Source organism: Oryctolagus cuniculus, chromosome 20 (genome assembly GCF_964237555.1).
Source record: "Oryctolagus cuniculus chromosome 20, mOryCun1.1, whole genome shotgun sequence".
Taxonomy (NCBI): Eukaryota; Metazoa; Chordata; class Mammalia; order Lagomorpha; family Leporidae; genus Oryctolagus; species Oryctolagus cuniculus.
In genome coordinates, this window is record NC_091451.1 from 44,365,331 (window position 1) to 44,639,420 (window position 274,090).

The 274,090-nt window shown below is 57.9% G+C and overlaps 2 protein-coding genes, 3 long non-coding RNA genes, 47 other non-coding genes and 2 pseudogenes across 80 annotated transcripts; 53 read left to right on the forward strand and 1 right to left on the reverse strand.

Annotated features, from left to right (window-relative positions):
- Positions 1–17,227: 17,227 nt before the first annotated feature.
- LOC138847232 (uncharacterized) lies at positions 17,228–41,531 on the forward strand. Its single transcript, XM_070065351.1, has 9 exons — positions 17,228–17,264; positions 17,861–17,920; positions 18,059–18,193; positions 18,304–18,462; positions 19,784–19,895; positions 22,776–22,857; positions 22,944–23,097; positions 29,681–29,762; positions 41,204–41,531. Exons 1-9 carry the CDS (start codon positions 17,228–17,230, stop codon positions 41,379–41,381), a joined length of 999 nt encoding a protein of 332 aa, XP_069921452.1. The 3' UTR covers positions 41,382–41,531.
- Positions 41,532–51,621: 10,090 nt separating this feature from the next.
- MIR337 (microRNA mir-337) lies at positions 51,622–51,682 on the forward strand. The gene has a single exon (NR_162608.1). It is a non-coding gene; the product is annotated as a microRNA mir-337 (primary transcript).
- Positions 51,683–55,350: 3,668 nt separating this feature from the next.
- Positions 55,351–59,929, reverse strand: RTL1 (retrotransposon Gag like 1). The gene has a single exon (XM_070065406.1). It carries the CDS (start codon positions 59,815–59,817, stop codon positions 55,504–55,506), a length of 4,314 nt encoding a protein of 1,437 aa, XP_069921507.1. The 5' UTR covers positions 59,818–59,929; the 3' UTR covers positions 55,351–55,503.
- On the forward strand, positions 56,725–56,798 carry MIR433 (microRNA mir-433). The gene has a single exon (NR_162642.1). It is a non-coding gene; the product is annotated as a microRNA mir-433 (primary transcript).
- MIR127 (microRNA mir-127) lies at positions 57,844–57,899 on the forward strand. The gene has a single exon (NR_162516.1). It is a non-coding gene; the product is annotated as a microRNA mir-127 (primary transcript).
- Positions 59,558–59,626, forward strand: MIR432 (microRNA mir-432). Its single transcript, NR_162641.1, has one exon. It is a non-coding gene; the product is annotated as a microRNA mir-432 (primary transcript).
- Positions 59,778–59,833, forward strand: MIR136 (microRNA mir-136). The gene has a single exon (NR_162529.1). It is a non-coding gene; the product is annotated as a microRNA mir-136 (primary transcript).
- A 3,936-nt stretch (positions 59,930–63,865) lies between the features above and the next one.
- Positions 63,866–179,346, forward strand: LOC103346390 (uncharacterized). Of its 26 annotated transcripts, XR_011384965.1 has the most exons (19): positions 63,866–64,046; positions 67,848–67,923; positions 68,025–68,154; positions 69,891–70,005; positions 71,028–80,731; positions 81,244–81,377; positions 81,868–83,810; positions 111,392–111,455; positions 113,330–113,411; positions 115,698–115,765; positions 116,858–116,943; positions 117,692–117,759; positions 118,303–118,385; positions 121,762–121,946; positions 122,686–122,769; positions 124,646–140,098; positions 149,177–149,285; positions 157,239–176,473; positions 178,977–179,346. It is a non-coding gene; the product is annotated as an uncharacterized lncRNA (long non-coding RNA). The 26 variants fall into 26 exon arrangements; XR_011384964.1 differs by having other exon boundaries at positions 117,692–118,385; XR_011384971.1 differs by having other exon boundaries at positions 71,028–71,138; positions 77,775–77,844; positions 78,054–80,731; positions 115,698–118,385.
- On the forward strand, positions 70,115–70,191 carry LOC127487898 (small nucleolar RNA SNORD112). Its single transcript, XR_007915166.1, has one exon. It is a non-coding gene; the product is annotated as a small nucleolar RNA SNORD112 (small nucleolar RNA).
- MIR370 (microRNA mir-370) lies at positions 81,503–81,558 on the forward strand. Its single transcript, NR_162619.1, has one exon. It is a non-coding gene; the product is annotated as a microRNA mir-370 (primary transcript).
- Positions 98,715–98,786, forward strand: LOC127487888 (small nucleolar RNA SNORD113/SNORD114 family). Its single transcript, XR_007915157.1, has one exon. It is a non-coding gene; the product is annotated as a small nucleolar RNA SNORD113/SNORD114 family (small nucleolar RNA).
- Positions 103,179–103,255, forward strand: LOC127487892 (small nucleolar RNA SNORD113/SNORD114 family; annotated as a pseudogene).
- Positions 105,456–105,531, forward strand: LOC138847353 (small nucleolar RNA SNORD113/SNORD114 family; annotated as a pseudogene).
- On the forward strand, positions 110,130–110,202 carry LOC127487901 (small nucleolar RNA SNORD113/SNORD114 family). Its single transcript, XR_007915168.1, has one exon. It is a non-coding gene; the product is annotated as a small nucleolar RNA SNORD113/SNORD114 family (small nucleolar RNA).
- Positions 112,070–112,141, forward strand: LOC127487890 (small nucleolar RNA SNORD113/SNORD114 family). Its single transcript, XR_007915159.1, has one exon. It is a non-coding gene; the product is annotated as a small nucleolar RNA SNORD113/SNORD114 family (small nucleolar RNA).
- Positions 117,238–117,309, forward strand: LOC127487900 (small nucleolar RNA SNORD113/SNORD114 family). The gene has a single exon (XR_007915167.1). It is a non-coding gene; the product is annotated as a small nucleolar RNA SNORD113/SNORD114 family (small nucleolar RNA).
- LOC127487895 (small nucleolar RNA SNORD113/SNORD114 family) lies at positions 118,060–118,128 on the forward strand. The gene has a single exon (XR_007915163.1). It is a non-coding gene; the product is annotated as a small nucleolar RNA SNORD113/SNORD114 family (small nucleolar RNA).
- On the forward strand, positions 119,383–119,457 carry LOC127487889 (small nucleolar RNA SNORD113/SNORD114 family). Its single transcript, XR_007915158.1, has one exon. It is a non-coding gene; the product is annotated as a small nucleolar RNA SNORD113/SNORD114 family (small nucleolar RNA).
- LOC127487887 (small nucleolar RNA SNORD113/SNORD114 family) lies at positions 122,208–122,279 on the forward strand. Its single transcript, XR_007915156.1, has one exon. It is a non-coding gene; the product is annotated as a small nucleolar RNA SNORD113/SNORD114 family (small nucleolar RNA).
- Positions 135,442–135,514, forward strand: LOC127487891 (small nucleolar RNA SNORD113/SNORD114 family). The gene has a single exon (XR_007915160.1). It is a non-coding gene; the product is annotated as a small nucleolar RNA SNORD113/SNORD114 family (small nucleolar RNA).
- On the forward strand, positions 135,978–136,049 carry LOC127487893 (small nucleolar RNA SNORD113/SNORD114 family). Its single transcript, XR_007915161.1, has one exon. It is a non-coding gene; the product is annotated as a small nucleolar RNA SNORD113/SNORD114 family (small nucleolar RNA).
- On the forward strand, positions 138,777–138,847 carry LOC127487894 (small nucleolar RNA SNORD113/SNORD114 family). The gene has a single exon (XR_007915162.1). It is a non-coding gene; the product is annotated as a small nucleolar RNA SNORD113/SNORD114 family (small nucleolar RNA).
- MIR379 (microRNA mir-379) lies at positions 169,945–170,003 on the forward strand. Its single transcript, NR_162629.1, has one exon. It is a non-coding gene; the product is annotated as a microRNA mir-379 (primary transcript).
- MIR411 (microRNA mir-411) lies at positions 171,145–171,200 on the forward strand. The gene has a single exon (NR_162636.1). It is a non-coding gene; the product is annotated as a microRNA mir-411 (primary transcript).
- On the forward strand, positions 171,573–171,626 carry MIR299 (microRNA mir-299). The gene has a single exon (NR_162597.1). It is a non-coding gene; the product is annotated as a microRNA mir-299 (primary transcript).
- Positions 173,151–173,206, forward strand: MIR1197 (microRNA mir-1197). Its single transcript, NR_162710.1, has one exon. It is a non-coding gene; the product is annotated as a microRNA mir-1197 (primary transcript).
- Positions 173,312–173,367, forward strand: MIR323A (microRNA mir-323a). The gene has a single exon (NR_162600.1). It is a non-coding gene; the product is annotated as a microRNA mir-323a (primary transcript).
- Positions 173,575–173,634, forward strand: MIR758 (microRNA mir-758). The gene has a single exon (NR_162701.1). It is a non-coding gene; the product is annotated as a microRNA mir-758 (primary transcript).
- MIR329 (microRNA mir-329) lies at positions 174,286–174,345 on the forward strand. Its single transcript, NR_162605.1, has one exon. It is a non-coding gene; the product is annotated as a microRNA mir-329 (primary transcript).
- MIR495 (microRNA mir-495) lies at positions 178,371–178,428 on the forward strand. The gene has a single exon (NR_162660.1). It is a non-coding gene; the product is annotated as a microRNA mir-495 (primary transcript).
- Positions 179,347–181,205: 1,859 nt separating the features above from the next.
- Positions 181,206–181,262, forward strand: MIR376C-2 (microRNA mir-376c-2). The gene has a single exon (NR_162626.1). It is a non-coding gene; the product is annotated as a microRNA mir-376c-2 (primary transcript).
- A 143-nt stretch (positions 181,263–181,405) lies between these two features.
- On the forward strand, positions 181,406–199,232 carry LOC138847265 (uncharacterized). Of its 4 annotated transcripts, none has more exons than XR_011384975.1 (3): positions 181,406–190,931; positions 191,010–197,390; positions 197,472–199,232. It is a non-coding gene; the product is annotated as an uncharacterized lncRNA (long non-coding RNA). The 4 variants fall into 4 exon arrangements; XR_011384976.1 differs by having other exon boundaries at positions 191,010–192,421; positions 192,689–199,232; XR_011384977.1 differs by having other exon boundaries at positions 191,010–191,434; positions 191,522–199,232.
- On the forward strand, positions 181,526–181,583 carry MIR376B (microRNA mir-376b). Its single transcript, NR_162624.1, has one exon. It is a non-coding gene; the product is annotated as a microRNA mir-376b (primary transcript).
- MIR654 (microRNA mir-654) lies at positions 181,678–181,730 on the forward strand. The gene has a single exon (NR_162691.1). It is a non-coding gene; the product is annotated as a microRNA mir-654 (primary transcript).
- On the forward strand, positions 181,820–181,877 carry MIR376C-1 (microRNA mir-376c-1). The gene has a single exon (NR_162625.1). It is a non-coding gene; the product is annotated as a microRNA mir-376c-1 (primary transcript).
- MIR376A (microRNA mir-376a) lies at positions 182,154–182,211 on the forward strand. Its single transcript, NR_162623.1, has one exon. It is a non-coding gene; the product is annotated as a microRNA mir-376a (primary transcript).
- Positions 184,890–184,952, forward strand: MIR381 (microRNA mir-381). Its single transcript, NR_162630.1, is given in 1 exon segment — positions 184,890–184,952. It is a non-coding gene; the product is annotated as a microRNA mir-381 (primary transcript).
- Positions 185,339–185,396, forward strand: MIR487B (microRNA mir-487b). Its single transcript, NR_162655.1, has one exon. It is a non-coding gene; the product is annotated as a microRNA mir-487b (primary transcript).
- MIR539 (microRNA mir-539) lies at positions 185,822–185,885 on the forward strand. Its single transcript, NR_162679.1, has one exon. It is a non-coding gene; the product is annotated as a microRNA mir-539 (primary transcript).
- Positions 186,337–186,395, forward strand: MIR889 (microRNA mir-889). The gene has a single exon (NR_162709.1). It is a non-coding gene; the product is annotated as a microRNA mir-889 (primary transcript).
- MIR655 (microRNA mir-655) lies at positions 187,650–187,708 on the forward strand. The gene has a single exon (NR_162692.1). It is a non-coding gene; the product is annotated as a microRNA mir-655 (primary transcript).
- MIR487A (microRNA mir-487a) lies at positions 189,560–189,617 on the forward strand. The gene has a single exon (NR_162654.1). It is a non-coding gene; the product is annotated as a microRNA mir-487a (primary transcript).
- MIR382 (microRNA mir-382) lies at positions 191,108–191,166 on the forward strand. Its single transcript, NR_162631.1, has one exon. It is a non-coding gene; the product is annotated as a microRNA mir-382 (primary transcript).
- On the forward strand, positions 191,438–191,497 carry MIR134 (microRNA mir-134). Its single transcript, NR_162525.1, has one exon. It is a non-coding gene; the product is annotated as a microRNA mir-134 (primary transcript).
- On the forward strand, positions 192,133–192,191 carry MIR485 (microRNA mir-485). Its single transcript, NR_162652.1, has one exon. It is a non-coding gene; the product is annotated as a microRNA mir-485 (primary transcript).
- On the forward strand, positions 196,288–196,345 carry MIR154 (microRNA mir-154). Its single transcript, NR_162549.1, has one exon. It is a non-coding gene; the product is annotated as a microRNA mir-154 (primary transcript).
- On the forward strand, positions 197,404–197,457 carry MIR496 (microRNA mir-496). Its single transcript, NR_162661.1, has one exon. It is a non-coding gene; the product is annotated as a microRNA mir-496 (primary transcript).
- MIR377 (microRNA mir-377) lies at positions 198,627–198,686 on the forward strand. Its single transcript, NR_162627.1, has one exon. It is a non-coding gene; the product is annotated as a microRNA mir-377 (primary transcript).
- Positions 199,233–200,489: 1,257 nt separating the features above from the next.
- Positions 200,490–200,555, forward strand: MIR541 (microRNA mir-541). The gene is given in 1 exon segment (NR_162680.1): positions 200,490–200,555. It is a non-coding gene; the product is annotated as a microRNA mir-541 (primary transcript).
- A 583-nt stretch (positions 200,556–201,138) lies between these two features.
- Positions 201,139–201,192, forward strand: MIR409 (microRNA mir-409). Its single transcript, NR_162634.1, has one exon. It is a non-coding gene; the product is annotated as a microRNA mir-409 (primary transcript).
- A 165-nt stretch (positions 201,193–201,357) lies between these two features.
- MIR369 (microRNA mir-369) lies at positions 201,358–201,413 on the forward strand. Its single transcript, NR_162618.1, has one exon. It is a non-coding gene; the product is annotated as a microRNA mir-369 (primary transcript).
- A 181-nt stretch (positions 201,414–201,594) lies between these two features.
- On the forward strand, positions 201,595–201,650 carry MIR410 (microRNA mir-410). Its single transcript, NR_162635.1, has one exon. It is a non-coding gene; the product is annotated as a microRNA mir-410 (primary transcript).
- A 483-nt stretch (positions 201,651–202,133) lies between these two features.
- MIR656 (microRNA mir-656) lies at positions 202,134–202,189 on the forward strand. The gene has a single exon (NR_162693.1). It is a non-coding gene; the product is annotated as a microRNA mir-656 (primary transcript).
- Positions 202,190–205,301: 3,112 nt separating this feature from the next.
- LOC103346394 (uncharacterized) lies at positions 205,302–206,635 on the forward strand. The gene is made up of 2 exons (XR_515808.4): positions 205,302–205,515; positions 206,292–206,635. It is a non-coding gene; the product is annotated as an uncharacterized lncRNA (long non-coding RNA).
- Positions 206,636–274,090: the final 67,455 nt, after the last annotated feature.

Here is a 274,090-nt window from a genome sequence, read left to right on the forward strand (position 1 = left end):
GTCCTGTCACCAGGCCCCGGGCCACCTTAGGGCTCCCCGAATGTAATGTGTCCCTACACAGACCCCCACAGAGACGCAGTCCCCCCCAGGACCCCGCGCTAGGCCCCCCCACTGCATGCCCACATTTTTGTTTGTTGTTTACCCTTTTGTTGTCTCTCCCCACGCTCAACAAGAAACAAGAGTTATTCCTGTAATTGTCTTAAAGGTTAAAATATTATGACAGTTCCCTGATTGGCTGCGGGAAGCATTAAATGAGCTGAGGCCCCAGGAAATGGCGGCGTGGCTTTCTGGAACTTTCTGTGAAGGGCAGTTCCCCCGCGGCCTGTCGGCCTGTCGGCCTGTCACTCATCGGCTCAGGGCTCTTGGGGCTGCGGCCCGCAGACCTCCTGGGAAGCCCTGCCGGCATCCTCAAGGCGCACCTAAATTCCAAGAGTTCTCCCACCTAAAGAACAGGAGGGTGCGGCTCTCACTGGAATCTTGGCGCTCTCCCGCCCCAGCCCCAGGCCCCCTTCCCTTCCCCCGCGCCCTCCCCAGCCTGGGCTTTGGGGCTCTGGGGCTCTGGGCCCCCAGTTCTGCTTCCTGGCCAGCATGGTCAGAGGACTGGAATTGCGGGAGGCAAGGCCAGGCCTTCTCATGGGCCCCTGCACCCAGCTGGACAGGCGGTCTATGGGGAGGGGTGCCCTTCGCATACCAAGATCACACACACAGCCTTGAGCCCCAGAGCCTGTCATGGGGGGCACAGCCAACCTAGATAAACAAACTGCCCCCATTGAGGGCTCCCGCATCCCCTCCTATCTCCCAGGGCCGCCCCCAGGACTTGCTGCAAGTCCCAGACGCTTATCTTGGTTTCTCTCACAAATTTATTGCTCTTTATCTTCAAGGCATGAGAACACCAGGCTTTGGTCATTCCCTCTCTGGCTGGTCCCCCTTGTGCATTTTAAATGAATAAATAAAGCTTGCATGCCTTTCTCTTGCTAAGCAGCTGTTGGTATTAACCAGGCTCCTGGATCCTGCCAAAGAGCCCATGCAAAGATGAAAGTGGGGTACAGGGCTCTCTCCCACGCCTGCTTTCCTGCCTTAGGCTCCCATAGCATTGGAGAGCAAACCCCAACCCTGTAAATGCCACGGTGAGGCCTGAGATCTCAGGAAACCAAAGACTTGGGGACCCTGAAGAGCCCTCCCCAGAGCCCAGGAGGCAGAAGGAGCCTGCCCCCCCAGCCTGGGGCAAGGGTGGTCCCAGCTAAGCTTGGGGAATGAAAGGAGGCCAGTTCCCAGGAAGAGGGTCTTTGGGCTCCAGGGCTGCTCCCCACTGCCACTTTAAGAAGGGGACAAACCTGCAGCGCCAAACAGAATTCACAAGTCCTACCACCCTGTCTGGATGTGCTGGCTTGAAAATGGGGACGGGGGTGGGGTGGGCACTGTCCCCTGGTGGGGGCAACAAGGGAGGAGGCTTGAGAAGGTGAGAAGGTGGTTGAGAAGGTGAGGTTAGGGTCTGAGGCCTATGTAGCCTCTTCACAGCCCGAAGGGCTGGAGAATTGGTATTGAGGTTTTGGGGCACCCTCGAAACTGGCGGGGGCCACCTTAAGATTTCCTGAGGCCAGTGGGTGCTTCTTGCTAACGATGCTAACCCTTGGAGCAAATACAAGTGGGCATGGTTTTCAAGATTTCTTGAAAAAAAAAAAAAATGTAATGCCATATTCAACTAATTTTTCAAGCACCCTTACAGAAGGGGAGCCACTCAGGTGCGCGGGCTGGGGTGCCTGGCTTCACTGCAGAGGGCTACGTTGGGGCCCCAAACCCCATGTCAGGGAGCCCTGGCGGTGCTGGGGTCAACCGTGGGCCTCTGGCAACTTGCCACACACCCCTGTGCCGCAGGTCATCGTGTGCCTGTGCTGTGGGTCATCTTGTACCTGTGTCAAGGGTGACCACTGTCCCAAGCCGCAGTGTATGCTGTCTGTGCCTCGTGTCCCCGTGCACCTGTGTCACACTCCCTGTCTCTCAACACCGCAGCAGCCACCTTGTGCTCCAGGCTGTGGCTCAGTGGCAGGAGGACGGGGAGGAAACTGCCGTGTGTCTTTGGCCAGAGTTAGGGCAAGGGTTTGCAAAGCTCCTAGGTGGGTTTTCCTCCTGGGTCTGGAGGGAGAGGAGGGGAAGTTGAATGTACCTACTATTACCCGGATCCTGAACTGGACCGGGTAGAATTTCTGTCTCAAACTGCCCTGCCGAGCCCGCCAGCAGCTACTCTGCTCCTTGGAGGAGGCCCGCGGGCCAGAAGGGAACAGCAGAATTACCCCACCCAGCCCCTCACCCTGCTCCCCCGCTGTCTTGCAAATGGCTCTGCCCGCGGGCGCCCGGTGCAGCTGCAGGCACTCTAAGAGGTACGCGGCTCGCCCGGATCTGCAGGACATTTTTTTCCCCAGAGTGGATTTCCTCACCACTCTGAAATGTCCTGGTTCCCCCTGACCCCCTGTCTCCCACCTGGGATGAAAGGACACAGATAGCATCAAGAGCCCCAGCTCTTTAGAAATCTTAAAGACAGGGAAGACTCAGAAGCTCACAGAATTCCCGCAGTGGTTCCGCATGCCTCAGTTTCGCAAACAACTGTGCCCGAGGCAGGAGCCAGGGGGCCAGCACAGCCATCCTCACGTCCCGTCGGCAGGGAGCGAGCCGGGCTGCAGCCCCCTATCTTTCCAATCCTGGGCTCCAGCCCGAGAGGCTTTGTGCATTGGAGGTCTTGCACCTGTTGCTTCATCCTAAGTGTCCCTTGGGCAAAGAGAACACAGCCCTGCTGCCGCCTGCGTTTTTTGGTACTTTCCCGTGGTTCGCCCAACTCACGGCCATTCACCACATACTCGTGGTTCACCGCTCGCCTGTGGCTTACCACTTGCCGAAGTTCGCCACGATTCGCCAGATCCCACGGATCGCCACTTGGCGTGGTTCACCAGTTACCTGTGATTCTCTGGATCCCATGGCTCACCGGTTGCCGAAGGTCTCCTGTTGCTATCGATTCGCCCGTGGCTTGAGGCGCGCCAGTTGTCCGTGGTATACCAGTTGTCCGCGGCACGCCTGTGGCTCGCGGCGTACCACTTGTCCGCGGCACGCCATGGCTCGCGGCGTACCACTTGTCCGCGGCACGCCATGGCTCGCGGCGCGCCAGTTGTCCGCGGTGCACCAGTTGTCCTCGGCGCGCCGGATGCCTGCGATTCGCCAGTTGCTCGCGGCACACCGATACGCCCTCATAAGCCACAATCGACTTTCCCTGAAACGCTCAATTTCCTATCCCTGCGTGCCCGAAGGTTCGCCGTGGTTCACAAGCTCACGGGTCCCTGAGGTTCTTGGGTCCGTGGGTTCCTTCTCACGGCAGAGACCTGCCTGGAATGATGCCAGTGCGGTTTTTAGGGCAACTTTGTGCACTGATTGTTTGCTGAAATTCTGCTGGAGGAGTTGCCCCCACCCCTCACCTTCATGAAGGTGAACGGCACCCCTAAGCCCCAGATCTCCTGCCAGGAGCCGTCCCGTGGCTTCCGTGGATGGTTTCCGTGGTCCCAGCCTGCCCGAGGCACGGAGCACACCCGTGTGGTGTTCTGTGCCATGGGAGGACAGAGGACTGTGTTCTAGCACTGTTGCCGTGAGTAAGTATCACGGCATTATCCCCGTGAACACGGACCTGCGTGGGTATTGTTACCAGCTCCTCTCAGGAACCCCGAATTCCCTGGTGTGCAGGCTGGGTTTGGGGAGATCACACTGGCGACTCCTGCCATCTGGGGAGGAATGGTGACTGAAATGACTGTGCCTGGGCTGCTGTTGATGACCTTTGTCTACCCCAAGACCCTCCGTGTGGAGGGAAGGGAGGAGGAGACCAGCAGCCTTGAACCAGTGCATTCCTTCCACCTGGCCGGGGGCAGCCTGTCTCTTTAAGAGGACAAAGAGGTACTAACGCAAAAAGACCAACCTGCAGCCCCGACTCCTAGGATAGGGCTGCCCCCGGCCAGGCTGTGCTTGTCTTGCAAATAGCTCTCAGCTGCGGAGGCCCGAGCACCTGCAGGCGCCTGGCCGAGTAGCTGCCGAATCCTTTCTCTTTAGTTGGACAGTGCGAGATGTCTGACCGTCGCGGGATTACCCCGGGAGTGCGAGCCCAGGGTGGGCTTCGGCAAGGCGGGGTGCTGGGGTGATGTTCAGTCCCGGGTGCCCTTGGGGAGTCACTGGCTTTGTGGATCTGCGAGCGGTGACCCCACTTGTGCTGCGCTGGGGTTGGCCAGCTGCCTGTGGTTCACTGTACCCCACGGCCTCGCAGGTGCACCCCATTCCCCTGCCCCCCTTCCTGGCCCTCCTTGGCCTTCCAGCCGTTGGGTGTGGATCAGGATTTACCACAGTGCTTTGCGACTCTCAGATCCCGGCTTATCTACTGCCCGCGGTGCCTGTGTTTGGTGGCGGCAGGCCGGGGCCTGTGTGCTGCACCTCCCCCATGTGGGAATCTGCATTTCAAGAGGAATTGAATCTGGCTGCTCAGCTGACCCTCCCCCAGGGTTCTGGATTGCCCAAGAGCCAGAGGCTCAGGCCCGGAAATCCTGCTGCAGGCGGGAGGTGGGCAGGGAGCTAGGAAGCGGAGGGGCTGCGCTGGCCCTCGGAGCGGGCTGGCCGCGCCTGTGCCTGGGGCTCCTGTGGCACAGCCCAGCGCGGCATGTGCCGCGCGGCACGCACTCGGGTCTGGGTCCGCGTGGGCGCTTCGCTGGCCGTGGGGCCCTGGTTCTTGGCCCCCGAGTGCATGGTAGTCACACAGCAGCGCCTCTCTGGGGGAGAAATCGGAGCTGGAAGATTACCCGGTGCTCTTGCCTCGCCGCTCCGGCCCCAGGGCCCACGGCTCCTCCTTTTGTGACAAAAACGAGAGCAGGTCTTGTCCTATGCTTGAAGCAGGACAAGGCCGGTCTGCACAGTTGGCCAGGGGTACCCTTTCTTCCCCACCTTCGACCTTTGCTCCACAGGACCCTGCCCGATGGGGCCCAAGGGCCCAGCGCTGGGGGCTCTGTGTCCTGGGCTCCCTCTCAAGCCGGTGACTGCCCCTGGGGCCGTGGAGGAAAGGCCCCGCTCAGCACAGCCTGGCTGTCTGGTTGGTGCCACAGGGAGCCCAAGAGGCTTCTCCGGGCAGGCGCCTGACTTACGGGTGGCTATCCCCAGAGCCACGAGAGCCCGGCCCTGCGTGGACGCCATCAGCCCCTTCCTAAGCCCCCAGGAGCCCGTGTGGAGCCCACCCATGGCCCAAGCCTGCCACAGACACACTTGCCCAGTCTGGGGCAGGCCTGTGACCCCCCTACCCCCACAGTGGAAGGCAGACTGGTCCCTGCTAGGTGTGGTTCTGTCCCTTTAAGAAGGAGAGTTGAGTCTTCTACTCTTGGGCTTTTGGTCTGGGGCTGGTCTTACAGGTTTGCAAAAGATCCTGGCTGTAGTGGGGGAAGGGGGAGGCCAGTGCCTGCCGGCGCCCCTCTTGCTGTGCGGTCTTGCTGTGCGGCCCTGTCTGCAAAGCCGCCCTCAGACCACAGCCACTTGCTGGCCAGAGCTCACAGGATGGCGCATGTGTGACTGGGCTCCATGGTGACTCTGAAAATGGGATCCTTTGCATGGTTCCATCTCGGCCACTTCTGACCATTTGTGCACCAGTGAGAGGAGTGGCCGCCATGCCCGGGCACCTCGGCTGGCCGGCTTACTGACCTGTGGCTCGGCAGGAGTCAGCATTGCTGTCTGTGGCCACGCGGTCCCTAGGTCTGAGGTCAACGGTACATTGGCCACATGGTGGCCTGGATTCTGTCCCTTTGTGGGGACCTGGTGGAGAAGGCTCCAGGCCTTTCTAGAATGTCGGAGAGATAAGATCCCAAAGCCACAGGCCTTTGTGAAGAGACAGCTCGCACCCTGACGTCCATACTGACTCACAGGCACCAGAGAACAGCCGGGGTGGGCACAGGGGTGCCGCCTTCATGGCCAAAGAAGGGAGGTGTGTATGGGCCCGATCCACACGGCAGGAAAGGCAACCTCCATACTGGAGGCTGACCCCAGCAACCCCAGCCTCCCCTGGGCTCTGTACCCTAAGCGGCCAAGAACTCAGTTCCTCCCTCCCCGTGGGCAGAGGGGGCGCAGGACAACTGTGGGCCCCGCTCAACAGGGAGAAGCATGTCCTAGCCACATGGTGCCTCCGTTTCCTCTTCTGTGGGGTGGACGAGATGCGATACAAAGCATCCCTCCTGGGTGGAGGGTGATAAACCGCTGGGACCCCGGGACTAGCACACCGTGCATTCTCAGACTTGTAGCGCCCGTGCACGGGAGCCCCACGCTGCTCTGTGTCTTCTCACGGTGCAGCCATTTCTGCCGGGCTCAAACCCACGTGCACCGAAACGCTTGGTCTGTACTGCCAGCTGCCCCCCCCCCCCCCGCCCCAGCATATCCATTCAGGCTGCAGAACAGGATGGAGCAGGGGTGAAGCGGGCTGGCATTCGAATGCCAAATCTCCCTACAGCTCAGTGAACGCAAGCACACCTCAGAACACAAGCACAAGTCCTGCAGGGGAATCTCAACACGGCCCAGACGCAGCAGTGACGCGTTTTTCTTTCTGTAGCCGCGCTGCAGCCTGATGCTGAACCCTGGGACCCGGCGCCCCAGGCTGTGGTCGGGAGCGGGAGGTGCTGAACTGGGCTGAGCCTGACACTGGGCCCAGAGCAAAGACGGCGTCACATGTGATCTCGCTGGGTGCACAGGCCACGGGTGCAGAGCAGCTAGAACTGGCCGTATCGTGTTCGTGTTCGCGTTCTGAGACCCCACACAGCAGGTTAAGGCACTGCCCGCCTCGCTGGCTTCCTACAACCGAGCGCCAGTTCACGTCCCAGCTGCTCTGCTTCAGAGCCAGCTCCTTGCCAACGCACTTGGGGAAGCAGCTGAGGACGGCTCAAGTGCCTGGGCCCCTGCACCCACGTGGGAGAGCCGGCTGGAATTCTGGGATGCTGGCGTCAGCCTGGCCCAGCCCTAGCCACTTTGGCCGTTTGGGAAGTGAACAAGCAGATGGGAGATCTCTCTCTCTCTTTGTCTCTCTCTCTCTCTCTCTCTCTCTCATCCTCTTTCTCCATCTCTCTCTCTCTCTGTTGCTCTGCCTTTCAACAAAATAAATAATATATTTACACACACACACCCAAATCAGGGCCCGGACCTGAGCTGCAGAAATTGTCCGTGAGTCGGACCCGGGTCTGCACCACCGTGCAGGGTGTGCACAGGGGTCCGGCCGGGAGGCCCAGGGCAGGGGCTGGGCACACACTGGAGCCTTTCACAGCCCTTCTGGGTGGGGCGCACACAGTTTTGCTTGGATCTGGGGGCGGCCACGTGGCCGTGGGCTCAGCGCTGTGCCCTGAGCCAGCCAGAAAGCGTCCTGCAGCTGAAAGCGGGGCTTGAAGGCGCTGCTCCAGGAGGCACTCAGCGTAAACAGTGAGAATTCTGGGAAGTGCACATAGACCCGTCTGTCGGAAAGGGGACAGCCCACACTCCTGCTTTCCCACCCAGGCCGGGTGCCAGCCCTGGGCTGCGGAGTCCCCGCGGGGAACCTGCGTGAGGGCTGCACACAGTAGGTGCTCCGCCGGGTCGCAGCGCTGCGAGGTGGGGCCCTTTGTCCCCCTCACTCTTGCCTTGGGCACCTTGTGTTTCTTGAGCTGCACCCATGGGGAAAAAGGACTGGCTTTGTCTGTGTTGAAACACCGAATTCGTGACTTACACAGTCTTTTACAAATTTTTTTTAAATAAATTTAGTTTTGAGGCTGGCATTGTGGTGTAGCAGATGAAGCTGCTGCCTGCTGCACTGGCATCCCATATGGGTGCCGATTTAGGTCCTGGCTGCTCCTCTTCCGATCCAGCTCCCTGCTAAAGCTCCTGGGAGAGCAGTGGAGGATGGCCCAAGTACTTGGGCCCTTGCTCCCGTATGGGGAGACCCAGAAGAAGCTCCTGGATCCTGGCTTCAGCCTGGCCATTGCGGCCATTTGGAGAATGAACCAGCGGGTGGAAGGTCTCTCCCTCTCAGTTCTGCCCTCTCTTTCTGTGTGTAACTCTGACTTTCAAATAAATAAATCTTCAAAAAGTTTTTTTCTTGGGGCCAGCGCTGTGGCGTAGAAGGTTAAGCATCTGCCTCCAGCCCCAGCATCCTATACGGGCGCTGGTTCGTATCCTGGCTGCCCCTCTTCCCATCCAGCTCCCTTCTATGGTCTGGGAAAGGAGTAGAAGATGGCCCAAGTCCTTGCGCCCCTGCACCCGTGTGGGAGACCCGGAGGAAGCTGCTGGCTCCTGGATTCGGATCAGCACAGCTCTGGCCGTTGGGCCATTTGGGGAGTGAACCAATGGAGGGAGACTTTTCTCTTTGTCTCTCCCTCTTTTCATTTTATTTAAGAGAGACAGAGAGAGAGAGAGAGAGCGCGCGCAGAGATCTTCCATTACCTGGTTCACCCCACAAATGCCTAAAACAGCCAAGGCTTGGCCAGGCGCAGACCAGGAGTCTGGGACGCAGTGTGGGTGTCCTGCAGACACTCAGCTGCTAACCTGGGTGTCAGGTGCGGCAGCAGGAAGCTGTATGGGAAGTGGAGCTGCTGGGGACTGCACGGTCACTCCAGTGTGGGTGTGGACATCTTAACGTGCCAAACCCCTGCCCTTCCTTATTAAAGATTTTTATTTATTAATTTTATTCAATGAAAGCAGGACAAGCAGAGAGAGAGAGAGCGAGAGAGGTGTCCCATTCATGACTCGGTTCTCAAATGCCTATACAGCATCGGGGCTGGGCCAGGCTGCGTTTCCCAAGCGGGTGGCAGGGACCCATGTGCCTCTCGGGGTGCCCTCAGCAGGAAGCTGGAAGGGGGCGAGGAGCCAGGACCGGGCCGGGCGCTCTGCTATGGCTGTGGGCCTCCACGCAGCATCCTAACTGCTGTGCCCACGCCCACCCCTGGGTTGTCTTCTGAGGTGGATGGAGCTCAGACCAGGTTCCCCGAGCTCGGGCTGGTGTGGTTTTGGCGTCGTCGGTTCTGAGTGTGCCTGGCCCGGCTCCCTACTCTGTGACTGGCTGGCTTAGAGCCCCCACTTCCTCCCGGGACCCTGGGAGCCCTAAACAGTTGGAGGAGAGCGCCAAGCACCGTAAGGACAAGCTGTGCAGCCGCGGCGCGGATATTCATGGATATTCGGCATGGACATGCATTGTCTTAGTTTTGCATGGCGACCCTTCCCCCGGCTGTACAAAGGCTCGGCTGACTGCAGGTGGGGAATGGGGTGAGCAGCAAGCGAGGCCCTGTATTTGCTCTCCCTTATCGTCAGATGTGCGAGGACAGCTCGGTTTACCTAAAGGCAGGCGCCTCGAGGCTCATCCTTTGTGCAAACACGGAAAGGTGTGCTGACCGCTGGAGCGGAGTCTCTGAGGGCAAGGGCGAGGGCAAGGGTGAGGCGTTTGCACAGCAAAGCGGGCGGCTTGGTGAAGCGCTGAGACCCCAGGTGACCCGCGGCACGGTGGAACGCCCCTCGGCAACCCAGGTGGCGTGGCGAAGTCACCCCATCCCGGAGGAAGTGGGGCTGGGGGTAGCCCGAGGCTGCCCGTGTCAGTGGCTGGCAAGGAGGGTGATCGGGCAGGCGGCAGAAGCTCTGCCACCGCCCCAGCCAGCAGGGCCGGTGGTGGGTGGTGGGGACCCTGAGGCTCCCCAGCTTGGAGCTCATTCTCCAGGAGGCCTCGGGGAAGATTCCGTGCCCCATGGCCCTGTTGTCTCTGGGGCGGCTTGGGTCTGCGTGCAGTGGGAGGCCGTGCTGGGGTGACTGCCCGTGTGCTGGGCGCCTGGGTGCTCTGAGAGCGGCACACGCGTTCCCTCCCTCGCCTGCTCTGCAGCCCTGGAGGGCAGGTGCTGCCCTGACCGCACTTAACGGGTGCAGCCTGCAGCCTCACGGCCTCCGGACAAGTGTCCCACGCCAGGTTGCAGAGGGCTGTGCCACAGGCTCCCAGGAGCAGCAGGCAAAAGTGTCCTGGGAACTTGTTTATCCGGAAGCTCTGCTTTCCCACCAGGCTTGCGAACGGTATCTCGGCTCCCAGGCCCTGTGACAGGAGGTCTTTACCAGGAGGAATCTGGGAGTCTGGTCCCAGCATGGCCCCCGGGGCTGGCATCAGGCCAGGTGGCGGCAGCAGGGTAGCCAGCCTGGGCCACTGAGGCTCCAGGAGGCCGGGGTAGGGGGCAGCGCTGGTGCACCCCACCCCCAGAACTGCAGAGTGAGACCTCTCGGGAAGAAGCCTGGAGAACCCCCGGGAGCCTGGGAACCTGCCGGAGAGCAGGGGCTGGGCGACCAGGCACAGCCACCGCAGGCCCAGTGCAGGGCTGGCTTCACAAACATCACAGAGCGGGAGAAATGCTAGCAGCAGAGACATGCTCTCTGGGCCCCTCTCCCCTCCAGCTGGGGACTGGCGCACTGAGCGTGAGCCCTGACGCCACCCTTATTTCCCATTTTGTCTTCTCCGCGGGGGAAGTTTTTCCCATTGCAGAGATCCTGACAGTGAGGAGCTGAGTGGCCACCAAGAACACACACGTGTGCAGCCTGATGCCTCCGGGGCTCGCTGCAGGCCCACCTTCGAGGGGGCGAGAGAGCCAGCCGTGGGCACGCACAGCGCCGTCCTCCCTGGCAGTCACGGCCTTGACCCAGGGGCTCCAGGCCCCAGGAGGGTGGGAGATGGGGCTCCTTCTGCAGCTCCGACCCCTGAGTTTCTGAGCAGTGGTCATGGGGGCCCCGTGGTCCTCCTGGCTTTCCAGTGACGGCACAGGGGGGCACTCCTGCATTTCTGGGACCCTCCTTGGGGCTCCACCGGAGCCGAGGCCAGGCCTTAGGTTCTGGAATGATCCAGACCTTGAACGTTTAAACCAGACGAGTGCTGGCTCTGGGCCCCCTCTCCGGTGGCCTGGAGAGATTTTTGGCCCCCGCCAAAATCCAGCATGGAGCCTCTGGAGCAGGGTGCAGTTTTTCAGCCGTCAGCAACCTTTCAGGTTTTTGTTGTTGTTGCTTTTTAAAAAAGCGAACTTTCCAGTCCTGCTCTACCTGGAGCCTGGAGCCCCGCTCCTCCGGTGGGGCCCCTCCCGGGGGCTCTGCCTCTGCTCTGTGTCAACAGTGGGAGCCGCCTCTCCCTCGCCGCGGGCAGTTGAATGAGGCAGTTCTTTGCTGCACCGCGGGAAATATTTCCATGGAGTTGGGCCAAGAAAACCCCTTCCCTGCTCGACTCTGGGGCTGGCCCACACCCAGAGCCGGGGGGCCGCGCTGGGGGCGAGGGGCAGCCACGTGGCTCCTCCTCCTCCTCCTGGACCGCTGCCATCCAGACCCCGCGGGGTAAACCGAGTCACGGTGTGCACTCCTGCAGGAAGGAAGCCGTGGGAGCCCACTTCTCTGGCTCTTACCAAGTGGGCACTTGTGGGGCCTCTCCCACCCACCACCGCCACCCGGGCAGGCCAGCCCCCTGCTCGGGAACTGTGCCTCTCATGGGGCGCGTGCTGACTCCGGGCCTCTCCAGTTACCCGGGGAAGACATTACTTGTGAGCCCCCCAGGGAAGGGGCTGAACGGGCCAGTCTCTCGGGCGACTGCCTTCTCAAACAGACACGAGGGGTCCTCAGAAGTCTCCCGGAAAGTGCCCGGATTGAATTCAACTTTGTGCACCAAGATAACTTGCGCTCTCAGCTCCTTCTTTTGCGTGAAGCTTTTACAGTGCTCTGGCCGGTGGGGAAATTCACCGAAGCAGAAAGAGAGAAAACCACGCGGGATCCGCGGAGGTGTCTTCCTGCTCCTTCTGTGGGCCCCACTCAGGAGGAGCTTCTAGCCTGCCCCCAGGCCCTAGGCGCCCCCAGACCCAGCGGTGGACAAGAGCAGTGGCTGACGGCTGAGCATTCCCTCGGGGGGTCACGGTCAGCCAGCAGTGAGAGCTGGACGCTCGTCCCCCCCAACGTGTGTGGCCTTGAAGCCCAACAGCGGCCTGGGAAGTAAACGTTATCCTTGACCTTCTGTGTCCACGGAGGGCACTGAACTTTATTTTTCTCTCGGTATCTACAGTTGGGCAAACTCCTGTATGCGAGGGTGGAGGCTGCGTCCGGAACTCGGTTTCGGGGGAGTGGGGAGAGCGCTCCTGATTTGGGGGAGGTCAGGGCTGTCCCCTGGGCGGGGGAGCAGAAGTGCCACCATCCCCCGCTCATGGGAAGCAGAGGGGCCCCCGGCGCCTCACTCCCTCCTCCCAGCCTCCTGGGAAGACCCTCCGCCCACTTGGCTGAGGACTGTGGTGGGGTGGAGGGCGCGTTTCAGCGCCGTGTGATTTGGGGGTGTTTGCGCTGCCAGAAGCTGTGCTGACGCTGGAGGCCAGCCTGGTACAGCAGGCCCCGGGAGGCTGTGGCAGCACCCAGCACAGCAGTACAGCTGCCGCCCGGGGAACGCGCGGGAGGGGTCGCTCCCATCTCAGGGTGCCTGGAGGGGCGGGCGCTCTGAGCGAGTGGTTTCGCAACAGCGCTGGGTCTGGTTTTCCAGAGGGCGCGTGCTGACCCGGGCCCGGGAGATGGATGGAGGAGGGCCTCACACTTCCGGCCTGAATCTTAGGGCATTTGTACCCACTCACGGGATGCATACGTGGCTCGGGACGGCCCACACGGCCACTGAGGGCTCCCAAGCATGAATTCAAAGAAAAAAAAAAGGAAAATGTGTGCTTTGAATTAGATGTATGTGGGGAAAAAAAAAAAAAAAAAAGCTGGTTGAGCCGCGCCTGGGACCCTGGCTGTGCAGTTTCTCCGCAGGGACAGGAAGGGCCCCGGGAGTGAGCCGGAGCCGCCAGGGTCCCTTCGCGGCGGGACAGCCAGGGCAGGGGCGCTCAGCTCAGAACTTCACCATAGGTCTGGCGTCTTGCAGAGTTTCTTCCATTGCTCTGGACCAAGACATATTTAAGAAGTTAGGCTGTGAGCCCCAGAAAAGCCAACACAAACATCTGAACATATGGATTTTTCTTTTTCTTTTTCTTTTTTTTTTATTGTGGTTAAACCATGCTCAGAGATTAGCCTGCGGCCGTCTTGTCTTTCTCCTTTGCCCGCCTTTTTTTTTTTTTTTTCTATCTGTTTCTTTCCTTTTCCCTTTCTTTTAGGAAGCAGAAGGATAAACACGTTGCCATGGAGTTCTGTTTAAAATAAAATACAATGGAAAGAAACGCGGGTGATGAAGTAACCACATGGACGGCAGGATACACCTGATACTAATTACTGTCACGCAGAAGGTTCTGGAAGACATTTGCCTCGCCTGATGTATACATTCACATCGAGCAGAGCCGGGCTGAGGCTCCTGGGGGACCGCGGCGTCCAAGTCTCTCCCCTTCCAGATGAGGAACCGGGGCCCTGCGCGGGGGACTGCTGGAGCCCTGCTCCTGGGCCCGGCCCACATGCTGTCAGGACCACAGCCCGCGGGAGGGGGCGAGAAGCAGAGAGGGGGAGGGGGCGAAACAGAGAGAGAGAGAGAGAGGGACAGAGAGGGAGAGAGATGGGCGACAGAGTGGGGGAGAAATAGAGAGAGGGGGGGAGAGAGACAGGGAGAGAGAGAGGAAGAAAGAGACAGAGAGGAAGGGAGGGAGAGAGGGAGAAAGAGACAGAGTTGGGGGAAAGACAGAGAGGGAGGGGGGAGAGAGCGAGCGAGAGAGAGAGAGACGGAGAGGGAGAGAGATGGGGGAGACAGAGTTGGGGGAGAGACGGGGGGGGTGAGAAAGAGGGAAGAAAGAGCGAGACAGAGAGGAAGAGCGAGACAGAGAGGAAGAGAGAGAGTGAGAGACAGAGTGGGGGAGAGACAGAGAGGGAGGGGAGAGAGACAGAGAGGGAGGGAGAGAGAGAGAGAGAGAGAGAGAGAGAGAGAGAGAGAGAGAGAGAGAGGCGCGGAGGCCCAGTCTGCGCGGGGGCCCCGGACGCCACGGTCTGCAGGGCGCCCCGGCCCAGACGCGCCCCCCGCCCACCGAGGCGCCCCCAGCCCGCGCCCCGGGAAGGTAGCAACCGAGCCTGGCCGCGCGTGATTGGCCGCGCGGCCCTGACGACAGGGGCTCCCGGGCTCGGATTGGCCCCGGGCCGCGCCCGCTGTCTCCGGCGGCGAGCGCCTCGGCGGCGCAGCCGCCCCCGTGGACCGCGGCGCCGGGAGCCATGATTCCTCGAGGCGCGCTGGACTTCGTGGCCACGAGTCCTGCTCCTGGGGGCTCCCCCTCTGTGGGGCTCCCTCGGCTGCGGGCTGCGGATGCGTGGAAGTAGCCCCCAAGGGCCTCGGGGTCTCTCTTGGCCCCGGGGCAGAGTGCAGCTGTCCGGCCCATCTCCCACCCTGACAACCTCTGAGTGACAGCCACCACACCTCGGGGCTCGCTGGGCACGAGGCCCGGGAGATGTCCAGGGTGGGGCTGCTGTTGGGACTTGACCCTTCCAGGCTCCCCCCTCCCCTGCCACGAGGCCCCTCGCTCACCCCCACCCCTCATCTGTCACCAGGCTCCCCCCTGCCACCCACCTGTCACCCCAAGATAGATCCGACGTGCCTTTCAACAGCATTCTGACCTTTAGGGGAGGACATTTGATTGACGGCACTGCCCACTCTGCCACTCGGCTGGGCACAGCTGTCCAGGATTAACTGCCCGGTGCCAATTCCCTGGGCGGGCGTGCAGCTATGATCCCAACATGTGTCGCTGCTCATTCCCAGGGGCACTCGGGGGGACACGCGGGGGGGGCCACCCCAGGGTGGGGGGTACCCCCCTGTGTGGTCATCCCAGGGTGGGTGTACCTCCCGGGCGGTCACCCCAGGTTGGGGTACCCTAGACGGTCACACAGGGCGCCTTGCTCCCTACAAAAGTACTTTGCCCAGAGGGACACTCCTGTCCAGAGTCTCACTACAGCCCGGGCAGCGACCCCCTGTGTACCCCGGAGGGAACGGACCGTGGGAGTGAAGGGACAGAAGCATATCAGGGACTCCGGACTTGGGGTGCTGTTCGGAATCTCTGGGTAGACCACGAATCGGGTGCCGAGGGTGGGCCAGCTGACACTGGGGGAACCCCTCTTCTGGGCCAGGGTATTTGCCTCCGAGCCCCAGCAATAGGTAGGGAGAGCCCCTTTCGCCCGGAGCCCGCACCCTCGCTGGCCCGCTCCGCAGCGGTCAGGTGTGCGATGCGCGTCCCAGCACCCACTGTCCCCGCGGCCGCCCAAGGACGACCACCGAGCTGGTGGGCCCCCTGCCGACAGTGCACGCAAGCTGCCCCTGCCTGGCGCCGGCCAGGCTCCCGTGGAGGGGGGGGAAGCCCCCGGCCACAGGGTGTTGGTCATGGCGGCCCCGGGCACTGCGGCAGAATTTTTCCCTCCGTTCTTTGCTGCAGTCTGGGTGCGGCTGGAGCAATTTGTCATCGAATCTGGGGGGCTCATTTTTCCGGCCAATCACTTTTAGAGAAATGAGCGCATTGCAGCAGAATGCACTGACGTCAGAGACCACCCCTTCTGCGCCCGCATATAAACCCCACCCAGCCGGCCCCTGGCGCAGACGGCGGAGAGCGGAGCCGAGCGCGCCAGGCCCGCGAGCCAGGCCGCCGCTCCGGGGACAGCCGGGCGCCCACCAGCGGATCCCTCTTCGGTGAGTGGGTGGCTGTCGTGGCCGCGCAGGACGTGCGCAAGGCGGACGCCATCCGTTTCGGGGCCGGGCCGTGTCCTCCTGGACACGGCTGAGACACCGCGGCCGCGGACCTGCGCCCAGAGGCGGTCACTTCGCCCGGTTCCCGGCGTCACGCGTGGAATTCAGCGGGCAGGGAGATCCCTGCAGCTACCTTCTCCCCGGGCAGGCAGACCAGGGCTCCCCGCTCGTCCAGGCGTCCAGGGCAGGCCGCCCCTCGTAGCGCGTGTCCGACTCGCGTGCGTCGCGGTGCCTCGGGTCCCACGCCCAGGTCCACCGAGTTCCGAGGCGCCCCTAGAATCACGCTAGAGCGGGGAGAGATGCTGGCCGCGGCGCCCTGCGCCGGCCACTGACTCGGGGGTCGGCGCCCTAGTGGGGGCCAGGCCCCAGGTGGGCCATGGGCTTCGGGGACTCCAGGCTCAGATGCGCGGGCTCCACGCTGACGCACGTCAGCCGCAGCATCCGGAGTAGCCCTGGGCGGCGTGGAGGGAGAGGGCGCCCGCGTGCAGAGCTGCCGGACCCCACTGGGACCCGTCCCCAGAGGAGGGGGCTGGGGCGGGGGTCGTGGGGCTGGAGGCGCGGGGGCCGAGTGAAAGCAGCAGGGTGTGCTGCCCGGTGGCCGGGCTGTGTCTTTGGCTCAGGGAAGGGAAATGCAGAGGAGGGGGTGTGTTGGGAGGGGGTCTGGGCGCCGGGAGCTGGGTTTCCAAACGCTGCACAGTGGTCGCTGCCGGAGCCTGGCATCGCCAGGGGTTCGCCTTTTTGGTATAGTCGCCTTTTGCCATTTTCTTTGTCCCTGTCAAGCCCCCCCCCCAGCCGCCCCCTCCCCAGCCGGAGCTGGCGGGCTGGGGGGGGGGCGCAAGCGGGCTGCTACGTGGCAGGTTTCTGGAAGGTTCTCCTGTTGGCCGCGAGAGGGCGCTGGTGGCACTGCGGAATTTTGGGGGGCGGGGAGGGGAGGGGAGGTGGCCTTTGTTCTACTGCTGGTGGGGGTCGGGCGCGGGGTTTCCTGGCCACGTGTGGGGGCCCCTCCGTGGAGGGAAGGTGGGGGGCGCCGCGGCATCCGCAGTGCGGCTCGCGGGGGCGGGCGCGGACGCCCACGTCCTGGGGTCCCGGAGACCCCGCTGGGGCGAGGTCCGGGGGCCGCGAGGAGGGCAGTCTGCCCCTAGCTCCCTGGCCTCCTGCGTGAGCCCGCCCAAGTGGACCTCGCCGAGGTCCGGCAGCGGCTCTGGAGTCTGGAACTTGTCAGAAGTGGGTTGGCCGCCGGGGTCTCCCGGACACGCGGGAGTCGCGTCGGTGCGGGGCGCCCGGGGGGCGCTGCCCGCCGGCCACAGGTGGGCCTGTGTCCGGCTCGGCCGCAGGGCGGGAGCTGTGCCCGCGCTCACGCCTGGGACCTGTTGGGCGCCCCCGCCCCCGCGGGCCTCGCGCCTGGCAGCTGCGCGCGGCGCGGGCGGGGGGCGCCGCAGGTGGCTGTGCCGTCGGGCTCGGGTGCGGGCCGCGCGCCCCCTAGCGGTCGTGGCGTGCAAGTGGTTGTTGGCTGCCCGGTGGGGCTTCGAGTGGCGCATGCGCACAGAGCTAACATTTGTGACCTGTCAATCAAGTCAGCCTTACCCCCTCCCATTCCTCTCCTCCCCCTCCCATTTCTCTTCCTCCTCCCCCTCCCATTTCCCTTCTTCCCTCCTTTCCCTCCCACCCCCAGTCCCTCCTCTTCCCTCCTCCCCCTCCCAGTTCCTCTCCCCACACCCCACACCCCACACCCCTCCTGCTTCTCTCCCAACCCCTCCCTCCCTGCCCCCTCCCGCCTCCCCTCCCTCCCTCGCCTGTCTCCGCCTCCCTCCCGCCTTGCATCCCCTCCCTCCCCCTGCCCCCCTGCTGTTCCCGCGCTGGCCATTAGAGGTCACGCAGCTGGTTTCTGATCCGGCCCCTTCCCGCCTCTTAGGGTCCCTGCAGGGATGACATCATCGGCTCACCCCCAGGCTTCAAGGACCACCTCTGCTGGACGCCACGTTGCTGCCGCTGGTCTCCACCCTCCGGTACCAGCCCCCGCACCCCCCTCCTTGGGCCACCCCCAGGCCTGCTGGCAATTAAAAGACAATTTCGGATTTTAACTAATGAACTTTATTTAGTGAACTTGATCTGTAACTGACGGCCACACGTGCACCTGAAGCCAGGGCTCTGACCTCCCGTCTTTTGCAGAGGGCGCCGGGAAGAGCACGTCCAGGGACCAGGACGCCAAGGAGGACGAGGACCGAGGCCGTCTGCCGGGCCTGACCTGCCCCACACTGAAACCAATGCCCTAGTGAGGGGGCACTGGTCACAGCCCCAGCTCTGCTCTGCCTGTCCTTCACTCTCGCCTGTGTCTCTGCTCGCGACCTGGGGCGGTTCCCTCCCCAGGGGGTGTCAGTCTTCCCCGACTGACTGTCACTGGCCTCACATGTCCTGAACGGAAGGATCCTTTGGGGACCCCTCAGGAGGGGGACCTGGGCCAAGGGCCGGGCCAGCACCTCACTGGCAACTCCAAGGCCCCGGGTGGGCTTCTGGAATGCGCATGTTACCCCACCGACGGCATGCCCCCACCCTCACCCGTCCTTTCCCCAGGCATGGGGACCGTAGGAGCAACCTCCTAGGGTTGTTGTGAGAATTAAATGACCTAAAGCAGCCCCGGGCAGGGTCGGGCATAGCGGCGATCTGGGAAAGCCTTGGCGGCCGTGGCCCCCCGCCTCACGCGGCTTACTGGTCTCGTTCACCCTGCAGCAGACTCCCGCCAGCCCCTGTCCGCGGGGCGCTCCTCACGCCAGGTAGGGCCCCGCAGGACGGGCACGTGTGTGTGTGGTCCTGTCCAGAGCACTGGGTCCTGGGGGTCGGGGACAAGCGTGTAAGGTTGTGTCGCCAGGCAGCGCCCTGCCCCACGGGGCCTGCGTTTGCTCTGGGGCTCTGCTGCCTCCGGAGGTCGGCGGCCCCTGGGAGGCCCTACTCAGATCCAGGAAGGAAGTGGGCGGAGTGTAAGTGGTCACTCTCAGCGTAGGCACGCGGAAGGCCGGGAGCTGGGATTCCGGGCGCCATTGTGGCCGCCCCGCCTCCCCTGTGGCCCCTGGCCCGAGCTCCCCCAGCAGTCAGTCGTCTGGCAGTGGAACCCTCTGGGGTTCCGGGTGGCCCCTTGCTGGCTTAACTGCTCCAAGGCTCAGCACCTTTCACGGTCTACATGGGTCGCCACGGTCTGTGGCTGCCGTGAGAGTGCGTTGTACACTGCTGTGGAAATCCAAGACCCCAGACCCCCGAGGGCCAGGCCTGAGCCCCTCACAGTGGCAAAGCCAGCACCCAGTAGGTGCCGCGTGCGTGCTCAGTAAAGACATTCCAGAGTCAGCACGTCTTGGCTCACGCGCGGCGGGTGCGGCCCTGCCGAGAGTGGGCGGGGTCTCCGAGAGTGGGCAGGGTCTCCGAGAGTGGGCAGGGTCTCCGGCCGCTAATTGGGGCCTTCCCTTGACCAGCACTCTCTTTGGTCCCCTTTCAAGCCGGCCAGTTTTGTCCAGACAAGACAAAACCACGGCCTCCCCCCATGCTTTAGAGAAGCCCGCACAGTGTAGACAATAGCCCCCCAGTGTAGACAATAGCCCCCCGGGTGTCTGAAAGGGGCTGATTGGATTATGTGGCCATCGGAGGTGGAAGGGTGACTTGGGAGGTGACAAATGCAGTGGGCGGGGACCGGCTTTGCGTTCAGCCCGGCTGTGGCTGTGAGCAGGGACCCCTTTGTCTGGCGCAGTCTGGCGGCAGCTTTGGCTGGGCTTGGAGGAGGTCCCAGGCTGGGAGTCTGGCAGCCCGTGAGGCCGGGGGTGACCCCGCGCGTCCCCCTCCGCAGTCTGGGGAGCCCTTTTGGCCACCAAACGTTCATTTGATCCTCACGACTCCCTGTCCTGACCCCAGGGCTGGCCTGCCACCTCCCATGGACTCAGAGGCTCTCAAGCGGCCCCTCAGCTCGGGCCCCCATACCCTCGCCCCAAGAGGGGCGCGCGCGTGTCCCACGCGCACCTCCCAGCTCCCGACTGCGCTCCCTGCGGTCCGGAGCCTCCCAGGCTCCCCCTGTCCTGTTTAGCTCCTCCAGGCTCTGTCTTTCCTTCACAGCTGCGCCTCTCCAAGGCCTGTCCACCCTCGCTGTCCTCCTTCCTCACCTCCAACCTCCTCTCCAGCTCACTGCTCCCGACTCGCTCTGTCCTGTGGCGCGCCTCTCACCAAGGTAACGTTTCCTGTGGCTGCCCTGGGGACACATGTGGATGAAGCTCAGGTCCACATCACACACACGTGGCCTGGCGGCCGCACAAAACCCACACGCCAGGTCTCCCAGCTTCTGGAACTTGCCTTCTCTGCCTAAGTGCCGAGGGTTCGCGGCCTGGTTAAGCTGCCCGGTGTCGGCACCTTGGGGTAGGCCTCTCTCGCTCGCTCTGTTGGAAAGGGAGGTTCATGGCCTCCCCTCCCCGCCCCCGCGGCTCAGGTGGGCCATCCTGCAGGTAAGCCACAGATGAGCTGTGTGGAGGAGGAAGCAGGGAGGGGGGGCCGTGGGTGTACACAAAGAATAATTAAAAGAAAGCATTAAAAAAAAATAGAGACTTAGAAAATAGTAACCCCCCCCCCCAAAAAAAACCCAGAAAACCCTCCTCCTGGTTAGGTTGAGCTCAAGGTTTTAAACTGATTATGCCGAATCAAGTGGCCCCATTTCTGGTTCTTAGCCCTTGCACCCCGGTGACCCCTGCCCTCGCCGGCACCCCCTTGGCTGCTGGTGAAATCCCAGGGGTCCGCCAGGGCGAGCCTCCCTCCCCCCAGCTGCGGCTGCAGCTTTCCCCTGCCTTGGGCCCTCTCCCTTAATGAACTCGGGGCTAATCTGGGGCCGGGCGAAGCCAGAGGCTGCAGGCCTTAATGAGGTGGCTCCTGGCTCCTCTAAGGAGCCTCCTTTGTCTGGGTAGGAAGAACACTGATTATCATCACGAGGCGACCCGTGGCGGCCAAGAGGGCGTTTGAGCTGCGTTCGCTCCCTCTCGTGGGGCCCCTGCCCCTCCCCTCTGGCACCCACCTCCTGGTGTCCTCCTCTCCCCAGGACCACGCCTACCCTGAAGCCACTTGAGCCCTTGAGACCCCCAGTTTGGAAAGTTCTGGACGCCTCACCCCAAGGCAGAGCCGTCAAGGCTAGAGGGGTCCAGTGCACGTGAGGCTGTAGCCAGACCCTTGGCCAGGTGGACAAAGCCCAGGGGAGGAGGGGGTGTCAGAACCAAGGCAGCAAATCAGCCCCCTTGTAGAGAATGTCCCGGAAGCTGGGGGTGACCTTCCACCCCTCTTCCACGTGGCCAGGATGCAGTGGCCTGCCCCATCTAGGGGGGCTTTGGGCTGAGGGTGTCCCAAGGATGCCCAGCCCTGTCCTGCAGGCGGGCAGCACAGAGCACAGGGCAGAGGGCAGTCCCCAGAGCCAATGCCACCCCGCCCCCCTGCCCAGGGCAGGCACGGGGGCCCAGGGGGCGAGTGATGAGCCTTGGCGCCCCCCAGCCCACTGCTGCAGGGCTGTTGGGTTCGGGCGGCTCCCTCACCCTCTCCTGAAGCCACCAGCCCAGGGGGCCCAGTGTAGGAGTGGCCCTTGTGGGGACACAGCTCTTGGCCAGGTGCACAGGGTCGCCTGCCCCCACGAGTCCAGGCCTGCGCTCTCGTTTCCTGGCTTCCTCTGTTGGTCCTTGGACCTCAGGGCCATCCTGGAGTTCAGGGAGCAAAGGGGAAACGTGGCTTCCCCCAGGAGGGAGACAAGGGGTGCCCCACCCCCACCATGCTGCATCTACTGCCCCTCCCACTGCCTGTGTCCTCTCAGCTTTCCCTGTGTCTCCCCTTCCATCTCCAGCTCCCGTCCACCTCTCTCTCCCTTTCTGGTCCTCTGAAATACAAAATGTGGCCCTTGGGGTGCCCTAGGCCCGCCCCCCCTCCTCTGGGTGTCCCAGCCCTAGCCTGACAAAAAGTGGGGCTCCGTAAGAGTATGTGGGACGTCAGCTTGGCCAGGTGAGTGAGTGCACGGGCGTGACTACCATCCCCAGCAGCCAGGCGGGCCCCGGGGACAGCTGCAGGCCAGGAGGGTGGCGGGCGGACTGGGCACCGGGGAGTGGGCAGCTTCCCCCCGCAGCCCTACTGAGGGCTCCCAGGTCGCGCCCTGCACTGACCCGCGCGTCCATTCGGTCATCCAACAGTTGATCCTCACCGAGCAAGCCCACAGTCGTGGCCCCGGGCTTGGCACCCGCCACCTAGCTCGTCCCTTGATGGCCTCTGCTTCCCGGGAGGGGCAGGCCGGGAGGTTGTCCCAGTGCCGGAGCCCGGGCTCCGGCTCTGGAGAGCTGGCAAGAGGGTGCAGGCGGGCCTGGGTGGCCTTGGCCTCAAACCTGCCCGCTGCTAGGGCTCTGCCTCTGCGCAGAGCTGGCACCTGCCCCCTCTGCCTCCCCACCCCCTTCCTCGAGCGAGTGGACAGCTGTTCTGACCCCTGGCCTGAGCCTCTCAGGGCCGAGTGGGCGTACGGGAACAGCTGTGGTGTGTCCCAGGCTCTGGCCTCATGGTCTCCCTCTCGAGGTGGGGTCTGTAACCTGGACCCGTGTCCCACCCTGACTCCTTCCTCCCCCTGGGGCCCAGTCCAGCTCGGAGCCTGCTGGTCGCTGGCTGGGGCCTGGGTCCCTTTGCAAAGCACCCAGGGCTGGGAACGTCCAGGGAGCTCCTGCAGGTGCCGCTGTCCGCTCCGCCCGCGGCCCCGCCTTTCTCTGCTGGCCGGGTTGACCGCCTACCTGGTGCTCTGCTTACCTCTCTGGTCACGGCGCCAGGCCTCCTGTCGCCCCCTTCTCCACCTGCCCTGTCCACCCAGAAGGCCGCTTCTCCTTGCCGTGCTTATTCCTGTGGCCGCCTGGGCCGGCCTGCTGCCTTCTGTCCTGCACACCCACTCCGCGATGCCTCGGTTTCCCACAGGTTCCTCAGGTGCCTTCCAGGGTCTGGGTGGCTGTGGCCGGGTCCTGTCCTGTCTTGCTGGCTGGTGTACCCCAGTGGGTGTCTCCTGTGGCCCGGCCGGGCCGCCTGCTGACTGGCTGGTTTTGGGGCTCCCCTCTAGGCCTGTAGCGGCCCTTCTGCACCTCTTCCTACCACGGTTTGCCCCCAGGAGTCACCCCACTCTGCTGAAAAGCCAGTCGCTGGTGAGGCTTGCTCCAGGCTGTGGGAGTGCATGTGTGGCTTTTCTGGGTGCCTGCCGGCCGCACCCTAACCATCTGCTGCTCCCCAGGGCCAGCACCATCCTCGGCGCGAGCGCCACGACCCGACCGGGACAGCTGAGGGACTATGGCCGGACAGATGGACGACGTGGGAGCCCCCGCAAGGACCCCTCGGACCCCAGCCCAGCATGTGCGGACGAGACTGTCGCCGCCCCCTGGACCACGGTGAGTCTCTTGCGTCCTCGACACACAGCCACCATCCACAAGGTTCTTAGCTAGCGCAGGCCTTCTCCCTGTCCAGAGTGTGAACACTTGACTGGGGAGGGGGCCGCCTGTGACCTGAAGCCTCCTCCATACCCACCCCTGGCGGCGGGGGAGCCTGGAAGCTGTCGCCGAGCCGGCTTGTGGGATCCATACCTGTGAGTGCACACGGAGGCCGCCAACGGTAAGTGGGTACACAGTACACAGTAGGCCCAGCTCTGCTTAGGCCCTCAGCACAGCTCAGGTAGGCACACAGTAGGCCCTCGAGAGCCTTGCTGAACACGTGACATGCGTGTGCCCTCCTCCAGCCCCCAAGCCCAGCCCGAGGCCGGGTCGGAGATGTGGAACCGGGGGCGCACGCCTGCCGTGCTGCTGGGGCGAGACCCCGGCCCTCGCCAGCGTCGCTGTCTCAGGCGCGAGGCTGTGATCCCCAGTGGTTTCTGAAGCAGGTCGCGGCCGCTTCCCTCGCCCCGACGGCGCGGTGGGCTGGGATGTTCCTGTTTGCTGAGACAAGATCAGTGAGGGCGGAGGAGGCGGGGTCATGTGGATGCTTCGGGACCTGTTCATTGAGGGCTCCGGTTGGGGGGGCCGGCTTGGGACCAGGCCATGCGTTAGAGGCCAGAGGGTGCCCTGGGTGGCCTGCACGGGGCCTCGTGCTCTGCCCGTGTGACACGTGGCCACGCTGGGGTGACCGTGGAGCCTGGAGTTGGGGCCCCAGCTCCATCCCGGGCCCGGGTGCCGGCCCCGATGGCCCGCCCGTGCCACCTCTGTTTCCCAGGGTGCTCTCTGATCAAACAGGATTCGGAGGAGACAGGGCGGCTGCAGCCCTGCCCTTCTCCTTCTGAGGTTGAAAGGGGACGGGGATCTGATTTTTAACAGAATCCCTCTGTGCAGGCAGAGGGGCAGAGGTAGCCTGCTTGTTCTGGCTCCCCGGGGGTCCAGCGGGCAGCAGAGCGACGCTGAGTGTGTGCCCAGGGCTAACGGCGGGGAGGGGGCACCGGGAGGGCCCTGCCCCGTGACATTTGCTCCGCAGCTGGCATTTGCTGAGCCACCTGTATACATAGTGAGTGCAGAGCAGGCCTGGGAGGGGGCTGCCCACGGGGCCCATGCTGGCCTCTTCCCATGGGGCCCATGCTGGCCTCGGGGCGGGGCAGGGGCGGGGGCGGGGCGCTGCATCCGCAGCCAGGCGGCAGCATCCGAGGAGCTGGTCAGAGCCAGAGCTGGGCACCACCCTGCCCTGCCCCCACGCCCCCTGGAGCAGGACTCTGTCCTGGGTTGGGTGCAGGCCCCCACGGACGGGAGGGCTCAGCCAAACCTGGGTTTGTGGGCTTGGGCGTCATTGCAAACCCAAAAAGGCACCAAGGGCTGCCTTCAAGGAGCTGAAGCCCGGGCCCCACGCACCTGGGCGTCTCAGCAGCCCGGGTGTTGTCCGACGTGGACGGCCGTTGCTGGAAAACTCTTTCCAATGAATTGGTCAGTCCCTGGGCGGTAAGGGGTAAACATGTAGCCCCAGCTGGCCGGCGAGGCCCACAGGGTGGGACCCCGTTCATTTGTCACCACGACAGACGGTTCCCCAGGGGGCCCGGGCGGCAGGGAGAGCCGCTGCTGCCCCTGCGTGCCCTGGGCGGGGGCTGGGGAGGGGGACCTAGAGTCCGGCTCAGACCCCGTGGGCCGCACGGCCACCTGCGAGGGCCCCCGCCGCCGAGCTGGGATTCAGCTCCCAAATGTGCTTCCAAGTACATTTCAGCAAATCGTGTCAGGACCTGGCAGGGCGGGAGGGCAGCTGGACGCACGTGTTTCTTATTCGCTCATTTACATGAAGAAACGTAAATGTGTTTTTTATGAGCCGTCTGAGTTCCAGAAAGCACGAAAAGCAGAAAAACTGCCCGTCTTTTAATGAGCTCGCTATTGAATTTTTCCTTGAAAAGAAGGGCGCTTTATGCAGAAGGGGGTGTGGGGGGCACAGAGTAAGGTTCCCAGGGGTGAACGGCCAGGGGACACAGCCCTGGGAAAGCTCGGGGCGCTGGGGGCACTCTGGTTTTCAGGGGACAGGAATTGGAGTCCAGCTCCCCGCCCCCTGCCCCGCGGCCCGTGCCCTCTTGCCAGAGCAGAGACCGGAAGGCTCAGCTTGCTCTCCCGCCCTGGCGTGAGCAGACGGGAAGCGCGGGCAGGGGCTGAGGCCTTTCTGAGTGAGGCCAGGCAGCGTGGAAGCGAGACGGGTGGGCTCAGGTGGGGCGGTCCCGAGCTTCGGCTGCCTGCGGGGCTCCTCTGAGAAGCGGGGCTCCTTTGGTGCGGGTGCATCTTATGGGTGTGCAACAAGATAGCTGGGAATGGAGGGAGCCCGGGGGGGGGCGGCGAGGGGCTCCGCATGGCAGCCCCTCTTGGGCACGGCAATGGAACAATGCTAGAAGGCCCTGGATCCAGCTGGACCCAGCAGCCAGGGGAGACCCCTTTTGGTGCCCTCAGGGTCCTAGTGGTCCCGAGGCCCCCACACGCGTCCGCCTCCGTCTACTGAGCCCCGTTTGCGGGCAGGTGCTGCGGGCCCCCCACCTGGCGGGGCTGTGTGTGGGAGAGGAGTTAATTAGCGCGGAGAGAGGGCAGCAGCGGAGGGCCGGGCTGACTTCCTTAATTGCTCTCCCGTTTCTTTGGGCCAAGGACAGAGGCAGATGGCTCCCCCGGGGCGGGCGGAAGGAGGGCCGCCCGCCACCCTTTGCCCTGTGAATGGGGTCTTTCGCAGGGGCTTAAGCAGGAGACTCTTAGCCCCGGAGCTCCCAGGGCCGCTTCAGACGGAGACAAAGGCGCGGGCAGAAAGGCATGTGGGGAGCCCCGTGGAGCGGGCCACCTGGAGATAATGGAGGGCTCCCCTCCCAGGCGCTTTCCCAGGTCCCGTGAATGCGCCCTTTCAATGGAAGGTGCCTTTTCTTCCTCTGAAAAGCAGCGAACTTCAATTACCTTCCCGAGACCCGAGACCCGCTGCCTGTGTGTTCCCCGCCGGGGGCGAGGGGCGCGGCCGCGCACGTGTGGCTGCGGGCCGGGCTTCCGCTGAGGTTGGAAGAAGCCCGGTGGCTGTGAACAGAAGTGGGATCACCCCGGGCCTGGTGCCCATGCTGTAGCCCCAGAGACACAAGAGGCTGGGCAGATGGGGGTCCCGGGCGGGAAGGCGGGGCAGGAGGCTGGCGTGGGTGGCCGCTGCGCCTGCCTGGCTGGGGTGGACCCAGGGTCATCCCCACCAGGTTAAGAACACCCCGGGAGCTGGTGCCACAGTCAGGGGGAATGAGGGCAGGGGATCCATGTGGCCCCCTGGGGCGGTGGGCAGCCCTGGGCTAGGGACACCTGGGGCCGGAAGGCTGCCCCAGCCCGCGCTGGGGGCTTGGTCACTTGCTGCTGACTTGGGGCTTGGGCTTGGCCAGTGTCTGTCCTGGCTTCCGGGCCTCGGTTTCCCCGACTGTAAACCCAAGCCGCCACCCCTCAGTTCTGCACAGGAGTGATCTTCAGGAAGGGCATGGGGAGACGCTGGGCGGGGATCAGGGGCCCACGTGGGGTCCCCGCCAGCCTCCCGGCTGGCACAGGGGCAGGCAGCAGCCCTGGAGTGCCTTCTGGAGACCTGGGCTAGCCCTTGCCCACCCCAGGTAGGGCAGTGACCTGTGGCCTTGCCTCCTGCCCCCCGGGCCTCAGTCTTCCTGTCTGTGAAGGGGCGTGCAGGCCATCGTGTGGGCTCGGTAGCCTGTGTGCCTCTCCTCCTGGCACCCTGGGGGCCCCGGCTCACAGCCCCTCTGCTTTTCAGGTGAGGGAGCCAGAGCTGCTGTGGGCCGGGACCTCGCAAGCGGCCAGCAGGGCCTGGGGGCAGAGCCCGCTGCTGGGGGCCAGGGCCTGTTTGGCCAACGTGGTCTGACAGGTCCCAGCCGCCAGCCGGTTCTTCCTCCTTGGCTTCTCGTGAACACAGTTCTTAGTGGAGGTCAGAGCTCAAAGAAGCTTTTTTTTTTGGGGGGGGGGCGCTGCCCCCGTGTGTGTCTGGTTCCAGACGGGTGGGCGGCTGGCCCGGCTCACGGGGGACTCCCGAGTGGTGAGGCTGGGCCTGGCCCTGCCTCCCTCAGTGGCTCAGCCCCGCCTCTGGAGGCACCTTGGCCGCCTCAGCTCAGCTCCCCGAAAAAGCCTTCGGGATCGCAAGTTCTGGAAAAGCGGCCAGCCGCCCCCTGTGCCGGCGGCCCGTCCCGGAGCCGGCTCGGGAAACATGCCTGGCCCGTCTTTGTGCTTCTGTGTGCGATGCTGACTAGCCGAGGGTGCCGCCGGCCAGGCCCGCTCCCGGTTATTACGCCGGTGGGCTGGCGCTTTTGTTTTGTGACCTTGGTTGCTACAATACCTGCAAGCTGAGAGGAGGAATCGAAAAATTGCCAGCTTCAATTAGGCCGGCAGCCTGCCTTCCCCAAGGCTGCCTCCGCCGCTGTGGCCATTAATGGTAAACACGCAGCAAATAAGCCCTAATTCTCTGTAATTGCCCACTCCTGAAGCCGGGAGGTGACATTCCAGGAAGAGGATGTGGACACATCCTCTAACCCAAGTGGCTCAGAACGCGGGGCCGGCGAGGGGGAGGGGCGCGATTCCAAAGATGTCGCAATTACTGCCCCCACTCCATCAGCGCACCCAGAAAGCCCCCCTCTGCCTGGGGACACTGACGGGGGGGCGGTGTGCACCGGAGCGGGCTGATGGTGGGACGCAGAGCTGCACGTGCGCAGAGCAACGTGGTCCTAACAGCAGCCCCGTCGACGACATGCACAAGGTGCTGGTCCCAAAGATACGCGTGTTTCTCCAGGAGACACTTTCCCGATCCCCAAGATGGCGCGTGGCGCGCTGTGATCCCGGCAGGGCCGGCGGTCGCGGGAGGTGCCCGTTCCGGCGGCTGCATAGGGAGGCCTCGCCTTTCCGTGCATCTTGTCTGACGTTTGTTACGATCTCAGCCCGGCGCTGCGGTTCTGCGGTTCTGCGGCTCTGCGGCAGCACGCCAGGCCCAGAGCGGGCACAGAGCCTGGGCGGCAGAGCTGCGCCAGGGCCGAGGCCCAGCAGGGCAGCTGGGGGTCCGCACAGAGCTTTGGTCGGGGAGGGGCGTCCTGGGCAGGAAGAAGCCCCGATGCCCCGAGCTGCCTCCGTTTCCTTGTTCTGTGTCGGAGGTGAACACAGCACAGCCAGGACCACACGCTCGGGGCCCCTGCGGGCCCGTGGGCATGGCCGTGGCTTTGGTCTCACTGAGCTGGAGGCCAAGGAGGGGCCGGGACTCCCAGTGGTGCCCAGCGTAGGGAGGGAAATCTGCGAGCCTTTGGGTGTCCCCAGCGTGCCCCGGCTTGCCCGCAGACGCTGCCGCCTCGTGAGCGTTTGTTCTCTGGACTTCCTGTCACGTCCGGCACGCAGGGGATGCGGTGTGTGTTTGGGAAGCACGCAGCGGGTGTTGCCAGCCGTGCCTGGAAGTGCCCCCAGCATGCCCCAGTGGGGTCTTGGGGCCCGAGTGCTGAGCACGAGTTGGGGCGGGAGGTGGTGTGGCGGGGCTGTTCCTTAGGGGTCCCTGTGTTCGTGGCGCTGGTGCCCTCACACCCCCAGGTCCCACTCCTTGCCCTTGTGCCACCCATCTTCCTGGCCCCTGGCCTGTGCCACACCAGGGACACAGCCCCTCCGGGGTGTTTGTGCACAGAAATCCAGTCTTCCCATTGCCCGGCCCCAGCCCTGCTTCCCCTCCGGGGCTGTGCAGGCCCACTCCCACTCCTGTGCACTTTCCCCAGACTATAGGGACGTAGTCATTTCCTTAACTATTTGAAAGGCAGAGAAAGAGAGAGAGAGAGAGAGGTCTTCCATCCGCTGGTTCATTCCCCACATGTTGTAACAGCCAGGGCTGGGCCAGGCGGAAGCCAGGAGCCGGGAACTTCATCCGGGTCTCCCACGCGGGGGGAAGGGGTCCAAGGACTTGGGCCACCTTCCGTTGCTGGATTGGATGTGCAGCAGCCGGGACAGACCAGCGCCTGTGTAGTGTGCCGGTGCTCGGGCGGCTTGGCCTGCTACACCACGACATTGGCCGTGTGTGGTTCTGCATCATTACTGAGCTCACTCTGTCAACTCAGAATTGGAGGCGGGTGCTGGCCGTGCCCTGTGATGTTCCCCGGTGCCTGGTCTGATTTGCTCCCACTGGGTCTGTCCAGGAAGCGCTGACATCATCTTGCATCCCACAGTGTATGTGCCCTGGTTTTAGGAAACCCCATGGCCCCGGCCATCCTGGCTGAGCCCACGCCTCTGGTCACCTCCAGGGCCAGCGGCACAGCTGCCCGGGGAGCACAGGCTGATCCCGTCCGGGGAGCGAGCACTCTGGGGTCAGCTCAGACCTCACCATCCACCCACAGGCAGCAGGTGCGCGAGCGCGCGATGCTGGGGTTCCCCGGCACTGCACTTGCAGGAGGTTGGGGATCCCCCGCCTTTGGCTCCCCTGCCCTATCCGTCCAGCTGTTGTCCTTTCCCTCCCTGCCCCGGGTGAGGTTCCATTCAGTGACCCCGTGTTTCCTCCTTCCAGACGGAGCCGTCGCCGGGAATCCTGCGAGGGAAGGAACCGCCGCGGACACCTCCCCCCAGCACCCCACCCCCAGCTCTGAACCGTAAGTTGCCGACGTGTCTGGGGGACATCTGCGCCTCACTGCTTGGGGAGGGGCTGCCAGGCCACCCGGAGCAGGGCACCAGGCAGGCCTCGCAGGAGGGCCGGCGCCGGGGGAGGGGGGCCCGGCCGGCTGGGCGGGTGCTGACCTGAGACAGGAGCCCCAGCCCCCTCCCCTGTCTCTGTGGCAGAGGAATTCCAAGGGTGGCCCTGAAAGAATCACTGACTGAATGGGCCTTTCATCCCCGCGTCTCCCTGTGGCCCTTGTGCCGCAGGGCGGGCTGGGATGGAGGTGCCCCTCGTGCGCTGGGGGGCTGCAGAGGGCCCGGGAGGACACGCAGGCCGAGGCACTCGCGCCTCCAATGGGCCCCGAGCTCCGCTGACCTCCCCTCACCCCTGGAAAGTCTGGAAGACATAATGGGCAGATTTTGTGTCTTCAAAGTTTCCGGCTAAACCTCTTCAAGCCCTGCATTGTTTGGGACTGCGACACTCGCGGTGGTAATGGGTCGTTCCTTTTGTGTGGCCTTGAAAGGCCAACATATTTTTATATTGCTGCAGACAAGCCACCTATTTACAAACCGGCTCCGCGGCCGTTTCCCACCGGGCCGGCCGTGTGCCGTGTGCGTGTCTGTGTCCTCCACGGTCTTGAAACGGGATTCTCATGGGGATGGCCCTTCACGGGGAGGGGGCTGTGGGCCGGAGCGAGAAGCGCTGGGGAACTGGGGCCCCCATCTCAGATCTGCTCCCTGGTTGTCTAGGACGTGACCCCCCCTTCCCCCCTGCCAGGAGGGTCTCATAGCCAACTGTTGGCCTTGTCCGTGCGTGTCTGGACTGGGGGTGTGTGCGCCTTGGTGCTTAACTCGGTGGGAGGCAGCAAGAAGTTCTGAGGGGTGCTCACTGCCCTGGTCGTCCTATGGGGAAGTCTCTGTTACCCAGCCCCCCCTGTAGTAAATGATTGGTTGAAAGAGTGAATGGCGCACGGAGGAAGAAATCAGCAGATGACTTGGTAAGGCAGCACGTGCGCCAGGACAGGTGGGCGCAGGGCAAGCCTGCTGTTCTCTCTTTGGTGCACGGATGATCAGCACGAACGTTACTGAGGACCCGGGCTGCACGCAGATCCGCTGGGGTCGTCCTGGCCCAAGGCGTCCAGCCCTGACCTTTGTGAATGACGGAGGGAGAGAGAGACAGACAGACACACAGAGAGCAGGGGGCTGACAAAGCTAGGGGTGAGCAGCTGTGAGAGGGGAACCTGGTCAGGTGATTGAGGCCAAGCGTTAGGGTTGCCCCCAGGAACACCTGTTCCTGGCCTGGAAGAACATGCGAGGAGCAGAGGAGGAGCCAAGGAGGAGCGAAGAAAGGAAGTGTCCTAGCAGGCCACGGCAGGTGCACCTTACCTGGAGGTCTCCGCATGGCTACAATAGAGTGGGGGTGGTGGAGGGAGAGAGGGAGAGAGAGAGAGAAGGAGGGTGGGAGAGAGATTGACAGAGAGGGAGAGACAGAGAGGAAGAGGGAGAGAGAGAGAGAGAGAGAGGGAGAAACAGGGAGAGACAGAGAGGGAGAGAGAGAGGGAGAGAGGAGGGAGGGAGAGACAGAGAGGGAAGGGGAGAGAGGGAGAGGAGGGAGGGACAGATGGGAGAGGGAGAGACAGAGAGGGAAGGGGAGAGAGGGAGGAAGGGAAGGAGGGAGAGAAGGAGGGAAGGAGGGAGGGAGAGGGAGAAACAGGGAGAGGGAGAGAGGGAGAGAGGGAGAGACAGAGGGAAGGGGAGAGAGAGAGGGAGAGGAGGGAGGGAGAGACAGGGGAGAGGGAGAGACAGAGGGAAGGGGAGAGAGAGGGAGAGGAGGGAGGGAGAGACAGAGGGGAGAGGGAGAGACAGAGGGAAGGGGAGAGAGAGGGACAGGAGGGAGGGAGAGACAGAGGGAAGGGGAGAGAGAGGGACAGGAGGGAGGGAGAGACAGAGGGGAGAGGGAGAGACAGAGGGAAGGGGAGAGAGAGGGAGAGGAGGGAGGGAGAGACAGAGGGGAGAGGGAGAGACAGAGGGAAGGGGAGAGAGAGAGGAAGGGAAGGAGGGAGAGAAGGAGGGAAGGAGGGAGGGAGAGGGAGAAACAGGGAGAGGGAGAAACAGGGAGAGGGAGAGACAGAGGGAGAGGGAGCGGTCACAGGTGTGCAGATGGGTGAGCACTTGGACAGCAGAAGTGGAGCTGGAGAGAGGAAAGGATTCGAGAAAGAACAAAGTAAAACCTGGATGGAAAGCAGGGATGTGGGGGAGGGGTCGAGGTCACAGAAGGAACAGATCTATGGGTGAATAAAGGGAGATGTGAGGGGGCTGAGGCGGTGGCGCAGGCCCCCAATGAGGGGCTGGTTCCGGCTGTGCCATCTGGGCATCCCTGCCCCAGAGAGAAAGAAGACAGGCAAGACAGGAGGTGGGGCAGGCTGGGAGAGAAGAGGGAGAGGACCTAACTGGATACCGGGGCGGGGCCCCGAAACCTGCAGTCAAACCCCAGTGCGGACAGAGACAGAGACACCTGCTGGAAAGAGAGGAGGCGGGAAGGGAGGGGGAATGAAGGAGTGAGACCCAGAGTTGTGTGGGCTGAGGATGGGTGTCTACGGGGTGGGGGTGCGGCTGGGCTCCCAGCACTGAAAGGGATGTGCAGACTGGCCACACAGGGAGCGAGGTGACCCCTTACCCACTGAGTGGGGAGTGCAGACCTGAGGCAGGGCCAGCTAGGAACAGGAAGGAGACGGCCCCCGCCCACCCAAGAGAGATGCATCAGAGCACACATGTGCTAGGGGACTTTTCAGTGGGGCCCATTAACTGCAGATTATGATGTATCCAATTAGGTGCACCTGCTGTCTAGAAGTGGAAAAATAAGTATTTAAATAGAAAGCAAGACTGAATGGAGGCATGAATGCCCGAATGAATGAATGAGAAGAAAGGTTTGCATCGGCTGCTGGGGAGGGTGAGGGTCATCGGCTCATCTCCACAAGAAAGAGAGAGGGGGAGGGTGCGAGAGTGGTGGCGACAATAAGATGGGCAAAATGGATCCAGGAAGAAAAGAAGTGAGGCTGCGGTAAGAAAGTAGGTTGCACAATTAAGTCTGAAAGGGGCTGGTTTAGCACAATTCGTCGCCACTGATTCAGGTCTGTAGCCCTGGAGTCTAAACAAGAATAATAGGAGGCACAAGGGAAAGAGGGCGGGGGCTGGGGAAGGTTGGAAGGGTGGGGGGAGGAGGCAGGAGAGGGGGCTGGAGTCGACACCTGGGGGCGAGGGTCTTTCCTGACTAGGGCCCAAGTGTAGTGAGTAAGCAGTGCTTGTTTTTTTAGATTTATTTCTTTATTTCTTTATTTGAAAGACAGAGTTAGAGAGAGGCAGAGAGAGAGAGCGAGCGAGAGCGGTCCTCTGTCTGCTGGTTCACTCCCCAAATGGCCACAACGGCTGGAGCTGGTCCTATCTGAAGCCAGGACCTTCCTCCAGGTCTCCCACATGGGTGCAGGGGCCCAAGGACTTGGGCCATCTTCCACTGCTTTCCCAGGCCGTAGCAGAGAGCTGGATCGGAAGTGGAGCAGCCGTGTCTTGGACAGGCGTCCATATGGGATGCTGGCACTGCAGACGGCCGCCTTACCCGCTACGCCACAGCGCCGGCCCCAGTAAGCAGGATTTGTATCATCGATATATCGAACAGTGAAAGTTGAGGCTTGTCAGTAAATCAGTAAATACCTAAAGACCAGGCTAACTAGAGGGTGACTTTGGATGAATGACTGGGAAATGGCCAGTTTAGTTTATCCCCCTCCGCCTTCAAGGCTCATGAATAAAATGGCTCAAAAAGAGAGAGAGCAAGGAAGTAGGGGAAGTCAGAAGTTGTGACATGGTGCATAGAGACAATAAAAACACGCTGCAAGGGATAAAGACGCCCGTGAATAAGTGAGAGCGGCTCGCGCAAGGAGAGGATGAGGAGGCAGCGAGAAACACGGCTTTCAAAGTGGGGCTCCTGGGCTGCTTAGGTAGATCCTGGGCCCAGTCCACAGCGCAAGGAGTTCACGCACGAGAGAACCCCACGCAGACTTGTGTCGGGAGACTCCGCCAGCCCGATTGTGCTTAATCCAATTCTGTGCACCTGAGGTCTACAAATAAAAGAACAGATATCGAAAGAGTGACAGAAAGGGTGAATGGACCCAGGAGTGACACCCAGCGGTGGGCGTGCCTGGGACAGCCTGGAGGAAGTTGTCCTTGGGGTCTAAGAGCAGGGCAGAGAAGCAAGAAAGAGGGTGTCCAGCGGCCAGGGGAGGGGGAGGCAGAGTGGAGCCGTGGGCACGAGAGGGGGCAGCACACGCGTGCCCGCCGGGCCCCGTGCCTGCAAGAGGAGGCCGTGCGAGGCTCGTCTGGAGTCCTGGCCCGGTTCCTGGGGAGGCAGGTTGGAGAGGAGGTGACCAATGGGTGGCTCCGGGGCTGCGGCCGGCATCACAGTGCACGTGCACACTCCTTAAGCGCAGAAACACGTTTCGCCTTTGAAAGGAGGCCTGACCGATAGAGGCGCGGTCCCGGGCCCCAAACAGGGCTGTGTCCTTTAGAGCTGTGATAAAATTGGCGTGCGGCAGAGGCCCATAGGTAAATGGACAAACACTCACACGCAGGAGGGGAGACTGGCCGTGCGGGTACGTGGGCCGGCAATCTCCGTCCCGCACTGGGGGTTCTCTGATGCCGTGTGTTCCCCAGAGACCAGTGAGCGGAGTACTTGTGCCCAGGCTGAGAGCTAAAGGAGTCAGGTGGGGGCGTGAGGGGGTGAATGAGTGAGTGAATGACCAGCGATGAGGGTGTGGCCAGAGGCCTGGGGTGGGAAGAGCAGATTGGCATGACCTGGAGGTCTGCGTGGGCCAGGGGTTTCCATGAACTTCGACCACAGGCAAAGGAATTGAGCTTGAATGAATGAATGACAGGAAGAAAGGAGAGAGGGGAGGGAGGAAAGCCCAGGGCGCCCTGGCAGGCAGGGGGAGGTGGCCCCAGGGGGCCCTGGGAGCTGCTGGCACTGCTGGCTGTGGTCCCCATCGGCAGACCTGGAGTGGAATCAGCCCCCTGCTTGTGGGCAGTGCCCTGTCCGGCCCTGGAGAGGTGGGAAGGACGCAGGTGCTGGGCCCCGCAGAAGGTTGTGTGCTGTGCGGAGCCCCTCCTGGAGGCTCCCCATGTGGTGGGGGGAGGGGGGAGGGTTCTACCTGCCGGGGCGCAGCAGAGGGCTAGGGAGCAGCAGGCCCTGGGTGGTGCTGCCTGGTGTGACTGCCAGGCACAGTGTGGGTGCTGGTGTAGGGGACGGGGGAGAAGATGGCCAGAAGGACGGCCCACAAGACCAGGGTCCCAGGAGCTCCGTGCGACTCTTGACACGTGCCCACGCAGGGCGCCTGCCTTCTCAGTGTGGGGGACCTGGGGCAGGTGCACCTCAGCCTCAGTTTCCACAGTGCTCTGGGCATCCTGGGCTCCTTGTCCCGCCATCCCCAGAGCCCGTTTCAAGGCCCCTCTGTCTTCCCCACTGTTCTGTACGCGGGGGCCGGGGCGTTCGCACTCTGTCTGCCGCCCTCCAGCTCGGCCGGGGCTGCGTGGCAGGGCCTGCAGAGTGGTGCGGACGCACCTCCTCCTCTCTGCAGCGGGCGGGGTATGTGCCTGTGCGTCAGGGAAGGAAAGCACCGTACTCCACGTCTCAGTTCCTAGCTTGTGAGAATACGCGTGAGACAAGAGTTGTTAGCCAGTGCTGGAGCAGCAGGGGCGTGGCTGGGGCCCAGGAAATGCAGCAGGGACCACGTGGAGTCGGGGAGCTGGGGTGGGCCGGTTTGTGGCAAGGAGACGGTGCCGAGTGACTTTGGAGCTGCTGAGGAGGGTGGGCGTGGCCAGGCGCAGGTGCAGGTGCAGGGAGGAGTGGTGGCTCCACCCAGGTGCTGAAGGTCTGAGTTGAGGCAGTGACTTGGGGGGCACGAGACTGAAATCATGGGGTCAGAGGAGTGTGGGAGGGAGGGGGTAGGGGAGGCAGAGGGGGTGGTAGAAGACACAAGATGGAGGACACGGGATTCAGGTCTCAGTGTGGGCCACGTGAGCGAGCCACGGGCTCTGATGGGCTGAGGGTCTGCGCAGCTCCTCTCCCTGGGGACACCTGTTGAGCTTCTTGTCTCACAGGCCTGGGTGGATGTTTTAAATGCCTTTTTTTTTCTTCATGAGCATCCTCTCCATCTTCTTAGTACCTGAGCTCCGTCATTACCGATGGTTTTTGCACCACACCCTGTCTTTTCCACTTTGTAGTCTGTCATCAGCATTTTGCTTTTCATCATCAACATTGTCTCCCTGGCTGCCTCCCCCCCCCCCCCCCCACCGAGTGGCTGCGACCTCATTTGCAAAAACCATTTCATAATTGTTCTGTGCGGTTCCTCTTGTTTTTTGTGTCATCACGACACCAACAGCTAGCGGCTGTTGCACCCAGCAGCGGTCACTGCTCCACCCCACGTCCCCTTCTCCTGCCAGACTGAGCCTGTGCGGGGCGAGGGGCCCCACTGGAGGGCGGGTACCTCCAGTGCCCGATGAGTAAGCGTCTGTGGCCTGAGCGGCTGCAGGGTAGGTGAGGGTGAGCGAGTGGGGCTTGGCTGATGGATGAGAGGTTGCGAGTGGTGAGCGGGTGGTTGGCTGCAGGAATGAGCATCCTGGTTCCAGCTGCATGGATGCGGCTGACATCAGGCGGTATTAGCGCTGTGCAATGTCTAGCACTGTAGTGAGGTGCTGCAGGTTACAACACGCCTTTGCATCCGTGTGGCTGGCTCGCTTTGATCACTGCTCAAGGCCTCTTAACAAATTGCATTTTGCCCTCTGGCAGCCATTTGTCTGCGTCCTTTGGGTCGTGGCTTTCTGGAGAGCCTGGCCGAGGGCGTCCGTGGCACATAGCGGATCCTCCACTAGTGGAGGCGTCCGGGGAGCCGGCCTGGCAGCTCTGGGAGAGACTGATGGAGGTTCAGGTAGAGAGAGGTGTGGGGTGGTCTCGGTGGCCTTCTGTGGCTTAGGATTTGCTTGCCCCTGCCGGTGGGTGATGGGGACAAGGACCCATTCCACCTGGCAGGTAGGGGACTTTGGAGTTGGTGCCCCACCCTCTGTAACTCCTGCGGGACAGGAATGTCTCCAGGACAGCCCTCCCAGACAGCCAGTACCTTGTCCTGCTGGTCAGTGGGCTTCTCACGTGCCCACTGTCAGACTGCCCCATCCAGGGAGGGCCCGTGAGGGTCCCGAGGCCTGGCCAACACGCGTCCCCTCCGCTGTGCTCTGCGGGTCTTGCTGATGAACGGGGCATGTGGGGTGAGGATGCGTGGTGACTTCCATTCTTCCTCACCCGGGGCAAGACCCCCTCATGTCCTGCCCCCCAGTTCCCAGGGCTCAGCAGGTCGCAGCCATCAGGGAGGGCCTGCTATCCAAGGCGGGCTGCCCTGACCTTTGCCCCTCTACTATGGAACTGAGCACGTGTGCCTGTGTCGGGGTCCTCAACCCCACGAGGCATCTCGGGAGGCCAGTGGTGTGCTTTCCCGTGTCCGTCTGTCCGTCCATCCGTGCGTTTGGCCTCCAGCCTTGGCTGGGCATTGCTGTCCCTCCCCTGTCCCCAAAGCAAACCTTTCTGTGAGTGCCAGGCTGTGTGGTGCCGTGGGCTGTGGTCATGAAGCCAACACCTGTCACTGCTCTGAGCACGTCCCAGCTGGGTCTCGTCTGCCGTGGTCGGCGCCCGGCTTCTCCCCATCTGCTGACCCGTGCGTCACCTGGCAGGACCGTGCTCCAGGGTCAGGGCCCTGAGCAGCCAGCGAGGGCAGAGCGCTCTCCCCAGGCTTCGCCCTGCCTGGCGCACGGTCCCGGCCCCCAGCTTTGCCTGCAGCCCTGCCGCTTCCCCCACCGGTGGGCAGTGGTTGTGACCCCCCCCATCCATTCCTGCATTCGTTCCTTCTCTCACAGCCACAGACATTTCTAGAAACCGCGAGTGCTACGCTAGAGCCGGCTCCCACGGCCCCACCCCGCCGCCGCCGTGTCCGTGTGTCCGGGTCCGGCCGAAACACTTGATTCTGCCCCAGCTCCCGGCTCTGGGCTTGGCTGCACGTTTGATTGCTGTGCCCTAGCTCTGTTCCTGACAAAACTGCACTGATTAGTAATCAGCACACTGTCCCTGGCTGCTCAGAAATCACAGCCCGTGGCCTGGAGAGTCCCGAGCGCGAGCCGCTGGGAGGCAGATGAGTGCCGGCTCCGGCGGGAGCAGGCTTTCAAGCCATTAGGACACGCGGTCCTTCAAAGGGCGATCTTTGAGCCATTCCTGTCCCCTTGGAGATGAGTTAATGCTCAGGTCTATTAGAGAAGAGTGGGGGCGATGATTGCCCGTGTGGGTGACGGGGGCCCTGCCCCACGCCAGGCCTGGGCGGCCAAGGCACGTGGCACGTCTGCTGCTCTGAGTATTGCCCCAGGGGGCAGTCAGGGGGGTCCCGAGCTCAGAAGGGCCATGGGGCATGGGTCTCGGGGGCTCTGCTTAGAATTCCAGACTTAGGATTTGTGGCACTGGGGGGGCGGGCGGTGCGGGGAGCAAGAGTCAGGACCCCGGAGCTGGGCAAATGGGGGTGCAAGCTGACTGTGAGAGCGCAGTCTGCCTGCTGGGGCGGTGCCACGCCCCTGGGGGAGGGCGTGGGGAGGGTGGGGCACTGTAACCGGAAGTCATTTTGTTTAGAACACACGGGTGTATTACGGGAAACAGTGCTGAATCCCGATGTGTTTAAGATGAGAAAGCAGTGACTGGCAGGAACGTTGATGCTAGGGTTGGGAGACTGGGCCGTGGCCCTGGAGCCCTGGGGGGAGGGGTGCACTCACCCACCTCCTCTGTGAGTCGGGGAGACGCCTGGGCGAGCCTTGTAAGTGCCCCTGCGTCTGGGCTGTGGGCAGCAGCCACAGTGTCCATCTTCCAGATTCCCCTCACAACTGGGCTCCGGCTGGCTCCTCCCAGCATCCCCTCCGCTCACCAACAGTGTTTGGGCTGAGCCCTGGGCAGTCTGGGTGCCTCCTACAGGGCAGGCGGTGGGTGTGCAGGACGCTCCTCCAGATTGTATCTTGTTAGATTGTAGCCTGTGCGGGGTTCGGAGCCTTGTCGTGCAGTAGAACTGCGGCTGTGGCAGGACCTTCTGTGGTCTGTGTTAGGAGAGCCTGGTCTTTGGGGTCTGGCCGCCCCAGCGTGGGGCGAGTGACGTGGGTCCCCAGCGAGCCTACCTGGCAGGGCTGTCGCGATGCGGGGAGCAGTGTTGAGGGCTGGCTTTCCGGGATGCCTGTGTGTTGGGGTTGTCTACGGGGCACCAGCAACGCCCTTCTTAGCTCCAAGTGCACCTTGTGTCCCGCGTCCGCAGGTGTTTGGGTGCGTAACTGTTGATTGACATGAAGCCTCCCTCCTTCCTCCCAAGGTCCCCTCCCCCACCACCTGTGTACCCGGGGCCACGTGCTCTGGGCTTGCCAGTTCTGTGAGTGCCACAGGGGTCCGTTCTGCATCCCCTGGTCTAGCTGGCTGGGGAGGGGGAGCAGGAGGCACCACACTTGCTCGCTCTCCTTTTCCTCCTTGTCCTCGGCACCAGGCTCTTGCACCTTACCCTACCCTAGCTGGGGACCGAGCCAGGGACAGGTTTAACGGTCCCGCGTGGACAGCTCTTCCAGCTTCGTCCCCGGAGGCCCCCTTGGTCCTGCAGGCCCACCCCTGCGCACCCCGATGTGTCCCGATCCCTGCGCCCACCCCTCATCCATCCTTGCCTAGGCAGAGGGACTGCTGGGATGGGTGGGGCCGGGCCGCTGCCTCTGCACTCAGACCCCTGCCCCAGTTGCTGGATTCCTTCACAAGGGGAGAGAGCGCTGCCCTCACCCACCCCCACCCCATAGACGCCCCCCTCATTGCTGCTTTTCCCTCTGGCTTTCACCGCCTCGGCGGCCTGGCGCTGGCCTGCCTTTGTGGCCTTGATCTTGTCCCCGGGGCTCTCCTGCAGCCACCCAAGTGTTGGCTGTGCAGTTGGCCGCCACACCTTTGCCCTGCTGTGCCCACCGTCGGGGGCACCAGCCGAGGGTCCCTTGCAGTGAGGCTTCCGGTATCTGCCCTAGGTCTGCCCCTGTCCCTGGTAGGGATGAGGGTTTTGGGCCCGCGTGTGGGTGTCTGCTGCTGGTCGGGCCTCAGACCTGTGTGTGACCAGGCGGGAAGGCTCCCTGAGGTGCTGGGCACTGCCCTGGGCCGGGAGCCCAGGCTGGACGGCACTGCTCTCACCCTTTCACCCTTCCCAGCTCTGCTTCCTGCCCCAGTGGCGCTCAGTAGATGCTCGCTGCCCGAGGAGGGGCCAGTGGTCTAGACTGGCTGATGCCAGTGTGTTGTCTCGGCGGAAGGGTGTTTCCTGCTGGTGCTGTTTCCGCGTCTAGCACGGGAGGCCGTCAGAACTGACTTGAGAGTTTGAGAAGCAGTCCGGGCATCTGGCAAACAGGGGAGGGGGGCGTCGGACCCCGCACCTTGACTCCTGTACTCTCACTCCCTCTTCCCAAGAATGGTCACGGGCACAAGTCCAGGGTAGGACGTGGGGCCTCGTTTGTTTGGGTTCTGTGCCCGGGGTCACCGTTCACTGGCTGAGTGGCCTTGTGCAGGCTGCCCGGGCTACCCGAGGCTCCACTCCCCCCTGCAGTGGCAGAGTAGTTGGTGAGAGCATCCGCGACTGCGGTGGCGGTGAGCGTGGAGAGAGGCAGGTGCAGGGCTCGCTGCGTACCGGAGTCAACTCTAGGTTCAAGACCGCGCTCTACCTCTTACTGACCTGGACGTGTGGCCGCCTGTGGCCTCAGAACGGTCAGGCCCACTTGCCTGGGTTGTTGGGACTCAATGGAATTGTGTGTTTTTTTTTGCACAGTAGCACTTTGTTACCCAGCTCACAGGTGCCCTCACCCCCACCCTCCTGGAGGGCTGGCATGGCGCCGGCCTCGCTCCCTGCTACCTGTGTGTGCCCTGTCCAGGTGCCCTGCAGTATGGGGGAATGGGGCACACCCAGCCGCCTCTGGGGAGACAGGAGCAGCGGGAAGGGATTGTTTGTGAATACAGAGTCAGCAGGTTCCGGCCAAGGAGGGCCGGGCAGAAGTGAGGGGACTGGCAGATGTTTCTAGAACACTGCTGGGTGGGGGGCTGAGCTTCTGAGACCGATGCTAAGGTTTATTTAATAGGTGATGGTGGGTGAGTGGGATAGCAAGGTGAGTAAAACGGAGTGTAGCTTCCAGAAGTCTCTGCAGGACCCCTGAGGTTGAGGGGCAGGAGCTGGAGGCTGGGTGCTCCCCTCACCCCCGTGGGCACCAGGCCTGGCGCTCCCCGCTCCCTCCCCGGGCCTGCCTGGTGCATGTGAACTTTGGGCAGCCAGTGGGGCCAGGAGCAGGTGGTCTTCATCTGCACTGTCTCCCTCAGCCTCCGCAGACACAGGGACGCCCTGCACGCCTGCCCACGGGACGGGCTGGACCCAAAGACTGGAGCTGGGGCCTCCCCCTGGATAGAGACCCACCCTCTGACTGATGGACTTCGCCGAGCCGGGGTCAGCCTCGCAGGCTTGACCCCGTCCGCCTACCCCTTGAATCCTGAGACTTGAAAGCTGCTGACCTTCACGTTCACGTTCGTGAAATGGGCCGGGACACCTACCTCACAGGGCTGTTGTGAGGCTGTTGTGCTATAATGAGAAGCACGGTGCTGGGCGCACACCCATGTGCTCTCAATAAACGTGTTTCTTGTCTTAACAAAACCAGCGATGGGTGTGCTACTAATATGGTGAGGGCTGAATGCTGGGTGTCCTGTCTTGTTGGGGCTGTGTCCTTTCTCTGGGCAGTGTGCTAGGTGGGGAGGGTGAGGGAGGCAGCTCTGGGCCCGGGAAGTCACCTGGGTGGCAGGTGCAGACCCTGAGCCGAGCAGCCTTGGTCTGGTCCCCCTTCTCATGGTCTTAGGATGGAAAGGGAGAGCCACAGCAGATAGCCAGGCCCCGGGTGGGCTCTGGGCTGAGCTCACTGTCCTGGCCCTGCACCCCGAGGGGGCACTCCTCCTCCCATGCTGCCCAGGCCTGTGTCCCACTGGCTGAGGGGTCAGTGCCTCTGAGCTGACCCAGCCCAGCCGGGACCCTGCAGCCCTGCAGAACGTGACGTCACGGCTCCTGAGCGAGGGCCCAGCCTCATCCCCGCCTGGCCGTAGGACTGCAGCAGAGGGGACAGAGGCAGGTGGGCTGTCTGTGACTCCTATGGTCTGCACACCTGGCTCTGCGGAGCAGATGATGTGGACGCCCTCCCAGTGGGGAGACGCCGACAGTGGCCCCTGCCACAGCTACCACCTTGGCTGCCACCATGGCTACCGCTGTTGCTTCCACTGCCACCACCACGCATCACCAGCACCACCGGCTCCTCCCCTCCCTCCTCTTCTGCCTCTTCCTCTTCCTCCCCCTCTTCTTTTTCCATCTCCCCCTCCTCTTCTCCCCCCTTCCCCTTATTCCTCCCCTCCCCTCCTCCTACACTTCTCCTCCCTCCCTCCCCCTGCTCTCTCTCCTCTACCTCTTCCTCCCCCTCCTTTCCTCCTCCTCTCCGCTCCCTCTCCTTATTCTCCCCCTCATTCTCCCTCCTCCCCCTCCTCCTCCCCCACCCCCCTCCTCATTCTCCCTCCCCCTTCTCCTCTTCTTCCTCCTCCTCTTCCCTCTCCCTCCTCCCTCTCCCCCTCCCCCTCCTCCTCTCCTCATTCTCCCTCCTCCCCCTTCTCCTCTTCTCTCTCCCTCCTCCCCCTCCTCCTCCCCTTCCCATCCCTCTCCTCCTCCCCCTCCTCTTTCTTCCTTCTCCCCTCCTTCCTCCCCCCTCCTTCCTCCCCGCTCCTCTTCTCCCTCTCATCTTCTCCCTCTTCCTCCATTCCCCCTCTTCCTCTTCTCCTTCCCTCCTCCTCCTCTCATTCTCCCCCTCCTCCTCTAAGCCCTTCCTCCTTCTCCTCCCCTTCCTTCTCCTCTCCCCCCACCTTCTCCCTCTCCTCTACCTCTTCCTCCCCCTCCTTTCCTCCTCCTCTCTGCTCCCTCTCCTTATTCTCCCCCTCATTCTCCCTCCTCCCCCTCCTCCTCCCCCACCCCCTCTCTTCATTCTCCCTCCCCCTTCTCCTCTTTCTCCTCCTCCTCCTCTTCCCTCTCCCTCCTCCCTCTCCCCCTCCCCCACCTCCTCTCCTCATTCTCCCTCCTCCCCCTTCTCCTCTTCTCTCTCCCTCCTCCCCCTCCTCCTCCCCTTCCCATCCCTCTCCTCCTACCCCTCCTCTTTCTTCCTCCCCCTCCTCTTCTCCCTCTTCTCCCCTTCCCCCTCTTCCTCTTCTCCTTCCCCTCCTCCCCCTCTCATTTTCCCCCTCCTCCTCTTCCCCTTCCTGCTCCCCCCTCCTCCATCTCTTGCTCCTCCTTCCCTCTCTTCCTCCCCTGCCTCCTCCTCCCCTGCCTCCTCCTCCTCTTCTTCTTCCATCTCCCTCTCCTCTTCTCCCCCTCCTCCTCTAAGCCCTTCCTCCTTCTCCTCCCCTTCCTTCTCCTCTTCCCCCCTCCTCCCTCTCCTCTACCTCTTCCTCCCCCTCCTTTCCTCCTCCTCCCCGCCCCCCTCCTCATTCTCTCCCCTCTTTCCCCTCTTCTTCCCTCTCCTCCTCCCCCACTCCTTCTCCTCGTTCCCCCCCTTCCTCCCTTCTCCATTCCCTCCCCTTCCTGTTGCCTCGGGACAGCTACAGGCAAGTCCAGCTGCGAGAGCTCAAGACCAAGTATGAAGAACCACCTCTGGGACCACAGTCATGGCACCGGCCCGGAGGTCCACCCGGAGCCCCCAGTGGGGCTGGCACCAAGTTGTGGTCCAGGAGCAGGCAGCCTCCAAGGTGTGTTCCAGCTCGCCGAGGCCCCGCCCAGCCAGAAGCGGCAGGGTGACCTGTGTGTGGCGAGCAGAGCGGAGAAGCAGCTCGGGCTTCGAGTCCCCTACGGCGGCTCGAGCCAAGACCTCACCTGCGGCTTCCGATGCGCCCTGACGTCTCCAGGAAGGGCGCCCTCTTCCATGTTCCAGAGCCAGACCTGTTGAAGCTCAGGCGCGCAGAGAGAGCGGCTCCGCTGCGTTCTGGAGCCGAGACTCCCGAGCTGGCCTCTGGCAGACCCAAGGCCTCCACGGCGGACTTCCGAGCTCTCCCAGCACTGGCACCTTGACCCCAGCCTCTGATGACGCTCCCGAGTCAGGAGGCCAGATGTCCCGGAGCCAGGAGCCCAGCTCTGAGCACCCACAGTGAGCTTGGGCACCGACGGGCCAGAGGTAGAACCCCAGCTCCAGCCTCTGGCAACCATCAGGCATCCAGAAACGAGGGCCCTCCAGCTCCAGCCCCTCATGGAGCTCGGGCGCTCAGAGGGAGGAGCCTCCTCGTTCCAGCCCCAGGCTCCACGTCCAGCCTCCACGAAGCTCCGATGTCCAGAAGGCGGGACCTCCTTGTTCCAGCCCGCGCTCCACGTCCAGCCTCCATGAAGCTCCGATGTCCAGAAGGCGGGACCTCCTTGATGCCCTAGAACCAGGACTTCAGCCCCAGGCTCTGGAGAAGCTCAGAGGCTCAGAGAGTGGCCATGCTTGAAGTTCCAGACTCCATCTCCTGCCTCTGCCAGAGCTCAGGTGTCTGTCCAGAACTGGTGAGAAAACCTCAGGACTGTGCTTCTCGGGCCGAAGCGGGTGTGGCCGGTTTGGCCTGAGACTGGAGAGGGCAAAGACACCTGCCGTCCACCTACGGCCCTCTCGCGGCATACCACACCCTGATGCCTCAAAGAGGTGAGCGAGGCCCCGGCACTAGGACACTGGTGCGGAAGATAGGTTCCAGCGGCACAAGCAGAGAGTGCCAGCAGGGGACGGCGTTGGGAGGTGCACGGCGGCGGACGCCGTGGATCGCGGTGCCATGCCCGTGGCAACGCCTGCCCAGGAGGCTGAGAGGCTGCAGCAGGGCGTGCTTCTGTGCTGTTTGGTTGTGCTGGCCGCAGCGCTGGCCGTGCACCAGCCTCGACCCGTGGGGCTGCCAAGTTGGCTGCGCCCTGGAATGTAACGCAAGCTGGTTTCTGCGGCTTCGCTCCCGTCCCAGTGGAAGGTGCTAACCGCCCGTTCGCCAGCCTGCGTGAAGCCATGACCTCCAGGCTGCTCGGATCTGGTTGCTTCCTTCTAGCAACGGAAATTCATCGAGGTTGGACAGGGCCAGGGCCAGGCCATGAGGATGGGCGTGAAGACAGCACCAGAGGCAAAGGAGGCCCCCAAGCACACTGACATCGCAGATGGAGCCCTGCCCTGGGTGCCTCGATGCTGACCCTCGTACGCTGACCCTCGTACCCCGAGAACTCAGTTGCCGCCAGGGTGTCCACTAAGCTGGAGGGCATGGGGCCACAGTCGCTGCGAGGACGTTGAGGACAGTGCGACAGCCGTGGAGACCGCCGACCCCCGGAGGAGGGGGTGCCGATGCTCTTCTGGGTCTGGGCTCTGAGGCCTGTGGACTGGGGGTTCCGAGAACCTGATGGTGCCAGGCAGTGCCGTGCAGACGCAGCGCCAGCGCGGTGACCCAGAAAAATGACTTCTCTGCTTCAGCCAGAATCTGGAAGGGAGCAGCTCTATGCAAACATGCCCGAGGTGCCCGCGGCGCTGTGGTGACATTTCCTGGAAACTCAGTCGACTTTGGAACTGCGAACTTCGCTAAGAGCGGCTGGAACCGGGGCTCAGCGGAGGAGGAGTGCGTCTTGGAGGACTGCCCTACCCCCACCCCTTGGCCGAGTTATTTTAGGAGATTTCCAAGAACAGGCAATGATCAGAAGTCCCCACGGCAGAGTCTGAAGCCAGGTGCAGAAAGAGCCCTCCACGAGGTCCTCCCCAGAAGCCACAGAGGAGGGGACTCGGCTGTGGGTCGTCGGGCGTGGCCCCGTCGGTTGGGGCACAGGCGCAGGTGCCCGTCACCTGCTTGTCCTGCAGCCCATGGGAGGGGCGTTCTGCCTGTTGCTCACCTGCCCTCCCTGGGCTGTGGGTGACGGCCCCCGCGGCAGCACGGGCCAGGGCCAGGGAGGAAAGCAGTTCCCAAGGGTGAGGAGAACCAGGGCCTCGCTCACTCTTCCAGGCATCAGGGCTGCAGGTGCAGGCTGCAGCTTTCCTCCAATGACTGATTTTCCCTCTGCCTCTTTGGAGCTGGGGGCTGGGGGATGTGGGGCCCGGCAGGCACACCCAGAGCTGCCTCCAGCCAGCCCCCTGGCCTCCGGGAAGTCATGCTTCTGACCCGGCCTTCCACTCCTCCGAAGACTCGACGGACTCTGTCCCGCCCTGCACCCAGACACCGCACAGCACCGTAGCGGCCTGAAGTGGGGAAGCCGGCCCAGGCGACGCCCCTCGAAAAGCTGCTGCCGCCCCTCTGGAGTGAGGCCCGGTGGGGGTTGGAGGTGGGTCAGGAGGCCAGGGGCTGAATTCCAGTCCCCAACCAGCAGGGGACAGGGAGCCCCCAGGGCCAGCCCCCAGAGACGTGGCCCGGGCTCTCGATGGCTGCGGCCTGCACCCCGGGCGCCCTGTGGGGAGGGTTCTTGGTATCAGCCTAGCTTGGCTCAGCAGGCCCCTGCTGGCACACTGGGCGGGGTGGGGGCGGGAGCTGGCAGGGTGTCTGCACCGTTACCTGTATACCTGCACTTTACAAAGCACTTTATTTGTTTGCTTGGTGTTGGCTGAGGTGTGAGTGGAGGTTTTGCGTGTGGGTGGGGTGCTCCTTAGAGGTGAGACTCCCCCGGGGTCCTCCTGCATCCCTCAGTCCCTGGGGCCCCCCTCCTGGGGAGATGCCAAGGCCAGGGGGAGGAAAGCCCCCCGATGTACCCTCGACCTGGCCTGTGGGGTGTGGGGTGACTCGGCCAGGCTGGGACGCCTCCCTTCACTCAGAATTGACTGTGACCCCTAAAGGGCCAGGCCTTGGCCAGGACCCCCCTGCCCCCATGCTTAGCTGCCAGCAAAGTGCTGCTGCTTCTGGAATCCTGGAGACCTGGGCTTCACCCCAGCACCTCCACAGCCCCAGCACTAGGGGGTCTCCTGGGCCGTGAGCCCTGGTTGGCTCAGGTACGTGTGCTGGGCTGCTCCTAGGGGCAGGCTCAGTGTGCAGGGGCCCTGGGCTCAGGGGCTGCAAGTGTGCCTGTGCACGCCTGCATGTGTGTGTGTCAGTGTGGGGGTGCGTGCCTGGGTGAGTGTACATGCGTGTGCGCATGGGCGTGAGTGAGGGAGACGGATGCAGAGCTGCCTGGGGAGTGAGAGGAGTGCATGTTCCACACCCCTTTTCTCCCCTGGACCCCCTTCTGGGGTCACCCCTGCCACAGGCTTCCCGGCCTTGACCTCTCGCCCCCGTGGGCCTCCCAGTACCTTCCTGTCACTGACCTACCCCTGCCACCCACCGCTGCCTCTTCGTGGCAAAGCGGCTGCTGGAGTCAGACCTGAGCGGCTGCTGTCTCTGCGAGGGGCCTGACACCCTCCTACCAACTCTGCCCAGTCAGAGCTGTGACCTGAATTGGAGCCCTCCCCACCATGCTCCCACCCCGTGCTGAGGGCTCTTGGCTGCCCACGCCCAGCCTCTCCTCCCCCCCCCCCCCCGCCACAGTTGCAGCTTCCAGGCAGCTCTGGTGAGTGGGTTGAGCCGGGTGCAGGCTGTGTCCTGTGCCCAGGCTCCCCAGCCTGCCCAACCGCTGCCCAGGAGCTGGCCGGGGAGCTGGGACCCGACGGGAGCTCCGGGCTCTGGCTGCTGCACCTCACCCTGCAACACAGCATTGGACCGGACGACGCCCATGCACCTGTGCCTGCTGCCCTGTCCGCCCAGCCTCCAGGTCAGTGCCTGCTGTGCCCACCCCTTACCATCCAGGTGCTGCGTCCTGGAGGGGAAACGCTTGTGTGTGAGATGCATATGAACACATCGATGCCATGAATCAGGTTTTTCCTGTAAAATGTGCGTTTTGCCAGATCGGCTTGCCAGTGGGGTCTAGAGTGGACAAGGCCCTGGGGCTCTGAGGCTTCGAGCGACCCTTGTCAGCCATGTGCCCCTCGCCATTGCTGGATGCCATGTCCTTGTGCTCTTTCAAAGTGGGGTGCAAGCTTTGCTGCCAGTTTTCAGTGGAGACCCCTGGCTTCCCAGCCTTTCCCCCGGGGTCTGCAAGCAACGGGGTCTGCAAGCCCGGCTTGGGGGAACCCTGCTCCCCACTGGCACCGCTGTCGGGCTCCTCCATCTCGTTGTCACCATCACACAGGGTCAGAGTTCTGTGACGGCAGGGGTGGGCCTGGGCAGGCTGCTGCCCCCTGGGCCCCCGCGCTTGGGCCCTAGGCTCCTCCCCCTGCCTCTCGTGGTCGGTCGTCCCCCTCATGTCCGTGTGCGCTCCATCAGCAGGACTCCCACCGCCTCCATCCGTCTCCGCCGCCCGCTCCTCTCCATCATCCTCGCCGTGGCTCACTCTGGCCTCCAGGGCCTTGTATGTGGCAGGCTTTCATTCATTCGTTGCATGTCCGGTGAAGGTCTGCTATGTGCCAAGCCCTGTGCCAGCCATCGTGTAACGGAGCTCGGGAGCGCCCACGCCTTGGGGAGATGCACGCCAGCCACGGGACGGGGGAGAGCCTGGGCCGGGGCTGCTCCGGGGACATGGGTGCGGGGAGGATGCGCCGGACAGCAGGGCTGGGGCAGGGGGTGGGCTCTGTGGGGCCTGATGATGAGCAGAGCCTGGGAGGGGAGGCACAGCTCCTCTCTTGGCTGCCCCGTGGCCCAGGTCTGAGTCGTGGCCCTGGAGCGCAGGCCCTCCGCAGTGGGCAGGGGCAGTACTGTTGGCGCTGAAGGGACGTGGTCCAGGATGGGGATCTGCTGTGAATGTCTTGGTGTGGCCAAGAACTGGTTGTGCAGCAGTCAGAGAGGAGGTTTCTAGGTGTGGGAGAGCCCGCCTGGGCCTGTGTAGTTCTGGGCAGGCCCTGGGGATGGCGGTACCGGGGCTCAGCCGTGGGCACCTTTGAAGACTGTGGGCTCCACTCTCGGCTCCGCCCTGTGTGGGGGCCTGAGGCCTTGGTGCCCTGGTGGCCGCTGAACTTCCCCAGACCCTCAGCCTTGTTCGGGTGCGCGTCCTCTTGCTTCTGGGTCAGGAGTCGGGTATGTGAGGCTATGCCTTGGGGTCTGCTGGGATAGGGTGGCCCGTGGGGCTCCCACCTTCCCTAGGACAACCCTGATTCCCCCAGGGAGCGCCCTGCCTCCTCAGATGCCTGAGAGGGAAACCAGGGCTCAATGCAGGGTCCCTTCTGTGTCACCGGAGCCCCTCTCCCCATCCGTGTCCTGCAGACCTCCAGAGCTCCTGCCCTACCTGCAGGTTGCACGGGGCCATGTAAGCTCCCCCAACCTGTGTCACACTCAGCTCCCCCAGCTCCCCCCACTCCTGTTCACACTCAGCTCCCACTGCTGTCACATCCAGCTCCCCCCACTCCTGTTCACACTCAGCTCCCCCCGCTCCCCCCACTCCTGTTCACACTCAGCTCCCACTGCTGTCACATCCAGCTCCCTCCACTCCTGTTCACACTCAGCTCCCCCAGCTCCCCCCACTCCTGTTCACACTCAGCTCCCCCAGCTCCCCCCACTCCTGTTCACACTCAGCTCCCACTGCTGTCACATCCAGCTCCCTCGTTCACGCTCAGCTCCTACTACTCAGCTCCCCCACCCCTGTTCACACTCAGCTCCTCCTACTCATGTGCCACACCCAGCTCCCCCCACCCCTGTTCACACTCAGCTCCTCCTACTCCTGTCACACCCAGCTCCCCCCACCCCTGTTCACACTCAGCCCTTCCTACTCATGTGCACGCCCAGCTTCCCCCACCCCTGGTCATGCTCAGCTCCTCCTACTCCTGTGTCACCCTCAGCTCCCCCTACCTGTCACTCAGCTCCTCCTACTCCTGTCACGCCCAGCTCCCCCTACCCTGTTCACACTCAGCTCCTCCTACTCCTGTCACACCCAGCTCCCCCCACCCCTGTTCACAATCAGCTCCTCCTACTCCTGTCACGCCCAGCTCCCCCTACCCTGTTCACACTCAGCTCCTCCTACTCCTGTCACGCCCAGCTCCCCCTACCCTGTTCACACTCAGCTCCTCCTACTCCTGTCACGCCCAGCTCCCCCTACCCTGTTCACAATCAGCTCCTCCTACTCATGTGCCACACCCAGCTCCCCCCACTCTGTTCACACTCAGCCCCTCCTACTCATGTGCACGCCCAGCTTCCCCCACCCCTGGTCATGCTCAGCTCCTCCTACTCCTGTGTCACACTCAGCTCCCCCACCTGTCACTCAGCTCCTCCTACTCATGTGTCACACCCAGCTCCCCCCACTTTTGTTCTCTCATCTCCTCCTACTCATGGGTCACACTCAGGCCCCCACCCATGTTCACACTCAGCTCCTCCTACTCCTGTCACGCCCAGCTCCCCCCACCCTGTTCACACTCAGCTCCTCCTACTCATGTGTCACACCCAGCTCCCCCCACTTTTGTTCTCTCATCTCCTCCTACTCATGGGTCACACTCAGGCCCCCACCCAAACACCCAGCTCCCCCCACCCTGTTCACAATCAGCTCCTACTACTCATGTATCACACCCAGAACCCCCACCTGTGTCACACTCAAGCTCCTCCTACTCATGTGTCACACCAGCTCCCCCTTTTGTTCTCTCATCTCCTCCTACTCATGTGTCATGCCCAGCTCCCCCACCCCTGTCCACACTCAGCTCCTCCTACTCCTGTGTCACATCCAGCTCCCCCACCTGTCACTCAGCTCCTCCTACTAATGTGTCACACCTAGCTCCCCCCACTCTTGTTCACACTCAGCTCCGCCTACTCATGTGTCACACCCAGCTCCCCCAGCTGTGTCACACTCAGCTCCCCCCACCCCGTTCACGCTCAGCTCCTACTCCTGTGTCACACTCAGCTACCTCCCCCATGTGCCACATCCGTATCCTCCCCCATTTTGTGTTTCTTGAGTCCCTGTGCATGCAGGTTCATTTAAACCCCTTTCTCTTCTATCTCTGTCTCTGTCTCTGTCTCTGTCTCTCTTTCTCTCTCACACACACACACCCAGGGGCATTCTGGCCTTGGTGTCCTGCCCCCAGGGTTTATCTGTGTCTCTCTTTCACACATACACACACACACACACCCAGGGGCATTCTGGCCTTGGTGTCCTGCCCCCAGGGTTTATCTGTGTCTCTGTCTCTTTCACGCACACACACACACACACACACACAGCCCCCAGGGTTCATCCCTTGTGCTCAGGAACGGAGTTGGTAACTGGAGTCACTTATTTTCTGACACTTGCTGTCCGCCTGCGCGTGCCAGGCTGAGTGTGGAGGTGGGTGGGTTGGAGAGACACGCAGGGTAGGGGAGGTGGTTCTTCTGCACTTTATTGAGGTGGGGTCAGCACCCCCCAGCGCACGTCAGGGGGCCGGTCAGTTTGCAGGTCCAGCGGCCATCAGCACAGTGGAGGACGTTTGCGTCACCTTCCACGAAGCCTGGAGCCTTTAGGTGCCCCTGCCTCAGCCTCTGTGTGTCCTCCTGCGGTTCCCCGAGGGAGCTCCCAGATGCAGGAAGGGAGGCAGAGACGTGCCTAGGCATCAAAGCCTCGGAGGCGGTGCCCTGGCCTGGCTGCCCAGCCAGCCCTGTGTGGGGCCCAGCTGCGGGAGGCAGGGGTGGGCGGGGCTGGGCATGCTGGGCAGGTCCTGGCGCTGCCTGGGCTGGCTGTCCCTGGCTGCCGCTGCTCTAACCGCTAGCAGCCGGCGTGCGGTCCACTTCGGGAGGAGGGTCGCGGCCCGCGGTCGGTAGTTGGGGGATGGGAACGGCTTCATACAGGAGTTGATTGCACAGTCATCCAGCTCCTATATGATGCCTTTCTTCATCCTCTTCAACCACGCACAGCCTCCGGACCCTCCGCTGTGCCCCGGGCTGCAGGGGGACACGTCTCGAGCTTGCTGCCGTCCCGTCCACCTCCACACGCCCCGCCCCGCCCCGCCTCGCATGCTCTGGGGTGCTTCTCCCCCAGGTCCCCCAGTTCCTGGAGGGAGAGCCTGGGGCTGGCCCGTCTCCGAGGCCCCCTTGGAGCAGAAGGCCCTGTACCTCCGTAGGGGCAGTCCCTGAGCCACCCTTTGGGCCTGCTGTGCTGGGCATGAGGGCCGAAGGCGGGCTCAGGGTCTGCCCTGGGGCCAATCTCGCTGAGCAGTTGGGGCTGCGCTCCCACAGGGCGCCCTCCGAGGGGACCCGGCCGCTGCCCTTGGCTCGCAGCACCGACAGCGCGGGCTGACTGCCCCATGGCCCAGGAGGAGGGTCTCCTTGAGGGGCCTCTGCCTCTACCCAGGGCTCTCCCGTGACCAGGAGGCTGAGGCCCCTCACAGGCGGCTTCTCACCATCTCCTCATCCCACCTGCCCCGTCTTCCCAGGACCCCAGAAGCTGACAGTGGGCAGCCCTCGTTCCCCTTACCCCTCTGCATCCCGCGCCCCCCACTAACTCCAGTCCTGTGCATGACTGCACTGCACCTCTGAGAAAACTGGCACCATTAACTCCATAAACCCACCCCACAGCCAGCCCAGGCACAGCGCCAGGGAGGGGAGCCACGCCCACCTCCTGCACCTGCTCCCCCTTCTCACCTGGGTCTGCCGGTGTCTCCTTGTTGAGTTCCGCAACGCGAGTGCAGGTCTCTAGGCCTGGGGTCACCTCTCACGGCCTTGGGACCTGACCAGAGTGCCCCCGGGCCCAGCAGCAGGGCAGCGGCAGGTGGGGGATTTGGGGTGGTGGCGGGGCCGGATTCTGGGGCGTGTGTGCTGCGGCAGGGGGCACCTGTGGGGTGTGGAGGTTGGAGGAGCGGGAGGTGGAGGGACTCAGCTCCCTTTGTCCTGTGGGTGCTGTCAGCTCCCTGGGTGCCCGTGACCTCGGGGTTGGGGGGAGAGGAGCTGGGAAATGGGCACACTTGGCCCCCAGGGGGGCCTGGGTGCTAGCTTGCACCCTCAGGAGCCAGTTGCTTGTCTCTGATTCCGGTTTGTGTGGTGGCCATGATGGCAGCACCCACCATGTCATCTAATTCTTTCTTTCTTTTCTTTTTTCCCCAGGAGAATAAAAGGTTTGTATGATGTTTTTTAAACTCTTTTTCTGGGAGTGGAGACGCAGTGACCTGATGTTCTGTCTGTAGCTCTCTCGTGTGCCTGGAGCTGCCTCTCCTCTGCAAATGGGGGTTCTGGCAGGGCAGGGCTGGGGATCCACAGAGGCGGCTGGCTTAGCAGCAGGGGCCGTGCTGGCGCTGGTGGCCCTGTGTGCACAGGTCTGACCCCTGCCTACCTCCTTGGGCCAGGCTGTTTGGCCACAGACTCTGTGCGTGGCCCTAGCTTGCGAGGGTCCACGGACTGTGCATGGCCCTGGCTTGTGAGAGTCCACGGACTGTGCGTGGCCCTAGCTTGCGAGGGTCCACGGACTGTGCGTGGCCCTAGCTTGCGAGAGTCCACGGACTGTGCGTGGCCCTAGCTTGTGAGGTTCCACGGACTGTGCGTGGCCCTAGCTTGCGAGGGTCCTAACTGCCCTGCTCCTTTTGATGGCTCCAGGCTGAGGCCCACTCAAGTCCTGGGCTGGGGAAGGGGAATGTGGGGGCCTCCCACTCACCCCACATCCACCAAGGAAGCCCCTATTAAGCAGAGTCAGAGGCCCACCCCCAGGAATGGCCTACAGGGACCTGAGTGGGGCCCAGTGCTGGGCGTGTTCGTCACATCAGGGCCCCTGGCCGCATACCAAGGCAGTTCATGCATGAGGTCTGTGTGTCACCCGACGCCCTGGGCCTTTCCTGTCCTTGAATCTCCCCAACCCTGTGTGGTGAGGGGAATGAGGCTGCACGAGGGACAGCGTCTCCCTGGGGTGGCTCAGCATGCTGGGGTCAGGGAGCCCCCCGGCCAGGCCACTGAGGGGGACCCTAGAGGTCCTGCAGTGGGAGTCTCTGCTGGGGTTGCTGTCGGTGCAGGGTGCTGGGGGCCGGGCAGGCAGACAGGGCGACAGGGCTGTACGTGGGCGCCCCGTGCAGGCGGCAGGCCCGGGAGGACCTGCCCTCAGCCCTCTGCGGCCTGGCTCTCCCCAGCAGTCGGTCCAGAGTGGGCAGCGGAGGGCGGGAGCTCTGCATACTGGCTGCACCCCGGATTCTGCCCATGTCCCCCTGAAATCCTCACAGAGCCCCAGTGACCGCTGAGGGAGCAGATTGAGAGGTCCTTCTGTGGAAGTGGGTGGGGCTGGGTGGGTGTGGGGCCGTTGGCAGGGAGAAGCCCTGAGGTGTAGCCCCTGACGTGAAGCCGGGGGTCCTGACCATGACCCCACGGTGCTGTGGTTGGGGGTAGAGTCCTCAGACAGGTGAGCAGTGGGGACAGTGAGATGCCCCGGAGGCGCTGGGAGGGTCTACCCTCCGTGCCCAGAGATCTGGGTACAGCTGGGCTGGGGGAGCAGAGGGGGCCGCACGGTCAGGCATTGGCACTTTTAGGGCACAGTGGGGTCCCTGAGGGTCCCCGCCAGGGAGAGAGGTGGGACAGCTGCCGGGCAGCTGCTCAGAGCCCTGTGAGCCCCCGACCTTTGAACCTAGACCTGTGAGGTGGTCTCACGGTGCTGGGTCGGGGCCAATCCCAGGCAGGGCACAGATGGCAGACATGGGGTCCTGTGTGCGTGACCCTTGGTGTCCCCTCTTCCTTCGAGGTTTAGAATCCTGCCCTTTGGCCTCCTTTGATGGGGGGCAGGCAGAGGGTTGAGTGAGGCAGCCTCCCCTTCCTAGGCCCGTGTACCCCATGTGGGGGGCAGACCCCTGCAATGGGGCCAGGTGTTTCCATGGGGGCCAGTGTGAGGCTTGCTCAGGCTCCCCCCCTCCGGCAGGGAGGGTCAGTGACTCCCCCACCCCAAGCTCCCCAGGGGGCATCCAGGACCTCAACGCCCCCAGCTTCCTGCGTTTCAGAACAAGCCACAGATTCAGTCTTTACTCTCTTTATTCGGGGGATGACAGGGAGGCGGTGGGAAGGTGGGGGGGGGGGGTCTCCGCCCTGTGGCAGCGAGCAGCATCTGGCGGTCGGTCTCCGTCTTGGGCGCCCCACGGCGCCCCGCGTCCGGTAAGTGATGCTGGTACAGCAGATGCTCTGGGGCGTGGTACATCCAGGTAAGGCCGCAGCCCAGGGTCAGACAAAGTCAGTGTCAGAGGGCCGCACCAGACAGGGCGGGAGTGGGGTGGGGGCACGTGCAGGGGGTGGGGCTTGCCTCTGGGGCGGGGCGGGGTCGGGGCTGGGAACAGGAGCACCGGTGCTGGAGGTAGAAGTCAGCGGATTGCCCAAGGTCAGTGTCCCAGGATGCGCAGAGCGACCGCGCGGCCCCCGGGGTGGGCGGGGGGCGTCCCTGGCGTCTGCTTGCTTTGGCTGCATCTGCTGTGGCTGCTGCCTTATCCGGGGGTGGGCTGGGGCGGGGCGTGGGGCGCTGGCGGCTCCCAACTCCGCCAGCCGCGGGCCTGGGACCTGCCAGAGGATTAAGACGGGGGTGCGTCGGTAGCCCTGGGCTGGCTCTGGGTCCTGGGCGGCTGGGCGCACCCGACGACGCCACTGGTTGACCAGTGGGGGCGGCTTCACGGACAGGGTCCCCTTGGGTCCGGAGCGGAGGGGACGGGGGCGCCGGGTGTGGGCGAAGCTGGTGGGGGGGCCGGGCAGGCCGGGTGGCTCCCTCAGTCCAGGTCGTCGTCCCGCTCAGGGTCGCCCTCGGGCTCAGGCAGCTCCTCCAGGCTGGGAGCGGGCGGGCTCTGCGCTTGGGCCAAGGCCAGGAAGCGGTTCAGGGCCTGGGCCACCTGCTGGCGGCTGAGCAGGAGGAGGCGGCCGCGGACGTGGAGCAGGCGGATGCCCAGGAAGTCCAGGACTTCGGGGTGCAGCAGGGAGCGCGGGCGAGGGAGGGCGAGCACGGTGTGCGCGCGGGCGTCGGGGGCGGCGCGTGCGCGGGCGTCGTCGGCTTCGGCTTCGGCGGGCAGGGCCTCGCGCACGTCGTTGGCCTGCGCGCCCTGCGAGCTGTCTTGCAGGCCGTCACGCAGGCCACTCTGACGGTAACGTTGCAGGTCGTCTTGCAGGGCTTCTCGCAAGGCGACATCCTCATCGCCGACGACGTGCAGTTCTGGGGAGCGGCTGCCGGGCGCCACGTGCCGCGGGGGGGGCCTGAGGCCCAGGAGCTCGCCCAGCGCCCGCCGCGCGGCCGGGGCCAGCGGGGCGTGGGGCGGCCAGTGGCCGGGGCCCAGGAGCAGCTCCAGCAGCTCCCGGGCCGAGAGGGTGTTGGCGCCCGCGAGCGGCGGCATCTGCGTGAGCAGCTGCACGGCGGCCGTGGCCAGGCCGCTGCCCGCCATGAGGGACGTGTCCAGGAACAGGCGCAGCGAGCGCCGGGCTGGGGGCTGGGTGGGCTGCCCGTGCGGCGGCGGCGGCGTCGGGGGCGGCGGCGGCAGCGAGAGGCGGCGGCGCGCCCTGAGCAGCACCAGCAGGGCGGCCAGGGCCAGCGCGCTCTTCCAGTAGAGCAGGCCGCGGAAGAAGTGCAGCAGCACGGCGCGGATCTGGGCCACGCTGAAGTGGGCCAGGAAGCTGTGGAGGATGTGGTGGACGGGGATCATGGCCAGCAGCTCCCGCGCCAGGCTCTGCCCGCGGGCCTCCTCCTCGGGGCCCGGCGCGTCCTCCTCCTCCACCTCCTCCTCCTCCACCTCCGCCCCCGCCGGGGCCGCCGCCTCCTGGCCACCGCCGCCGGGCTCTGCAGGGGGGTCCCGCTGGGACCTCCGGGCGGCCGAGAGCAGCAGCGAGCGCGGGCAGCGCAGGGGCGGCCGGCGCTGGCCGGTGTCGTCGTGGTCGTGCGCGGGCAGCGGCATGACGTCGAAGTTGAAGTGGGAGAAGAAGAAGGCCCAGTGCCCCGGGAGAAGTACGGTGAGCCTGTCATTATTCAGAGAGGCTAGATCCTCGCTGCTGAGAAGGATCATGATGGGCTCCTCGGTGTTCTCCAGGTAGCGGCTCCACACTACGAGGGCCGCGCGCACGGCGAGCACGCGCATTTCCACGGCCGAGGACCCCACCTCGATGGGCGAGACGCTGCGCGAGTAGAAGGCGCAGGAGACGCGGCGGCCGGTCTGCTCATCCGTCTGGATGAGAGCCGCGTGCAGGACCGCGCCGGAGACGCCCGTCTCCAAGTAGAAGCGGTTCTGGGGCTTGGGGTGGTGGAGCAGGGGCGCGCGGCGGAAGGCGCGCCGCAGCGCGTCGAAGGCTTCCTGCTCGGCCCGGCCCCAGGAGAAGGGCACCGAGTCGTCGGCGTCGCCGCGCAGCAGCTGCTGCACGAGCGGCTCGGCGATGGCGCAGAAGCGCTCCACGAAGTGGCGGTAGGGGAGCGCGAGCTGCAGGAAGCCGCGCAGGCCCCTCCGCGAGGTCGGGAGCGGGTAGGTGGCGATGGCGCCCACCGTGGCCTTGCTGAGCTTCACGCCCTTGGGCGTCAGGACGAAGCCCAGGAACTCGGCCGTGTGCCGGTGGAACTGGCTCCTGTCCAGCGAGCAGTAGACGCGGTGGTGGCGGAAGCGCACGAGCACCTGGCGCACGTGCTGCAGGTGCTCCTCCCGGCACATGGAGTAGACCAGGACCTCCTGGCCCGAGGACAGCACGAAGAAGCCCAGCATGTCCTTGAGGATAAAGTGGATCACGTTCTGGGGGATGACGGGGTCGGGGGACTGCGGGAAGGGCCGGTAGCTCTTCATGTCCTGCGGCTCCAAGCCGAAGGCCGCCCGCCACGTGTCCTCGGTGCGGGCCACGCCCAGGCTGCCCGGCACCACGCTCCCCCGCAGCTCCAGCCTGGTGAACCAGGCCGCCCCGTGCAGCTGGTCAAACAGCTCGGGGATGACCTGGATGTAGTCCTGCCTGTCCGTGAGCATGGCGCGCAGTGCCCAGCACTCCTCCCGCTGTCTGGCTTGCTCTTGCATCCTAGCACCCACGGGCTCCCAGGGCGCGGTGGAGGGACACTCGTAGAAGGTCTCGCTGTGATCACTGTCTCCAGCCTGCTGAAGCTCAGAGGGCTCTGATTCAGAAAGATCATCGGATCCGTCTGAGCTTGGCTGGTCGGAAGTCTCCTCATCTGCTTCCTTCGGGTTAAACACGTCGGCCAGGTCTGAGTACGGGTGCGGCAGGCCGGGGAGCAGGCTCAGGCTGTGCCGCTCCAGGGCGATGCATGGCGGGGGCGGGCGGAAGCAGTGCTCCAGGCAGTAGGGAGAGTGGAAGGTGCAGCGGCCCCTGATCCAGTCGATGTCGGGCGCGTGGACTCGGAGCCAGCGGACGCCGAGCACCACGGAGAAGTCGGGCGAAGGTAGGACGTCGAAGGCGATGGACTCCTGGTGGTTCTGGTGGATGCACACCAGGGGCTCGGTGTGGAGCCAGATGGGCTCGTCGCCCGTCAGCGAGCCGGCAGCGGACGGCACGGACTGCGGGTAGGGCTTCTGGTACAGCTCCACGTAGTGCTCCTGCGCGAACTTCTCGTCCATGAAGTTGCCCTCGGCCCCCGAGTCGACCAGGGCCTGGACGGCCACGCTGTGGTAGGGGTTCACGCGCACCATGAGCAGCAGGAAGAGGTGGGCCCGGTTGATGGCCGGGTGGGCCTCGCTGGGCAGCCAGCTGCTCACCATCCACCTCTCGGGCGCAGGTGAGTCGATCCAGGTCAGGTTCCGCGGGCGGGCCTCGGGGGGCAGCCTCAGCACCGCCCTCCGCTCAGCCAGCTTCTCCTCTATCTGCAGGACCAGCACGACGAGGCTGTCGAGCGAGTCCGGCTGGGGCACCCGGAAGAGGTAGTGGCGGATGTCTTCGTTGAGCCCCTGGCACAGGTGGGCCTGCAGGACCTCGTCCGGCCAGCCCAGGGTGGGTATCAGGCTGCGGAACTCGGTGATGTACTCGGCGGCCGGGCGGGCGCCCTGCCTGATGTTGAACATGGCGTCTTCCGCCACGCGCAGCGACTGCCGGTACTCGAACACCTCGGACATGGCCTCGAGGAAGGCCGGGAAGTTCTCCGTCAGGGGGCTGCTCTGCTCCAGCAGGGTCCTGGCCCACTGCAGGGCCAGGCCGGAGAGGTGGCCGATGACGTACTGCACGCGCTGCCGGTCGCTGCAGAACCCCCGTGGGCAGCTCTGCAGGGTGAGCTGGCAGAGCACGATGAACTCGCGGAACTCCCTGCGGTCGCCCGAGAAGCGCTGGGGGGCGGGCAGCTGGCCGGCAGCGATGCCCCTCGCCAGGATCTCTTCCGCCACTCTCTGCTGCTCGTTGAGGTCTTGCATGCGCAGGTACAGCGAGATGATGGACTGCATCATGGACATGGCTTCCCCTGGAGCGCCCTGGCCCTGGCCCTCACCCTGGGCCTCGCCCTGGCCCTCGTCCTGGCCCTGGCCCTCGCCTTGGCCCTCGTCCTGGCCCTGGCCTTCACCTTGGCCCTCGCCTTGGCCCTCGTCCTGGCCCTGGCCCTCGCCTTGGCCTTGGCCTTTGCTTTGGCCTTGGCCGTGGCCGTGACCCTCTCCCTGGCCTTGGCCGTGGCCCTCTCCCTGGCCTTGGCCTTCTCCCTGGCCCTGGCCCTCCTCGGGATTCGCTTCTGCCCCTTCTGCCTCTGCGTCGGTGTCGTCGCCCGGCCCTGCTGTGGCTCCGGCCGGGTTGTCCCAGGCTTCCTGTGTTCCCTCCGAGGCTTCGCTACGTGGACCCCCCGTTGGCTGGCGTGAGCCGTTGCATGACTCCTCCAGGTCTTGGAGTAGGTCATTGGGTGGATCCTCTAATTCCTTACGTGGGCCACTGGATGGCTCCTCCATGTCTTGGAGTAGATCAGTGGGCAGCTCTTCCATTTTCTCCAACGAGCCCCTGGGTGGCTCCTTCCTTCCCTGGGCTGGGCCGCGGGCCGGCCCCGCCCCCTCCTGCGCGCCTCTGCCTGCTGCCTCCATGGTGGTCTTGGATGAGCCCTCGGAGGACTCCATTTGTTTTGATGATGGATTCTTAGGCTCCATCATCGTCTCAAATGAGTCTTCAGAGGGTTCTATCTTGTCGTCGGCGGGAAGTGCTGTTTTCTGAAGACTGGTAAGGTCGTGCTGCGCCCGGTGAGCGGCTGGGACCCTGGCGATGAGAACCTGGGGGCGGAGGGGGCGGGGAGGGGAGCAGGCGGTCAGGGTCAGGTTTTCAAGGCTGGGAGTGATGCCCGACTGAGCAGGGCAGGGTAGTACCCGGGAGACGTCCAGCGCCCAGTGCCTGGTCACTGGGGAAGCCCCTGGGGAGCGTCTTCCAGCATCCAGCGCCTGGTCACTTCAGGGAGGCACCCTGGGGAGAGGATCTCTGTCAACCCCTGACCTGCCTCCCAGGCGGATTCAGTCTGCCTGGCCTGCCCGCTTCCTCCCCGGGGGTGAGAAATTCACAGCTCATAAATCCTGTGCTGTGACTGGCCCAGAGCGGCACCTGGCAGGAGGCACGGCTGCTTCATTCCACCCTGGCACACACGCCGGCCGGTCCTCCGTCCCTTCTTTGGTTACCCGAAAATCAAAAAGGTCACAGCTCAGCGCCACGGAGCGCCAGCCCTGGCAGGCGGTGCTCCCTGGAGCAGGCCCAGCCTCCCGGGCCGAGGGGATGCCTCCGCTTCCCGAATTCGGTGGGAAAGGAGAAAACAGGCACTTGGCCCCTGTCCCACCAGTTGGGTCAGCAGCCCAGAATAGCTTAGTTCCTGCTCCAGGTTCAAAGCCAGAGTTTGTGAGGGAGAGGCACCACAGTCTGGGTTCCAGCTTTGGCTCGTTTGCCTTTCCGGGCACGTGCACAAAGTACCTGCGTGGGGGAGCCTTGTACGTCTCTAGCTTTTCTGGCGGGGGTCGGGGGGGTGGGATTTCTGGGACCTGCTTTCCATGCTCCCCAACTCTGAGCGTGGAGGAGACCTTCCCATGGTCCCCCGCCCCCAACAGTCTGTTCTTCCTCTGGGTGGACCTCTTTGTGGGGGTGCTTCTGGGGCGTGCGCGTGTCCCACTCATTTCCCTGACTTTGCGTCTTCACTCCCCCTGCAGCCGGGGCTCCCCTACCTCGCTCTGCTGCTGGGGTCCCCCACCCCCAGCAAAGGGTGAAGGGACCCTGAGAGATGGGAGTAGGGGGTGCATGAGGTCTTTGAAACCTGATGGTCTTGGGGGTTTGGGGATCCAGGGATGGGAGCTTCGAGCGGGCTGAGGCTGGATTTAAAGAGACGTGGACATCTTGGTTGGAGCTGTTCTCGTTACTGTTACTGTTTTGCACACTTGTTCTGTATCGGGGCAAATAGAGCGTTGGTGACCCCATGGGCTGGCCCTAGGGGATGTTCTTTCCACCTTTTGTTGCTTCTTGGTGTTCTTGGCCCTTAGTGAGCTAGAAAAGAGCACGCGTTCCCTCACATAAAACTCCTCATTGGCCAAAATCCAAATTTTCCATCCAAAAGGATACAAAATTTGGATCTGCTGTTTCTCAAAATTAAGCACACTCTTGTGAGCATGACACTTAAACTTGATCATGCAGTCCTCCTGATTAAAGCCTTTCACTGTTTGTTTACTGTCTGCAGCAGTTAATCCAACTCTTTTAGCATAAACACATCTGACATGTAAATTCACCAAACCACTCTCTGGCTGAAATTTAAAGACCTTGGCATAATAGAAGATGCTGATTATGTCGCCCACTCAGTAGAGATCCCATTTTTTTTTTAAGTACGGTGCACACATTAGATAAGAATCACCGTCACCATCATCACCACACCCACACCACCGCAGCGACACCCACGTAGTCGCCGCACGGCCAGCTTCCCCCTCGGGACGGTGCCCGAAGCTGTGCACAATCACAGTGAAGTCTCAGGTCTCTGACGTGAGGTTGCGGTCGGAACGCAGGAAGCTGACTTTGTAATGCATTTGGAAACCTACCTGACACAACCTCAGCATGTCCCTCATTTAAAATGCTTTATTGGCTAAATTTAAATTCTTAATTACTTTATTAATAGGAAGGCTTCACGTCTTAGCATCCGCACCACTTCGACCACGCAGGCGATGACACCGCAGCTTCCTTGCTTCTGACCAAAAATGTCCTTGGCATGTCACAAAACCCTGAGCGCGCCTTAGCAGTGAAGTCTAAGCTTTCAGCAAGACGCATGGCGTTCTCCCACAGTGTCTCCTTCTCTGTAGTAGGAAGCTGTAATCGCTTTGCATAAAATGAAAGTTTTAACCACATAATTTATTTGCCAGCTGACGATACAAAACCCCAGATCTCACCAGGCCATTCCCGAAGTTCTGTATTGGCCTAATTCCAAACCTCAGTGCGATAAACTAACAAAACCGGAAAACAACCACGCCAAAACAAAACAAACCCACCAAACCTGGACCCTGTCAACCCTCACAATAAACCAAAACCCACGCGTCCATGCAGGTCGAGAGCTTTGTAACAGCGCTCAGTTACCTATGCGACAAGGTCTAAGCTGTTCAGAAAATGCATTTCACTCAGAAATTTCCCCCAGACTGCTCTAACCAGCACAGAAACTTTGCAATGTCCCTTTCTTCAAGTCTCTTCATGGCACAAATCCAGATTCTGTGGCTTGGCATAGAGGTGTGACCCGGCCGCTCGGCCGGGCAGCACGCACGCTTCCCGGCACGCCGGTCAGATCAGCCCTGCCTGTCGCGCCTGCCCAGGACCCAGCTCCCAGCCTGGGGTGTCCCGGGGCCGAGGGTGGGGGCCTGCCGAGGAGCGCCGGGTGCTTACTCATTACCTGCTTGATCAGATCCAGACACCTTAGCACAAAACATGTTTTACCCTCTGAATTCCTCTGGAGACAAAACTCTCATCAATTCACTCCTTGAAACCCTCTATTGGCCAAACTCCAACCGCCTGTGCGTGAGCATCCAACAATGAGATCATCCCCGCCCGCTCCTCCAAATGGAATGCTGGGCTGCCTGGGCTCTCCCGTAAAATCGCTTCTCCTTAGCATGCTGTAAGACCTGATCATATTCTACCATAAAAATCCACTCTTTCAGCTCTGCCGAAATGCACAAGTTTGAGCACGCAGCTCCTCGATTCTAAAACTTTCCAAAGTTTTTCATTGCCTATAACATAAAGTCCCAAGTACTTAACGTAAAATGTAACGTTTTCCCATGTAATTTATCTTCAGGCTGGTCTATTAAAAAAAAAAAAAAACAAACCACACACATCTTGCCCTGCTGCTCCTTTAAGCTCTTCATTGGCTTAAATCCAAACTTATTAGCATGGCATAAAATTTGATCATGTCATCCTTAAAATAAAATTCACACTTCCTAGTACAATATATATAAAATCAGATCTTGTAACTCCACCTTAAAAAAAAAGTGTCTCTTAATTGCGTCTGGAATGGAATACCAAATTCTTAGCTAAAATGTGTTCTATTTTTTTTTTTTTCAGTTTGCATGCTATTTACCAGACACGCCAAAAAAAAAAAAAAAAAAAAAAAACCACTGAAAACTCATCACTGGCTGGAGCAGCTTTCTAGGCATGCCTGCAGAAACCCCAATCATGTCCAACAATCCTTTCTTCGCATATTCACAACCGTGTAACGCTTGTGATTAGAACCTTTCAGCTTTGGCTCCAACACTAACCAAGTCTCCTTGCCCGCTCTGCGGCCCGATGGCGGCACTCCCTGGACGGGAGGGCCTCCGAGCGTGATCCCGACGGTCGTGGCTGTTACTCTTGGGCTGGAGACTTCCCAGCCTTTCCCGAGCTGTCAGCCAATAGATACACTTGATCACGCTTCTCTGCACGTTCCCGCCCCACGAGAGCCAGCGCGCCACGCATCTCTCAAAACCCTTTAACCAAAAAAAAAAAAAAAAAAAAAAAAAAAAAAAAAAAAAAAAAAAATCCCAACTCCTTAGCACGATAGGAAACTCTGATGCTGCCACCTCTCAAAACGAAGTCAGGATTTCTCCCCCTAAAATGCAAATCCAGGAGGAAACAAACTCCCGGTTACAATTTCCTGACCGTCACCACCTTCCCATGGCAGCCACGTGCCGGGAAGACCCCTGCGTTTCTCAAAAGTCCCTGCCCGCCCCCCCCCCCCCCCCCGAAATGCCTCTTAGAGATGTCCTTACAGCTACCTGCCATTCATTGATTTGTTCATTCATTCCTTCCTCGCTCTGTCCGGGCCCTGCACCGTGTGGCCTGGGTGTAGGGAAGGAGGCAGCTCCGCCTGTGGAGATGAGGACCCCACCCCGTCTAGTGCCTGCTGGAGGTGAGCGGGGGTCTTGGGGCTGAGTGAGGGGCTCCGCTGCCTGCTCCTCTGGGTGCACTCGGATGTTGTCAGGGGGCTCCGTCCTGTTCTGCTTAGGGTCCGGGCAGTCCCCGTGAGCTTCCTGGGGGACCCACGCCCTCCACCAGCACACCCGCCACCGCCTGGGGCCCGCCCTGCTCTGCCCATGACGCTGGGCCCTGCCCGCATCTGCATCAGTGGGGTTCCCAAGCATCGGGCCGTTTCTCTAGGAATTATCCCTTGCTTGGGAAATCCCACCTGATAGCCCCACCCAACAGAAACCCCGCAAAAACCGCATCGGGATTGGGCGCACCTGGTCTGGGGTCAGCGCTGCGTTTGGTCTTTGGCCGCCTCGGCACCGGCAGTGCCCAGAGCCTCGGTCAGGTCAGGTCGGCGCCTTGCCGCTGCGCAAGTGGCCGAGGTGAGGGCTGCCACCGTCCATCTATGAAGGGCTGGGCGGGGGGGGGGGGCACGGGGGGCGGGGGCCATCCCTCAGCGAATACCTCTCCCTGTCAGCCCTCTGTACAATAAAGGAAATCTGATTTTAAAAATAGAGCTTGGAAGAGGAGATGGGAAGATATTTAGGAGCAGGGCTGGGCAGGGGGTGGGGGGCGGGCATGGAGGAATTAGGGGAGAGGTGAGGACAGGGGAGGAGGCGGGAGGCCCAGGAGGAGGAAGAGGAGGAAGGTAGAGCCAGTGCCCAGTGGGCCTGGGAGGCTGGGAGGGACACGGCTGTCCCTAAGCCATCCTGCAGGCTCAGGCTGCAGCCCTCTTCCACCTGGAGTCCCTAGTCCCCTGCTGCCACGTGGGTGTCAGGTGCAGGCCCCTGTCCATCTTGGCCTCCCTGCAGGCAGCACTCAGAGCCCCAGGAGTGTGAGGGGGCAGCCAACAGGCCTCGGGGGCTAAGGTCCCCCAACTCTGCCGTCCTGGGCTGTGGGAGTGAAGGCGTTCTGATGAGGGTGGGCTTACAAGGTGCTGGGAGGGCCACGGAGCGTCAGCCTTCTGTCTTGCTAGCCAGTGTCAAAGTCATGGCTTGCCCTTGGCAGGCTGAGGCCTGCCCTGGCAGGGGTGAGTGGTAGGGTCGGTTGCTCTGGCCATTTCACTGCCGCTTGGGGGTGGGGGAGGTAGGTGGGCTTCCTGTAGCCCCACGAGGAGCTAGGGTTGAGTCTTGGGGTGCCTGTCCACAGCCCTGACCTCGCCCCTCGGACACTGTCATGGTGATGTGGCAGCTATGTCCTTGGCGGGGAGGGGTGGGGGAGGCCATGACCCAGCACTGGCCTCCAGTCTCACTGCAGCCGAGGCCTCCTGCGTAGCCCGGCATGAGGGGCTGCCTGCAGAGGGACCCTCAGCCCCTCCCCTCCAGCACCCCTGAGCTGGAGGGCAGCGCCCTGACCCAGCAATGTTCCTATGGCCATGGCCCTGCCCCCTCCACTCTTGACTGGCAGCTCCAGGGGGCAGCTGGATCACTCTGCCCAGAATAACCTGGGAGGGGGAGAGAGGCCTGAGAGAGGGGCACCGGCCACTGTGTCCTTGGGCTGCCCTGATCGGCGGAGCCAATCAGCTGCTCTTGAAGCCGAACTTGCCTTTGAAGGCAAGCGGGCAGGGCCCGGGACTGCGCCCAGCGCCCAGGCCCGCTCGGGCTCTGACTCTGAGCTTCCTGTCCCTGCCCTCAGTTTCCCCAATTCTGCAAGGGGGCCTGGGGCCCAGCTCGTTCACGTTGCTCCTGGAGCTCTGGGGAGCAGGGGTGAGGGACGTGGTGGCCAGGGCCCTGGGGACACTCGCTGACCCGCGGTCTTGCGCCAGGCTGCCAGCAGCTTCTCCACAGTGCTGTGTGAGCGTGTCACATCTAAATAGGAGTCCCTGGAGGAAGCAGAGTGTGTTTCCCGGGTGGGAGGGGTCTTGGGATGGAACCCCTTCCTGTCACTGTTGGGCCCCTGCCTATGCCTCCTGGCTGTGTGGCTCACCCCGCAGGCTGGGGCCTAGGGTTGCGGCAGCTTTTGGAACAGGAAGGTGGTGACTCTGGAGAGAATTAGGAGGGCTCTGCTCTGGGGCCAGGGGCGCTGGGGCCGGCTCTCCTGGCCAAACCTCCGTGTCTCCATTTACAGGGTAGAAGCAGCGCCTCCTTCCCAGGGCAGCCCTCTGTAAACAAGCAGGCACGGGATTGCTGATGCCATTAGGACTCTCACGATTATTGGAACACCCACTCTGATTGTAACGGCCAGGCTGTGGACAGAATTTCACGCACGGTGTCAGCTTTAATTTCCCATTAGCCTCGGGAGAGGACGGCGCCCTGCTCTGAAACCGAGTCAGCTGGAGCCCACAGGGTCCCCTGTGAGGGGCCCTGACCGGCAGCGGTCATGGCTCGGGGACCCCGGCCACTGGGGACCACCCCTGGAGGAAGGCAGACTGTGGCCTGGTCAGGGGTAATTAGGGTGCACTCGCTCCCAGTTCTGGCTCCGCCCCTCTCCGGCGGGGGCAGCTCCCCCAGTTTGCAGGGTGGAACTGTGGTGCAGGGCTGAGGGCGGCAGCGGGCCCCTAGAAGTGAAAGGTAGAGGCAAGGCCCCGAGCCAGCCCCCATCCCATGGCGGGCGTTGCCTGCAGGCGCATGTGTGCAGGGTGGGGTGGGCAGGTGGCCCCTGGGACCTGGAGGGGCTTTCATTCCATGTCTTGATCCTGCCGGCCTCGGGGCCTGATGTGCTGCCAGACCGCAGGCGTGGGGGCCTCCGTGGCTGCCTCCACCTCCCCAAAAGGCGCGTGCTGTCGTCCTCAGCCCACTTTGGCTTATTTGGTTCGGTAGAGGAATGGGACAGCTGGCCTGGGACCTGCTAATTATAGCGGCTGGCATGGCTGACCAGGGCCTGCCAGTACCCCACCGTGTCATGATTCTTCTTAGAGACAAACCTGGTCCCAAGTGCTGACTCGCACCCAGCACCCTCAGCCCCTCTGAGCCCCGGGACCCCTCCCCCGTGTCTTACCTTGGCCGCGAGCGTCCGAGGGAACCGCCGGTGTCCGCTGGACTCTAACCGCCGCTTCTCTCTGAAAAGCGATTGGGCAGGCTTATTTCTTCGACCACACAAGTCCGGACTTGGACGTTTGTTCGGTGTCTACAGCGGTGGCCACGGCCACGGCCACGGCCACGCGGTCTCGAAACCCACCTCTGTTCCCCGATGGGCCCCTTTCTTCCCCACTGCCGCCTGTGGCTGTGTCCCCTCCTTGAGCACCTACTGTGTGCCACACACTCGGAAGCACCTCAGATACCCTGCGTCTTTTAATCCTCAGAGAGGCATGTCGGGGGCTATTTTCGTCATCCCCCTTTACAGAAGACAAATCGGGGGCTCAGGGACATCCCTGCAACCCACTGTGGGTCCAGCGTCACCAGGAAGCCCTGTCCCTGAGGTTGGGCTCGCGGGGGGCAGCCCAGCAGTCTGTCCAGGCCTTTCTCTCGAGCTCAAGTCCGAGCTCCTGGCAAACTCCTGGTTCTTGGTGCCCCCCCCCCCAGCTTTTTTTTTTTTGTAGCAAATGGATGCGGCGTGGGTGTGAGTAGGGAGGCCAGGCCTCTGGGGGACCCTGGGCAGCGCATTTCTTAGCTCCTCCCGACCCTGCCACCGCCATGGGCAGTAAGTGTTGTGTTCCCAGGCTGGACCCCCTTCCTAGCCACCCTGTCGAGTTCTGTCCTGCTCCGTGCTTGATCCCACCCTCCCTCCACACACAGGCGGCCTTGGCCTGGGCGGGGGATGCACCCAGGCTGTGGCACCTGCTGAGAGTGTCTGTCCCCCTGTCCAGGTGTCCAGGTGCCCTGCCGAGATGGCCGCTTTCCCCTGGGAAAGGAGCAGCTGCCTGGCCCGGGAACAAATCAAAGGTCTGAAAAATGAGCTTTTCCTCCCTAATGTGTCAGTTCAGACAGTTTGCGAATTTGTAGATTTCTGAGAATGGAACTAACTGGCGCCTTTGTTCGTGCAGCCGAGGCTCACTGCCCACAATGGGCAGTGGGTCAGCGGGCTCCCCAGGCCAGTGTGTGGCCCAGCCTGGCCCCTCAGGACAGTCACCTTGAAGGAGACCAGCATCCCAGACCCACTTGGGGCCCTGCCAGGTACGTCTGCCCGTCTCTTATACCTGGCATCTCGGGAGGTGGACCTCAGGGGGGTGGGGGGTGGTGATGGTGGCTACGCAGCCTTAACAGTAACATAATCCAAGGCCCAGAATGCCCCGCCGCCCTCGGCTGCACGTTGCACCAAGCAAGGGAGGTGTCAGACTCTGTCACATGCTGTGCTCTGTCACTGTGCTGTGAAGGTGCCCCCTGGGACACCCGCGGTGGGACCCAGGGAGTCTGCTCGCAGACAGTGAGGGCAGGCTGTGACTTTGGACAGGTGACTCTAAGCCACCTTCCCCTCTTCTGCCAGATGGGGCCCACAGCTTTCCAGTGCTGCGAAGTGCGCTGCACACAGCAGGTCCTCAGCATGTACAAGTGGCGCCTTATTTTAGGTGCCTCTCTTCCCCCGTGGTGTTGGAAGCTCTGTGCATTGTTGAGGATCCAGAGGGCGTCCCCCCGAGGCTCGGGCTTTTATGGACTTGTCCTGAGGTCACAGGTGCTGCACGGGCTGTGGCCGCCTCCACGCTGGGGTAACCCAGCCTCGAGGCTGCTTTTGGTCACTCCAACCTGGGTATTGCACTTGATTTTTTAAAAAAATTTATCCTAAAGATATTTGGCACCAAGCCCCATCCAAAGTAGGCAACAAGCAGCAGGCCTGTCTGGCGTGCGGGCTGACAGCGTGCGGGCTGATGGCTGGTTAACCTGCCCCGCGCTGCTTCTGCCCGGGGTCACGTTTGAACATAGGCGCCTGCCAAGCAGAGAGACAAGGGCTCCGGCTGCCCTCCCCAGCGAGAGGCGGTGAAACAATTAACCAATTAACCGTCCCTGCAGATGGAGGCTCCGCCAGGGGAGGGGGGCCGCGGGGGTTAGCCACACCTGTGCCGCTGAGCCCACGGTCGCTGAGGGTGAGGCTCTGAGAGGAAACGTGTCGATCGTGTGTCCTGCATGGGAGCTGAGCTGTCCTGGGACACGCAGGCCCCGGCTCTTTGCCAGCAAGCTGTCTGGCTATTGACGCACGCGGGCTGGAGCCCCGTGTCTTCGCCGGGACCTATCCCGTGTCACATTCCCCTGGAACGCTCATTCCAGCCAGCTAATCCCCGGGACCACGGGCCAGGGCATCCGCTTTCCTGGCCTCTTCCAGACGGAAAAGGAAAGTACTCCCCCTCGGGTGCACTGCGGGCACCTGCGGGCGGCCCGGGAGGGGTCGGGGGCTGTGGGTGGTGAAGTCACAGCCGGGGGCACGCACCTGCCGGGCTCCTGTCTGCGACAGACCGCGGAGAGTGTAGAATTAAAACAGAAAAATCTTTGCAATAAAAACCGAATCCCTGGTGTCTGCCGGACTTGTTTGGTTGGTACCTGCTGGCTCCCCAGCTGCCGCCAGCCAGATGCTCTTGTTTATATTTGTAAAAACAAAACCAAAAAAATCCGCACAAACAAATACATGTGAGCCCCCCTCAGAGCCCCCCTTCCGCGTACAATGGTTGTTTTCAGTGTGCAGGAAATGCATGGATAATTCACATTCACTCGTGAGAACGCAACCTTGCAGATAAAGCTGGAGCCGCCTTGAGCCCCGCCTCCCCCTCTCCCCTGATGAGCCATTGTGGGGACCTTTGGGTGTGCACCTCCAGGTGTTTGCCCTGTCTGCCTGTGTGTGTAAGCACCCCTACCCCGTGGCACTCCGGTCTCAGTGAAGTGTTCTCTGTGGCGCTCACCGCAGCCTGTTTTTCTGCCTCCAGGAGTCTGCGTGGAGATAACAGAGATCAGCCCAGCCCTCGCGACAGCACCTCGGCATCCTGGAGTGCTTTCTCCGGAGGCAGCGGCCCTGGGGGGCGGGCGGCCCGGGAGGCAGGTGTAAGTGATTGCTAAGGCCGGGTGTGCGGAGTGAGCCCGTGAGTGCTTACGACATTCTCACAAATGAATCTATGAATGCATAAATTAGCAAAATAAAAGAGCACATGCCTGGGCCAGTGATGAGGCCATGTCTGGGAACAAAGGAGCGTGATGAATCCAGTCCTGCGCAAAATACTGAGGTCCATTCAAAGACAATAGGTCTCGGCTGCCTCTTTATTTTTAAGAGCTGTTTAATATTCCGGGGTCTGTACGCCCCATTGTCACTCCTACCCTCCCCTGTTGTCAGGACTCCCAGCTGGACGTGTTCTGGGGGAGGAGACGGGGCAGACGGGCGCCGTGGCCAGCGGCCCTGTCGTCGGGATGGGTCACGGGATCAGGGTGCTCGCTCTACTGTGTTGCAAAAAATGAACAAGAATGAGTCCGTGGAAGGAACGTGGCCCCGTGTGGGTCAGAGAGGAGGGCGTGTCGCCAGCTGAGCCCGTAACAGGGCAGTGCGGCTAGCTGACACCCGACGAAGCCGTCTGCGCTCGCCCCTCACGCGTGTGGCCGTGGGCGTGCTGGTGCTGTGACACCACCTGACTGCATTCGCCCCAGCTTCTTAGAGGGGGGGCGGCTGGGAAAATCCCCCTAAAATGCCACTCCGACCTCATGTACTGTCTCGCTTTAAATCCTCTGGTTTCTTCTGGGACATGGTTGAAAACCCAAAGGCAAAACACAAGCGAACACAAAAGCCCCTCGCCCGACTTGGGAGACCCTCGGGGTCCACTTTGAAATGGCCCACCTCTGCAGCCCCACAGAGCCACCACTCTCCCCATGGGTGCTGTGGCCCCACGCTTTTGGCCAACTTGTCCTGGGCTTTTGAGAGTGTGTTTGAGACGACACTGGTCGTTAACCCCTTGTTGGGGTGCGTGCCTGTCACTGCCCCCAAGAGCTCGCTGGGGAGCCCAGCTGAGCGCTGCCCCATGTTTCGGGGTGAGGAAGTGGCCGAGCACTCAGCACCCCTATCCTTTGTCCCTCTGCAGATGGCCCGGGCACTGCGGCTGTGCGGTTCCCTTCGCTGAAAACCACCTCGTATTCTGTGCGCGCTGACAGGCATCTGTCAGAGGGTCCTGTCGCCTGCTCTGTGGTGTTCGGTGAGTCTGCAGATTTGCTGTGACACAGCAAGCACATGGCTGGGGGGCCCGGGCTGCCCCCACCGCCCCACACTGCTCTTTACCTCCCTGGCAGCTGCGTGCCGAGCCTAGGATCCGGGCTGGGGGACGCGGCTGGCGTCTCGGGGGCTGGCTTTCGCCGAGGAGCTGTGAGCCTAATTTCAGCCGCACGCAGGCGACTGTCTCCTGGCCGGCGCCTTGCCAGAGGCAGACGGGTCTAGCCTGGACAGGAGGGGGTGATGGTGAGGTCTGGGCCAGGGTCGGTGCTGTGAGCCTGTGCCTGTGGGACAGTTATTTCTAGAAAGAGGAACGGGGCTGAGATGCTGAGCCAGCGTCACTCTAGGGAGCAGGGGGCCTCTGCACGCGTGTGCGTGTGTGTGCAGGTGTGTTTGAGGGGGCAGGGTCCCCAAGTGTTTGGGGCTGGGAAGGCGGCTACGCTGCAAGCAGCCAGCCGTCCCGCACAGACCCGCTTTGGAACACGGAGCTGTGGGTCCTTGGCAGAATCCCCGAGTATTTCTGTGCCTTGGTTTCCTGATATTAAAAAAAAAAAAAAAAAGAAAGAAAAGAGAAAAGAAACCATAGTCCCTGTCACACAGGGCTGTCGAGATCTCAGTGAGAAAATCGCACACAAAAGTCGTCAGCGCCGTAGCCAGAGCGGAGCGCCCGGCAGCCGTGGCTGCTGCCCCTTCGCCGCGCGGAGGGCTCCAGCCCCTTCCCAGGGGCGGCCACGGCTGCTTTTCAGAGCCCCAGACCCAAACGGCAGAAAACAAAAAGGCCAGCGAGCAGCCCCCTTGCCTCCCCCCGCCCCAGTCCAGCGCCCCCACGTCTTTCTGAAGACGCCTGGGGGCCGGGGCCGCCCCCGCCAGCTTTGATGGGGCTCTCTGGCGCGAGTGTTGATTCTGTTTTTCTATAAACGCAAGGAGACAAATCCGACTGGTGCTGGGGCGGGGGGTTCAGGCTCTCGTGTTCTGGACCTTGGCTGGGGAGCTGGGAAGCACAGCGGCTGGAGTCTCCAGAGGTTAATAATTCCTGGAAAAGCTTGTGCTCACCCCGACTTCTCTGTCTCACAGAAGCCCTCCGGGCTGGCCCGGTGTCAATGAGGGTTTTGTGCGGGGTGCAGCTTCCCTGGTGCAAGCCCGCCTTGCTTGCACTCTGCCCGCGCACCCCAGCGAGGCTCCCGTCTCTGGAGCATGAGCCTTGGCGGGGAGGGTCGCAGGCTCTGGCTGTTTGCCAAGCCCGGAGCCCCGGACTTCTCATGTGTCAGAGAGGGAGCCAGGTCCTGTGGGCGCCAGGAGCGGAAGGAATTATTAGTGGGGTGGGGGCACGGTGCCCCTCGCCCAGACCCCTTGGGCTCAGGCGTTTTGCCCTGTGGCCTCTGCCCCTGCTTAGCCCTGTGGGGAGGTGACTTCTCGCATCCACACCCAACTCTTCAGGGCCTTTCTGCACCCCGCCGCTGCCACCAGCCAGAAACTGTAGTGGCAGAATGTCCCGGGGGAGCGCCTTCCGCCTGCACCCTCTGTAACCCACCCGTCAGTGTCACTTCATAGGCACGTTTGCGGTGACACGGTGACAAATCAATCCTTTAATAGATTAAAACAACGGCCACAATAAAAAGCAGCAACAAAACCCAAGACTCCGAGGAAAGCAACAGCTCCCCCCGTGGCCTGCAGCGCCTGCTGGTCAAGACAGGGCCCTCCTGCCCGCGGGCCCCCAGGCAGGCAGCCAGCCCGCCGGCCGGCTCACCTGCGACGCACTGCTGCCCCCCCTTGGCGGGCTGCAGCAGCGGCGGCGACCCTGAGGCTCCTGGGCTGGGCTGTAGGAGCAGGACAGGCAGGCGGCGGCCCCGTCCCCCGGGGCTGCCCTCCCCAGAACCTCTCTGTCCCGTGGAGGTGTGCCCCTGCCCCTCAGCTCCCAGACAGCTTCCGGTGCACACGCAGGCACACGCGCGTGCATGAGGGTGAGGACGCTCCCTCAGGCACTGAGAGCAGAGGCTGGTTTGGCCCAGGGCTCCTGTCAAGACCCCTCCCCTGCGGTTCCTGGGAACCGCACTCCCCCCTCCACGAATGGGCCAGGCAGCAAGGGTGGCGCCAGCTGTGGCGTGTGCTGTCTTCAACACGCGGGTCCCCCGGTCCTGTGGCCAGGTGTGTGTGGGTGTGCGTGTGCGTGACAGAGACTGCCTCTCACAGCATCCGGGTCATAGTTCAGCATCAGGCTGGGGCCGGGGCCGGGGCCCAGCCTCCAGGGAAGGGCCCTGACTGGCCAGCACCTCGACTTGCACTCCCTTCACCCACTTTGCCAACCTGTTGCCCCAGAGAGGACGCTGGCCAGCCTTCCTGGGCCTAGAAGCTAGAAGCACCCCTGGCTCACCCAGGTGACCTGGCCCTTAAGAGGGGAACCGGCTGCAGGTCAGGCCCCCGCCCCAGCCCCCACTGTGGCCCCCAGCACTCAGCCGTGTTCTCTGCTCTCTCCCACTGCCTCACTGGGGCAGACGTGCCCCACTCACCATCTCTGTGCCTTTGCCATTTGCCCCCCAGGGCCAAACTAGGTAGCAAAGGCTGAGCACCCTTGCCCTGACCCCAGCCCGCTCCTTTCTGGCCGGCCCCCCTGGCTTGCTCGGGGCTTGGTGCTGTGGGAGCTCCTCCCAGGCCTAGGTGTGTGGGCCGCCAGCCCGGGCAGGGAGCTGTGTGGTAGCCTCTGCCAGCCAAGCCCCGGCCCGCCTCTGTCTGTTCGGATGCCTCCCATGACAGGGGGCTGCTCAGCTCAGCCCCTCCGCCGTCTGCATCTGCCTCTCAGGCTCTGCGGGAGCCGCCAGCCCCCTCTGCCCTCAGCACACCGCACACCGCTCCCCTTGCTGTCCTCTCTCTGCGGCATGGCAAAAGCCCCCCGTCAATGACGGGGACGAGTTGGGGAGCCCTCTGCGCGCGTGCCGGCGCCTCCCCCTGCCCCTTTGCCCTGCTGTTCGGCCACAAGCCCAGGGGAAGGCATGGTGCTCCCCTCTGGGGGCTGCCGCGGGTCCCCTCGGCTTTTTTACGGCCCGCCTGCTAGTTGCCAGGGAGAACGGTCTCTGTGCAACCCCCCGGCCTTTCTGCAGGAGCCGCTGGCCCTGGTCACAGCAGCAGCCAGGCTGAGCAGGGCTGGGGCTCCCGAGCCAGACGAGCCCCGGTGCCTCCCGCGCTCCCGCTGTGAGACCCGGCAATTCCCTTCACTTTCCAGTCTGGGTTTTCCCAGTGGGATGGAGATAAGAGTCTCCCTCGCTGGCTTCAAGTGAGGATAAGAGCAGGCTAGCACCCGCCAGAGACCTCAGGGACGCCCGCGGAGCCGCCCCGGGACCCGGCCAGGGAGGGACGCATGTAACAGGTGTCACCAGGCAGACAACAGCCCAGCCTTCGGTGACCCTGCCCGGAGTACAAACGGAAGCCTCTGGCGGCTGAACCACACAAATCAAGTCAGCTGGAGGCAGCCCCCGGCCTGCGGAACTCACGGTAGATGTGGCAGGCAGGAGGGATGACACGCAGAGCCCACGTCTGCACTTAGCAGCCCCAGCGTTGGCACTGCACACCACAGCATGAGGGGCCGCCCGGCAGGGTGCCCAGCTTCCCCTCCGCACGCTCGGTCCCCGAGCCCCCGCAGGGCACCTACCTTCCCCGGCCCAGTGCCGAGTGAGGCTGGGCTGAGGCGATGCCGGCTGGCTTGCTGTCCCCGAAGCTCAGTGGGTCTGTGGGGGAAGCGAGACAGGGAGTAAGTCACTGCCCGGCCAGGTGACCTCGCGGGCACGGAGGTGGCTGAGCTGGACGGAGCCCTGTCCAGGCGCCCAGCCCCGAGCTGGGTTGTCTGCCTGGCACCCACCCTGGCAGTGGCGCCGAGCGCCGGTGCCATGATCCCCATTTGGTGGATGAAGCCACTGAGGCCCAGCAAGGTGAAGTGTGGTACTTACGGTCAGCACGGACCGGGCTGTGAGAGGCTGCGCACCACACCCTGCTGCTGGAGACAGCTCAGCGAGGCTGTGCTGAGCTCTGGGGGGTGTGGGTGGGCAGGGAGGGATTGATTAGCTGCAAGCACCTCCCAGCGGTACGTGAGATCCCAGCTCCTCTGTGGCCCAATCCGTTTGAAGGGCAGATTCAAAATTAGGTGGTAGCACCTATGGGCAGAGGCTTATGAAAATGGCATTATTAACCTGCGTGGGGAGGGCTGTGACCGGCCGCACGCATTGAGCAGGCGGAGGCGGAGGGGGCTGGGGCTCGCCGGGGTGGACAGTGAGGCAGAGGCGCACGGGGCCGTCCAGGGGCCCTGCGGGCTGGCCGCCAGGTGCAGAGAAGGGCCTGGGGCTGTGTGGCTGGCAGCGGGGAGGGGGCCCCGCCGCCCGGGCAGCCCCCGCCCCCTGCCTCAGTGCAGGACCCCCAGCCACAGCTCCCTCAGCGGGGAGGCCCCAGCCCCTATGCTTGCTCCCACCGACGGACGGGGACTCTGGGCTGCCTGCACCCCAGGTTCCCGTGAGTGAGAGGGCGAGGAGACGCAGCCTTCGTCCCAAGGAAAGCCTCTGCCCCTGCCCCTGCCCCCGTGACCCCCTCCTCGCCACGGCCCCTGCGACCCCCCTCACCACCCCGCCCCCGCCACTGCCCCGGCCCCCAGCAGACACCTGTCTGCTCGCTAGGAAGACAGGTTCCCTTCCCGCCGCCGCCGCCGCCGCCGCCTGTGCGGGGCAGGCCAGGGGCCGGGAAGGGGGAGGCGCCCCCTGCCCAGGAGGGCGGCCGAGCCGGGCCGCTGGGGTCGGAGTTGGGCCACGGAGGATTTGTGCCAACTCACGGTGCGGAGGAATCGGTCTGAATTCTTCAGACTCCAGCCAGGAGTCTGTGGCGCCCCCAAGTGCCACAAGGGGGCCGCCTGGGCCACATTTTGGAGCCCGTAAAGTGAGGAGGGGGAGCCGGTCAGGAGGCGGCGGCGCCCCGGACCGACCGGCCGCGCTGCGCTGCGCTGCGGTGCCGAGGGGCTGCGGCGCGGAGCTGCGGCGGCTGCCGCGCGGCGGGCGCGGCCAGGGGAGGGAGGCGGCGGCGGCCGTGGCCGGGCGCCCGGGGAGAAGGGGGAGAGGCGGCCGGGGCTGCGGCTGCTGCGGAAGGGCCGGGAAGGAGCGCGGGGGGCGGCGCGGGGACCTGGAGTGGCGGCGTGAGTGACAGCGAGGAGCGCGCCGGGAACCCCGGAGCCGGCGTGTGAGCGCCGGGAACCCCGGAGCCGGCGTGTGAGCGCCGGGGACTAGGGCGCAGGGCAGCCCCGCGCGCCGTTTTGGGGCAGCAGCGCCAACTGTGGTCCCTCCCCCCCGCAAGTTAGAAAGGCAGACAGCTGAGTCCCGGCCACTCCAGGAGCTTCCTGCGAGTGTGAAGGTCCGAGGGAGAGGCGGGGATCGCCGCTGGGCTCGCGTGACCTCAGGGGCGGTCCTGGGGGTGGCACAGTCCCGGACCCCTGCGCCCCACACCTGGCCCCTGAGGGGTGCCCGGGGCCCGAGACGAAAGCCCCCGCACTCGGTCCCTAGTCCCTAGTCTCCATCCCAGTTCACTTATGGGAAATGTCAAACTACACAGAAGTAGTTCCAAAAACACAGTGGGCGCCGTCTTCAGTCTGGCATCGTCCACCATCACACCACGTCCCGGGTTCCGTCCAAACCGGGGTGCCGGCCTGCCCTGGCCCCGGTGCCGCACAGCCTGGCCAGTGCCCCCCAGGCACGCACTTCTGAGTCCACCCTGAAGAAAAAAGGCCTTTTTCTTAGCCACAACACCATTATCAAAATTAAAAGAGTAGCAGCGTTGTCTTAATGCATCAGTTCGGCGTTCTAATATTCCTGATGGACTCATAAATTTCTCTTCCTGTTGACTTGTTCAAACCAGTGGCCAGACCGTCCCTGCGGCATCAGGGGGGCATTTGGGGTTCTGGAAGGGGAGGTGCAGCTGTAAATGCAAGGGCTTGAATGGGCGCCCAGACCTCCAGAGGCGATCGCAATCTAAGCAAACCTCAGTTTTTTCACTGAAAATGAGGCGAATTCTAGGAGTCTCCCAGTCACCCGGAGGGCTGCAGATAGCACACGGGGAGGCCCCAAGCCCGCATCTGAGAACGTCAGAGACACTCAGCCAGAAGAAGCAGCCGCCAAGGGGAGGTGGGCTGGGGGTGGGTAAAACAGAGATGGCCTCCATCCTTAAGACAAAAGGAGCTGGCACCCCCCCGACGCCCCCCAAGGGGTCAAGCGCATGCAGCGCCTTCCACAGGGGCAGTCTGCAGTCCATTCCTGGAACTCACAACTCTGCTGCATCCCGGCTGCAGCTGTGACCCGGGACAGGGGGGTACCCCAGGGAGTGCCAGCCCGCTGGGGACCCCATCACAGGCCACCCCGCGTGCTGCCTGGCTGTGCACACCACTGAAACATCGCTGAGAACGTCTACAAATCATTTCTCCATTTGTTGTGTGAGAACAGTGGTTTTCTCCCTGCAAAAATCCCAGCCCGATTGCCAAAAGCAGAGGGACTCAACACGTAGCTCGCGAGCGTTTGCAGAGGCCAGGAGCCGGTCCCCTCACTCGCGCCTTAAATCCTCACCACCCCTCTCCCAGCTGTGTCTCCTGCGCTTTGTTTGACAGATGAGTGGACTTGGAGGTCAGTGACGTGTTCAAGATTGGCTAGGAAGTGGGACCCAGGATTCCAACCCAGGTTTGTCTGGTTCCTTTGAAGACTGAGAGATGGGAGGATGGCTGTTAGGTCAGGAGGCATGAGTGGAAGGTGGGGGGATCAGCTGAAGTGCAGATGGTGGATGGACAGTGAGAGAAGAGTTTCCTAACGGGTTCAGAGCCTGCCTCAGTGGGGCTTGCTGGTGACGCTCCTGCCTCTGTCCCGGCTCCGAGCATACCCTCTCACCACAGGTGGTCTGCCCACTCACAGGGACCCAGAGCCAGCCTGGTGCTGACCTGCTCAGGGGTGCTCAGTGCCTGCTGCTGTCACGCAGTGCTGGGGCCAGTGCTGTCCACTGGCCGCCCTGTATGACTGTCCCTGTGCCCCCGTCGCACACTCTGGCCCTGGCCGGTACTGTCTCCTCCACATCACCACAGCCACGCTCCGTGGTAGCGATCGCCGTCCCCAGTTACAAGAAAACGAAACCGAGGGTCAAGCATGGTAAGTGACTTCCCCAAAGCCATAGAGGGAGCTCATGCTTTGAGCCCAGCCCCCTTTGCTTCAAAACCCACACTCTGCCCTGTTTCCTGTTCTCCATGACCGTGCTCGAAAATCACGTACTCTGCTCGGGGTTCACCCATGTCAGACCCACCCTCCCGGTCTGTGGGTGATCCTAGCTTCTCATCCAATCAAATTTAATTGTATTTCTCAAGTAACACCTTCTCTAGTGTCTCCTTCTTGTAATCATCACTCAAACAAGGGCCACAGGTACCGGCGGCACCTAGCAACACAACCGACCAAGTCAGATGAGATACCTGGTATCTCAGGTTTCTGTGGCGTGCTGATGGAAACAGCAGAGCCCGAAGGGGCACAAGGCAGGGAGGGAGGGGGCCAGATGGAGGGCTGACGGGACCGTCAGTGAGCTTCCCGCAGACGGGCTTACACTCGGCAGTTGGGTTTTGAGAAACTGCTGTGTACGCATCGCTTGTCTCAGATGCAGGAGTTTCCGTCCCAGCCCTGCCATTGACTAGTTTGCCCAGTTTGGATGAGGTGTTCACGCTCTGTGCCTCAGTTTCCCCAGTTGTGATATGAAAATAGCAATGGTTCCTTAATAAGGACAGCTGAAGATTAAAGGACTCAAACACATACCAGGTTTAGAAGAGTGCCTCCTGTATGGTGAGCGCGCAATAACCCTTTCATTGTCATCTAAGTTCTCATCGAGATGTCGTTTATCGTCTTGGTCACGTGGGAGTCCTGACCCACCTCTCACAGGTGACTGAACAGGTGCTCAGTGAGGCGTGAGAGCTGCTTTGAATGGGACCCAATGAAACGAACAAAAACGCGAAGTCAAGACAGACGATTTCAGTTCTGGGCACAGAAGCAAGAATTCTGCGCAGCAACGGGACGTGACCCACCCAAGGGAGCCCCAGGGAAGGCACATCTTCCTAAGGGGTCTTCCTGGAGAGAGTGGAGCTGAGGGCCCGCTGAGGGGCCCAGGGCAACACAAGCGGTTAGAGTTCTCCGTGCAAAAGTTCTGGGAGCTGGTGGAGCTAAACTTGCGGCTTGTGGAAGCGGCGGACAGGTTCCCCAGTTCTCGTCAAAATCTCTTAATCTCTTCCCTTCCCTGTTTGTTTTTTTTTTTTTTTTAAGATTTATTTATTTATTTGAAAGTCAAGAGTTACACAGGGAGAGAAAGAGAGGCAGAGAGAGAGAGAGAGAGAGAAAGAGATCTTCCTTCTGCTGGTTCACTCCCCAATTAGCCTCAACGGCCGGAGCTGCACTGATCCAAAGCCAGGAGCCAGGTGCTTCCTCTGGGTCTCCCACGCGGGTGCAGGGACCCAAGGACTTGGGCCATTTTCCAGTGCTTTCCCAGGCCGTAGCTGAGAGCTTGATCGGAAGTGGAGCAGCCGGGTCTTGAACCGGCCGGCATCCATATGGGATGCCGGCGCTTCAGGCCAGGGCATTAACCCACTATGCCACAGCGCCAGGCCCCCCTCCCACCCTTTTTCAAACTATTTCCTGCCTTGCTGTTTCCAAGGGGGCAGTTGCAACCCTTCCGAGTCTCACCACAGGGGCATGAGAATTGGTGATCGCCGCCCATTCTTGGACAGAACCGTTGCCCCTTGAGCTCAGGTGGCCTGTGGCAGTGTGCCGGGAGGGTGCTGGTGTACGCCGTTGGATGCCCTAAGAGCCAGGTGCCAGGGACATGGTGGCTCTGGTGCTGACCTGCTGGGCTGCGCCGACGTAGGCTGTGTTCACAGCACGGTCTGGCCCCAGAATCTGCACATGTCCCGTAGGGACGGCTGTCACTGCCCCTTCAACCAGGGCTGTTGGTGCCTCCTGGGTACTCCCTCTGCTCCTGGGGCTGCCTGTGCTGGAGGCCAGACGGGCCCTCCCAGGCGTGTGCGTCCACGCACTCGAGAAGGCATTGTGCCGCGCAGGGTAATGCCGACTTGAGCCGCCTCCCGCACGGCACCTCCTAGCCATGTGACCGCTGGCAGGTCGCTTTGTGGGCACAATAGGACGGGTGATGCTCTTGCACAGATGTCACATCTGGGTGAGGCCGTCTCTCCCTGACCATTTCCTGTCCTGCACGCCGCACTTCCTGTCTCCTCCCACAGTGGTGGTCATGTGCCTTCTTCACGGCCTCGTCTCCACACCTAGACCCGGTGACTGGCTCAGGGTGGGTGCTCACAACTTTTGGGGGGCTAAAAAGGAGAGGTGCTGATGGTCCAGCGGTCGGGGTTTGTACCCACGCCCGAGGAGCGCCGGTGTGTGCAGTGCAGGCGGCAGGGTGTTGGCGTGGGGGATGCATGCAGTGAGCGTTGGCCGATATGGCTGTCATGTCTGGTCCACAGGACCGCTGCAGGGATCAGAGGCGACGGTGTGGCCGAAGCGTGCCGTGAGCGCCGTGTGCCGGGCGAAGCAGGTACGCTGTGGGTAGTCCCTTCTGCTCAGTGGGAACTTGCTCATAAATGTTACGCTTTTCATTTTCCCCGCACCGGGGAGGGGGGAGGGGGGAGGTCGGGTCGGATTTTCCCCGCACCGGGGGGCGGGGGGGGGGAGGTCGGGTTGGATGATTGCCCCCAGAGGCTTGGGGAGGGTACGGGGCTTCCCGAAAAGGCAGGCAGGAGGCAGATTCCAGCCTGGTGGTCCCTAACGGCGGCCCCGCACCGACGTTGTCATGTCCTTGTGACATTACAGCTGTATGTAGCATATTCTTTGGCACCTGGGTCACGGCACCACCATGTGCCGAGTGGCTGCTGGGGCCGGTCCGGGAGGCCGGTGAGGAAGCCGGCAGTGCGCGACTGGTACGGGCCGGATCCCAGAAACACTTGGAGCACCCAGACCCCGCGGAGACTCCCCGAGAGCAGTCCCGTTTCATGAATTGAATTTTCGTCTTCCAAAGCGCATCCCGTTAGCTGGATTTCTGTTTTCCAGGGCACTCGCTCAAGCTTTGATGCCGTGTCCAGGAAAGGACAGATCCCACCGATTTCCTGCCTGAAGCCCACCCTTCCCGAGAGCTTCGGCGTGGCCTGAACGTCGAGACGACTGTGTCTCTCCGGGCCCGCGGGGTGGGTGGCGGGGTGCCGGGCGGGCAGGGGTCCTGAGGACTAGTGGGGAGTCCTGGGCGCCCTCGTGTTGTACCCGGGAGGGTCATTCTACAAATCGCACAAGCCGGGGCACAAGACAGAGAGGCCAGGTCACGTCTCTGCAGTTGCACGGCTCTGAGTGCCTGCTGGGGTGGAACCTGGTCAGTCTGTCTGCCTAGCACCACAGCTCGGGCACTGCGGCAGGGGGCAGGGACTGGGCGGAGGGCTGTCTGCCCGGCTGCACTGAGGCTAGGGCGGAGAAGCAGGCTCAGCGCGGGCGTTGACCCCCTAGCCAGGGTTGAGGTGGGCTCTGCAGTGCGAGCATAGTTACTCCAGCCGTGGGCTCATGCTGCCCTGTGGCCATGAGCACGGGAGGCTCTGGGTTCGAGTCACGGCCCCGCCCCACCCCTTCCCCGTGGGCGTGTTCTCCGTTAAGCCTGGGTGTCTCATTCTCTGCTGTGACTTTTTCCAGTGCTCAGCTGAAACTTCCCGCAGAGGCCCAGCGAGCCACTGACCCCGGGAAGCATTTGTTTAAGAACGCGAATGCGCGCTGAGATCTTACACGTGCCGGAGAGACAGGGAGGTGTGCAGTAGGGTCTGCTGATCGCGTTATTCTAAGGTAGGAGACAGGTTGGGTGAGAGGTGAGGAATGCAGGTTCTTGTCACAAGTAGTTTTTTTTTTTTTTTTTTTTTTTATGGATTTATTTATTTGAAAGAGTTACACAGAGAGGAGAGGCAGAGAGAGAGAGAGGGAGAGAGAGAGGTCTTCCATCCGCTGGTTCACTCTCCAATTGGCTGCAACGGCCTGAGCTGTGCCGATCTGAAGCCAGGAGCCAGGAGCTTCTTCCAGGTCTCCCACGTGGTGCAGGGGCCCAAGGACCTAAGCCATCTTCTGCTGCTTTCCCAGGCCATAGCAGAGAGCTGGATCGGAAGTGGAGCAGCTGGGTCTCGATCCGGCACCCATATGGGATGCGGCACTGCAGGCGGCGGCTTTACCCACTATGCCACAGGGCTGGCCCTGATGAGTGGTTTTAATAATCAGTGAGACAAGACAGGTGTTGCCAGGGCAAGGATGGGAATGGGTCGAGAGCGAAGGATTGTGATGAATTCTGCACAACCGAGGGACATAGGAAAAGAGACCAGGATGGTCAGCGGCTGTCAATTTCCTTATTAAAAATGAGAAAAGAATAAAGACCTCATGTAACCGCGGCCTTGCCTGGAGCAGCTGTGAGGATGTGTTCTGCATGGAGGACTGTGGTGAAGCCAGGGCCGCCGAGCTGCCACGAGCAACCAGCAGGTGCGCGAGACCCTCTCTTCCTTTGAGGCCCGTGTGCCGCACGTGGAGCACGCGGGGGCTTCCCTGACCGAGGAGGTGACCGCGGGCAGGTGAAAGCGGGGCTTCATGGGCGTCCACTGCGTAGGTCCCAATGCGCGACTGTGTGAGCCACGCCAAGGAGGCCCCGCGGAGCAGCGATGGCAGAGTGCCCACGCTCGGCTTTCCGTCCGGGGGCTCCCACTCGTCCAGGGAGCTCGCTCGTCAACATCCCCTTCTGCTCTCAGCGCTGTTCCTGGGGGTGTGCTGAGAGGCCCTAAGCCCTGCAGGTGCACAGCACGCCGTTACTGAGCGTGGCTGCGCTCAGGGTTGGGCTCTTTGCTCCCCGCGTCCTTTGCCCTCCAACCTGAGGCAGCCATCTTTCCACTCGGTTTAGAAGGCGGAACCCCGCTGGTAGGGAGTGGGGCTGTGGGTGGCAGGAAGCCTGCTGTGGGCAGAAGCAGTGGCAGCCGTTGGCCTGGGCCCAAGGCCGGTGTGGAGTGTCTGCGGTACACTTAGGGGAATTCGGTGAGCGAGGAAGCGGCAGGATGAAAGGCGGCTGAACTTAAAGTTTCATGACCTCGGGCCCGGGTTAATCCTCTCGTGCGCAGCTGCGAGCCGTCAAAAGCCACTCTGGATAAGAAGGGCTCGGAGGCACTGGGCAGCATTTCTGTCCTGGGTTAGTGCCGCTGCCTGCCTGTTTGTTGTGTGTGAAAAGTAAGTAAAACGGCAAACAGGGTGAAGGGGGAGCCGTGAGCGTGCCTGGGCCGCAGGCTGGCGTTACTCTGCATGTCTGGGTCTGGGCTGGGTCCCCTGGTGCTCCCAGTGCCCCCTGGCCTTGCTGGTGATTGGGGCGGGGCAGGGGTGCGTCCTGAGATAACACTACAGGTGTTAATGCTGCATTTGGGCTAGTGGTGAATCAGGGTGACTGTGTTCTGCTGACCTCGTGGTTGTTCCAGAAGACCAGGTTTGGTTAGTCTTCTTAGCATCTGCCTCGTGTCCACAGAACGGGGACCCTGGAGTGGACGCAAGGACCCCTCTTCGGACGGAGACCCTGCTGTGCCCTGTGGCGGAGGAGCCCCGAGCCCAGCCGTGGAGTGCAGGTCAGTGTTGCTTGCAGGCTGAGTGGTCAGGTCACGGGTGGGTCGTGTTATTAAACCTGAGTGGACACGCAAATGAAATCAAAGATGACCGAGCACGGGCCAGCCACGAGACTGTCCTAAACCAGTGCCACTGGGCATAGCTCCACCACACAGACAGTACCTCCAGGCTGCTCCCTGTACGGAAAATGAGCAAAGGAAAAGAGAAAAAACAATCAGACATTTCATGTACGTCATCTGCCTGTGTGCAAGGCGTTGCACCGGGTGACACCAGGAGTTGGCCTTGATGCAGCAGTTTTTTCGTGTGCGCATTTTCCCCTCCTGTACATGTCTGCACGTGTGTCTTGTGTTCTGTCCTCCCTCCTTTCTTGTCTTTGACCTGGGTGATGGGTTCATGTATGGTTGGTGGCCCAACCAAGCACTTGGGCCATCTTCTACTGCTTTCTCAGGCCATAGCAGAGAGCTGGATGGGAAGTGGAGCAGCTGGGACTAGAACCAGTGCCCATATGGGATGTTGGCACTGCAGTCGGCGGCTTTACCCACTGTGCCCCAGCGCCGGCCCAGGTTATGGATTTGTTAATGAAATGTATAAATGAAATCAGAGGGGATCAGGCGTGGACTAAATGAGGCAACATACCATGGCCCAAGACCCACAAGGACACACCCAGCACACCGGAGACAGTGAACGTATCTACAGCGTTTCGTGATTTTGATTCCACGTTAGTTTGTGCACTGCAGTGCTGGCACTTCTCCTGGTGGCGTTTGGGATGCCCCTCAGTGAGGACGGTCCCCGCAGGGAGACGTGGCACTGGAGCTTTTTGTGTTGTGGGTCTTCTTTCATGGACTTTTAAAACAAACGCATAAGCAAGAGTGGAAGGCTCAGTGGTTAGGGAGGAGGGCGCTCCTAAGGCAAGGCTGTGAGTCAGTCTAGCAGCCGAGGGTCGGGCAGAACCGCCTCCCTGCCTCTCTGGCCGCTGTGCTGAGCTTGGTGACGCCGTCGTTGGCCTGACCGTGGCATTTGGAGACGTTTGGGCTTCATATGGCTGGATAGGATACTTACAAAGAAAGTTAAGTAATGGTTGGTAGTCTTAATTTTTTTAATATTTATTTGGAAGAGAGAGAAAGTGGGAGGTGCCTTCCATCCCCTGGTTTGCTCTTCAAGGGCCCAGAGTAGCAGAGGCTGAGCCAGGCGGAAGCCAGGAGCCAGGGTCTCCATGTGGGTGGCAGGCCCCCGGCTCCTCGGGCCCTCACAGCCGCTCAGCAGGAATCTGGGTTGGAAGTGGACCAGGGCACCAGCCCAGGCCGTGCTCACGTGATTCGGGCGTCCCGGGCGCCTGCCCCCTCTTCCTCACATCTCTGGCTGGACAGTCCAGGGCTCTCAGAAACGGGTCAGCTCTCGAAGGACGCGTCGGTGAGAGCGGGAGGGCGATCTTGTGGATCTCGCCGTCCTGCAGCGCCCCGGCGTCCGTCTGGCGTGTGTTCGGATTTTCTCGTCCGGAGCCGGCTGGTCCACCCTCGACACGGCTTTCAGTTCTCCCCTTCCTCCCCGCCCTCGCTGGGACGGACCCAGAAGCGGGCCTGGTGTTGCTCGTCCTGCTGACTCGGGCACAGCCCACTTGGCCTGCGTGGCCCGGGCAGCTCCCCTGGCCTGCTCTGCGCCCCACTCACGTCCGTGCAGGGAGCCTGCTTGCTGTGTGCCCTGGGCCACAGTCCCTGTCGTCCCTGTGAGGCTCATGGCCTTCTCCCGGGGAACTGCAGCTGAGACCTGCGTCCCCTGTGCTGTGCCCACTCTGTCTACACTTGCCAACACCCTGAACCTAACTCGGTCAGGGATCCTAGAGAGAGGCTGTCTTGCTGTCCGGGTTGGAATCAACCGGACTCAGCCGGGAGCCCCCAGGGCATCTGCCGGTGCGAACGCCGTCCCTGGGCGAGGCCACAGGTGAGACCCTGGGCACCAGGCTGTCCACCAGGACAAATATGTGGCCTGTGACGGCCAAGCCACCTCTCCTGGGTGCCTGTCAGGCCAAGGCCAGAATTTGTAGCCACCGTCTTAGAGAGAGACCTCAAGACAAAACTGGACGAAAACGTAGCGCTAACCATCCTGGAATTGATTCGTCCAGGTCTGTGTAAGAGATGCGTTGGGTAAGGAGTTGGTCAGAGTTCTTGGTTTGCACGGTGCTGTGTTGGATGTTGATTTTAGTCCTAAAAATAAATAACTACATAAAGGTATAAAATAAATAAAAGACCAAGCACGGGCTGGCAATGAGAATGGTCCGAGGATAAAAGGATTGTGGTTGCTTTAATTTTGTCTGCCTGACCATATAAAAATAACCTGGCCTGTCTCATCCCTTCCACAGCTGTTTTGTGTTTCGCTGTGGATGTGCACAGTCCATGTAAACATTCCCTCGGGCAAGAAGCATGAAGGCCGGTGCCGCGGCTCACTAGGCTAATCCTCCGCCTTGCGGCGCCAGCACCCCGGGTTCTAGTCCCGGTCGGGGCGCTGGATTCTGTCCCAGTTGCCCCTCTTCCATACCAGCTCTCTGCTGTGGCCCGGGAGTGCAGTGGAGGATGGCCCAAGTGCTTGGGCCCTGCACCCCATGGGAGACCAAGAGAAGCACCTGGCTCCTGGCTTTGGATCAACGCAGCGCGCTGGCCGTAGCGGCCATTTTTGGGGTGAACCAACGGAAGGAAGACCTTTCTCTCTGTCTCTCTCTCTCACTGTCCACTCTGCCTGTCAAAAAAAAAAAAAAAAAAAAAAGCAGCATGAAGGAATGAAAGAGAATGTTCGTGTCCTTGCGGGGAGAGATGGGGATTGCGGTTGTGCGTGGACGGTTCCTTACGTGATGAGTCAGGGTCCCAGTAGACCACTGACGGCAGCTCCCACGAGTTGGGGGTCGTGGCTACCTGGTGAGGTTCATCAGAAAGCGTTCCCGACCTGGCCCGCGGGCGAGCGCATCCCAGCACTGTCCCACGGAACTCTGCACGGCAGGGCTGCTGTGTCCAACATGGTGGCTGCTGTCTGCACGTGGCCACTGAGCGCTGGAATTGTGGCTCAGATGTACCGGTTTTTGTTTGGCTTCCCTTTTATTATTTTAAATTTAAAGTCACATGTGGCTGGGGGCCACCCCACTAATCAGTCGTATTGGTGAGTGGTTCACAGGATTCGGGGACTGTCACCTATGAGTAAATACATAAACTAATTAAAGAGGGATCATTACAGGCTGGTGACACAGAGTCCCGTGAGACGCATCCTATCATGAATCTAGTTCTGAACAATGCAGTTTCACTGGCAAAAAGTCTTTTTTGAAATAATTTTATCTTTTAATTCCATTTACCATGAAGATTTATTTTTTTAAAGGTTTATTTCTTTATTTGAGAGGCAGAATTATAGACAGAGAGAGGGAGCGACAGACAGAAAGGTCTTTTATCTGCTGTTTCACTCCTCAAAAGGCACAACGACTGGATCTGGGCCGATCCGAAGCCAGAAGCCAGAAGTTTCCTTCTGGTCCCCTACACGGGAGCAGGGGCCCAAGCACTCGGGCCATCTTCCACTGCTTTCCCAGGTCACAGCAGAGAGCCGGATCAGAAGTGGTGCAGCCGGGACTCGAACCAGTGCTCATATGGGATGTGGGCACTGCAGGCGGAGGCTTAACCCGCTACTCCACAGCACCAACACCCTCATTTATTTTTATAATCTATTTAGTGTCGTTTGAACGTGTGCTGCCAGGTTTGTTATTAACATTTCTCTAATGTTTAAAATTTCTGTATTTTTGTGTAAGGAGATGAAAAAGTCATTGATAAGCTGAATAGTGGTTTCATGGTATTGTTATGGCCTTTGCCACTAAAGATGGTTAACTAATGCTGGTGTCCCCAATTTGGGTAATGGTGATAATGTGACGGGGACCAGGCCCTGGCCCCAGAGGCCAGGCGGGCGAGACCACCCAAGCGCGCTAACGCCTGTGCTCGCACGTGGGCTAAGACCCACAGACTCCACTGGGCGGTGCACGGCCTAGGCCCAGCGCATCGTCAGCGGAGGGGGACGTGTTGCCTCTCACGGGGAAGGGGGGGAGGGAGACGGAGCATTTGCTGACAGTGACATAAGCCGCTATGTTTCTCCCAAGTGGGGAGGGCTATCCGCTTCATAGCCACCCACACAGGTGACTCGTTCCCGGCCGTGCGTAGCCAGGGTTGTAGCCCAGCGTTCGAGGATGGAGTGCAGTCCCCTCTGGGTTGGCTGTGCCGTCTCTGTGTTCAGTTGCCAGCACACAGAGGAGGCAGGCTGTGTGTTCCGGGCAGAGTGCCTGTAGCCCCCACTCCCATTTGCAGAGAGCAAGTGTGGAGGGCACAGCCCAGTCCCCCTCCACTGGAGTTTCGAAGTCGTGCTGGGCAGGTGCTGGGGGAGCTCCGGCTGCGGTCTCTCCCTGCCCGCAGGGGAGGGGCAGAGAGGCTGCGGAATGGGGGGGCGACGGCTCCGGTTCTTATTTCTGGTCTTCGACTCCATGGTGTCGATGGAGGTGATGACTGAAACGTACATCACTGAGAGGTGTGACTGGACCCGTAGCGCGGGTCGAGAGCGGGAAAGACCAGCCCTGGCCCAGGTGGAGCCCGGCCTGTGCAAGTGGGTGTGATGATCCAGTATTTTTGTGATCCATTCCACCCTTGCCAGGCCTGCTTTCAGAGTGGCAGAGCGAGCGCACCACAGCCAGTCAGCTGCGGCTGTTACGGAAGCGAGGAGGGCGAGCCCGGCTGGGCGGGGCGGGGGCTGGAGTCCACCCAGAGCTCTTGTTCCTTGTGTGGGGGCTTTGCTCATGGGTGTTGATTCTGTTATCTAAAGGATACAAACAGCCTACTATGAGAGTTCATAAAAATGTGGACAAATTAAATTAAAAGATAAGTTACAGCAAAAGAAAAATTGAAGTCCATGCAGCATTTTCATATCTGCGTTTCCCATGAACTTCGTTGAAGGCCCCCGTGTGCATGCATTTCAATAGTGTTTTGCAGCACAATGAACTTTTCCCTCCATGTACTCGAAATATCGCAGGAGGTGCACAGATCCATTTACGAGAATGCGATCCGAGACGAGGATCTCAAGTATCATAATTTAGCGCTCTTTCATGAACAATGCAGTAAGGCCATTTTATTTGTGGCGTTGGCATCTTGATATTCCACGTTAATTGTACACCATTGTCGATCTCAACAGTCTTCCACCGATAGAGATCTGTGCTGTTCCCGCTCGAGAGGTAACTCACGGGAAGGCTGACAGCTATTATTGGTATTCCATCGCAGAGTTTTTGTAACAGCTTATTGTGTCATCTTTGAAATACAGACGAGTTAAGAGATAGAGGGCTCGAGGTGGCCTGGCGACACGTGTGAGATTGTTGGCCAGCAAGAATGTGGGTGGTTTTGTTGCGGAGAGAAAGCGGCATTACTGCCGGGGCACGGAAGCCTGCAGACACGCATTGTGCGCGAGAGTGGCCGCTTGCCGGGTGCCTGCTGAGCGCTGGGCTGTGACGCAGCCAACTGCGAGGGGGTCTCGTGAAGAGCACTCAATCGAGAAAACTCGCCTGAAAGGAGATGCAAGCTGTCTCGACAGTTGCATCAGATTCAGTGCTTAAGTGTTGTGTATTTAAGTTACATGTATAATGATGTCGATTAAATGGTGTAATGTTAGTATTTTAGATAGAGTGTGATACATAGTCAAAAATCAGTTTCACCTGCTTTTGCTTTTAAAAAAATATAGCTTCTATCGAGTGTATTGTGTCCTGCATTATATTTTACTGTGTGGTGCTGCCGTAGTCCCATGAGATACTCACATAACTTTTTTTTTTTTTAATCTATGGGTATTAATCGCATCATCAACTCAATCAATGAATGAGTCAATTAAAAGTAAATAAGTGAATTAAAATACAACAGTATACTAAAGTGCATGTTTGGGACAAGGATTGTTTTAAATATTTTTATAAGGCAACCAAACCGTAAACGGTGTAAGCTGCCTAACCTCTTTGGGCTGGGGACAGGTGAACAGATGTGTGTACAGCCACTGCAGTTGTATTGGGTCAGTGGTGTTCCTCGTCTTTATTCATTTAAAGAAAATGACTTACATGAACAAATGCCTGGGGAAGTCATTAAGTGGAACGGGTTCAAGCGTGGCCAACGCTGACTGCAGGTAAGGTAGGGAGTAAAGGTGCTGGTTAACCCATGTGGGGCCCACTGAAACCCGCGGCAGAAGACACCAGTGTGTGGGAAGTGAGCTTGGCGTCGGGGGTGGATCTTAGACGGCCACGGCTCTTGGTAGTCGATTAGGCTATTATTTTGTAAGGGAGTCAGTGGCTAAATTATCAAGTTGCATAAATGTATAAATACACTTAAAATAGATGGAAAAGGGTGCTTCATTCATTTTTTCAATTGATTAATAGTCTTTTTTTCACTGATTTCCACATTCTGTCTTCAGTAAAGATTTGGTTTTCCAACTTATTGGCGAGAAAAAAAAAAAACACACAAAAAGGTAGCAAATGTTGACAGTAAGGTAAAATGAGAGGTTCCTAGATGTCCTTTGCTTAATAGTTAAAATTTTGGACAAATCAAAGATTGAATAAAGAGAGCCAAATACAGACCGTGTGAGTATAGGACAGGCACAGGGTGTGGGTGTAGGACAGGCACAGGGTGTGTGGGTGTAGGACAGGTACAGGGTGTGTGGGTGTAGGACAGGTACAGGGTGTAGTGTAGGACAGGCACAGGGTGTGTGGGTGTAGGACAGGCACAGGGTGTGAATGTAGCACAGGCACAGGCTGTAGGTGTAGTGTAGAACAGGCACAGGTGTGGGTGGAGGACAGGCACAGGGTGTGACTGTATAGGTATAGCGTGTGAGTGTGGGTTAGGCACAGGGAGTGAGTGTAGGACAGGCACATTGTGCGTGTGTAGGACAGGCACAGGGTGTGTGAGTGTAGGACAGGCACAGGGTGTGGGTGTAGGACAGGCACAGGGTTTGTGTGTAGGACAGGCACAGGGCTTGAGTGTGGGACAGGCACAGGTGTGGATGTAGGACAGGCACAGGGTGTGAGTGTGGGACAGACACAGCCGTGTGGGTGTAGGACAGTCATAGGGTGTGGGTGTAGGACAGGCACAGGGTATAGTGTAGAACAGGCACAGGTGTGGGTGGAGGACAGGCACAGGGTGTGACTATACAGGTATAGCGTGTGAGTGTGGGATAGGCATAGGGTGTGGGTGGAGGACAGGCACAGGGCTTGGGTGTAGGACAGGCACAGGGCGTGGGTATGGGACAGGCACAGAGTATAGTATGGGACAGGCACAGGGTGTAGTGTAGGACAGGAACAGGGTGTGAGTGTAGACATGCACAGAGCGTGGCTGTGGGACAGGCACAGGGTGTGTGGGTGTAGGACAGGCACAGGTGTGGGTGTAGGACAGGCACAGGGTGTGAGTGTAGGACAGGCACAGGGTGTGGGTGTAGGACAGGCAAGGGGTGTGAGTGGAGGATAGGCACAGGGTGTGACTGTATACAGGTATAGCGTGTGAGTGTGGGTTAGGCACAGGGTGTGGGTGTAGGACAGGCACAGGGTGTGTGGGTGTAGGACAGGCACAGGTGTGGGTGTAGGACAGGCACAGGGTGTGTGGGTGTGGGACAGGCACAGGGTGTGGGTGTAGGACAGGCACAGGGTGTGTGGGTGTAGGACAGGCACAGGGTGTGAGTGTGGGACAGGCACAGGTGTGGGTGTAGGACAGGCACAGGTGTGGGTGTAGGACAGGCACAGTGTGTAGTGTGGGACAGGCACAGGGTGTGGGTGTAGGACAGGCACAGGGTGTGGGTGTAGGACAGGCATGGGCACGTGGGTGTAGAATTGCATAAAGCAGGCAGCTGAATGTCTGCACAACAGGGAGATGCACTGTATACAGGGATTTAGAATTTTCATTCTGGGAGAAATTAGTGTAAACAGAGAAGTTAGTACCTACTCACAGAAATTAATTCCTGCTTTGCTGTGATTCATGAATACTGATTACATAATTATTAGTCCATCAATGAATAAATCAATAAACAAATATATAAATGAATAAAGAAAAAAACAGTCCCAAGCTTAAATCAATCCTGGGTCCCCGGGCGTCCAAATCGGGGCTGTAGATGAAACTGTAATTCTGAGGGTCATTATAAAGGAGCCCAGTCCCCCGCCTCAGCGGGACAGGAGTTGCAGCCAGGTGTGCAGACCCCTTGTCCCTGGGCTTTTGTGACCGTGGGTCTCGGATTCTGTTATTTCTGGATGTGAAGAAACACAGCAGTGAGTAACAACTGGGCGGTCCTGGGAGGATGCACTGGACGTCCGTTATTACCAGCATAATTCTGCCAAGCCGAGTCCCAGGACGCAAATAGGTCAAGGCTGCTCCTGTTGCGTCGGAACTTACGGGCACGCGGGTCTAAAAGTCGGTGTTGTGTCTAGATCAGTGCGTGTCATTTTATTAAGAATTTTTTTTGTTTTTGTTGTTTTAATGGCAGGTCAAATATTCTGAAACATACATATAATCTGATAGTCTTCTAATCCCATTTGAGTTCAGATATTAGAGTAACACACACCAGCTAAGAGACTTCCAAGGCACTTACTGAATCTCCATGACTAGTTGAAAACAGGGACAATTAAGATGAACAATTAGAAAGTATATAATATAAAAATAACTTTTTGCTTACAATTTACAAAATGTGTTATTACAGTCTTTGATCTCTGATAACCTGAAATGCTGGCTGCATGAATCCAGCAATTTTAAAATTCAGAAACTATTTTCTAAAACTTCAGGGCAAATAATTTACAAATAAAGTACACAAAGATTTAGACCATGCGAAATTTTTACATCTTCTGTTAATAATATTTTATGACTGCGACTTGATCAAATTATATACCAACTTGCCCTGCACATACAGAAAATAATGCATACATGATGAAACAGCAAGAGTAGTCCTTAAAGTCAATTTATCATAAAAGTGTTACTATATTAACATGTCTACAAGCAGCGCTGCAACAGGGTTAAAAGGCATTAAGGCAGTTAATACTTGAACTTACAAAATAAAACCCTACGTAATACTTTTTCCTAAGTGTAGTATAAGGCAGGTAGATGGTCCCAGCAAAAAATATTAAGGTAACAACTACACTGCTGTTAGTCCCACATTTGAAAGATGGAATACTGTAAATCTGGCTTTTGGTGGCACTTGCATTTTCCAGTTTAATTTAAAGTGTCTTTTGGCTCCCTGAATCATGTCCATTCTGAAGGCGGATCTCTTGGTCCTTTAGGCCTTCCACAGCGATTACGAAACCATTATCTGTGGCTTCTGTTGGACTTTCTGATATTTGATCTTTCTTGTCACTGAAAACAGGTGGACATTCTGCACAAGATTCCGCGTGAATACTTGCTGCTGGGTGGTCATGCTTTTCATCTGCAGGGGTTGTCAAGCCTCCAGACTTCGTTCAGACTGTTGCTGATTTGGAAGGTCACTCCACTCAGATCTTGCAGGTGTATTATGCTCACTTGTTGAAACACAAGACTCAGGCGTTGTTCCAGGGAGGGGAGGAGGTGACTCTTCTTTGCCGTCAACATCTTTTTCAGCACCTGGATGCGTTGTTCCTGCTATTTATTTATTTTATTTGAAAGTCAGAGTTACACAGAGAGAGGAGGCAGAGAGAGAGAGAGAGAGGTCTTCCATCCGTTGGTTCACTCCCCAAGTGGCTGCAACGGCCAGAGCTGTGCCGGCCTCCAGACCTCCGAGGAGGAAGCGCCTCCGAGGATGCCTGTGCCGTCGGGGGCCGTGGGGAGGAGGCTGGCAGGCTGTGTGGGTACAGCCCTTGGAGCACGAGAAAACGGGATGCCTGGTGCAGGAGCTGCGGGCCGGGAAACCTGGACGGCAGGAAGCGAGGCTATTGATTAACCTGTACGTGCGGTGCCGAGGGCCAGTCAGGCAGCGAGCCCCTCCAGCAGCTCTGGGAAATCCACCTGGGAACTGCCTCTTGCAATAGTCAAAGGCCTGGGTTTGGGCTTTGATTATTTATTTGTGTTTCTTTTTTTTTTTTTTAATTGGTGAAAGCAGGAAGAAAACAATCAATGAGGCATAAACAGTGAACACATAAACAAATTAAGAGAAAGTGCTGAGCTTGGGCCCGTGCTGAGTCGTTCTGGGGTATGTGAATCAGCAGTTTTGATGAAGCCCTAAACTCGGACGAGCATTAGAGACCCAGTTACTCCCTGTAAGGGAGGGCAGCTCGCAGCAGGAGTTCAGGCTAGGTTGGGATGTGGTCGCTGGATGTCGGTCGCTTCCAGGTCGCAATTGTGTTGCTGTAGGTCAGTCAGTGACCGCGTGGACAGACGCCTGGTGAGGTCAGTGTCCTCACGTGCGGACCGCTCCTCAGAGCGTGTTGTGAATTCTTTGGTTTAACTTTACGGTGTGAAGTCGCTTCCCTCCGCGCAGCACGTAAGGAGCCCCAGCCCCGTGGACGGCCGCAGCAGGCGTCGGCGTTGGCTTTCTGCGCGGCCGCCAGGCTGCTCTGGCTGGTCCGCTCAGGAGGAAAGCTCGCTCCCAAGCTGTGTGATGGAGCGGACGCAGCGTGGACTGAGCTGTGTGAGCCTGGCTGTGCTTCACCAGGGCTCCCCGGACTTGACGGAAGAAGAATCCCACGGCAGGTGCCGCAAGTCCCGGCGTGTCAGTGGTTTCCGTGGGCAGAGGGCGTGGGCAGGCGTTCCTACTCAGGGGCTCGCGCCGAGAGTCTGTGGGTTCCCAGGCACTTAGACATCGTTGTGAGCTACTGCATGAATGCAGTCAAATCTCAGGGGAGGGCCAGCTATGGACGAGGTGGTGCATGGGATGTGAGTGGTCCATGTGTGCCCGTTGATGTTCACAGGGAGAGAGTGGGACCACGGGGTGAAGTCCATAGAGAACAGTGTGGGTGGTGGGCAGAGTCGCTGTTTTGGCCATTGATAGATTCCAAACGTAAACCAGTATAGGGACTGTGCCATGTGACCAGGGCGCGGGTGAATGCGACTGCCTTGCTCGGAGAAGATGACTCCGTCGGTTATGTCCGTGGTCCATGAGCGCAGGGACAGAAGCTCGGCACTCTGGTCCCTTGTGGCTTTCGTTATTAGCGCCGTTGCCGTAACGGAGCGAAGGCATGCACTTGCTTCTGGGTCAGGTAGGCAGAAGGGCCCGAGAGGGGCCTGTGTTATGAACCAGCGATAGTGATCTCTCCCGTTGTTCCCAGATGGTGCCCAGAGGAGCGGAGCTTGGGGTTCATCCCCCTGGGGATAATTTGCATGCAGCAGTTATTTAGAAAAATGAGCAATGAACTTATTCCATGTATAATTATACACGTGAATAAAGAGGGGAGGCCCTAGAATATGAAACGGAAGTGTTTGTGCATCGCTGGTGAGAGTGTGTGTGCCGTGAGACAGACTGACGTCATCTGGTTTTGTACACGTGGGGTCCATGAGGAGCCATCGCCCAGCTGTTAAATCTGCTGGTAGGGAGAATTCAGGCAGATATTTGTGGCTCTTACTCTCATTCTGCTACTAATTTTTAAAAATAAGTCCGTAACAAGGAGTGACGCTCCTGGGCAGTCCTGAGTTTGTGACATATATCAAAAGCGAACTTCCGTTAAAAAGCCTCTAACTGTAGGCTCGCTCTCTCCTTGTAAAGTCTCGTTTACGTCACCAAGTGAACCTAGTGCAGCTCATCTGATCCTTCTCCAATGCTAAAGGTCTTGGCGTTTACCTCTGTGGGCAAGGAGAGAAGAGATTTATGTAAGTAATAGCTGGAGTTTAATGTTCTTGGGCTGGGAGGTTGGTTTACGGGTGCTGCCTGGGTTTTTCAGAGTAATAAATGGATATATTCATAAATAAGGCCACGTAACACTAGCATGGACCAAGGACTAGAGTGGGCTCAGAACTGGGATTTACGATGAACTTGATTCAGTCCTACTGAAATCCAGTAAAAACGGTGCTGGGTGTTTCATGCGTGCTTGGGGCTGCTTCACATTCCGTTTTCCGTTTGCCTTGACTCATTTGAAGTCCTCGTCCATGGGTGGCCACCGAGGCTGTGAATTCCTTGAGGGAGGACTGGGAGTTGGGATTCTCGGTGATTGTCGTACCGGGGGCCGACCCTTGGTGGGCCCGGGGCTGGAGTGAAGGAAGGATGTTGGTGAACTTGCGTGTGCAGAACACAGGAGCGTGTATGTGTGAGTCCGTGTCGCAGAGAGCAGCCTCGTCTGTCAGCCGTGTGGGCAGTGGGCGTGCAGACCATCACTAATACTGTCCAAGGGTGTCGCTGGGCTTTTTAATTAAGTGAGAATTTATCAGTTATTCTTACAGAATCAATAAGTGAACAAATACTACATAAATGTAAATAAAGGAAGATTAACACGTCAATTAGAGTCCAGGGGCAGGTATCCTGAGATACTGGTTACTAATTACTTAGAGATTAGCTTTGACTATTAGAGATCTATTAGGCAGAATAATCCTGCTTAGTTCCTCTGAGAGAGAGGAGCTTGGGGCGAGAGTCAGGCTGATCTGCGGCTTAGCTCTCCCTGTCGTGACTCGTGGGACAAGTGCGCCCGCACAGGGGTGGGTGCCCGTGCACGCGAGTGACGGCCAGGTGCGCAGGCTGCCGTGCAGCAAGGGTCGTCGCCCGTCACGCCTGTTTCGGAAGCGTGGAGCCCCTAACTTAACTTCCTCACTGGTGGCCATAGTGGACACACCCTCTTCTGTGAGAGTCCACGCTAGTGTGTTGGATTGGTGCTGGCTAGCTGGCTATTGGTTTTTCAAGAAAAGAAAGAACTCATTTACATTAAAAATGGTCGTGTGGCCAACTGCTTTGTGAAGCCAGGGCCAAGCATGGGCTACTGTTGTGAGCGTGGCAGGAGTAATTATGACCGGATGTTTTTTTAACGAACACAGAGGATCCTGTTTTATTGGCGGCAGTGAACGCGTGGCCAGGTCCCGGGATCTGCCGCTGCGCAGGTCCAGGGTCTGGCTTTTCCTCTCGTTGTACCACGAGAAGTGAGCGCGTGAGTGAGCTCAGACCCCAGGCGGGGACAGGAAGGAGCAGGGCCCACGGAGCAGGCATAACGGTTTATCTGTTTTCACAGGTGAAGTGACAATTGCCTCTAGACAGACTGCGTGGATTACTATTTCAATTCTGGCTTCCTGGTAAATTTCATTCTTTCTCTTTAAAAATGAATATTCAAATTCTCTAATTAAATAAAAACCCACAAGTGAGTCAGTCAGTGCGTAAATTAGGGCAACTCTTGGCTCAGTGCTTCGCGGCCTCCGCGCTGCACGGATACGGTCGCTTAACCAAGATTAATGAGGCTGGGGTGTCGCTGTGGTTAGGGAGTCTTTAGATGGATAGCTGTAATAGTCACATTTATTGCTCCTGTGTCGAGCGGTAGATTTAAGTGTTCATTATATTAAAAATTAAACAGTAAATAAATCAATACATAAAAAGTGGTTATTCTTGAGTCAGTAATGAGGACGTGATAGGGACCAGGATTTGTGATTAGTCTAGCCCCTCGTGGCTCGAGTCCATTAAAAGAAGTTAAGGCCACACTGCTGCATTTTTAATAAAATGTGCATTTTACTTCCCAGCACGAGAGCTCCGTAGCTGAGTTAATTATTCAATGATAGCAAAGATGTTGGTTTTTAGCTTCCTGGGTGACGAATTCGCATCGGTGGTGTGGGTAGCGTGTTTAGCACTCAGCTGTGTCAACGCAGAGAGGCCTTGCCGGGACCGGTTCTGGAAATAAACCAACGCGCCTGAGGAGTCCCGCTCAGCACCGCTGACATCTGTTCAGCACGACGGAGGGTTTTATTCATTCTTGGAAGTTTTTAATGTTACGTTTTACTCTGTCCCGTGGTGGATGAGAAAGACTGTGGCCAGTCGCTTCCTGAGAGGGGAGGAGCCGCGCAGAGGGAGGAAAGCGCCAGGTGGTCATGGGGCTGCACCTCCCTTATCCGAAACGCTGAAACCTGGAATACTCTGGAATCCGGTTTTTCCCGAGTGCCGACATGATGCCACAGGCGGAAAATTCCATACATGGCCTCAGGTTGCAGTCCAAATGCAGGTGCACTAGAAATGCCACGGAATCCACTTCATCTGCGGTGTGAAGTGTGTGGCAAACGTAGGTGAAGTCCGTGCTCAGGCCCGGTCCCAGCCCCGAGAGATCCTCGTTGTATGCACGCAGCTATGCCAGCGCGTGACACGCTCGTGGCCCCGGCCTCTCGGATGAGGGTTGCCTGTTGCTCTGTAGCAAAGAACACGGACAGTAAATGTGTGTTGTTTATCGCAGATTCTATAAAGCTCGCTGGGCAGCTTGGTGTAAAGTCTGTTGTGAGGTCGCGGACGATGCAGGGGCGGGGGGAGGTGCAGTCCCCGCCGGCTGCCCCACCCTGGAGGCCTGCTGTGGTGGCCACGCGCTCCCCCGAGGACGCCCGAGTGCCCTCACGGTGCGGCCGCCCGCTTCCTCCAGAGACGCCCATCGAGGACAGAGGAAGGCGGGCCCTCACTGTGCAGGGTGATCTAGCTCCAGGAGGCACCCCCCTCTCCTCCACGGTGTTCGGTTGCGTGGGAAGGGAGCGTGGACCCTTAGGTGTCCCCTTGGAGGCCGCGTACCACGAGTGGAGTATCTTTGAGATGTGGATGAGTTACGTAAAAAGAGGGGCAAGTGTGGACATCTGCGTGTGTGACGCTGAGACCCATTGCCAAAAAGACGCAGCTTCTCCGTCGTGGTAGGAGAGGCTTGCGGTGGTCTCGGTAATACCCCAGTGCCGTTCTCAGGTGTTGGATTCGTGTTCATTGACTTCCACATTGTAAGTGACTCAATCAATGAATGAAAACCAAAGGTACGGCGAATGCAGGAGTGGCCCGCCTTGACCAATGATGAGCGTTCTGGGGTGTCTGAGTCAGTGATTCTGATTAAACCCTGTAACTCTGAGGTCCCTTAGCAGACAGACCGAGCTGATGCCTCTGCAGTAAACGCCAAGTTAGGAAAACTCCGGATTTTGTTCACAGGCTATTAAGTAAGGTTCATCACTGCATAAATTAATAGATGAGTAATTAAGTCAACACATACATGGGTGAAGACAAGTTGAACCGTGTGTGACCTAGTTGTGAGAGTACGTCGTGTGTTCATCGTTTGAGTACATTTCTGAAACCGTCAGTCCCCACATCAGTTGATGAAACGCGATACCTATTTGGGTAGGGAGCGTACTGAGACGAGTGCCTAGAAGTCCGTGTTTTTGTCCTGTGCTGTTTAAATGGTGCGGCTTGCTTGTTGACAGTAAAGATGTTGCGTGCTCGGTTGTGCCTTGGGTGTGATGAGGCTGTGTTCCGATCTCTAATGCACTTTCTGTGTTCACAGGTGTTGCTGGTGTGGTCAGTGGATCTAGAAATCTGTCCGCACTTTGCAGCAGTTGTTTTGAGGAGGGCAGCGCAGCGCTCCTCCGCCTCGCACCCCTGGCAGCGGGGCGGGCTGCCTCTGTGTTGCGTGGGGTCGTCCTGTGCATCGGAGGGTGTTCAGTGAGTCCCTGGCCTCGGCGTGCTGGAGGCCAGCATTGCAACAGTCAGGCTTCTCTCCTGACCTTGGGAGACGTTCACCGGGCCGACTCTGCCCCCAGAGCCAGCACACGGGGCTGAGTGCAGGCCGGTGGAGAGTGTGCGTCATTCATCCAGTTGTACCTCACTGAGACTCAGATAAAGGGGAAAAATCCAACAGAGACAAAAAACATCTGGGTCCTTGGGCCCTTCCCACGTGGGGTCAGACTCCTGGGTGTAGTTGAGTTCCCGGATGCAGGGGTGAGTGGAGCCGTGAGTGTGTGAGTGAGTGCGAGGGTCCTCAGGAACGGGGGACGTGAGCTCAGCATGAAGTCGACGCAGCTCTCTCTGTAACGTCGTTTTCAGCAAACTCTGAAGGCCCCGCATGTAAGCGAGGCAGAGTGGCCCCGGGGCTCGAGACTACAGTGAGGCGTGTTTACAGCAGTCGTTTCTGGTTCTTGTGTTGGGTGTGGATGAGCCAGTAATATGCCAGACTGATTAAAATACAACCCAAATGAAGCCTTCTGAATAACTTAGTACCATCCCGCAAGTGTCCCTGGCGGGATTTAAATGTCGGCTGTTCTTTCTTAAATCTGCATTATTCCATCCAGTGTGCGTACCATGCCTGATTTAATTATTCTCCATGGTGAAAATCAGGGCCATTAATTCTGCATGTGAAATGACAGGAGTGGATCTAAAGTAATAGCCAGCGTTTATGTTCTTGATTTTGGGGAATTTGTTCATGAAGGTTTTATATCAGAGAAATAAAGGGCTACTCATTGAAATAAAATTAAAAAGACCTGTTTGTGGTCATTTGTTGTATCCTATTTAAAATACGAAGAAATAAAATGTCATGGAGCAAGCATAGATGGGTGACGAGTATGGGTGTGCTGAGAAGCGTGGGGTTAGTGAGCCGTGTGCGGGACGCACCTGTTCACTGCAGAAGCGTGCCGTCTGTAAGCATTGTCATCCGCAGCCACTTCATGGATTTTATTGTGAGGACGTTGGGGTTCGCGTCTGTTGATTTTATTCTTGTTAGTGGGTTAATGAATAAGTCAGTAAACAAGAATGCAAATGCTTGGAGAAAGAGTTTTGAGCCAAGACCAAATTTTATTAGGCCCTGTGGCTCTGAGTTCAGAAAAAGACAACGACCCTATTATTTCGAGGGCAATGAGCACGTAGCAGAAGCTAGAATAAGATTTTGTTTTGGGTCTGTTACGCGTCTTGAGTGCATACTCTTTGTACGTCAGTGCATGATTAAAAGAAATATATGAAGATGAGAATGGCTCTGATTTTACTGGGGAGGAAAGTACGCCATAAAGTAAGGGTCAGGGCTCATCAGTAGGCAGTGCTGAGTTCTGGCAGCTTTACGTAAAGGTCAGTATTTTTGTTCGGGAGCTGCTTGCTGTTGCTTGAATGCTCCCGCGTCTTTCTAAGACTTTAGAGCAGGTTTAGGTTCCCAGCAGCCTGGAGTGGCAGGCACAGGAGGTTCCCGCGTTCGTCCTGCTAAGCCTCTCGTCCATGGACAGCCCCGACCAGAGGGGTGCTTTTGTTACGGCGGGCACACCGTGGTCACCCCAGACCCCTAGCACAGTTCCTCGGTGCTGACTGTGGCGCTGTGCATTGCGTGGGTTCCCACAGACGTCTGACGACGGGCACCCACCATTGCAGAATCACACGGAGCCCTCCTGCCCCAGTTCTCTGCTGCACCCGCTTCTCCGCCCTCCGCCCGGCCTCCGGCCCCTGGATCCCCTCTGCAGCTGCCTTGTGCAGAATGTGCTGTCTGGAGTCCGAGTGTGCACTGCTCCAAGTTGGCTTCTTCTACGAGGAATATGCATTTTAGTTTCTTCTGTGGCACTTCATGACGTGGCAGCTCATTCCTCTGTAGTGCTGGACAGTAGCCCGCTGCCTAGATGAACCTCAGTCTGTGCATCCGCTTGCCCACTGAAGGGCGTCTCGGTAGTTCACCGGTTTGGGCAATTGGAAGTGAAGTTGCTCTCAACAGGTGTGTGCGGTGTTTGCACGGACGTAAGTTTCCTACTCCGTTGGGTGTGTGATTGCTGTGCAGTATGTAGGAGTGTGTTTAGATTTGGAAGAAATGACCAGCCTGTTTCCGGTCGCCCCGAATCCTTGCCGGCATTTAGTGCTGTCTGCGTTCTGAACTTTGACCCGCTCTAGCAGGTGTGCGGCGGCACCTGCTGGTTTAATTTGCATTTCCCTGATGGCACACTGCATGGAGGAGCTTCCCCTGCATCTTTGTGGGTGAAGTTGAGTTTCTGAGGGTCAGCTTGTGTGCGCTGAGTCCTTTATCACTTTGGTCTTTGTAAGCGTTTTTTTCAGTCTTTGTTCATTTGAAATTTTCGCTGGAGAGCAGGAAGGTTGCTGTTAACGAGACCCAGTGTATCAGTGCTTCCTCTCACAGATGGTGCCTTTGGTTTGTATCGTCTCCAAATCCACGGTCATCTAGAGTTTCTCTTACGTTTCCTTCCAGGAGTTTTATTGTCTTGCGTTTTACATCAAGGTCGGTGATCCCTTTGGCATTAAATTTCGTGAAAAGCATGAAGTTTGTCGAGATTCACTTTTTTTTTTCCCAAGTGGGTTTCCCAGTAATTCCATCACCGTTTGTCCAAAGACTGTCCTGGCTCCACTACACCTCCTCCGCTGCTTTGTCAACGATCCGTGGACTACAGTGGGTCTGTCTCAGCGCTCTCTTTTCTGTCCCGTTGACCTGTTTGTCTACTCTGTTGGCAATGCTGCAGTGTTAACGCTGTTTTCAGTCCATCTTGGATATGGGCAGCATCAGCCCTGCTGTGTTCTCCTTCCGCGTCCTGCAGCTGTTCTGAAATCACTCCTCCCTAGACGCTCTGGGTGGGGTGAGGCTGTGCGTGCAAGACGACGTGTTCACTGTACGTGCAAGACGTGTTCACTGTGCGTGCAAGACGACGTGTTCACTGTGCGGGTTGAGGCCACAAGGCCGCCTTCTGTGGGGAGGTTGAATGGTGACTCCCAGTGTTAAGTAAGATGCTCGTCAGTGAGGAGAGAAACACGAACGGTTTAGATGCACAGAACTGACGTTCACTGAGAAGCACAAACGCCGTCCACGCTGGCCTCTCCCCTGCAGTGGCCACGGGGCGTGCGGGTGACCGGCCGACTTTCTAAGAAGCCAGATCTCGGCAATTAGCTCTGTGGGTAGCGCACACAGAGCGATGGAAGTTAACACCGCAGGTTCACGTCCGCGGTCGGCTGCTCTGTTGCCTGTGTCTAGCGTTCAAAGCAGCTCCTGTCTGCAGAAATACAGATCAGCAGAATGGACCCGGGACGGGAATGTGTTATGAACCCAAAAATATGTTTCATCTAATTTGGGGCAACTGAAGGGATACAAAAGACACTAATTGTTTACTTTCAGAACTGCTCAGCTTTATAGCCACAGTTCACCGCTCGTGTTTATTTCTCTGTTGGTGTGGGCCTGGCTTATGAGTCTGTGTAGCAAAGCAAGAGAATAGGGAAGACACCGGGCGTGCCAGAAGATGGTGGTTCTGTCACGTTTCGTGGAACCATCTTTAGAAAGAACACCACGGAAGGACCGGGGGTGAATGTGGACTTGGCAGGAGACACGGCTGTTGGTTAGGAATTAGTTCATTAACTGGTGCGCCGTGCTCTCCAGGCCCATTGCCAGAGCAGGTCTCGCCTGTGAGGGCGGAGCCACTCTGGCGAGTCGTCTTCCTAGAAGTTGGCGATTGCGCTGTTGTTCCGGAGCCACGCGTCAGTAACCAGCCAGGCGCGGAGGAAGACCGCGTGATTGGACTGATGATGAGTGCCATGGGGTATCTGAAGTCAGGATATTTTGATTAAACCCGAATGTGACTCTGAGGTCCGATTACAGAGACGTAATTGTTCTTTGGAAAGTAAGCTCAGGGTGCCCTGTCCTGTGGGGAGCAGCCCGGACTGGACTGAGTTACTGGAATTAAGACTTATTCTATGCATCTGCTCTCCCACAATATGGCGCTGGGAGAGAAGTAAACAGCTTCCGCACAGCTGCCTCCAGTTCAACCAATAAACTGTAGGACTTGCTACTGATTGGAGGAGAGCAGCGTACTCGGCGTGTGGGCAGCCGAGTTGGGATTGGCAGAGGAGGACTATAAAGGAGGAGAGAGACGGCATGCACCAGGAACATCTAAGGGGAACACCTGTGCAGCCCCCGAGAGAGCCGGCCGGCGGTGTGCCGCTCCCCTGCGGAAGTGGGGAATGTGGCAGGGGGAACCGCCCTTCCACGGAGGTGGAAGGGATAGTAGCCAACCTGGGAAGAACCAGCAGCAAACCCGGGGAGGGCCGAGCAGATGAAAGAACAGCGCAGGGTCCTGTGTCGTTCCTCCACGAAGAGGGGGAGCGACACTGTCCCTGGGCGTTTGCGGTTTTGGGGGGTGGCTTTACATTTATTATCAAATAAACCCATAAATTTAAAAAAATGCAAGAACCAGCAAGACCAATTAAGTACCTATTGAGGAATGTGATGAGGCCGGATGCATTAAAATCTGTCTGAGGATAGTCAGTGTCCCCCCGCTGTGCACAGGAGTCCAGAATGGCTGTGCTGTGTTGGTCGCAGACTGCTGACCCCTGTAAATACTTGGTGCAGTAAGAGCCAGGCAGAGAGGCGCGCAGAGGATGCTCGTCCAGTCTTCCCTCCCACTGACTGTTAGTAAATCATAAGAAGCAGAAGCCAGCGTGCTGTTGTTGGTGAGGGAGTGGCCGCGGGCAGAGGTCAGCGCTGGGAGCGCTCCTGTCCCGTGTGCGGAGAGCAGACGCGACTGCTCTGTGAGGGCATCGCAGCATTGGAGCTTGACATTTGTTTCTAAAAAGTCAGCAAAGCGTGGACCAGTTAGGAACAAACGTTGTGATGTGAGAATCCCGTTGTGTGTTCTTTCCCGTGGCGGATATTCTAAGGAGAATCCTAGGCTTCTTCTACATAGACCTTAACAAGTTGTAATAATTTGCTTCGTTAGAAAAACAGGGACATATATTTTAGAAATAGACTTCTTTTCCTCCCTAGAATGTCAGCGGTACAGCTGATTAAAAAAAATTTTTTTTGACAGGCAGAGTGGACAGTGAGAGAGAGAGAGACAGAGAGAAAGGGCTTCCTTTGCCGTTGGTTCACCCTCCAATGGCCGCCGCGGCCGGTGCACCGCACTGATCCGATGGCAGGAGCCAGGTGCTTCTCCTGGTCTCCCATGGGGTGCAGGGCCCAAGCACTTGGGCCATCCTCCACTGCACTCCCGGGCCACAGCAGAGAGCTGGCCTGGAAGAGGGGCAACCGGGACAGAATCCGGCGCCCCGACTGGATAGAACCCGGGGTGCCGGCGCCACAGGCGGAGGATTAGCCTAGTGAGCCGCGGTGCCGGCACAGCTGATTTGATCGTTTTTCTCGTCATGGAGGTGGTGTCCCTGTTGCTTCTGGACTTCAGGAGCGTAGACTGCTGTCAGTAGACATCAGAGTGGCTTTTCCGGGCTCGGCTTCGTCCGTGCGCACCTCCTACCTTTTTTCAACCACATAAGTGGTGAAATGAAGCATGAGATTAGGACGTGCAAGTCACAGCCGTGGCCTTGCCGTGTGCCATGTGCCGTGTGCCCGCCGTGGCACTTCTGGATGCGGTGCTTCCCCGACAAGTACCAGCCTGGCAGCTGTCGGGCCGCAGCGCCTGGGAGAGGGCAGGTGTCGGTTTTCTCGGTTGTGTGCTACCGTGCTGATTCCGGGGTTGTTGGTGGCTCCGCTCCGGCTTTAATGACCACACACGTGAGGGGACGGAGGTGCAGGCAGACGCTGATCCCGGGAAAGGCGCTGAGTGCGAGCGAGGCGCCGACGGGTCCTCGCGTGTGACCCCGAAGCCCTCGCCTGCTGTGGGTCTTGGTCCGCTTGCTCTGTGTGGAAGGGGGCCCGAGTAGGTGTGGGCTCTGTCAAGGCGTCTTGTTGTCAGTTTTGTGGCTTACAGAGCACTGGTTGTGGGATTTCTTATCTGTGAGTCCGTGAGTGACTGAGTCTCTTTGCCAAGGTGTCAGTGAGTGGAGACCTGGACGGCTGGGCCTGGACCAGTGATGAGGACTGGGGGAGGCATCTGATCCAACAGTCTTGACGAAGCCCTCTCCAACTCTGAGGTCCCTGCCCGACGGGCTGCCAGGACCCTCTGTAGAACTGCACTCAGTCTGCTAGGAGTTGGGAAGATTCAGTGAGCTTGGTTCTGGCCTCCTGGTGTCAGAGATGCAGGATGCAGTCTTTCAAATGCGTCGATGCATGAACTCAGAGAGAGATAGCTACAGGGAAGGTCAAGGTGCCTCCCAGTGGGGCAGTGAGCGTAAGGCAGTGAAGCAGGTGTCCTTCCTGCTAATACTTGCAATAGAGAACTGCACTTGGGAATCCGGGGTACAATGAGGGGGTGGAATCTAACGTTTGTAATAGGGAGCAAATTCGAATCTGTAGTGAAGACAGTTCTTTTGTTTCTGTACTTTTTCTTATTAAGGGAAAATGTTTGCATCGGCCAGTACTTCACGTAATCATCTTAACTGGTGCTTACTGAGCAGATCTTTGTTATTATCATAGATCTTACAGCTGGGCTAGGTAGTGGACTCCACGATACCTATTACATATTCAAAACTAAAAGTTAATACTGAGCTAACAAAAATTTGCGTTTTTGAGCCAACACTTGCTGTACTCTAGTTCTGCTTGACTACCCCCCATTAAGAAAACATCTAAATCTCTCCCGAATCTACTTTTCCCTCCCCAGCCTGACCTCGGGACAGCTGCCTCGATCGTTTGATGAAGCACTGTTCTCTTGGGTCAGGAGCGTGGAGACTGACATCAGTAAGTCCTTTCGTGCGTGTTCTCCGTCTGGATTGTTTGTTATGGGCGTTAGCTGAAGGCTTTCCAAGGGAGAAATGTCTACATGCATACAATAAATAAAGCGCTCCAAGTGCGGGCCAGTGATGGGACGTGTTAGGAACCACAGAACGCTTGGTATAAATTAGCACAAAGGAAGGAGAAGTGAGTTGACTTTTCTCGGAATAGTTGAATGTTTACTTGGGCTGTCACTGATATAGTAAGCGTTCCCATGTGGGTAGAGGTCTCCGCCAGGAACTGCCTAGAGAAGCGGGTGAGGACGCGGACGGCTGAGGAGCACCCCGGAGGCGCTGGCAGGAGTGCTGGCGGCGCTTGTCACTGAGCTGACAGAGGGAGCACAGGACCCGGGCCGGGAGCACGGCCCTGCAGCCGGGCGCCTTGCCCTGCTGGCTCCAGAGCCTGGACCCCTGTGATGTTCTGGGTGGGATTTTGTGATTTCACTTTTATTGACTATCAGTCAGTTAATCAATAAGTGAAACAATAAGGATGAGTGTCACAGGTTTTCCTAAGGAAGAATTTTGAGTAAACCCACGTGCAGCTCCAAGGTCGGTCTCAAAGAGGCAAATGTGTTGCCCTCTGGGTGACAAGTAAGTCTCTGAGCCTTGTTCTTGGGCTGTCGCGGGTTGGGGTACAAACTGCATTATTATGATGAAACCAGCCCACTAGCGATGACATGTGTCAGTCATGATGAATGGCGAAGATCTGCACGCGTGTGCTGAACTGTTGGATGACACGTGGGTTCTTACTTTCAACAAATCAGCAGTTAAGGCTCTTACCATTTCGTTAAGGAGCATATGGCCACTGGTTTCAGTTCTGTATTGAGGCAGGTTGCTGACTGGCTGTTTTACTGAGGAAACAGAAATTCGTTGGCCTAAATCATTATTGGTGGAATAATTAATTGAGAAAGCCTGAGTGATGATGGGATGATGCTGATGCAGCCATGCCTATTACGAACGCAATTTCTGAGCGATTTTTATTTAAGCAAATAAATGCTAAATTGAGGTAGTGTGCTACTTTTTTGAGTCCTGACATCAGGACACGTGGTATCATTCAGGGTGCTTATCCACTGGAGACGGGCTCACGGGCAGATGTCATCAATGAGCAAATTCATAAACTCTCGTCCCCGCCAGTTTCCAGGAGACTTGGCGCAGCAGTGTACGTCCCGCACTTGGGGCTGTGTCAGCCTTTGTGCCGCTGTTTCCATAGGAGCGCGAAGGTTTGTGGGCCCACCAGGCGCACGTACACACTGAGGAACGCCAGTGTTTGCATTCTGTTTTGGTGGCTCTTTAAGCTTCTATAGGTTCTTTAAGGAACAGCATTCCATAAGTGATTTAGAAAAGCAGTTAGCGGGTGAACTCGTCTGCAGCACGTTGAGCAGGGGCAGCGTGGACTGTAGTAGAGAGTCACCGTGAATCCACTCTCGTGTCTCTGACTTGGCCTGAAGTGTAACCCAGAGATGTGCTGACTCCTACCTATGTGGGCGGCAAGTACACACAGATGTTCCTAATAATTTTAATCATTTCTCCTTGTTTTTACTGCTTGATTCGATGGCCATTATATTATTTAAATCAAACAAATACGTCAGTTAATAAATATAAAGCATTGTTCCCTCTTCCAAATTACGTAACTTGATAAATATAAAGTGCTTTCTCGCCCTAAGTGTTCGTGCTGGGGCATGAACCAAGGTTGATGATTAATTGATTTCTACACAGCTGCACCACCATGGAGAGCAACTCAGTGGGGACTTTTTAATTCTCTTAGAAGTTTGCTTTTCACTCCTCAGAATGAACACCTCCGCCTGATTTAAGGGCTGTCTTCTGGTTCGGGCGAGGAGCCAGTGTGCCAGTGCAGGCAGTGGTCAGAGTTCATGGACTTTGCCTGTGAGGTTTGGTCATGGGTGTGCACTGAATTATTTCAGAAGGATACATGATGCATTCATAAACAGCACAGAAGTGGCCATGCGTGGACTGATGATGAAAATATGTTATGAATTAAGAGTTATGATGGATCCAATTCAGCACAGCTGAATCTGTTAGGACAAATGGGTGAAATGCGTTTCTATAATTTTCAGAGAGTTTGAGTCAGTCGCTCCATTTTTTTGTAGCCCAGTGGACTTAGCCCTTCTCTGTAGACAGTGTTATGGATTGTTGGCCCATTGAGGGGGGAGATAGGACATGGAAAGCCTTGCTTTTTCCTTAGCTGTGGTCGAAGGTGGCAGTGCACTGTACCGTCTTTAAGATATGGATGCGAAACGCTCAATGGGTAACGTGGGGTTCCGTGGTGCTAGGAAACAGCTGAATTCATCTGTGCAGCAGTGAGCCTCATGGTGGCACCATCCGGGCCTCTGGCTTTATGGGTGTCACCTTTCACAGGCATCCTCACATTCGCAAGGGTGCTTTGTCCCCTCCAACTCCTGCACCGTGACTTTCACTGTGCAGTCGACGAGTGAGTGGAAAGCAGTGTGGCCGAAGCAAAGCACGGGTAGCGGGTCTGGATCCACGATGAGTTTCGCGGGCATCTGAATCAGCTCAAAAGTTTTCCCCAGTAGAAAACCATCTGGACTTGTGTGGTTTGCTTGGGGGGGATCTAGAGAGATTAATCATCGTTTTTCTTCTTTGAGTAGTTGATTCAAAGATTTTCATTATATTGCATCATACTAAAAGTTAAATAATAGATGGAAAGGCTACCACCATATAGTTGTTGAAAATGTGACAAGAAGCAATCACACTGGTAATGTAGGACTAACTTTCCAAAAATCTGTTAAGAAGTTAGACTTTTTATTGAGATCTGTCGATTCCTCCAGAATGCCCAGACCACACTGGTATCTGTCGTCCTGCCGCCGTGAACGTCTCGGCTGGTGCTGCTGTGGGCGAGCAGCAATGTTAGTAATAATCAAACTCCTGTTCTTATTCCTGGTTTGTCTGGTTGTTCATGTGTGGGCACTGAAATAAGGAAATGATGGCTATACGCACAAATGTGGAAACGAGAGCGCCAGGCCCGGAGCACGGGCAGTAACGTGTTAGGGGCCAGGAGGTTGGAAGAACTCCTTTCAGCACAACTGAAGCTCATTTTAAGAAAGAGGAGAGGAATTTAGTGAATTTTCAGAACTGTTTGCTATTCCACATTATTTCTGCACCAAAGTTGATTTATGCATTTCCGTGTTGGAAGAGATCCAGTGTGTTAACTGCTCGGGGGAACTGTTTAGTTCCAGCTCTTAGAAGCTGGAACACGTTGGTGTGCAGTGTGGTGGGATGTCCCTTTGTGGATTTTGGTTGATCATTATACCACCTTTAAAATCAGAGGAATTAAATGCATACGGCTGACCGTGGGCCGTTGATGCCAGTTGGAATAAGATTCTCCCAGATGTTGGCGCTCCAGTCTCAAGGCTTTGCGGGAATCGAGTGTGGAGGCTTCCTGTAGGTGATCAAGAGTTCTGTTCCCGGGAGTTTGTGATTCGTGAGAAAAATGCAGACATCAAAGAACTGAAGGGAGGCCGGCGCTGTGGCTCACTAGGCTAATCCTCCGCGTGTGGCGCCGGTACTCTGGGTTCTAGTCCCGATCAGGGCACCGGTTCTGTCCTGGTTGCCCCTCGTCCAGGCCAGCTCTCTGCTGTGGCCCGGGAGTGCAGTGGAGGATGACCCAGGTGCTTGAGCCCTGCACCCGCATGGGAGACCAGGAGAAGCACCTGGCTGCCGGCTTCGGATCAGCGCAGTGCACCTGCCGTAGCGGCCATTTGGGGGTGAACCAGCGGAAGGAAGACCTTTCTCTCTATCTCTCTCTCTCTCACTGTCTAACTCTGCCTGTCAAAAAAAAAAAAATTAAAAAAAAAAAAAAACAACCAACTGAAGGGAAAGACTGCCGACTCTGGACCAGTGATGAGACTGGAGGGTTCTGGATCAAAAATCGTGATTAAAGCCATCTGGAACTCTGAGGTCCATTTTAAAAAGGGGCCCCTCTTTTCTGTCTGTTAAAATGGGCTTACAGTAGAAGATCAGAAAATCCATGGGTCTTGATTGTGGGTGTTCACAGTTTATGGGTAGAGACTGAATTTTTGTAGATGAGTCAAGGTGTAGACAGAGCAGTGTGTAAGCGGGTGACTGCAGGAGCGCTGGGAGTGAGTTGATGATGACCTCCTGTAGGGGACTGTTGTCCTGCGACCCTGAGTCCTGGGGGAGCTATTGAGGAGTTCTGTGGCCGCTTTCTAGACGCAGATAGGCTCAGTATTACTGTTCTATGGAGGAGGCTGGATGAGTAGTCTTTAGAAAAGGGAAAACAACGTAACAGAAGAGGAGAAGAATGAGCGTACTTGTCTTGACGATTTGCCTTATAAAAATCATTATTAATCCAACGCTGTTTCCTCAGTTGTATTAGAAATAAGGGAGACATCTGGGTTTTAAGTCTCTGTGGGTAATTTAATGGACACATGAAGACATGAGGTCCCATTCTAAATTCTTATCTGATCTGAATTCCTGTCTGTTGGTATTGATGAGCTGTTTTGTGTGAATAGGACATATCGACACCACAGTTAATTTTTCAGAAGTGGGCTAACCACAGCCCAGTAGGGAGCCAGCGTAAGGCTTCACTCTTGTCCATGCTGCCGACGCTGTCTCCTAGCTCTAGCCTGGGTTTGGGGCTGTGAGAGCCATTCTGTTCCGGGTTCTCCATGGGTTTACCTTTGAGTGTGTGTGTTGTTGGTGTAAGTGAATGGATGACCACATGTTGCGGGAGTCTTTCCATAAATGAATAAAGAACTGAATTAATATTTTGTGAGAAAATGTCATCAATAACGAATTTGAATGTATCCGTTTCTATTCAAATATAGTCGTTAAAAAAGATGGTCCGAGCTGTTGCCCTACAGCATAGGGTCTACGGACAGATGCGTGCAGCCATCAGAGGCCCTGTTTGTGTGATGAGTTCACAAGTCTTTATTGTCTAATTAAAAAAATAGTTTAATCGATCAATACAAGGAGTTCCTTTCCTGGGTCCGTGCAGCGATGAGAAAGAGACTTGAATCAACTTTCTGATTAATCTGGTGCCACACAACCGATGTGTTTTTTTTTTTTTTTCCTTAAATCAGTCAAAATCTGTGCTGTTCATTCTTGTGAAAATTGGCATTTGATTCCACAGAGTGAAGATTGTGGCTGATGGAATTGGCCTCTGCTGATGAAGATTTTGACTGTTGCCCTTGTGGGTAAGGCCAAAACAAATACTAGGGTAAGATCTTGTGCACTGCAGTGAAATTTCATTAGTGTTCCTTGAGTTCTGTCCAGTAACCCCCGAACCTGCTGTGAAAGGAAGGTTATGGGTGATCCAGTTAAGCACATTGTGGGCACGAGCGAGACAAGACAGTCTATGGATTTTATGAATTATGAAATGATCCATCCTATTTTTTTTACTCCATTTAATTGAATGTTTATGGAGTAATAAAATCGATCCCGTGACCATCCAGTGTGGTCACCCCGTCCACGTGTGTCCGCTGGTGTTTGCCGCGTGGGCGGTGGTGAGCGTGTGGGGGTTGTGTGTGCTTGCGCCCCACACGGAGTCGCACCAGCAGCTCCTCTGGAGGGCGGAGAGCGCAGGACGGGCAGCCCTGGCTGGGACGTGGGCCAGGTGTCAGCCGGCCCATGCGTGCTCGCTGCGGCCAGTCCCAAAGGGATGCAGCCTCTTGGGAAAAGCTTAGAGCCTGGAACGGGTTCTGGTCTAGGACGTTGTCCGCGCCTCGGAAACAAACATCATGGCTGCTGATCTCACTCTGCGAGTGAGCGGGAGCGAATCGTAGGCAAAGGCGGAGATGATTGCTTAGCTCGGATCAATGATGAGTGCCCTGGGGTGTCTGAATCCAGGATTTTGATTAAACCCCGTAACTCTGAGGTCCACTAAAAAGATTCCTGTTTATCATCTCAGTGGGAAATGAGCTGCAAGGAATCAGGGTTTTGTTTTGCAGCTTCTGCGTATGGGTTACATTATTTTTCAGTAAAGCAGTGCACGAATAAATCAAGAAACATATAAATGAATAAAGACAAAATGGGCGTTCCTTGTCCAAATATAAGCGTGTGTAATGCAATAAGAATCATTGCTAATACATTTTGAAGCACCAAGTTCCAGTAAAATAGATTGACCAAAGCTGACTCTCTTGGGTAAGAAGCATTTAGATAAGTGAATGTTGGAGTCCTTATTGTTTTTCTGGGTTAGGTTGTTGGTTTTTTGTTTTAATTAAGAAAAGGGTGAAATATTTACCTAAATTAATTATTGATTAAACTACCACCCAATGCAGAGAGGGCTTACATGGGTCTGTGTGGAGATAGGTCCTGTGAGCAGTTATGATTAATCTTTACTGTGTTTAAATCCAGCTCCTCAGTTTAATAAAAAGTTTCTGATATTTTCCCTATATCTAACGAGCTTACAGACCATCACTAATATTGTCCAGTTTTTGTGGAGTTCACAGATTCACTGGTATTATTATAAATGCAAAAACCAGAATCAGTTAATATTCCAGTCAGTTGAACGGAAGGCAAAGCTTGGAGCAGGGAGGCCCGCGTGTCGTGGGAGCAGGAGTGATTAATCAAGCTCTGTGCAGCCCCTCCTCAGACAGAAAACAGACGGGCACGGTGACTACGCGGATATATTCAGATAGGACTCTCTTTCTGGCTTGTGTGCGTCATTTCCTTAAGACACAGGCTAGATCAGTGACCCCCTGTGCAGTTATTTGACTCCGTATGAATGCACGCGTGCCTTGCTAATGGCCAAGGCTGTTCCTGAACGTAAGCTTCGGATCAGTCTGATTCCTGGGAAGAGGAGTCAGCCCTTACCTTGTTAAAACAGAGAAACGTGGAGCAGTGATGGGTCTTGTTGTTGTGTTTGGTGTCATTAGAGTCATTTAATTTAGAACATGAGTTAATAAGTGCATCAGGAGGGCTGCCCTTTGGGGTTTAAATATGCGGCAAGCGCTGAAGTTTATTCCTAATAAATTATCATTAACTTGATCCCAGTTTAAAAAGCTGGGTCTCGGCTGATCTATCTGTCTAATCGTCTGCTCATCTCACCTGTTTGCCTTGCACTCCACAGGACGGCCGTGCGATGGTGCCCTCTCCACTCATGAGGACGAGCCTGGTTGCTGTCCTTTTGAGTAAGGAGTGCAGAAGCCGACGTAAGTAACAGAGTAACTGCTTCTCGTTTGGTGGTGTGTCTTGGGTGTTGACTCTGTTATCGAAAATAACGTACAAGTGAAATGAACGAAGGTCATTGTGGACAATGTGGGGCATCTGCGGTCCATAAAGGAGGTAAAAGCAAGACCGTCTATTAATGTTCATAGTTAATCACCCAGTTAATTAATACAAAAATTAACCAGTTTTATTTTTGAGTCACATTTGATTTAAACCTCCCTCTATTCACAAACTCGTAGTTCAGCCACATTCCAAGATGTAAGATACAGTCACTACATTAAGTTTTGTGTAAAATGGTGGGTTCATAGATTTTATTTGTCTCTAAAATAGGGCCGGAGTGTCCCTGGCCACTGGGTGTGGGAAAGCATACTGCACAGGGTCCAGAGTGGGCTTTTGTTTGGTGTGGACCAAGGGTTATGATCAGCCCAGGTACACATCAGTCACCTCCGTTACCTCTTAGCCTCCATTAGTCTCTGGACACACAGTGTAGTGGTCAGTGAAGTTTTGCACATTTTTGTGGGTACTGATAGCATCATCATAAGCCCATTAGTGATTTAATCAATATGCTAATGTATTAATGAGGGAAGGAAAGCAGTCTGGGAGTGTATAAGGAAACAGTGAATATTATTCAAATATTTCTGAATCATTGAGGCCCACTCCTATGTTACCTCTTTGGATAAGGAACATATCGACAGATGAGCTTTTCATTTTATTATGAACAAAAAGGAACAGGAAGAAACTGTTAAATAAGTAAGTAAAACATTAACCCAGTAGCTAAACAAAAGAGGGTCGAATAATGACCAATATAGAAGTGCAGGTTGTAGAGTAAGAAACTGACTTGTTCCGTTTTATCTACGTGCTGTCTAGGAACAACAGAAAGACCATGGTTCTGTCCACTGGTCCATAGATGTAGGCAGCTGGACTCTGTTCTAGTTCTGAGTTGGTGGTGTGTTTACCTTGTTCATTTTCTTTAGATAAGTGAATAGATGAGTAAGTGAATCCACGAGAAAGCACGTACACAAAGCCACAGCCCGAGACGTTACCAGCGGCACATGCATGAGCTACGGGAAGCGTGGCCGTCGGGGCACTGTGTGTGCAGCAGCATTCAGATAACGCAGTCCATTCAGAAGTAGACGCAAGGTAGCATCTCCTTGGGAAGAGGTCATAGAGACAACTTTTCATAGAACATAGAATTCTTTCTCTCACCTGTGATGTTGGAATTCATTGTACTTACACGGCTAAAAATTAGCTTTGTACTAGTGACAGGCCAATCCTAAGCCAGTCAGAAAATTCTCTCGCAAGTCAAGGATTTCCGTTAATCCGCTGATTGATGCCACCCATCACAAGGGGGAAGTCGCGGGGGCTTCCCTCTTCCCAGCATTCGGTGGCGCTCCGCAGGCTGGCCGCAGGCGGCCCGTCTTCATTATTCTTCCCGGATGACCTTGTTGGTGGTTTCCTGTGTGGAGCTGGGCGGCATAGGCCGACGTTGCGTGATGGTAGTGGTGACTTAAGTCTAATAGCAATGATCTTGTTGTTAGACTTGAGTTAATGAGGTTTGATTTTATTATTATAAATGGATCAATCATAGAATGAATAAGTGAGTAAGTGAAAAAGTAAATGCGTGGAGCGTTTCCCAGTGTGAATCTGTGTGGTGAGGCAACCGATGCTATTAACACAAATAAAAACACCAAAGTCGTGAAGATGTGTGGAGCAAGGACTTGATCTCTTTGTCTAAGTATCTTGAAGACATTGAGTGTAAGCGACAGCCCAGGTTGTTCCGTGTCAGTCATGTCGTTAATTTTATTAGAACAATTTGTTAGTGTTACCGTTACCACAAATAGCCCACATGAAAGGGTCGTCGCTTGTATGTCACCTGTATGAAGCAATATGAGGGACGATCAATTTCTTGTCTGCTGCTCTGCCTTCCTTGGAGTGAGCGCCTCCATCTGATTTCAGAACTGCGCCGCAACCGTGACCTCATGGCTGCCTCTCTGCCTTACCGTGCAGACGCGCGTGAGGAATAGTCAAACCTCTGTCCTTGCTATTAATAAATACTAAAATCACCAAAGCCCTTTTAACAAACAGAAGCTCAAACCTAAACAGTAAAAACAATGACCCAGCGCCTGGTCTGGAAAGCCGTCTTCTGTTTGTTTTCCCAATAAAAGATGTGATCGGAGTTTGGCACATCCTTAAATGGCTAATGGCGGAATCCAGGGGTGGATGGAGAGAGGGCCCCTGTTCCCACTGTCTGTTCTGCTTTGTGCCCGCAGAGCCGCGCTGCCGGGTGGACCACGTCCTCCTCCATGGCCACAGCTGTGCAGTGTCACCTGTTTCCCGCGTGAGTACAGTCGAGTTCTTGCCTTGGTTTGGGTGGGTTTTAAGCCATATTCCCTGTATTGTTCAGAGAGTTATGTATAAATTGTGATGGCTAACCATGGCCCAGAGATAAATATGGCATCGCCATGAAGTGCTGGGACGATTAATCAATATTGCACAGTTAAAACTGAGTGCTGCAGAGATATGACCAGTGTCCAGGAGGATCCTATAAATAGCAGTTAAAGTACACCCAAGGATCTCGTCCCTAGTGTTCGTGATTCATAGGTCTGTGGTTAGTGTTCGTGAAATGATGAATTAGTTAGGACGAGAGCGGAGGCCGATCTCGGATCGATGATGGTGACTGGCAGGGTGTGAGTCACGGGTGCTGACGGCTGAGCCCCAGCGCGGTCGGAAGTGGAATCTACATCCGCTGATGGCTGGGTGTTAGGAGTGTTGTTCTTGGTGCTTGTGTTCATGCATTCTCGTTGTAATCTTCTAATTGGATCAGTGAAATCATCAAACAAATATGTAAATAAATAAAGAAGTGTAGCATTGTCCAGCCATGACTCTACTCTGAGAAGCAAGGAGCTAAGTAGGATTCATTTGAGAGGCAGAGTTACAGACAGAGAGACTGAGAGACAGAGAGGAGTCTTCCATCGGCTGGTTCACTTGCCAGATGGCTGCAGTGGTTGCCGGTGGGCTGATCTGAATCAGGAGCCGGGAGCTTCTTCTGGATCTCCTACGTGGGTGCGGGGGCCCTCCTCCCCTGCTTTCCCAGGCCACAGCGGAGAGCGTGATTGGAGGAGGAGCCGCCGGGGCAGGAACCGGTGCCCGTGTGGGATACCTGTGCTGCAGGTGGAGGCTTAGCCTACACGCCACAGCGCTGGCCCCTATTAATATATATTAAAATCACCAAGGTCCATTAAGAAGCAAAAACTCAAATGTAGAGAGTAAAAAAAATCATGTCCCAACACTTGTTTGGGTATACCCATGTTTGTAAATAAAAAAGTTACAGAATTGAAGACATCCTAAATGCTGATAAGATCAAAGAGGGCTACAGGGAGAAATGGAGAGAAGGTCAACGTTTCCACCCTCTTTCTGCCTTGTGCTCTAGAGCGGGCGCCCCCGAGTGGATGCATGTCCTCCTCCATGGTCACAGCTCTGCAGGCGCCCTTGTGTGTGTGCAGCATAGGGTGTAACGTGAGTATGGTCAAGTTCTTGCCTTGGTTGGGGTGGTTTTTAAACCATAGCCTCTGTGTCGTTAAGAGCATCATCTGTAGACCATGGCCCCACACCACTATGTTGATTAATCAATATTGCACAATTAAAACTGAGTGCAACAGACATCGGACAAATGTTGGAAGAGATCCTGTGGGTCGCAGGTGAAGCACACCCTAGGAGCCTGCTGTTGATTTTCCTGATGCATAGCTACGTGATTAGTGTTTCCACGCGGGTGAATTAGTAGCAGATTTAAGGGGAGAAGGAGGCCGGTCTTGGATCGATGATGATGACTGGTGGCGGATGAGTCGAGGATCATGACTACTGGTCTGGAAGGCTGAGGTCCAAGGCCGCGAGCAGGCTCCTCTGCGCCTCCTCATCCCCGCGACGGGACCCGCCAAGGCGTCCATGCATTGCATTCAGTTTGCTGTAATTGATCAGTGAGAGAATCATTAAAGAAATACTTGAATGAAGAAATGTGCTTCATTGTATCGCACACACTGGCGTCTGTTAAGGAGTAGAGGCTCAAAGGTGCTACTTCTTCCGAGGTTGGCGCTTACAATAGAAGCAGTGACTGAGTCCCTGTTTGGGTAGGGCCATGCTCATTATTGCTTGTTTTCTCAAGAAAAGATGTCATCAGAGTTTAACACATCCTTAAATGGCTAATGAAAAATAAAATGGCTAATCAAAGGTCCCTGTTTCTACATTCTGTTCTGCTTTGTGCCCTCAGAGCCGCGCTGCCGGGCGGGCCACGTCCTCCTCCATGGCCACAACTGTGCAGTGCCGCCCGTGTCCCGGGTGAGTACGGTCGAGTTCTTGCCTTGGTTTGGGTGGGTTTCAGCCATATTCCCTGCATTTTGTATAAACTGTGAAGGCTAACCATGGCCCAGTGATGAAGACTGTGGTGTGGTCCATTAGGAATGAATAATCAAAGAGACGTAGCCAATGTTGTAAGTGATCTGGTTGATGGCTATAACGTATTGGTAAGCGTTTTATTCTGAAGTTTGTGACACTCATAGTTACTTAATCATCAGCAATTAAATGATTCATTAATAAATAAGCAAATCCAGAAGTCAGCAGAGGGGAGGAGGCCGATCTGGGATCAGTGATGATGACTGGTGGCGGACGTCGCGGTGACGACTGCTGGTCTGGAAGGCTGAGGTCCAGCACATCTGTCTCCTCTGCCGCCTCTGCTGCAGGCTTAGGGATAAACAAGAGAAAAAGCGGTATCTGTCATCGAATTCATGGCACTCAGACGACAGACTAATTGCACGGAGGAGTGAAGGCGCGAGGGCGAGAACATCTCAAAGCTCCCTTCACCGCTCTGCTCTTCATCCTCAGGACGATGCACTTGAGTTGGCGAACCCGCTCTCCTGGGCCCCGCCCTCTGCGGTCGCCCCGTCACCAGGGGCTCAGAGACGGCCGTGAGTAGCAGTTGCACTTCTTCTTTAGCTTGAATATTTCTAAAGAGGCATTTAGTACGACCAAAGAAAGCCACTGGTGACCCCGTGATAAATACGCAATTATGTGAAATAACCCACATCAGCAGTAATGGCTGCTCATCATCTTCGACGATTCGGAGATGAATAATAATATGTGTCTGAAAATCAGAGGTTCCGTAAAAGTGGATCTAATCTACTGCCTTGATTAGAAATGATCCTACAGACAAGGAGAAGGGTGGACAGTGTCCTTGCTCTTTGTGTTCATGGATGTTGATGCTATTATTCTTGTGTGTATTATGAGTCTACAAGGAACCAGTAAATAAATGCAAGGAAATCAATGTGAATAGGTGGGCCATCAACCAGTTATCAAAATATGTCATTCAGCACGTCAGTCCATTCATATATATTAAAACTCTGAAACGAAGGGCCGTTCAAGAAGCCTGCTGTTTTAGCTAAGGGTTCTAAAGATAGCAGTGATAGTTGCATTATTAGTTTAGATCAGTGAAGATCCATAAGCAAATATAGACGCGTGTAAGCAGGGCATCCCAGCTATGAGAAGAAACACTGCCATGAGCACGCAGACGCAGCGTGGAAACCAGGCGCACAGACAAGACCCCCGTTTTAAACGTCGCCCCTTGCTCCGCGTTCCCAGGACGAAGCACTTGAGGTGGTTCTGGTTTGATGGTTGCCTTTATGAGTCTGGTGCTTGAAGCCAACGTAATAGCCTCGTTGTCTGAATACGCTTTTTACCCAGGGCATTCACTGTGTGTTTAAAAAGCGTGAAATCCTATCACTGTAACCATCTACGGCACAATGCATCGCAGAGCATACTCCATAGAAAATTAGTCTAGAAAGATGTGGGGTAATCAAGGCTCTTGGCCTTAACTGTTTTGTCATCCATAGTTACTCAGTTTTAGGGAATAAATGAATTAGTTTACGAACAAATGTAGGTGACCACGAGGAAAGAAAGGTAGATATTTGGACCAGTGATGCTGACTGGTGACGGATGAGGCCTGTGTGATGGACAGTACCTGTCTGGAGCTTTGAGTTCCAACGTCATGAGAAATGCAGTCTAGGGGGCGATGCTGTGAGTGAAGCCACTGCTTGCAGTGCCGGCATCCCATCTGGGCAACGGTTCAAGTCCCAGCTGCTCCACTTCCCATCCAGCTCTCTGCTATGGCCTGGGAAAGCAGTGGAAGATGGGCCAAGTCCTTGGGCCCCTGCACCTGTGTGGGAGACCAGGAGGAAGCTCCTGGCTCCTGGCTTCGGATCAGCCAAGTCCTGGCTGTCTCTTCTCTCTGCCTTGCCCTCTCTGTAACTTTCCCTTTCATGTAACTAACATGACTGATGGGCCAAGCGCCAGGCAACATCAGGGATCAATGGAGACGAGTCTCCGCCCAGCCTTTTACTTCTCAGAGTGCGAGCACCGAGGCTGCGTTACGCGTTTTCCCACGTCCACATTCTCACCGGTGCCTTTGGCTGGGAACTTGGAGAGCAGTGTGATTGTGGTGTGATTGCGGTGTGATTGAGGTGTGATTGTGGTGTGATGGTGGTGTGATTGGTGTGATTGCGGTGTGATTGTGCTGTGATCGCGGTGTGATCGTGGTGTGATTGCGGTGTATTTGCAGTGTGATTGCGGTGTGATTGTGGTGTTTGCGGTGTGATTGCAGTGTGATTGCGGTGTGATTGCGGTGTGATTGCAGTGTGTGCGCCACATTATGGGGATTTTTTAAGGCATTCACTGTAAAATCTGCAAAATACTCAACATTAACAGAGCCATCCATACCGGATGATCCATGTAGAATGGATGTGAAACATTATGTTCATTAATTAATATTTCTAACATTGAGATTGATTAATGAAGCAGATGAAAGATGAGGCAAGTGGTTCTGTGGATTTTAGGGATACTTGAGGGTCTTGGGTGTGGGGATCTTGATTTGTGCTCCTCAGAGGGGCTGCATTGGAGTGAGTTAAATCTTGGGGTCACAAGAAACATTGCTTCCTCCCTGTGTGTGGTGCGAGCAACCGGTGTTGAGTCTCCAGGAGTAGACGTGAAGTGTAGTCAAAGAAAGCCAGCCGCTGCCCTTGGCGAAGCAGAATTTCTTTTCTTTCTTTTTTTCTTTTTCTTTTTCTTTCTTTCTTTTTCTTTTTGACAGGCAGAGTTAGTGAGAGAGACAGAGAGAAAAATCTTCCTTCCATTGGTTCAGCCCCCAAATGGCCGCTACGGCTGGTGCTGCGCCGATCTGAAGCCAGGAGCCAGGTGCTTCTCCTGGTCTCCCATGGGGTGCAGGGCCCAAGCACTTGGGCCATCCTCCACTGCACTCCCTGGCCACAGCAGAGAGCTGGCCTGGAAGAGGGGCAACCAGGACAGAATCCGGTGCCCCGATCGGGACTAGAACCCGGGGTGCCGGCGCCACAGGCGGAGGATTAGCCTAGTGAGCTGCGCGCTGGCCCGGGTAAGCAGAATTGACACCACATTATGTTATTCACATGGAGGGGAAGCGTGGGGGGTTGTCAGTGGAAGCAGCAGGCTGGCGAGACAAGTGGATCCGAGGACAGATGCGGGACCCTGTGGAGTGTAGGTGTGGTGTTCACTGGGGGTTATTTTACCACTGTCAGGGGATGAATGGATGAATGGAGTCACAGAAGCAGATGAGAGAAAGAAACTGCAGCCTGGATCCACGACGAGCGCTGGCGGCGTCTGAGTCCGGGCGCCGACCGTCGTCGAACTCTGAGGCCCAGCATACGAAGAAACCGACCTCACTGCTTGGTCACAGGGATTTGTGCAGGGGGATTGAGGACGTCACAGGGATGTGGTCTGGGGTCTTGTGTTCATAGATTCTCATTCCATTTGAATACAGGGGTTACTAAATGAATCAATGTATTATCAAAACATGCCAAAGACTTTAAATACATGCAATTTTTATTAAAAATAATTTAGGGCCGGCGCCGCGGCTCACTAGGCTAATCCTCCACCTTGTGGCGCTGGCACACCGGGTTCTAGTCCCGGTCGGGGTGCCGGATTCTGTCCTGGTTGCTCCTCTTCCAGGCCAGCTCTCTGCTGTGGCCTGGGAGTGCAGTGGAGGATGGCCCAAGTGCTTGGGCCCTGCACCCCATGGGAAACCAGGAGAAGTACCTGGCTCCTGGCTTCGGATCAGCGCAGTGCGCCGGCTGTGGATGCCATTTTGGGGGTTTACCAGTGGAAGGAAGACCTTTCTCTCTCTCTCTCCCTGTCAAAAAAAAAAAAAAAGAAAAGAAAAGAAAAGAAATATGAATGTTTTAAGTGGCCCATCTATTTGACTAAGGGTCAGTTGGCAATTTGATGGAAAAATTCACAACTATTTACCCACATTTGCAGGTACCTAACTGCTTCCAATACAAAATGTAGACTGGGAACACGAAGGAGTCAGCGATGGGCACAGAATGCAGACGACTCGGGCGAGTCCTTGCTTCTCATCGGTCTGTCCTGCAGTCCTCGGAAAGGACACCGACCGGCTGCCGGGCGTCCCTCCACAGTGCGCGCTGATGGGGCGCTGGCACAGTGTGAGTCGGGTGGAAGGGCGTCTCGGTTAGAGGATTTTTTGAGGGGTCGTCACTGAATTACTCCAAACTCATCCCATGATGATGGCGGTTGATAAAAAAGATAGGTGATTATGAATTTGGCAAATAACCCTCCAGGCATGCAGAATATCCATTGTTCTTGGGTTTTTGTGAATGACGGCCTTAACAGTTAATACCGGTTAATTAATGAATTAATCAATAGAAACAAATGTGGATGGGAATCAAGAAAAAGAGGCCCAAACCAGGACCGATGATGACAACTGGAGTAGGAGTCATGGATGATGAATGACACGTGTCTCAAGCTCTGAGGTCCAATCAGAACAGGATCCTTGGCTGTGCCTCTGTCATCTGGTGTCTCAGGCATAGACAAGGCTCGTTTTCTTGGTTTGGGGTCATGAATTTTACTTGTACTGCAAAAATGACCTAAATAAATGATCACTGTCGAACTACAAATAGTGATGGCAGAGTGACTCTCGTCCTCTGATCGTGTGTGGCGCGATGCAGCGGAGGCACGTGGTGGAGTTCATTACGAAGCGATACGGCTCACGTGTCTCAGCGCTTGGCCGGGAGTGATGTAGACAGCAGACGACACAGTTCGGGGGTGTGGCTTCTGTGACGACTCCATCGCTCTGGGTCCTCAGTGACCGAGGGGATGAAGGCGGAGCGCGCGTCAGCAGAGCCTGTCCCAACCTCCTCGCCTCCTCTGCTTTGCTCTTGTCAGAAGGCACGCGCTGAGCTGCCCAGTGTCCCGCCCTGTTCCTGAGCTCCGTGGGTGCCTCTGGGGAGGGCCTCACGTCCATCCACGGTGAGTGGTCCTCAAAGTTCTCGTCTCGGTTTGGAGTGATTTATTTAGAGTGTTCACTGTAATATTTTTAAAAAGTATTAGATCTGTGCAAAGGAGATTGATCATTGCCTAACGATCAACATGGAACATATGTGAAGTACTACACTGAATAATTCAAAATTGCAACGGGAGGAGCATTAATGAAAGTACATTTAGTGTGTAAATACAGATGTGAGGGCCACGTCCTTGGGTTTTAGTTTCCCAATCATCTATTTTATGATTATTGATGAGTTAGTAAATCGATCAGTAAATCGATCAGTAATCGCACATAGATGAGGATGAGAAAAACTGTCCCAAGCCCGAACCAGTGACGGGGCTGTGGCGTGGGAGCAGAGATGATGAATGCGATGTGTTGGGCCCTGTAGTCCTCCCGTCTGCACTCCTGGAGGCGGGCCCCGGCGAGGGCAGGGGTCTGGTTCTTGCCTTGGTGTCGTGCAGCCGTGGAGGAGAACATGAGCCTGCACGTAAATGAACGCGGGGAAGAGCTGAAGTGCTGGTCTGTGATAAAGTGCGGGAGAAACAGCGTGGCCTGCGTTGACCTGGACAATTAGTAGACCCCACGATGACACAGACAGTGACGAGGAAGCGTGATAACTCAGCTGCAAGTCTCACATTTGCTGGATTAAGAACGAACACATGAGCACAAGCGTGCGTTTATGAACACGCAGATGAGCGGTGACCCCTGTGGCGCACGGGAGAGGATGTCTCGGGTTCTCGTCCTTCTCCCCGCACCGTGGGTCACTGCACACGGTTAGACACCTTCCTGTGGCGTCTAACAGGACAGGAGTCGCCCGCGTGTGGGCTAATGTGAGTTACAGTCACCATGGTTGGTTTGCTTCGGGTCGTTTGCTTGAGAGTACTCATAGTATTATTAAAATTATTATTTTATAGTAATTATTAAAATTTATATATATTATATATTAATGTATAATTATATATATTTTTATAGTATTATTAAAATCAAGTATACTGAAAGTATGGCCCAAGAATTAGTGTGATATGAAGTCTTTTTTTTTTTTTTTGACAGGCAGAGTGGACAGTGAGAGAGAGAGACAGAGAGAAAGGTCTTCCTTTTGCCGTTGGTTCACCCTCCAATGGCCGCCGCGGCTGGCACACCACGCTGATCCAATGGCAGGAGCCAGGTACTTATCCTGGTCTCCCATGGGGTGCAGGGCCCAAGCACTTGGGCCATCCTCCACTGCACTCCCGGGCCACAGCAGAGAGCTGGCCTGGAAGAGGGGCAACCGGGACAGAATCCGGTGCCCCAACCGGGACTAGAACCCGGTGTGCCGGCGCCGCAAGGCGGAGGATTAGCCTAGTGAGTCGCGGCGCCGGCCGATATGAAGTCTTACATTGCATGATTAATAATGTATGACACTGATCAGTTAATGAAAGACCTGAGTCTGTGTGGAAATGATTCTCTAGACTGAGGTTAGGAATGTTTAAGGATATAAAAATGGATGAAAAAAACCTGTGAAGGCCTTGGTGGAGTTTGAGCAGGTGTCTGAAACTCAGGTGCAGCACAGAGCATGTGCGGTCACATTTTCCTCTTAGAAATAATCTGGAGGGGCCGGCGCCGCTGCTCACTAGGCTAATCCTCCGCCTGCGGCGCCGGCACCCCGGGCCGCATGTTTGAGGTTGGCCATTTTGTTAAGAGAGAAGAAGTCCCCTTATGAAATGTTAGTGAACAGCTCAACCATTAAATAAAGGAAGCACGGAGCCGGAGGGTTGATGGGGCAGGGCCGTAATTTTTTTACTCCACTGCGGAGCTTGGTTTTCTGCAGAATGGGTCAGAGACTCCCGGTCCTGAGACCTGTGACTGCCTCTGTGTCGGCAGAACCAAGCCCCGGGTGAGAGACGTCACAGCTGTGTCACCGTCCGGAGTTCTCCGAGGTGCATCCGTGCATCACTGGAGTGCGGAAGGCCGGGATGCGCCGGGTTCTCGCCGTTCGGCCACTGTGATTGACGGGGCTGTGAAGCCGATGTTGGTGAGTTAGTGAATGATCAAGTGTAGCTGAGAGCCAAGTACAAGAGGCCCCATCTGAGCCGGCAATGACGCTGCTGGCGCAGGAGGCGCAGGAGGTGAGTAAGATGTGCTGGAGCCCCAAGACGCTTCCAGGAGAAGCCACAGTCTTCCGCCTCTGCCGGAAGTGATCCTGCAGATAGATTCTGGAAACAAAAAGTGGCCATTTTCTTGGGTTACTTTGATGAATTTTGATTCTTTTACTCTAAATGCATCAGTGTAGGAGCCAATATACAATGTTATAATATTAATGATAAGTTGTAAGATGTGATTAATAGGATTCCTACATGCAATACTGAAATCAATTAATGAAAGAGAAATGTTGGTAACGGGGAGCCATTTGATAGGCCGATGTTAGAGGTGTTCAAGAATCTAGTTCTCTGGTTTCTGAACTCTTTGTGTGATTTATTCTCCTTAATGAGTTGATAAGGAATAAAGTCTGTAGACACGCGTGATGAAGCCGGCGGCTGTGCCTGGATCAGTGACGGCTGCTCCGGCGTACGAGCTGTGCCGACGAATGGATGCTTGCAAGAACTCTGAGGTCCAGCAAGAGCAGAACCAGGCCGCTGCCTTTGTTGGGCACAAACAGAACCTCTGAACTCGCTTCCCTCTCGGCTGCTTTGTGTTTCCCAGGCACAGCTGTGCTGACTCAAGCTTCCCTGAGCTGCACGGCTGTGCCTGGAGCAGGAAGACCAGCGTGAGGGACAGCCCTGTCCTTGTCTGGGCTTTGGAGGTTTGCTCAGTACAGTCACCGACTCTGGCTTTGAAATACAGCAAATATAGTCAAAGAAGGCCAACCGTTGCGTAGGTTATGCTAACGAGGGCGATTCATGAGAGAGACACACAAATGATTCCATAGGCAGATGTTAGGGATCCTTAGGGACTTTTTTTCCCTTGAAATTTTTGATTCATAGTCGATTTTATTGTAATTATTCATAACTCGTGAATAATCAAATGTAGATTAGTATGAAGAAAATACACACAATGGTGGAACCGGTGGTGTGAGTCTTGGATGATGACTGATGTGGAGCTGGAAGGTGAGCAAGCAGGAAACTTGGTCCATGTGTTGGGCTCATTTGTGAGTGATCTGAGGCGTGGAAGCTGGGAATATTTTATTTTGGATACATGGATTTGTATATTATTATTCCTGTACATTGGTCCATGGTGGACGTAGTGAACAATTCCAAAATTCAGCATTCTCACCTGTGAATATGCGTGGTGAGGCAGGACGTGCCGATGACATGTTCAAGGCTAACTACAGTAGAGAAGCCAACACATGAAAGGTGTCACGCAGACTCAGATAAGGAAGCCGTGGCCAGTCTTTTTGGGTGAGTCAGTTCAAGGTTGTCTTGTTAAGAAAAACACACGTATGTTAGGATAAATTGAGAAATGCCTGCAGGACAGGATACAGGGGATGGGGAAGATGAGTCATTGGAGAGAAGGCAATTGGCTCCTCTGCCGCGTTCTTCCGCACTGCGCCTGCACTGTGCTGCCTTAAGGATCCGTTCCTTCAGGAGCTGTGTGGGTGTCTGTATGTGCAGGCCGTGGAGCCCAACGCATGTAACTGCCAGCGTTCTTGTCTTGTCTTTGAATGTTTGTAAAAGTTGTCACTGTATTATTGTAGAGCTTAGGATGTAATCAGTTAAGACTAACCACTAACCATGGCCTAATCTTAAAGATGGGATTGATAAAATCATTATGTTGGTTAACACATATAATACATGAAATGCTAAGGTCAGCTAGTAAAATCAATCTATTGGGAAGTAACTTTATAGACAGGTGTCAGAGGCATACACAAATCTTGTTCTTGGATTTTTGTGACTTTCTGATGCTAATTTATTTTATTGGTGAATTAATCAGCAAGTGCAGACATGGGTGAAGACAGAGTGAACCTGGGCCGGCACTGAAGAGTAGGCACAATGACTACACACGCCAGAACTTGAGGCTCAACATGAAAAGAGAAATAATTTATTTCCTTTGATAGAATTGACTGTATAAACTTGGTATTAGGCCTATCAAGGATCTTAATGTATGTCATGGCTATTGATAGCATTGCTCAAATTAATTAACGCTAGGATAGCTTAAAAATGTATGAGTTAGTAAAGAACCCAAGGTTGCCTCTGTTAGAGAAAGAAAGTTACTCCATTTTACTGGTGTTCTTAAGATCTGAGAGGCAGATATCAATTGCTGGAAGAAGACTTAGGGAAAACACTTAAAGACATTGGTATAAGCAATGAGTTTTTGAGTTATTTATAAGACCCTAAAGCATGGGCAGCAAAAGCAAAACTAGACAGTGGGATCCCATCAGGCTCAGAAACTCACGCCAGCGAATGAAATCAGACTTCTGGCAGAGTGGGAGCAAATATTTGCAAGCCAGTTACGTGACAAAGGATTACTATTCAGAATATATCAGGAGCCCCAACAACTCCACATCAAGAAAGCAGCTAATCCAGCGAAGAAATGGGCAAAGGACGTGAACAGAGAGATCCTTGGAAGAAGAAACACCAGTGGCCAACCAGCCCACGAGAAAGCGCTCTGTCACCGTGAGATGCCGCTGTCAGTAAGACAGAAAGTCGCGTGTGCTGTGTGGACGCGGGCAGAGGCGGGTTCTCCTACACTGGAAATGCAAGCTAGCACAGCCGCTGTGCCAACCAGTGTGCCGATGTCTTAACCAGGATCGGGGCTGACCGTGCTCTGTGGCCACGGAGTGTGCGGGCTCACGTAAGCCAGAGTCAGCGCTCTTGTCTTGTCGGGTGGTTTGTTCGCTGGTGCTTGGAGTGCTGTAAGAGGTGAATCAATGGGCACAAGTCAAATAAAATCGAAGAAGGCGACAAACGAGACCGTGCCGTGCGGTGCAGCTGTGGACAGATTGGTGCCATTTCCGACCTCTCCCGGCCACTCGATGTGTTGCTTTAGCTTTGTCATCACTGCTTTGTATTGCTGGCTACAATGCTGCTTTGTTAACCGCATGAGGTGGGAGCGCATAGGAAATGAACAGTTGTCAAGGTCAAGTGGCCCATTCTTCTTGTTCATTGTTACAGCTTAATAGAATGTGTAATTGTAAGGAGAGTAGTACATGAATCTGTGATATAAATGGAATCAGCTCTCAAAGGAAGGTGTAAAATTATATTTTCACACCATTGTTGTAGTCCATTCAAGACCTCTCCCGGCACTGAGCCTGCTGACGAATGGCGGGAGCAGTCGGTGAGCCTTGCTGGGCTTTGCTGGGCTGTTGTGTGCGTCGGTTCTGCTGTGAGTGAGTCATCGCATGTAAATATCGTGCAAATGAATACAGAAAAACCTGCTGGACGTGTGATTTCCATAGCATGTTTACTGGAATAGAGTTGTTATTTCATGTTTCTCGAACAATGGAAATAGCCCCAGCCTGGGACCCACATCAGCCGGCGGCACGTGCGCAGGTACGTAATGACTCAGGAGATTAAAGCCGCCAAGCACGGACCAGTTAGGAGGATTTGTTCTGAAGCGAGTGTTAGAATTGAGTCTTTTAGTCCAGAGAAGCAAATTTTTTTTTAAATTTTTATTTATTTATTTGACAGGCAGAGTTAAGACAGTGAGAGTGAGAGACAGAGAGAGAGGTCTTCCATCTGCTGGTTCACTCCCCAAAAGGCCGCTCTGAAGCCAGGAGCCAGGAGCTTCCTCCTGGTCTCCCACATGGGTGCAGGGGCCCAAGGACTTGGGCCATCTTCTACTGCTTTCCTAGGCCATAGCAGAGAGCTGGATGGGAAGAGGAGCAGCCGGGACTAGAACCTGCGCCCATATGGGATGCTGGTGCCGCAGGCGGAGGATTAACCTAGTGCGCCACAGTGCCGGCCCCCAGAGAAGCAAATTTAAAAAGAGAGTGAAACTTTGAATTCCTGTTCATAGCTGTGTATTATTCCTCCTTGGTTTTCTTACACCTGTGATTGATAGGTCTGTGGGTCAGATTTAAAGCGTAGATCTCAAGGTGTTGATGTGCATGGTACCTGTTTTAGAGGCTGAATTTATAAAGAAAGTAAGATGATGTCAGCTCGTAGAGGACAGGGTTTGAGTGCTCACTGTGGGCTCGTGACCCCTACGGGGGTGGGGGTGTATGGGCTCCATGGGGACAGTGCCCAGGGAGGACTGGGGTGTGCGTAACCCACTGGGCTTCGTAAGCCCCAGAGCCACTGCCTGCCGTGTTCCCAGCAGGGCCTGTGGGCTCCGTCTCTGGGGCTTTGTGGATTTTGATTTCCTGACCCTCAGTAAGTTTAAAAATAAACGAATACGGCAGTGTGCGTGGGAGAAGCGTGCGCGTGCGTTGTTTGCAGGGGTGTGGCGGGGGTTCTTGTTGATAGCAGCTGCGATGATAGATTCATGAATGAAATCGTAAACAGACCAAAGGGTAGGAGTGAGTGGGCCAGCCAGAGATTTGTAGCAGTTAGGGTTCTCGCTTTGTGCCCAAAGGTGCTGGTTCCAAAGGTGATGGTTCCGGTTTCTGTGATCCGGGGAGACATTTCCTTGTCATTACTTAGTTGAAGTGTTCCTCAGTCAGTACACGTGGGACGGAGGGTGCAGAGGTGGGACGTCCCGATGGCCGTCACTGCTGGCCGTGGCGTCGCGGGTGCCCAGCGCTGAGTGTGTCCGACTCTGGGCTGCGTGGCCTCTCCCGGCAGAAGCGAGCCTACGGAAGCCTTAGATGTGCCCGGAGGTCCCATTCTTGACCTTCTGAGGTTCACAGATTTCGTTTGCATTGTTCCCAAGCACCAGTGACAAAATGCCCATGATAAGTGAAGTTGAAGAGGGTGAAGCGTGGGCAAGGGAAGAAATTGTAGTCGCAAGCCAGTGGGTCCTGGTGTTGCCTCTTTGTAGACAGTGACAGGTGATAGTCACTGGCTGCTGTGGGCACTGCTGGGTGCTCTCTCGGGGGGGTCCCTCAGATTTTGTATCTCGCTCCATATTGTCCTGGGTCAGTTCTAAGTTTGAGGCTGAGCGTTTTCTTAACAGAAAGCATGGATGTATTCTGCAAATTTAGTAAATGGCAAATACAAGTTGGAAAAGGAGATGAACACATATCTTGACTTTGTTCCGCTCTGCTTTGTAATCCTCGGATGGAAGCCTCGCGGGCGGTGACCCACTCTGGCACGGTCACGGGCTCGCTGGCTGCCTCTGTGTTAGGAACGTGGAGACCGTGTGAGTGTTGTCAGAGTTCTTTTCGTGATTTGGGAGGTTTGTTTAAGGGTATTCACTGTATCATTGAAATCTTAGAAATATAATTATGTAGCTCACTGATAAATAGAGCATTAAATATAAAGCTTTCTGTGGGTTAATGGGTGAATGAAACTGAAGCTAGTTAATGAGGAGGTAACATCGCTGTGAGATGATTCTCGTAGGAACAGGGCTTCCTTAGGTTCCCGTGAATGGTAAGGCTTAAGTAGCTGTCAATGAGCACCAGTCCTGGGTCAGCAATGACCACTCGTGACGTTTGAAGGGAGTCTGATCTCGTAGACGGAGTTCAGAAATACAAGAGCGTGTTTGTTGTTACCGATTTTCATAATTGGATCAGTGTAAGAATCAATCAGTGTGTAATAGAGATGGAAACGAGAATCATTATCCAATTATGAAAGTCTGTGTCGAGGTTAGGCATTCTACACCCTGACACATCCCCTCACTGGCTGAAGATGTAGGGGGTGTAATTATAGCCAATACTGACGTTCTGGGTCAATTGTCGGTTCGGATTGCTCCAATCGAAGAGAAAATGAAATCAAATCTGCCCACTAATGATGGCCTCAGTGGCTGACTAATGATGGGAGGGACAGTGCTCCACGTGGGTCTGTCTCTGCCATCCCTGTCTCGACTGTTCCAGCCCAGGGTGTGGACGCACTTGTCTGAGGGGTCACATGTTGTGTTTGCACCCGGCTTAGCAAGCACCTTGAAGACCCAGGGTCACCCCTTTGAGTGTTTTTAAGAGGATTTAATGAATTATAAAACAATTACATAATATAACCGATTATATCCCCAAGACAGACATAGGATTACTATGAAGGGTCTAATTTTAATGTCTGTGAAAACTGAGGTTAATGAATGACTCAGATATATCATTGTTAGAATTTTTTTTAAAAGATTTCATTTATTGGCTGGTGCCATGGCTCAATAGGCTAATCCTCTGCCTTGTGGCGCCGGCACACCAGGTTCTAGTCCCGGTTGGGGCGCTGGATTCTGTCCCGGTTGCCCCTCTTCCAGGACAGCTCTCTGCTGTGGCCAGGGAGTGCAGTGGAGGATGGCCCAAGTGCTTGGACCCTGCACCCCATGGGAGACCAGGAGAAGCACCTGGCTCCTGCCATCAGATCAGCGCAGCGCCGGCCGTAGCAGCCATTTGGGGGGTGAAGCAACGGAAGGAAGACCTTTCTCTCTGTCTCTCTCTCTCACTGTCCACTCTGCCTGTCAAAAATAAAAATAAAAAAAAGATTAATTTATTTATTTGAAAGGCAGAGTTACAGAGAGGCAGAGGCGGGAAACAGAGAGAGAGAGAGAGAGAGAAAGGTCTTCCATCTGCTGGTTCACTCCCCAAATGGCCACAATGGCTGGAGCTGCGCCAATCCAAAGCCAGGAGTTTGGAGCCTCCTCTGGGTGCCCTTCGTGGGCGCAGAGGCCGAAGGCCTTGGGCCATCTTCCACTGCTTTCCCAGGTCATAGCAGAGAGCTGGATCAGAATTGGAGCAGCTGGGCTATGAACTGGCACCTGTGAAATAATTCTTTTTAAGATTAGAAATATCAAGGCTCTTCTGTTTTTGTGATTCAGAGGCTTCAAATCATCGTTAGTGACATAATGAATTAGTCAGCAGGCAGTGTGGAAACGGTGCGTACAGAACGCTGCTCCTGGGCCCAGGGCGACCGCGGGTGGCATGAGTCAGGTGTGACGAATCCGTGTCTGGAGCTCCGAAGTTTGTCACCAGAGAAGTGTAACCCATTCCCTGTGTTTGGCGGACCCTGGACTCAGGTGTCGGGAGTACAGAATACGTTTGTATCTGGTCTTTCTGATTATGTATTTTCATTATTTCTTTTTTTTTTTAACCTGGATCAATAAATATGGATAATATATAAATACCTAAAAAGTAGAATAGGTGAACATTGGCCAATCATAAAAATACAGGATGAGGTAAGATGTGCTGTCTCTGTCTATAGAAAACACTGAAGTCCAGAGAGAAACAAGTGCTGTGTGCCGGTAAGCTCTGGCTGATGATGGTGTAAGTATACGAATCATAGACAGTGTTTGAGTTCTTGGTCAGGGCAGCTTCAGAACTGGTCATGTCTTTGGAGAGAATGGAATAAATGGACTCTTTTTTGAGACTGGCTTATTTCACTGTGCATGGTGGTTTCCAGTTGCATCCATGTTATTGCAAAAGACAGGGCTTCATCCCTTTTGATGGCTGAGTAGTATTCCACTGTGTGTGTGTGTGTGTGTGTGTGTGTGTGTGTGTACCACGTTTTCTTTTGTTCTCTCTGACATGTAGCAGTTAATATACAACATCCAAAAACTCACAGGAACGGAGTGGTCATTTGGGGATACGATTGTCTTTTTAGCCCTTGTTTATATCATTGTGCAACTGCGTCTTCCTGCTTTTTACCTGTTGAATATGAGGATTAGTGGCAGATTCAGCCGTGAATATAGAGTGGATTAACGCGGTGGCTTCACAAAAACTGATGAAGAGAGGGGAAGGTTGGGGGAGGGCTTTGGGGGGGCAGGGGATGAGGGGAGCGTGGTTGTCTTCTTGGAACTGTGCCTATGGGATGCATAAAACCCGTTCTTTTATATTAACAAAACTTTAAAAAAGTTGTGATACACTCTGAATCATGACTAGCGACGCTGAGAGCGAAGCTCAGCAGTGGGAATCTGTTCTGTGCTCCTCCAGCCGTTAGGACTGGACGATGAAGCCGGCTGTGCATGCGCCTACGTCACATGTGTGTGCATGCACACACGTGCATAAATGCAGACAGGGCCTTGTCAGCTTGTAAAATAAACGATGAAACAAGGTAGACTGTGTGACTTATGGAAACCACTGGCAGCCCAGAGAAGTACGTGTCCATCTCTGTAACCTCCTGGGCTAACGATGATGCACACAGCAGATAATTCAAAGATACTGTTCACCATCTGGGTGGAGGCAGGTTACAAATCGTTGTTTCCTGAAGGGGAAGTGTAACACACGTTCTCCGAACACCGAGTTCCCAGGGGGGTGTCGCCAAGGACGGTGACAAGCAGAGAGGCCAGGGAGGATGTCGCGTTGTCAGTGACCTGCTTCACTCTGCAGGCCGCAGGATGGACGCTTGCCCGGTGATCGGCACCTTCTTGGACGGCAGGTGCCCCTTGGTTACATCTGTGTGTTGGGAGAAGGAAGGACGCTGGGGTAGTTGTTCGTGGCATCGTCTGGCCGGGTTTTAAAGGTGTAAACCGCCCTAGTCCACGGTGTCAGAGACAGCAGAGGGACACGCCTGCCACTGTGAACACCAGGCTGAGAGAGGAAGCGTTGTGTGCAGTAATCCACGTATGAAGCACCGAGCCCAGTTAATGAACAAAATTGGGTCCCTGGGTATGAGTGTACAGGTGGATGTCGGGGTGTTCGGCACTCCTGTTGTGTCTAGGTCTGTGTGCATTGCTTTACTAAGTAATCAACGGACAAATCTGTATTCGTCTGAAGTGGAACGCAGCCAGTCCTGGGCCAGCAGTCGTGACTGGTGGCATGTCAGTCACACACCGTGAACACCATTCATCTGGAACCCTCCTTCCCCCTTTTTGAAGTGACCCTTCGGGCAGATGTCAGGAAGTATGAAGACCTTATTCTCGATCTTTTTCTAGCCATACATTTTGGAATGACAGGCGTGGTGGTGAGGGGGGTTAAGCTGCTGTGTGGGTGTCTGCGTGCCGTGCTGGTGTGCCAGCTCAAGTCCCAGTCCCTGCGATTCAAATCCAGTCCCTGCTACTGCCTTGTGGGAGCTGTAGATTATTGTATAGTGCTTGGTCCCCTGCCAGCAACCTGGGAGATCTGGGTGGAATCTGAGCTCTTGGCCCCAACCTGGCCCAGCTCTGGCTGTGGTGGGCATTTGGGGTGTGAACCATCTGGTGGAAGTCTCTCTCTCTCTCTCTCTCTCTCTCTCTGTTGTTCTGCCTTTTGAGTAGATGAAAATAAATAAACATTTAGAAAAAAATAAGAAAAATTACTGGAAAAGAGCCAAGGGCAGGATAAAAACCCATAAGCATAAGAAAATTGAGATACAGATGGTGGAGCATTGTATGTGTAAGGGGAAATGGGCATTGGTGTAAATCAGAATTAATAATACGTGGGGTCGGGAGAGGATGCCTCAGTGCCTCTTAGCGCCTTCTCTGCTCGGTGCTTGTCAGAATGGAGGCACTGAATGATTGAGACTTCCCGTGATTAGATCCGTCTTGTTAGGAGAGAGACCCATGTGCGTAGCTACGAATTCTTATCTTCCTTTGAGTAGTGGACTGAAGGTGTTCACAGTATTATTAAGGATTTTAAATGAATTGAAAATTAACCATGACCCAGTTACAGATACGCTGTTTCATTATGTTTATTAATTGATAATGTGCCACACAAAGGCTGATTAATGAAAGTGACACAATCTATGCGGGACAGGAGTGTAGACAGACACCAGAGATGTCAGGTCTCATGTTCCCAGGTTGCTGTAGAGCGTGTTTTGATTTTATTCTTCAAATGAATTAATGACTTGCTCAAAGTAAATGATGAACAGAATGAAAATTGAGAGGGTGCTGGCTGTAGTGACAGTGTAGGCTGGCATTGTCTGTGACCCCACACAGTGAATGAGAAGTGCTTGCAACTTGGTGTCCAAAGCAAAGCAAGCGTGGGCCTTTTGGGGGTGGAAGTCAGCCTGTAGACAAGCATCGGGACCATGAAAGGGTCTGAAGTTGGCTCTGTTACTGTGTTTTCTTTCCATTCTTACAGTTAGACCAGTGAACAAACAGACACATTCAATTTAAAACGTGGTGGCCCAGGGATTCTGAGTGCATTCTGACAACACTGACTGAAATGAATGTCCTGTGACCATGGTGCTTTCTGCTAAGGATGGTGCAGACTGTGTCAGCGACAATGTTTGTGTTCAGTTAAGAGGAAAACTATATATAGCCTGAGTTAATTATTGCCACGATGACTGACTGGCTGTCGACAAGCCAGCCTGCCGTTCTGTGGTCTCCACAGCGGCCCCGTCTGAGCTGCTTTGAGAGTTGATCCTGACCTTGACCTTGGTCTCTGTGGTTGCATCCCTGCTTGGAGCCTGGGGATCAGTGTGAAGCACAAAGTTCTTGTCTTGGTTCGGGGGTCTCTTGGGTCTCCGCACTGCGTTAAAGCAGGTGTGGAGTGCGGTCACCGACAGCCGCAGCCATCGCAAACTGGGGGTGAGTGTGCGTCCTTGTACCGGCTCTTGCATGTGTGGAAGCCACGACCATCGAGAAGGGTACGTGTTGATGTCTGAGCAATTCTGGACGCGTGCTGCAGATTTCCCTGGTCTCGTTGAACACTCGTGAGTCATGCTTTTAACAGTATTTTGAGGGAGTTAATTACATTCATTACTAAACAGTGTAGAGATGAAGAAAGTGAGCGCTGGGACCGTGATGACAGCTGCCGGCGCATGAGTCTTGGGATGAATAACTCGTGCCCGAAACTCTGAGGTCCAGCCCGGAAGAGATCTCGCAAGCCCAGAGCAGCGGGCCAGTGGCTCGTTTGGAAAAACCCTCTACTGCTCTGGACTCCTCAGAAGGGCGCTTTGAGGTTCCTTGTGCGTCCTCCACGGTCTCCAGCCCATTGGCTGCGTCTCTGTGTTGGACGTGACCCCAGCGTGAGTCACAGAGTGCTGGTGTTCAGGGTGTTCACTGCAGTATTAAAGAGCGTGAAATAGTCACAGAAGGCAGTTGACGCGTACGGAGTTAGTGTGAATGATTTTGACGAACGCGTGTGTCAATAACTGAGGATGATGAAGGTGCAACATGGAGGTGAGATCATGCAGACCAGGACTGTGAAGGTGATCCCTGAGACTGTGTGAAGGTGATCCCTGAGACTGTGTGGCTCAAAGGGTTTCAAATGACTTCAGCAAACTAATGACCCAGTCAGCAGACGAGTGGACAGCACGAGGGCCGGTCCGGGATCTTTGGTGACTGCTGGTGCTGTCCGAGCTATAGACGGTGAGTATGTGTCTGGAACGCCGAGGTGCAGCCTTGGGAACTCTGGTCTTCTGTGTGTGTATTTCCTTTGCATTATGATCACTGAACCAGTCGCCCTTTGGTTGGGTCTCTGTGAGGACAGGAAGTCCAAGGTGAGTAACTCCGAATGTGTTTGTCTTCACTGGAGTGGCTTTTGTCTTTACGAAGACGTATTAGACAGCACCAGGGACGAGCAAGCGTGCTGGTCTGGACTGGGGTTGGTAAGAGCGTTGCTGTGGTCCGTGTGCGTCTGGGACCCTTCAGTGCACTGTCTTTGTAGAAGTGGACGACAGGGCTCTCGTGGATGTTCGCCTCGCACTTTGTGATCTGCGTGTATTTCCACGAGTGAGGTGATCCAGAGACAAGCCTCTGTCAGTGTGAGGCGGGAGAGTCAGCCCGGGCAGTGGTGAGTCACACACGATGGGCACCTCTGCCTGCAGCTTGGAGCGCCAACACGTGGAATATTCCATCCATTCCTCTTGGAAGGGGCCCGGGCTGTGGACACACTCGGGACATACAAGGCTCTTGTTTTTGATCTTTGTGTTCATGAAATTTTTTTTTTTTTTTTTGACAGGCAGTTGGACAGTGAGAGAGACAGAGAAAGGTCTTCCTTTGCCGTTGGTTCACCTCCAATGGCCGCCGCGGCTGGCGTGGTGCGGCCGGCGCACCGCGCTGATCCAATGGCAGGAGCCAGGCACTTCTCCTGGTCTCCCATGCGGTGCAGGGCCCAAGCACTTGGGCCATCCTCCACTGCACTCCCGGGCCACAGCAGAGAGCTGGCCTGGAAGAGGGGCAACCGGGACAGAATCCGGCGCCCCGACCGGGACTAGAACCCCGTGTGCTGGTGCCGCGAGACGGAGGATTAGCCTAGTGAGCCACGGTGCCGGCCATGTTCATGAATTTTTAAAATATTATCCTAACAGAACCTTGGACAAGATACATTGACAAACGTATAAGTGAATTGAGATGAAGAGTGTGAAACATTGTTCACTACTCAAATGTGTAGCAAGGAAAAGTAGCGTTGATAGAAATCGGAGCAGATAATGAGTCTATCAGGTGTTTTGCAGCGTGAACGTGACGGGTGTGTGCTTCGTGCTCTCGGGAGCAGAGAGGCCCGGCTGACTGCGGCAATTCTGCCGTGACCCAGGCTACCCCAAGGTGAGTCAGGGTCAGAGTTCTTATCTTGGTCTGAGCCATTTGTTTGAAGGAATTTATGACATTAATAAATAAAGAGTATTAAATTGTTCAGTTATATTGAAGGAATAAATTCAAGAGCTCAACAGTACAGCAGGGTGCCTGGAGCTAGTAACAGTGCATGTATTTATTCTGGAAAAAGGTGAAGAGAGTAGATGCTGAATGTTCTAACATGAAACTGATTTACTCTTCAAAGTCACGCACTTCTTAGTCAGATTAGTCCTTCTATATTGAATATATAGATAATATTTGTATGCAGGCTCTTAAACACTGTGTGGTACATCATAAACACATACAATTTTACCTGTCAGTTAAAGATTAAAAAGTAATAAATTACTGACAAATTAATCACGGCTCAGCAGTAGACGCCACGTGCGGCGTGCTGTTTGCTCTGCGCGTGCAGCGTGCTGTCAGGTTTGGAGCTCTCGTCCATGTTGAAGTTGATTCTGTAGGTGGATGTCACAGACGTTCAAGGAGCTTCATGGATTTTTCTGAACCATGTATTTGTTTATTGCTAACGACCTAATTATTTAACCAGTAAAAATATAGGCACGAAAGAAGAATGAGAGAACCAAACGTGGACCAGCGTGACCGCTGGTGCGTTTGGGGCTGGGTGTCTGGAACGCTGAGCTCGGGTGCGCTGAGGCCCGTCCCTCTGTTCGCATTGAGTCTATGGGGAAATACTAGGGGTGTGCAAAGATGACGTCCTAGAGTTGAGTTGGCACATTTAGCATTTTTATTAATGATGCGATTTATTAATGAGAGTATTTATAATGATCAATGAGAAATTCACTAACCTAAATGAATAAACACACATAGAAGACAGTGAGGCATTGTCCAACCGTAGGCACATGTGTTGAGGTAAGATTATTAATAAGAATTAAAGACACAGATAGCCATTTAGAAATAATGGATAATCAGTGTTATTACCTTGAGTAAGAATCACAATCTTACCTAAGTGTCAATATTATTGTTCTAAGTTAATCTTAAAGTATTCCTTCTCAATATAAAAAATCATGTATACGTATACACACACACACACACAGTGAAAATGTTATATATTGTCTAAGTGGGACCCACAAAAGAAGAATCAAGAGTCAGGGGGTGAAGTCTGAGTTTTTTGTTATCTTCTCCATCTGGTACCCTAGAATGGACTGGCCCTGATCTGACCGAAGCCTTCCGCCGGGTCACATGCTGTGTGGTCGCTCTACGTTTTACGAGCCCAGAGATTAACGTGAGCGGTGGTGAACGTTCTCTCCCTGGTTTGAGGTTTTCTTTCTTTCATCCTCAGGCTTACTCACTCTGTTACTCATTGTAAAGAGTGTGAAATGTGATTAAAGCCTAAACTTGTAGCCCAGTGACTAATCCAGGATACGACACTGACATCAGTTGATACTAGGCGAAAACCGGGATAATTCATGAAAGTGACGCTGATGCGAGAATAACTCGGTATACGGAAAGGAGCATCGAGGCTGTCCTTCAGTTTCTGTGCATGGTAGTATTTTGAAATTATTATCTGTGGGAGACTAGAGAAAGAGGGCTCACGCCGGTCGCTGGTGGCCACTGGTGGCGGGTGCGTCACGGCGATGACTACGTGTCTAGAACTCTGAGGTCCAGAGTGGGAGAAATGTGATCCATTTTCCTGGTTAGTGTGATCCTGTAGGCACTGTCAGGGCTCTGCAGGAGTCTTGGTTCTGGCCTCACACATTTTCATTTTATGATTACAATTAGGTAAAGATTCCGTAAATAAATCATAGGTGTATAAAATGAACATGATAAAGCATTGTTCAATTACAAAAATATAGGATGAGCCAAGAGAATATTAATATGTTATAAAAACCGCAAGCCTCCTTTAAATAAACGGGGCATGGCTGTTACCCTTTGCACAGTGCATGATCCGGACAGTGTCCATGTTCAGTCTTAGTAGTGAGTGGAAAGTCATTCACTGTTACAAAAGGAAAAAATACGGCTGCGATTGCTACAGTGTTGATTGCCTACGTGAAAGACGAAAAGCAAGTTCTCTGGCTGGCGGGGCGTCCCACGGGTTCTCTCTGTTACTGGTATACTGGTATACTGGTCAGAGAAGGCGAACAGAGCCCGTAGACATGTGGGGTTAGGGTGAAGCGTTAGTGATTCGTGTGGCTATGAGACATGAAGGACACTTAGAGAGATTTATTGCAGTGAGGCTGACTCTAGGTGCCTATTAGGGATGTCAGTTCTCTTGGGTTTTTGTGAATTGCAGAGTTTTAGAATTATAATTATTGAATCAGTGAGCTAGTCAGTAAATAATCGGGTCGTGGACGAGGGAGAAGCCGGCCTTTCTGGGCCTGTGGTGACCGGTGCTGGCGTCCGAAGCACCAGTCAGGTTCCGGCAGGGCGGAAACCCCGCGTCCCTTCCAGGCTCTTCCTCCTGTTTCTGTAACTGGAGCAATGAAGTGCCGCGTGGACGAGCGTTTAATAAACCGAGATGAAGCGGACGGCGCGGCGCCGGAGTGTTTAGGACGAACACAGCACTGCTAGAACTGTACCGAACGTGAAACCCTTCCTGTGCGCTGAAAACAGCGACATCAGTGGTTTGTCACTGCGAGTTCTCCCGGACAGCATGGATTACGGGCAGAGTTCACGTCGGGGTCAGTGGCGAGTCCTTCATTTTCTGAAGAAAAAGTGAAATAAGATAGGACTGTGTGAATGCCTGACCCGATGGCAGAGGGAAGGCAGGCTCCATGGCTGCCGTCCAAGACCCCTAGCCAAAGCTCTGCTTTCTCACCCTCAGGGTGAGCTCCGTCGCGGGGACCTCGGGGACGTCGTGGCCGCATCCGTAGCCGTGTGCCTGCGCCTGCCTGTGAAGCCTGGGCACCTCGAGTGACGGTCAGTGTTCTTGCCTCGGGCGTCTCAACTGGACTTTTAGAAATCGGGTGACATAATAAAGACAGCCAGCGTCGGCCAGTGGCAAACGTGAGATTGGTGCCAAGTGTTTGGAAATTCTTAGAAATAATGTCACAGGAAATTAATGCTAGCATAAATACACTGACTATAACAACGACTGATGAAGACGGGAAACACGTTCATTGTTAAGATACACGGTAAAGGGAAACAATGCGAATTTAAAGTAGACGAATGATAATGGGGCAAGTGTGTGGGCAAGTTCGTTTTGTTTCTGGCTAAAGATGTTTCTGCAGCAGTTTTTCATCTGGGTTAGTTGCGTGACTGATGTGTCCAGAAAAAGATAAACATTCAAGTACCCGTGAAGGCGGGAGGGTCTATCAGTCGACAGAGGAGGTGTCTCGGTGTTTGAGAATCGCCCCCCGCTCCTCCTTCTGGGGTGCGGACGTCTTCGCGCTGGTTTAGGGCTCTTCCATGTTTGTGTCGATGTCTTACAAGGAGTAACAGCCAGACGTCCCACCTTGGCTCAGCGATGCAGAGAAGATCTGTAGGATCGGGTTGACAGGCAGGCTGACGATGAACCCATCACTAAAACACGGAGTTCTGTTAACAAAAAGAATTGAAGCTATTTGTAAATGCTAGTGTAGAGAGGATTCATCAGTACACAAGTGCAGAAATAGAGAAGAGATGAACGGCCCTTCTGGGTCACTGGGGATGAGCAGGCAGGTACTTGGCCACATGATGGTTACATACGGTAAATAACTTGTGCCCGAACCCTTGAAGCCCAACATGGATAGAATCTGGTCCATTCCCGTGTTTAAAGTGATACTATCAACAACTATCAGGAGCTCACAGGGGTCTTGGTGGTCTTCTGCTTTCCAATTTTAAAAATATCTATTATGGACGTATCAGTGGCAGAATCAATAAGTAAAGTTATAAATGAGGAGGGTGAAGCATTGGTCACTGCTAAGACGTGGTGAGGTAGAAGCTCTGTTAGTCCATTGGAATGGACAACAGCGTGGACAACATTTTCACTAATGATGATATAGGCAGTCATAAATAGTAGTAAATTATTGACTTTTTTTTTTTTGACAGAGTGGACAGTGAGAGAGAGAAACAGAGAGAAAGGTCTTCCTTTTGCCATTGGTTCATCCTCCAGTGGCCGCCGCGGCTGGCGCACTGCGGCCGGCACACCACGCTGATCCGATGGCAGGAGCCAGGTGCTTCTCCTGGTCTCCCATGGGGTGCAGGGCCCAAGCACCTGGGCCATCCTCCACTGCACTCCCGGGCCACAGCAGAGGGTTGGCCTGGAAGAGGGGCAACCGGGACAGAATCCGGCGCCCCGACCGGGACTAGAACCTGGTGTGCCGGCACCGCAGGTGGGGGATTAGCCTAGTGAGCCGTGGCGCCAGCTCTAAATTATTGCCTTACGTAAGTAAATTACAGCTTAGCAGTTTAAGAAAAATTTAAATTACCATAAATTAATACAAATCTAAATGACTGAGTAAATGAAAGATGGAAATTGATTGGTGGACAGAATATGTCAGTCATTTTGTCGTCGTCTCCGCTTGGTGCTGTTTGATGTCAGACGTTCGCTGAGTTACCTGAAGCACTTGTCCTGAGCGACTTCCTAGGTTGCCCTTTCGTTCCAAGAGACCGACGGGAGTGGAGGGTTCTTGTCTTGGTTGGTGATTTGTTTTAAGTGTGTTCATGGAATTGCTGAAAATGATCTTTAAAAAGCTATCCATGGTCTGATAGTAAACATGATGTGAGATCTTATTAAGTACAGAATTGATGTGACTTCATGACAGAGGTGTAGTGTACGTGAGAAGTCCTGCTGAGAGAGAGTTTATGACTCCCGTATATTTTATTATTTTCAGGGAATTAGTGATTTAGCTTCTAAAGTGAGTCTCCGAAGGCACATGGGCCAAAGATGACGCGGGTCCTTACAGACTAAGAATAGTCTCAGTGTGTTAAATAAAATTAGTGGAAAAATGGAATTCAACGATCAGTTTATTTTGGTACACAATTTGGAATTTCATGCAGTTTTTAAAAAATACTTATTTTATTTATTTGAAAGGAAAGTTATAGAGAGAAAAAGGGAGAGAGAGAGAGAAACAGAGAGAGAGAGAGAGAGAGAGCGAGCGAGCTTTTCAGCTGCTGGTTCACTCCCAAATGGCCACAATGGCCAGGGCTGTGCCACGCCGGAGCCAGGAGCCAGGAGCCAGGAGCTTCTTCCAGGTCTCCCATGTCGGTGCAGGGCCCAGGCACTAGGTCCATCTTCTGCTGCCTTCCCAGGTGCATTAGAGGGAGCTGGGTCAGAAGTGGAGCAGCCGGGACTCGAACTGGTGCCCGTATGGGATGCTGGTGCTGTAGGCGGTGGCTTAACTCATCATGCCACGGTGCTGGCCCCAGATTTCATGAGGTTTTATCATGATATGTATTTTCCATGAACATTTTGAAGACTCGTTTATGCATGGATTTAAAATTGTTTTTCATCAAAATAAGTTTATCTATTCTAAATTCGTCAAACTTTTTAAAATACCTTCATACACGTATGGGCTCTCAGCTCCAACACAGCACCATGACACGGCACAGCACGACAGCATCAGTCTGTCGTTGCTTCTTTAAATGAGACTAAAGGTGGCCAGCTGTCTGCAGTGTCCAAAGACTGTGTCGTTATTTGGGTTCAAGATTTAGATTTATGATTATTGGTGAATCTGTACTTGACCCATTCAGCAAGTACTTGTGTAAGCAAAGTAGATAAACTATGAGTGTGAAGTATTGTCTGGTTGAGAACATGCGTGATGACATGAGAAATATTAGTCAAAATAGAAAACATGGCTTCCCATTCAGAAAAAGCTGGGCCAGAGTTCTCTCCTGTTTGAGGATCTTTTTTTTTTTTTTTTTTTTTTTTTGGACAGGCAGAGTGGACAGTGAGAGAGAGAGAGAGAAAGGTCTTCCTTTGCCGTTGGTTCACCCTCCAATGGCCGCCATGGCCGGCGTGCTGCGGCCGGCGCACTGCGCTGATCCGATGGCAGGAGCCAGGTGCTTCTCCTGGTCTCCCATGGGGTGCAGGGCCCAAGCACTTGGGCCCTCCTCCACTGCACTCCCTGGCCACAGCAGAGAGCTGGCCTGGAAGAGGAGCAACCGGGACAGAATCCAGCGCCCCGACCGGGACTAGAACCTGGTGTGCCGGCGCTGCAAGGCAGAGGATTAGCCTAGTGAGCCGCGGCACCGGCCTGACTGTGGGAATATAATCAAGGTGGAAGATGGTATCCAGTGGTAACTGTGGGAGTGCCATGTGACTACACTGATAATGTGTGTATCAAACACTTCTTACGCATGTGAGGAGATACACGCGATGGAAGAATAATCCTGTATGCGGATAGGAGCAGCACGGCTCATCTTGGAGTCTGTGAGCACCAGTGCTAGTGAAAGGGTGGAGCATTCGGCAGGCGATGTAGACGTGCTGGGAGGGTCAGGACACTGGCCTGGGTTGCTGATGAGCGCTGGTGGTGGCTGACTTGTGTACAGCAAATGCGCGCCTGGAAATCCCAGTGTTTAACGTGATCCCACTAGTAGGAGTCAGGGCCCAGCCCTCTGCCTTCATGCATTTTCACTCTGTTTTCCTAATTGGACCAACGAGGGAAATGTCGACTGTGTCGGCAGACATCAGGAGTGCACGTCACTTACCCTACTTTCGTAAGTGGATCCATGCGAGAATCAGTCATCATACATGAAATTAAATGACGACGAATCCAGTGCAGCCTTGTGTGTGGGGAGGCCCAAATACTGTGACTGGAGACTGAAGGCAGTGGGGTCCAGAGAGAAGTCGTACGTCCCTGTCCCTTGTTTGGTCACGATCGTGTAGGTGGTCGTAAATGACAGATGTCCTGGTGTGGGTCAGCAGCCAACTCGAAATTGCTGCCTTATTACTGGGAAATCAAGCACATGTTCTGAACATCAGCGCTTCTGGAGGTGAAGGGTGACGGGAGAAGTCTGCCCCTGGACACGCTGTGTGGCTGCAGCCGTCGCACAGCCTTTTCAAAGGGAGGAGTAGAGTTCCTGGCCCGGCGTGGACTTGTGTCTGATGGTCTCTCTGTGCTACGCAGGACGGAGCGTCAGCAGGGCAGCCCACGCGGAGCCCAGGGCTGGTTGTACAGCGGGGCCGAAGTGGTGCGTTGGAGGAGGCGTCTCTGAAAACCGAGGGCGACAGAGGAGGGACGCGGTATCGCGAGAACGAGGTGTAGATGCAGTTTGAAAACATCAAGGCTTTTGTTTTTTGAGTGTCTGAGCCACTGTTAGGAAGTTACTAATGGTGAATTAGTGAAGCAATAAGCAAGGGCCGATCTGGATCCGTCACAGCTGGGGGTGTCGGGGGGTCACCTACAGTGGGTGCTGCCTGGGACTCTGTGCCCATCACAAAAGGGCCACTTGTCCTTCTCTCTTTATGAAGGGCTCTTGTAGATCAGGAATACACGGATACGGGTTCTGTTCATGTATCTTCACTTTCTCATTGCAATTGCATCGATGGAAACGCCGCTACACAAATGATGATGTTGCCAGAGAGTCCCGGCGCTTGCGGGAAAGCCCGCTGCCCGGAGCTGGTGTACGTGCGGTGAGGCTGTGGCGTGTTCGCTCCAGGCTGATGTAGTGACAGCGCTAAGTGGTGAGCAGCGCCTGCTTCCTGTCAGGGCTTCTGTTGGGGAAGATAAAATCAATCTCATCGCAAATTGCCTGAATGAGCGATGTGATGACAGGTGCAGGGCAGGGCCCGGCGCAGGTTGCCTCTCGGTCTTTCTGGTCACCTGCTGTGCTGGGAACGGGTGCCTGTCCTTTGTGCGCCAAAGCGCTGTGGCTGCATCTGTGCGCCGAGCGTGGAGACCCTTGGGAGGAGAAGTCAGTGGTCTCTTCCTGGTGTCAAGTGTTTTAGATGAAGCGTTCCCAGCATTATTAAAAAGTATGAAATAAAATCACCGAAGGTAAATTTTGGCCCAATTGTAGAGAGGATTAATATAAAACATGATGTTGACGAGTGCAGAGTTAGAACAAGGTAGCACTTAGGGAAGGGAAGGTACTGCCGTGAGTAATGATTGGGTACTTAGTGAAGGGAAAGTATTGCCGTGAGTACTGATTGGGTACTTAGTGAAGGGAAGGTGTTGCCGTGAGTACTGATTGGGTACTTAGTGAAGGGAAAGTATTGCCGTGAGTACTGATTGGGTACTTAGTGAAGGGAAGGTGTTGCCGTGAGTACTGATTGGGTACTTAGTGAAGGGAAAGTATTGCCGTGAGTACTGATTGGGTACTTAGTGAAGGGAAGGTGTTGCCGTGAGTAATGATTGGGTACTTAGGGAAGGTATTGCCGTGAGTACTGATTGGGTACTTAGTGAAGGGAAGGTACTGCCGTGAGTACTGATTGGGTACTTAGTGAAGGGAAGGTACTGCCGTGAGTACTGATTGGGTACTTAGTGAAGGGAAGGTGTTGCCGTGAGTAATGATTGGGTACTTAGGGAAGGTATTGCCGTGAGTACTGATTGGGTACTTAGTGAAGGGAAGGTACTGCCGTGAGTACTGATTGGGTACTTAGTGAAGGGAAGGTACTGCCGTGAGTAATGATTGGGTACTTAGTGAAGATATTGCCGTGAGTACTGATTGGGTACTTAGTGAAGGGAAGGTACTGCCGTGAGTACTGATTGGGTACTTAGTGAAGGGAAGGTACTGCTGTGAGTACTGATTGGGTACTTAGTGAAGGGAAGGTACTGCCGTGAGTACTGATTGGGTACTTAGTGAAGGGAAGGTGTTGCCGTGAGTAATGATTGGGTACTTAGGGAAGGTACTGCCGTGAGCACTGATTGGGTACTTAGTGAAGGGAAGGTACTGCCGTGAGTACTGATTGGGTACTTAGTGAAGGGAAGGTACTGCCGTGAGTACTGATTGGGTACTTAGTGAAGGGAAGGTACTGCTGTGAGTACTGATTGGGTACTTAGTGAAGGGAAGGTACTGCCGTGAGTGCTGATTGGGTACTTAGTGAAGGGAAGGTGTTGCCGTGAGTAATGATTGGGTATTTAGGGAAGGTATTGCCGTGAGTACTGATTGGGTACTTAGGGAAGGTACTGCCGTGAGTACTGATTGGGTACTTAGTGAAGGGAAGGTATTACCATGAGTAATGATTGGGTACTTAGGGAAGGTATTGCCGTGAGTAATGAGTTTGTGGGCAGGTGGCAGACACCCTCGCGCTCACTCACGAGTTTCTGTGACTCTCCGGGATTGTTTCTGATTGCTGAGCTCATGAGTTTTCAGCACAGTGATCTGATGTCAGGAGAGTGTTGAAGCGAATACCTGCACCCGGAGAGCGGGGGTCCCGTGCCGTGGGGATCTAATCGCCCCTCCTGTTGGAAGAAGCCTGGAGACGCACAGTAGAGGTGTTCAAGGCCACAGGCTTCTCACTCTCTCCTAAATCCACACGGATCTAGGCTTCGTGTCCCGAGGATCGTGGAGACACCTGTATGCAGTGGTCGGTGTTCTGGCCTTGGGCCGGCCATTTAAAGGTGTCAGTGTGTTGTTCAGAAGTAGGAGGTCCAACCAAAGAAGAACCATGGGCCAGTAACGAACACGAGACTGATGCGTCCATCAGGCTGAGTGGTGTGCAGTTGAGCACTGAGATCAATTCGAGAACCAGATCTCGTTTCTCTGGGAAGTGACCCACAGGTCAGTTTTAGGGATAGCACAGGCTGGCTCCTTTTTAAATTCCTGATTCCTACATTTATTTATTGTGCCATGGTGAATTAGTGGATCCGTGAGGAGACAAGCTATAAATGAAGAAAAGGATTCGTGGTCCCGGACCAGTGGTGGCGACTTGGGTGTGAGCCAGGGATCATGAGTGACGTGTGTCAGGAAGTTTGAGCGCCTGTGTTAAGGAAATGGGTCTATTGCTCTGTTGCTAAATATTCGATTATTCTGTGGTGTTTTGTAGTTCATGGATAATGATCATATTATTATAAGTAAACTAATACATGAGACATTCAAGGTTAGAAATCAGTGAATGAAAATGTGACCATGCCTGGACCAACTGTAGTATGGTAAAAAAAAAATGGTGGTACTTATCTCTTTTGGGGGAGTTGGGATTTATTCTTTTTTAGACTTTCAGAATGAGGGCTGCATAGACGCGTGCGTCGTCAGTCTTGGATTACTGGTTGTTTGTTCTTGACCAGGAAAGTTGTTCAGATGGAAGCCTAAGTGCTATTTAGATTGAAAAGGGCCCTGACAAGCATCTGTTATGCAACGAGATCTATGGGGCCATACGAGTGGCATTATAAATTAGGTCATCTGCTTCCACTCCGGGCAGAGCAAGTGCGCGTGTGTGCAGACACAGACTTTATCTTCACTCAAACAAGTGAAAACTAATTAGCTCAATGGGACACGGGCTACTAATGATCACGTCTCGAAATAACGGTTATGTTAAGCAGTTTCTGCCAGTAACTGCTTTTAGAGACAAAAATTCAGACTCTTACAAGTTTTGGGGCTGGGAGGATATAGATATATGTGGTAACATTTATTTGAGTTTTTAAGAGTTTTCACATGGTCACATTTCTTTAAAAGAATGGACAGTTGGCCAAGGTCTTTTATGAATTAATAACTAAGGTAGGATCAGATATTGTTACTTGTGAGGTTACTTTGAAACAAGTATTCAGGTGAATTTTCTGCATATGTGAGGTCCAAAGGTTGAGACGGGTTAAGCATAAGGCTGGGGCATTGAAACTGATGCATCCGTGGCCGGCGCTGCGGCTCACTAGGCTAATCCTCCGCCTAGCGGCGCCGGCACACTGGGTTCTAGTCCCGGTCGGGGCGCCGGATTCTGTCCCGGTTGCCCCTCTTCCAGGCCAGCTCTCTGCTGTGGCCCGGGAGTGCAGTGGAGGATGGCCCAAGTGTTTGGGCCCTGCACCCCATGGGAGACCAGGAGAGGCACCTGGCTCAGCGCAGTGCGCCAGCCGCGGCGGCCATTGGAGGGTGAACCAACGGCAAAGGAGGACCTTTCTCTCTCTCTCTCTCACTGTCCGCTCTGCCTGTCAAAAAAAAAAAAAAAAAAAAAAGAAACTGATGCGTCTTCCACCTGCTGCTTCACTCCCCAAATGGCTGCAACAGCCGGGGCTGGGCCAAGCCAAAGCCAGGAGCCGGGAACTCCATGCAGGTCTCCCAGTGGGTGCAGGGGCCCAAGCACTTGGGCCATCACTGCTGCCTTCCCAAGCACACTAGCAGGGAGCGGGAGCGGAAGTGGAGCAGCCGGGCGGCGTCCACGTGGGATTCTGGTATTACAGGTGGCGGCTTAACTCACTGTGCCCCGGCACCACCCCACAACTCCTCTTCTTGATTCAGGTGGTGGAATCAAAGGTCCCCGTTTATAATTGGAAAAAAAAATTAATTGGACAAAAGAGAGATTTTTGTTTTTGCTTTTGTTTGCTTATTGGCTGGTTCTGAACAGGAAATGATCCAAAGGTTGAGAAAATCAGAAAAATCACAGTCTAGATTGTTCCGCTCTGACATCTGCTTCCTCCTGCCCAGGCTGGGTCCTCAGTGATGGTGGGAGAAGCCAAGAGACCCTGTAAGTGTAGCATGAAGTTCTTGACCTGGGTGGGTTTTCCCCCCATAGGAGTCATTGTATTTTTTATAAAAATAGACAAATAGCTGTATCTCAACACAAAACTTAGACACCAGGGATGAGCGTGTGTTACACACCAAGCACTGGGATGACTTTGATCAGTACAACTGTGGAATCATAGCATTATTTTTAACGTAATCCCAGAACACTGAAGTTCACCAATAAATAAATTAGAGGTGTAATCCTTTGCATAAAAGCCTTACAAGTTTCATGGAAAAGAATGAAATAAAAAGATTGTGTCTTGATTCAAAAAATTGAAATCATATATAGTTTTGTCATAAAAGAAACCAAACCCCTAATTGTGAATCTGGGGAAAACAAAATTTTCTTGTTGGAGAAAATTTCTCGTATTTCCTCCTTTTCTGGCAATAGGTAACCTTGCATATTTTGTGTGAAATTTTTCAGTTATGGAAGAAGGCACATTCATCTCCCGTATTTAAAATTGTGCCACTGCCTGCTCTCAGCTCCCAGAACGAGCGCCTTCCGTCCAACAGTCGCTCTGTGACCACTCAGTGTAAGTAATAAACCAAGCGTCTATCTTTGGGGGGCGCTCTGTTTTGAGTTTCGTATAATCAGTGAAGGCCTCTGAAGGACCAGTGATCAGAGTGGGTTGTGAATCCCAGTCCATCCGCGCCACCGGCCCCTTTGCCAATGCCGCTCTGCCCTTGGCTCTGGGAGGAAGGGTAGTGCAGCCTAGTGGGCAGTTCACGTAGGGGTGCACACAATGAAAGGGCCACTGTATTTCCATGAATAGACCGGGGGCTCATCCAGGAACATAAATCAGGGCTGTTAATGTCCCTGATGGGGGCCTTGTGTTCACTAATTTGAAACAGGAATCTGGTCTTTTCATCTGATAGCCTCCTCTTTACGTTGGCCAGGTGGCTGTCCCCCAGCTAATTAAATTCTCCTCCAGGTGGGAGGACCTCTGCCCGATCCCTCAGGCTAAGGAGCCTGGTTTCCACTCCGTCATTAAAAAAGACAATTAAATTTTAAAGGGCCACGCATAGGCCTGTGAAGAGCACGTGTTATGATCTGAAATTAATCCAGTGTAGCACAAATGAAGTACAAGGGGGAAGAAGCCTTTAGCTTCCCCACTCGTTTCCAGGAGGCAAATGCGCCGTTTCGTGCCTGCCTCCTTTGTCACGGACGTGCCCCTCTGGTGGGCACCCAGGCGAAGGCTCACGCAGGAATCAGCACTCTGGGTGCTGGGCCCAGCGGTGGGTCCTGCTTGTTCACTGGAGCTTCCAAACGTGTTCAGGCTGCAGGAGCCCCTCTGGACCCAGTGCATCTGAGTCAGGATTGCGATCAATCGTTTTCTGAACAGCTGGCGACCCGTGCTAGAGGAGAGCCAGTGTGTAGCCTGCGTGTAGCCTGCGTGTAGCCTCGGAGGGCTCATGCGGGCTGAGCTGCGATGAGCGGGAAAAGGCGAGGTTCCGTCGGCACAGACAGAGGCACTGCGGAGCGTGCGTGCAGGGGCGCGCGCTTGGTCTCGCGGTTAAGACCGCTTCCACCGCAGAAAGCCCGGGTTCAGGTGCCGGCTCCTGCTCCCGACTCCGGCTTCCTGCGAATGGGGCCCTGGGCGGCGGTGGTGATGGCCTGCGCAGCAGGAACCTGATCACTTGGGCCATCGCCACTGCCTGCCAAACTGCCAGCTTCGGCCTGGCCCAGCCCTGGCCATTTTGGGCATTTGGGGATGAACCAGCGGACGGGAGGTCACCATGTCTCAGTCTCTGTCTCTCTGCCGGTCAAATAAAGCAAAAATTTAAACACAGCTCATCAAAAATGTATTTTATGAAAAAGCTACGTGTTGATTTTGATTTTTTTGGTAGCAGAATAAACTTTTTAAAAAGATTTGTTTATTTATTTGAAAGGCAAAGTGACAGAGATTTTCCATATGCTGGCTTACTCCCCAGATGGCCACAACGACTGGGGCTGGGCCAGGCCAAAGCATGGCAGGAACCCAGGGACCTGGGCCGCCATCTGGTGCATTGGCGGGGAGCTGGCCCCTAAGTGCGGCAGTGGGGACTTGAACTGGCGCTGCATATGGGCTGCTGGTGCCGCACGTGCAGCCGCGCCACAGTGCTGGCCCCTACACACATCTTTTATTTTCAGTTTCCCATGAAGTTTGTAAAGTATCTACATTCACAAGTAGGGAAACAACATTAAAACGTGGGCCGGTTTTGAGGATGTGTTACACAGCAAGGAGGTGACTAATTCAGTGCTGAAATGCCTTGGTCTGTTAAGGAGAGAAACGCAGGTTAAAATTCTCACCGTATGAGAAGTAGGTAGGAACAAAGGTTCAATAGTCAACGTTCCGCTCTTAATTTGTAGTGAGTTCTCGGGTACCTGATTCCTTAATTCCAGGAACTGAAGTTGAACACGCAAACAGCTCGCAGGCTGCAGTGTGGCATGAGCAGAGGTGGGAGAGTCCCTGCTTTGTCTGCTTTGTGTCCCACAGAATGCGAGATCGGGGCTGTCGTGGTCGTTATTTAAGGGCGAAGGCATTGGCAGATCAGCAGACGGTTTTACTTTTTAAATATTTGTGTATTTGAAAGGTAGAGTTACAGAGAGAGACAGAGAGAGATTGATCTTCCATCTGCTGGTTCACTCTCCAAATGGCTTCAATGGCTGGGGCTGGGCCAAGCCAAAGCCAGGAGCTTCTTCTGGTCTCCCACGTGGGTGCAGGGCCCCAGCGCGCGGGCCGCGCTCCGCGGCCTTCCCGGCACTTTGGCAGGAGCTGCAGCGGCAGTGATGCGGCTGGAACCCGAGCAGCAGCTTAACCCCCTCGGCCTCAGCGCGGCCCCCCGCAGGTGGTTTTTATTCTTGGTCTTCCATGGGTGACAAACGAATAAATGACTTCTTGAAATCATAAAATCAAAAAAGGCCACGCCTGGGCCGAGGATAAAGCTGTGTTCCCAATAAGCATCGGGGTTAAGGAATTTTGCTAAAGTAAAACCCACTCAGAAATAGGTTCAGGTTGCTACCTTTTCAGTTAAGAAGACAAGAGACAGGTTCTAGCCTTGGTCAAAGACCCTGATGTCTGGGTCATTGTTTTTCCCTTGGGTGTTATTAGTTTATTATTATTTTAATAAAAAATGTAAAATAAGTATTGTCATAAAAATGGAGGGGCAGGAGACTATGATGGGTTGGACTTGGGTCAGTTATTTTACCACTCTGCTCAAGGAGACCATAAAAAGCTTTGAATAATGGTCAGTGTTTCCCTTTCTGGTTCAGTAAAGATGATTTGTTGTTGACTGTACTTTTGCAAATAAGTAATGACTAAATTAATAGACAAAGAAAGTCTATATAGGAAGAAAATTCAATGAGTATTTCAATGATTAAAGTTCTTGAATGAAGAATCAGGATCAACCCAAGTCTGTTTCTCTGAAATCCACTTATCTGAAAAGATTTAATCTGTTTCTTCTTATGCATGACAAATTCAGAGGAAGACGCTAAAGCAGTCACTGCACTTGCTTTTGTGTTTTGGTGGGTTTATGGAGCTGATTATCATCTTCAGTGTTTTCCTTTTTTATTAGAAGAGAGTCAGAGAGAGTGAGAGCGGGAGAGGGAGAGGGAGAGAGGGAGGGAGAGAGGGAGGGAGAGGGAGAGAGGGATTGAGAGAGAGAGAGGGAGAGGGAGAGAGAAGGAGAGAGAGAACTCACTGTGGCTCTTCTCCCACGGTTCCAAAGAGTAACCACACCCCAACTCCATGGTGCAGTGTAAGATCCCGGCCAGGGCACCCATCCCACTTGGTCCTGGGCGTTTGTTTCCATGTCATCGCGAGGCTGACGGCCTCCAGGGGCAGGTGCTGGCCCAGTCATCTTGAGGCTGATGGCCTCAAGGGGCAGGCGCTGGCCCGGTCACGGAGAGGCTGATGGCCTCCGGGGCAGGTGCTGGCCCAGAGTCTCCATGGCCCCAGGGCCTGCCCAGCCTTCAGCCTCGTGGGCACCTAGCAAGTCACCGCTGAGTGAATGAGCGAATGTGCTTTTGTGGAACCAGGTGTCTCCGAGCGGCCTGGACACTGCTCTGGGGGGACGTTGCAGGTCACGTGGTCTGAGGCATCCTCCCGCACGCCCGGATTCTCCCTGGAGTCCTGCTGCCTGTGCCAGACGCACAGGATACTGGCAGTTCTGACTGTCCTGGATGCCGGCCCGTCCCTGGGCAGTGTTGGCTTGGCGTGGTGGAATGGAAGCCCTGGGTCTTCCCGAAAGCTGCCCTTGGCTGTGCCAAGCCAGGAGATCAAAAATAAACCCAGTCTTGTGTGCAGGCCTCCAGGGGGTGGGCCTGCTTCTTGCCCGTCCTTGTTCTTGTGGGGCTCCGCTCGAGACGGGAAACACCTCTCATTTTTCAGCTTCAGCTGAAGCCGGGTGAGGGTGACCGTCCCCACCAGGCTGAAGCCGGGTGAGGGTGACCGTCCCCGCCAGGCGGGGCAGTTTAGCAAGAGCTTTGTTGATCGGGCTCTTAGCTGATGTAATGCACGGCCAGTTCATAGCGTGGTGCTTGGGAAGCAAGATTCCTCACGAAAGGATACTCGCCAGTCCTCCCCTCCCACTGCAAGTAGCTGTATCTGATGCTTGCGGTTGCGTTAGGCCCACGGCTCCCGAGCAGCGCTGATGCTCCGACTCTCCCGCCCGGGAAGGCTGGAGAGTTCAGGTGAGCTCTGGGAAGAGAGCAGTTTGGATGGGACTGACCGTTGCAGGACACTCACATTAGGACAAGAGCTCGCCCTTCTCCCAGGGAGGGCGTGGCAAGGCCAAAGACCCACCCCGCCCCTCTGCTCTGTGCCTCCCTTCCTGCCGCAGGTGTGTGCTCCGTGCCTCTGAACGGCCTAATGCCGCCGTCCCTCTTCCTCTTCTGTCTTGGCCGGCTCCTGACCCTGGATCCTCCCTTGGGGACGTGAGGCACCCCAGCCGCAGTGCCTTCAGTTGAGGTTTCTGGAACTGCCGCTGGCTGGGCCGGCGCAGAGCCGCCCCCGCCTCTCCTGCTACCCCAGGCCCTTGGAGCGAAGCTGCGCGCTCTCACTCACTCGCCCCGCCCCGATCCTGAGCAGAGCCCTCGTTACGTCAGGTCTGTGAGTTCCTGGTTCTCCCGAGGACCGCGAGCGCCTTGAGGACAGGGTCTGCCAGGCATCCGGGCAGTTAGTCAGTTGACCACTGGTGGCTTCGTTCATTCATTGAAAAACCACCGAGCGCACTCTGTGAGTTGGCGCGGGGCGGCAAGCAACAGGCAACGCGCCACACCTGTGCCTGTGGCAGCTGTGCCTGGGTGCCGCTGGCTCGAAGCACGCATTCGTGGAAGTGCTGTGAGGGCAGGGTGCTGGGGGACTGCACCGACGGTCAGCGGGGCTGCTCTTGACCCCCACGCTGCGTGCCCTCTGCGCCACTCCCTCGTTATGAGGAGGGGCTGAAGGAAGGCCAGGGCCGTAGCCACAAGCACAGCTGGCCAGTGGCTTCGTTCTCTGGTCAGGTCCGTGGGGTCTTCACACCTCCTTGGGGGAAAGAGGAGTCGGCTTGGGGTTCCTGCTCGGCTACTCCTTGGGCAGCTGTGACCAGCCACACACCACACGTCACAGGGTGCCATCGTTGAGAGCCCGGGTCTCGTCTTCCATGGTCAACTTTTATGCATTTCTCATAGCTTTTATTTTTTATTCTCATTCTATTTGAGAGAGCGATTGAGATCTTCCATCTGCTGGTTCACTCCTCAAAGACTTGGAACAGCCAGGCCTGGGCTGGGCTGGGGCCAGGAGCCAGGAGCCCCATCCATTCTCCCTGGGTGGCAGGGTCCCAGGTGAGCCATGGGCTGTGCCTCCCAGGGGCACACCGTGGGGCACACACGGCCTCACATGCCCTCCCCGGCGCCATCGTGGGCTGTGGTGCCCCAAGCGGTGGCCTGGGCGCTGTGCCCTGTCCTCCTGCTCTTGGATATTTCTCCGAGTGACCAGCGAGGGGCAGCCTGCAGTACACGATGGCGGGCTTTGCTTTCCCCGGCTCATCTCACTCTGAGTTTCTGAACACGGCTCTTGTGGTATTGTGACGTTGTCTAGCCAGCCTGGCGTGGGGCACACACGGCTTCACATGTCCTCCCCGGCGCCTCCCCGTCCCTGCCCTCACCGTTCAGTCCTCACCAAAGCACCCATCTTATTCCGTTGGCATGTCCAGGGTGCCCCCAAGTCCACTTCTGTCACAGCCAGCACCACCATGCCAGTGCACACTCCTCTCGTCTTGGCTGGCCTCCACCTCTGAACTGCCCACGCTCCCTGGCCCTGGTCTGTGCTCACCATGGCCAGCGTGGTCTTTATACACGGCTCACCATGGCCAGTGTGGTCTTTCTACACGGCTCACCAAGGCCAGTGTGGTCTTTCTACACGGCTCACCAAGGCCAGTGTGGTCTTTCTACACGGCTTGCTGTGGCCAGTGTGGTCTTTCTACATGGCTCATCGTGGCCAGCGTGGTCTTTCTACATGGCTTGCTGTGGCCAGTGTGGTCTTTCTACATGGCTCGCTGTGGCCAGCGTGGTCTTTCTACATGGCTCGCTGTGGCCAGTGTGGTCTTTCTACACGGCTCGCTGTGGCCAGTGTGGTCTTTCTACACGGCTCACCGTGGCCAGTGTGGTCTTTCTACACTTGGGACTCATCCAGGAGTCCCATGCTCCTTCTGTGCCTCCCACAGGGCCCCGGGTGCAGGCCCAGCCCCACCTCCCAGCACACAGCCCTGGGCTCAGGCGCTGGCCCTGACCCTCCCAGGCCTGTGCACTGTGCCTCTGCACCTGCGCACGGCCCCTGCTCGTCTCTGGCCTCTGAGTGGGAGCACTGCTCGGTGGCCGCAGGCCTTCTGCCTCCTCCTGTGGGACACGTGCCCCTCCCCCCCAACCGTTCCGTGGCCTTGTGCTTGACCTTCAGTGTTCAGAAGCCTCCCATTTGCTGGGGTCATGAGGCGATGAGTGCCTCCCCCACTAGACCGAGAGCTTTCAGGCTGTGGGCTCACAACCTGGGAGCCTGGTCTGCCACTGTCCCAGCCAGGGCCTGGAGCAGAGGAGCTGACCCAGTGAGAATCCTGGTGCAGGGGGATGAGCGTGTGCACAGAGGCAGGGGGCCCAGTCCCCCAGCCTGGATGATGGCACCTCCTGGCTGCCGAGGCCTCCTGTGCACCCCCCACCCCCCCGCCCCCCGCCAGCCGACTCCACTTTGCCTCCCGCCTGCCACTCATTACACGTAAGCCTCACCCTGGGAACGGCCCAGGAGGGCCCTGTTTTCACTCACGGGCTTGAACATGGAGACCTTGCTCCTTTCTGAAGTGAACCTCACTCCCCCAGGAAGTTTGGAAAGGACGTGGGCCGTCGGACTCGGGCTTATAAAGGCCCTTTCAAAATCTGAGAGCCCGTGGCCACTGGCCAGGGCCGGCCCCTGGGGGTCGCTGGGCCCCCTCTCACAGAAGGGAAGGGAAGGTGGAAAACAAACCTTCGGCTGTCACCAAGAGGCTGATGGTTTGCAAGAGAGAATTCTGCGGTTTGCTTTTGCTTCGTTGACGAAACCTGAGCGAGGCCGGTCCTCTTCTGCTCTGCTTACACGCTGTGGCCCGCGGCCTCGACTCCTCCCAGAGCCAGAAGGGACTTTGATTTGGTGCTGACATGGACGAGGCAAGTGTGCGAGTGCTCCCTGGTGTGCAGGGGCCACAGGCCAGGCTTCGCACCCAGGCTCGCCCTTCCTGTCGCCAGCGGGCACCAGGGGGTTTGGGAACTGGAGCCTGGTGGACCCTGACACGGGGGACACGGAACCAGCAGTTGTCCCGATGCCCGTTGCATAGAGGCGGGGCCCAGAGTCGCCCCTTGTGTCCTGGCGGGGTCCCTAGGTGCGAGACATCAGCTCCTCACTGTGCAGGCAAGCAGAACGAGACTGGGTGGTCCCGTGGTGCCCAGCAAGCAGAACGAGACTGGGTGGTCCCGTGGGGCCCAGCAAGCAGAACGAGACTGGGTGGTCCCCTGATGCCCAGCAAGCAGAACGAGACTGGGTGGTCCCCTGGTGCCCAGCAAGCAGAACGAGACTGGGTGGTCCCCTGGTGCCCAGCAAGCAGAACGAGACTGGGTGGTCCCGTGGTGCCCAGCAAGCAGAACGAGACTGGGTGGTCCCCTGGTGCCCAGCAAGCAGAACGAGACTGGGTGGTCCCCTGGTGCCCAGCAAGCAGAACGAGACTGGGTGGTCCCCTGGTGCCCAGGTGCCATCAGGGCCATGGTGCAAGCCCAGGCAGCAGTGCCTCTGGCCCGGTCCTTGTCACAGGCCTCCTGGCTTCTGCAGGGCACTGGCTATACCCAGTAGTGACCCAGGGCTGGACGGCCTGGAGACCAGCTGGCCAGCATTCGTGCCCTCGTGGCCTGGCTCTCCCAGTGGCCCTGCTGTCTTCTGTGAGCGACAGGACCAGGAGACTTGTGGTCTCTTATTCTCTTTTGTCATCTTTTTTCTTCTCTCTGCCAGGGTGACAGTTCCCGAGAGAGTGCCCGTGGGGAAGTCGCCGGGGCCTCACCCATGCCAAGGAAGTCACTCACCCCGCTCATCCGCGAGAGCCTGGCTGTGTCCCATGCGCCACGCACGGTCACCTAGCATCGGCCACTGCACGAGGTTGCTGTCCACGTGGTATCCCCAGGCTGGGAAGGCACAGGAGTCCACTCTGAGTCCAAGGTGAGCCTGGCTCTCGGCACCACGTGGGTGTCCCCAGCCCCCAAAGCCGCAGCCCTCCTGGGAGGCCTGTCCGCCTGCTGTGGATGGAGCGTGGAGCGACGCTTGCCTCAGGCCCCACGTGTTCCCAGAGGGGCCTGAGGTCCCCTGGTGACTGCAGAAAGAGTCCCCTGAGACTGGGACTGTAGCCCAGGGGTGTCCAGCCCGACCTCAGTTTCCCCATGGACGATGCGGCTCCCCGCAACACGGCTTAGACTGCTGGGGAGGGGAGAGGCCTCCCATGCTCTGGCCCCCTCCGCCCCCCGGCTCTCCCAGGCCCCTCGATCCTCATCTCAGGTTCAGGCCGGTGGTGACATTTTCTTTCCCCTCTGGTCGCAGGCTCCCCTTACTGGCACGGGTGTTTTCAGCAGGCTCGGAAGAAAGCCAGGCCTTACCCCTGCGCGGGGACCTTACCCCTGCGCGGGGGCCAGACCCTGGCCCGACGGATGTGGCTGCTCTGTGCAGCAGCTGCTGAGCCTGGCCAGGTCCCTCAGCTGTCCCTGGGTGCTGCTGGGCTCAGGCCCCGTTTGCTGAGGGACCCTCACGTGGGGTTTTCTGGGGAACCCTGGGCCAGAGTGCAGGCTTCTTAAAGGGCCGCTGGACTGAGCCTGTGTCCCCGGGGTCCCCCTGCTGTGCCCCTGCAATCCAGACGCCCGCACCCTCCATCCATGCCCTGCCCTTGCACTGTGCACCCTGGCCCCCTGCTGTGCAGGCTCCCTATCCATACAGCTCTAGTCGGCCTCCTTGGGGGCCCTCAGCCCCACGTTTACTCAGCTGGGGGTGATCCCCTGGCCTGGAGAGGCCGTGCTGGGTGGCTGGGGGCGCCCCTGCCCCCTCCATGGCCGCCCCCCACCCGGGGCCTCTTCCTGCCAGAGGTTTCCATGTTTGTAAAGTGCTCTTCCTTGCCCCGAGCACGCACTCCCAGAAACCCCGGCAACCCTCCTCTCCCTGCGGTGGGTACGAGGGCCACCCCACCCTCCCAGCCTTCCCCTAGCCCAGGGCCTTGCCTTGTCCCCAAACTCCGGTGTCCTCACACCTGGGGTGCCTCCGCTGGGCAGTCACCATTGCTCACAAGAGCCTGCTGGGCTTGGCTCTGGGGCACAGAACATAACAGCAGCTCTCCAAGGCCGCGTCCCGGCCGTGGCCTGCAGGAAGCCCCGTGCCCACGGCTGGCCCCAGCACAGGGGCAAGGCCTGGCTGGACGTGAGGCACAGCTGGCCTTCTAGCTCTGGGCCGCAGGGTGGCTTCTGGATGGGCAGTGATCCTTCAGACGTGAAGATGACCAGAGGGCCACTTCTGGGTCGCTGTTGGCCAGTGCCAGGGGGCGAAGTCTGTTATCATCCCAGTTCCATGTCCGCCGGAGCATGAGGCCGGCTGCTCTCAGCCTGAGCGCATGGCTCTGCTGGGCCAAACCCGTAGCCTTGTGCGCTCCTGTAACCCAGCACGTGGCCCCAGGAGTCCTGAAGGCAGGGTCATCAGTGTCCCGTCCCCTCTTGCACACTGAGTGATGCGTTACCATGTCCTGGCAGTGCTGCCCTGCACCTCTGTCTTCCTTCACAGCTGCTCCCTGGCCTCATCTGGGGCCCTCGCTTGCCGTCCTGCCCTCCACCCGCACCCCGAGTTTCCTGCTGCTGCCTGGGTGCCCCGCCCTGCTTGTCTCGCCCCTGCCTCACTGAAAGTCTTACAGTTGCAGAGTTCACACCTCCTGTCAGCACCGTCACTCAGGAACCCCCCCACGCGTGGCTCCCTGTGTCAGCTGCCCAGCTGTGGGCGTGCAGAGGGCAGGAGTCATCCCATGTCCAGTGTGCTGTTTCCACAGTGCCTTTCAGTGTTTGCTTGTTCCCCGGGGCCCCGCGTTCAGACCCATGCTTGCAGGGGTTTGGCTTTGTGACTGGCCCCTTTTGTCTTGCAAGGTCCCCGGAGCCCACTGCGCGTTGGTGGCATGAGCCTCGGCAGACAAGCGTGAGGCCTACGGTGTCACTTTGCTGGGTGAGCTGCCCGTTTCCTGGCTACACTCTGCAGCACTTGCATGCCTGTGATGGGTGCCTAGCTTGGTCTTGATGCTGTAAAGACGAGTGATCCAAGACAGGTGGAGGATATGTGAGGGCCTTGGACAGGGGCTGGCGCGGGAGCCATTCCCACCTGGGCATATCCAGGTGCTGCTTCTCTGGACGGAGGGCGGTGTTGGCCAGAGAAGTCCCTCAGCTCTGGCGCCTCCTCGGTGGGGACAGGCTGGCTTTGCAGCGCAGCACATAGTGGCGTCCTTTCTGGGGCCCAGGGTGACCCTCCCACCACGTGTAGTCACATCAGATCCACACAGTGCACTGCACTCTGTTGACTGGTTACTGTCACGGAGAATGCGAGAAGCAGGAGCCACGTGAGTTCTTCCCATAAAAGACCCTGAGCTAATAACCAAAATCCATTGCACATCAACATTTTTAAAAAGATTATTTCTTTTAAAAAAATGAATTAATGTTTGTTGCAATCCTTGTGAAATATTGAAAAGAACAAGCGGGAGAATCAAAATTTCCCTGGTTCCACCACTCAGAGATAACCACTGCCAACATTTTGGTGACCAGCCTCTGGTCTTCTGTTTACATCTGTGAACTGCGTGTGTGTGTGTGTGCGCTCATGTAAGTATTTCTAACTGGGCTCTTTGTCATCCTGACTTTTTTCCCAACTAACTATATACCCTGGACATTGCCCATGCTATCAAGTGGTTCCCTCTGTTGTCCTTTTTACTGGTCACACGGTATTCTGGCGAGTGTCTCCCTCCATTCGGGTGACTGGTTTGGTTACACGGTATTCTGGCGAGTGTCTCCCTCCATTCGGGTGACTGGTTTGGTTACACGGTATTCTGGCGAGTGTCTCCCTCCACTCGGGTGACTGGTTTGGTTACACGGTATTCTGGTGAGTGTCTCCCTCCACTCGGGGGACTGGTTTGTTTCTGTAGATGATTTAAAAGCTGCGTGGTGTGAGCTGGGCTGAGCATCTCCACTTAATCATCTTCACGTACGTCCTTGGTCCGTTTGCTGCAGTTTGCTCACATGAAAAAGTGAAAGCGTTTGTTGCCAAATTTCCCTTTGCCAACCTTTATTTCAGCCTGTGTGCTCAGGACTAGCGTGCAGAGTGCCAGCTCTTCAGGGTGTTTATCACGGTTTTTCACCTTTGCTGGTTTGTGAAAATGTGGTATTTGTTTTGCTCTTGTCATCTGCACTTCTTTTACGACCTATGAAAGAACATTTTGCCTGCATATCTTTTGGGGTTGTTGGAATCTAGATTGTCAGTTTCGGTGCCTTGGGTCTTTATTTTCCTCAAAGTCACAAGCACACATCATTTGAAGAGTCAGGTAGTTCGCCCTGGTTGTTGTAGAGGCGTTAGCTCCCCTCCTTCCCCCAGCTCCACTCTACAGCTGCCCCTGCTACAGTGCATCCTCCGCCAGCTTCAGGAGGCCAGTCTTTAGAGGTCTCGCATCTGAAAAGGAAAAGTAGGTGCAGCCTGTGCTAGCATGGATAGTTTGGTTGGGTATAGAATTCAAGTCAGAAGCTGTTGCGTGTTCTCCTGTGCTCAGAGTTTGAAAGCATAGATCCTTGTGTGTTTCTTCACATGGCATCCATGGGAAGTCTTGCACGTTTGTGGTTCCTCATCCTTTGTACGTGGTCTTTTTTTTTCTACTTTTTTGGAACTTGTGGGATTTACTCATTGTCTTCCAGTGTTTGTATCTTGATGTGATCCACGTGTATCCATTTTTGCCAGGCCCTTTTGATTTGCACATTTCACGTTCTTCAGTTGTAGAAATCTTTCTTGAATGATTGCGTGTATCGTTTCCTCACATCTGTTTCTTTTCCTGGCACTTTGGTTGTTCATATGTTGGACTTGCTTTACTTGTTTTCCAATATTCCCATATTTTCCCTCTGATTTTTAAGGATTTTATTGATTTATTTATTTGAAAGGCAGAGTGACGATAAGAGAGGGAGAAACAGTGAGAGACACTGCTGTTTGACTCCTCAAATAGCTGCAGGAGCCAGGACCTCCGTATGGGTCTCCCACATGGGTGTCAGGGGCCCAAGTTCCTGGGCCACCAGTTGCTGCCTTCTCGGGCGCCTTAGCAGGGAGCTGGATGTGAAACAGAGTAGCTGAGACTCAAAGCTGCACTCCATCTGAGGTGCTGGCAAACAGCACAGTAACCTTCTGAACACCACGATGCCAGTCCCTCCCTCTGACTTTTTTAACTTTTAATTTCTTTGTTCTCTTTGTGAGATTTTCCTGTCCTTTAATTTTTAATGTTTTTATTTTTGCTTTCATATCTCTAATTTTTCTATTATTCCCTAAATGTTATCCTGTAACATGTTGTTTCATGCATACAATTGCTTCATTGATATCCCTGATAACATTAATGATAGATTTTCTTCTGAAATTTTCTTCTCCCTCTAGAGCTAAGATTTCCTTGTCCTCCGGGTATGTGTGTCACTCATGTATGAGCTGCATCCCTCAACACTGTTGACGTGTTCAGACACTCAGGCATGGCTCACACAGTCACATCAGCGAGCTCTCAGGAGAAGCTGTGGGCTTCTCTGTAGAGTGAGCTGTGGTTTCTCCACAGGGAGGCCAGGGTGTTCTCATTTTCAAGCCCTTTCCTTGCATGTCAGAGGCTCTGCAGAAGGCTCCTCACTGTCGCATCTGGAGAGAGTGTTTTAGCTGCCACTTCTGGCGAGGTCTGTGGAGGAGCTTTGGGTTTCCCAGTCGGTAGAATTCTAGCTTCTTCCTCTGGTTCAGAGCACTTGCCCCCAGCTGCGCCCACCGTCTCTGCTCCAGACATGTCTGCTTTAGCTAGCTTCAGGGGTGGGAAGGGCTCTGCACCGTGCAGGAGGATTTGCAGGTTTGCCCTATTCTGTCATCTGGTTCATCCCCGGAAGGTCCAGCGGTTCCTGCTGGTTCCTGACCCCTGAGTGCACTGGGCTCCAGTTCAGCTCCCCTCACTGCTGCCTGCAGCTGCCATTTTCCTGGGTCCTAATCAGTGATGTCCTCTCCTCTTGTCCCTGTCCCCTGTGCTTGTATTCAGGGAGAAATCTCCTTACCATCATTTAGCACAATTTCAGTGCCCAACATTGAATGAAAAGTCATCACTGTATTTTTCCCCATTAGTGTATTCATCTGTTTCTAGTTTGTTGGACATTTTAAGCAAGAATAATAATTCTTTTTCTATTCTACGTTACCAATACCCCAACCTCATTATTTAATTGCCATTACATTTTGTTCAATGTATTTTTTTAAAAATATGTATTGGTTTATTTGAAAAGTAGACACACACACACACACAAGATCTCCCATCCACTAGTTCACTCTCCAAAATGCCTTCAACAGCTGGGGCTGGACCGGGCCAAAGTCAGGAGCTGGAAACAACCTAGGTCTCCACCTGTGGGTGGCAGGGACCCAGGTATTGGAGCCCAGATCCCCCACCTGCTGCCTCCTGGGTGTGCATCGGCAGGAAGCTGGCACCGGAGCAGGACTCAAACTCAGGCACTCAGTGTGGGATGCTGGCATCTTCATCACTATGCCAAACAGCTATCCCCAAAGGAGCTTTAAAATTTTATTTAAAAAATTGTTACACTCTAAAAATCTATCACGAATTTCTCCTTAAGTAAAAAAAAAGTTTCTTAATTTTTTTCTTATCATTTATTCATTTGCATTTTCCTTTTGGCTTAGAAAGACCTTTCCCAAACTAAGCTCATTTTTAAAACTCACTTTTATTTTTTTTCATCTTTCTTGTTTAAGTCTTTAAGCCATCTATTTAATTATTGTGAGAAACAAGTATTTCTCCCATTTCCACACTCACCACATGACAGATGCTTTTCTAGTTTGACTCTTGTTCAACTTCCTGTTATCCCATTAGTTGTCTATTTTTAGGTGAAATCCTGCTTTGCTTTATGTATTACATTGCTAGAGCGTGTTACCATTCAATCACAATAGTTTCCCTTCCTTCTTGGTTAGTTTCATTTGTTTACTCTTTCAGATGAACTTTAGTGATGTCATAAAGTTAAAAACATTTCTTGCAGATATTTTCTGTAGGGCCTATTGTAAAATTGTAAAGAACTTTAAGAATTCATATTTTTGATACACTGTGCATAATATTTACATATTATATATACATGTGATTTCTCAAATTTGACAAGTTTGCAATTTGTCATTAAGTTTATTTGAAGGAATTAAATACTACTTGTTATGAATTCGATCCATTTTCCCTGTGTTTCCTAACTGGTAATTACTAATATGTAGGTAATTGTTTACATATTTATTGTTGTTGTTGATCTCATTGAATTCTTTTATTCTATGAATTCTTAGCTGAGTGGTTTGGAATTTCTAGGTAAAGCAGTCATTCCTATGAAATTCCTATATAATAGGAATTTTGTTTCTTTTACTTTTAGCTCGTCAGTTCCTCTTTCTTGTCTTATAGCATTGGCCAGATATTCTAAGACTTTAAATTGTTGATACAAGAAATCTTTTTTGTTACCAACTCATTGTTAAGTGTGGAGCAAACTGTTCTTGCAGTCTAGATTTCTTATAATGCTAAAGAAGTATTTACTCCTAGTCAGTCATACATGACTTTAAAATTGGGAATGGTTTTAGAATTTTATGAAATCATCTCTTTGCTATCTATATTGATATGTTGCTGCTTTCTCTGTCAATCTGTCAATCCAATGAGTTAAAATAATGTTTCATAACTTTGGAACATTTTTTGAATAAATTCTAACTGATCATGGTATACTGTTCTTTTGATGTACTGTAAGATTGCTTTGCTAGTATTTCATTTGGAAGTTCTTCAATCTGGTTGCTGTTGGCTTTGTTCCGTTGGCTTTGTGAAATAAATCAGGGGTATTCATCTTTTCTGTGTTCTGTACCATGCACGCATCACTGGAATGATCCATGCTGTGAAAGCCTGAAAGAACTTACCTGTGTGACTCCTGTGCTGTGTCTTTGAGTTATTCCTATTTCTTCTGTATGTTTTGGATTCTTTAGAATGTTTGCTTCTTTTTCTACTATAGCTCTTTACTTAAATGTGTAGGCTCTGGAATCAGACAAATTGGGTTCAAATTCTTTCTGTCACTTCCCATGCGACGTTGAGGAAATGATGTGCCCTCCCTATTCAAAGTCTGCTAATTGGTGAAATGGTTAACATGAGGACCCCTGAGAAGATTACGAGATCAAGTGCCTTGCACTGCCTTGCTTGTAGTGGGTGGGTGCTCACTAGTTAACTTTTAACCATTATTAATCTCAGAAAATAGATTTCCAAGATTTAACATGTCATTCATAGAATTTCTTTATAATAGAATTTTAATCTGTCTCTATTATGTCATTAATTTTGCATATACATATTTTAATCTCTTTTTTATTAGTTGGGCTAGAGATGGTGTCTCAGTTACCTGAATAATTTAGCAATTCAATGTTTTGTATGTGGGTTAAATTCAGTAACATCTGCCTCTGTCATTCTTTAGGCTTTTCCAAAGCTTGTGTTATGGACTGATCCACATATCCCTTATTGTTTTGTGACATAAATTTGCCTCTGGTTGCAATTTGGCTGCATTTCACGAGTTGTAATATGTAGCCTTCTCAATTTATCAGATATTTATAACTGTTTTTCACTTCTTGTTCTTCAAAGAAATGATTAACTGAATTAAATGGACCAAAGTAGAGCTCACTTTTATGTTAATTTCTAATCTGAATTGTCTGTTTACATTTTTATTCAATTATTTAATAGTGGCTAGAGAATGTGGGCATATAAACTCTATTTTGGGGAATTTATTGACGTCTTTTTGTTTCGTAATACAATCAACTTTGTAAATGATCATGGATCTTTAAGGTCTGTTATTTGCTGGGTATAGATTTTGATGTAAAGACATTTAGTTCTACCAGTGAATCAGTTGATTCTTTTGGATTTTCATAGTAAGTATTTATGTAATCTATAAGTATCTGTGATTTCAATCTCAGCCTAATGGTTTATGGGATTTTTGCTTGTTTCATGCATTGGTCAGAGCTTTCTGGACAGCACAACCTGAGGCTAATGCAGGCAGCGTCTTCCTTCTTTCTCACTTTCTGTTTCGGGGTGCTGCCTCTAGGTCAACGTGTGTTGCTCACTGCTTCTTGCCTGCCTGCCTTAGTGCTGGGAGGGTCTGGACACTGGGGTCTGTTTTTCACTCTGCCTCGGAGGCTCGTTCGTTCTGGCTGCTGTAGGACAGCCACGGACTGCGAGGTGGGGCGTCGGCCTGCTCCACGACTTGGCTGCAGAAGCACAGCTGCTTTCTTGTCGCTTGTGATTCTGAGGCAGCCGGTTGTTTCTGGAGGCCCGCCGTGAAGGCAGAGTCGTGCTGGGAAGCTGACTGGCCGCCTGCCTGTCCCAGAGCATTCTGCTCCTCAGGAGCTCACTGGTCTGTACCTCTCTGAGGCAGCGTCTCACTTTCCACGATGTTCTGTAGTGGTCTTCTTCCCAAACACGCGGTTGACTGCCTTAAATTCAATTACTGAAACTGAAGATTGGCCACTTTGGGTCTGCCTAAGAATTCCCATGTTTGTTTTAATTTCCCAAGTATATATGAGATCTATGCTCTTACCACAGGTATCAACAATTTTAGTTTTCCATTTTCCACTTATTTATAAAACAATAAGCGAAATGTAATTGAGTACTGGTTTTCATATGCAGCCAAAGCCAAATATTACTCAGAAGCCCAGTAAACAGAAAGATCAAACTCAGAGCTGCCTTGTTCAGGGTGGGCAAGACCTGAACTGTGGGTGCTGGATGCCCTCCTGACACTGACACCTGGGACCCCCAGGGCTCCTCAGGATACCCTTGGAAAGCCTCTGCAGTGTAACGTTTAAATAACTGCACAAGCAGATGGAACAAGCTGCTGTCTCTGCAAAGCTGGGGATGCACTGGTAGCAAGCTGCTCCCTGGCATTCAGCTGCTGTAGAAATTCCATGGTTTCTGAGATGCTGATGAGCGGCTGCACGGGCTGTCTGAGAGTTCAGAGCAGGAAAACGGAGGCCTCCCTACTTATCTGTGCCATCCCTTGATTGGATATTTTTTGAGTTGATTTACTGAAAATGTGTTTCAAATAGACAACAGAAAGTTTGGATTTGAGGCTTTTGACCCAAATCGAAGACCTTTTTTAAAGGGTATATAACTCATTGGCATTTTTTTTCTTGATTGTCATGTTTGTGCTTAAAAATGAAATGTACTTAATGCTTATTTTACTTTTTTCGTTTTCAATAACTTTTGTTATATCAGACAGGCAATGCTTTTGTTTTAGTTTGGTAATTCAGAAAGCATACACACAGATTCCAAATCTGTTGGTCCTTATATTCTAGCTTTTTAAAAATCATGCTTGTGTCCATTTTTCCTTGATAAGGTGAAGTAGTATTCTCGATTCTGTCCAGTACACAATGATTAAATTTAGTGTTTGTTTCTTTGCACCATCTCAAATGGCAAGGAACCAGTGAGTTTTCTTAATGCCGCCTCTACTTGCCTGCCCACCCCACCCCATCCCACGTGCCGTGCCAGGGGGGCCCTGAATGGCCTCCTTCTGAGGTCTGGCTCCTGGATTTCAGGACCCCCAGTCCTTCTCTTTGTGCTCACTTGCCAACGTGTGGGTTGAATGTCCGGCTTTCCATCGTCTGGACCCCCAGCTCCTGCACCGGCAGCCTTGCGTCTACACTGGGCATCTGCTACATGTGCACCCTGGGCCAGGTGACTGAGAAAACACACAGGTGCCTGCATGGGAGGAGGAGGAGGAGCTGAGAAGTCGACGCACGCGTGGAGGAGCGAGTTCTTGCAGGACGGGGTGCATGGATGACAGCTGCATCCAGCTTCCTCCAGAACAACGGACGGATGGGGGAGTGGAGCCCTGCCTGGGGCCTGGGATGTGCGAAGGGCCTCGAGATGCCAGCCACGTGAGGTCAGAAGGAGCGCTCAGGCCTCCTGTGGGGGTCTGCGTGTGGGAGGCTGCGTGGGGAGGTGGGCTTGTTCACCTCTGTAGACATGCAGTAGGCCCGGGGATCCCATGCCACGTCAGTCTCTGCCATTTGGAAATGCCTGTTCCTCTTTCCTTGCTCATCTGTGGCGTGCATGTCCTGGGCTTGGGCTCCATTTCTCCTGCTCTCAAGCAAGATTCCTTAGCCGCTGTCCGCCTCCTGCCGGGCCCTCTCCGTTAGCTCTTACCATGGTTTAGTCCTTTTAAGCTTAAACACCTCAAGAACCACCTGCACTGCCCCCTCCCAGCAGCCGCTTGGTGGCCTCGCCTTTATTTCCTTCCGACCCTCCTCTCCCCCGCAGAGAGCTTTTGTAATACCCGGGACTTGCATCGCTCAGCCAGCCCCTCAGCTGCACCTGGAGGGCTCGCCAGCATCTCTGACTCCGCACTCACAACTAAGCTCCTGCCCCTCCCCATGAACACTTGTGCTTCATCCGGTGTCCCCCAGGCCAGCTTCTGTGCCAGACGCCTGCAAGGATAGCTGACATCTCCTGTTGCTCATCCGTGTTCACCTGCACATGGCACACTAGCAAGTCTCTTGGGCTCTTCTCCTTAAATGCCCTCAGGCATGTCCTCCTCCCTCCGACTCCATGACCCCAACCTGCCCAAGGTGTCATTCGCTCTCTTTGGGCCCTGTTTTCCTTTTCCGAGTCTCCCAGGGACATTTTTTTTTTATGTAAGCCAGAGAAATAATAAACATGTGAAGCTCACTGAGTCTTTCCCAGCTCCCAGTGGTTTCTCCTTGGCCTGAGGATGAAGCCTGAAGTCATCAACCTTTGTTAAAGGACCACATGTGACCTGGCCCCTGTCTCACAGCACGGGCTCCTTTCTGGCCAGATTTGGGCTCCCCGCACTCCATTCACATGGATACTTTTTTGGTTGTCATAGTCCATCCAGATCATGCTTTGCCCTGGCCATTGGGTCCAGACCCCATCCTGTCTATGCTTCATCCAATCCACGTTCCAGCTTGTGTGTCCTCTGTCCTGCCCGCACCTTACCTGCTCCATCAGGTCTCTGTGCTGTCCATATTCTGCCTGGCCCATGCTCTGTCAGGTCTGTTCCCTGTCCGTCCGTGCCCAATTCAGCCCATTCTTTACCTGGCCTGTCTCCATCTGGGCTGTTCTCTCTCCTTTCTGTGCCTCATCTGGTCTCTACTCCATCTAGTTCTGCCTCTGGCCTGCTTTTTCACTCTTGTTCCTTGTCTCCTTAGCTTAGTCTTCCCATTCTTCATCTTCTCCTCTCAAACCTTTGAGATCTGCAGCTGATCTGGGAGGCCCTCTTATTTAATGCCGTTTGCGCCTTCAAAACGTGCTGGGCTTTTCAAATTTTGAAACTGATGCTTTGAGATAATTATTTGTATGTAGGTTTCACTTGCTAAATGAGAAGCTATGCAGTAAGGCATAGACAGTCTTCATTGTCATGAACTCCAGAACCTAGTGCTATTTAATAAACATCTGTTTCTACAACTGAGCACATGGGAAATATGATTGGGTGGAGGACTTTCACACAGGTCAAGGGGTGCACAAGTCTGAGTCAGCTGGGTGGTACCAGAGTGCAGGGAAAAGCTGCCCTTTGGCTGGCTTGAGAGAGCTACAAGCAGAGATGCGCTCTGGGCTGGAAAAGCAGTATGGACAGAGGTATGTGAACAGTGAATGCAGTATGGAGGGTAACCTGTTAGCTGGATTGTCTGCTGCATGCAGGAAACAGGAGAGGATGACGGGAATGAAAGCAGAAGCCTTGAATGCCATTCTGAGGAGTGTGGAGCTCAACACCTGGACTGCCAGCAGGGGAATGACGTACTACACTGGGCTTCAGGACTTTGGAGGACAGCCACACTCTCCTGCCATGCTGCCCGGGAGCCCATCTTTGCCCCTTCCTTGGAGACTCACCAATCTCATGGCTTTGTATCCCATTCATGTGGGGTGGTGATACTGACAGCTGGGCTATGAGGGGGAATGGAGAGCCTCGAGGCAGGCCTCCTGAAGATGCCGGAAATACTGGCCAGGAACTGGAGGTGCCCACTTCCCACTCAGCTTTGTGGTTGGAGTCCACAAGGTTGGTGTGGTGTGTTGGGTGAGCTCGGGCAGGTCATTATCTGGAGGTTGCGGGGCTTTGCACATGGTGAACTCTTGCCTGACAGTGTCCTGTTCTGCCCTGCAGAGCAAACCACTGCCCTTGCCTTTGATTAAGAGATAGCTGACCTGCAGAACGGCCACAGCCTGGCCAATGCTGCACACTTCGCCTCTTCTCAATCTTTCTGAGTCGGCCTCGTCTTCCTACTTCTGGGGAGAAGCACTCCCTCCCCGTCAGCCCTACTGCCTCCCATGTGGGGAGAATCATTTCTCTTTACCAGATGCCTGCTTCCCACATCCGGACTCAGAAAGCTTTCTGGGGACAAGGCCCTGGTTCTGGGCGTCAGCGCCATCCCATGGTTCCTGAAGAGATGGTAGACTATGGAACGTAGGCGTTATGATTTCTGACCTATGTAACATGGTCCACTAACTCTCAGTATCCAATCCATCCTCGGAGGGCACCCTGGAGGTGTTGCAAGCGTCCGGGAAGAGAATGCTGGGTTTAGCTTCAGCACTGCTGTGTGATCTTTCCTGTGGCCCATGGTTGATGTTGGGCTTGTGCACTGAATACGCCCTCTGGGGAGTGTTCTGGAGGTGATGCCACTTCAGCCTCAGCCTTGGTATGTGAAGAGATCGTTGGCCGTGTGGCACACGCGTGAGCAAAGATTGTGAGACACAGCCCACCACTTCCCAGTAGCCGGGTCAGCTTCGGAGGGCTTCGTGGAGCCAGTGCTATCTTCAGGGGACCCACCTGTGCGGCCTCCCTCCTGCTCTGTGGCATTGAAGAGATGCTTCCTCCCTGTGTCTGTACTCATGTCCACCTCTTAACAACACTAAGTTCAGGCTCAGAGCACTGTCCAGAAGCAGTGCCAAGTTTGGTGATGAGACAGTGCCTCTGACCTCAGGGAGGCGGTTGACCAAAATGACACTTGGCTTTGTTCTTGAAGAAGCAGTGGTGGTTACGGCTCAGAATCCCATCCAGCCTAAGAGGACCTCCTGGAAGTGCCGCCCCTGCCCCATCTGGAGGTAGCTACGGCCGCTGGCCTTTCCTTGTGGCTTAATTTTTTAGGCCAGGACTATGGCTCACAAAGGGTGCCCTGCTAATATTTGCCCGGCCTGCCAAATGTGACCAGACAAGCCTTTCTGGCTGGGCGTGGGCCATTCTGCACTTGCCCTGCTGCCCACTCCCCCAGCCAGGTCTGCTGGCCACGTGCCGTGCCCCGTCTTCCACCGTGCCCACCTTCCCCCTCCTTCAGACCCAGCACGGTGCGTGATAATGTAGCTGGCACTCAATCAGTACCTCTGGAACCATGAGATCCATAGCATCGTCCACTTCTGCTCAGTGAGACTTTCAGCCAGAAGGGCTTCCTGGAGGAGTTGCCGGTTCTGGGGATGAGTGTCAGCGCTGACCCTGACCATGAAGAAGAGACTCCTAGCCCATGTGTGCTTGCCGCATGATGCATGTGTTGTGCCCGACCTGCCTTCTGATTCCACCCAGCTCAGAGCCTCGGAGGGCTTCCTGGAAGCGTGCTCACCTTTGTCCTCGGCGCCCTTGTGTGGTACTTGGAGAGATAGTAGACCGTATAGCGTACGCTTTATCTGTGACGTATGTAACACGGTCCACTAACCCTCAGTATCAAATCCATCCCCGAGGCTCCTGGAAACGCCGCCGTCTTCGGGGAGGCGCCCTCGGACCCGCCGTTGGGGCGCTCCATGCCCCTCGAAGAGATGGTTTTCCTTTTTGGCATGTTTTCCTTTCTGCATGATGCGAAATGACCTAATCTCGCTCTTCTTGTATCAAGTTCTGCCTTGGGAAACCTCAGCATCTCTGGGGAGGAGACCTTGCTTCCTTCTGGGATCAGTGCTGTGCCGCAATCTGGTTGACCACGCGACTCTTGTTCAGTAGAAACCATGGCCTGCTGCTTCCCAGCTCCAAGTGCAGCCGTGCGGACAGGAGCCTGTGTCCCAGTGTCGCTGCCACGGTGCGGTACTTGAAGGAATGGTTTACCGTCCCACATACATTTTGAGTATGTATGTGGGACGGTAAACCGCTTCTTGGTATCCAGCCCAGCCATCCGAAGCGTCCTGGAGAGAGCCTGCCATTGGAGAAGAGGCCCGTGTCTTCGCCACCTGCACCCACCAGCCGTGTGGCCCCGCAGGAGATAAGCAGCCGCGCACCCTCTGTTAACGCTGTCCACGCCGTCTTCTCCTCAGTGCCGAGCGCCGCCTCCGAGGGCTCCCTACGGACACTGATGGCCTCCAGGAAGGCAGCTCGCTCCCAGATGTGGCTCCCGTGGCCGTGGAGACTGTGGCCAGGGCTGAGAACGCTCGTGACTGAGGGATGGCACGCAGGCTGCCCGTGCAGGGGCAGAGCTGGGCACACACGGCGATGCCACACCAGGTACTTGAGGACACCCTGTCTCGGCTTTGCCACAACAGCGCGTGTCCAGTCTATTTTCTTTCCGTACCAAGTCTAGCCAGCTCAGGGGCCTTGCCCGAAGCCCAGCCTCGGCACCGACCCTCCGTGAAGATGCAGAAGGCCCGTGTATGCGGACGGACAAGGCACAGCTCCTCGGCCCTTGAAGGTCTTCCCCACTGCCAGTCCCGCTTCGGAGAACTCACCGGGGGCGCTGAGCTCATGGTACCTGAGGAGGGTCCTGCCACACTGCATGCATTTCACTAACAGCATACGTGACATGGTCTGTGTCCTTGCGCTGTCGTATTCGGCCTTGAAGGTCTCCAGGAAGGTCACCACCCCCTCAGGAGCCGAGGCACAGCCTCTGGGTGCTTAGGAAGTTCACCCTGCTTCCTGTGTTTTACTCACAATGCATGTTCCTCATTCTGGCTCTCCGTGAGGGCGACTGCCACTCGGGGCTTCCCACAGGTAGTGCCAGGTGTGCGGCCTGGCCCCAGTTCTAGTGTCGTGCCCCTGGGGTCCCTCTGTGATGCGCCCACAGCAGACATTGCAAGGTGGCCTCTGCTCAGTGCCCCATTGGCCTCGGAGGGTTTCCTGGAGGCAGTGCTGGTAAAAGCAGAGAGACATGGATTCTGACCATAGTCCTCTCCACGGTACCTGAAAAGATGGTTGACCACAGAACTTGTGCTGGGTCATATGTAATACGGTCCATGTCTTCTCAGTATCAGAGTTGGTCTCAGAGGTCTTGCCAGAGGCAGGGCCAGCTGTGCAGGAGACACACTGGCTGGTTTCAGCCCCATTGACCATACTGGGAGAAGTGGCAAACGATACAGCGTGCGCGTGGTTAGGATGTCCACAACATGGTCCACCGAGTCTCAGCCTCAGGGCCCCCTGGCAGCCATGCCAGGTGGAGAGCGGGGCCCGTGGGGTGGGCACGGTCAGGTGCAGGTTGCCACGTGGCCAGCTGCAGACCATGCACTCTGTTGGCCCTTTGGTCCGCCGATCCACACTGAGTGCCCTGTCCAGCCGTGTGGGGCATCCTGGAAGCGGTGGGCACCGTGGGTTTGTGGTCATCAGCACTGGTCTGTGACGCACGTTGAGAGAACTTCCTGGAACAGGACGGCAAGCGCAGGTCAGTGTTGCGCCCTGGTATCTGAAGATGCGGTTGACCATGGTGTGTACGCTTTATCTGTGACGTAGGACACATGGTCTACTTCTTCTCAATATCACATCTCGCCTTGGAAGACGTCGGGAGGTGGTGTCCGCTTTGAGGGAGAGCCACAGTCCTGGTGCTAACACTGCTGCTGCTTGGTACTTGGAGAGAGGTGGTCCGTGGCGCGTTCGCTTTATTTATGGCGCACATTACACGGTCGACCTCTTTGCAGTATCTAATCCCGCCTTGCAAGCTTTCCCGGAGCTAACATCAACATGGGGGGGCGGGGGAGGGCTCCCAGGCCTGTGCCCGGCGCACCCAGTGGGCTTGGTGATGTGCTTGTCTCAGCAGACCGCTCTGGCTTGACAGCTTCAAGGGCTGGGATAATGTGAGGACGAGGAGAGTGGCATCAGCATGTGCCTGGATACCTGAGATGGTTGACCAGAGAGCACACGCTTTATTTGTGCCGTTTGTGACCTGGTCCACTAACCCTCAGTATCTAATCCTCCCTCCCGCCCCCCACAACACACACCCTTGGAGGACTTCCTGGAAGAGGTGTCGACTTCTGGGGGAAAGACAGTAAAGCGGGGCTGGCTGCACTCTGCCAAACCCAGAAAAGAGCGCTCCTGTGAGCAGTCTGCTATCTACGTGCCAGATATGGCCGAGCTGGACTTGTTTTCTGTGCAGGATCTTGGGAGAGCATCCTAGACACAGGGCCACCCAAAGTCTGGAGGAGGGGTGAGCTGTCTACACCGCCCCCACGTACTCGAGCGACCGACTGTGTGCACTGTGCTGATGGCCCAGGTCACCCGTGGGCGTTGCTTGGTAGAGTCGGCCTCAGTGCAGGCCATCTGAGGTTCTCTGGCAGCAGGAGCTCGCCCTGGCCTCAGTCACGGCACACCAGCTCCCGTGACCACCCACTGGCCGCGATGCCAGCTCCAAGAATGTGCCCCGGGGGTCTGCTCCAACAGGGCACTGCGTGGATGGTTGACTGACAGCATGCATCCCACTAATGGCTTCCTCCTGCAAACTGGCTAAGGCCCGGCGGTGCTGTTCCCTGTTCAACAGGACCTCCAGAGCCAAGTGTCACATTTGGGGACAGCTCGGTGGTGGTCTGAGCAGTGGTAACTGGTGGTACGTGAAGAGAGGTTTTCTGGGTTTCTGTTTCTTGGATGAGGATGAAACACACCTGGTTAGCCTCTTTTCCAGTATCAGATCCCATCTCTCAGGCCTCTGGCCCAGACCTTGGCTCCAGGGGCGCGTGTTGCTATCAGTGCCTGCCCAGCACACAGAAATCGATGGGTGGTACCCAGCCTGTGACTGACAGCTTGCACTCACGCTATCTGTTCTGCTAACCCTCACTGTCCAACGCCTGCTTAACATCTCCCAGGACTGAGTATCACGTCTGGGCAGGATCAGAGGTGTCTGAGCAGTGGTACTCGGTGGTACCTGAAGAGAGGTTTTCTGGGTTTCTGTTTCTTGGATGAGGATGAAACACACCTGGCTCACCTCTCTTTCAGTATCAGATCCCATCTCTCAGGCCTCTGGCCCAGACCCGAGCTCAGGGGCAGGGTGCCGTGCGCCTAGGGAACAGACGCGAGTGTGGCTGACCACACAGCCACATGTGGAGCAGGGGATTTCTGACTCCTGCCGCCGGGCCACTAACCACCAGTGTCTTATCCATTCTTAGGCCTCCTCACCACAGCCCTGCCGGGGAGCGCCGCTGTGACCACGATGGCTCTACACCCCAGAACGCACAGGTGGGCTCCCTGCGGCTGTGTTCCTCTGGCTTCTTGGGAGTCGCACGTGCCAGCCCGGTTCCGTGCCAGTGGCGTGCTTAGGAGCAATGCTGATCTTCGCAGCTCTGGCAGTGGGCTCAGGGGTGGCCTAACACGTGGAGGTGAGCCCCTGCTCCCTGCCCTGGACAGACGAGGGTGGCCTAACAGGTGCAGGTGAGCCCCTGCTGCCCGCCCTGGACAGACAAGGGCGGTGGCCTGGACACTGCTCCTCGGCCTCCACTTGCCGCTTCCCTCTGAACCACAGATCTGTCTTGAGCCCTCCTGATGCTCACGCTGGGGCACTGACTGCTTGTGGGAGGCCTCCTCTGAGGCCTGCTGGGCCGTTAGGAGCCTGGCGAGGCTGTGGGGGGAGGGAGCTCTGTGCTGCTAGGCGGAGCTTCTCCTGTGAAGTTTCAGGGTCAGGTCCCCAAGCATTTCCCACTCACCTCCGGAAGCTACCCAGAGCCTCTGCACAGCTGAGACTGGGACATCTGGTCTACCCAGCCTCGGAGACCCGGGCAAACTTCCTGGAGGTGGCCTTAGCATCACTGGTAGAGACTCTAAGACATTTTTGTCTGTGTGGTTTGGCTTCTTGTTTGTCTTCTGAGCAGTGCTAATGTCCGATACTTGACGGGGAGGCTGTCTGTGCTGTCTTCTCTTTATTTTTGATGAAACATACAGGGGAACGCGCGTTAGTCCCCAGTCCCACCCCCGAGGCTCTTCCTGGCTCTGGGGCAGCCTTCAGGGGAGGGAGGTGGCTGGTTCGGCCCTGGGTAGGCACTGGAAAGGCGACTGGCTGTGTGACACGGGTTATGGGGGAGCCCTTGAGACGCAGTCCTGCGTGGAGGGCTCCTTGGCAGGACGCCAAGTCTGCAGAGGGCCCAGGTTTCTGCTGTGCGGGGAGACTGGCCGGGGGTGCCATCCCATGGGGCTCACAGTGGGCAGTGCCCCTGCAGCGCGAGGTCCTGGGGGCAGCTTTGTAGACACACCACAAGTGCCACCGAAGGGACAGCAGTGCCAGCCGCTCTCCAGGATCGCTGAGGGGATGGCAGACCCACGGCGTGCACTTCATTTACGCCGTCGGTCAGCACCCCGGCTCCCTGTGGGATGACGTCCCGCTGCACGGGGGAAACTCTGAAGGCGTGGGAGGACAGGGGCCAGGGCGAATCTGTAGGCCCCTCCTTCTAACCTTTCTGATCAGTGCATCTTTTCCAGGCTCAGATCCTGCCCGGGAGGGCTGCTGGCTTGACCACTGACAGTGCCAGGGAGGCGGCCGCGGTGTGAGTCCACGCAAGGGAAAGGCCCACCAGACAGGCCCACGCGGGGGTGCTGGCCGGGACCTGCACCGTGCGTCCGTCCTGGGGAGGGCTGGTGGGGCTGGGGTGGTAGCAGAACTCATGCTGGGGGCGGCTGTGGTCTTTGAAGAGGGGCTGCCTGCTGAATTCTTGTACAGTGACGCCGACTGGCTGTCTCTTTGCAGTAGTGAATGCCACCTGGAGGGCTGCCTGGATGGGAGCCCAGGGTCCACGTGGGGCAGTGGTGTCGGCAGCACTGGTGAGTACCGGCTTGGGGGTCCAGCAGCTGCACCCTGGGCAATACCCACTCAGCCAGCCCCGCCCTGGGTGGACCTCACGTCCACGCTCACAGCCGGGGCAGAGCGGCCTTGCTGCCATCTCCTCTCTGGGTCCGTGGCCCAGCCACGCCCACGAGGGCCGGGACCCACCGGGTGCCCCCCTGAGTCAGACCCAGCCCAGGGGTCCTCCTGCACCTGCTGCCGGCTGCAGGGGAGGGCGGGGCGGGGGGAAGCTACTCTGTCGGGCGTGCATGTGGACAGTCAGGTGGCCAGGCCCGCTCTGGGGGCGAGGCTGGGGGTGCGCACCGGTGGCCCTCCTGGGCAGAGAACCTGGGTTTCTGCCATATTCATGCCCGGCTCGCGTGGGCGTGCGGCTGCCGCCGCGGCTGCTCAGCTGTGGCGGCTCCAGGGCCGCCCTTAGGGGAGCCTGGTGCCTGGGGGGGCGGATGGATGGGGAAGCCCCTCCCGGAGCGGCCCGCCCGCCACGCACCTCCCCCCTGCCCCTCCTCCTCCCCCCCCCTCCTCCTCCCCCCTCCCCCTCCTCCTCCCCCTCCTCCTTCCCCCTCCCCTCTCCCCCTTCTCCTCCTCTTTCCCCCTCCCCCTCCTCCTTTCCCCTCCTCCTCCTCCTTCCCCCTCCCCCTCCTCCTCCCCCCTGTCCCCGGCGGGGCCTGCGTGGGACCAAGCCAGTGTTTCGGTGTCACGGCCACTCTGCAGGCCCTAAGGAGACTTAGCACATTAAGGACAACCCCAAGGGTGACTCACACACATGGTGCTCGCAGGAGCACCCGCGGGCCGCGTGTCTGTCGCTGGCGCTCCCGGACGGACGGCGCTGACGTGCGGTGCTTAATGAGAAGTCGCCCGTGTTTTTTTCGCTGTATTTGTGACGAAACATTCGCGGTGCACTTCTTTTTCAGTATCCTACTCTGCCTCGGCGACGTCGCGGCCCCGCGCGGCCCAGGGAAGGCACGCTGGTACTTGGAGTGGGCGCCGGGCGCCGGCTTGCCGGCCCCGCGTGCCCCGCGTGCCCCGCATACGCCCCACCACGCGTGTGCTCTGCACCGACCGCCTCGCCCCTGTGCCGCAGGGGTGGCTGGGACACGCTAGGTCCCGCCCCCTTGGCTGCTCTGATTGGTTCGAAGATGGACCCTGTCAGCCCACTGGGCCAATGAGATGCGAGGGGACATTTGCTGGGGCTTCTGGGAAAGGAACTCTCCCTCTCTGCTCTCCCCTTCCCTCCCCTCTCCTCCCCTCCCTTCCCATGCCGTCTCCTCCCCGCTCCCCTCGCTCCTCTCTCCACCTCTGTCTTCTCTCTCTCTCTCTCTCTCCCCCCCCCAGCCGTGAGAGCAGCTTGCAGACGTCCATGTTCCTTCTGAAGGCCCCACAGCGGTTGCAGACCCAGAGGAGGGGGCGTGGGGCTGTGTAGACGCCGGCCATGCAGCCCGGCCCCTGAAAAGCTCCGGAGACCTGGGCAGTGGCCAGGCCCCCGCGGCAGGGCTGCAGTGGGATGGGGACGACTCGACCCCGCCCCCGCCCGACGGTGACCCGACCCCGCCCGACAGTGACCCGGCCCCGCTGCGGGAGCTGTGCGGGTGGACGCGGACACCTGCGTGCCCTCCTTCCTGCTCCTCTTGGGCTCTCACTGGTGGGTTCTTGGTTCCCAGCCACGCGAACTGGCCACGCGTGAGAGCCGAGGACCGGGGAGCCGGGGAGCCGGGGAGCCGGGAGGGATGCACCTGCCGCCTCCCGAGTGCGGGGCCCCTTGTTTCCCGGAGGAGTCCGCTGCCCGTGCTTGCCCCGCCGGCCAGGCCCCGGCCCCAGAGCCCCTCACCCACACAGACGCCGCCCAGGGGCCCACGCCCAGCCTGTGGTTCCTGAGAAGAAGTTGCCCATGTTATTTTCGCTGTATGTGTGACGAAACAAACATGGTGCACTTCTTTTCCGGCATCAGATCTCGCCTGGAAGGGCGCCCTGGCCGCTTGGGCACCTGGGGCACTGGGACCTTGTGACATGCAGCCTCCGGCGGGCCGTGGGTGGTTGGGGGTGGCCCCAGCCCCAGGCCCACCCCCACCGCGAGGGAGGCTTTCAGGGGAAGAAGCCCCTCCCAGTTTGAGAAGCGTCCACAGGAGAGCAGCCCCCCAGGAACCCACACAGACGGCCTCAGTGGCTGTGGGAGCTGTGGCTGCTCCTCCCAGGGTGGGTGTGGAGGGGTCAGGTGCGTCACCCGTGGGCTGTTGGGCTCTCGCAATCCACACTCCGTCCCCCCCTGGGGCACTGGGTGGACCTGAAGCACGACTGTCCCATGATTCCATGGTGCCTGGGGGGGCGGTCACCCAGGCACATGCTGGGGACCCCCACAGTCCCCTGTGGTGGGCTGTGCAGAGCGGGGTACCAGGCGGCTGCAGGCGGCCCCGAGGTGCGCGAGGGAGGTTGTGTGAGGTGTGGGCCTTGTTCGCAGCGGGTTTGACATGGCCGGTTTCTTTGTAGCACTAAAGGCCTCCTGCTACGGCTGCGTGTGACGTCACGTCCAGCGACGGGAGGTGGGTGTCAGCCAGATGGTGGGCCAGATGGCAAGTGTTTTCCTTTATTTTGTATTTTGAGAGTTGAGAAGATATTGAATGAATCACCATATAATCCCATTTTCTAAGGTCAAATCTGGACATAAAAAATTAGATTTACAAGCCCGATTTCTTCTTGAAGTATTGACAGAGAAATGTGAACAGAAACGTGTTCAACCCAGTCATTCGGTCTGTGGGAGGACGCTCAGTGTGCGCTGTCCAGCGCCTTGGCTCCCAGGGCTTGAACTCTGACCAAGCAGAGAAGGTGGGCTTCACCCTGGAGAAAAAGAATGACGTGTACGAGATGGTCCTGAAGATTTTTATGACTGTATGATAAGCATACTGGTGTCTTTTATTATAAAACTTTTTTTTAAATCAAACGCCTGTAGATTTTCCTATGTCACCTGAGGCTCCTGCTGCAGGTGCCCCTGGCCCCAGACATGGCCTCCGCTTGCCCCTCTGCAGTCGCCGTGGGGCCCTCACCCTGCCTTCTGCCAGGCAGGCGGGAGAGCTGAAATCTCGGACAAACCCCGCGCGAGGTGGTGGCAGCCCGAGTGCCCGCGGAGCAGCCGCCTGCCCCGCAGGCCCCGGGAAGGACCCTGTGGGTGGGCGACACGTGACAGAGCTTCCCGGCCTGGCACGGCCCCTGTCCCAGATTCCGCCCTGGTACCTGCATTTCACGAAACCAAGAGAAGACACCCGTGTCCTCGCCCGTGGCCAGGCTTCCCCTGGATGATGGGGGCCACCGGGAATCCCTAACTTCCTTTGCCTTGGGCCTTCCAGTCCCCAGGCAGCCACATCTCCTGTCTCCTCCACAGGGCGTCGTGGAGACCCAGCCCCCGTGGGGTCGCAGCTGTGCTGTGGCCGGGACGTGAGGAGCCCTTGTCCAGCGCATTGGCTGAGTTCATGCAGAGCCTGCCCGGGGCCTTGAGGGCTTCCTCAGCTGTGTGTGGGTGGGTGGGTGGGGGTCTGGCTCTTCACAGCTGGGAGGGGGTCTGCTGGGCCACCTGCGTTCAGCGCCCCTCTGCCTCGGGGAAGCACCTAGGTCTCCCCTGGTGGGAGGCAGGGGTTTTTCACATTTCTGGGACCGATTCCCGCCCTGGGAAGGCGGGATTGGTGTGGCCGCCCCCGGGTTGCATGGCTGTGGAGGGCTGGCCTCAAGTATTTGTTGTGCCTGTGAACATTCGTCCTCGTCCCATTCGTCCCCACGGTTCAGTCAGTTTCACGGAGGACTTCCTGGAGGCGATGGCAGTCTTGCAGAGTAGGTCCCGACGCCAGCTTTGGGAGGCATGCCTTACCAAGGTGGCGTGGACGCTTCTTCCCGAGAGGCGGCGGCGGCGGTGGTCGTGGGTGCACGGCACGCGTCACTCACCCCGCTGCATTTGAAGAGACAGTGTTTGTGATCTGTTTGCATAGTCGCGTGGTCTATCCTGTTGGATCCTTGCCTATTGGAACCTTCCAGAACGTTCCCTGTCCTCCCTCCATGGATGCCCTAGCCCACCTTCTGCTAAGACCTCGGCCATCAGGGTTTGTGGAGGTGACGCTGACTTCAGGGACCCCGCGAGGTTTTGTCCTGATGCTGACGCTTTTGTCGCCAGAGTTTTGGTTCTGCCTCCTTCATTTATAGTGAGCTTTTGAGCTACGCCCCCTTTACGGAGCTCAGTGGTGCTGTGGGCAGACGCCTGGCCTTAGCGATCCCCCTGCTGGCAGAGACTGGAGGGCGGCCCCCACCGGGGCGAGGGGCACAAGCCAGGCCCAGAAGGTGGCCTGCGCGTGAGCCCTGCCCTCCAGCCCCCCTCAGGCTGAGAGCTGCAGTCCAGGGCAGCCACTGTCGCCAGGCGCCACTTGCGTTTGTGCTGAGTTGTGTTCAGGGTGGAGAGCGCCAGGGCCATGGTGTTGGTATTCAAAAGGTGGATGTTCCTTCTATGTCCACGGATTCCTGGTTATTCATAGAGAGAAGATCCGCATTTTCAGTACCCCCAGTTGTTTCATGAGCTTTCTGAGCAGGCCAGCCCCTAGGGGAGGAAAGCCAGGTTAGCGCTGTTAGCCCCTCCCCCGGGGGCTTGGTGTCACTGCCACCCCTCCCCCCAACCCTGCATGCTTTGCCGTGTATAGTGCCATGCCTTCCGGGGCTAAGTCCTCCTTTGGTATTTAAAAGGTGGATTTTCCTTCTATGTTTATGTATTTGTGGTTAAACATAGAGGAAAATCCACATTTTCAGTATCAAATGCTGCTTGGGCGCCACCCTGGACTGCAGCCAGCCTCAGGGCCTCCAGGGTGAGTGCGCCACGGTGGCCCACAGAGCATGTGCCCGGTTCCCGCCACATGCCTGCGGGCCACCCGCCGCCAGCCGCCCGGGCCGCTCTGTTGCCGCGGCGTCTGCGAGGCAGCGGACAGTGCGGCCTGAAGGTCGGCGCCTTGGTGCCCAGGCTCGCGCCCGCTCGCTGCGCGGTCGCAGTCGTCTTTGGTATTTAAAAGGTAGATTTTCCTTCAATGATTACGTGTTGCCTGGTTAATCATAGAGGAAAATCCACATTTTCAGTATCAAATGCCGCTCTGGAGACGTTGCTGGACCGAAGCCGCCGCCAGGGGCGCGAGGCAGGGCTCAGCCCCCAGGGAGAGTGGAAGGGTGGCGGCCGGGGACATGTGCTCACTTGGCGCCATATGTCTGCCGACCGTCACCTTTCGGAGCCCCCTGTCGCCGAGGAGCGCCCGCCTCTGGCCGGCTGTGTGCAGCGCCGCCTTTTCCGGTTTGTCTTTGGTATTTAAAAGGTGGATTTTCCTTCTATGTTTACGTGATTGCTGGTTAATCATAGAGGAAAATCCATGTTTTCAGTATCAAATGCTACTCTCGAAGCCTCCCTGGAGGCCGCCGTGGGGCCTGGGTAGGCGAGAAGGGGGTGGGTGGCACGTGCGCCTGGCTGCCCCCGAGCTCCGGCCCACAGCCGCGGTGAAGGCGGGCTTGTGGCTCCCTCTGGCCGCCTCTCCCGTGGGACTGATGCCCCCAGCCCCCACGCCCCTCCCCCCGCCGCCGGGTGAATTCTGTTTTGACAGCTGGAACACAGGTCGCCTTTTCCCGGATGGAACCATCTTTGGTATTTAAAAGGTAGATTCTCCTTCTATGAGTACATTATTTATGATTAATCATAGAGGAAAATCCACGTTTTCAGTATCAAATGCGACTGGGAAAGACTCCGCGGATGCGACGTCGCCACAGAAGAAAGGACGCCCCCCCACCCCCACCCCGGTGCCCCTCGGGTCCGGGAACCGACCGGCACGCGCGCGCTCACCGACCTGGCCCTCTGCGTGCTTACCGCGTGCATTCTGTGTGCTCTGGAACCCCCTCTCTGTACCCAGTGCCGCTTTAGAGAGTGCCCCCGTGGTGGGCGGTCTGGTCCCGGATGGGCGGTGCTCTGGGGACACGGGATGGGTGTGGACGTCACCGCTGGGGTGCTCTGCAGCCCTGGGCCCTGCCTGTCCCTCTGGCATGGATGCCACTCTTGTCCCGGGGAGGGTGATTCCTCACCAGTGCTCTTGCCTGCCCCTGGCTGGTGGGTGCCTTCCCCGGGTTTGTCGGGTTTGCAGTGTCCGGGCAGCTCGCGGCACCCCCCCCCCCCCCCGCCACCTCCCTCTGGGTTTGTGAGCCCCACCCTCTGACCCCCTGCTGGGCGCCTTCTGAAGGGCTGGTGGCTGCGGAGACGGGCGACTGGGCCGCGGTTTTCTTCCCGAGTTGCTGCTCTGTTTGGGAATCGCTGCCTTCCTGGTTGGAGCTGCCTCTCTGGGAGATTTCATGATTGCTTCATCTCCCACACACGCCCAAGAATGACCAATGGCAAAGTCAGCTGCTCACCGAAATGTCGGCCATCTGGTCCACCTGCGCTCCGTCCCCAGCTCATGCTTGGAGTGTCTTTTGGGCCTTATCGTCACTACTTAGGGAGAAGGGTGGGTGTTGGGGCCAGCCGAGAGGGAGGATGGCCCCAGAGTGCCCAGTGCGCTCAGGGGACTCAGCCTCGGGGGTCCCTTTGCCACAGGCGTCCACCTGCGCTTCTTCTGCTTAGTTAGAGTCGGCCCTGGGGGATGTGTCTGCCTTTGGCGACCTGGGCAACAGCTCCCCGTCCGGGTGGCCCTTGTGGCTTTCCGAGCGCCACCACGGTTCTGCAGAAGAGGCGTCTGTCTTAGCGCCACTGCAGGACGTGTGAGTGGCGGTGGATCCCGGAATGTGCTGGTTTTCTGCTTGTTCTTCCGTGACGACGCACACTGCTGTGGCCTAACCCCCACCAGCCAAGGAGGGCTTCCTGGAGGCAGTGGCTGTTTCCCAGGGAGGGTGCTCTGCAGGCCACTAAGAGATGACAGATACTTCACACTCACTCTTTGTGGCACGTGGTAGAGAGCTGCGCTGGCTGTCCGGGAGCCTGAAGCCGAGTCAGTGTGAGGCCGGGTGGCGCCAGGCCAGGCACGGGCACCACACTGGGCGTGGCCACGGAGCCGTGACTCCTGGAGCTGCTCTTTGGTGCTTGAAGAGAGAATGCCCTGTGAGTGGTCACTTCATGAACGGCGAATACACAGGGGAGACTCTTTGTGCATCAAACTCTGCCTGGGAGGGCGCTTGGGCGCAGCCCCATCCTTGGCCCCCTCAGGTAGGTGCCGTCCCCCGGTCCTGGGACACAGGTGCCGGCTGTGCCGCCTGCCCGCCGGTCCCCTGCACCCTGGGCTCTGGACCAGGCTGTGGGGTAGGGGCGGGCCCTCTGGTACCTGTCCCCTGCACTGGGGGTGCCAGGGACCAGTCCCACCAGGGGAGGCCTCCCAGTCACAGCCTCCACCTTTGAAGGGAGACTGATAAATGCTCGCTCAAGGGCCAGCCTTCATTCACGCTGGCTTCCTTCCTGATCTCCCGCCCTGGAGGAGAGCTTGCTGGAGGTGGTGGCAACCTCATCAGAGCCCCTCTTTGGGACATGGTAGATTTCTCAGAGCTGTGTCTCTGTGTCATTTGTGATTCAGGTCCTGCCTGGATGGGAGGCCAGCTCTGGGGGAGACCCTGGGGGCTGGCATTCCTGCACCAGGTACGTGGGTGTCGGAAGGTCAGAGCGCACCGGATCTTCATGCCCCGGCCCTCGGACCGCCAGCATTCCGTTCACCTGCGGGACGGATGCCTCAAGAAGGGGCTGAGGGACCTGGTGCTCGTCACCCTGACTGCCCCGGCCGGCGTGGGGAAGGGGCACGTGCAGCAGCCCCCGTCCCAGGAAAGCGGATGTCCTGTGCAGGAGAGGTGAGCCCCTTGCCTAGGCACTCACTGGTCAGTGCAGGCCCTCCCTGGCGGAGAGCCGGCTGTGTGGGGGGGTGGTGGTGGCCAGGGCTCTCCTCTTTCTACCCCTGTAGGGGCGGGCCAGGGCTCTGCCCTCTCCACCCCTTGGTGGCTCCTGAGGTCAGCTGTTCAGCCAGATAGGAGGGAGCCCTCATGTGGTCACAGCCACCCCAGGGCTTTTGCTGTGTTCCCTCGCCCTTGAGGCCCAGTGCGCCTTGCGGAGAACTTCCCGGAGGAGGTGGCCGCCCAGGGGCGGGGTGGGGGGCGGAGACTGCAGGAGGCCCGGAGCTGTGTGCTTGCACCCGGAAGCTGCCATGCCACGCTCCTGTTGAGGCCCAGACCCTGACCGAGTGAGCTCTGATGCCAGTGATGGGGCCTGTGGGATGGAGAGTGGAGCCGCGGGCACACGCCCGGCAGGTGGGGCTCCCGCCTGGGCTGCTGAGGTCGCGTCTCCCACCCCCCAGGATGAACCCCTGGTGACAAGGCCGAGCCGGTGACCGGGACTGCTGAGCCTGCCCCGTGCTCTTGTTTGGTACTTAAAGCGAGGTTGCCCTGTGTATATTCTGTTCATTGACATGCAATATACAAGGGCAAGCTCTCTGTGAGTATCAAACCTTGTCTTGGACCCCGTCCACACTCAGCGAGGGACGCGGTACGTGTGTGCATGACCGTGTGTGCACATTGCTCCCGGGGCGCCACTTGGTGGAGATGACCCCACGGGCGCACGGAGGCCTCGGGGCCCTCCCTGGCCTGGTTCTGCGTGTGCGGGTGGGTCCCGAAGCATGCACTCTGTGTGTGGCGTGGGCCGCTGTTCCCGCGCGGGCCTCGTTGTTGTTTGGGGTGCGAGTGTGCATGTCGCGCTTGGCTCGCAGCCCCCGAGCCGCTAACCCTTGGCGTCTAATTCGTCCCCAGGAACCCGCCTTGAAGATGTGCCAGGTGTACCCAGCGCGACTGCTTTCCTTTGCGTGCTAACCTTTGGTACTTGGGGAGTGGTTATCCCTGTCCTGTTCGTTTTATTCATGTCGAATCGTACAGGGTCATCCACTTTTTCAGTATCAAGAGCGCAGATTCTGGAGCTCCGTTTCCCGCTGTTTCCGAGCCCCTGCGGCCTCAGGCGAGGCGTCTGCGGGCTGTGCCTGCTGTCCCACGCGGCCTAGGAGGGCTCGGGCTCCGTGCTTTCAGACTGGGACTCGGCTCAGCCCTGGGCCCGGTCCTCAGCTCCTCACAGGTGGTGGCCCGGGCACTTGGACTGATGGTGGTGCTGTCCTCACCGTCCCTGCTTGGAGTCCGCTCCGGTGTCGCAGCGTGGAAGCCGAGCCTCCCCAGGTACGTGTGAGTGGGTGGAGACGACGAGGGTGCCCAGCGCCGTCCTCGCGCTGGCTTCCAGCACACCGTGCCAAACGCGCAGGCGCCATCCACCCTCGAGCCCGGCGGTGCCGGTCTTCCTGCCCGTGCTGCTGTTTCATACTTGAGGAGAAATTATCCTTGGTGTGTTCGCTTTATTCGTGATGAATCATACAAGGACAATTTCTTTTTGAGTATCAAATCCTGCCTCGGCGGACTTCCTGGACGCGCTGACAAGTTCTGTGGAGGGCTGCACGCGCCAGCCCCTCTGGGGGTTCACACCCGGAGTGGGGGCCGAGCCTGCAGCTGGGTGCCGGGGGGGCCTTTGTGCATCGGCTCTGGACCTTGGCGCCGCCCCGGACACGTGTCGGTCACGGGTGTGTGTGATGAGTGGCAGCGGCCGTGGCGAGTCGGATCCCGCCTCCCTTGGGTGCTTCTTGGTCATGAGCTGGGGAAAGGTCTTTGGGCTCAGGCCCCCTCCCCCTGGCTGCGAGTGGCACCGCGACCCGGCAGTTCCTGTGTGGTGCCGACCCACTCGGCCCCCTTGTGTGGGGCCCCTGAGAAGGACTTTCTGGAAGAGACGGCAGCTTTGAAGAGACAGCGGCTGGCTCCCGTTGATGGCGCGGCTCCTTGGTGCTTAAAGAATGGCTGTCCGTAGTATGGTCTCTATATTTATGGTGATTAATATCGGACAACCATTGTTTTAGTATCCAAAATGGCTTCAGAAGGCTTCGCGCACACGGTGCCGTGCGGCTCGTGGGTCTGCCCCGCCCTGGAGCGCGGCTCTGGGGGATTTGTGCTGACTTCGTTCCAGGATCTCAGAGTGCCAGCCGGCCGGGGGATCTCGGACTCCGGCCAGCCTCCGGTGGTCCTGTGGGACTTCAGGGCCCTCCCATCTTAGCTGCAAGATGTTGATCGAGGCCCCTCTTCCTCTCCTTATCACATCTTAGCCGCAGGGAGATGCCTTGGGGGCAAGGCGGGGCACACGGGTGGTGGGCATCGCTCCGGACTGGAGGACGTCCCGTAGCGGTCCTGAGCCGTCAGGGAAGCGCAGTGCGTTCTCTGCCGCGGCTGCCTCTCCTTGCTCCTGAGCACGGACGTGGCCGTGGAGACACCGTGGCCACCAGCGCCCCTGGGACGTGCGTGCGCGTGCACCGTGACTCCTCGGCTGGGTTAACGTTGCTCAAACTCTAGAATGCGGCTCAGATGGTCATCACCAAGGCATCTTGGTAGAAAGCAGATTCTGATTCCGGGACCAAGATTCTGCATTTTTAGCAAGTTCTTGAGTGCTGCCGCAGCAGCTGGTCTCTGTGCACGACAGCTGGAGCCGTCGGGGGCTGCATCGGCACGCGGTAGCCATCTGCATCTCCCCGTGCCCCCCTCACATCCGCCGGGAGAGGACTCCCAGAACCGGCACGCTGCCCGACTGCGCACAAGAGCCGTGAGGCTGCTCTTGCTGTAACACCAAAGGGCGCCCACACCGGCACAGGGAGGGCGCTGGCGTGCACCCGCCCGTGGGGCTCCCCGAGGTGCTGGGTCGCAGTGACCTCAGCCCTTGTCGCTGCGCCTGCACAGCCCTGCAGCTCCCGTGAGTCCCGACTGGAGCGACAGGGACCCCCACTGTACCCGAAGAGTTGTCCGTGATGACGTGGCTGACCTCCGATCCGCACTCACATGCCAGCTTCTTGTCCTCAAATCTCGCCTCTCCCTAGGGAGTCCCAAGGGGGTGGATTTTGGGATCCCCTGGCCCAGAGCCGCCTTGGGTGGTTCCAGCTTGGGGTCTTGGATGTTGGCGGCATGGCCGGACCAGACGGGGGACTGGGGCTTGATGGCGGTTTGTGTGCTTTCCTTCCAGGACGTGGGCCTCGGGGTTCGGCTCTCCCTGCGAAGTCTCCCGGCGTGGCAGCGGGGAGGAGGCCGCGGTGTCCGGTCAGGACTTTTGGAGGATATTTGAGGAGAGGTTAACCGTGTTATGTTCGCTTGTTCATCATGAATAATACATGGTTAACCTCTTTTTGAATGTCAAACTCTGCCTCGGAGGGCCGCCCGCACCAGAGACGTGAGAGCGTGTGCTGTGTGTGCGCCCCGGGCCTGGGCCCCCTATGAGCCTCCTGGGGGCCCTCTCTGGTGATGGTGGTGGTGGTGGGGCGCCCCAGGCGGCTCTGCTGTGTTTGCAGTGGATTTGCTGTGTTTGTCACTTGCACGGAGTTGTCCCTCTTTCCATGCCGACCTGCGCCCAGCCCACGAGCACACCCAAGGCTCGGAGCCTTTCCTGGTCCTGGTGCCCCGACCCCGTCCTTTCCAGGGTGGCTTTCTGGTGGAAAGGGCATGGTTTTCCTCCCCTTGGGGACACTCACGGCAAGGCCGCCTCCTCCATGCAGACCCCGACACCTGAGTCTGTCCACCTGAGTCAGGGCCTGTCCCGGGGGCTCCCTGGAGGCAGGCGGGATGCCACCCCAGATGCATGATTTGGCCCCAGTGTCCACTTCCTCCCCAGATGGACATCTGCAGGCCAGCGCCCACTGTCCACGCAGGGTTCCTGGCCGCTGTCTCTGGGACTGGATTCCTCCACTCCCCTGATGGACACCACCTGGCCCAGAGGCATCCTGGGAAGAAGACACAGGAACGTGGCCTGGCCGACCCCAGTCTCTGTGGGCTCAGTGCCCGCTGGGAGGCAGCCTTCTGCAGCTGCTGGCGTCGGCCCCAGCGACTGTTCTCCGCATCGACACGCGTGGGTGAGTCCTCGGACAGAGTCAGTTCAGGGTGATGCCCGAGGGGGCGCCAGCCCCGCCGAAGGCCCCCACCGGCCTTGGCCGCGGGTGTGTGCGGATAGGTGACTCAGCGTGCGCCGTGGTGATGAACAGGGCTCCTCTTCCTTAGGGGGTGCCCGAGGAGGCCGCAAGCGTCGCCTGCAGGCCTTGGTGAGGGCCTGTTGGGGGCTTCCCGTGTCCCTGACAGATGGCATTGTGATAGGGTGGAGGGGCACATGGAGAGCCCTGCCTTCAGAGCGCAGACCTGGATCAGCACCACGGCCAGGTCCCCGCAGGCGGGGCTCCGCTGGTGCCCCAGTGGGGCCTTGGGGCACTTCTGGGCCAGACCCCGCCATGCTCAGCGCCCTCCCTCTCCCTGGTGCTGTCGTGAGGGCCCCTCCCTGGGAAGAGCCCGTGGAACAGTGACCACGGGACGTGTCGCAGGCTTTCTCCGTCCTCGGCCCTCGGCATCCAGGCTGCCCCCGGGGGGAGGCAGGGGCTCCTTGGTGGCGGTGCTGTCCACAGCGGGCCCCCTCGGTGACACTCTCTGAGTCACAGCGTGGCATCCTTCCTGCCTTTGACCCGCACTTTCCTGAATTCCTGATGGGACGTGATGAGGGTGGAGCCAGGGAGTCCTCTAGGCGGAGGTGTCGGGGTGCTGTGGCCGCTCCTGCACCATGGCTGCCGGTTTCCAGGACACGCTCCTACTGGGGGCAGGGCCCTGTCGGCGGTAGTGGAGTGGACGGTTGACCAGAGAACATAACATTTTATTAATGGTGTGTGTCAGCTGATCCACAGTCCCTCCCTGTCCCCATGACTCCTCAGGACACACTCCTGGAGGCGGGCTTCCTGATGGGGGCTGTGGGCCGGCCCTGAGACGGTGGTCTCATTCCTGCGCCTGCCATATTCATGCTGCAAAGGTGGCCTTGTGTGCCTGGGAGGTTTCCCAGGAGGCACTGTCGGCCCCAGCCGGCTCCAGGGGTGGACACGATGGACGGTGGGCACCTCCCGGTTCTGCTAACTGCAGTCCCCAATCCACCCTGAGCAGGAGTAGCCGGAGCCCAGGCCGCCCGCGGGAAGACGCAGCTCGACGGCACCGGGTTCGGTACTGGGAGAGTGGCTATCCCTGCTGTGTTCGCTGTATTTGTGACGAATCATACAGGGACATCCAGTTTTTCAGTATCAAATACTGCTCGGGAGCACTCCCTGGACCGTGTCCTGCCGTCAGGAAGGGGGGCTTGCTTCAGAACCCAGCCCCTGCCGAGGTACGTACGTGGATGGCCGATGGCAGGGCACCTGCCTCCTCCTCGGTGGGTGTCGCCCATCGCCCATGCGACCAGAATCCGGTCCCTGGGGAAGGGCAGCCTAAGAAGGCAGTGGCTGTGCTCGATGGACGGAGCCCTCACCGGCCGCCCTTCCTGCTGCAGCCCCAGGGCCAACTCCTTTTGAGAGCCAGCGCCTCCCCGGGAAGGCTGTCTGGGAGCGGGGCCGCTCTCTGCGAGCCACGGCTGTGCCGCTGGTGTGCGTGGGGACGTGGAGCCGAACCCAGGTCCTGATGGGGCCCGCTGTGGTGACTGCGCTGGGGGAGGGAAGCCTGCTCTGACCACCGGGCTTGTCCGATGGGGGTCTCAGCCTGCTCTGACCACCGGGCTTGTCCGATGGGGGTCTCAGCCTGTTCTGACCACCGGGCTTGTCCGATGGGGGTCTCAGCCTGCTCTGACCACCGGGCTTGTCCGATGGGGGTCTCTCTCATTCTGTATCATATTCTCTCAATGCTAGTGTCTCCCCACGGCCCGCAAGGGACGGTTCAGTGAGCCCACAGACCAGGATGGACTGTTCTGGCTGATGCTGGACCTCAGCCTGAGCTGTGGACAAGACACACACTCTGGGGGGCGAGGCGGACGGCGACACGTGTGTTAGGGGACATCACGTCACCTACGGTTCGGTGTTAGAGCAAGAAGGAACAGGATGGCAGAAAGAGGCAGGGAACAGCATGAGGACACAGCGACTGCTGGTGACGGGCTGTGGCTCCACGTGTGTCACACAGGAGTGGAGTGTGGGAGTGGGAGACGGGGTCTCCTGCTGAGCTCTGGGCACCCGGATGGGCTTCAGACCTGGTCCCATGGCCCAAAGGTCTTCTGGGGCGGATGGACAGTGGTTTTTGTTCAGCACCCTTCTTGGAATTGCTTTCTTTGGCAGTTCTTGGGGGTGAGATGGGTGGCGGAGCAGGGGGAGCCTCTCACAGACCCCCCAAGGGTGCCCCCTGAGCTGCCTGCCCGATCTCTGCAGGAGGCCCTGCGGGGGCCCTGGGTGGCTCCCACGGGAGCACCCCTCACCCCAGTTCATGGGCCCCACAGGCTGTGGCGCCAGTGGCTGACCGTTCTGTCGAGAGATCCAGGCCCTGGGGCCACACCCCCACGGAGGACTCTGCACCTGCGACAGAAACCTCTACGCTCGGCGGCGTGGACTCGGCCTCACTGCAGGGGAGGTGAGTGGGCAGCCCCTGTGCGCTGGCGGCTTCTCCCGACACCCGCCAGCCCCACACTAACGCTCCGTGTCCCTGCAGGTGGCGCGTGCAGGACGGCGGCTGGAGGTCAGGCCCCCGGAGGAGCGGAAGGGAACCCCTTGTCTGTCTTGTCCCTGCTTTTCTGTGGTACTTGAAGAGAAGTTGTTCGTGGTGGATTCGCTTTACTTATGACGAATCATTCACGGACAACACTTTTTTCAGTACCAAATGCTACCTCTAAGGACCCGCCGGACAACCAGGGCAACTCCAGGAAAGCCGGGCCTCTCTCAGCCGCGTGGAGCCGGGCACCGACGGCTGGCCGCGGACAGCGCTCGCTCGACCTCCCTGTAAGTCGCCCGATCCGGTCCGTCTGCGGGAGGCCTTCCATGGCCGTGCCACCGGCGTTGCCTCCGAAGACTGGGAAGAGCAGTGTCCTGGGCTCCGGGCCAGCTGTGGAAGAGATGTTGGTGCCAGCACCATCCAGGGTGTGTGACTGGTTGACCAGAGGGCGTGCGCTGTGTTCACCCTGTGGGCCACCTAGTCACCAACCCTCAGCATCAACCCCACCCCAGGAAGACATCGGAGACCTCGCCGCTGCTGGAGAAGTGGCCGTGGACATAGTGGGACTGCGCGGTGGACCTGCACGAGCCGTGGCCGTGGGGGTGTGCGGTTACTTAGATGCAAGGAGTCCTCCTTGGGAGCTCGCTCAGCCTCCACCAGCTGGTGACTTCCCAGGAGGGACGGAACGTGGGCCAGCCCCACTCCTGGGTGTGTGGCTGCAAAACACGTGCATCATGTTATCACGCGTGTCTCCCAGCCCCCTAACCCCCAGCACCCCGTTTCTCCATAGCAGGAGCCCCCCGGGGTGCTGGCCGTGAGGGGTGGGTTGTTCTCCTCAGTGCCACTCCGTCCTGGGAGCCACCACGATGAGTTGCTCACCTTACAATGGCTGTGGGACAGCGCCCTCTCTTGGCCAGGAGGACTAAGGAGACCCAGCCACGGGCGCCCCCTTGAGGTAAGCGCGCCTCGGGTGAGTGTGTGCCAAACCCTGGCGTATGTCACTCTGCCCGGCCCACTACCCAAGGCTCTCCCACCCGTTCTGAACAGGGTTTCCGAGAGGGGCAGCGGCCTTTGCCAGAGAGGTGACGGCTTTCCCGCTGGTGCTCACGCGTGGTACTTGGAGAGAGGCTGGCCATGGTGAATTCGATTCATCAAAGCGAGTCATACACGGCTCTCCTCTCTTCTAGTGTCAGACTCTGCCTCAGAGGGCTTCCGGAGCCAGCGCTCGGCCCAAGGTGGGTTCTGGGTGGCTGAGCCCGCGGCCGGTGCCTTCCTGGGGATGGAGCCCTGGGCGGCCTCTGCGGGCACCGCCAGCTTTCAGACCAGCTAGGGAGGCTGTTGGGCGGCCCCAGTGAATTCCAAAGGCTGAATTCAACCTGCTGGTGGGACGGCGCTGGAGGCATCCCTCATTGGTAGGCCTCCGGACACAGAAAGCTTGGCTTGCTAACCCACAGCAGCCCCCGCACCCCACCCCCCACTGCTCCGGGGACTCCTGCGGGGCTCCCAGGGCGCCGGCTACCCTGCTTTGGCAGATGTGCGTGGTGGGCTTCGCCATGCTTGCCGGGTCAGGTGCTGCTGCGTGTTTTGCCAAGTGCCGGCCGCACTGAGACAGAGCATGGGTGTGACTTGGGAATTGAGCCACCTGGTCCACTCACCCTCAGGGTCCTGTCCACCCTCAGAGACCACGCCCAAGCTGCCCAGGCTGTGTGGAAGATGTGGGAATGCTGCCAGCAGCAGCGCTGCCTTCTGGTACTGAGGGAGGCTGTCCGTGGTGAGTTCGCCTTAGGCGTTGATGCCCAATACACGATCGACCTCTTTGGTATCACCTCTCACCAGATGCCGTCTTGGGCCTGATGCTGATCTGGGGGAAGCCACACTCCTGTTTCGTACACTGGGCCGGTGCAGGGATTCACGGACCAGCACCACTGGAGCCGCTAGTCCTTGTGCAGTCTCTTCGTGCAAGACCTTGCAGCTTTTGGAGAGATCTGAAGACCCTCAGTGGCTGGGGGAGCAGTGGTGTCTACGGCACTGCTGGTCAGTTGTAGTTTTAAAAAGAAAAATTGATAATTCCTTTGTTTTTCACGATTAAATCTCACCTTGGAGGAAGGGCTTCTTAGATGTGTGTACAAATTCAGGCATTGGTTAGGGCTCAGTGTTTTTCCCAGGCCACATCTGTTGAGCTGGAGGCCATGCACGGAGGACAGAGGGCAGTCCTGTTCCCAATTTCTTGTTTTTATTTCCAACAAGAATTATGACCCTGCCAGACTACTGCATCTGTAAATGCAATGCATGTGCATAACAAAGATTCAAGCGACACGGAAGACATAAATAATGAGAGGGAGAGTCACTCGACTCCCCACGTACCCAGAATGACTGTCATGGACCTGAGGAATTTCAAATATTGTCTGAGCAAATATGCAAATAGAGAGGAAAGTAGAGACCAGATACTTACAGATCTGAGGTCACACCGTGCCTAATCATTGTATTAAAAATGTGAACGGTAGGTTTGCTTTTATTCTACATAGCAAACAAGCCAAAAGAGAAAAGTATTGTTGAATCTCTCTTATTTACCAAGAAGTATTAACCAAGTAAACCAATAGGTGTTAACTCTTGAAAGATTCCTATAAGTTTTTTAATTGTGTTATGTCTCTTCACTGTTTTAATTTCACTTCTAGTTTGGAAAGAAGGAAATCAGCACTTGCACATTTTGCCCCACTTCTGCTTTTTTGTTGCAGGGGGATTCTGCATTTTAATGTTTTCACAATAAGAATATTAACATTTTATGCTGTAATTGTGATTCTTGCAAAGTATTTAGCCCACATTTAGATGTTTAGATGGAGTCATTCCTGACCACTGGTTGTTTTGTTTTTGTTTTCCTCGAAAGGAGGCGTCTCTATTCATCATTTTTAAATTTGTACCCATTTCTCAGTGAAGTGAATTTTATCTTTTTTTTTTTTTTTGGAATGGCTCAGGAACACTGGCCTTGGGTTCTTGCACATTGGCCGCTGTCTGCTCTTGTTTAATGCACACAGGGCAACATAGCTAGGTATAAAATTCTCAGCAACATTTTTTTTCCCTTAGAAAGTTGCAGATCTTCCATTGTGTTCTGCATTAAATATTTCACTAGGTCTTTTTTTTTTTTTTTTTTTTTTTTGGACAGGCAGAGTTAGACAGTGAGAGAGAGACACAGAGGGAAAGGTCTTCCTTCCATTGGTTTGCCCTCCCCAAATGGCCACTGCAGCTGGCGTGCTGTGCCGATCCGAAGCCAGGAGCCAGGTGCTTCTCCTGGTCTCCCATGGGGTGCAGGGCCCAAGCACTTGGGCCATCCTCCACTGCACTCCCGGGCCACAGCAGAGAGCTGGACTGGAAGAGGAGCAACCGGGACAGAACCAGTGCCCCAACTGGGTCTAGAACCAGGGGTGCTGGTGCTGCAGGTGGAGGATTAGCCTAGTGAGCTGCGACTCTGGCCTCACTAGTTCTTCTGATGTGGCTTCTCCATGTGGTCCTTGTTCAGCTGGACTGTGTTCACTAGTGGATCTTCACTGTCAGGAAGACTTTGGGTCACTGTATTCTATGAGGTCATTTGTCTTGAACCATTGCTTTTTCTCACCTGTTCCTTCCCTGTGAAGTTCTGTTTGGCCATTGTGATCTCAAGTTCATCTCCTGAGTCACTGTAAAGGTACTTACTCTATAATTCCTTAGCTCTAGGGGTTCAAGTCCTCTTCTCGGCTGAGTCTATGGACTCTGTCGGGGTGGTGCGTTTCTTTATGGGTTCTTTCATTGTGAGACTGTTGTCAGTTGAGGAGTGAGGCGTTTTTGTGTGGTTCCCTAGGCATAAGAGCTACAGCATTGTCACCTGCATTTTGTTCTTTTTGGGACTCCTGTGATCCCACCAGCTGGGGCCAGTTTTTCTACTCAGCTGATTGGCTCAAGAGTTCCCATGGCCATGGCTGGTGAAAATCTTCGCCCGTCTCTGTCCTGGAGCCTTCCGGGCTCCAAGAGACTTCGCTGTGCCCCTGTCTAGGCAGTAACCACCTCCTTTCAATCCCCTGGGGCGCTTGGGTTTTCTGGCTCCCTCTCCCACGCTAGGGCCACTGACCTGGGGCCCCAGGCCACGTACCCCGTTTCTGCACGTGCTTAAACTCTAGGACCGCACACCCTGGGGTCCTCCAGCTAGTGCAGTGCCCCCCAGTCTCTTCGTGTCTAGTTGCAAGCTGTCGCTCTGAATTAAATTTTGTCTTCACCGGCTTCATGTTTCTGTACCCGTTCCTTTGGCGGGGTTGAATTGTATCAGTGTCTTTCCGCATTTGTGGGGGAGATGGCTCCCCCTGCACTCTGTGGCTGGAGCTGCACCTGGGGTTAACGTGGGCTGTTATTCTTGGGTCACAATATTATGCCCTACTTGTTAGACTTAGTTGTGCCTTTGGTTCTAGAATGTTTTCTTCCGTTACTCCTGTGAGTACATTTCTGTTCTGTGCATTGTTGGCCTTTTGTTGGGTTAAATGATCCATTCTGTGCACTGGAGGACGCTGTGTTCTGGCCCCACGCTGCCGTCCGAGTCGGCAGGCCTTGTCATGCTCTGCACTCTGCTTCCATCTAAAGTGGCCACGCTCAGCCCGCCTCCATCTCAGTGTCACTCTCCACCTTGGCAGGATGCCGTCCTGGAATGCCAGTTTCTGGGGTGGACAGGGCGTCCACACCGTGTGCTGGGTGAGTGAGTTTACTGCTGGCAGCAGACAGCTGGATCCCTCGTGTCCATGTGCATGGTGTACCCTTTGCCCGGGGTGGGCCAGCTGTCCTGAGGAAGGCTTCCCGAGGGCCATGCCCACCATTAAGGACCAGGCTGTGATTATGTGAACAGCGCCGTGCCATGGAAAAATAAAATTCACTTTCAAAGCCATCCCTGTTGTTATGGCCTCCCTGTAATGACCTGGAGCATCAGAAGGCTTCCTGGACACAAGGCCTAGTGAGGAAAGTTCACGGCTGTCAGCCGAGTGCTGTCCTGAGTGGACGAACGTTCCCCGCTGTGATTAGAGTAACGATGAGTGTGCACTCGGCCTGTCCTCCATCACGCTCCCTGGAAGGGCTCCTTGGGTGTGCGGCTGCCCTGGGCAAAGGCACTGAGGTCTGGGCCACTGCCGGGCCCAGGGTGGAACACTTGAGCAGCCAGTCCGCTAACCCAGATGTTGACTCTGCCCCTAGGGAGACTTCCGAAGGAGGCCAGCTTCGGCGAAGAGGCGCCGGCACCTGGTCGGTGCTGATTTGCGGTGCTTGAAGATAGGTTATCCGTGTTGCCTTCGCTGTACTCGTGACGAATCATACACGGTTGGCCTATTTTCCAGTACCAGATCCCAGCTGGGAGGGCTTCCTGGAGCGGAGTCTTACGTCAGGGTGGGACCTGGGTGTCGGCTCCTCTCCAGGGTAAGCGGGGGGAAGGGTGGGCACAGCAGACCCAGCAGGGAGCCGTCTGCCCTGGTCCTTACCCTGGTCACCTGCCCTCTGGGAGGCTCCTGGACCTGCTGCCCACTTTGGCAAGGAGGCGGGGCTTGGCGGGGCTGCTGGGCGGCACTTGAAGAGCAGCCTTTTGTGCTGTGGTTTGCTCTGTGTGTGTGTATGAATAATTACCACTGACCTTTTTACAAAAGAATGACAGAACGGTGAAAAAAAAAGTTTGTTTATTTTCATCTACTTGAAAGGCAGAGCAACAGAGACAGAAGAGAGAGAGAAAAATATCTTCCATCCACTGGTTCACTTCCCAAACACCTCAACAGCTGGGGCTGGGCCGGGCGGAAGGCAGGAGCCGGGACTCCGTCCGGGTCTCCCCCGTGGGTGGCAGGGACCTGGTTCCTCGAGCTGTCGTCCTCTGCCTCTCAGGGTGCCCTTTGGCAGGAAACTGGGTCAGAGGTGGAGGTGGGACCAGATCCCAGGCGCTCCAGTACGGGGTGTGGCACCCAAGTGGCAGCTTCCCCTGTGGAGCCACACACTGGCCCTTTGCAGTCTGGCCTTCACGCCCCCGAGGGTGCCAAGTTCAGGCATCAGAGTTGCTGTCTGCAGCTGACTGGCGGTCGCGCTGAGACGTGGGCCCGGGTGTCCTTGCCTGCAGGCCTGCAGTGGGTTCGTGGTGCCCGCTCCCCGTGGAGTCCGCTGCCGGGCTCACTGTCTTAGGAGAGATGCCTTCCTGCTGCTCTGTCTTTGCGGCGTGCTCCTCTCGGAATGGCTTCCTGGGAGTGGTGCCAAGTGCAAGTGAGGGGCTGGACGTGGCCGGGACCATGGAGCGTGGGGTTGGGCTGTGGTGTGTGTCGCCAGCTTCCTGATCCCCTGTGTCCCCTCTGTCCTCAGGGCTGCTGTCGGGGACGCACCAGGAGGGAGCACCCTAGTCAGGTACTTGAATGGAGGTTGTCCATGGTGTGTTCATTTTATTTATGATGAGTATTACATGGCCAATCTCCTTTCGGTACTAAGTTCTTCTTGGGGAGGCTCCACAAGTGGACGTCCAGCCGGCTGCCGTGCGGGGTGAGAAGCCGACCCCTCCCACGATGCATGCTGGCGTCTGGCTCGGGTCAGTGGCTGTGCCCTGGCCACCGGCGGCAGGGGCGCCCCGCAGTGCGCCGACCTCTGAGTGGAGGCTGTGCCCTTCCGGTCCCTGTTCTCCCTTCCCCGAGGACTTGTTCCTGGCCTTGTGTCACCCCCGATGGCCTTTCTTACCCAGCTGGCCACGACGGGGACTCGGGATGCAGAGCCCACCTGGGGAGGAGGGGGCTTCCTCACGGCGGACCTGGGGGCTTCAAAGAAGCTTTTCCTGGTGTGACTTGGTTGTCCCTGGCGTACGCTAAGGAGCCCTGACAGCACCTCTGACGCCCTGGTGTTGCCTAGCGGTGAGTCTTAGCCTGCCCCCTGTTTGCTCGTCTGTGGAGTAGGGTGACTTCCTGCAGGTAAGGTGGTGTAGACTCGATCCAGACACAGCGTGGCCCCAGCACCTGGCACGTGGTAGAAGGGAATAAGCTCATCACTGTGTGGGTGCCGTTACTGATGGCAGCGTCCCCAGCTGCACACGGCGCACGTGAGGCAGGATGAGTCATGCTGGACACGGCAGTTGGAACGAGCGCAGTTGGACGCGTGTCCTTCATTGAACATCCCCACTGAGGCCTCCTGGGAACCTGTGCCCCGCGCCCTGCGCCTCCCCTGAGACTGCCTGCTGGCCCTCTGGGGATGTGGCCCTCGGGCGGGCGGAATCCCCAACCTTCACAGGTGCATGGACTACCTGCCCCTCCCGCTGTGGACCCCAGCAGGTCCCAGAGTTCAACGCCCGCCCACTCCCTTCTCTCTGTTGATTCCCACCTCAGGGACTTCCTGGAGGAGAGAGCAGCGCTGGGACAGGTCTGGTGTTCACGGCATGTTAGGGTGACAGCTGCTGACCCGGCACGGGCCTGGTCCGCGCACTGTGTGTGTGCTCCCCCCCGCCCCCCCGCCCCGCCCTGCAGCCAGCTCGGAATGGGCAAGCTGGCCACCAGAAAGCCTGACGAGCTGTCCGACCGGCCGGGGGGGTCTCCTGGAGGCCGCGTCCCCGCGGAGGAGCGGCGCTGGTGCTCGGGCCCCGCTGACCTTTGATCCTTGAGCAGAGGTTGCCCTTGGTGAATTCGCTTTATTGATGTTGAATCACACAAAGGCAACTTTTGTTTGAGCATCAAATCCTGCTTGGGACGGCTGCCGGGACCCAGCGGCAAGTGCGGGTCTACACCTGTCCCGTGTGTCTGCACCTCTCCGGGACGAGCATGGATGTGGAGCAGCGGACAAAGCTTAGTCCTTCGTGGGGGCCCGAAGGGATGATGTCGGCGGTCAGCCCGGTTCAGTTCTCACCTCGATACCGCTCACGTGGCCACGGATCCCAGAGGCAGTCGGCTGCACCACATCTTGTCGGAAGATGCTGCGACCTCGTGGGCAAAAGCTCACGCCCGACGGCGCCAGCGAGGGCTGCCGTCTCCTTCCCCGCCTCCCCCGCTCCCTCTTTGCTGGTGGACGTGCCACGGCCCACGTTCTGTCTGCGCGTCCCCTCTGCTCCTCGCCTCTGCTGCACTCCCTGTGCTGCCCACCCCCCAGACGGGAGTCTCAGTTTTCCCATGGGTTCTGAAATGAATAGACTCGAGGGTTCCATCCCATCTGTATCAAATAACAGTGATAAAAATAATCAACATGAAATAAAACTTGAAACAGCACCGAGGCAAATGTGTTCAATTGACTACAAATGGACAGAAGAATCCAATTTCTTTGACACCATCTCTGCTGCGACGCTTGACCTGGGGAGATGGGACGGCGCTGGCTGGCAGCCACAGGAGGGGCTCCCGGCGCAGCCGCTGCGGGCAGCCACGTTCACTGTAGACAAAAGCACGTCGCGGAATCGCATCGTCATTCAGATATTTAAATGGAAAAGAATTGATCCTAATGAAACTGATTTGGGGAAAATAACTAGGGGAATAAAAGAAATGAAAACAGCTCAACAGCGCAGTCAAGAAAGCTGAGCAGGGAATTGGATTAGTTTAATGGAATTCGCTCTGAAAAACATGTTTCTATGAAAATCAATGGTGCTACAATTCCTGGTAAAGTGGCCAAACTCGTGTGTGCTCGGAGCGGGGTCAACAGCAGCCCGCGGGCTGGGGCACAGCTCAGCCGCTCTTTCCATCCCAAAGCTTCCCAGGGAGCTTCCTCGGCCAGATGTGTGGACTTGAGGGTGACGCACTGGCGGGGTGTGCTCTGTGGGGGGTGGGTGCCTGTTGTCAGCGGCTCAGCGCGGTCACGTCCCTTCCGGGTCACCTGTATCCCCGTGGGGGTTCTCGGTGAGAGGCAGCTGCCGGGGGAAGCCCGCATCCCTGTGGCAGGGGGGCGGGGGGGTCCAGCCTCAGAGCAGCCGCCCTCGGTGCTGTCGCTACTGCCCCAGAAGTCTGGAGCGTTCAGCCCAGGGTTCCATCCCCTCTCCAACCCTAGCATTGGTGCCTCTAGGTGCCCCTGCCAGGGACAGGCCCTTCCTTGGTGCCCAGGGCCACTTGGTCATGAGCCTCGTTTGGGACGTCGTGGGGCCGCAGCCACGGCCCAGAGAGGAGGCTGTCACTGGCCTGAGTGCTTTCTCTGCAACCGACTTTGCACGATGGGTTTCTTTCCAGATGCGCTTGGAAACATTACCAGAGCTGAGCCACTCCCAGGAGGTGGCCGGCGGCTGGAAGCCTCTCGGGGGGGCGGGGTATGTGTGTGCGGGTGCAGCCCCCAGGACGTGCCTGAATGTGGAAGGTGTGCGTGGGCCGGCCCGCTGCCCCGTGGCTCTCGGGAGCACCTCCGGGAGGCCTGCCCGGCGCAGGTGAGCGTCCGGTGGGGAGAGGGCAGCTGCTTGCTTGCGATGTGCTCTCTCCCCGCCCGCGGCTGGCGTCTCGCTCTCATCATAGCCAGGCCTGGGGGGGAGGGGGGCGTTCTGAACTCGAGCCAACGTCAGGGAAAGGATTCTGCTGTCGGTCCCACTCCAAAGTTCACAAAATGGGTGGTGGGCACAGAATCCAGACTCTGCTTGTGGCACACGTCGTCTGGTCCCGGCCTGGCCCCGGCCCTCCGCGGCCAGCCGGTGGCGCGAGGCGTGCTGTGTGTGTGGTGCAGCTGTGGGGCGGCGGGGGCGGTGACTCGGGCTGTTCTGCCTTTCTAGGAACAGAAGCCTTGCTTTTCTTCTTCCCTTGTGTGCCCCGGCCCGCGCTGGTCTTGATGTCCCCCGGCTTTGCTGCTGGCCAGGCTAGCTGTGAACAGTGGCATTGCCTTTGAAGGTGGTGGCCCTCTGCAGGGCGAGCCCTACCATGGAGGGCACGGCTCCAGGTGCTACTGCCGGACCCAGGGCCCGCCCTCCGAGAGGGCTCGTCTCGGGCTGAGGCCAGTTTCCTCTTCCTTAGCCACGGGCCCACCTGCTCGCGCCCCGTGTGTGTCCACCCCCTGGGAAGGGTCCCTCTCTTTCCCCCTGGAGGCCAAGGAGTGGTTGCCTTGGCAACTGGGAGGGGGCCGCGCAGGAGGTGACGGCTGCGGTCCCCCAGAGCCCTGGGGTGGGTCTTCCGGAGGCGCCCGGCGCAGCCAGCGTCTGCACCGCTCCGTGGTACTTGGGGAGAGGTTACCCGAGCAACTTTGCATCTGGACGACGAATGTTGCTCGGTGAACCCCTTTTCGGTATCAGATTCCAGCAGGGGTGCCCTCGGGAGAGCGCCGGCGTCCGCACCGCCCTGGGGAACGGGAGGGAAGTAACTGCTCCCAGTGAACTCCTGGTCCACGGGCGTGCGTCCCGCTGCAGCCGGCGGCGCGGGCGCAGCCTCTCCGGGTACCTGAAGGGAGATCGACCGTGTTCCATTCGCTCCGCTGACTTCGAATAATAGATGGTTGATCTTTCCTCGGTATCAATTCTCACCCGGAGGGCACGGGGACCGGGGCCGCTGGCCTGGCCCCGTCCCCGGTCTCCTGACCCGGGTGTCCGCTCCCCACCCCCGCGCAGGGTGCCTCCAGGCCACAGGGACGTCGCGGGACGCCGCTGTGGAGAACTCGCGTCAGCGTCGCTGTGGGTGCTGAGGGGAGGTTGTCTGTGATGAGTTCGCTGTATTAAAGCCGAATATAACACAGATGGCCTGTTTTCAGCACCGCCTAGCGCTCGGCGCCCCGCGGCACGGTACGTGGCTGCATGCCCCCGCGCCCCCTCGGCCACCGAGCCGGGCGCCTTCCCGGGGCTCCCGGGGACGCCGGGACAAGGCTGGGCCTGTCGGACCCAGGGGCGGGCCGTATCCCGTGCCTGGCGCCCCGGAGGCGGGGGACTCTGCGGGTCCGCGCCCAGGGCGCATCTGCCACCGCCCGCCTGCCCTGCATGCCGCCCCCGGGGCGCCTGCGGGGAGCCCGCGCCCCGTGTTCGCACGTACGCATCCTAACACCCAGTGCACAGAATCCCGCCTCGCATGCCTGGCGCGCGCCGGCCGCGTTGGGGGAGGGACGTGGCGCATGCTGCCCCGCACCCGCACCCCAGATGGGGGCCCATCCGCGCGGAGGCGGGAAGGCCGGGAGGCCGTCCTGGAGGAAGGACCCCCCTCGCTGGAGTCCTCGCCACTCGGTGGTACCTGAAATAGGTTGCCTGTGAGGTGTTCACTCTCTATACGATGAATATTATACAGTCAACCTCTTTCCGGCGCCACATCCCGCCTGGGACCTCCTCGCTGGCCGGCGTCGGTCGCTGTGAGGCCGTGCGTGGGACCCTGGCCACCTGGGCCGCGCGTTTCCCACCCCAGGTCTGCTCTGGGGTCTGGGCCCCCGTCTCTCCTGCGGCGCACGTGCGCCCACACGATGACCACAGGCGCCCAGCTCAGACTTAGGGACCCCACAGGGCGGCTGCCCACGCCTCTGCACTGCCTCCTGGCCGCTGTGCCCAGTGCATGAGGAGGGGCTTCCCGGCACTGCCCCTCCCCGCTAGACCCTCGGCTGCCCTCCCTGGCCTTGAGCATTGTGCGGGCCCCTCCTGGGGTCTCCTTTCACTGTCCCCCTCCTGCCAGGGAGAACTTTCCAGAATGCAATCGTGGTCTCGCCTGGCCGGCCCCCAGCCCCAGCCCCCACCTCCTCCTCCAGGTGCCACTTCTGCGCTCTGTGCCTGTAGCAGGTCCCGGGCCCAGGACCCAAAGGCAGTGCAGCATCTGCCCCCACCCCTCGCCCCTTGCCCGCGTGCTGCCCCTCTCGGGAGCCCTCTGAGAGCTCTGTAAGGCTCCCGGGGCAGGGGTCCTTCCTGTCATGTTCTTTGCTGTGTCCCCAGGCCCGGGACACCAGCCCGGGGAGTGTTGACTCATGGAGCACTGAGGACGACAGCACCAGGTGACGTAGGGACCGAGTGCCCGAAGGTGGTGCTCGCTTGTGACAAAGCCTGCATCTGTGGGCCGGCCGCTCTGGCAGAGCAGGCAGAACACTCGTTCTGTCTGCACGCTCCACTCCCATCCAGCGCTCTGCTGTGGCCCGGGAGGGCAGTGGAGGATGGCCCAAGTCCTTGGCCCCTGCACCCGCACGGGAGACCAGGAGGGAGCACCTGGCTCCCGGCTTCGGATCGGTGCAGCTCCGGCCGTTGCGGCCAACTGGGGAGTGAACCAGCGGATGGAAGACCTCTCTCTCTTTCTCTCTTTGCCTCCTTCTCTATTTCTCTCTTTCTCTCTCTCTCTGCCTCTCCTCTCTCTAACTCTGCCTTTCAGATAAATAAATAAAATCCTTAAAAAAGAAATTCATTTGTGAAAGAGGCAAGTGGACTTTCCAGCTTCTGCCACCCCTTCACGGCTGGCAGGGAGGGTGTGAGGTTCTGGGGAAGGGGGTCCGAGGGGCCTGCAGTTACCCACCGAGAGTGCCCCTCCCCCGCCCTCGGCCGCCACAGCAGCAGCCGGGTGCTCTGGGGAGCTGCCTGTGGCCGCCACCAGCAAGGCTCATATTTTATGCATGGAGCTCACTAAATGGGAACATTTGGAGACGAAGATTGCCGTTAATGCATTTACCCATCCTTGGAATATATTAAGTGCCTACAAGAGGAGACCAGCGCTCGCTGGGCCTAATGGCTTCGATGTAACCATCCCCACGCCACAGCACGAACGGGCGCGGCCGCCCGCATCGCCCGCGTCAGCCGGCGCGGCGTGTGCGTTCCACACTCCTTGTACCCCAGACACCGGACCCTACGCAGGTGCCGCAAGATCTCATTAAAAGCAAAATTACTGATTTGTCTTCTGTTTGACGAGAAGAGAGAATAAACAAAAGGCCTTGCTCATCCGAGGGCCAAATGAGAATGTGGGTCCCCAAGGGGCCGGGGTGGGAGCCGCAAGGTCAGGGGCTCAGCCGGTCAGCCGGGAGGCAGGGCCGCGCTCACGTGCACGCCTCCCCCTGTGCCTGCTTACCCCGCCGGGGACCCTGGCATGCCCCTTCCCCTCCTGTCTTCCGGGGGAGCTCCTGGGAGGACAGGCTGTGGTGTACCGGGAGGTGGAGAGACTCAGCCAAGCTCCGCAGGCTGGAGCGGCCAGCGCTGCCTCCGGGCCGCACAGCCCCATGCTCACAGCGCTCACGGCACTCACGGCACAGGCAGCCTCTGCCGACTCATGTGCCCTTCAAGGCTTAGCCGCCTGGTGGGCGATCTGCCCTGGGGAGGGGGCTGCTGACCAGAGACCCGGCTGACCTGGGCCTGCCCCAGTTCGGAGGATGTGTTTGCTGCCCTGATCGTGAGGTGAGCAAGACCTGGCCGGGTGAGCGCTCACAGTGTCCGCCCCCTGCAGGACAGGGCCAGCACCCCTCCCCACCATGACTGGCTCCGTCCCCGAGACCCTGCGGAGCCTACAGACAGTTCTCACGGGTCCTGCCCGCTCAGGTGTCCCGGCTGGGCAGGACCCACGAGTTCATTCCCCTCCTGTCACACTTCCCCACACACCCCTCGGGCAGGTAAGGGAGCTGACGTCCGTGGCAGGAGGACGGGACGCTCTGCTTGTTCTGAGGATTGCCAGGATTGAGAGACCCGGGGTCAAAGGCCATCTCTTGAATCGGCTTCCCTCTTTGTCCTGGGCGACCCAGGACCTCCCTGCCTCTGTGCTGTGGCAGAGCTGCCGGCAGCCGGGGCGTCAGCACAGAGCAGGTGCACGTCTAACGCCTGTTCCCTCCGACCCAGGGCCGCCACAGGCACGCGCGCGAGGCGGGTGTTCAGCACACGAGGGTGTCGAGTCCCATTTCCTCGCACCCGGGAGGGCTTCAGGGTGTGCAGTGAACGGGTGACTCTGCCCTTCCAGGGAGGCCAGGAGGACGGCGCGCAGTCTCCACCAGGCGCTGCCCAAGCTGTGTGGCCGTGGCCAACGGGGCCCTGTGCAGGCGGAGGGAGGGGCTGTTTGTCATGGGCGGGGGAGGGCTCCAGGGCTGGGCGCTGCCTTCGCCATTTCCCTGACCTCCCGGCGACGGGGGCAGGCGTTGGCGCATCACCTGCACGTGCAGGGGACACCTGCCGTCTGCCAAATGAGTGGTGGGCTTGGGGGGTTGGGGCTGGAAAGGATGCCCAAGAAGGGTAGGCTGGGCTGAGTGAGAGGTGGCTCAGGGGTCCACCTCCTCCAGGAAGTCGGCGTGCGGTCAGCTGGCTGAGTCCAGCAGGATGTCCTGGGCTGCAGGCTCTGCTGGGGCCGGGGCCGGGGCCGGGGCAGGGGCCGGGGCCGGGGCAGGGGCCGGGGCAGGGGCCGGGGCAGGGGCTGCGTCGGGTTTGTTAGCTCTGGTTTCCCTGGGCCAGCCTTGTCTGCCCCCTGCAGGCCACCCTGGGCGGGGCTCTCTCAGGTTCCCAGTGCATGGGTGTCCCATGGCTGAACCTGCTGCAGAGCCCAGCTGTGAGCCAGTGACCGGCCCCACCTAACACCACCGCAGGGTCACTTCACCAGGGCGGCCGTGTCTGTGGGCCGGGGAGCCGCCGGACCCAGAAGCATGTCGGGGTCTCAGAAGTGTCTGTGAGAAGGGCCTGGAGCAGGTAGGTGTTTTCCAGGGCCCACGGGGTCCAGGGAGACCCATACCCTGCACCTTACCCAGGATGGCTCCTCCTGGCCCCCTCAATGCTTGTTGAATGAATGAATGAACCTCACTCCATGGGGAGGGAGAGAACCCCACAGGGCACTGCTGCTCTGGCCAGGCTGGGCCCCCGTGGGATGCTGCCAGCCCCCAGAGTCCCTCTGGGGCAGCCGGCCGGGTCCTTCCCCAGGCGAGGAGGTGTGGGGAAGGAGCCCGGGACGTAGGATCCCATCCAGGGCTCTGCTTCCCGCCATCTGCGATGGCTCCGTTTCTGACGCTCCGAAATAGATGTTTCTGTGTGTTCTGTGGTTGGCAGGGGAGTGGAGGGAGCTGCCAGGGCTGGGGGCGCCTGCCAGCCTGCTGCACAGGGCTGTCTCCAGCAACCCGAAATCCCCCCATCAGGGACATGCCAATTTAAAGTGTAATTAACTCGGGCCGCAAAAAATTCCGATTTGGACTGCTTTTCACAGTTGAGGCTGTTTTTCTTTTATTTATTTATCTCTTCCCGGGTGTGGTGGTGTCTCTGGTGGGTTTTAGCCAGGAAAAATAGAGGGAGGGGCTCTGTGGGAGAGGAGGAGGGGGAGGCTCGCGGGACATCCCACAGCCCGTGTCTGCTCCCCAGCCGTGTGCAAACCCAGGCGGAGGGCTTCGGAGGGCATGCTGGGGGCACGCAGCTGGGCTGCGGGGGAGCAGGGCCCAGCGCCCACTACTCAGCTGCTTCCTCCTGACACCTTCCAGGGCCGCTCTGCCCCGGTGGAACGCACCTGCTGCCCTGCACTTCGCCTCCGTCTCCTCCCCTGCTTCGGACGGCGCCCACACGGTGTCCACGGCCCTCCCAGGAGGCTTCGCCCATCCAGGACCTTCGGGCGCGCGGCCCCTTGCCCACCGGGGAAGGGGGAGGGCTCTGAGGGTGTTGGGAAGCCCCCTCCCATGTTGAAAGGTCCTGGTTGAGCACCTGGGGGCCCCGGAGGCCATGTGGGGGGGTGAACACTGGGGATCCAGGAATCTCGGCCCCCCATTTTCAAGCCCCTGGAGCATCCTTTAGGCCCTTTGAATAATAAAGAGACGCTATGCAGTGTGAACACCCGTGTGTGTGTGTGTGTGTGTGTGCGTGCGCTCGCACGCGTGCCTTGGAGTGGGGAGGGTCACAGCCAAGGCCATCTGCCACAGAAGAGATCTCATAGAAGGTCACGGCCTCCCAGCCACAAGCGCTCACTGCTCAGCCCCTCCCCACGCCACCCAGTAGCCCTTACTCACTGCCGAGCCCCCCGCACTGCTGGGAGCCCCTCACTCACTGCCGAGCCCCCCAAAACCACCTGGGAACCCCGCATGCGAGGCAGGAGGCAGGGCCAGGAGAAGACTGTTTTCCCATCAGTCTGGGGCCTCAGGTGTGCCCCAGCCCCGCCTGCCCTCCTGCGGAGCCTGGGGGTGGCTGCCCGGCCTCCTGGGGGATGGGGGGCGTCCAGAGGCCAGGGCCTGGGCAGAACGGGTGCCCACGCCTCGGCGCTGCCAGCCTCCGCTTGGTCACGACACAGCCAGGCTGACTCACACGGGCCCGCGGGACTCTCATAAATTACATGATTATCTCAGAAACCTGCAGCCGCGCTCAGCCCGAGGACGCACTCCGGCCCGGCCGTGACTCACTCTCTTCCAGAGCCTGGCCGCCCGCGCACGCTGGGCGGAGGGAGGGGCGCCCACCGCGGCTCCCCCACCGTAGGGGCTGCTAACACAGGGCCCAGGGCCCGCAGCAGCCCCGCACCGAGGCTGTGGAGGGACACTCGCACCTGGTTGGGGGGGGGTACAGGCACAGGAGGCTCTATCCTGACTCTACGCCAGCGAGTGGCTTTGGCTGGTGTCAGAGACCGGAGACCCTCGGTGCTGCCCCCTGCGGCTGCCCTCGGCTGCTTCTCCACGGGGACAAATTCCACCCTCTCCTGGAAGGAGGCGGGCGAGGCTTCTGCAGCCTGAGCCGGGTGTCCGGGTGTCCGGAGGGGAGAGACTGCGCCAAACAACAACAGTAATAATAGTAAGTAAAAGGAGGCCGGCACCTGCAGTGCTGGCATCCCATATGAGTGCTGGTTTGAGTCTCGGCTGCTCACTCACTTCCCATCCAGCTCTCTGCTGTGGCCTGGGAAAGCAGTGGAAGATGGCCCAAGTCCTTGGGCTCCTGCACCCACACAGGAGACCCAGCAGAAGCTCCTGGCTTCAGATCAGCGCAGCTCCAGCCGTTGCAGCCAACTGGGGAGTGAACCAGCAGATAGAAGACCTCTCTATCTCTCCCTCTCCCTCTCCCTCTCCCTCTCCCTCTCCCTCTCCCTCTCCTCTCTCTGTGTAACTCTGACTTTCAAATAAATCTTTAAAAAATACTAATAAGTAAAAGGCTACGTGGGCTGCACCGTCTGAGGACTGGTTCAAACCCGGCTGTACCGTGGCTTTCTGATCTTAGCCTCAGTGTCCTGGTCCACAAAGTGGGCACAGCACCAACCCACCTCCCGGGCAGGGTGGTGAATGCCTGGCTGCACTGGGTTCTTGTTAAAGTGGGGGCTCCATCGCCATGACCCACGGCTGGTTAGGAGCCCCCCACATCCTGGAGCCACCACACCCCACAGGCTGGATCACCCTGGCCCCGGGACTGCCCCTCACTGCTGGCCTCAGACTAGCCTGTTTGGCCTCAGACTAGCAGCACCCGTGACCCAGGCAAAGCTGCTTAACAGTCACAGAGGATGCGGAGGGCCCCCAGCCCCCGAAAGCCCCAACCACCACCACCACCGCGGCTCCTAGTCAGGGCTACAAAGCAGTGGGCACCCGTGACGGCTCTGCGGTTGTGGGGTCTTCAGCAGGCTCAGTCACCTCCCAGGGGACGGGTTGCAGTGATGTGGACAAGACCTGCCTGCCAGCCGCCCACTCTCACTTCTGCCTTCCCCGTGCAAAGCCCAGACAGTTCCGTGGCTCCTGGGCAGAGTCCTGGGTAGGCTCCTGTTGCTGCCGCGGCCCCAATCCGCGGGGCCAGGTACCAACACGGCACAGCCGCCCTGATTGCCCACCTGTGCACCTGGCGCATGCCAGCCAGGAGCTGGGTGCTGCGTTCAAGCCACAGGGAGAGTGTCCTGAGAAACTGGGTGAATCTGCTCAGAGCGTCGCTCGCCTGCCCTGGGACTCAGTCTTCCCACATGTGAAATGGACGTGATCGGATCAGAGCACGTGTGTGCTGACTTTGAAAGGGTTGAGGTGGGCAAGTTGGTGTGGAAGTGATTGTTCAGCAGGCACACTCGATGCTGGTCTGTGCATGTGCACACACGTGCCGTCCTGCCCTTGGGGGGACAGTAATCCCGAACCCCCACCGAAGTCAGGGGCCGAGGGGGCAGGCAACGGGAGCTGGCGGGGGTGGCCATGTGTGCTGGGTCAGGAGCTGAGCTGGGAAGAGGGGCAGGGGCGCCTGGCTGTGCAGGGCGGCCTCTGAGAGCTCTGCACAGCTGTCCCTGGCCACTGACGCCACTGAGCCCTGGGGCTGTCGTTCTGTCGCTAATGAGGCTGACCCCACGCTGGCCTCGGCTCCTGCACATGGGCGGTTTCCTCCTCTCACAGCCAGGGCCCCTGACCGCCACACTCATCTGCTTCCCGCGGCCCAAGGGGCACCACCCGTGTTCTGGGGACCGTGGAGTCGGCCACACCCCTCCCTCCGATGGCTGGCCTGTCTGACCCAGCGAGTCAGGAGCCACACTGGATTCCCCGCACAGAAAGTTTGTGTTCCCCAGCTCCCGAGGGAGGCCGAGGGCCGGCAGGACCACTGCTGCCTGGGCCCTGACCCTGGGGCTCAGGAGGGGACCAAAGGCACCCACTCCAGGGCAGCCGGGCAGCTGGCCCAGCCCTCCTGCGTGCCTGCCCATGGACCTTGGGGAAGTCACCGGAGCCCCCTGGGCCATTATTATACCTCCCAGGCTTCTGGCAGAGTGGAGGCCACGCCCCTCACAGAGCACCTGCTACCTCAGACCACTTGTGCCTGGGCCGAGGCTACTGCTGGGCTCTCCCCTACGAGGGGTGGAAGCGAGGGCTGTCCTGGGGCTGCAGGGGCCCTGGGTGCCCGGGGAGCTGGGCTGCCTGTGGCTCCCTGGGCTGCGTCTTCTCTCCTGTGTGCTGTCGTCTTGGCTTTGCTATTTCCTTGTGGGGCTGACATCTCCCTGCTGAGTGCGGGAGGGAGCGGTGGCTGGCGCAGCGCGGGATGCAGGAAGAGGTGTGCCGGGGCCTTACCGAGGCTGCCTCTTCCCAGGGCAGGGGGCGCAGACACGGTGCTGACCACCCCTCACCGGGCAGTCACTCCATCCGTCCCCAGAGCACCGGACAGCTGCACAGAGCAGACCCAGAGGTCACGGCCCCAGCCTGAAGGTGGGCAGGGTCCCGTTCCCCCAACCTTCCTGCCCGGGGACCCCTCCAGTGCCTGGGGCCGTGGTAAAGGAGTCTCGCCGAGGCTCTCACCACGGGGACAGGACAGGACGAGCCCTGGGTGTGCACGTGGGGCCTGGCCCCGGCCACTTACCAGCAGTGCACCAGCCCGGGGCAGGGGCGGGCACAGAGCTTGGGTCAGTTCCTGGCCCTGGCGCCCCTACCCTAGTGCCTGCCGGAGGTGTCATGTCCTGGGGGGGGGGTGTTGGGGCCAGGAGGGGCCTCGCTTACCAGGTGTCTTTCCCACCCCGTAGCCCCCGGAAAGCCCCCCCCCCCCGGCAAGCAGCTGTTCAGGACCCTGTTCCTGTTCAGCCACATGCCCCTCACTGTACCCCTGGACAGAGGCCAGGCCACCCAGGGCTGGGCACAAAGGCCTGGACAGCGGCTGTATGAGGAGAGGCCTCCAGGGAGGCAGCAGGTGGGCAGTGCCCGGGGCCCCAGGGGTCCTGCCCTCCAGCCTGGGCTCTGAATGGGGCCGGTCCTCGCTCTGCTCTGGGTGCCACAAAGGAGAGAAGTCGGCGCTGTGCTGGGGGCGGCGGTGGAGGCAGAGCAAAGCCCCTCCCCCGGAGCCCCGTGGCTCAGCAGAATCACAGAGGAGGAGGGAGGGCGCTGCTTGCTAATGGGCTTGGGGAGAATGGGAGGCAATTTAGGCCCAGAGCTATTGAACAAATGAAGTGCACAAGGGCCTTGGGCACGCCAGCCAGCCTGCGGGGCGGCTGCCCCGAGAGGGTGGGGGCTGCAGAGATGCGGGAGTGTGGGGGTGGGGGGAGCAGCAGGGGGCTGGGCACGCAGCAACCTGTACAAGAGGCCTTCCTGTGGCTGCCCCGCAATGGGTGGCCGCCTCTGGGAGGGCGGGCGAGAGCAGGTGTCTGCTCCCTTGGTCCCCCTCCCGAAGCCCGGGGCGGGGTGGGCGTGGGCAGGGTAGGGGGTGCCTGGGAACTGCACAATGGCAGGACACCACCCTGCAGGCTGCAGGGCCCCTGCTCTGCTGTGAGCAGTGAGACCCGGCTGGGTGCCGAGGCTGCAGGACCATGTCAGGGAGTCAGCGCCAGGCCTTTGGTGGGGGAGGCTGGGCTGGGCGTCCAGGGCCCTGTACCCCGTAGAAAGCCCCTGGGTGGAGGGCAGATGACCCGCTTCCTCCAAGGATTTGCGGGGGGCCCTGGGCTGGCCCCCAGGCCCCTCTCTAGGCCTCCGGGCCCAGGAAAGCCAGAAGAAGCGAGCAGTGGTCTTCCAGCCGCTCAGTGGACGCACCTTCCCACCGCGACCCCCAGAGCCCCCAAGGCCTGCTGGGCCCCCGTCCTAGTCCCAGCTCAGAGTGCTGGACCTGACACACCTCTGGAACGCACAGCCGAGCCAGTGAGGGGGCAGGTGCTCCCAGAGCCCTCCCAGGCCGTGGGGCTCTCCCTGGGGGCCTCCCCTTCCTCTCCCTTTATTTCCCCCTCCCCCACGACACCCCCAGGATGCCTGCAGGGGCGTGGGAGCTGAGAGCCTGCACCAACAGAGCAGAGAGAGGTTGGGGAATTCAGACCTCCCGGCTCAGGGCTTCAGAAACCAAAGCCACACACGCGAGACTGTGGAACAGACAGGGCGATGTAGTGGGGCTGCCCCCAGGAGCCGGCGAGCCCGCCTGCTGACCACAGGCCCGGAGTATCTCGGTGGGGGTGGGGGGGTCTCTCCTGGCTGCCCAGCACCGTCACAGACTCCAGGTCCCTGGGGAAGACACTGCTGAAGCTGTTCCCACAGATCCCTCACTGGGCCAGGTGCCTGTGCCTCCGGTGGCCAGGACTCACCCCCAGCGGCTCCCGAGAGCAGGGGAGAGCACCCTGGCAGGGCCGGCCCTGGGCAGCTGAGGAGGCGGCCAGAGAGGGTGGCGTCACCCACAGTCCTCTCATCCCACTCCAACGAGCCCGGGGCTGAGCAGCTGGCTCCCGCCCTCCATCCGAGGGCCACCATGGTCCCCCCTGGGCTGGTGACACTCAGCAGAGAGGGAGCCCCACACCCCAGGGAGCCAGAGGGGCAGGGAGTGGACAGGGGTGCAGCCGGGAGGTTAGGGGAGTCTACTGAAGGTGCACCTCACTCTAGATCGGAGTTGTCAGAAAGCGGGTAATAGTATGCTTTATTATTAAAGAGTATTTTTATTAAGTTTTTTGAGAGACAGAGAGGGCTCCCATCTGCTGATTCACTCCCCAAATGCCTGCAGCAGCCAGAGGTGGGCCGAGACTGAAGCTAAGAGACAGGAATTCAATCCAGGTCTGCCCGTGGGTGGCAGGGATCCAACCGCTTAAGCCATCATCTCTGCCTCCTGGGGCTCCATTAACAGAAAACTGGGGTGAGGAGCTGGAGCCGGGCTCAGACCCAGCCGCTGACGTGTGGGTGGGGCGTCCTGGCTGCTAGATCTACCTGCAGTTCAGACACACGGAGGAAGACACAGAGGAAGGCGCGGAGACTCCCCATATGCCCCCGCCTCAACCCCTACACGGCACCGCCATAATCACCCCCTCTCCAGAGTGGTGCATCTGTTAAAACGATCCCACAAGGGATGATGATGCCTCTGCACCCAAAGCCCGGAACCGATGTTTGGGGGCCCTTTGCTGTACGTGCCCTGGGAGTCGGTGCTGGGACCCGACCTGATGCACAGCCCATGGGAGCTGAGTAAGAGCTCACCCTCGGTGCTGGGTGTCCCGTGGGAGTCGATGTTGGGGCACCCTTGGTGCTGGGTGTCCCGTGGGAGTCGATGTTGGGGCACCCTCGGTGCTGGGTGTCCCGTGGGAGTCGATGTTGGGGCACCCTCGGTGCTGGGTGTCCCGTGGGAGTCGATGTTGGGGCACCCTCGGTGGTGCTGGGTGTCCCGTGGGAGTCGATGTTGGTTTCACCCTTGCTGCTGTGTCTCCCGTGGGTTTTCACACGTGTGTAGTGATGTGTGCTCTCCTCCATGTGTTTATGTTTGACACAGATGCTTTTTTTATTCTTAAGTTTTAAGCCTTTTATTCAGTGAGAGGAATGCATAGGGGGGTGAGGGCCCTGTCTACGAGAGAGAGGGACATCTGGATTCACAGCGAGCACCAGGGGCCAGCCACGCGGACAAGCACACAGACCAGGAAGCATGAAGCGGGCGGCCCGAGGGCCACGTGCCCCGAGGGTGCGGGGGCAGCAAGGACCTGCAATGGCGACAGAGGCAAAAGGCCCCAAACCAGGCTGGGCCACCGCGCTCCAGGCCTTTAATCCACTTCCAAAGGGGAGTGGCTCAGTAGTCTGATTGGCGGGTGGGCACACAGGTGACAGATACTCTGACACACTCATAGGGTACCATGTGGTGCTCGCACACGTGTGTGCATTGTGCAGCGACCACGTCAGTGTGTTTAGGACAGCCGTCACCTCCACCGTTTGTCATTTCCGTGTGGTGAGAACAAAACCCCCTCTTCTAGCTGTTTCAGAATATACGAGGGGGCTTCCACAGGCTCCTGGATAATGCAAAGTAGGAAGAAACTAGGCTTGGGTTTCTCCTTCCTTCCTTCCTTCCTTCCTTCCTTCCTTCCTTCCTTCCTTTCTTGTCGATCCCCCTCTTCACAGAGGAACGACACAGGACCCTGCGTTGTTCTTTCGTCTGCTTGGCCCTCCCCGGCTTTGCTGCTGGTTCTTCCCGGGTTGGCTACTGTCCCTTCCACCTCCGTGGAAGGGCGGCTCCCCCTGCCACATTCCCCACTTCCGCGGGGGAGCGGCACACCGCCGGCCAGCTCTCTCGGGGGCTGCACAGATGTTCCTCAGGTGTTCCTGGTGCATGTTGTCTCTCTCCTCCTTTATAGTCCTCTTCCACCAATCCCAACTCTGCTACCCACACGCCGAGTACACTGCTCTCCTCCAATCAGGAGCAGCTCCTGCAGGTTATTGGTCGAACTGGAGGCAGCTGTGTAGAAGCTGTTTCCTCCTCTCCCAGCGCCATATTGTGGGAGAGCAGATGCATAGAATAAGTCTTAATTCCAGTAACTTAGTCTAGTCCGAGTTGCTCCCCACACTTTCTTTCTTTCTTTCTTTCTTTCTTTCTTTCTTTCTTTCTTTCTTTCTTTCTTTCTTTCTTTCTTTCTTTCTTTCCTTCCTTCCTTCCTTCCTTCCTTCCTTCCTTCCTTCCTTCCTTTCTTTCTTTCTTTCTTTCTTTCTTTCTCTTTCTTTCTTTCTTTCTTTCTTTCTTTCTTTCTTTCTTTCTTTCTTATCAAATAAACTTAGTGTTTAATTCCACCTTCCAGGAACATTTTGAAATTCCTTGTCCATCAGCAGCGCCTAAAGTGACCTGTGTGTGTGACACAGAGCTAGGACTGCCCCCCACCTCACGGCAACCTTGACCTGTGGACTAATTTCTCTCCTCCCCTCCCCCTCTTCCTCTGCACTTCTGGCACCACTGTTCTGCTTCATACTTCTCTGAGATCAGCGTTCCAGATTGCACTGGGAATGAGACCATGCAGTATTGTCTCTCTGCATCTGGCTTATTCCACGGAACATAACGTCCTCTGGGTTCAGCTGTGTTGTCATGAATTAGGAGACCCCATTCTTTTTCTAGACTGACTAGTATTCTGCTGTGTGTTTGCCACATTTTCTTTATCCGTGCATCCGTTGTTAGACATGTGGTTGGTTCCGCATCTTGGCTGTTGTGAACTGTGCTGCAGACCCGTGACTGATACTGGAGGCTCTGTAAGCAGAGGGAGGAAGGCCAGGACACACACACCCTCTGTGTCCTATTAGGTGAGACCCTGGGCCACGCTGGGATGGAAGACCTTGTGGAGAGACGAGAAGCTAAAGTAAACTGCTTCTTCTCTCCTCCCCAGTCTGTGATGCTGTTATTAGCAAAGCAGACTAAGGCAGCGTGAGAGGGAGACCGCACAGCAGACAGGAAACCGGGGTACTAGGAGGGCAGGCGCGCGACGTTGTAAGAACTCATTCCCCCCGGTTGCCCCTCTTCCAGGCCAGCTCTCTGCTGTGGCCCGGGAAGGCAGTGGAGGATGGCCCAAGTGCTTGGGCCCTGCACCCCATGGGAGACCAGGAGAAGCACCTGGCTCCTGGCTTTGGATCAGCGTGGTGCGCCAGCCGCAACTGCCATTGGAGGGTGAACCAACGGCAAAAGGAAGACCTTTCTCTCTGTCTCTCTCTCTCACTGTCCACTCTGCCTGTCAAAAAAAATAAAAAAGAACTCACTCCCAGAACTCGCTCGCTCGCTTGCTCACTCAAGCCCAGAGCATCCCTCCTGCGGGGCAAGCCCCTCCCCCCAACCTAACTACCTCGCAGTGGACCTCCCCTCCTTTTTAGTCAAAGATTTATTTTATTTATTTGAAAGGCAGAGACACAGAGAAAGGGTAAGACCCCCTGCACACACACAGTGTTAGAGGAAGAGGGTTCGACTCACTCCCACTTCGTGTCTGCTGGCTACGGCTGTGTCCCGCTCAGCCTTCACGGCGTGGGGCTCATGCCTTCTGTCCACTGAGGGTTTTGGTCATGAGGGTTGATGCTACCAAATGCTCTTTCCGCACCTCTGGGAAGGCGGCGGTCGTGTCCTCTGTCCGCGTGGCGGCTGCGTTCATTGAGTTCCGCGTGTGCTCATCCTCGCACTGCCGGGTGGACCCCCCAGGCCGCGGAGGTGCCGCTCAGTGTGCCTCGTGTTCGGCTGCTACAGACTTCTGCAGCTGTGCTCACCCTGGCGATTGGCGGGTTATTTCTGGACTACAGTGTCCTTGTTGGCTGTGTTATTAGAGCAAAGCTGGCAAAATACAAGGAGTTTGGAAGCCTTGCTTTCTTTGTCTTTCTTGGAATTTTCTGGAATAGCTTGAGACTCGTTATTAGTTCTTCTTTGAATGCTTGGTAGGATTCTTCAGTGGTACCGGTAGGTCCTGGGCTTCTCTTTGAGGGCAGACCTTTAGTGAGATGCTACCGCCTCACCCATCTCTGTGGCTAAAACAGATTTGCCGTTTGTCCCCAGTCCGTCTTGGCAGGTGGCTGCATTTCCTCTGTGTTACCAGCCCTTCGTGGCAGCGTCTTATAATCCTTCCATTTCTGAGACACCAGCAATGTTTCCTTTCTCATCTCTATTCTATGTATTTGCGTCTTCTCCTGTTTTACTTAGTCTAGCTAAAGGTTTGCCAATTTTGTCTACCTTGTTTTAAAAAACAAACCTTAGGGTCATTAACTTTCCTGTCGCGTGTCCAGTCTCTGCTTCCCTCGCTGCTGCTCCAATCCTTACAGTTTTCTTCTGGGCTCACTTTCTAACTAGGCTCACTCAGCTTTTGCCTGTCTTGCCCCTAAGTCGTGCGGTAGGCTGTTTCATTGGGATCTTTCTGATTTTTTATGTGGTTGTTCATTGCTATAAACTTCTCTCTTGCAATTGCTTTTCTTGTATCTTATAGGTTTTGGCATGAAGAGTTTCCATTTTCAGTCATCTCAAGAAATTTTAAAAAGATTTATTTATTTAGTTGAAAGGCAGAGTTACAGAGAAGGGGGGTGGTCTTCCATCTCCTCTTTCACTCCCCAAGTGGCTGCAACCACCAGGGCAGAGCCAGGCCCAAACCAGAAGCCTGGAGCTCCATCTGGGTCTCCCACATGGGAGGCAGTGGCCCAGCACGTGGGCCGTCTTCCAGGTGCGTTAGCGGGGAGCTGGATCAAAATGGAGCAGTCGGGACTCAAACCAGCACTCACATGGGATGCCGATGTCACAGGCAGTGACTTAACCCACGGCGCCACAACCCAGGCCCCTCAAGAAGTTTGTTAATTTCCCTTTTTCCCTTTTAGTTTCTGCATTGGCCCATTGCTTATTCAGAAGGATCTTCAAAATTTTCATTTTTTTTGTAAAGGTTCTGAAGTTCTTTCTGTTACGGATTTCTGATTTCTGCTACTGTGGTCAGAAAAGATATCTGTGTAAGTCCTGATGTTGCTCAACACTTGACTTATGGCTTACCGTGCCGTCTGTGCCATGTGCTTGTTCGGCAGCTGTTGGAGGGTCCACGCGGCCTGGCAGGAAGTCCCTGCCGCTTCACCGGCTGGATGATCAGCCTGCTGCTCCAAGTGGGATGTCCGTGTCTCCCATCACTGCCGCATCGAGTCGACGTTGCTCTTGGATCTAATGATATTTGCTTTCTGCATGTGTGCTCTGGCGTCGGAGCAAGTACCTTCATAATTTATATCTCCTCTTGCTTAATTAATTCCTTTACCATCACATATTTCCCTTCTTGGTCTCTTACTTTATCTGGTATAAGGATAGCGACTCTTCCTGCTTTTAGTTCCTAATTGCAAATAATCTCCCCCTGCCCTTCCACTTTCGGCCTCTGCGTGTCCTCACAGATGCAGTCAGCCTCTTGTAGACAGCACAGAGCTTGGTCTTTTTTTTTTTTTTTTTTTTTAATACATTCTGACACTCTGCATCTTTTAATTGGACAATTTAATGCATTTACAGTCAAAGTTATTATTGATGGATAAAAACTTACCCATATTGTAAATTACTTTCTGGTTGCTTTATAGGTCCAATTTCTTTCTTCCTCTCTTGCTTAGACCAATTTTTTTAAAGATTTATTTATCTGAAAGGCAGTTACAGAGAGAGAATCTTCCATCTTCTGGTTCCTTCTCCAAATGGCCATAATGGCCGGGGCTGGGCCAGGCTGAAGTCAGGAGCCAGGAGCTTCCTCTAGGTCTCCCACGTAGGTGCAGGAGCCCCAGACACTTGGGCCATCTTCCTCTGCTTTCCCAGGCACATCAGCAGGGAGCTGGCTTGGAAGTGGAGCAGCCGGGACTCGACCGGCACCCGTGTGGAACTGACAACCTGCGCTGCCACAGTGCCGGCTCCAGGGTTTCCGACTTCTCTCCCCCAGGTTACACTTCTGTTGCTTTCATTCTCCTCTGTTTAGCTGTGTCCTCGGCAGGTTCCTGATGCTAAGTTGTTTTCCATCATTTTGACCTTTAACCTTCACGTGAGAGATTTGGGAGGTTTTCGTGCCATCACAGTACTTTAGTATCTGAATTTGATTATGTCTGTCTTCTCACTGAGTTTTATGCCTTCATATGTTTTCATGGAAGTAATTATGGTTCCTTGGAAGCCAGTTGACGCACTCCCTTAAACATTCTCATGAGGCCGGCCCAGTGTGGTGTGTCCTGGGTTCACTCTGTTAGAAAGAGTTCTGCCTCGTAGCTGAGGGTGGCTTTGCTACCGCGTTCTCGATGGGGTGCACCTGGGATCTCACCCCGCTCTCTCCTGGCCCACACGATGTCTGCTGAGAGCCCTGCTCACAGTCCCTGCTGTGGGACTTGCTTCTCTTTCCTGGTTGCCCTAAAGACTCCCTCTTTGTCTCTTATTTTTGGCCATGTGCTTCTAATGTGCCTTGGAGAGGACCTTTGTGGATTGCGTATGTCTGGGGACTTTCCGCTTCCTGGATTGGGAGCCGGGACATTTTTGGCTACTGTTTTGTAAAATGAGCTCCCTGTGCCTCTCTCGCCGCCTCTTTCCGCCGGATGTTTGTTCGCTTGATCGTGGTGTGCTTAGCCTCAGAGGCTTCCTCCGCTTTCAGTCTTCCATTCGGATGGGCTCCTTTCTTCTTTTTCAAAAGTTATTATTTATTGATTTGAAAGTGAGAGTCACACAGATGGTTGCAGTGGCTGAGACTGGCCCAGGCTGAAGCCAGAAGCCAGGAATCGAGCCCAAGGAAGGACATTTGCAAAACACCTGAGAAGGATCCGAGATAACGATCTCAAGGAAGCTCAGAACATGTATGTAATCCCACGTGGATACAGAGGCCCAAGTGCTTGGGCTGTCCTCTGCTGCCTTCCCAGGCACATTAGCAGGGAGCTGGATCAGAAGTGGAGCAGCCGGGACTCAAACTGGTACCCATATGGGATGCCAGCACCCGATGGCGGCTTAACTCACTGCACCAGAACACCAGCCCCTGACTGGCTTATTTCCGAAGACCTGTCTTCAAGATCAGAAAATTTCCTGCACTTGATCCAGTCTGTCTCCAGTGTCTCCATTGTACTGTTTAAAAAAGATTTATTTATTTATTTTTTGAGAGAGTTACAGACAGTGAGAGAGAGAGAAAGGTCCTCCTTCCGTTGGTTCACCCCCAAAATGGCCCCTACGGCCGGAGCTGTGTGATCCGAAGCCAGGAGCCAGGTGCTTCTCCTGGCCTCCCATGGGGTGCAGGGCCCAAGCACTTGGGCCATCCTCCACTGCCTTCCCGGGCCACAGCAGAGGGCTGGCCTGGAAGAGGAGCAGCCGGGACTAGAACTGGTGCTGCAGGCAGAGGATTAACCTACTGCGCCATGGTGCCAGCCCCTCAATTGTACTTTTTATTCATTCATTGACTTATTTATCTCTAACTTTTCAGTTTGGTTCTTTTTAATGATATACGATCAGTATTGAATTTCTCTAAGTCATAAATTGTTTTCCTGACTTCATTGAATCGTCTGTCTTACATAAATGTTCCGAGCTTCCTTGAGGTCGTTATCTTGGATCCTTCTCAGGTGTTTTGCAAATGTCCTTCCTTGCGCTTGGTTCCTGGAGAGTTTCTGTGATCCTCCGTGACGTCTTGCTTCCTTGCCTCGTGTTCCCTGCATCCCTGTGTTGACGTCAGCACTTCACTCCCACAGGGGAAGACGGATTGCCCGGTCCTGGGTGGGCAGAACGGCTCGGGGTCCGCTCAGCTGGAACCGGCGTGAGTGACGCCTGAAAGCACCCCAGGTGCCCGGCAACAGGGACTTGTGCGGGGGCCTGGCTGTGCTGGGGGTCGGCCTCCCGGCTGCTTCCCAGGCCAGGTGTGGCTGCCTGCAGCAGGTCTGTTGTCTCCACAGAGGGAGGGTCCCACTGGGAACGGTGGGGGGGCTCCCCAGCTCGGGGCGGTGGCTGGTTCCCCAGCTGAAGGGAGGGGCTGGTTCCCCAGCTGAGGGGGGGCTGGGCTGGCTCCCCAGAAGAGGGGTGCAGTTTCCCCAGATGAGGAGGCTGGTTCCCCAGCTGGGAGCGTGCCTAGGGGAGCCTCCATCCTGGGGATGGCATCTCCAGGGCCACTTGTTTTCCCTTCGCTCGCTGGGAGAAGTGGAGGCAGGCTCAGAGCAGCGGGCGACAATCGCCCTGCATGTGTTGCTGCCCACATTGTGCGAAGGTGGCCTGTGGAGTCCCCGACACAGCCTGATGCTGCGACTGCTGCCTCCTCTTTTCTGAGGAGCAAACAGAGGCCAGAGAATTGGGTGACCTGCCCAGGGCACACAGCTGCTAAACCGGGATTTGAACTCAGGCCCTTGGGATTACCCGGTGGTCTCGGTGTCACCGTAGCATCCTTGTGAGGAGGCGGGAGGAGGTGAGCAAGAGGAAGGGAGAGGAGGCAGCAGAAGCTGAGGTCAGACCATGGCACAGCGCTGGCCGTGCCTCCGGGCAGGGGCTGCAAGCCGAGGGATGCAGGACCCTGGAGACGCTGGGCAAGGCAGGAAACAAATTCCCCCTCGCTCCACGTCCTGTGGTGTGCTGCTGTGCTGAGCCACGCCCCGGGGTTGTGGGGACAGGAAACGCCTGTGCCAGGCTCAGCTCCGCCGGGCGCCTCTTCTTGCTGGCTCTGCCACCTGCCAAGGCCGGGGAAGGCAGGGCAGGGAATGCTCTGTCCTGCCACCCCCAACCCGGGCCCAGGCCGCAGGCTTACAGGGCTGGGGGCTGAGAGGACAAGCCTCAAATGCTTTCTCTGCTGATGGCAGAGGAGAGAGAGAGAGAGAGAGAGAGAGAGAGAGAGAGAGAGAGAATCTTCCATCTGCTGGTTTTCTCCCCAGATGGCTGCAACAGCCAAGGCTGGGCCAGGCCAAAGCCAGGAGCCAGGAGCCAGGAGCTCAACCCAGGTCTCCCACATGAGTGGCAGAAACTCAAGCACTTGAGCCATCATCTGCCGCTTCCCAGGGAGCATTAGGAGGGAGCTGGATCAGGCATGGAGGTGGGACCCCATTCCAGGCACCCGGATGTGGGATCTGGCTGTGCCGAGTGGTGGCTCGACCTTAACAACACCTGCCCAAATGGAGTCGCTTTCCTGCTGTTGGTTTGCCTCAGTTCTTCGTACATTGTGCATATTAACCACTCATTAGACGCACAGTTTGCAAATATTTTCTTCCAGTGCGTAGGTGTGATTGCTCTCTTGCTGTGCGGGCGCCCTGGTGCTGGGTATGATCCAATTTGTCTGCTTTTGCTTTCCTTGCTTGCGTTGTGGGGATCAGGGCATCAGATCCAAGAAGGCTGTGCCCAGACGCAGGTCAGGGAGTGCTTGCCCTGTGCTCGCTTCTAGAGGTTTTACGGTTTCAGATCATAGGTTCAAGCCTTGCATCCGTTGTTTTAGAAAAGATTTATTTGAAAGACTGAGTTACAGAGAGACAGGAAGAGAGAGAGAGAGAGAGAGAGATCTTCCATCCACTGGTTCACCCCCAAAATTGTCCGTGATGGTTGGGGCTGGGCCAGGCTGATGCCTTGAGCCTGGGACTCCATCCGGGTCCCCGACGTGGGCTCAGGGGCCCAAGCACTTGCACCACCCCCCACTGCTTTCCCGGGTGCATTAGCAGGGAGCTTGATGGGAAAGTGGAGCAGCCAGGACACAAATGGGTACTCATACAGGATGCCGGCGTCATAGGTGGTGACTTAACCCCCTGTGCCTCAGCGCGGGCTCCACGTCTTGCATGCACTAAGCTCACTTGGTGTATGGTGTAGGATGGGGGTCTGGTTTCATTGTTCCAGCTTTCCCGATGCTGTGTGTCAGGTCTGTCCTTTCCCACTGTGCTCCTGGCCCGTCTGTCAATCAGCTGACCTTGATCTGCATTTATCTCTGGGCCGAGCGCTCCCTTCCTGAGGCTCCCATCCGCAAGGAGCTGCAGGACGCACACCTGCTGCCTGGGGCACGGGGACGCAGGCGCCCGGAGTCCCCCTGCAGGGCCCGGGCCAGCTGAGAGGGTGGGCAGACGTGTGTGAGCAGCCCTGGCCTGGCGGGCACAGGGCAGCTGCTGAGGGGGACTGCTGGGCTCTAGCCCCTACCTGCTCAGCCAGGTGGCCCCGCAGAGCCAGGCCCGCTGGGCTTCCTTCTCCCGACTCTGCAGGGCAGCCCCGGGGGCCGGGGGAGGCAGCTGGGGTCCTGGGACCCCTGAGGCTGCTCTGGATGCTGCCAAGGTGTGAGTGTGGGGGTGAGGACTGGTGAGGGGGGCAGGGGGCCAGGCCCTGTCCGAGGAGGTGGGGTTGGCCTGGTCCAGGGCGTGGAGGGAAGCTGATGCCGGGACGTTGAGCCTGAGACTCAACCCGACGTGGGCCCCGAGCGTCAGAGAAGGCAGCTCAGGCAGCTTGCCGGCCTGGGGGCTCCTAGTGGGAGGAGGGGAGGGGGAGGGGATGGCTTGGCCTGGAGACGTGGGCAGCAGAGTTCAGGGGTGACAGGGCCCTGGGGGCAGCAGGCTTCTCCCTCGGGCTTCCCTCTGCAGACCCAGCCCCACTCCTCGGGATGAGGTCCCTGGTGCAGAGCTGACAGCAGCGGCCACACGGCCGGGCTCGGGTGGAGACAGAGGGCGGGGCCTGGCCAGGCTGTGCTCAGCGGGGACCCTCTAGTGACGCCCCGGGAGCAGTGTGGACACCGTGTTCTGTTCGAAGGCCCAGCCCAGGCGGTGGGAGGCGTGGCCCTGGACACCCCCTGCCTGTTTCCAGAACGACGGTCCTTGGACACTGGTTTGGCACCGTGGAAAACCACCAGCAAATTGCCAGTGGAAAACCATCGCATAAACACGGCTTCTTGCAAAATGCTGGCAGTCACCGCGGCGGTGTTGCCCAACAGTGGAGCAAGGCCTGTGTGCGGTGCCGGGGAGCCAGGCTGGCCGCACAGCGTGTCCTCCGGCCTGGGAGCCGCCGCCCCCGGGGCAGATGCCTCAATGCTCCACTCGGAGCCGGGGAGCCCAGGGGGCCTCAGCCTCTCGCCCCTCCCGCCAGTAGGAAGTGTTTACGACCCACAGCCGGCCGGGCCTGGCCAAGCCACAGCTCCCCCAGCCAGCAGACCGGGGCCTCCGGGCTGGACGCCCTGCTCCGCACGGGCGCAGAGGCCCCAAGGTCTGGGCTTGGCTGGGCACCCGGCACTTCCTGGGGGGAGGGCCCACATGGGCGCCATGCGTTCCCCTGCTGGGGTTCCAGGTGATGGGGGGCTTCTGTCCAGGGTTCTCACCTCCCAGCACCCCCTCACCCAGCCACATGCCTGGTAGAGGGCATGGTTGAGGGATTCTGGGAAGCTGGACTGGACGGGACTGCTCTACCCCCATGGGTCAGGAGCAGGGTCATTTGGAAACTGCATCCTTGCTACCCACCCCTGCCACCGGCCAGGCCACAGCCTTGGCTAACATGGGTGGAGCTCTCCAGCACACAGCCTCCCGGTCAGCTTTTTTGATTGGCAGATTAGGAATCCGTGTATGTGTGCGTGTGCGTGTGTGCATGCTATGTGTGTGCATGTTATGTGTGTGCACGCTCATGAGTGTGTGCGTGTGCACATGTTATGTGTGCATGTGTGTGCATGTTATGTGTGTGCATGTGTGCATGTTACGTGTGTGCGTGTGTGTGTGTGTATTTAAGAAGGAGCACACTGTGGCACTCAGACGTGTGCTTGCCGGGCAGAGGCTGAAGGAGTCTCTGGGCGAATCCAGCCCCTCCCACACTCACGCTGCACGCGGCAGACCTGTGCGATCTTTCAGTGATTTGGGAACAAACTACTGTGAACGGGGGTGGCCGCGCTGACCGGCGGATGCCCATCTTGTTCTCCCGGCCGAAGCTCGGCTCTCTTGCACCAACGTCTCCCCTGCCCTGAGCCCTCTGAGCCCTGCTCCTCCAAGCTCTGCAGTGCTGGGCTCCTCGGGAGTCAGATCCTTCAGCCCTGGTCTTTGTCCACGGCACACATTTCTTCAATTACAATGTCTTCCAGGTTCATCCGCAGTAACCCAAACGACTGGATTTCCTTCTTTTTAGCGCTAAGTAATATTCTCTTGAATGCACACGTTATATTTTGTTTTCTCATTTATCTGAGGACGGGCATCGGGTTGATTCCACAATTTGGTTATAATAAGACCGCACCGGATCTCTTCCAGATATGGTTTTTGTTTTGGTTCATTCAGCCATTTTATTTCTTCTTCTTTTCCTGCTTCTTTTTCTTGCCTTTTTAAAAAATGATTTCTTTATTTACTTGAAAGGCAGAGTTACAGAGAGACAGTGCGAGAAGGAGAGAGAGAGGTCTTCCATCTGCTGACCCCAACAGTGGGCGGGGCCATGCCGTTGGTCCCATTCCACTGTCTCTGCGCCGTCGGTCCTGTCCCATGGTCTCTGTGCCGTCTGTCCGGTACTGTGGTCTCTGGGCCGTCTGTGCCAACCCGCGGTCTCTGAGCTGTCGGTCCCATCCTGCAGTCTCTGGGCTGTATGTCCTGTCCCGCGGTCTCTTGACCATCTATCCCGTCCCCTGGTCTCTGGGCTGTCTGTCTCGTCCCATGATCTCTGTGCCGTCTGTCCCGTCCCCTGATCTCTGGGCCGTCTGTCCCGTCCCCTGATCTCTGGGCCGTCTGTCTCGTCCCCTGATCTCTGGGCTGTGTGTCCCGTCCCATGGTCTCTGGGCCGTCTGTCCGGTCCTGCGGTCTCTGGGCCATCTGTCCCGACCCGTGGGTCCATGTGTCACAGGTCTGAAGTCAGAGAGCAGGACGCCTCTGACATTGTTCTTTTTATCGTTCAAGATTGCTTTGGCTATTTGGGATCTTTTGTGGCTCAACACAATTTTCAGGATGTTTTTCCTATTTTTCTGAAAGATAATATAATTTGGACGGGCGCTACATTAGGTTGACATTGATATTGATGCTTCTGCTCCACGGGTATGGGATATCTTTCCATTTCCTCACTTCTTTTTGAATTTCTTTAATCAGCATTTTGCAGTTTCCAGTACACAAAGCTTTCTCTTGCTTGGTTAAATTTATGCCTCAGTATTTTATTAGCTATTGCAAATGGAATTGTTCTTTAAATTTCTTTTCCAGATAGCTTGCTGTCAGGGTATAGAAATGCAGCTGACTTTTCCATGCTGATTTTATGTCCTGCAACTTGAGCGAGTTTGTTTCAGTTCTAGCCTGTGAGTGTGTGTGTGTGTGAGTGTGTGTGTGTGTGTGTGTGTGTCTGGCAGGCCTTAGCATGTTCTATAAGTAAGATCATGCTCGCAGCAGAGGCTGTGTCGCCGCTGCCTCTCTTACTTGGGTGCCTTTTCTGTCCTTTTTCCCTCCGTTGCTCTGGCTGGGACGCCAGGACTGCTGAATAGCGTCCTGTGGCTGCTTCTAATTCAGCAGTTAAGTGGGCTATCGAGGGCCTGGTGCTGCCCCGAAGGGACCCAGGCTGGCCTGCTGCTCAGACTTGGGCCTGGTGTCCCCCTCCTCAGCCGCGCACCTGGCCTGCCCCCCACGCAGGTGCTACTGGCCCCTTCCTCTGACCCGCTGGCCCTGCTTGAGCTGTGAAGGACGCCTGTGGTCTCGGTGAGCTGACCTCAGTGCCCCCCACCACCACCACCACACAGAGCCTCCCACAGGACGGGAAGTGGCGCCCAGCCTGCCTCGCTTCTCAGGAGCTCCGCCCCTCCGCCCCGGCTGTCTCTGCTGCCCAAGGCTCCCTTACCGATGCACACCTGTGGTCACCTGCTAGCCCCCGGCAGCCCCCCCCACCCCGAGCTGCCGGTCACCCCGGCCCCCAGGACCTGCTCCCCCAACCCCCTCGGAATGTGACCGATTTGGAAGTGGCATGGCCACAGAGCTAGTTGGGCTAAAATGAGGTCCCTGGGGTGGGCTCTGGTCCAACGGCTCGTGTCCTTGTATGGGGGGGGGATCCGGACCCAGAGGCACACAGGAGAGTGACCGCGACGGCCAGCTAGCCACCAGAGCCGGGGTGTGGGGGGTGTGGGCCTGGGGCAGACTCAAAGTCCCCACATCTTAGCCCTGGTAGGTAGACGACGCACCTGTGCCGCTGAGGCCAGTGGGTGGTCTTCGTCTAGGCCAATGCAGCAAACTGACCTGGAGAGACGGCCGAGTGTGCCCAGACCACCTCCCTCCCGCAGCCCTGTCCACGCAGTGCCCCCCCCCCATGTGGCGCTCTCTCTTCATGAGTGAGGGGCAAGAAGGAGCCTGGAGGACTTAGGGTCTGTGGCTCTGGTGCTGCCTCTCTGTCCCCGCCTCCCCAGAGCGCCCTGCCCCCCACCCCGCCATAGCCCCGGGATCACCCCTGCAGGGAGATTGGTTCTGGGGCATTTGGGATCTGGGTCATCCACAGCCCTGGGTGTCCCATGCCGGACAGCCATCCACAAACGGGCTGTGGTCTGGGGGGCTGACGATGCGGCCCACGATGAGCTGTTCCTGCAGCTGGCGTCGCAGGTGCACGGCGATGCTGGCATGGACACTGGCGATGCTGGCGTGGACACTGGCGTGCACTGCTGGTTCTGTGAAGGCACAGTGTGGGGAGGGCATTCAGCCACACTGGAAAACCCGAGTGCAAGTCCAGGCTCTGGCTCCTGACCCCAGCTTCCTGCTAATGTCCACCCTGGGACACAGCGGGGATGGCACAAGGACCTGGGTCCCTGCCACCCACCAGGGAGACCTGGGTCGGGTTTCCAGCTCCTGGATATGCAGGCACGCATCTTGGGAGTGAGCGAGCAGATGGGAGCCTGCTCATTCCTCTCCTACTGTCTCTACAACAAATAGGGAAGAGCTTACAGGTCACACCGATGGCACACGCCGTTGTGTGCAGAGCGTGGTGGTGCTAAGGCCCAGGGGCTGTATGTGTCTGCCCCACCCTTTCCATGTGTCGGCACTGGGCACTGTGGCTTTAGGTCACACCTCCAGGGTGGATGCAGTCTTTCACCCAGAGCCGGCAGGGGAGGGGGCTGAGCCCCTTAGGAGACGCTCAGTCTCCAGGAGACCCCCGCTACCTCCATGAGCCCCAAGCCAACCAACCCGTGTATGTGAGCCCCGTCCAATGGGCACCGCCTCAGAATGACCCAGTGAGCAGACAGCATCGCCGTAAAAGCCAGGCCCCTTCCTCGGAGCCAGCGTCCGCTCGGGCTCCTCTCTGTCGCTTGCCGATCAAGTCAAAGTTTCTTTTCTGTCAAATAAATGTTTCTGCCTCTTTGCAAATTGTTTTCCGGCTTTTTACTTCCGTACTAAGCTGAGGAAAAGAACCCACGACACTCCCTCTGGCAGCCACCCTGCTCTCCGTGACCGGTAACAACCCGCGTCCCACACCGAGTGCCTGGGTTCAAGGCCTGGCTCCGCCTCCAGTTCCAGCTCCCTGCTGATGTGCGGCCTACGAGGCAGCAAGTGGGGGCTGAAGTGCCCGGGTCCCCACCGCCCCCAGGGAGGCCTGGACTGAGTCTGAGGCTCCTGGCTTCAGCCTGGCCCAGCCTCGGCTCTTGTGGGCATCTGTGGACAGAGCCAGCGGGTGGCAGACGTCTCTGCGCCGCTTTCTGTCTCTGATTTCAAACGAGCAGGCGCCGCGGGAACGCGTTCCCTGGGGAGCGGCCCCAAGCCTCCTGCGTCTCCCGTGCACAGCGTGCGGGGCGGGGGGGGGGCACCAAGCCTGGCCCGTGTCTGGGCTGTACTTGAGCTCCGGGAGGGTCACACAGCAGAGGCCCCTCGGCGCCTGCTCGGCACGCAGGCCTGGGGTCAGCACCTGGGGTCGGCTATAGCCGTAAGGGAATCAGGAATGCGTGGATTCGGTTTCCCTGGACATACAAATGGGATTACAGATGTGAAAGAGAGTTTGGATTTTTTTTTTTTTTTTTTTAGGAAGTCTGGGCCCCAGCTGGTGCTGGCTGCCGGAGCCTGGAGGCCAGAGCCAGGCCTTGAGCTCGACGTCTGCTCCCCGCCCCCCGGTGTCCGGGTGCTGCCTGTGCTCCGCCTCACTCTCCCAGCAGCCCCAGAATTAACCCGGCCCACTCTACAGATGGCAAAATCAAGGCGCAGACCGCACAAGGCCCAGGCCCGGGAAGACGCCGGCCAGGACCGGCCCTTGCTTTCCCCGACATCCATCTCTGAGCCCTGTCTACGTGGCGAGGACTGTGGAGCCCCGGGGAGCCCTGGAAGGACAGCGCAGCCCCAAGAAGCAGTAGCGTTGGAGGAGGGTGGACGGCCGCTGCGGCTGGAGCACGCGGGACGCTGGGGCCCGGCTGGGTGACGTGTTCTGGAGAGTTCCAGAACTCCAGTATGGCCAGGGCTGCTACCAGGTGCACAGTTGTGGTCTGTGGTCTGTGGTCTGTGGTCTGGACATGCCCGGACGTGGGTCGTGGGGGCCCTGGGCCATGGCCAGGTGTTGTAAATGACCTCAAGGGGGACTGCTGGCTCCCAGCTCTGGAACCCCATCACGCCCTCACTCACGGTGTCCTGGGCTTCTGGCCCAACACCCCCAGATGGTTCTGCCATGCTGTCCAGTGGCTGTCCCCGGAGTCCTGGCTGGGCGGGGGGGGGGGGGTCTGAGGCCACTTCGTCTTGGACAGGGGCTGGCGGAATGTGGCAGGGACGAGTCCCCCCGAGCGAGCTGAGCTGGGGTCTGCCCGGTGGGCCGGCGGGGGCTGTGCTCACTGATGTCGAGGTCAGGGCTGGAGGCAGGGCTGCTGCCCAGCTCTGCTGCGTGTGTTCCGTGCTTCGGATACCGTGTGCGCCTGGGTTCCAGCCCCTGCCGCGTTGGCCCCGCGCTCTGCCCCTGCAGTTCCGTTCCACCGCAGCCTGGCTCAGCTCTCCCCTTCATGGCAGACTGTCCAGTCCTGGGGGTCACTTCCTGTCCCCAGCCCTGTCCTGCTGGAGCTGTGCAGGCCACAAGAGCACGGTCCTCCCCCTCAGCGGTGCGCGCCCCCGCCCTGTGGATGACCTCGGGGTCCCCCTGCCCTCCGCATGCAGCTGGGGACCAGCCTGGCCCACAGAACCTGCAGCTGCTGGAGCTGCACCACGGGGGTGCCCGTGTGTCCCCCAGGGCAGCAGAGCCGCCCTCTGTGGCTTCGCTGCCCGCCCCCGGGGTGCACCCCCCCCCCCCCGGGAGCAGAAGGTGGAGTGGCTCCTCCATCCCATGAGAGTCCATGGGCCAGGACGTGGCAAAGGGAGACAAGGGCATCAGGCACCACTTCAGAAAGTCTGTGGAAAATTGCGAATTCAGGACAAGTGGATTTTGGCTAAAAAAAAAACAACAAAAAAAAAAACCTGGAATCCACGCCCCTTTCTCGCAATGTGCATTTTTCATGGCCTTTTGGAGAAACCTGGCGTGTGACAGCTTTCACCGAGGGGAGGGCCCGGGCTGTGGCTTAGAAGGTAAAGGCGCCTGCAGCGCCGCCATCCCGAATGGGCAGGGGTTCGAGTCCCGGCTGCTCCACCTCCAATCCAGCTCCCTGCTAATGCGTCTGGGAAAGCAGTGGGAGATGGCCCAAGTGCTTGGGCCCCTGCACCCACGTGGGGGACCTGGACATGGCCCCAGGCTCCTGGCTTTGGCCTGGCCCAACCCCCTTTGTTGTGGCCATCTGGGGAGTGAACCAGCCGATGGAAGAGCTCTCTGTCTCTCCTTCCCTCTCTAACTCTGCATCTCACATTAGTAAATAAACAAATCTTAAAAAATAAACAAACAAAAGCCCAGGGGGAAGGGCAGCACCAGGTGGGGGTGAGACATTAAGCCGCTCAGGACGCTGGGGACCCCGAGGTACCCCAAGCTCCACGTCTTAGAAGGCAGGAGATGTCCGAGGACAGAGCAGACGGAGGTCACTCGCCGCTCAAAGCTCGGATGTGGACGGACACCTGGAGCCCCCGCCCCGGCCTCTCCCGGGGGCAGTCAGGCTCGGAGGGGCCCAGGCTGTTGGCTCTGCAGAGGTGGACATCGAGGGCCTGAGGCACCTCCCTGTGCGTGGAAGACGTGGGGCCAGGCCTGTCCCCAGTACCCCGGAGTGTGACTGCCCCTTGCGTCACAAATGCCAGGGGCGCTCTGAGGGTGTAGGGGAAGTGGCCCTCAGGGTGGTTGTTCAGCTTGGGGGTTTGTAGGTGGGATTCAGCCTGGTCTCCTGGGACGGCAGGAGGACTCCAGTCTGAGAGGCTTTGGTAAAGCCCTCCTGTCCTGCCAGCATCCTTCTGGGACCAAGGGGTCCAGACCCCCGTGGCCAGGCGTGATGGCAGCAGGTGGCACAGCAGGAGATGCCACCGCCCCAGAAGCCACAGCCACAGCCCCGCCTCTGTGGTTTCACTTCCTGTGGTTTCAGTTGCCACGGTCAACCGTGGCCTGAAGGGATTACATGGAACACTCTAGCAATGTCATCCAGAAGTAGTATATGGAATGCTCTAGAAATTGTCATCCAGAAGTATTACGTGGAACGTTCTAGAAATCATCATGCGGAAGTTTCACACGGGTCATGCGGTGCTGCGTGTCGCGTTCCCACCACTCCGTCTGGTCATGAATTGTTGCTGACCTCACACTGCGCTAATGTAAAATTAAACTTTATCGTAGGCACGTATGGATAGGGAAAACGCGTGGACAGGGCTCAGTACAAGCCACGTTCTTGGACCTATCCCACAAAGAGAGAGAGGCCAGCCTGCGGCATAGCTGGTTAAGTCTCTGCCTGTGACGCTGGCATCCCATATGGGCACCAGTTCGAGTCCCAACTGCTCCACTTCCCATCCAGCTCTCTGCTATGGCCTGGGAAAACAGCAGAGGATGGCCCAAGTGCTTGGGCCCCTGCACCCACGTGGGAGACCCAGAAGAAGCTCCTGGCCCCTGACTTCTGGCTGGCTCACCTCCAGCCATTGGATCCATTTGGGGAGCAAACCAGCAGATGAAAGATCTCTCTCTCTCTCTCTCTCTCTCTCTGTTACTCTGACTTTCAAATAAATAAATAAATCTTTTAAAAGATAAGAAGGAATGATTGTGTGGACAGCTACCAACAAGTCCAAAATAACGCTGCAAGAGCCCAAGGACCCATTTTAAAATCTGCAGCGGCCCAGTGAGCAGAAAAGATGGGACTTATCTCATGCAGGGGTCACTGATGGAACTGGGGGACAGCTGCGAGGAGCTACAGCCACCGTCAGAACCGCTGTGGCCCCTGCAGCCAGCAGTCACTTCTCCCAGGAAACCCAGAGGCAGGGGGTGGCTGCCTGCCTGTGCGCCCGTCCTCAGCTTCCTGGCAGAGTCGGGATCACCTTGTACACTGTTACCAAGGCAGCAGAGGGATCCCCGCCCCCAGGACCCAGGGCCACTCCCCTGGAGACTAAGCTGCGGTTCTTCCAGACATCTCCATGTAAGTCTCACCTCTGTGGCCACTCCCTGGAGGACACTGACCAGCCCCGGGTCCCAGCACCGCTGAGAAGGTCTAGAGGCTGGACCCAGCGCCAAGAGGAATCCCTTCAGCCGCCACGTGCACGGTGGGAGTAAAAGCAGTACCTGCAAGTGTCTCACTGCGGAGGGCCCTCGCGGTGCTCGCCATCACGGCCGACACCCACGGCCTGGTCCCGACGGTCCCCGCACTCCTCACCAGTGCCAGCGTCAGCGTCAGCGCCAGGCGACAGCCGCACAGATTACACTGCTGCACCCACACCCTGGCCGAAGCCGCTGCATCGCACCCGGCACCACAGAGGAAAACCAGACCGGAAAGTCTGGTAGAAGCGACCGCACCACCAGATGTGCAGACATCAAGGAAGGCCGTGAGAACCGTGGAAGACCAGGGAGACCAGAGAGACGCGAACTCACCCAAGGACGCAGCAGCTTCCCGGCCGCTGATCTCCGACTGCCTGGTGAAGAATTCTAAGAATCTGGCTAAGGAAGCTCAGAGAAATTCGGGGAAACACAGAGAAACAATTCAACTACATAAAGGCAGCGAAGTTAACGAGAAATTTAATGGGGAGATTTACACTAAAAAAAATCTCTGGAGCTGAAGAATACAATGACTGTGACAAAAACAATGTAACAAAAGCAACAGTGGAGTAGAGCGGCAGAGCGAGAGATCTGGGAACTCAGACGGCCTAACTGGAAAACAGAGTCGTAGGGAGAGAGTGGAGAGGACTGAAGGGAGCCTGCGGACGCAGGGGCAGCGTCGAGAGCTGACGTTTCAGCCCCGGAAGCTGAACGAGAACAGAGCAGGGGAGAAAGTTAGCCCAGGACATCGTGGATGAAAAGTTCCACCTCGGAGAGCGGTGTGTTCGGCTGCAGGAAGGTCAAAGGGGTCCCTCAGATTCGTCCATCAAGATGTGTTACTGTCCACTTTCAAAACCAGATGCAGGAGGATCCCGAGAGCGGAGAAACAAGAAGCAAACAACACGCAAAGGGGTCTCACTGTGGCCGACGCTAAGGCTTCTCAGGAGAGACGTCACAGCCCGGGGTGGATGATGTCACAGCCCAGGGTGGACGACGTCACAGCCCTGGGTGGATGACGTCACAGCCCAGGGGTGGGTGGATGACGTCACAGCCCGGGGGTGGATGACGTCACAGCCCAGGGGTGGGAGGACAACGTCACATCCCAGTGGTGGATGGATGACGTCACAGCCCAGGGTAGGTGGATGATGTTACAGCCCGGGGGTGGGTGGACGCCCTCACAGCCCAGGGTGGATGACGTCACAGCCCAGGGGTGGATGATGTTACAGCCCATGGTGGATGACATCACAGCCAAGGGGTTGGATGACGTCACAGCCCAGGGTGGGTGGACGCCCTCACAGCCCAGGGGGTGGATGACGTCACAGCCTGGGGGTGGGTGGATGCCCTCACAGCCCATGGTGGATGACGTCACAGCCCAGGGGGTGGATGACGTCACAGCCCAGGGGTGGACATCACAGCCCAGGGGGTGGATGATGTCACAGCCCAGGAGTGGATGACGTCACAGCCCAGGGGTGGATGAGCCACAGCCCAGGGGTGGATGACGTCACAGCCCAGGGGTGCATGATGTCACAGCCCAGGGTGGACGACGTCACAGCCCAGGGGGGTGGATGACGCCACAGTCCAGGGGGTGCATGATGTCACAGCCCAGGGTGGACGACGTCACAGCCCAGGGGGGTGGATGACACCACAGTCCAGGGGGTGCATGATGTCACAGCCCAGGGTGGACCACGTCACAGCCTGGGAATGATGACGTCATAGCCCAGGGGAGGTAGGTGACGTCACAGCCCGGGGGTGGATGATGCATTCAATGTGCTGAAGAAGAAAACTGCCAATTCCCAGGCCGGCATGTGGCACAGTGGGTAAAGCCCCCACCTGCCGTGCCGGCACCCCATATGGGCTCCAGGTCGTGTTCTGGCTGCTCCACTTCCAGTCCAGCTCTCTGCTATGGCCTGCGAAGCAGCAGAAGATGGCCCAAGCTGTTTGAGCCCCTGTACCCATGTGACAGACTTAGATGCAGCTCCTGGCTCCTGGCTTTGGCCTGGCCCAGCCCTGGCCACCGTGGCCATCTGGGGAGTGAACCAGCGGATGAAAGATCCTTCTGTCTCTCCCTCTCTCTGTCTGTGATTCAAGTAAATAAATAAATCTCTTTTTAAAAAAAGATACACAATATAAAAATGTAAATTATGACATCAAAAACAAAATGTAATGAGAATGAGTGAAGGGGCACAGTTTCTTATGGCCAAAGTAATGTTTCCAGCTTAGAATAGTCTGTCGGGGCCAGCACTGTGGCACAGCGGGTAAAGCCGCCGCCTGCAGTGCCGGCATTCCATATGGGCGCTGGTTCAAGTCCCGGATCCTCCACTTCTGATCCAGCTCTCTGCTACAGCTGGGGAAAACAGTAGAAGACGCTTGGGCCCCTGCACCTGCACCTGCACCTGCATGGGAGACCCCGGGGGAAGCTCTTAGCTCCTGGCTTTGGATCAGCTTGGCTCTGGCCATTGCAGCCTTTTGGGGAGCGAACTAGCAGATGGAAGACCTTTCTCTCTCTCTCTCTCTCTCTCTCTCTCTGCCCCTGCTTCTCTGTAACTCCACTTTTCAAATAAATAAATAAATCTTTACCAAAAAAAGTCTGTTACAAAATGTTTTCATGTAAGTTTCAAGGCGACCACAAAGGAAAACCCATAGCAGACTCAGCAAAGACAAAAAGGGACCAAGCATTTGGCTAGAGAGAGCCGCTGAACCCCAGAGGATCTGTTCTGTAAAATAACCAGACAACAACGACCCGGATGGCGATGGCGAGCCCTTAGCTGTCCGCGATTGTCTTAAATGTGAACAGACCATCCAATCAGAAGACAGCATGACAGAAAGTGTGGAAGAACAAGGCTGCACCGCACGCGGCTTGCAGGAAACTCTGCTGCATTTTAGCAGCCAGGAGTGCAAGAACAGGCGGAGAAAAACTCCCATGAAAGAGACTTTAGGCCAAAAGCTACACAAGGAGACCAAGGAGGCGATCATCCAACATAAAGGCAGCCTGATTGAAGAGCAGGGGTTGTAAACACAGCTGCAGCCGCGCCGGCACGCCCGACGGAGACAGACTGCCGGTCAGTGACCGCGGGACTTCACGAAGGCCACGTGATCCGGACAGCAAGTCACGAAGCAAACGCTGGGCCGAGCTGTGCCACGGCACCCACGAGAGTGACACCCACGGCTGCGGCTTCTCCCCAAGCTCGCCAGCGAAGGACAGATCGCGCCAGGCCAGGGCAGTCCTACAGCTTCAGCATGAACGTCATAGCACGTATTTGATTCCCAAGAACAATGGTCTGTAACTAGAAATCAGTGCAGGCTGGGGCCGTGGTACAGAGGCTTCCCGTGAGCCCATGCAGGCGCGGGTTCGAGTCCCGGCTGCTCTGCTTCTCCTGCAGCTCCCTGCCAGTGGGAAGGCAGCAGGGGACGACCCAGTGCCTGGGCCCCGCCTCCACGTGGGGACCCGATGCAGTTCTGGGCTCTTGGCTTTGGCCTGGACCAGCCCAGGTTTGTGTGTGGCGGCCGTTTGTGGAATGGACCAGTGGATGAAAGATCTCGCTCATTCTGCCTTTTCAATGAATGAATGAATTAATAAAAAATCAGTGACGGAGGAATTCGGGGAAATTCACAACTATGTGGCAATTAAATTACGTGCTTCTTATTGATAACCGTGTCAGAGAAGATATTAAAATAAAATTTTGAGAATATCATAAGACAAATGAAAATGAAACATACCAAGACTGGGGTACCACGAAGCAGTTACAACGGAGAAATTCACAGCAATACATGGATACCCGAAAAATAGAAGACTCAAATAAGTAACTTAATACTGTACCTCAAAGAATCAAGAAAAAAACAAACAAATCAAGCCTGCAATTAGATAAGAAAATAATAAAAATCAGGGCAGAAAAATGAGAGACAAGAAAATCAATAGAAAAGATCAAACGACCAAGGTGCTGTTTTTGAAAAGATAAACAAAACTGGACAAAATTTGGCTAGACAAACCAAGAAAAAAAGAGAGAAAACTCAAATAAACGAGAACGAAAGAGGAGCTGTTCCAGAAGTACACAGAGGCGCACAGAAATCTGAGTGATCCCAGGGACCGCTGTGAGCACATGGGGATGGAGAAGTGCGTGAACCCCACACGGCCGCAGGGCCAGGGCTGAGTCACGTCTCACAGGAAATCGGCAGATGGCTAGTGTGCCAGGAGACGGAGTCAGCGACACAAAGTCTCCCTGCAAAGTGCGCAGGAGCTGATGGCTTCCGGCCGGATCCCACCCAACACTTCAGCAAGAGCGAGTCCTAGTCCTCCCAGATTCTGCTGCGGGGGTGGAGAGGGGAGACGGCTTTCAAACTCATCCTACAGGGCCGGTGTCACTGGGTACCAAAGCCAGCCGAGGGCACTACGAGAGAAGGAAGCTGGAGTCCAGTGTGCTTGACAGGCAGGGGTGCCAGCTGGCGGTACATGGTGAGGCCCGTTCGCCACGGGCAGGGGGATTTGTCCCTGGGAGGCAAGGATGGTTTGACATCTCCAAATCTGATGCGGCGTGTTAGAGATCATTCGATACGGAAAAGATGCTTGGCAAACCTCAGCTTCCTTTCAGGACAGACACTCAGCACATCAGGTGCAGCCTATGGCGGAGAATTCACAGCTCACTGGATGCCGAAGATCAGGGACAACGGAGCGGCCGCTCCTGCTACGAAGTCCTGAAGTCCTGGACAGGGCAGCTAAACCGGAGCATGGAAGGAGGCTCCCAAACCGGGAGGACGATGCGGAGCCGTCTCGGTTTGCAGACAAGAAGCCCCTCTGCGCAGGAACCCCTCGATGGACCCAGGCTGTCCGAGCTAACAAGCCGCGTGGTGAGGCGGCGGCAGAAGCCGGCAGCGCTTCTACACACCAACGAGGCACTGTCCAGGAAAGGAAGTCGGGAAAACAGTCCCACCTGCAAAAGCCACGGAATTTAAATATGGGGGTAAATGGGCCAACGGAGGGGTGAGGTCTGGGCGCCGAGCGCTGCTATGCATGACGCATTTATGGAAGAAGCTGAAGAAGACACAGATAAATGGGAAGACGGCACGTGCTTATGGACTGCAAGAGTCAATATCTTTAAGTGTCCATGCCACCAAGAACAGTCCACAGATGCAACGAATCCCCAGCAAAATCCCAATGCCATTTTTTTTGCAGAAGTTTAAAAATCCTAACTCCTAAAATTTAAAAATCTTAAAATGTGCACTGAACCACAAAAGACCCCAAAAGGCCAAAACCAATATTCAGTAAAAAGAACAAAGCCACAGGCATCACACTTCTTGCTTTCAAAATCAACTACAAAGCTATCATAATCCAAACAGCCTAAAAACAGTCCCGGCGTGGGCACAGAAACGTGGATGAATGGAACAGAACAAACAGCCCAGAAACAAACCCACGCATCCATGGCCCCCTGGCTTTTGGACAGAGGCTCCAGAACCAGAGGGTGGAGACAGGACGCTCTCTTCTGTATCGGAAAACTCACCTGTGCGAGCAGGTGACAGGGGACGCCCAGCCCTCGCCACACACAAAACTCTGAAAATGAGTGAGAATCTCACCCAGAAGACCTAGCGCGCTAGGATCACCTAGAGAGAAGGTGTGGGCATTGTCTCCCGACGTTGGTCTCGGGAGTTCAGATGCAGAAGCACAGGCGACAAAGGCAGCAGACAGAGCAAAAGTCTCTGCTCACCCGGGCATCAGCAGGGGCGAGACACACCCTGCGGCCCGGAAGGACACCTCGAACCACAGCACTCCAGGCAGCCAACACCCCAGCACACAGCACACAGACCACCCCGTGGGGGCGAAAACAGCGGGAGCAAGCCGTGGGCAAAGGACCTGGGTGGACATTTTTCTAAAGAAGATGCACAGATGGTCAGTAGGTCTGTCAAAAAATGCTTGTCCCCCCTAGCCGTCGGGGGCGCTCCGGTGAGGACCGCCTCCCTGTGGACGCGGCGGGTGCTGGGAGGACGCGGGGGAGGGGCAAGCTTTGTGCAAAGCTGGTGGCGCTGTGGACAAGGGCAGCCATAGGATGACCACGTGATCCCGCAGGCCCCCTCCCGCTGTGTACCCAAAAGGTGTGAAACCGAAGGCGGCAGAGAGAGCGGTGCCCCATCTTCATGGTGGTGCCTCGCACGGCAGCAGCCAATGGAGGAGCGAAACGTGAGGCAACACTGCGCAGCGTCAGAAAGAAGGAAACCCCGACATTTGCAGCTGCACGGAGGAAGCAGCGTGCTGAGGGAGACAACTCGGGCACAGGTAGACGAACGCTGCACCCTCTCTCTAAGTGTGGAGTCCAGCAAGGCCCATGGAAGCAGCAGACCAAGCTCTTGCTGAGGCTGGTGGGCAGGGTGGGTTCTGGGGAGTGCAACATTTCCAGAAGCCTACGGCACATCACGGCGAATGCAGACACTGACATTGATGGCTGACAGTCATTGAGAGACAGTAGATTCTTTTTTAAGGTTTATTTTCTTTATTTTGAAAGGCAGAGTTACAGAGGTGGGGTCGGGGGGGAGCAGACACAGAGGGAGAGGTCTCCTGTCTGTTGGTTCGCTCCCCAAGTGGCCACAATGGCTGGGACTGGGCCAGGCTGAAGCCAGGAGCCAGGAGCTGCTTCCTGGTCTCCCATGTGGTGCAGGGGCCCAAGCACTTGGGCTATCTTCTGTTGCTTTCCCAGACCATTGCAGAGAGCTGGATTGGAAGTGGAGCAGCCGGGACTCGATCCAGCACTGCAGGTGGCAGTTTACCCTCTATGCCACAGCGCCAGCCCTGAGAGAGTAGACATTAAGGGTTCCCAGAGTAAAATAAAAGTAGTATGTAAGGTAATGCATGTGTTAGTTGGCTTGATTTAGTCATTCTGCAACGTATATATACGGCAAAACACACACAACTTTCATGTCAGTTAAAAGTAAATTTAAAAATGCTGCACTATAAAGCAACGCCATCTAACAACAACAACAACAACAGAATCCTGTGCCAGGAACAGAGGTTGCTCCTGGTCTCACGCCAGCTGCCCCGAGTGGCTGCTCTGGTGCCCCGGGCTGTCGGGGTGCTCGTGGTCACAGCTGGAAGGGGAGCCACAGCGGACGCCCAGGTACAGCGGATGCCCAGGTACAGTGGACACTTGCCTCAAGTTCACCCTCTCCCCTCAGTGGGCGGACGGAGCTGCCAGTGGATCAGAACCTGTGCGGCTGTGTCAGGTGTGCTCCCCGAGGGTTCTGCGTCCTGCCCATTTGCCCATCTGTAAAATGGGCGGACAGCAGGATTTCAGTGACGCTGTACACATGGAGAGCAGGCATCAGCTCAGCTGGCACCCGAAGGCCTCTCACCCCATCCCCACCCCGATCACCCAGGCCAGGCGCGGCGAGGCAGGGCAGCCTGGCTCCCGAGCAAGGAGCTCCGTAAGCCAGCCCAGGCCCTGCGCTCCGACTGCCCCGCGTCTGAATTCTTGGGTGGTTTTGGTATTTGCTGTGCGCTGAGCCCGTTTGTCCAGTGGCTGGATTCCTGCCGGTGGGGCACACCTGTTCTGATTGCCCCTGTGCTGAGAAAGTGGACAAAGTCCCTTCACCGGCCACAGGCCAAGCCCCCAGCCCCTCGCTGGTCCCGCCCTTGGGTCCCAGGTGCTGTGGGCTCCTCTGGGGATGGGTGATTCTGCCTGGAAAGGGCCCACGGGTGCCTGGTTCGGGGGCGGTCACTCCAAGGGCGTTGCTCTTCCGCGTAGAGGAATCCTGGGGCGGCGGAGGTCGGCCCCATTGCTGGGAATGGCCTGTGTTCGTCTCGTGAAGTCCTGGCAAACCGGGAGGAGGAAGAGGAGGATCGTCATCATCCGGAGAAACCAAGGCAAGGAGGGGACGTGAGGTGTGGCTGCTCCAGGAAGGAGCCGAGCGCTTTCCTGAAGTGAGCCCCGGAGGCCGGGCGGGCTCCCTGCGGGGAGCCGGGCCTGAGACTCCCCCTCCGCCACCATGATAAAGCCCCCACTCTGCTCACCTGTGCTGAAGGCTCCAGGCCGGGGGCGGCCCCCATGATCTGCACCAGTACTGGGGTGAGGCTAGCAGGACTGGGAAGGGGCCCGGGGGCATGGAGCGCTGTGGGGCCGTGAGAGGTGCACCTGCTGCCCCAGGCGGTGTGGAGGTGGGGGCGGGCAGGAGCAGAGCTGCTCCCAGGAGGAGAGGCTGGTGTTGGCTCTCCAGTGCTCCCCGACCAGGGGGAGACCCCGGGGGACCTTGCGGGGGTCCTGATGGCAGTGGAACCCCCAGTCCCAGGGGTGATGTGGCCTGGTGTGCATGGAGGGGCTGAGGCAGGAGGACAAGGGGGCACGGGTGGGCTCTGGGGACAGGGCTCGGGGGTCCCAGCACTGAGAGGGAGCTCCAGGCCCAGCACTCATCTCTCAAAAGAGGACAGTGAGGCTCAAGCCCAGGGCCAGGGTGGGGGTGGGGGACGTCAGCCCTGAGCCCGTGGAGGTTCCAGATCCTTCTCTGGGAGGTGGGTGCCGATCCCTTCCCTCCGCTGCCGCAGCTCAGGGCCCAAGAATCAGCATTCTGAGATGATCCTGGTGACACTGATGGTGCTGGCGCTGGGGCCAGTGTGGGGACTGCTGACAGACAGAGACAGAGATGGAGACGGAGAGGGACCAAACGGGCCTCACGTGGCAGTGCCAGCCGATGTGTCTGCGGGTGCCTTCTGTGGCCAGGGCTGTGGGTGAGGAGAGTGTGGTTCAGGCAGGCTAGGGACGCCAGGGGGCAGCTGTGGCAAGGCCTGGGGCCGGCACGCAGGGCACCCCTCCCCTCCCCTGCTAAATGGCACTTCCAAGGGCCTCTCGTCCTGACCCAGGAGCGTAGGGTGCAGGTGTCCTGGGCTGCCCTGGGCAGGGACGCCGTGTGCCACCTGCAGTGCTGAGGCCAGCTGCTGGGTGGCCAGGGACATGCTCTTGGCAGGCCCAGAGAGGGCCCTTTGTGGTGGCCACTCACTGCCTTGGGGCCACCAGTGCCGCAGGCTGCCCAAGGGGCCGGCGCCTCCCCACAGCGCAGGGCGGCTGGTGGCTGCGTCCCCAGGCCAAGCGGGGCAAGCCCTGCCCCCGGGCCTCTTGGCCTCAGCCCAGGGCCACTTTCCCAGGCTGACCCTGTGGCCCAGGGCCCTGTGGGTGGCAGCAGTGACCCCAGCTCACCCCGGGGAGGGGGGCAGTCACGTCTCCTGTCTGGCCGTAGTTGGCAGGGCCACAGGGAGGGTTTTGTTGACCCCCCGGGGAGGGCAGGCCCTGGCGAGGGCAGCGGGGCTGCTCCTTTCATCTCCCAGGCCCCCAATTACCCCTTTCTCTGGCCTAGACCAGGATGCTTTTAAATAGCAACGGTCAAGGGCCCAGGCGGGGGGCGGGGGGGGGGAGGCCGGGGCCTGCGGCTGTGCGGCTGCTGAGGTTTCCCACAAAGCTCTGGATGTTTGCTCCTGGAGACCAAAGAATGACGCTCCCCGGGCTTACGAGCAGATGTGTTTGGGGAGGGGGGCTTCTCTGCCCCCTGCCCCAGGCAGGTCTACCTGAGGGTGTCCTGGTGGGCATAGGGCAGCCAGCGAGGTGGGCAGGCAAGGCTCTCACGTGCACCTGCCGTGAGGTGTCCCTCGAGCCCGGGTGCAAAACTGCCGTCGTCCAGAGCCTGGTCCCGGGAGAGGGAAGAGCGGGAGGAGGGAGGCAGGGGTCAGGGAAGGAAGGACGGGGCGCAGGGCTGTCGCTCAGCACGGCTGACCCCTCCCCAGGCCGGGGGCACTGTGGGGCCCCTGCTCTCTGAGATGAGGTGAGAGGTGGACCAGGCAGGGTTGGGGGTCCTCTCTGGAGTTGGTGTGGGGTCTGTGGCCTGAGGGAGGCTGCTCCCCACCATGCTGCCCGGGGGGGATGGCAGGCTGAAGCCAGGGAATCCAGAAGGGCAGGGGCGCTGCCGGGGGCCCGAGGGCCAGGAGGGCGGCCCCAGTGGGCTGCCCAGACCATAGTAGTGGCTTGCAGATGGCGGGAAGGCTCTAGACTGGAAGGGCCATGCATGCCTCGGCCCCCTGCAGGCCTGAGGCTGGAGCTGGGAGCTGGGCGGGGCGGACCCCCCACCCGGGGGGGTGGGGGCAGCCTCCAGGGACTTCGCTGCACAGATGTGAGGACAAGACGGGAAGACGGCTAGGCTGGCCCCATGCCCCGACACCATCGCAAGGCCTCGCCGTGAGAGGAGCCGCAGGTTCCTGCCTGGAGGTGTGCGGGGTGGGGGGCGGGGGAGGAGCTGGGGTCAGAGCCTGGCAGCCAGGAACCCAGGAGTGACTAGAGGCACTTGGGTCTTTCTGCAGTGGGGGAGTAGCCAAGGCGCCACGCGCCCGCATCTGCCCTGTGGTTGTGGGGGCTTTGTCCCCGGCTGGGGGCCCCGGGGGCCACACCAGCCCAGCGCTCCCTGAGAGGATTGAGCTTGGCTGGGGCTGTGGAGGTGGGGTGGGATCAGACAGGCTGCAGCAGGCCATTGCTCCGCCACCCTGGGGTTCTGGTCACAGTCGGCGTCTCCTGTCCCGTGTCCACTGTCCCTGCTGGACACGCTCGCCTTTCCCTTCCGCTCACCCTGTGCTGGCTTCCCTAGGGAACCCTGGGGAGCCCCACTCGTAGTCCAGGCCATGACCTCTGGGGGCCGACCTGAGCTGCACTTGACCTCGCAGTGAGCACGCCCGCCCCGTGACGCTCCCGGCTGCTCCCTCACAGGTGAGGCTCCTCCTTCTGCCCCACGGATCTGCGGACGCCGAGGCCAAGCCGCGTGTGCGAGCTGCGGCTCCCTGGCAGCAGGGCTGGGTGGGGAAGGGCCGGAGGGCTCCAGGAGTGGATCAAGTGCTGTCCGAACGTCCACTGCTTGGGGAAACCTCTGCTCTCTGGGTCCCGGGTTCCAGGTCTGCAAAATGAGCCTGGCGCTGGGAACCCTGAGGATTCATGGGAAGATGGTTTGCAAACAGAGACACGGAAGTGCACGAACCGCTGAGGCCCCGTGGCACCTGGAGTCCACCCTGACTGATTCCTTTTCCTTCCCTCTCAATTTGCTTCTGACTTTGGAGGGCTGAAAACAATCAAGCAGGTGGCTCTGGGTATTAAGATGGCCAAAGCCGTGAAAGGCTGTGGTTCCAAAGTTGCAGCCAGTGGCTGGGGCTGCATCTCTTCCTTCTGCTCCGTCCTCCATTCTTTCCCCTCTCTCCCTTTCTCCCTGCTTCCACCCACCCATCCATCCTCCACCCTCCCACCACCCATCCACGTCTCAATCCATCCACCCATCCATCCATCTCGCCATCCACCGACCCATTCATCCATCCCTCCATCCGTCCACCCCTCCATGTCTCTGTCTGTCCACCCCTCCATCTCTCCGTCCATCCATCCCTCCACGTCTCCATCTGCCCACCCCACCACGTCTCCATCCATCCACCCCTCCATCTCTCCATCCGTCCACCCCTCCACGTCTCTATCTGTCCACCCCTCCATGTCTCCATCCATCCACCCCTCCACGTCTCTGTCCATCCACCCCTCCATCTCTCCGTCTGTCCACCCCTCCATGTCTCCATCTGTCCACCCCTCCACGTCTCCATCCGTCCACCCCTCCATCTCTCCGTCTGTCCACCCCTCCACGTCTCCATCCGTCCACCCCTCCACGTCTCTGTCCATCCACCCCTCCATCTCTCCGTCTATCCACCCCTCCATGTCTCCATCCGTCCACCCCTCCACGTCTCCACCCATCCACCCCTCCATCCACCCCTCCACGTCTCTGTCCATCCACCCCTCCATCTCTCCGTCCGTCCACCCCTCCATCCACCCCTCCACGTCTCCATCCGTCCACCCCTCCATCTCTCCGTCCGTCCACCCCTCCATCTCTCCGTCCGTCCTTCCGTCCTCTCGTTGTATCCTTATCCCACACCCACAGATGCTTCCTCTGTGCTCAGCCCCGGGAACCCAGACTGAGTCCGGGCGCCTTTAGGGAGCACCGGGCCCAGCACGAGAGCCCTCGGCCTCAGGAATGAGGGGCGCCCTGGGGGGCGGAGCCTCAGAGCCAGCGAGGGGCTGCCGTCCGGAGGCGCTGACACGGCATTTCTTGAGAACCTCAGCACGTCCTGCCCGCCGGCCGAGAGCGCCCTCGCGCTGCGGTTTAACCCCGGCTCCCGCGGCGCTGCAGCCTTCCTAGACTCAAAGGCGAAGATAAAAACATCATCACAGCCACAGCGAGACAAAATAATAACGGTCCCGGTGCTGACACGAATGAGGCGCTGTCGCTCGCGTCTCGATAAAGTGTCAAATTTATCTCTTCGTACCCGTCTCCCCTTCTCTATTTCATTTGCGGTGGACTTTTTAATAAAAAAATGTTGATAAAAATCAAAGCAACCTAATCAAAACGGAAAAGTTTGACGTTTATAGATGCTGTTTATTACTTTAGTGCTTTCCGTATGAGGAAGGCACACCAGAATTAGTTTCTTATCAAGTGCCACATTTCCATCAAGTGCCCACCTACAAACTTCATGCGCTTCGCTCTTGGAAACGGGGCTGGGCATCACGGCCATGCAGACTTGCGGCCGCCGAGAAAGGACTCCCGCGTGGCGCCGTCTTCCTGAGCAGTTTCGGGAAGGGGGGGTCAGCTGTCTCGTTCTTTCCCCCTCCACGCACCGCTGCCGCTGCCCCCGCGGAGCCTGCAGGCCGTGCCCCAGTGCCAGGTCCTCTGGCTGAGCAGCGCAGGCCCACACTCAGCTGCCTGGAGAGAACCCAGGTGGGGCCAGGCTAGGCCAGAGGAGGAAGGCCCTGGAAGACAGGCCTCAGCAGGGGCACAGGGAGCCAGCAGCGTCCTGGAGCCAGCGACGGCCCTGGAGCATGGGAGGAGCGGGTGTGGCCAGGCCACGGTGGCCACGGTGGGTTTCCCCTCCCTAGAACCACAGAGCTGATGTCTCAGAGGGGCAGGCCTCCAGAGGCGGGAGACCAAGACTGCAGCCCCTCCATGGGCCTACTCCGGGGCCCCCCGAATGTGCCGATGCAGGTTGTGGGAGTCAGAGGAGGAGGAGCTCACCCATCCTGCAGCGCCCACGGTGTCCCAGGCCAGGCCACAGCCCCCCCCGCCTCGGTTTCCCAGCGACTCGACTTCCCGCAGCCTCAGGAACAGAATGACTGCTGAGCTCCAAACAGCTCAAGCACCAAACGCCCATTCTCCCTGCTGCCCAGGTCTCCCGTGCCCGGGGATGCTGAACATCTGTGTCCGTGTGAGGGCGTGAACCCGGAGACGGGTGGTGTGTGTGTGTGTGTGTGTGTGCGTGCGCGCGGTGTCTTCCTCCCCAGCCCCACTCCCACTCCCAGCCTTGCCCCACTGCCAGTGCTCGGCGAGGCCCAGGACACCGCCTCTCTCCTCCACCCCACAGCCCCTAGCAAGGAGCTTTCTAAACACCAGAAGGGGTGGCCGGCCAGCACGGGGAGGACAGGGAGGCCGCGGCGCCACGAGCCGCAGCAGGTCCAGGTGATTAGAGGAAGAGAGCGGGTGACGCTGTGCCAACAGCCGTCAGGAAAACGTCTTCCCACCAAAGGCACGTGCACAGGACGAGGGAGAGCGAGGCCACGAGCACAGCCAGGAGAGGAGAGGGTGGCCCTGACTTTCTTAGGAACGGCCAGCACGGGCAGCCAGTGCCAGCCCAACGTGGCGATGGCCTAGACCCGCAGGGACCCCTGCGAGCACGCTCCGTTGCTCCGAGGAACGGGACACAGATGCCAGGGTGCAGGCAGGTGCGCATCGGCTGGCGGCATCAGCCATGCACTGTGGAGACGCGAAGGAAGGAGGGCCGAGCCGCTGACGCTGGGCACAGATGGCGCAGTGTGTCCAGGGACAGCTGCAGAGCGAGCACACCTTGCCCTGCTGGGGAAATCAGAACCCCATCAAGACACAAAACCTCCCCGCGGCAGGGGCTTGCTCCTGGCCAGCAGGTGGCGCTCCTGCCCTGGCCACTCAGGGACCCAGGCTCCCTCCACCTTGTGGCTCTGCCGTCCCCCACCTGGTGTGCTGCAGACCTGGTCCCAGGCTGCCTTTGCTGCTGGGGGAAGCGGATGGCCACCTGGACCCTGAGCTTGCTGGTGGCCCTCGAGCTGCTGGGCTTTGCTTGCACGGAGTCCATGACTGTCTGGGTGTCAGTGCCCGGAAGAGTGGCCTCTATGGCGTGTGGCTGGCCGGGGTCCTCCAAGGGCAGAGCAGGCCACTCGGGAGGAGGACGGGGCCGGTTAGGGGCAGACATGCCCCCCATCTCCCCTCTGTTAGACGAGGGTGTGCAGACTCTGGGCTCTGTCGGCTGGGCTGGGAGGGCAGCGAACCCAAGGGCCCTGTGTGGGGTGGGGTGGCGGCAGTGGTGTGGGGGACCCCCTCTGCCTCCGACCCTCCTGGATGGAGCCGCATCCGGCTCCGGAGCACCAGGGCCGAGTTTCCGCGAAGCATCCTGCATGGTCGGTCTCAGCGAGCTCCCTTAGCAACCTCCTCAGTCCGTTTTGCGCCATCCCAAAGTGGCCACAGGCTGGCGACGTGTCCAGCTCAGAGTCAAGGGCTACTTGGGGAGAGAGCGGAGAAGGGGCCGGGCTCGCTTTCAAGACAAACCTGCTCCCAGGGGGCAGCGCTGGCCTCTCCCAGGGCCGCCTCGACACTGCTGCTTGGGGGTAGTTCCCTGGGGGCCACACTCTGCCATGGCAGTGGGGGATCCCCCCACTGCTCCGTCCTAATCCTCGCCATCTAGAACATTCCTTCCAGGCCAGGAGCTGAGCAGTCTCACATGCTGGGGGCTGGGGTCCTCTGGTGAGGACAGGCCAGCAGCCTTGGGAGGCCACAGCGGGAAGAAGGCGGCCCCGGGCTCCGCTGGGAACGGCGCTCTCCCTTCAGGCTCTGCGAGGCCGGGCTGCCCAGGGCCTGGCGGGGTTCCCCGGGGAATGGTGACTGGGCCCGAGGACTTCAGGAGGGTCACCCGGGTGTCTCTCTTTGAAGACTGCTTCTGTTTTTAAACCTCTCCTGCCTGAGTGCTGGCCCAGGCCACTTTGGACTTGTCTGGCCCCTCTGGAGTCTCTTGTTAAACTGAGCGTCCCAGAAACAAAGCCCTCGGCCCTGGGAACCCTGGTGCCCGGGAGCGCGGCCTCCTTGAGGTCCTGGCCTGAGAGGCGGGGAGGGGACTTGGCTGGCCTCCGAGGTCTTGGTGGCGTCTCTGCCCTCAGAAGGCCAGATCTGCCCCCGGCGGTGCCCTCTGTGGACGCACCCCGCCTGCCCGCCCGCCTCAGAGCCACGCATCGGCCCAGGGTCCAGGGAGCGAGGTGGGGGCAGCCCTCCTCCTCAGGACTCCAGGCCTGGCAAGCACAAGCATTGTGCAGAAATCCCCAGCCCAGGGGGGGGCCCACTCCAGGGCTTGAGCAGGGGAGGCCAGCATGGCCGGGGTCGCGGCTGTCCACAGGGACACCCGTCGCCAGCACCCTGGCCTCTCTCAGGTCTGGATCTTCCAGGGCGAGGCCTCTCAGCCCCAGCGCCCCCTCTGTGGGTGTGGTACTGTGAGTCTCAGCCCAGGATGGAGTGCAGAGGGCAGTGGGGGCTCTGGGAGAGCCGTGGCCCAGAGGGGCACCACAGCAGCAGGGACCAACAGGCCTGGCCACGTCCTTCACAGAGCAGCGCACACACAGGAAGCAATGGGCTCCCGACAGCCAACAGCACACGGGCCCCGTGGAACCCGTCCAGGCGTGTGGACGCCTCACCGCGGAGGCCCGCGAGCTGACAGCTGGGCTCCCGAGAGTCGGTCAGCTCCCGTGGGCTCTACTTGGCCATCACACACGTGGCCCCTTACAAGGCGGCTCTGCCCCTCTTGCTCTCTTGTTCTCATGCCCATCTGCCTCCTGCCTGGGGCACGGGAAGAAGACGCTGGCCAGCACCGTCCCTCAGCCTGGCCCTCCCAGCCACACAGCTCTGCTCTGTGTAAATCACCCAGCCCCAGGGCCCTGTGCCCGGTGCAGAGGGCGGCACACGGACCCCAGTGCATTGCTGGGGAGGGAAGCCGGCCTTCTCGGAGACTGGGAAGGTTCTTTCTCTTCCCCCCAAATACTGATTTTTCACTTGAGAGGCGGAGTTATGGGGTAGAGGGGGAAGAGAGAGAGCCTGCCCTTATCTGTGACTCACCTGGGGCATGCAGTAGGGGCCTTATTTGGCCGACTCCCCTGCTCTGCTCAGAGAAGCCCCGCCCCTGTGTCTGCGGGGGCAGGGTCTTGGCCGTCAATACTCCCCACCCCACACCCCCCATCTCAGGTGTCCGACTTTCTCCTCCGGTCTCAGCTGTGTCTTTGTACATTTCGTTCTTGCGTGGAGGAATGGGATTCTCCCCAGGATTTGCCCAAAGCCCCCTCTTGCTCTCCAGCCCTGGGAGGGGCCCTCTCCCCCGGCTGGCCCGGCCTCCATGCTGCTGACACTCACCCACCATCGGGACTTCTCTCCCGGAGCCCAAGTCCTGCGTGCCCGTGCGGGGGGCTGCTGCTGTCCTCCTACACACCCCAAGGCCAGGGCCACTGCCCTGCGTCGCTCCCTGACCCATGCTAATGCTGCCCCCACACTGGGATCCCCAGGCCCACAAGGCGAGGGCAGGTGGGCGCGTGGCCAGGGCCCCTCTAGCAGCTCGGTGTCTCGGGAAGCTGTTTGGTTCCCCACGTGTGGCCTGTGACTGGGGAAGGAGACCCCCAAACCACACGCTCTGAGCCCAGACACACACCCGAGCCTGTTTGCTGCCCCCTCCCTCCCTGCTCCCCGAGTCACACCTGTCCCCCCTGCCTTGGCCCCAGGGACCCAGGGGACCCACAGGCTCACAAGGCTGTGGGGTGGGCAGGGCCTTTGTGCTCCTGGAGCTTGGTGGGGGCAGACGCTCAGCCACACAGTCACTCACCCCTGCAGCCCAGGCTCCTGCTCTGAGCCTCGGCCAAAGCCCTCCCCTCCCCTCCCCTGCAGGGTCAGCCCTCCCAGAGCCTGCAGCGCCTGCACGACTCCCAGGCCTGCCCAACCCTGTGTCTCTGCCTCAACTTCCACCTGGATGCAGACGGGCGGGAAGGCTGCAGTGAGGCCCAGGGCCCGGTCCTCAGTCTTGAGTGAGATCGTGGGAGGGGCCCCCAGGCCCCACCCAGGCCCCGCCCAGGAAGGCAGTGCAGGCCGCTCAGGTCAAACCTGGCCCTTCACTGGGGTCTGAGCTGCAGAGGAATTCACCTTGCAAACCACGGGGCTCACGGCAGCCTCGGGCCGGGGGCTGGGGAAAGAGCAGCGCCCCCCAGATGTACACACCTCCAGGCACACACGTGCATGCATGTCCACACACGGGCACGCACACATCCGTGTACACACTCACACACAGACGCACACCTACACTCACACATGTGTACATGCATGTCCACACATGGGCACACACACATCCGTGTACACACTCACACACAGATGCACACCTACACTCACACATGTGTGCATGCATGTCCACACACGGGCACACACACATCCGTGTACACACTCACACAGATGCACACCTACACTCACACACGTGTACATGGATGTCCACACATGGGCACGCACACATCCATGTACACACTCACACACAGATGCACACCTACACTCACACATGTGTACATGCATGTCCACACACGGGCACACACACATCCGTGTACACACTCACACACAGATGCACACCTACACTCACACATGTGTACATGCATGTCCACACATGGGCACACACACATCCGTGTACACACTCACACACAGATGCACACCTACACTCACACATGTGTACATGCATGTCCACACACGGGCACACACATCCGTGTACACACTCACACACAGATGCACACCTCCAGGCACACATGTGTACATGCATGTCCACACATGGGCACACACACATCCGTGTACACACTCACACACAGATGCACACCTACACTCACACATGTGTACATGCATGTCCACACACGGGCACACACACATCCGTGTACACACTCACACACAGATGCACACCTACACTCACACATGTGTACATGCATGTCCACACACGGGCACACACACATCCGTGTACACACTCACACACAGATGCACACCTACACTCACACATGTGTACATGCATGTCCACACATGGGCACGCACACATCCGTGTACACACTCACACACAGACGCACACCTACACTCACACATGTGTACATGCATGTCCACACACGGGCATGCACACATCCGTGTACACACTCACACACAGATGCACACCTCCAGGCACACATGTGTGCATGCATGTCCACACACGGGCACACACACATCCGTGTACACACTCACACACAGACGCGCACCTGCAGGCACAACCACACACACTCAGGCAGGCACACACATCGTCACACACACATGACATGTGCACATCCTCAAAGACGCACACATGTCCTCACGTGGACACACACACTTACCCACACACTGGCTCGTGCATGTTCACGCCCCCCCCCCCCCGCACACACATGTTGTGAGACCTGAGCCTGGATCAAGGCGTCACTGTTTTAAATCAGGCCTCCATCTTGTGACTGGGCCTGACCAGGCCCGGAACCCTGAGCCAGAAGCTCCTAAAAGCAAATACATGAACTCCCCTGCGATACTCTCCTCGCAACAGCCGGTGAGCAGACAACAGAGATACCTGGAGCTCCTGGTGTCGTCTCAGGGCAGATGAGGCGACTGATAGCTACTCAAGGCGATTGATAGCTACCCGAGACCCTGCAGTGCGGCACCTGCACCCCAGCAGCTCGGACCCCATGCCTCGGCCAATCGATTCAAAAGGCATCAACCCCAAAGCATCCAACCACCTTTAGTGGTCCGTTCCCGCCGCTGGATGCACTGATCAGTTCTAGGAGACGTCCTTCGAATTTCCCGCGGGATGGGATGATTTGTTAAATGGTACCCTGATGTATGGAATGTCTCTGACACCCTATAGAAACCCTGTCCACTGAAGGGTCGGGGCTCTCAATCTGGACTGAGAGACCAGGCCCAGACCTGCAATAAAACCCGTGTGCTGTGCAGCGGTATCGGCTCCTTGGTGGTCTCTGGGGACAACTGAACTGGGCGTGACAATGTGCTCCCCTGGGCACAGGTACATCCTGCACACGCACCCTGATGGGCGCACGCAGGGCAGCAACCTAAGCTCCCGGCTCTGGGATCGCTTCCTCACAGTCGCACAGCTCCCGGGCACCTGTGGGGCCGCTCTGTGGGGGGCTTGCCCGGAGGTGGGGGGCCTCCCAGGGGCTGGGCTGGGAGCACAAGCCGACTAGGCACGCCCAGTCCTCACAGGCTGGGGAATGCTCTCTGGCTGGCCCATCTGCTGACCGGGCCGGCGATGCATTCCTGGGCCGCGGGCTATGGAAGCCACTGTCCAGGTGTCAGGTGCGGGCCAGGCTCTGGGCCGGCGGCAGCCTCACCGCGTTCTGAGCTGCAGCTGTGGGAGGCAGAGGCTTGGCGTGCCCTGCTCTGCAGCTCTGCCCCCTACCCTGACCACACCCCTCCACCTGGCAGGCACCAGGCAGGGGCCGGGGGCAGGGGTCTGCTAGGAGGAGGAGAGGGGCTGCGGAGCCCCTGCCCCCTGGCTTGCAGCCCACACCCTCCTGGGCAGCCTCGAGCCCCGCCCCCATCAGTTCAGGGAGTTCCGCCGGGAGCGGGGAGGTGGTGGTGGCCCCAGCACGAAATGTCTTTGTCTTGACGCCATCCCAGACCTGTGGCTCAGCCTCGTTTGCAGGTGTGGGTGGCAGTCTCGAGACCAGGTCATCCTGGCCTAGGCTGGGTCTGAAATCCAGTGACGGTGACAGGGAAGGAGACGCACAGAGTGGGAGGCAGGGATGGAGTGACGCTGCCACCAGCCAAGAGGTACCAGGAGCCCCCAGCAGCTGGGAGGGGCCTTTGGAAGGAGCCCCTGGGTTGGGACCTCGGCCTCCCGGAACACGGCCGAGCCCCCTGCTGTGGCTGCGTGGAGCAAATGTGGGACGACCTCGGCCTGGCTGGGACGAGGACTCCTGTGTGGCCAAGGGGGCCTCCCTGCCCCTCTCCCAGTCTCTGCTTCCTCCACGGAGGCCTGGGTTTGAAGGCGCCTCCTCTGTCTACCTGGACTGTGAGGAGGAAGTGAGACCCCCGTCCATGCCTCGGAACCTGGCAGGGCCGTGGGGACCCAGGGCCGCTGCGTGGAAGGCCAGGGCACTGGGCAGGAAGCCTTGGCCGTGGAGGGTGAGCTCCGGCCGGGAGGGAGCCTCCCTGGGCCCCGAAGCCAGAGCTCTCCCCTCGCACTTGGCTGGGGGCCGGGCAGGGAGCTGGTTCCAGCCAGCTGAGGTCATGTTTATTGTATGCACGCCATAGATACCGCCCTGCAGCCCCTGGTTCCAGCCTGGCCCCGAGCCCCGGGGGGTTTGTTCTGGAAAGCGGAGGCCACCTTGTGCTCTGCCTCGCCAGGCGCCTGCTGTCCCTGCACGTCCTGCACGAGCAGCACCCGCCTCCCTGCTGGGCGGGGGTCACACGCTGCCAGCTCCAGGGAGAGAGAGTTCCAGGGGCCTGGGGACCCTCCTGCCCCCTCCGTGGGATCTCTCAGACCAGGCAACCAAGGAAGGGGCTCGTAGGACTGTGTACAGCAGGGACTCCCCCGTCTGCCGGCCCCACAGCCTCCTCAGCCCCTGGCTGGCCCCAAACCTTAGCACGCAAGACCCTTGTCGGGGCTCTGGGACGGGGGCTCCCCGCCTCGCAAGGCTGCCCTGGGGAAGAGCTCCAGGGCGCAGAGGGGCTGCGTCACCCCTGCTCAGCTCTGCAGAGATGCGCGTCTCGCTGAGACCCCCGAGTCGTGGTCTCAGCCCGCGGGGCCCAGCTCAGCCTTCGCACCCGCGGGGTCTCGGCTGTGGCTGCTGGGTGTGGACCCTCAGCAGCCCCCGCGGTGGGCGCGGGCCGGGTTCTCGCCAGCTGAGGTCATCCTGCGGCGAGTGCGGGAAGCGCTGGGAGCACTTCGTCGCGCTAGGGCGGTTCCGGCTCCTCGTTGGATTACGTGCCTCCTGCCAGATGTCCCCAGAAGCACTCGCCGGAGATCCGACGTGAGCGGTCGTGTCAGCGACCACGGCCAGGCTCACACCCTCCCTAACCAGCCCCACATGGCCGATGCGCACAGGCCGATAACGAGAGCTGACGCGTGGGAGCCCTCCCCGTGCTGGGCAGGGGCCGCGGCCGCCGTGAGCCGTGACTCGCTCGTCCCCAAGCATCACGGGGAAGCCTCTGCTGGGGCGTGTGCTCCGAGAAGGCACACACTGCGGCATGGGGGGCAGTCGTCATGCACACGTGTGACGTCCACACACACAGCAACGACACACACAGGAAACACACATACATGACACACATGGCATTCACACAGCACATGACACACATTACACACACAGCACACGACACACACAGGACACACACATACATGACACACATGGCATTCACACAGCACACGACACACATTACACACACAGGACACACAGTGCACACAGGACACACACAGGACACACACATGTGATGATATCCACACACACAGTACATGACACACAACACACAGGACACACAGGGCACAAGGATGGCATACACAGCACACAGAGCATACACATGCATGACACACAGCACACAACACTCACACAGCACACACATGACACGCAAGACACACAAGATACACACATATCATGAAATCCACACACACAGCACATGACACACAGCACATGCACATGACATACAGGACACACACAGCACATGAAACAGTGCACACAGGACACATACACATGACACATAACACATACACCGTGCACACATGACACACATACACACAGGACACACACATGGCACACACACAAGACATGACACACACAGCACATGACAGTCACCCAGGACACACACAGCACACACTACACACATACACAGGACACACACATTACATACACATAGGGCACACACACAACGCATATACAACACACCCACACAGGACACACACACGACACACATATGACATTCGTGCACACAACACTTACACACAGGACACAACACACATGCCACTCACACATGACCCTTGCACACACAACACACAGGGCAAGACACAAAGCTTGCATACATGAAACACACACGACACAACACACACGACACACATGGCACACACATGACATGATGTGCTAGCCAGCTGTGATGTAAGAATCGCAACCCACAGATGCATTTGTGTGTGAATTTGCTGATTCACCGTCTTATTTCCAAAAAGGGTTCTGGAAGGGGTGCGCAGGGTTACCCGAAGCACACAGGCAGTGGCCGGGCCTGCAGGGTCCCCACCAGTGACGTCTCTGGCCCCAGACCTCCCGCTGTCCCCAGGACACCTGGGGTCCCTGCCGTCCCCACCTGGCCCCTCTCCTCTGTGCCCTCAGCTGAGAGGTCACCGCCTCTGGTGCTCGCCCTCACCTACTCTTCCCACCACGGAAAGGCGACCTTCAGAGTGGGGGGGGCAGAGAGAGATCTGAGAGAGAGACAGAGAGAGATCTGAGAGACAGAGACAGAGGGGTGAGACAGAGACACAGAGGGGGGAGACAGAGACACAGAGGGGGGGGAGACATAGAGATCTGGGAGAGACAGAGAGACATCTGAGAGACAAAGGGGGGAGACAGAGAGACAGAGGGGGAAGACAGAGAGAGACAGGGAGACAGAGAGAGGGAGGGACAGAGAGAGAGATCTGAGAGAGACAGGGGGAGACAGAGAGATGGGGGAGGGGGAGAGACACAGAGAGAGATCTGAGAGACAGAGACAGAGGGCGGAGACAGAGAGATAGAGACAGAGAGAGACAGAGACAGGGGGAGACAGAGAGACAGAGGGGGGAGACATAGAGAGAGATCTGGGAGAGACAGAGAGAGATCTGAGAGAGACGGGGGAGACAGAGAGAGAGGGAGGGAGACAGAGAGATGGGGGAGGGGGAGGGACACAGAGAGAGATCTGAGAGAGACAGAGAGAGAGAGATGGGGAGACGGGGAGAGAGAGAGAGAGAGAGATCTGGCTCCGTCTCCAAGTGGCCACAACGGCCAGTGCCGGGCCAGGCGCACCGGCTGGGTCTCTCACACTTGCAGGCAGCCGGGCAGCCGGAACACAGCTACGCGGGTGCGGAACGCCAGCGTTGCAGGAGGCGGCCCCGCCAGTTTCCACCGTGCATTCTTGTCTGACATGCTGGCCGGCCTGGGTCTCTACTCGACCTGGCCTCGGGTCTCTGCTTGCCAACTTCCGATCTTACTGCACCATAACGCCCTGGCACCGAGGGAGGTGCTGGCTGGCTGCTGGGTTCCCAGTGCCGTGCCTGTGCCGTGGAGTGAGGCGGTGCTCAGCGGGGGACGGTGCGTCAGAAGACGAGAAAATGAGGCCGGGGAAGGCGTGGGCTGGGGCAGCGCCGGGAGCCGGACCTGGGGCTGTCCTCGCCAGGCCCCTGTCTTAACGTCTGATTTGCTGAGCTTCCTAGCGGCCAAGGTGACGAGTGCACACTGTCTACATGAATGAAACCACGGTGAGATCTGGTGTGCGCTGAGGACAGACGGCCGCTTCCTCCAGGGTCCCCACACAGCACAGCCACGGTGGTCTCACAGCCCAATGCTCCCCAGGGTCCCCCGGTGAGCTCAGACTTCCCTGTGGTGTGGCTGGTTTCCAACACAGCCTGAGGGTTTACCCCACACAGGGCTTGAGACAAGGCGGCTGCCCTCACACCTGGCCCCGCCGCGGGGGAGCAGAGGGAGGAGGCGGCGGGGGTGGCGCTGGGCCACAGCCTCTCTGCGTGGTGTCCTGTCGGCCCCGAGCACGCAGTTCCCGCCCCCGAGGTCCAGGAGCCCTGCCCGGTTGTGCAGGCGTCAGACCCGGCAGCCGGCTCGGCCCCTCGGTCGTCCGGGAGGAGGCGCAGGCGCTGGCTGCACTGCAGGCTGTGTGCAGCGTGTGTGACCGGTCCTCGCCGCGGAGCTGACAAAGTCCCACGGGCTCTGCCGCGTCTTGGCCCTGGGCTCGCATCTGTGGGGTCAGCAAGGGGTCCCAGGCACCGGGACACCCACCAGGTGGCCGCCTGGGGCTCCTGCTCTCCCTGCCTTCCGTGGCCTCTTGCTTAAACCGAGTCTGGTCACTGCGCCGGCCCTGTCAGAGCAGGCACTGGAGCTGGCAGAGGCCGGCAGCGGAGCTGGGGGCAGGAACCGTCTGCCCCGGGAGGGAGACAGCCTGGGGGCGCCGTCCGGGGGACAGGAGCAACGGGAGGCCGCTCCCGGCGCATCCCGAGGGCTCTTGCGGGGGCTCCCAGACAGCGGGGCTCAGAGGTCGGCTGCTTTCGGAGCAGAACAAACTGAGATCTCCGCGTGTTTCTTCACGATGCGTTTTCCCAAGCTCTGGAAAGATCGCTCGCATGCATGCGTTTTGCAAAAAATTCAGCTTTTAGCTGCACTTCCCACGCACTTTCTGGCGCCCTCTGGTGTAGGTGCAGAACAGCCCCGACCCGAGCCCGCACCGGGTCAGTCTGTGTCTACCTCGCGAAGCTGCAGCCCAGGCCAGCGACTCAAAGGCAGGTGGACCAAGAGCGGGCGTGGGCGTCAGGGAGAAGTTCCCGCCCGGGAAAGGACGGGAAGCAATGGGCTCTCACACCCCCCTCCTCGAGCAGGTCAGATGGGACGAAACACAGGAATCCCGAGGGTCCCAAATCGCCGGGATGAAACCGCGGGATCCTGTGGTCGTCGGTGAGCGATGGAGCTCAGGCCTGTGGGAAGGGCGGCTCGGCAGTTACCAGGGAATCACCTCGGGCGGTGGCGGGGGGTCGGGGTCTTCTCGCCTGGGGAGAGGTGGCAACAGGTGCCTGGCCGAGAGGCTGGGCCACTCCACCCAGGGCCGTGCCACTGCCACCGGCGGTGGGGGGGTCGTGAACCCAGGAACGGGGGGGGGGGTCTCCTGACTCCTGCTGAGCTCACGAGGAGCACCGTGTCCACCCCATGTCTCCGAGCAGCAACCGAGGCCCGCAAGGGAGCTCCTGTCGCTCCCGGCTTCCAGGCTTCTGGAGAGAGACAGAGAGAGATGGAGAGAGAGAGAGAAAGGGAGAGAGAGAGAGGCAGAGAAAGGAGAGAAACAGGCGAGCGCCCCCAGGCGGCCCCCGGCCTTGCGGGCAGGACAGAGGAGCCGGGGTGCACTGGCGTCCAGCTTGCAGGTCAGCGAGAGCGGCGCCACACTGGAGCCCCTCTCCGAGAGCAGGAGGCCCCCGTCCGCACGTCTCTAACCTGAGCCCCTAAGTAGCCGTACGTACCCGCCGCTCCCCAGGGCCCAGGAGCAGCACCACTGTGCCCAGTGGACGCTGCAGATGGCTGTCCTCCGAAGGTGTTTGTTGAATGAACAAGGGACAGCCCCTGGCCTGCACCGGGAGCCCCTTCTCTGAGCACCATGGCAGCCCGTACCCTGGGCATCCCTCATGCCCCAGGGGTCAGCCCCCATCTCACTGGACCCCTCGAAGCTGGCACCACCCTCACAACCCCGCAGCTGGGCTCCCAGAACAGCTGACGCCTGTTGGGTAGAGCAGGCTGGGGGGGGGGGTTCGGGTCCCAGGGAGATTTCAGGGCCAGGGGGCTCATGCAGGCTGTGCCGTGTGCATCCCAGGGGCTTGGAGGACCCAGGGAAGGGAAAGCCAAGCTGACCAGGCCGGGCCCCGGCCCTCGAGGCGCCTGGCACAGCTGGTGGGGTGCTGGCATCCAGGGCGGCAGCCTGCCCTCCCTCTCCCCCCCCTTCTCCTCGGGTGAAAATTGGAACTTCTAACCCCCCCACCCCAAGAGCTCAGCCAGTTTCCATGGGCTCTGCTAATGGCGGTCAGCAGGGACGGTCAGCCCCAGCCTGGCCACTGCTGCAGGGGACCAGCTGTGGGAGCTTCCTGGACAGGAAGGAGTTGGGCATCTGGGGCAGGCCTCCCGCGTCCAACTCTGCCCCGGGAGTGGTCCAAGTCGTGCCCAGCTCACGCAGCCTCTCTGGGCCCAGCTGGGTGCTGGGGCGTGGGCAAGGCCAGGAGTCCCAGTGTGGGCCAGGCCTGTGTGCATGGCTGTCCCTGCATCCCGGCGGGCGTCTCCTGTTGAATCTGTAACAGGTGTTTGAGGCCCAAGTGGGGGGCACCGCAGATGGGAGGAGCCCTCTGTCTTCCGGTTGAGAGGGCGGTGACAGCTGCCGTCCCCGAGGCCTCCCTCCCAGCTGGGGACAGTGCAGCCCCCAGCGGGCAGTCTCCCCAGCTCTGCACGGCCAGGCCAGGCTGTGGCACAGGCAGGGCACTGTCACCTCTCCCCTGCCTGCAGACAGGACAGCCCCCTCCTCACCACGCCCCCCACCGGCCTCCAGGGCCTGCCCCAGGCCCCCAGACCCTCCTCAGACCCATGGAAGAGAGATGGGGGGGGTGTGGACCATGGAGGGTGGACCAGATGGGGCAGAGGAGCAAGGAGGTGGAGGGCGGAGCGGGGTGGGAGGAGCGGAGCGCAGGTGTCCACAGCGTGGCGAGGTCGTGGCACTCTGAGAGGGCGCAGGCACGTCCTGGCCGCTGCTCCCTCCCTGCCACGAAACCCACCCGGGCCACACAGCTTCCCCTGTTTCACCGGAAAGGACGCCGGAGCTCCAAGGAGCAGAGACAGAGGCTCGTGGCCCTGTAGACACCAACCCATCTCCGCAGGGAGCGGAGCCCTAAAGATGGAGAGACTGATCACAGGTGCCCAGGACCCGAGCCCTCGTGTCTGTCCGCACACGGCCGGGTCGGCCCCCGCTGCCGCCACGCCTGTGGACCCCCTGGCTCTCCTCGTGGCCGTCTAGCAAGACAGCTGTGACTCCCTCCACCCTCGGCCCCCAGGGCCAGGGCTGCTTTGTAACTGACAGGGTCCCCCATTCCGGCCCCCACTTCCAGCCCGGCCCAGCCAGGGAAAGCCAGGTTTGCCTGCTGAGTAGTGCCCTGAGTCACTGCACAGGTGCCCACGCTGGCTCTGCCACCTCCACTCCCCCAGGCCTAGCTCTGCCTGCCCGCGCGTCTCTGGCCGACGCCCCATGGGGCGGGTGCCCCGTGGGTGGACTTGGGTGCACAGTGCTGCTTCCCCTCGCCCACACTGGGCGGGGGATGCAGGCCAACCTCACCTCCAGGTGCCTAACCTTGTCGCTGTGCACCGAGGTCACACTCACAGCTTCCGGAGTTAGGACACGGACATAGCCCCTGGGACCCAGTTTCACCCAGCACAGGAGGTACCTCGGCCCTGGGGGCTCAGCTTCCTGGGCCATCGCGGGAGGTGACCCCCGCACCTGCCCCACAGGCTGCCCTCACGGACAGGTGACAGTGTCCTTGGAGAGACGCGAGGCAGGATTGGCAGGGGACAGAGGGCTAAGACTCTGGAGCAGGGTGAGGTTGAGATCTTCTATCCACAGGTCAGGGCCGAACCAGGCTGAAGCCAGGAGCCAGGAGCTTCATCAGGTCTCCCACACGAGTGCAGGGCCCCAGCACTTGGGCCGTCCTCCACTGCTTTCCCAGGTGCATTAGCAGGGAGCTGGATTGGAGGTGGAGTGGCCGGGACTCCAGCTGGTGCCCATATGGGATGTCGGCACTGCAGGCCACGGCTTCACCTACTATGCCACAACACTGGCCCCTTGGTCTTCATTTTCATCTACCTCTGCCCACGTCCTGAGGGAAGCCCCAGCCCCAAGCCCCGGTCCCATCCCAAAGTTTTCCCAAGACGGAGGCTGGACCAGAACAAGAGAGAAGCCCCGGGCCTCCGGCAGGAGCCAGCAGTAGCCCAGAAGGGCATGGCATGGGACAAGGGCCACCCTCGTTGTTTTGCCTGGATGTCCGGTTATTCCAGCTCTGCTTGTCCCAGACATTTTCCTTTTGCCAACAAATTGTCGTAGTATTTTTGGTGAAAATCACTTTCTTTTTTTTTAAGATTTATTTATTTTACTTGAAAGTCACAGTTACACAGAGAGAGAAGTCGAGGCAGAGAGAGAGAGAGAGAGAGAGAGAGAGGTATCTTCCATCTGTTGGTTCACTCCCCAATTGACCTCAATGGCCAGAGCTGTGCTGATCCGAAGCCAGGAGCCAGGAGCTTCCTCCAGGTCTCCCACGGGGGTGCAGGGGCCCAGGGACTTAGGCCATCTTCCACTGCTTTCCCAGGCCACAGCAGAGAGCTGGATCGGATGAGGAGCTGCTGGGACTTGAACCAGTGCCCATCTGGGATGCCAGCACCGGCCCTGAAAATCACTTTCTCCAAGTACAAGATTCTACATCTGGACTCTCAAGTTCGGTTCCACGGATGTGCACGTCTGTATGTACGTGCGCATCCCAGTGCTTCTGAGTAAGCTCTAAAATTGGGGGACAAAGACCTGGTATGGTGCCACGATGGGCCCGAGAGGATGTGCCCTGGTCCTGGCGAGCTCAGGAGTGGGGTCTCCTTTGGAGAAAAGGGCTTTGCGGGTGCCGTCGGGCCCAGGACTTCACGGGGAGGTCCACCAAGCGCGCCCCAGATCTGAGGAGGGAGGTGAGGAGACGAGGCTGTGTGCAGCCGGAGGAAGTGACTAGGGGAGGGGCCTCGCGGTGAGGAACCACAGGAGCCCCGGAAGGTGGAAGGGTCGGGGGACGAAGCCTCTGCGTGGGCCCCTGGGGAGCGCAGCCCTGCCGTTGGGGACTTGTGTGTGTGCCGACAGGTGTCCGTCCCGTCTGTCACCCAGACGTCGGCACCTGCTGGTGGCCTTACCTGGCAGCCTCCATCCCGGCAGGGTTGTGTGGCTCTTCGGGGTCTCTGGTGCTTCTACAAGACTGCTGGGATCGGTGCGTCTGATTCTGGGGGACGCCACGCTGGAACCGAGGGAGAGATGGTGGTGAACGTGTCGACCTGTTTGGGAACATTGTCTTCTCAGCAATATTCAGTCCTCCAATGAAGAGTGCAGAAGGTGGGGCCGGCGCTGTGGTGCAGCCGGTAAAGCCTCCGCCTGCAGTGCCGACATCCCATACGGGCACCAGGTTGAGGCCCGGCTGCTCCACTTCCCATCCAGCTCTCTGCTACGGTCTGGGGAAGCAGTGGAAGATGGCCCAAGTGCCTGGGCCCCTGCACCCACGTGGGAGACCCAGAAGAAGTTCTTGGCTCCTGGCTTTGACCTGGCTCAGCCCTGGCCATTGCGGCCATTATGGGAGTGAACCAGTGGATGGAAGACCTCTCTCCCTCTCCCTCTCTGCTTCTCTGTAACTCTGCCTTTCAAATAAATGAGCCTTTTTAAAACATCATGAGTGGGAATGGGATTTTTGTTGGGAGCGTGTTTAGCATCTTTGGAGGTCGTGCGGATTCTCCTTTCTTCCACGGTTCGGCTGATCCCGTTTGTTCTCAGCCGTTCGACCAGCCTTGCTTCCGTGGGGTAAGTCCTGCTGGGTCTTGTGTAGTTGCCGACACTCCGAATGTGTCCAGCTCCGTTTGCTGGTGTTCCATGAGAAGGTGTGCGTCCACCATCAGAAGGGACATTGTTCTGGTCCCGGGATGCTGCTGTCTGGGCTTGGTGTAAGGACGCTGCTGGCGACTTAGACTGGGTCAGGAAGCGTTCTCTTGTCTTCTCTTCCCCTCTTTCTTTTTCTAAAATTTCCTTTTGTTGTTTTTGGTTTGGATTTGGTTTGGACTGGTGTCAATTATTCTTTGTAAAATTCTTTGTTTATGGAGAGAGAGAGGCAGAAAGAGAGAGAATCCACTGGTCCACTTCTCCAACGCCCATGGAGCTGGGAGTAGGGGATGCAATCCAAGCCTCCTATGTGGGAAGCAGAAACTCGATGGCTTGGGCCATCACCGCCGCCGCCCAGAGTGCACGCGGGTAGGGAAAAGCTTGAGGCCAGGCACTGTGACGTGGGACGGGGCACCTTAACCACAAGGCTAACTGCCCCTCCCGTTCTTTCTTCAGTACAGGAATTCACAGCCACACATTTCCCTCTGAGCTCGGCCGTCCCTACACCTGCTGTTTTCCTGTGTTGCGTTTCTGGTCTCATTCATCTCAACGCACTGTCTCATGTCCCCCACGGTTTATTCTCTCACCTACTACTTTGTAGGAGGATATTTGACTTCATGTATGTGCGACTTCCCCAAAGTGCCTTCTGTCGTTGATTCTTAGAATAAACGTGTTGTGTAGGCTTGATGTTATGGGGTCGGTACAGAGTAGACCCCTGCGAGAGAGGGACAGGTGGTAGAATGTTCTGGAGCAGTGTAGAGTACAGTGGCCGGCGTGGCCAGCTGCATGGACGTCTCGATCACCTCACGGGGTTGGCTGTTTGAGACACGAGCAGCCCGGGGCAATCCAGTCTTACTGGCTTCCGTCTCCAGGAGTGCATGGAGCTCTCCACTTGTCCACCGCTCCTGCCTGCTGCTCCGTGATCCTCAGCCTGCGTCCAGCCGCTCACCGACTGCTGACTTCTCCACGCTGGTCAGAGCGTCCGTGCAGGGGTGCTGAGGCCGGTGCTCGGCCCCGTTCTCACCTCTACCGTGAACACCTGGTGTGCACTTGGGGAGGACGGGTGTGCGCAGCTGACACAGAGTGGCAGAACTGCGGGTTTCTGCTGAAGTCTGGGCCAGGACTTTGTCTGACTTTCCTTCTCGTTGTGTTGTCTGATCCAGAACACATCAGGAAATCGGCATCTCTGTTTTTTGTTTTTGTTTTTGTTTTGACAGGCAGAGTTAGACAGTGAGAGAAAGAGAGACAGAGAGAGAGAGAGAGTCTTCCTTCCGCTGGTTCACCCCCTAAATGGCCGCTACAGCCAGCGCTGCACCATTGCGAAGCCAGGAGCCAGGTGCTTCCTCCTGGTCTCCCACACGGGTGCAGGGCCCAAGGACCTGGGCCATCCTCCACTGCCCTCCCAGGCCATAGCAGAGAGCTGGACAGGAAGAGGAGCAACCGGGACAGAACCAGCGCCCCAACCGGGCCTGGAATCGGGGGTACCGGCGCTGCAGGCAGAGGATTAGCCTAGTGAGCTGCCGTGCCAGCGGCATCTCTGTTTTTAAACATTTATTCCTAAGCATTTCATTTCTTTTTCTTTTTTTTTTTTTTTTTGACAGGCAGAGTGGACAGTGAGAGAGAGAGACAGAGAGAAAGGTCTTCCTTTGCCGTTGGTTCACTCTCCAATGGCCGCCGCGGCCAGCGCGCTGCGGCTGGCGCACCGCGCTGATCCAATGGCAGGAGCCAGGAGCCAGGTGCTTTTCCTGGTCTCCCATGGGGTGCAGGGCCCAAGCACCTGGGCCATCCTCCACTGCACTCCCTGGCCACAGCTGAGAGCTGGCCTGGAAGAGGGGCAACCGGGACAGAATCCGGCGCCCCGACCGGGACTAGAACCTGGTGTGCCGGCGCCGCAAGGCGGAGGATTAGCCTAGTGAGCCGCGGCGCCGGCCTTCTTTTGTTTTTTATCTGAGAGAGAGCTCCTCTCCATCGGTTCTCTCTCCAAGTGCTTGCAATGGCTAGGGCTGGGCGGGGCCAGATCCCGGAGCCAGGAACACAGGTTTGCCACGTGGGCGGGCAGCTGGGGCCAGGAGTCAGAGCCCAGCCTCACACCCAGGTCCTCCCGTACGGGACGTGGAGTCTTAACTGCTGGGCTGCAAGGCCTGCTCCTGCCGCTACCACAAACGGGATTTTTCCTGAAGTTTCTCTTTTCAATTGTTTCTTGCAAGTGTATACAGCTGATTTTTGTGATTGTCTCGTATCCTGCGAGCTTGGTGAATTTGCGTGTGAGTCCTTGGAGTGTTTTTAGGATCTCCCATGTATGAGATGAGACCGCCCACAGACAGACGGTGTCCTCCTTCCTTTAATCTGGCTGCTCTCCGTTGGTTCTCCTTGCCAGCTGCGCTGGCTGGAACTTCCACACGAGGCTGAGCAGAAATGGCGAGTGGACATCTTGCCTCCTTCCCGTTCTTCCAGGGAAAGCATCCAGTCTTCCAACACTTCCATCTGATGTTAGCAGGGTTTCTAAGATGTCTTTTGTCAGTTTCAGGAGATCCCTTTCCTAGTTTGTTGCCCGTTTTCTTATCATGAGTGCTGGATTTTGTCCTATGTTTTTCTTGCGTATGTTGGGATGATCACATGGGTTTTTAGCAGCCTATTGATTGGCCGTATCTATGGATATGTGGATGTTAAACCAACTTCACTTCCTTTGCGAATTCCACTTGCTCATTGTATAAAACCATTTCTGTGTGCTGGACATGGTTGATGGTACTTTACTGAGGATTTTGCACATATGAGAGACCCTGTTGTGGCTTTCTTGTGAAATCTTGTTCCCGGTGATACCTGGTTGGACGTCTGGTGACCCCACAGGCCTCGTGGAAGGTCTGGGGAAGTTTTCCCTCCTCCTCTGTTTTCTGGAAGTTTCTGACCAATCAGGATGAAGCCTCAGGAATGTGTGGAGCCTGATATGGCTTGTGGGAGTTCCACCTGCTGCCGCGCTTCCCCAGGGAGTCTCCTCTTCCACTGGGGCTTCCACTCCGCGCTCCAAAAAACCTGCTGTTCTTTCCCCGCCCCCACCCCACCCCACGTCTGCCTTAGTCTTTGAAATACTCTTGTTTGGTGAGAGAGCCTTGTCATATGTTGCCTTACTTTTATTTACTTGAAAGTCAGAGTTACACAGGGAGAGGAGAGGCAGAGAGAGACAGAGACAGAGAGAGAGACAGAGACAGAGACAGAGAGAGAGGTCTTCCATCTACTGGTTCACTCCCCAATTGGCCGCAACAGCCGGAGCTGTGCCGATCCAAAGCCAGGAGCCAGGTGCTTCTCATGGTCTCCCATGCGGGTGCAGGGCCCAAGCACTTGGGCCATCCTCCACTGCCCTCCCGGGCCACAGCAGAGAGCTGGACTGGAAGAGGGCAACCAGGACAGAACCAGTGCCCCAACTGGGACTAGAACCTGGGGTGCCGGCGCCACAGGCGGAGGATTAGCCTAGTGAGCTGCGGCGCCGGCCTAACAAGGGATTGAAATGTTTGGTCTCAGAGCCAGCACTGCCCCTGCCCCACCTCGAGGGCCAGGGCCCGAGCGCTGCTCCGTCCTTGGCTGCCGGCCCCGGCTGCTGGGTGTTCACGCTTGCTTGCTTAGTTTTTCCTCTTGCTGCCCACGTGTCCCGTGCCTTTCCTGGACTGTGTGCTGTAGGGTGCAACCACTAAATTCTTTGCTCTTTTTTGTTGGTCGACATTTTTAAGCCTTGCTTCCTAGGACTCAGTCCCGTATCAGAATAATGGAGCGATCAGGAAGCGATCGATTGCGAGATTTCGGTCATTGCTTTGAGCCCAAGCTTCCCGCCCCTCGCCAAGGTCACCTGGACAAGCAAGTTCACCTGCAACTTCAGGCAGTTAAAAAAAATTCCCCCTGGGTCTTGTCCCCATACACGCAGGACCAGCAGGTCCCTTCGCCAGGCGTCTCCGGGGCACCCCGTTAGCCCTGGGCACGCCCCCGGGCTGCTATGCCTCAGGAATGCACTGTTCCCTCTGGCTTCCTGCCGCTTGGGGTTGCCTTTTGCACTTTGCACAGGCTCCGGACCCCAACTGGAATCCTTGCAGAGTCCTACTGTCGGGAACCCCTGGGGCATGTGGCTTCATCCCGCAGAGCCGAGCTCACGGTCGAACCAGATAGCAGTGGACTTCCAGGGAATGGCCAGGGAGTCTGAGTCAGGTGCGAGGGCTCCGCAGGGCAGGCTTCCTGCCGGACTCTCCCAGAGGGCGACTCCTTGTTGGCTGCGAGGCCACCAGGGAGCTGGGGGAGGAAGGCACAGGGACAGTTCCAGGTCACAAAAGCCGCAGACCTGCCCGGGTGGCTGAGGCCCAGCCCTTTTGCCTAAATGGATGCTTTTTCAGTGGGTTCCCTGCCTGTCATTTGTCTCCAGGGGCCCACAATGGTTGACTTTATTGTTTTGCAAATATTTTTGTTGCTTTTGGAGGAGAGCAGGTTCCCGAGGTGCCCGCTCTGCCCTTTTTAGCACCGTGGTTTTCGCTCCGTCGTGTCCTCCCGGTGTTCGTGGCGGCTCCTGGGTTGCGGCACGGACTGCTCCTGGGGATCCGCTCGGTCTGTCTACGCACGCGCCGGCTGGAGGCTATTTCTGCCGTTCCCAGCTTTCGGTGAGTATGATGACTCAAGCCACCGCAAACTTTCCCAGACAGGGTCTCGTGCGAACACAAGTTTTCATTTTCCCTGGATGAATTCCTGGAAGGGGGCTGCTGGGCCGGTGCTAAGTATGTGTTCAGCGTTAAGAGAAAGCGCCAGCCTGTTTTCAAAGCAGCTGTCACATTCTGTCACGTTCCAAGGAGCAAGAAGAGAAAGTTCCGTTGGGGACATCCTTACCCTCAGCGCAGTATGAGTTGGCATTTCTCCCCTTAGTGAAAGTGTAATTATTCTAATAAATGTACAGCAGCGTCAGCCTGGGGTTTCCGTTTGCGTTTGCATTTGCCTAATGCTTTGCTTAATTGTTATGGGCCTATGTGTCTTAACCTTTATTCCAGATTCTTTTTTTTTCTTAAGGTCTATTTATTTATGTGAAAGGCAAAGTTACAGACAGGAGAGAGAGAGAGAGAGAGAGAGAGAGAGAGAGAGAGAGAGAGAGATCCTCCAACCGCTGGTTCACTTTCCAAATGGCTGCAACAGCCGGAGCTGGGCTGATCCAAGGCCAGGAGCCAGAAGCCTCCTCCAGGTCTACATGGGTGCAGGGGTCCACGCAGTAGGGCCATCCTCCACTGCGCTTCCAGGCCATAGCAGAGCGCGGGACTGGAAATGGAGCAGCTGGGCCTTGAACCCATGCCCACATGGGATGCTTTACCCACTATGCCACAGCGCTGGCCCCTATTCCAGATTCTTGCCACAGGTAAGACTTCAAAGCAGAGGCATGGACACAGGGCACAGGTGAGAGAGGATTTATTGAAAAGAGAGAGACTACACATCCATGGGCCCCCAACACTAGCGACACCCTAGAGAGCACCCCATGAGGAGAGAGAGGTGGAGGAGGCGAGGGAGGGTGCCCCAAGCAGCGGGCCCGCCTCCCACGTGACCAACCAGTGCGAGACAGCGGTCAGCGCCCTGACCGAATGTCTAAGCCAGGGCAGCTCAGCCTGCGTGAGGTGTTCGGGGTTTCCTGGCGTCCCCACGTGGAGCTCGTGTCCTCCTTCCTGGTCTGGACGAGCTGCAGGTGCATCATGGGCAAGTGGGCCCACTGCATTGACAGGAAGGGGGTGGGGTCACAGCACGGGGCGGGCAGAAGCCCGGTCACGCGTTCCTGTCTGAGCTCCCTGCCTGCGTGCCCCCATCCAAGGATTCCACGTGTCGGTCGCACCGCCTTATGAAACTCTTGGAGTTTTGAGTGCATATCAAAAAATTTTATATGTATGCGATTTACTTTCTTAAAATGAAGTGTTTCTAAAGTCTCAAAGAGTAGAATCATTAATTTTGACGCCGTTTAACCTATGAGTGTGTTTTTGTATGAGTTGTGCTTTTGATGTCATATACAAGGGGACTTTTAGAAGGCTGTAGAACACAAAATTGAAAAATGTTTTTTCTGGTGCAAAACTTGTTGAAGTTGTATAGATGGGGGTCTTCAATAAGTTCGTGGAAATGCATATATGGAGAATCTTCCATGGATTTCAAAATTTTTTGCACCAAAATAAAGTTCTGTTTTAATCCCATCTCTCATGAAATTTCTGAAGTCCTTCCACGTAAGAAATCTTTAGCTAACTGAGTCACAAAGACTTTCTCCTATACTTTCTTCTAGAGGTTTCTGGGTTTAGGTTTTACGTTTAAGAGCACTGTCAGTTCTGAGTTAGCTTTTGTGTAAGACACGAGATGCGGTTACAGGACGAAGGTCTCCGTCTGCATCGTGGTGCGCAGTGTGGTCCCAGCCGGCCGCGGCGTGGGCTCCGTGCAGAGCCGTGTGCTTCCCCTGCGCGTCTGGCCTCTCACCGACTGCGGCCTCCCAGCGTTCTGGGCTTTCAAGATTGCCTGGCTTCTCGGGGTCTTTGCTTTTCCAGGGGGATCTTATTCCCCACTTCCCACCCTCCAGCTCTGCAGTGCTGCTGGTGCGTCCCTGCTTCTGTGAGCTCCGCGGGTTCACTTCCGCCTGCGGCACTGTCTGTCGCTGGCTCATTTCACTTAGCATGATGTCGTCCATCTCCATCCGTGTAACTGCAAGTGACAGGATCTCAGGTTGTTTTTGTTGTTGTTGTTGTTGTTGTTTTAATGGGTACGTTCTATTCCATTCTGCACACAGACCAGACTTCCTTATCCATTCGTCCATCGGCGGACACTCTGTGGGGGCTGCTGTGAGTACAGCCGCAGTGGACGTGGGGGTGCGGTATCTCGGCCAGAGGCTGAGCCTACCTCTGTCTGACGCATGCCTGGAAACAGGAGAGCTGGGTCACACGGCAGATCCACGTTCAGTTTGTCAAGAACCCCCCCGTACTGTTCTAATTTATATTATTCTGTACTAATTTATATTATTCTGCTTTCTCCACGCTCTTGCCAACGTTTGCTATTTTTTGTCTTTTTGATTATCGCCATTGCACTGGAGTGAGAGGCTACCTCACTCTGGTTTTGATCTGCATTTCCCTCTCCGTATCGTTTTTTAGAATAAGCGTGTTAATTTCCATAAAATACACTTTGAGGATCTGCAGATCAATTTGGAGACTTAAAGTCTTGACAGTATTTAATCTTTTAGCCAATGGACATTATTTCACTGACTTAGATCTTTTCAATTTCCTTTAATCAGCGTCTTGCAGTTTTTGTACACAGTTCTGTGTGCATCCTGTGAGACTTCCAGGTAAGCACTGATGGCCTGTTCGGCACAGTCACCAGCGTCCGTGTGTAAAATAAGGACCACAACTGATGTGTGCACGGCTTGACCTTGACTGCAGTCCCAGTAGCCTCACTTAGATCCAGGAGCTTTGTTGTAGATTCCTAGAGATTTTCTTCGTAGATACGTTGTCTGCTCATAAATATCTTTGTCCCTTCAAGTACATGTAGGATTCCTTCATCTCCTTGGCTTTTTGCGACGGCCAGGGCCTCCAGGGCCCACCGGATGGAAGTGGTGGCGGCGGCTGCACTTGCTTTGCCAGAGGGGCCCAGCCGGCCGACGGCGCCTCTGCGAGATTCCCGCCCCCCCCCCCCCCGGCCCCGCACACCCTGCAGCTGGTTCCTTTGTGTATTGAAGAAAGGTGGTTTCTTCTTTTTTTAAGCTTATTTACCTATCGGAAAGGCAGAGTGATAGGGGGAGAGAGAGAGAAAGAGAGAGAGAGAGAGAGACAGACTTCTATCCAACGGTTCATTCCCCAAATACCTGCAGCAGCTGAGAAGGCCGGGGTGAAGCCAGGTGCCAGGTACCCCCATGGCTCTCCCGTGTGGATGGCAAGGACACAAGTACTCGAGCCACCATTTTGTTTCCCAGGGTGCACAGGGGCAGGCTGGACCGGAAGCCTCAGTTGCCGGCACTGCAGTGTGGAATGTGGGCGTCCGGCCGGCTGCAGGCGGTGTCTGCCCAGGCCTTTCGGGCCGCGTTTGTGTTTTTCCACTTTGCAATCCCATTCTACCCTCTTGGGGATAGGTCTCCTCTCTGTCCAGAGCCCACGTGCGTGCCCTTCTTTAAATCAAGGTCATGTCCATGACAGCCACTTTGGACTTCTGTTTACTCGTTTCGGCTATATTTGGGGCTCTATTTTTACCAATTGTTTTTCTTCCTTTTTTGTGCTATTTCTGAGTCATGTTTTTCCTCTTTTGTATTTTTAAGGACTCTGGACATGATGCTACTATTTTGCTAAGTGTTTGCTTTTGTAGTCTCCTTAATTTAGAATCGGAGTTTTGTTCCAGTAGGTAGCTAATTTTGTTGTGGACAAGCTTGTGCTGTTGGCGACTTGTTTGGAGCATGGGAGCCTTCGCTCTGGGGCTGGTTTAGTCTCATAGAAATCAGAATACACTGCTCCGTGTGCCCTGCGCTCGGGAAACTGCAGCCTGGAGCCCCCCGTGCCCCCGGCCCAGCTCCTCCACAGCCCCACAGAGCTCCACCTTGTCACTGCCCAGCTGAACACTGGAAAACCCAGAGGAGTCTCCTGGCTCTTGCCTCTGACTTGCAAACCCCAGCTGCCCCAGTGCCCTGCACGCCCAACCGTTCCCATCTTGGTGAAACCCCAAGTCCCTCCCGGCCTCCTCTCCCAGCACCACGGACCGGAACACGGGTCTTTCCAAAACTCATGCCAGATGTTTAGATGCCGCTGTCTTAATGTTGGGGCTGATGGGTTATGGATGGAGACTGGAGGTGCTGTGGCAGCCAGGAGGCGGGGCTGGGGGAGGTCGGCAGGTCATGGGGGGCAGGTGGGCCCTCCGAGGGTGGTCCTTGTGAGGAGACCAATTACGTGAGTTCAGATTCTTCCTGCTCTCGGCTTCCTGACTCACCATCTGATCGTCCCTCCACACCTGCCCCACCCACCACACCCTCCACAACTACCACACCTGCACACCCTCCACACCTGCCCCACCCCTACCACACCTGCACACCCTCCACACCTGCCCCGCCCTCCACACCTACCACACCTTCTACACCTGCCCCACCTGCAGACCTACCACACCTGCACACCTGCCCCACCCTCCACACCTGCACACCCTCCACACCTGCCCCACCTGCAGACCTACCACACCTGCACACCTGCCCCACCCCTACCACACCTGCCCCACCTGCAGACCTACCACACCTCCACACCTGCCCCACCTGCACACCTGCCAGGAGCAGCCTGCACAGACACTGCGCTATGAGGCCGCCCAGTCCCAAGCTGTGACCTCCATTGAAAGCTGAACTAAACCTTTTCTTTCCCCAAAGCTCCTCCCAGGTATTTTAGCCGAAGTAATGAGAAGTGGACTCACGCAGAAAATCGGTCCTGAGAAGCGGGGCCATTACGACTGGCGAGACCGGAGGTTGTGGAGAGGAAAATTGGTTTATTGGCGAAGCCTGGAGGAGGCAGCAGGAAGACTCGCAAGGCGCCAGCTGGTCATTACGGACTGTTTGGATGCGGGCTGAGAAGCCCGGGCCGCCGGTGGGAAGTGGCCGGGTTTCAGCCGGAAATGAGGACCCTGTGGGGACGGGGACTGACGGCCACCCTTGCCACGCTGTGGCATTGTGTCCCGTCCCGAGGCCCTGTGGGAGGCTGGGCTTGAAGGTGGGAGCGTGTCCGCTGCGGCGGGGCGCTGGACGGCTGCTGTTAGCAAGTTCACAGGGGGTTCGGCGGCAGAAGGGAACAGAGCAGGAAGGTTGGGGAAGTTCAGGACCGATAGAAGCCGGGGACTGTTTGCTAAAGGCAGAAGGCAGCCCTGTGTGACCGCGCAAGGCAGCAGGAGAGAGCTGGAAGGGGCGCCCTCTCCCCTCATCGCTGTCGGAGCAGAGACGCAGACGTGCGGGTGTGTCTCAGAACCCATCCAATCCGCTCACCCAGGAGAGCCCCAGGCAGCCCGCTCGCCCCATCAGCCCGGGAGTCCGGCTTGCTGCGTCCACACACGCTCCCTGCCGGTGGCAGGCAGACCTGGGTGTTGCCTGTGTGGCCGGGGCTGGGCAGGCAGGCGGGAGGCGCAGTTGCGGGGTCATGGCAGCTTCCGCTGAGAGTCCAAAGGAAAGGCCAAGCGGCCGGGCCGAGGGCGCTGCGGGGCTGGTGCCCGCGTGTGCAGCAGTGCGCCGTGAGCGTGGGCAGCTCCAGCCCTGGCAGAGGCCCTCCGAGAAAAGCCACAGAGCGTGGCCGGCCAGCGCCGGGAGCAGCAGGCATCTGCGTGCAGCTCAGAGAGCAGCCGGCGGGCAAGACAGAGCTGGGTTCCGGGGGCCCCGGCCAGGGCGACGCCCGGTGTGGCTCCCACCTGGGGGAACCGAGGTGTGCTGGGCGGCCAGCAAAGCCGTGGGGCCGGAGGCCACCGTGGTGGGGACTTCATGGTTGCCCAGCCGGTTTCGGTCTTGCTTCGGCCCAGCGCACCCTTCCGCTTCCCCGGCTCCCGTATCCTGGAGGGGAAGGGGTGCCCTTGGCTGGCCTCACCCTTGTGCCATGGCGTCTGGAAGTGGGTTGCACGTGTGGACGGATAACAGCACCGGGCTAATTCAGACCCTCGGGCTCTCCACGAAGGGCCTGCCGATGCGAGGAGGACATGAGCCACGGGGAGCGGGACAGAGTGTGCGGTCCCCACAGCTCGGGCCAGAGGTTTACGCTCCCACGTCCTAGTGCTAAGTGTTCATGGGTTAAGGGTGGGCACTGGCTCTCTCTCACTGTGGCGGCCAGGAGGTGGCTCTCGTGGGAAGGCTGACTGTTTAAGTCAAGTTCTGCCTGGCTGCCCACCACAAATGGGGCCTCTGCACCTGCCGGGTCTGGCTTCCACAGACGCGGCCTATGGGCCACCCTGACCGTGAACTATGACCTCGCTGCTGGGCGGAAGCCAGCCCTTTCTTTCCCAAGCTCCTTCCTCACGGGAAGCCGCCTCACCCTGCCCACTTCGGCCTGCTGACCGAGGTGAGGAAGCAGCCGTCTCAGTGTCCTGTGGCCACGGTGATGATCAACCACGGCCAAACACAACAGCAATGCAGTCCCTTATGGTTCTGGAGGCCGGAGGGCCAAGGTTTCCCCACAGCGCCAGGGCCAGGGTGTCTGTGGGCTGGGACGCAGGGCAGATGCTGCCTCCTGGCCTCCCTGGTGCCCAGCCCCCAGCCCCGGCCTCTTCACAGCCAGCAGCGCAGCCCCCCTCCCCCGCCCGCTGTCTTCTGCCCGGTGAGACCCTTGCCATAGCCCCCACGCTTTGCCCTGCACAGGAGCAGGACTTGGGGCACGCATATCCCCGGGGGCCGCCTCCAAGCGCACACAGGCCGCCCGGGTGCGGAGCGTCAGGCCGGGGCCGCGTTGCTGCTGGGGGGGCTGGAAGTGCTTGTTCCCTCCAGGGCCTCTGTGTGCCGCCGGCCCAGACTCCTCCCTCCACGGCCTTCCTGCGTGAGCCACCCCTGCCCTGCTTGGCGCCACCCTCGGGGGTCCGGCTGCCTCCACGCGGGCTGGCCTCAGCTGGGCTCATCCTGAGAGCATGGCCGTTCAACGGTGGAAGACGGAACCCACGCGGTGGCCCCTGGAGGTGGGCATCACTTCCTCACTTCACGACACCCTGGGCCCGCACCAGGGAACCCAGGGCTTCCTCTGCTCTCCCAACTGCGGCCCTCCAGGCAAGACCTCAGGGCTTCCAGCTCGCTTGCTGGGCTATTTCTTTTTTTAAGGTTTATTTTATTTTCTTTGAAAGGCAGGGTTAGAGAGAGAGGAGAGACAGGGAGAGACAGATCCTCCCTCCACCGGTTCACTCCCCAGTGGCCGGGCCGTGAGGGCTGGTAGGTGGAAGAGCTTCGGGCAGAAGGTACGCAGGGTTCTTGGGGAGAGCAGGCCATGCCCAGGGGGCGTCGCATACGGTGGATGGGCCAGGCTGTCCCTAGAGGCCAGAGAGGGGGGCTGGCAGGGAGAGGTGGGCATGAGAAAGGGCATGATGTCAGCCCCCACCTGGCCACGCACGGCCAGGGTGTCCTGGCACCTGCTGGTCGCACGTGGCCTGGCCAGGCTGAGGCACTGGAGGCCCGCAGTCAGCCCCCTTGGAGTGCCCAGTCTCGGCACGGATCCCCCACTTCCTGTGGCTCCAATCACCAGGGACCCTGGAGGTGGGGAAAAAGCCTCTGCCAGCTCTGGGGCACCCTCCCCCCCCAGTCCGAGGGAGCTGGGGGCTCAGGGCTGTGGCCGGGCCACTGGGAGGGGTGTGGACTTGCAGACGCTGGTTCCGGAAGACGAGGCCCTGCTCCGCTTGCTCTGGTTCTGACAGCCGGGTGGGGAGGGGACGCCTCTGGCTGCGTGCTCCGCGTCTGGCGCTCGCTGTTTCCCAGCTCGGCTGGCACAGCTGTCTGCGAGAGGCCGGCACCAGCGACCGTGCGACCCTGGCCCTGGAGTCCCGCTGCCCGGATGCACGGAGCCTTGGTTGTCGGTGGCAGAGGCCTGTCCCCAAGGGTGGCTTTTGGAAGACAGTGAGCACCTGCACCACGCCGTGCACAGTGAGAGGCTGGACTGTGGGACGTGATTCCCAGAGAGGCCCCGGCAGCCGTGGCTGCACCCCGTGGTCACACCTGGCACCCCAGGACTGATGCCCTCTCCCCGCCGGACAACCTCATCTGAAGCTCAGCCTCCCCCAGTCCATCTCAGGAGACCCTTGGTACAAATTCCAGAATGCTCCCCCCTGGGTGGAGCCAAATCTGCCGTGTGGCCCTTCCCACGCACGCTCCATGGCTTTCCTGCCTCGGAGGCCGGAAGGGACCCTGCCCAGCGTCTGGCTGACCTTCCCCGTTCCAAAGACAGAGAACCCGAGGCCCAGCGTGGGGCCGCGACACGCCCGTTGTCGCAGGTGCAAACCCAACTCCAGGGCCTGAGCCTCTGTCCTCTCCGCTCTCCCGCACCCCCAGCCCGGCGCAGACCACCCCTACCCAAGATGCTTTGAATCAGCCCAGGCTGGTTCTCAAAAAGAACTCCAGCCCCTCCCTCCCGCTCTTCCCCCTGGCCCGAGCTCCCGACACCCGCATTCCAGCACCCACTGTGCCAGCCTCGCTCAGCCACTTCCAGAAAAGTCCTGGAGTGTGCCCACCGGCAGCCCTCTGACACGTGGGGCTCCAGCCCTGCAGCTGCCTCTCTCGGGTCAGGGG

What these genes read in the sequence shown, in the direction of transcription:
- RTL1 (XM_070065406.1), bottom strand. Translation starts at nt 59,817, where the DNA reads ATGATGGAGCCTAAGAATCCATCATCAAAACAAATGGAGTCCTCCGAG.
- LOC138847232 (XM_070065351.1), top strand. Translation starts at nt 17,228, where the DNA reads ATGCGCACAGAGCTAACATTTGTGACCTGTCAATCAA. An exon ending in TGGCAACTCCAAGGCCCCGG is followed by an intron (nt 18,194 to 18,303) that starts GTGGGCTTCTGG and finishes GGTTGTTGTGAG; the next exon opens with AATTAAATGACCTAAAGCAG. An exon ending in TGCTGAAAAGCCAGTCGCTG is followed by an intron (nt 22,858 to 22,943) that starts GTGAGGCTTGCT and finishes GCTGCTCCCCAG; the next exon opens with GGCCAGCACCATCCTCGGCG.